The sequence below is a fragment of the Gobio gobio genome (genome assembly GCF_949357685.1).
Source record: "Gobio gobio genome assembly, chromosome: 22".
In the NCBI taxonomy this organism is placed as follows: domain Eukaryota; kingdom Metazoa; phylum Chordata; class Actinopteri; order Cypriniformes; family Gobionidae; genus Gobio; species Gobio gobio.
In genome coordinates this window covers 41,631,893-41,920,250 of record NC_137118.1, presented here as the reverse complement: position 1 = coordinate 41,920,250, position 288,358 = coordinate 41,631,893, and the positions used below count along the sequence as shown (strand labels likewise).

The 288,358-nt window shown below is 38.9% G+C and overlaps 8 protein-coding genes across 45 annotated transcripts in view; 4 read left to right on the top strand and 4 right to left on the bottom strand.

Moving 5' to 3' along the window:
* The window catches only part of LOC307119026 (piggyBac transposable element-derived protein 4-like), a 12,633-nt gene extending 7,607 nt beyond the window's left edge, over positions 1–5,026 (top strand). The window contains exons 2-3 of the mRNA XM_079805011.1: positions 1–1,057; positions 4,334–5,026. The exon at positions 1–1,057 is cut by the window's left edge and continues 486 nt beyond it. Of these exons, the coding sequence (XP_079661137.1) occupies positions 1–1,057; positions 4,334–4,843 (1,567 nt within the window). The 3' untranslated portion in view covers positions 4,844–5,026. The remainder of the gene's footprint in view (positions 1,058–4,333) is intronic.
* Positions 5,027–13,332: 8,306 nt separating this feature from the next.
* On the top strand, positions 13,333–31,754 carry dusp26 (dual specificity phosphatase 26). The gene is made up of 4 exons (XM_079805067.1): positions 13,333–13,628; positions 25,917–26,116; positions 28,545–28,756; positions 30,739–31,754. The coding sequence occupies exons 2-4, from the start codon at positions 25,938–25,940 to the stop codon at positions 30,939–30,941; spliced, it is 594 nt and encodes a 197-aa protein (XP_079661193.1). The 5' UTR covers positions 13,333–13,628; positions 25,917–25,937; the 3' UTR covers positions 30,942–31,754.
* Positions 31,755–45,234: 13,480 nt separating this feature from the next.
* Positions 45,235–55,188, top strand: LOC307119050 (RING finger protein 122). The gene is made up of 6 exons (XM_079805072.1): positions 45,235–45,482; positions 46,697–46,847; positions 50,590–50,635; positions 54,084–54,125; positions 54,218–54,300; positions 54,427–55,188. Exons 2-6 carry the CDS (start codon positions 46,738–46,740, stop codon positions 54,542–54,544), a joined length of 399 nt encoding a protein of 132 aa, XP_079661198.1. The 5' UTR covers positions 45,235–45,482; positions 46,697–46,737; the 3' UTR covers positions 54,545–55,188.
* Positions 55,189–55,794: 606 nt separating this feature from the next.
* ppiab (peptidylprolyl isomerase Ab (cyclophilin A)) lies at positions 55,795–60,505 on the bottom strand. The gene is made up of 5 exons (XM_079805071.1): positions 59,826–60,505; positions 56,626–56,656; positions 56,448–56,536; positions 56,201–56,373; positions 55,795–56,113 (listed from the first exon to the last, which is right to left on the bottom strand). Exons 1-5 carry the CDS (start codon positions 59,892–59,894, stop codon positions 55,981–55,983), a joined length of 495 nt encoding a protein of 164 aa, XP_079661197.1. The 5' UTR covers positions 59,895–60,505; the 3' UTR covers positions 55,795–55,980.
* Positions 60,506–60,528: 23 nt separating this feature from the next.
* Positions 60,529–119,109, bottom strand: zmiz2 (zinc finger, MIZ-type containing 2). 2 transcript variants are annotated; one of them, XM_079805000.1, is made up of 19 exons: positions 118,435–119,109; positions 84,481–84,586; positions 80,280–80,394; positions 76,227–76,420; positions 75,577–75,760; positions 74,780–75,001; positions 73,811–74,005; positions 73,082–73,180; positions 72,688–72,853; positions 71,587–71,728; positions 71,292–71,502; positions 71,072–71,177; positions 70,407–70,564; positions 70,253–70,320; positions 69,673–69,741; positions 68,976–69,220; positions 68,637–68,806; positions 66,571–66,783; positions 60,529–62,736 (listed from the first exon to the last, which is right to left on the bottom strand). In XM_079805000.1, the coding sequence occupies exons 2-19, from the start codon at positions 84,528–84,530 to the stop codon at positions 62,629–62,631; spliced, it is 2,715 nt and encodes a 904-aa protein (XP_079661126.1). In that variant the 5' UTR covers positions 84,531–84,586; positions 118,435–119,109; the 3' UTR covers positions 60,529–62,628. The 2 variants fall into 2 exon arrangements, with proteins under 2 accessions (XP_079661126.1, XP_079661127.1); XM_079805001.1 differs by having other exon boundaries at positions 118,409–118,870.
* A 21,873-nt stretch (positions 119,110–140,982) lies between these two features.
* On the top strand, positions 140,983–150,540 carry pargl (poly (ADP-ribose) glycohydrolase, like). Of its 6 annotated transcripts, none has more exons than XM_079805050.1 (18): positions 140,983–141,833; positions 142,038–142,096; positions 143,495–143,681; positions 143,787–143,929; positions 144,040–144,129; positions 144,245–144,352; positions 144,435–144,506; positions 144,595–144,678; positions 144,973–145,133; positions 146,264–146,364; positions 148,119–148,191; positions 148,269–148,344; positions 148,422–148,569; positions 148,928–149,006; positions 149,102–149,210; positions 149,308–149,398; positions 149,502–149,630; positions 149,966–150,540. In XM_079805050.1, the coding sequence occupies exons 3-18, from the start codon at positions 143,495–143,497 to the stop codon at positions 150,082–150,084; spliced, it is 1,770 nt and encodes a 589-aa protein (XP_079661176.1). In that variant the 5' UTR covers positions 140,983–141,833; positions 142,038–142,096; the 3' UTR covers positions 150,085–150,540. The 6 variants fall into 6 exon arrangements, with proteins under 6 accessions (XP_079661176.1, XP_079661173.1, XP_079661174.1 ...); XM_079805049.1 differs by having other exon boundaries at positions 141,775–141,833; positions 141,967–142,096; XM_079805047.1 differs by having other exon boundaries at positions 141,365–141,833; positions 143,495–143,929.
* On the bottom strand, positions 150,445–179,716 carry ogdhb (oxoglutarate dehydrogenase b). 4 transcript variants are annotated; one of them, XM_079804995.1, is made up of 24 exons: positions 174,205–174,353; positions 172,885–173,281; positions 168,622–168,810; positions 164,170–164,272; positions 162,073–162,117; positions 160,577–160,692; positions 160,257–160,411; positions 159,284–159,430; positions 159,094–159,184; positions 157,408–157,587; positions 156,945–157,073; positions 156,125–156,304; positions 155,869–156,021; positions 154,829–154,931; positions 154,616–154,744; positions 154,192–154,342; positions 153,983–154,110; positions 153,685–153,863; positions 152,734–152,805; positions 152,517–152,642; positions 152,113–152,185; positions 151,863–152,026; positions 151,524–151,678; positions 150,445–151,381 (listed from the first exon to the last, which is right to left on the bottom strand). In XM_079804995.1, exons 2-24 carry the CDS (start codon positions 173,113–173,115, stop codon positions 151,261–151,263), a joined length of 3,120 nt encoding a protein of 1,039 aa, XP_079661121.1. In that variant the 5' UTR covers positions 173,116–173,281; positions 174,205–174,353; the 3' UTR covers positions 150,445–151,260. The 4 variants fall into 4 exon arrangements, with proteins under 4 accessions (XP_079661121.1, XP_079661123.1, XP_079661124.1 ...); XM_079804997.1 differs by lacking the exons at positions 162,073–162,117; positions 174,205–174,353 and adding an exon at positions 179,531–179,716; XM_079804998.1 differs by lacking the exons at positions 162,073–162,117; positions 164,170–164,272 and adding an exon at positions 164,443–164,536.
* Positions 179,717–181,431: 1,715 nt separating this feature from the next.
* camk2b2 (calcium/calmodulin-dependent protein kinase (CaM kinase) II beta 2) lies at positions 181,432–287,440 on the bottom strand. 29 transcript variants are annotated; one of them, XM_079805015.1, is made up of 25 exons: positions 287,164–287,440; positions 276,515–276,609; positions 257,214–257,273; positions 256,919–256,973; positions 255,230–255,295; positions 242,272–242,344; positions 236,435–236,537; positions 236,168–236,251; positions 232,980–233,074; positions 232,779–232,901; positions 232,416–232,499; positions 232,274–232,316; positions 223,583–223,675; positions 217,202–217,239; positions 209,954–209,986; positions 207,783–207,851; positions 202,902–202,946; positions 201,107–201,155; positions 198,431–198,511; positions 194,472–194,591; positions 193,228–193,368; positions 187,639–187,714; positions 186,664–186,758; positions 186,344–186,578; positions 182,133–183,199 (listed from the first exon to the last, which is right to left on the bottom strand). In XM_079805015.1, the coding sequence occupies exons 1-24, from the start codon at positions 287,223–287,225 to the stop codon at positions 186,346–186,348; spliced, it is 2,016 nt and encodes a 671-aa protein (XP_079661141.1). In that variant the 5' UTR covers positions 287,226–287,440; the 3' UTR covers positions 182,133–183,199; positions 186,344–186,345. The 29 variants fall into 29 exon arrangements, with proteins under 29 accessions (XP_079661163.1, XP_079661152.1, XP_079661158.1 ...); XM_079805037.1 differs by lacking the exons at positions 209,954–209,986; positions 242,272–242,344 and adding an exon at positions 251,600–251,672 and having other exon boundaries at positions 181,432–183,199; XM_079805026.1 differs by lacking the exon at positions 209,954–209,986 and having other exon boundaries at positions 181,432–183,199.
* Positions 287,441–288,358: the final 918 nt, after the last annotated feature.

Here is a 288,358-nt window from a genome sequence, read left to right as displayed (position 1 = left end):
CATATTGTGGACTTCAACAACTCCTTCAGAGAGACGAGGGAGAATACCACCTCCATGTGTCCTCAAAATGACCCCTGGACCAACCAGGTTTGCATGTTCCAATGCCGAAGACATAAAATCAACATTTGAATTGTTTTTCCCAGATGACATTAAAAAGATTTTGATTGAAATGTCCAATATAGAGGGGAAACGTGTGTTTCATAAAGCCTGGAAGAACCTGGACTGGACAGACTTACAGGCCTATTTCGGTCTGTTGATTCTGGCGGGCGTGTATCGATCCCACCATGAGGCCTTGAGCAGTTTGTGGAACGGTGTGTCAGGAAGGGCAATTTTTCGTGCTACCATGCCATTGAAAACTTTTCGCAATATGTCAAGGGTCGTTTGCTTTCATAGAAAGGTTACAGGGTCTGGCCGACAGAAACATGACAAGCTGGCACCAGTAAGGGACATCTGGGAAAAATGGGTCCAACGCCTGCCACTTTTGTATAATCCAGGCCCGAACGTCACTGTGGACGAGTGCTTGGTCCCTTTCAGAGGTCGCTGTCCCTTCAAACAATACATGCAGAGTAAGCCGAGCAAGTATGGAATTAAAATCTGGGCGGCGTGCGATTCCAGGTCGAGCTACGCATGGAACATGCAGATCTACACTGGCAAAGCTGCCGACAGCAAGCCAGAAAAGAACCAGGGAATGCGCATGGTCTTGGACATGACATCAGGTCTCCAGGGACACACCATCACATGTGGCAACTTCTTCACCTCGTACGCCCTCGGCGAGGAGCTGCTCCAAAGGAAAATGACCATGATCGGAACAGTCCGATCAAACAATCCTGAGCTCCCACCTGCGCTCCTGTCCCTCAAAGACAGGGCCCGACTCTCGTCCATGTTCGCCTTCACTGAGACGCACACTCTCGTGTCCTACTGTCCCAGAAAAAAAAAAAACGTGCTTTTTATGAGCACATTTCACAGAGATGCTGCAATAAGCATCAAAGATCACAAGAAGCCTGAAATAATCCTAGACTACAACCAGACCAAAGGGGGAGTTGACAACCTTGACAAGGTATTTTACTACTTTTGCATATTTCAACCTACTATAATCAACTCTATTAATTTTTTAAATGCATATTATAGATCTTAATGTGAACAATTCATACGTGCATGTTTTCTTTTTCAAAAACCAGTTACACCTGTTACAATTTTAAGGCCGCGTGTCCACCAAAGCGTTTTTAGCCGGCTGAAAACCCTAGGCACTCTGCTGAAAACACATCGCTGTGTGCGCTTGAGAGCGTTTTGGCAAAGCAGCTTTTTTTCAAGTGAGACTTTTTGCTTGTTTTGATACAGAATATCGGCGGAAGTTAGCCTGACGTCGTCATACTCAATTCTAGTCAGAATTTGAGTCTGATACTGCTCCGTTGGGCTGTGATTATGGGGCGTGTTTCAACCGAACCAGGAAAGACCTCAATTGGATAGACCTACAACCAATCAGAGCAACGGAGCGACGCATAACGTTAGTTGTCAAATGTCAACAGAACTCAACTGCACTGTGTTGCCATGTCCACGGGTTGAAGCGACCCCAATTATGTGATATACAGACCCAGGAATGCGAATTTTAGCAGGCAGCCCTGCCAAAATAACACACATTTTACCCCCAAATGCCTTTTTTTCCCCGGAGAACCCCCCTGGAAAGCTATTGGGCTTGTTTTTGGCTAGTTTTAAGGAACGTTAGTAATTGGGCGGGTTTTGTTGTAAAAACTTGGCAACCCTGTCTGCACGCACGCTGGAATAAGTAGCCTAACGTTAGAAGAAAAAGATGAGTGTAAACGATCTTTGCCGGTGTTGTAAAAAAAAGAATTTAAGGATACACAGAGTACTTACCAACACGATCATCATTTTGGAGAGAAATAGTAAAGGTGAATGCATATACGAAGTTCTCCGTTTAGGATTAGAACAAATTCAACCCAAGTGCCTTTGATGACGTGGATTACGTTACTGTTTATCATCTGTCCATCATCGTCTAAAGCCCGCCCTGACAATTTCATTGGTCCGAACAGTTTCTGTTCGGGCATAATTACTTCTCTACCGATCAAGTCCAGACCGAACTGCCCGAGTAAAAATTTTGTGGGCGGGGCTAAGTTCGGCTGGCATCCAGGCTAGGCGGAAGTGTTACCAGTATCTCATTTCACAGATAGTTTGTTTCTGTATTGATTCTATACAAGAATGCTGTTACAATGTAAAGTATTTGCTCCGGCTCTTGTTTTAAATTATTTTGTTCCGTTATTAACGGAAGTTTTCATCTGTTGACGTTGAACACGCAGAATGTGGCAGTTGGTCGGTGTTGTATTTGTCCCGCCCCTCCTCCACTGTGATTGGACGGCTGGGTGAAAAGTGACAGTGATGAGCGCTGCGTTTACATAAACCCTCACGGTCTTTCTGAGTCCGCACTTTCACGACATAAAGATGATTTGACTGCTGCGAAGAAGTCCGCTGCGTAACCCGCACCAGTGCGGGTTCGGCAGAAGTGCGCATCGAGGACGCATATCGACCTCAAAGGGGGCGCTCGCAAGCACCCTTCTGAGACCTAAAATGACAAATGGGACACCCTGCGGTCTCGCTTACTTAACGGACACGTGCACGCAGCGGCCATTGTAAGTACACAAGACCGAAAGTGCACATGAAGTGTGCCATTTAGGACTGGGCCAGTGTCGGAGTAGCAGTAGCAGTGATGGCAGCAGTGGCGGCTGGTCAATAGAGGGCGCTGGGGCGCCACCCCCATGAAAAAACAAGAAATATACATGTATACAAAAATCATATAAAAGTGAAATAAAAATAAAATAGTTTACTCATACGACATGCCGGCTGTTAGTAAGAGCCTCAGCATTTAATAAAAACTGGCTTTGATCGGTTAACTATTTTATATGTTCTTCAATATGTTTCATGCGCTTTCATGGGCGAGGGACGCCAGACAAATGGATGTCTATCTGAGTCCAAAAATCTACGGGCAGCATGTGACCTGAAGCTGGTCTCTAATTGGTTTCTTAAAGATCCTCCTCCGGACGCAGGTCGCTGCGTCCTTGGCGAATCAGAATCGGATGCGTTTTATTTTATCCAATCTGATTGGTTCTCGTCACCTGTCATTCAACTTTACGCTCTTGGCCACTAAAGCGAAAGTGCGCGGGCGACACCGTCACTCCTTGTTAGGATGATCACTTTCGTAGAGATGGCAGCAGTTAAACCAAATTCTTTCACAAGGCGTTCGCTGGAAGAAAAAAAAGGATAAAGGATCCCGAACCGGACCAACGCGATTTACAAATCCAGCAGCAGGCCAGTGACAGGACGCAGCTGCACTCGGAGCTTCACACGCTTGTTATGAGAAACGTAGGTGGCTGGCTGGATGTGTTGTTAGCAATGCCCTTTATTGCTTTCCCTGTCTTTTATTTCAAAGTGTTGGTTCTGAAGTTTTGTGGACAACAACGGGGGTAAGATACCTCAAATATCTAACTGAACAATGCAAGCGTCATGACACTACTGAGATGACTGACTTTAATCAGAGAGTCATTGAGAAATTTGCTGGCCAGAAAGAAAGGAGAGCAAAATGTATGTTCAAGTAGTCAACATGCTAGTCTGTTGTTGCTGTTTTCTTTTGTTTTTCCTTTCCTCATTCAATTATATGTGGGAAATTAATGTGTAAAAAGAGTGAAGACACCGTTTTCTCTTTAATGCTTGAATTTAGTCAACATGCATATTGATACTGCCAATCACTGATTAACATCTTTGGTTTTAATGCGAAAAATTAATAAATAAATAAACTTTACAACGGTGGATTAGAACCCAGAACCTCTGGCACACTTAACAATAATTCTACCACTAGACCGTCAAGAGCTCACACACACTCACAGCGGATCATGCATAAAGAATCTCTGGACTACAAAATATTGAGTTGTATAGCAGATGTGAGGATGAAACTATCATCCCATTTCTGGACACACACACTCCTATCGCAGATTTTTTTATTGACCTAAGGGAGGGGTTCTGGCAGACCAATCACAGCGCTTGCGGTCCGCGTAGAATTGACGCGTTGTTACATTTTTGGAGAGGTGCACGTCAGGGTACGTCGTAGGCTACGCGTGCAACACACAGCCTACGACGTAGCTACGGCGTGCACTCGACGCAGAAGTATAAATTAGGCTTAATGGTGTTCTAAAAACGCGGCGCTCCCATTGAAAACAATTGAAAAACGCTTTGGTGGACACACGGCCTAAGGGTAAATATGAAGTGAACTGAATTGCCAGCTGATGACTAAAGCTTTCGTGTTTTTTGCTTGTCATTTCACTTGCAGCTTGCTGCCACATACACCTGCCAAAGGAAGACAAATAATTGGGCCATGGTGATTTTATTTTACATGTTGGACGTCTCCGCCTACAATGCATTGGTACTCTGGACTGAAATGAATCCTAAATGGAACAAACAGAAGTTCAATAAAAGGAGACTCTTTCTGGAAGAGCTAGGGGAAGCTCTGGTCACTCCCTTCATGAAAAGACGGCAAGGCGTTCCCCGCACACCAGCCTCTCAGAATATGGTAAAGGAAGCACAAGCATGCTCTTCAGAAAACGAAGCCGCCTTCCAACCTACTCCGTACCATAAAGTGATGGAAGCACGTGCATGCTGTTCTGAAGTCAAAAAACCCGACTCCTCGCCAGTATCAACCCCCTCCAAGAGGAAAAGGTGTCAGGTCTGTGAATCAAAGCAGGCCACAAAAACCAGCATGACGTGCAGTAAGTGTAACTTGTACATTTGCAAGTCACACGCTGTTATAACTACTTACTGCTACGCATGCAAGAAGGTTTAAACAGAATTTGTCGCTGGTTGTGTGCTTCTTTTACTCTTTTTTACTTTTATTACAAATTATTTTCTTTCTATTCTCTTTAGTAACTTCTTTACTAATCTTCTGATTATTCCTCCTGTTTTCTTGAGATTTTTATTAGTTACTAAATGTTGATGTTTTAAATAAATGATATGACAAAACAGTGTTTACATCTTTTCATTCATTGTATCACTATTTGTAACCATAATGTGGCATCACTGCAAAAACTGACACTTCAAAAGAAGTGAATATAAACATGATAAACTTAGAATATTAGTTTCTAAGTATATATCCAAATTCATAACTTGTGTCTAGAAATGAAGTTTGTTACAACATTTGGCCCTAGAGACCAGGCAACATGCATCACTGATATAATTGTTATTGCGTGTCATTTTATTTTTCAGCAGGTGTTTCAAATACATATATACATACATACATACATGATGGCTGCGTCCGAAAACCTGGGCAGCTGATTCATTGCCTCGCTGCCTTATCAGACAATGGCTTGTAAGGCAGCGTTTGTGCATGAAGGCACCTCACAAAACTGATTTCGGACAGACTTCTTAGGCAGTGTAACAGTTTAATGATCTACATCAAAATAGAGAGAGCTTTGGTGAGAAAGTCAAGTCAACTTTATTTACACTCACCTAAAGGATTATTAGGGACACCTGTTCAATTTCTCAATTATTCAATGCAATTATCTAATCAACCAATCACATGGCAGTTGCTTCAATGCATTTAGGGGTGTGGTCCTGGTCAAGACAATCTCCTGAACTCCAAACTGAATGTCAGAATGGGAAAGAAAGGTGATTTAAGCAATTTTGAGCATGGCATGGTTGTTGGTGCCAGACGGGCCGGTCTGAGTATTTAACAATCTGCTCAGTTACTGGGATTTTCACACAACCATTTCTAGTGTTTACAAAGAATGGTGTGAAAAGGGAAAAACATCCAGTATAGAGACAGAGCGTATTTAGGCCACGCCCACACCGGGGGGGGAAACAATCCAACGCTCTCCATTGACTTTGCATTGCGTGAGGCTGCATCCTTGTCATTTCGGACTTATAAAAAAAACAGAACAATGTCTAAAAGCGGATATGTGACAAAGTGTACAGCAAACAAGCTAAAAAACACAGAAATAAGTTTTTATAAGCTGTCGACCCAAAAAAACGAGAGTTTAAGGAGACAAAAGTGGATAAAAGCAGTAAAACGTGACGCTTCAGCAGGAAGAATGGGTAAATTTTGGGATCCTGACACTCAGTATGCCTCGTGTGCGGTAAATATGTTGTCACTGTTAAGTCAAATATCCAAATGTCAGTTTTATATATGATATTTCCTGTCGCTGATTACGTTCCCCTCTAGTGGGTGTACTTCTCAGTGTAATATAACGTGTCTCAATGGCCTGTATCCACTTTTTTGTCCTTAAACGCTCATTTTTTGGGTCAATAGCTTATAAAAACGTCTGGGTTTTTGGTTGTGGGTTTTACTTAGCTTGTTTGCTGTACACTTTGTCACATATCCGCTTTTAGACATTGTTCTGTTTTTTGTTATACGTCCGAAATTACAAGGAATTTCGCTTCACGCAATACAAAGTCAATGGAGGGCGTTCGATTGTTTCCCCCCCGGTGGGCGTGGTCTTCAGATTATGCCGCGTGTCGCTCTGTCTCTATGCAGCAGTCCTGTGGGTGAAAATGCCTTGTTGATGCTAGAGGTCAGAGGAGAATGGGCCGACTGATTTAAGCTGATAGAAGAGCAACTTTGACTGAAATAACCACTCGTTACAACTGAGGTATGCAGCAAAGCATTTGTGAAGCCACAACACGCACAACCTTGAGGCGGATGGGCTCAACAGCAGAAGACCCCACTGGGTACCACTCATCTCCACTACAAATAGGAAAAAGAGGCTACAATTTGCATGAGCTCACCAAAATTGGACATTTGAAGACTGGAAAAATGTTGCCTGGTCTGATGAGTCTCGATTTCTGTTGAGACATTCAGATGGTAGAGTCAGAATTTGGCTTAAACAGAATGAGAACATGGATCCATCATGCCTTGTTACCACTGTGCAGGCTGGTGGTGGTGGTGTAATGGTGTGGCGGATGTTTTCTTGGCACACTTTAGGCCGCTTAGTGCCAATTGGGCATTGTTTAAATGCCATAGCCCACCTGGGCATTGTTTCTGACCATGTCCATCCCTTTATAACCACCATGTACCCATGTACCCTCTGATGGCTCCTTCCAGCAGGATAATGTCCATGTCACAAAGCTCGAATCATTTCAAATTGGTTTCTTGAACATGACACTGTACTAAAATGGCCCCCACAGTCACCAGATCTCAACCCAATAGAGCATCTTTGGGATGTGGTGGAACGGGAGATTTGTGCCCTGCATGTGCATCCCACAAATCTCCATCAACTGCAAGATGCTATCCTATCAATATGGGCCAACATTTCTAAAGAATGCTTTCAGCACCTTGTTGAATCAATGCCACATAGCAGAGTTTCCGCTAGAAAAAAATGGTGCCGGTCAAAGTGACCGGCAGAGGTTTCGTTTTCCGGACATTTTGATGATATGCCGGTCAAATATCGCCTCTTAATTATTCAAGTTGAGGAAAACTGAAAGCAGTTTATGTAACTTAAAAAAATGACATAATCAGGCCGTATATGCAACATGTTTATTAGCCTAACTTTCAAATAGACGGGAAAAAATACATGAACGTCCGATTGGCGTCAATCAACCAATTTTTTTTACTATGGTTTCACATTTCATAGTTTAACAAACCAACCCCCCTTCCCCACATAAAATATCCGAATATAGCATTGTTTTTACTCAAGCAAATTTAATTATAAACTCAGTATGTCTCATTTAGTTGGTAACATTTAAATTGGCCTTGTCAAATGAACTTGAACAAACAAATGACTAGGCCTATAACATTGTCTCGCGTCATTTTTGGCTACTTTTTACGCTTTTTTGCAGTGCTGAATTGTGCAGCTGCCGACTTAAAATCAAAAGTGTCTCTCCACAACTTGCAATGCGTATAATAAGCCGCGTAACCTTGTTCTCCGCAAGGCGATCGCTGCTTCGTCTTGATCCGATTCTGCAGTGAGAACCCCCTCTCTGCAGGAACACTCGAGACAGGGATTACACAGGCTATCTTGGCGAGCTTGGTCCACTCTGGATACATTTCGCTGAAATCACATATGAGGACTTCGCAGGCTGTGGAGAAATGCAATCCTCCATAGCCACGGAGCGCTGTCATGACAGCGAGGGCATCACGTCGCAGGCTTAGAGGAGCGGTGTCCGCAGACTCAAGGCTTGTAAAATGGCAAACAATCCTTCTGATCGCTGGTTCTGGATATTCTTGGAGAGCTATTTGTCAGATTTGGAGAGCTATTTGTCAGATTTGGAGAGCTATTTGTCAGATTTTAATCTGAAATTTTAAAATGACAATTTGACCGAAAAGATTTAATTTTTTCGGACATTTAATTTTTTTCCCGGCCAATGTCCGGTAATTACCGGACAACGGAAACCCTGCCACATAGAATTAAGGCAGTTCTGAAGGCGAAAGGGGGTCAAACACAGTATTAGTATGGTGTTCCTAATAATCCTTTAGGTGAGTGTATATAGCGCTTTTTACAATGCAGATTGTTTCAAAGCAGCTCGCAGTGTTAAACAGGAAAATAATGCAACAGAATTTTATTTGGCCGTACAGCCGCTCCGGAGAAAACGGTGATGTCATCAGCTCATTTCAATTATCATACAGTGACAATGTGGGCAGATCAGTAATTTAATTTATGAAGTTAATTTAGTTTACTAATTAGATTCATTTGGATATTTAATCGAAAATGTAGTGTCCCTAAACAAATATTTATTTACTACATTAGTCATTAGAGATGACATCAGAAGTGGAAAATGTTGGTAAAAAAAACTTACATTTACACACAAACTGACCAGCAAACGCAACTTTCGGACGCCATCTTTTTCTCTCCAGCTCAACTGTCACAGAATGGAAAGCACAGGATTGTGGGATATCAAAGGCAGTGAAGGATCCAAATATGCTGCATCAAAAAACGATCAGATGAAGGTATCTCTGGAGACAGGAAGTGAAGCTTACTTTAGATCCGGACGTGCCTTCCTGCCTTGAAATGTGTCCTCCGAAGGCAGCGTTTTCCAGGTTTCAGACGCAAACAATATTTGTCAGTTTAATGAAGGGTGCATCTCAGTCAGCTTCCTAGTTCAGTAGTCGGGGCACTGATCAGGACATGTCAAGTCAATGGGCTAACTCCTTGATCAGTGCCCCGACTACTGAACTAAGGAGCTGATTGAGACATACCCGAAGTGTATATTGTTAATGCAGTTCAATTAAAAATGAGTTTATTTTATATGAAAATGAATACTATAGAACTTTCAAAAGAAATGAACAAGTTTAATGATATTAAAGTAAAGTTAGTTTTACTACATTTCTTTAAAGCCCATTATAGTCCACACGCTTTGCCTCTTTGTCGCCATCTCTGTCTGAAACCTGCAATTGCAGTTATATTATTGTCTTTACGTGGGTTGTGCATCGGCACGGCTCCTCAGTGTGGATGAATCTAATGTTTTGAGGAGTATGTGTGGCTGTCATTAATTTACCGCACAGGTGTGGACTTCTGAACAAGTAAGTAACATCTGCCATTTTTGTTCTGACCGACCGAGAAAAAAGCATTACAATAAATTGTGCTACCAACGGCGATTAAATCTAATGATCGGTTGGCTCATATTACATCAAACCGTGCAAATTATTACTATTATTATTGTTATAGTTTGTTCTCAAATAGTTAATGTTAACATCAGCATTGTGTGACTGTGTATTTAGTGTGTATTAGGGTGACCACCTGTCCCGCTTTGCGTTGTACCGCACAGCATTTTCACCCCTTGTCCCGCATGTCACATATTGAGAAAATGTCCCGCATTTTCACCAGTCTGTTGATTTTTAATGATCATATTGAGAAAACATGCATGCGTTCTTTTGCCTTTTTAAGAAAGCATTTTATTTATTATTTTTGCGGCATCGTTTTTCACCTATATTTAACAGCGCTTCGTCAGAAGTAACATCCCGCCTTACACAAATACAAAAAACGTTTTTTAAACCATATCCAATGGTTGAAAAGAAAGGAGTAAACACGGTCACTAGTACAGGGCCGGCCCGTGGCATAGGCGGAATAGGCAAATGCTAGGGGCGCCACTCATCCATAGGGGCGCCAAAATGTTTTACTGATACTATTTTATTAATATTAATTTGAAATATTACCAAATAAAGCGCAAAAAAACGTAACTAAATCCCCGCATCTTTCCGGTCCGCCTCATCAATCTCCCCCCGCCGATCTACTTGAAGTGCGTCAGAAATACAACGCGCGATCAGTTTATCGTTAGGGGAATTTGTTGTGTCGCGTCGCCTCTCGCCGCATCCAACGCAGACAGGGTTGCTTTCATTTTTTAGGGTGCTTGGCCGTTCGCGCCAGGTGTTGCCTGATTATTTATGACGGATGGCCGAATTGAAGTGTTTAAAAAAAAAGACAGAAGCCCTCTGATGCAGGGAAGATAAGGGATACACTGCTCTTCTTACGTAGTATTTGTGTCTTGTTTCTAGTCTAAATATCTAAAATTCCTAAATCAAGGTTGAAGGTGCGTTTACTAGATAAGTTAAATGACAGAAGATAGTTTTCTTGTTTTCTTGAAAAATAAAATCAAAATGAAGTGAGTTTTTGCTTAAAACAAGCACAATTATCTGCCAATGGAGTGGAAAAATAATATTGTTTCTGATTGAAATCTTGTTTCTGTCCCAAACAGAAATAAGATTATTTTTCTCACCCCATTGGCAGATAATTTTGCTTGTTTTAAGCAAAAACTCAAGACATTTTTCTTGTTTACTTGAAAATCAAATCAAAATGAAGTATGTCATTTTACTCATCTAAATGCACCTTGATTTAAGAATTTTTAGATATTTGGACTGGAAACAAGAAAAAGATTATAAATAAGAAGAGCATTTTTTGCTGTGTAAAGACAGAAGTAAAGGGATGTAGGCAAATTAGTTGAACAGTTAATGAACAGTTTATTTAATTGCATAGTAGTAAAATACTAATGTTTGCTAATTAATTCCAGTTATTTTTACCTTAAACTTTATGCAAGCAGCTGTTCTGGGTTCTCCAGAGGCCACAGCCAGTGTGATTTTGTAAACAATAAATAATATAAAAAATATTAAACGCATGTAATATCACTTTTTTAATAGCCTAATGTTTTTACTCTGCAGTTGTGCAGTTTTAAGGGGGTGTATAGCAATTTTAAAATGTTTTTGCCGAAATTAGTAATGATATTTATATACAGGTTTATTTAAAATGGCAACATTTTATGTAAAATTCACATTAAATATCAAAATTTCTCAGTTGAATTCCTGGTGAAAGCATGAATGCTCATAGTTTAGTGGAAGATTGCTGCCATACTGGAAAACAAACACTTTTGCTAGTTCTCAATGAATAGTTTGTGCATGAATGTTAGATGCAATTACTCTTGCTATTTGTGTTTAGGCTGTAATGTGGCATAGGTGTAATATTTGTACAGTTTTACTATCATCAGCCTTTAACAAATAAAAAAACAATAATAATATCATGAACATAATGATGGGGTAGAATGGACTGGACATCTTATAAAACAACAACAACAATAAAAATAAAACATCAATGCATTACAAAAATAAAACAGTACGAGTGTTTCCACAACTTAGACTGTGTTAACATGTAGTGCTAAACCTTGATACAAGGGGCACCAAGTAAAATCTTGCCTAGGGCAGCAAATTGGTCAGGGCCGGCCCTGCACTAGTAGGTTGTGACTGTCAATCAAAATGTGGAGCTGTGATTCGTTCCATGTGTTCCCTGTCAGAAAACGAATGGATAGTTGTGTATATATATATATATATATATATATATGTATGTATGTATATATATGTATATATATATGTATATATATATATATATATATATATATATATATATATATATATATATATATATATATGTATGTATATATATGTATATATATATATATATATATATATATATATATATATATATATATATATATATATATATATATATATATGTATGTATATATATGTATATATATATATATATATATATATATATATATATATATATATATATATAATTATATATATATTTATATATATATATATATAAATATATAAATATATAGAACTGTTTCAAAAGTAGTTATCTGCATGATGCCTGCTGCCTTTGGGCTCAGTGATGTTGAATTTAAGATTATACAACAGTTTCAGGTTATGTTTTAGTGTTGGTAACATGTCCCACATTGTCCCACATAAACTTAGTAATCGTCCCACATTTGGTTTGTTTGATGGTGGTCACCCTAGTGTGTATTAACATTACGTGTAGAAGTGTATATTTCAGTTTCCGTACAGTCTAATCTCTTGCTTTTGTCTACGGGTGTTGTCACAGATGATTGTAATTTTTTGGACCTTTCTGGATTACAATCCGCCATTAAAATGATCCGTTTAATTATTCCAGCTGCTGTGAGAAAAGGCTATAAATGATCCACCACCTGCAGCATCCTCACATGCAATACTACTACTAGCCGGACTCCTCCTTTATCTATACAGAGATGGTGATTCCAGTGGGTTAAACCATGGAACTGATATGCAGAAGGTTGCTGGTTCGATCCCAGCGGTCACCACCAGTGTGTCCTTGAGCAAGGCACTTTACTCCGTGTTGCTCCAGGGGGATTGTCCCTGTAAGAAGGGCACTGTAAATCGCTTTGGAAAAAAGTGCATAAATATAAATATAAAATATACAGACGTGATGTAATGATGCAAAGACATGCTCGAATTTCCAGCGGAAATTCACCATTAACACTCAAATTATAACACATTATTTTTACAAGCTTACCGATGTGACTTGGCTAAGGTAAGGAGGTAGATTTGAACACTGGCTAGTTTTCTTTTTAATAAAAAAAAAAAAAAAAAAAGTTGTCATGACTAGGAACAGATTATTTTTTCTTTACTTACTAGCTGGTATTTGTAAAGTAAACATGTATTTAAACCAATGTTTCTGATAGTAACCAGTTGTTTGGTAGTAAACTTAAGGTACATTTGCACTGGTTTGATGGCGCCATCCATTACTGTATCCTGAAACTGCAACCTGTGGCCTTCTTCAACAATAATTAAAACATTGTCAAGTAGTTATGAAATGCATAAGTGTTGTCATTCCTTCCGTACTCAGCTTATAGGTGTGTAATGGAATCCAATATTGACTCTCCAATTTATATTATAAAAGCAGTCCATGATGTTCTATAGAATGCCAGCTAGATTACAGCATTGTCGTCTGAATGTTCACAAATTCCTTCATTGAACATTCGGGAAAGATCGAAAATATTCTTCAGATATGTTGTGTGCAACATCTGCATGATGTGCATGAGCATCACCAGAGGGCGCGTGCACCGGACATGAGGACTGCTCTGCTGCTCCATTAGTCAATAATATGGTCATATCTGTCCATTTCTGCACCCCTGAACTCAAGGAAACCGTATAGATATTGCAGTAATCAGCACATGGACGTTTCCGTCTGAATGCAGCGCTGGTGTTCGGGCTAATCTCATGCATCTGTGTTCCTCGCGCAGATCTGCTTCTGAAATACACGGGAAGACCAGGAAGGATTCCATAAAGGATTTGTGTGCAATCCAAAACATTATCTCGTGTAGATCAGGTAAGATGCCTACAGAGCTTGATTTGAATTCCAGCACCAAAAAAGCCTCTCATGTGATTATTGTTTATTTATAGGCGTTTTCTTTTTATTTGTTTCCAATGTCATGGCGTGTATCATCGTATTCTACACAAAGTGCAAAGATCTCATGTTTATGGACGGACCTTTTCACATTCCAGCTGCTGCCATTTTGTTTATTGTTTTAACCCCCCGGTTTCGTTCGATTATTTTAAGCATAGGCTATTTCATTCTTAACCATTTGAACACATTTTAAATGGTGTATAAAAAAAGCTAAATTGTATTGACAATTTTAATAAATCGGACTACAAAACAGCAATGATTAAATTATCCAAATAAAACCAGGCACAACGCAGAGCACACACACATTAATGATGCTATATTACATGGCATTGTCTTTTTTTTTTTCTTTGTCGAGAAAATTCAGATTTATTCAAGTGTTGTTCACTGCAGAGCCAAATGACGTCCAAGTCCACCTTTCTGGACATCATGGGTGGAGGGATAGAGTTCTGGGTGGGGTTAGGGTGTGGTTCCAGCTCCATCCATTACATTCAAATTACATCCAGATAGGAGGAGCTGGACTTCATGCTCCACCCATGGCTCTGCAGTGAGCAGCCTCTCAATTTAGCACAATGTTGCCAAAACGTGTGTGTATATATATATATATATATATATATATATATATATATATATATATATGAAACGCTTTCAATACTCATTTCCTGCAGAATAGATACACAATACCAGCTGCGCTTTCATGCTCTCTCATCTCTCCATCAGTAAGTTACACAGAAACCCGCCTCCCCTGACTCACTCACTCACTCACTCACTCGTTTCATTTGCTCTGGATGAATATTGTTAGTGTTACAGGGCTTGAATTTCGGCTTGGGATTGCGTGCATTTTCCATAATTCTACCCATTCCCTCCCACACATTTTGTGCTCACACCCAAAGTGTGCGCACATAAAGCTGCCTCTCAGTACTAAATGGAGTTATTTTTCGCTGCTTATTGCGCTTATATGCCAGTCTTGGTGAGTATTCGCATAAACCCAGTCAGTTATGTTTTAAAGGGAGGGTCTAATTCATGCATTCTGACCTATTATTTATTTAGTTATTTGGGAACCTGAACAAGGTTAAGAAAACGTTGGATGCAGTTTGTTTTTCCGAAGCAGCAACATAGATAGTCACTGTGTGATGGTCCATCCCAGATGCCTCCGAGCCCAGAGAAGTCGACGGCGCTTCTGGACACTGTTAACATAGGGCTTCCTTTTGGCACAGTACAGTTTTAACTGGCATTTGTGGATGCAACTACGTATTGTGGTACTTGACAAAGGTTTGCCAAAGTAGTCCTGAGCCCATGTGGTGATATCGCTTACGCCGCATTCACACGGGGCGTTGGCGTCAACGCTTCTCGTTTACTTTGAATGGGTGACGTCATGCGTTGACGAACTGAATTGTGGGTTCCGTTGCGTCGCTTCACTCGCGTTGCAAGCGGCAAAAGTTGAAGATTTCTCAACTTTTAAAGTGCCAACGCAGGCGTCATCCAATCAGATCACCCTATGCAAATATCATAGAGCAGACGCTAGCCAATCGCGTTCATTTAAAACACCGGTGAATGAAGAGTGAATGAAGAGTGAAGAACGATCTAAAATGGAGGAAAAGCTAATAATTCCGGTGGGTAATCACCCGGTCCTTTACTACCAATCATTATTTACATACCGGGACACAAACTGGAGAGACCAGGCCTGGAAGGAGGTGGCAGAGACGGTTGGAGAATCTGGAATGTATCATGCTTGTATTCCGTCTGTGATCTCTGTTTATCATTGAATGACAGGCAGCATATCATATCATGTGTGGTTCAAATAGGCGCTATCCCCCAGCCAAATGAGGAATCAAATATTAAAGTGATCAGTTTTCATACACAAAATAGTCTCACAGACTAGCTGTCAAAAAAGGCGCTTTTTTTTGTGTTGTGTTGTGGTGTGGTCCAAGCGGCAAGTAATGTGATTAGCTGTTGTCACTAGGGATGAAACGATTACCGGTTTCACGATAAACCACGATAAAATTTAGTGACGGTTAGTAATATCGTATAAAATTTTATTATCATTAAAACCGCGTGTGATTATCACGGTTGTGAAAACTCGCGGTAAATCTTGTCCAGTCAGCGTCAGTCTGGCGCACCGCTGTTTTCTGAATGAGGAGAAATGGCAGAAAGCAGTGACAGCACTCGGGGGATTGTTCTGCCTTCTAAAAGGACCAAATCTGAGGCGTGGTCATATTTTGGCTTTTACAAAAGTCCTGAGGGAAACTTAATCTAAGATGGTCACCCTGTCTGCAAACATGCCAGAAGAAAGTCGCTGTAATAGGGGAAACACTTCAAAACTACGAACGCAAGGCAAGTGGACTTTGACCTCAATACCAAACCTACGTCTGGGAAATAATAACGTGAAGCGAACGAACAAATTCAGACAAGACTAGGGTGACATTTAAGGGATAATAATCAGGGTTTGACATTAACAACCGCCATTTGCGAGTGTAACGTTATTTCGGCTGCACACTAGCCACTTACACGTGCTTCTATTGAGTTTATGAATGCAATATCTCATAATCAGAGGCGTTCAGATTAGCGGAGTTTTGTTCAGAGCGCGCGCCGCTCTCACACGCTGAAATCTGCACTCAAAGCAGAGATAAACGTGTGCTGTACGCAGGAGATTCATTCATCATAAAGTGGATGACTTTTTTTGTTCTATTTCAGCAGCGAAAATGGTTTAAAAAAAACACAGCAGAACCACAGCGCATCTGATATGACTGGCATAACGCAGGCGAATTTAGGGACCGTCTGTAAAGTTACATACAACATTGGTAACGTTATACACGTTTCAAACTTCAATAGCATTTGAAGAGAATGACAGTCATAAAAAGACTGTAAAGTGTTCATCTAGGTGTCAGGTATGATGCACACATTTTGATATTTAATAAAATAAACTGTCAAATCATATGGAAATATGGATATGCATTATTTCACTAGGATACTGTTTGGGCTCTAACACAAAATATGCTAGATTTAAATGTGTCTGATAGAACACTGATGAGAATATTGCTTGGGAATATATTTACAGTAATAATATTAGAGACTATATTTACGACAAATTATTATTATTTATGTGTTATGCGTTGCTATTGATGACGGGCATTAAGGAAGGAAATCCCACAGAATCTAGCTTAAAAAAGTGCTTAGAGCTGCTTTAGTTATTTGTTGTTTGTTGAATTTCAAATATAAAACTTGTTGAAATGTTTTAAGTGTGTGCATCTGTTCTTTTTGAACACTTTCATTTCGTTTGAACAAAACCGTGATAATATTGATAACCGTGATCATTTGGGTCACTATAATCGTGATGTTAAATTTCCATACCGTTTCATCCCTAGTTGTCACTATGATGGTCGCGTCAGCACCAAGCTTCAGCCACGCCCTCCGTCAAGCGTTGACGCCGAAGCCCCGTGTGAATGCGGCGTTATAGATGAATGACGATTCTTGATGCAGTGCCGCCTGAGGGATCGGAGATCACGGTTGTTCAGCTTAGGCTTGCGCCCTTGTCCTTTACGCACTGAAATTCCTCCAGATTCCTTGAATCTTTTAATTATATTATGCACTGTTGAATGTGAAATATCCAAATCTCTTCCTATCTTTCTTTGAGGAACATTGTTTTTAAACATTTCAATAATTTTCTCACGTATTTGTTGGCAAACTGGCGATCCTCGGCCCATCTTTGCTCCTAAAGGATTAGACCTTTCTTGGATGCTGCTTTTGTACCAAATCATAATTACAATCACCTGTTGACATCACATCATTATTTAACCATTTTACCTCATTACTAGCCCTAAATTGCTCCTGTCCCAACTTCTTTTGAAATGTGGTGCAGGTCTGAATGACAGGAAAGGATGCATATTTACAAATGACATGAAGTTGACCAGACAAAACATGAAATATTTTGTGTTCATATTGTCTGCAATGAAATACAAGTCAAAGTAAATTTAGAAATCACTTCTTTTTTTTTTTTTTTGCGTTTTCCATACTGTCCCAACTTTTTCTGATTTGGGGTTGTAAACAGCAATAACGTATAGTGAATAGAAAGTTATCCAGGGAGGGATAATGCCACAAATGTATTGTGTGTGCGTGTGTTTGTCATAGTGTGTCTCTTTAGCTCCGCCCACTGCACGCCTGGCTGTTTTTGGAAAGAGTCAGTAAAGATTATCTGCCTTTCATAAATCTAATAAATCTAAAGACTTTTTTGAGATATGAAGGATGCAATGCTACTCTATAGGTACTCAAGATTAACATGAGATGAAACTGTGTGTTACCCCCCTTTAAGTGGACATAAACAGTTGAGAAAGAGCAGCCTGTTGTGAGCGGTGGTCAGCAGTGACTTTTTTTAACCGGGTATGCTGGATGCAGTCAAAAATGCACCTGGTGCATATACGTCAGATGGGTTTATATAATAAGCGAGATGCTCACGTTCGCTCTAGAGTCTAGACAGAAGCTGTGTCCAAAATGTAATACTTCTCTACTATATAGTATGCGAAAAACAGTACGCCAACAGAGTAGTATGTCCTAATTCATAAAAATAGTAGGCGAAAAGTACCTGGATGACCTACTACTTACGCATAAGATGGACACTTTACTATGCCATGAGGCCACGGGAGAGGATTTATGAATGGAGGTGATGGGACACAACTGACACTTGTAGGTCACATGATAATGACAACATGGCGGATGTAGTACGTCCGGATTACATTCATACTACATTTATTCATACTATATATAACATACTTTTTTAAAGATAAGTAATATCTGTCCCATTTAAGAGCTTTTAAATTGAATAGTAAGGACACACTCCCGAAGTGGTTTTAATACATGTAGTATTAGAGGACATTTAACCCTATCAAGTATAACAACTAAAGCCGAGTGCACACTGTACGATTTTGGCCCTCTGAGACAAATTTAGCAAATCCTGAAAGATTCCTCTGATCCTAGGCTAAAATCTGAAGTCTTTGATCGTTAGTTTGACATCTTCACCGGCAGCCGATTAATGACCGCTGCGATCAAATTTTACCTCAGACGAAATTCTGTCAGTGTCAAAAGATTTGGCACACAATCCTGCAGTGTGACTTCTCCTATGACGACCATCAAATTATCTTTGTTTTTCAGGACAAACCATGACCAAAATGAGCGCTAGAGATTTCTTTGTAGCCACCATTTCAGTCCAGCGTGTAATGCAGCTCTCCGTCAACTAGGGCTGTAATCTCCCAGTCGATTAGTCGATTATTAGTTGATACGTTCTGGCTCGACCAAAATTCTGATTGGTCGATTTTTTGCCGCGTTCATTTCATCAGTTTTGCCGCGTTCATTTCATCAGGTGGAAAGCACTAATTGCTAATGGGGGTGTTTTCAGAGCACCCCTGTTTCACAGGTAACAGACTGTCTTCAGAACACCCCCATTGTTTTCACTTCTTTTGGATTAGCCCAACCAACTGGCGAAGAGAAGTCTCTCGCTGGTCCTTTGTGTTTCATTCCCCGCTGGCTCAAACGCACGCCCATAGCGGTAAACTTGAGGAACGCCCATCAACATACACATGAGGGGAAGCGTCACAACACCGCGCTAAGTGGATCTGTACTGTCAGTTTTGCCGCGTTCATTTCATCAGTTTTGCCGCGCCGCGTTCATTTCATCAGGTGGAAAGCACTAATTGCTAATGGGGGTGTTTTCAGAGCACCCCTGTTTCACAGGTAACAGACTGTCTTCAGAACACCCCCATTGTTTTCACTTCTTTTGGATTAGCCCAACCCACTGGAGAAGAGAGACAGATTGAAGAAGGCTATTTTTCTTGTATATTATTTATTTAATTGTGAGAGCGTTTTTTCTGCTCTTGATCTGGCTTGTTTAATAAATATTCCTTTTTTATTAAAGTGGACGTGCCTTTTGTGTTTAAGAGTAAAAGCTTTAAGTTAATAGTCTATTCGTGTCTCAGCCGCGAAGCTGAGCTCAGCTCCATATGTTTTTTTACGGTCTATGGTTTGAACGTCACGCGGCTGATACTGTCTGTCAGTTATTATAATACATATGACAAAAACAATTATCTAAATTATGTTGCATATTCCTCAAAAGTTCTTGAGATGATATATCTAGTTGACAACATATAGTACTATATTTTCGGAAGTCATAGGCTATGATATTGAGCAGGTGCATGCGATGCAACGCTGTCAGAGCCGTCAGACTCGTGTCTGACTCATTTCAGTGCAAAATAATCAGGTCAAAAGCTATTTAATATACTGCAAATAGCCTTCTAGTTTTTTATGTTTATTTATAACTCATTTAGGCAGACAACAAGGCTACCAAGTACTGCACACAGTGCGCAGCTAATTAATTTAACGTTTTTTTTTCCTAACGTCATTTTAGTCGATTTTTAGTCGAAAATGTCAGGACTTCAGTCGACCAAGATTTTCTTTGGTTGATTACAGCCCTACCGTCAACAAACGCGTCATTGATTGATGATATAAAACGCCGGACAAGTTTTCTTGTGTGCGTCCGTTTTTAGCGCGCCTTGACTAACGTACAGTCTGACATTAATGACAACTGAGATCTTACAATGTGACATGTCTTACAGCGGGGATCATGTTGGAACAATCTTGTCACACAGTGTGCACCCGGCTTAAGGTTATAAATGTGGCTTCCTTGGACCTTGCTTGCAGTTCTTTCTGAAGCTGCAGAAGAGACGGTTAAGAGGAAGAGACGGTATGGAGCTCAAAATGACCCCTGGACCAACCAGGTTTGCATGTTCCAATGCCGAAGACATAAAATCAACATTTGAATAATTTTTTCCAGGCAATATTAAAAAGATTGTGATCGAAATGTCCAATTATTTAGAGGGGAAACGTGTGTTTGGTGATACCTGGACTGGAGGGACTTACAGGTCTATTTCGGTCTATTGATTCTGGCGGGCGTGTATCGATCCCACCATGAGGCCTTGAGCTGTTTGTGGAACGGTGTGTCAGTAAGGGCAATTTTTCGTGCTACCACGCCTTTGCAAACTTTTAATAGTATGTCAAGGATCTTCTGCTTTTATAGAAGGGTTACAGTGTATGGCCGACAGAAACATGACAAGCTGGCACCAGTAAGGAACATCTGGGAAAAATTGGTCCAACGTCTGCCGCTTTTGTATAATCCAGGCCCGAACGTCACTGTGGACGAGTGCTTGGTCCCTTTCAGAGGTCGCTGTCCCTTCAAATAATACATGCCGAGTAAGCCGAGCAAGTATGGAATTAAAATCTGGGCGGCGTTCGATTCCAGGTCGAGCTACGCATGGAACATGCAGATCTACACTGGCAAAGCTGCCGACAGCAAGCCAGAAAAGAACCAGGGAATGCGCATGGTCTTGGACATGACATCAGGTCTCCAGGGACACACCATCACATGTGGCAACTTCTTCACCTCGTACGCCCTCGGCGAGGAGCTGCTCCAAAGGCAAATGACCATGAGATTTTTCACATTTTACAGAGATGCCGCAATAAGCAGTAAAGATCACAAGAAGCTGGAAATACAGACTACAATCAGACCAAAGGTGGAGTTGACAACCATGTCTAGGTGTAAGAGCCATTATGCTCTATTTAAATGTCTATTGTAGTTCTACTGTTGGACACCGGGTGGAGTGTGGATTTAATAAGTAGCCAGAGAGGAAGAGGGCAGGTGTAATGAGGGAAGCAAACAATTTTTGACCATGTCAGGAGTGGGTATGAGGATTACTATGTGTTTGAGCATTGGAACTGTGACAAATAAAGGGGATAAATGCAGTACTGGACTGTCAGATAACCCTACAACACCTCTAGCCTAAGTGACAAAATGGTCCTTTGTCGCTTCACTAGGTATTTTACTACTTTAGCATTATTTGTTTGTTTTCATTCAAGGCCAAATGGTACTGGTCAAATTAACTTAGGTTTTATTTAATTTCCTGCTTGTTGCCACATACACCTGCCAAAGACAAATCACTGGCCCATGGTGATTTTCTGTAACCGCCTACAATTCTTTTGTGCTAGGGATGGAGATAAATCCTAGCCTGGCTCCGCCCTCCTACGTACTTCCGCTCAATTTTCATTTTCCTTCTAGCCTGACAAGCCAGACCCACATCAAGATGTTGGGTCTGGAAACTCACCATTGACAGGGCTCAATCCGAGGGGCGGGATAAACGGTTGTCTTTCAAGTTCTCTCTGCACGCATTTGGATAGCGCCATGAGCGCCACAACCAACCAAAGCAAAGAAGAAGGTGAAGCCGAGCTAACGTTAGTTGATAGACTTTCGCCGTATCCGGTCGGCAAAACTTCGAACATATCTTCTTTTCTTAAGAATGACTTGTGACTTGTGCCGTTCTTTGTTCTTTTCTCAAAGATAAGCTTAACTTCAAGTCTTCCAGAGTCGCGGCCAAAGCGATTCAAAAGCCCGCTGTTCGTCAGCTTCTTAACGAGTAGCACGCAGAACCTCCGCAACTCTGCCGTGACGTGCCATCATTTGTTTAGCCCCCCACCGACTCAACACACGCTGTGATTGGCCTGACCAGAGTTTGGTTTTTCCAGCTCTCAGGTCTACAGAGAGTTGCTAGACTACACTCGCGAAAAAAATAATTTTCTGCCGCTAGGGTGCGTCTAGATTTCTAGGCTATTTTCCTTCAGTACTCCGTCTGGAACTGCGTTATAGTCTTAGGTTTTCTCCGAACAAATTTTTACCGGTCCAATCAGCGAACAGAGGGAGTGACTGAGAACGATGACGTTGATGTCGTGCGCTAGTTTGAGTTGTAGTTCAGTAATGGCGGTGGAGAAAAGATGCGAGCGAAGCCCTTCATTCCGTTGTGGACACCGCTGCCGAATATCCAGAAGTTAAAGCCGGAGCAAGAACAATCTTTGCTGAGTTTTTTTGGTGGCCATGATGTTGTGTCCCGGGAAAAGTTTGATTTTCCAGCTCGCGCCGTTAGTGGTGAAGGAGTTGGCTGAAGCCCACGCAAATTGTTTTGCGTGCGGTCGGAAGGTATTGTCATCATTTAAAGGGGCTAGTCAGTGATTTTATTGCTGCCCGTCTCCCACCACCCGCTAAAAATCCCCGGCCGAATTATCTACTGCTTTTGACAAACACCAAGGTCGTGTAGTAATTTAATTGCTGTCCGAATTTGGAGTTTTCAAGAATATATCACTTCAAAATTCACTGTGTATATCCTTTTTGACCACTGCAGAGCACCGTACGGCTGCGCTTCACTGTAATTTGGATGCATTTCTAGACTTGTATTTCTTTAAATGCTGGCAAGTATTTACAAGAGCAATATATTTCAACACTGCTCAAAAAATAATAGGAAGAAAAGCACATAAACATTTGAATTGGGCCGTTATTTACGGCAGCATTTATTCTTATCCTACCAAGCATATGATGATATTTTATTTACAGTATACAATCATGTTATGGACCATGTGAGCAGCGCGTTCCCGATCGCAAAACTCTCCCCTCCACCGTGAATAAATCACAATCCGAATGCACAAGGTTTTATCACTGAGGTGGCTGCACATTTATTTTACTTCCATGTGAGAAATAAAGGCGAACGGCGCATGACATACGTCACGACCAAACGTTAGCGATTGGTTATGGCAGATCCAGAGTGGCTCTTGGCAGATCCAATAGTTTTAAACTTCAACAGAGTACCCGCCTTCAAGGAAGTAAATGCTTGTCAATGGAGAGTGGCCAGACTCTCTGTACAAATGAAATGTACGAGAGTCTGGTAGGACCAGGCTAGATAAATCCCACATGGAAAGAAATTGAGAAATACAGAAGGAGACTCTTTCTGGAAGAGCTAGGGGAAGCTCTGGTCACTCCCTTCATGAAAAGACGGCACAGCGTTCCCCGCACACCAGCCTCTCAGAAAATGGTAAAGGAAGCACAAGCATGCTCTTCAGGAAATGAAGCTGCCCCCTCGCCAGTATCAACCCCCTCCAAGAGGAAAAGGTGTCTGTGAATCAAAGAAGGACACAAAAACCAGCCTGACGTGCAGTAAATGTAACTTGTACATTTGCAAGTCACATGCTGTTATAACTACTTACTGCTACGCATGCAAGAAGGTTTAAACAGGATTTGTCACTGTTTATGTGCTGTTTTTTTTATTTTTATTTTACTTATGATTAGGGATGTACCAAATCCAGGATTCGGCTTTGGATGCGGCCGAATATTGGGCTTTTTGACGGGGTTCGGTTTCGGCAGACTCTTACCCAGTGGATTTGGTATTCGGCCAAACCCCAAAAATCTGTATTCGGTGCATCCCTAATTATGATGATACATTCTGTTCTTGCTATTCTCTTTAGTAACTTGTTTGCTGATCTTCTGATTAATGCTCATGTTTTCCTATTCTCGTAAGTTTATAATATGTCATTGAAAATACATACGGGTAAGGGGTTCGAATGCGGGTCGCCATGTTGCCCCTCCATCTTGAAAGTACATTACCCAAAGAGGGACATACCCGGAAATTCAAGCTTCACCTTTCGCGTTTTAACACTCGATGGCACCGTGTCGAATGTGGACGAGGTCGAACTGGAAGCCATATTAATCTTGGACTAAATCGGCCACCGTAGGAGTTAAAACGAAATCGGTATTGAGAGGAAGAGAAACTAATATTCACTGGATAATCATATACCTTTTAACCGCTAGATGGGGGAAAATATCACACATTGTAGCTTTAAATAAATGATACACAACAAAATAATGCATACTCTTCATCTTTTCATTGTAACACTATTTGTAACCATAATGGACACTTCAAAACAAGGAGATTTAGAAATGTTAATCTTCTACAAATACTAATGTTTCTAAGTAAGTATATATTCAAATTGCCTAAAAACACACACACACATATATATATATATGTACACACACAACACGATATATATATTTTCTGCCGTTACTTATTCCCAATACAGCACTTGCCTCAAGTACCTTATTGCTTATATAAAACGGTTACCACACAATACAAATATTAAAAGCATAAAATATGCATCAATGTAACGTTCATTAAATAAAATCACTGAAAGCCTTCCTTCCTCTGGAAAAAATAGTCCCTGACCGGGAAAGAGTGTCTTCATGAGTGAATCACTCGCAAGCAAAGACTTTATATTGAAAGGACTGAAACTTGTAAACTTGTTGTGAACACGGGAACAAGATGCAACTGAGAAATGCTTTGACTAGCGCTGTCAGTGTCAGAACTGTTGGTTGAAGCGGTCATAGCCATGTTTTATCGTGAATAAAACACAGCTATTGACAAATCAGAATCAAGGACTGGAACTAACCGGAGCTCTATACATATATAAAAAATCATTTCTGTGCCCTCATAATCTTTAATCAGAATTACTTTCCCTCCCTCTTGCAGCGTCATCTCTTCTCTTCTCTGATGATGTGTTTACTGGCGTGAGGGCGGGACAACCTGTCACTCACATGAGATCCACCAATAGCAAACCACAACCATCCAATCAATTCCCCATGGACAAAATCAAGTCCCGCTCTACATTTTTTTCAATGTTTCAGAAGAAAAAATTGGATATACATCACAATAAGGAAGAAAAGATTATCACAACTTCCGTTTCATGCCGACTTTGATAGACCCCCAAAAGTGTGCCATGGGTTTGGTGAAGGTTAAATAAGAATGAATGAGGAATAGTCATGTGATCATGCTATGATTGGCCAATTACTAAATCCCACCTTGTGTGTGTGCCGTATCCACAAGTATTTGCAAAATTGGTCAAAATTAATAAGAAATGGTCTTAATGGGAAGACTACCTAAAAAGCAAGTAAACACCTTGGATATCACCGCTTTGTCATGTTATATTAAAACTTGAAATGAGTTGAAAATGTGATTTGTGAGGGTTTTTTAATACAATGGTGAAATACATCCTTGTGTCTCTGACCATCATGACACCTGAAGTGTTTACCGAGCTTTGCTGAATGATGATCTGAAAATAAGTTGAGTATTAAAAACAGCTAAACATCAGTTATAACAAATATACATGAAATATAATTTTTTTGCACAACATAGTTATTATTTTGGAATAAATGTAAAAATATTTTCTTGATAGTGTAAGTATTATTTATTTAATTAATCTGAAAAATTTGTCAATTTTACAACAACAGTAGGGTGAGTCATTTGTAAACGTTTAAAACTGGTACTTTTATTTTGTATATATTTTGTATGTTATTTTATAGATTGACTGGAGGCCAGTCCAGATGGCTTTCATGTCCAGACTGTCTCGGTCACGGAGTAATTCCAGGTCTCCCAGCAGAAAGAACTCAGAGAAGGGCTCTCCTGTACTAACCGTTTCTGAACTCGAGCGTCTGCTCTACACAGGGAAAACCGCCTGTAATCATGCAGATGAAGTGTGGCCAAGACTCTACATTGGTGACCAGTGAGTAGCCCATCAATATATGTGGTTTTGGTCATGCCGTATACAGGATATTGAACAGGAGATTTGCTTATATAAAAAAGTACCAACTTTTTCCAACTAAAAAAGCTATGTAGGGATCATACAATGCTTTATTCATGCTTTTAATAATGCATTTAAAGTGCCTCTTTAAATGATGCTTTCTTCGAATATTTCCTTTCATGCAGTGTGTAATATAGCTGTTTGTGAATGTAAAAAATCTGCAAAGTTTTAAAGATCAAAGTGCACACAAATAAAGTCTCCTAAAAGAAAGAATCAAGTTCTGAAACAAGCCATCAGCAATTCCAGTCTCATTTCCATAACATACCTACGTAGGTTTGTAACAAATTTGCATAATGCCAGTCTAAGGTCTTCATTGGCTGCTTGCGAACATCTACTTTGCCCCGCCCTCAAACACTGTAGTTGTAGCTGAGACTAGAAGAGTTTGATTTGTGTTGTCGACATGTAGAGAAGACGCTGTTTTCTGTGCTGCAAAAGCAAATCCACTTTGCTGCACTTCCAAAGGCGGACGACTCGTGCTGGAATTGATACGGAAAAACCAGCGTCATTGATCTTATCACTGTGTTTCAACTGCTGAGGAAGATCCGGAGCTGAAGTGTAGTTATGGTAATGAGCGTTCGTTTCCGACGTGTGCTGTAAGCGGTGCACCAAATCACAACAGGCTGGGCCGTCTGACCAATTAGAGTAGAGTAGCCCAATCACAACAGACGGAGCCATCTGACCAATCACTGCAGAGTAGACCAATCACAACAGGCAGAGCCATCTGACAATTCACAGCAGAGTAGACCAATCACAACAAACTGGGCCATCTGACCAATCAGAGCAAAGTAGACCAATCACAACAGACTGGGCCATCTGACCAATTCCAACAGACTGGACCATCTGACCAATCAGAGCAGAATAGACCAATCACAACAGACTGGGTCATTTGACCAATCACAACAGACTGGGCCATCTGACCAATCAGAGCAGAGTAGACCAATCACAACAGACTGGGCCATCTGACCAGTCCCAACAGTCTGGGTCATCTGACCAATCACAACAGACTGGGCCGTCTGATCAGAACAGAGCAGGCTCTCGGAAAGGAGGGGTTTAGAGAGACGGAATCTTTGAACAAACCATTTCTGACTCTTTGAGAAATGAGGTGATGTCCAAGTAAGACCGTCGAAATTCGTTCCAATGAAGGTAACGATAGCGGTTGAAGGTCGCTGCGCGTTCCGTCTTTTCAGATGGTTAGAAGGAATTCAATTCTAATTCATCTTTTATCTGACTCCCATTTATCCTAATCTCGAATTTACATCTTGGCGAGTATCACCGTTTAGTGAATGAGCTGCCTTAACGTTCAAGATTTCCGTGAATATTTTCGGGTCTCACGCGAGAAATTTAATGAGATCCTTCAGGTTCTCATAAATTTTTGGCCCAAAAATTACCAGGCAGGATACTGCATTCCGGGAATCCATCAGCCCGAACGTCTGCCAATTTGCCTCAGGTACAAACCCAAGTTAATAATAATAATATATTAGGCCTAATACACACATACACACACACACACACACACGTGTGTATATAAATGTGTAAATATATAGGCTATACACCCACACTATTCTGTGTACTTGTTTAACCGCGAGGATAAGCTTCTCTCCCATGTTGCCGTGTACGATCATAATGAAATTTCCGTGCGACTGCCACTAGGGGGCAAATTCCGACAGTCGTGTCTGAATGTTGTGTGCAGTGGAAAGGCGGCTTGAGTGATGCTGGGGAGTAAGCGGGAAAACACGGGAGCGGATTCGCGGAATCGGTGGATCTCTAGCGGAGGAAAACAGAACACTTTTAGCGGGGATGGGTAGCGAGAGGGGCACCTCAGCTGATGAGGGCAGAGGGGCTGTGGCTCTAGCCACCGGGCCACCCCCCTGTGCACGGCCCTGTCGTGAACCGATTATCTCTTCCTTCTAGTTCATTGATAAGCATGACATAAATGCTTTTCCAAGTTCAAGTCCACCGACGTTAATCTACTAACTCTCCTGACTACTTTGTCGGACAATACGGCAGATTCGGCGATGTGATTGGTCAGATCGCCTGTCAATCAAACTTGCAGCGAAGGGTGAATTGTCCTCCACCAGACATTTTGCCATTAGGCATGTTTTCCCAGTCTTTCATGCAATGCATGTTATGAGAAAATGAAAGTGTTTTGACATTTGATGTAGGAGTAAATTAGGAACATTTAATATAGCATAATAAGGGCACTTTAATAAAGCATGACAAAATCCAATAACAGATACAGTAGAAGTCAAAGAGTTCACTTTTCTCCTGCACAAATTGGTGAACTAGTAATTGCCAGTAAATGTTCTACAGTGTATAATTTTAACACATGCACTCTTAATGCTCATTTCAGAGAAATTGCCTCAAACCGCAAAGAACTCACCAAGCTCGGGATCACACACATCCTCAACTGTGCTCAGAACAAATGGAGAGGTGGTGCAGAGCATTACGCTGGCATGAACATCACGTACCACGGCATTGAAGCCCACGATTCGCCCTCCTTCGACATGAGTGTGAACTTCTACCCAGCGGCCGAGTTCATTCACAGAGCCCTTAGTACTGGAGGTCAGTTTTTAAACCCATTCCCAGTCTTATCATGAAAAAAGGGTCAAAGTAAAAACAAAAAGGGCTTCGCAGTCTTTAAAAGGAACACTCCACCGTTTTTAGAAATAGGGCTTATTCAACATCTTTCCTACATTTAGATATGTGGGCAAATGCATTTTTGTCTCAGTGCATGCATTGTTTTAGTTTGGCAGGGTCGCCGCTAGCTTAGCTTAGCATACTGAATGGAATCCTATGTTGCCAGCTAGCATGTCCCGAGTAAAAGTGATCCAAAAAAACCCCACCTAATTATTTCTTGTGGCCTGCGTATTCACAACGAGTACAGATATATTATGGGGAAGCACAGGCGAAGCACTGCTACTTGGGCGCAGAGATATCACTGGGATTTCGTGTGTTGCGTGATATCTCAGTGCTTCGCCTGTGCTTCCCCATAATATAGTCCCAAATTAATATCTGCCTAGGAAATCGCCTAGTCTTAATCTGCATCGCTATTTGTACTTGTTGTGAATACGCAGGCCACAAGAAGTAATTAGGTGGGGGGGGGTTTTTGTTGATCACTTTTACTCGGAACATGCTAGCTGGCAACATAGGATTCCATTCATTATGCTAAGCTAAGCTAGTGGCGACCCTGCTAAACTAAAACAATGCATGCACTAAGACAAAAATGCATTTGCCCACATATCTAAATGTAGGAAAGATGTTGAATAAGCCCTATTTCTAAAAACGGTGGAGTGTTCCTTTAAGTTTCACAAAAAACAAAAACAAAAATTTAATTTCCTTACAAAAAAAAGTTTTGTACTTGAGTGTGCATTTTTTTCCTGTTTGTTTATTTTCACGTTATTTTCCTTTTCCATTTGGTGTTATGTATAACATTTGTGCTTGTATGCAATTTTTGAATTTATATTCTGAAATTGTAATAAAAAGATTCAGATATATGTGTGCCATACACATGGGGTCCAAAAATGTGATGACAAGGGAAAATTCTTCGATTTTTTTCATTCTCTTCTAATTTATGTCATCATTTCACATTACATTATCAGTATAACAATTTGAGTGAAAGTTGAATTGAGCATTTTAACTTCATTTATGAATGTTTTAGTATTTGAAATGCAGTTTTAAAGTCCCTGTAAAGGCAATTCTGAGATTTGTTTCTAAACACATTATAAATGTTAGAAATGTATTGCTGAAACACATTACAAAGACTGTGAACTATGAAGTACTGAATTCAGAAGTTAGACCGTTAAACAGTTTTTCACCGTTGCTGTGTTCAGGATTTTCTGGGCGGGGCTAAAACGGTGGCTCGATGACGCACTGGAGCCACCGAGCCTGGCTCCTCCCCTAACACGATCATAACTAGAGCACATTCGCATCAGTTCGATCGCGAGTTACTGTTAGTACTGTTAGTTACTATCGTCAACAACTTACATAACAGCTTACAAAACAAAAACGATGAAGAAGTGGATTAATTTTGTGAACAGCAACCTTGATGGAGAGCTGAGGATCATCACCTACACCTACCTCTGCAGTGACTTTACACCGGATCGTTTTACAAACTTTCACCGGAGACAACTGGGATTCACTGATAATCCGCTGCAGAACCGTCTATCCCCCGCCCAGGCCTTCATCCTCCCGTCCCGCCGACATCTGGTGCGTCGTGATCAGTGAGTGTTGTCTTGTGTGCTACTGCCGCTTTCCCGCGAGTGGGCGTGGTTTCGGCGCCGACAGCGAACACACCCCCAGCGTTTGAGAGCAGAGAATGCTGCTAATTTTTTCAGGTTTTTGATAAGCTATTTTATGAACTTCCCGGATTTTTTTATGATTCAAATCTGGCTGGGTGGTTAATAACACATTTATCTGTAGTGTGAGGAACTCAGAACACATGTTTAGTTTTGACTTTACAGGGACTTTAAAGACGGATATTCAGTGTATTCTCTGAAGTTTTTGTCATCCGTGTGAAAATGATGATGTTGTGTCTAATTTTGTAGGAACGGTTCTTGTGCATTGTGCCGTCGGGGTGAGCCGATCTGCTACGCTGGTTCTGGCCTACCTCATGATTCGGCAGAACATGACTTTAGTGGAGGCCATCAAGACAGTGAAGGACCACCGTGGCGTAACGCCGAACCGCGGTTTCCTACGTCAGCTCAGCGGTCTGGACAGCGTTCTGCGTGCCAGCCGCAATGCAACATAAACTCACTGGTAGCGTTTGAACTTCAACCTTTCTGGCCCAAGCCTAAATAAGAGCAGAATGTCTTTACACACAGTGAGTTTATTCCAGCTGTCCTCCTGCGGTCAGTAGAAATGCCTTATTACATCAGGAACTCTAGAAACGTGCGTAATGCCTTATTCACTGTTAACCGTTCTCATCTGTTCACATGACCACCCACTGAAATGTTGCTTTGTTAGAGAAGTGACCCACGTGTTTTCCTTAAAGCAAGCAGGAATGCTTAAGAGGCCATTCACACACGACATGTTTTTGAGATGCAGGGAAGTGGAATTAAAAAGAAAGAAAAACGCAAGGTGCTGAGAGTTGAACTTTTAATTCTGCGTTCTTAAAGCGGCATGTCATGCGCAAGGCAAGCCGCTGCAAAAGACCTGAGCGCAACGGGCGAACACATCCGTCTAGCGCATGTTTACATAGAAAAACGATGGAAAAGCAGTGCAGCGGAATGCAAAATCTGTGTGAATGGCCCCTTAGGCATCCACAAAATGTTTTGAGAAACACAGGTCAGAGGAACCAAAAATAAAAGTCAGGTCTAGAGACTTGTTGAAATTATTTTAACTTGAGTGCCGAACTCAAACATTTTAGAACACTTTCATGCACGAAACACTGCAAAATATGCCAGTGCAACAGTCAAACATGTCAGTCTAGTGTGTTTAGAAAGAAAAACAATGGAAAAGCCTGGTTAATGCTTTCCACAAATTCACTTTGTGCATGACAAAATCTCAATTAGACAGAATGTTCTAGGATCAATATGATCGATATTCCAAACTAATGTGCAGGAAACAAAAACATAAATAAATAAAAACATCTGCCATCTTGAATGGATCTTAAGCCAGCACCACTATATAAATATTAACCTACTAACATTAACAATACTGCAAAATGTGCAACTTGTTTTAAGTTTGCACGCGTTCTAGTGAGCTACACAGAAATGCCATAGCAACTGCATAGCGGTGCTCTAGCAACCATCCACAACACCTTTGTAAACGCCTAGAGAGTTTTGCAGTTTTGCGTTAAAGGTCCCATGGCATGACATTTTCATTTTATGAGGTTTTTCAACATTAATATGAGTTCCCCTAGCCTGAATATTGTCCCCAAGTGGATAGAAATGTTGATCGGTGTAAACCCGAGTTCTGGCTGTCTTTCTCTGCCTTTGAGAAAATGACAGGCCAGACGAGCCAATCCTGAAGTCTCCTGGTTTGACGTCCAAGCAGGAACGGTTTCCTCCCTTTCCTCCGCCCAGAGAATCAGGCACGCCCATGCAAACGCTCAAGAGATCATTACTTGTGAACGAGTGAACGCTGGCAGTTTCTCAGTGTTTGGATGTACAAATGAAAACAGAAGTCTTTCTTCAGTTCCTTCTGATCTGTGATCAGTGATTTCTGATGTGTAGCGAATTATTTATTATTCGTGCACACACTGCGGCTTCTCTCTCTCCCGACAGAACGGTGTTTTCTATCTTGTGAGTCAGTGTTTTTGTACGTCCTCGTCGCGTCTATCGCTTCTAAAATGTGCATAAAGTCATGAGTTTCTGCTCAACATCGGCAGAGAAAAACATCTTTAGAGATAAACCCCACACACGCCGAAGCTCGGGCTGCACTGGCCGGTGGCCTTCAACATCCCCGACCCCCAGTACTGCATCTGGCCCACAGCGGAGGCACCAAACGCGGCGTGAGATTAAGTAGAAGGGGGGTAAGCGTGAGCATATTCGGGCTAGCCAGCCTAGCCCCACAATAAACTGGATTACATTCGATTACCGCTGTTGTGTCTTTGTTTGCGCTGTGTACTCAACGCGCGTCACTGACGCTTTTATTTTATTTTAAAAATAATGCTATTATCAACACTTACTCATAACTCGTTCATCTCGACGGCTGTAATGGTACTTTGCATGTGTTACAAAGTTGGTAATAATGATGAAGACGGACTCGGTGTGACTGGGACTCGTGTTTATTCAGAACTCTCAAATACAAACACAATAAACTCGCGCTGACTGACAGCGCTCTCATAACTCAGTAGTTACTAGGGGTGGCACGGTTCACAAAACCCACTGTTCGGTTCGTATCACGGTTTTAGGGTCACGGTTTTCGGTTCTGTACGGTTCTTGTTGTTGTTGTTTTTTAATCGTTAACACTCCAGAAATTTACTTCAGCATATGGTATATATGGCTTAATCATCCACAATTTAGGATACAGTTTTAAAAATTGTTATATCAAGTTGTTTCCTAACTGGCTGTCTACCTAGTCTGACACATTGGCGTAACATTTTTCATGTTAATCATTTCAATTTTGATCAGAACCATACACTGTGGCTTTAATTCAGCTGACCTGATGAACACATTTCACCATGAAGTGTCCCATGTGTTTCACAATCACCATATGACATCCAGCGCTGTGAAAAAATAACATAAAATACACGAAAACACAACACTGCCAGAAGTTTCTGCCCAAACTTAAAAGGCATGTTTAAATTATTAGAACTAGAAGCATATCTTAAATGTTACATTTATCATGTGAACTTATATACAACATATGCATGTGTGTATGAGACATCAAAGCACGAGACAGACAGGGGTCGGAGGAGAACACCGGAAAATGTGACAGAATGGACTATATTTGCCTGTATTTGCAATCCACGAGCCGAGGTTCAGCTGCGCGACTCGCGAGAGTGTGTGTATGCGCAACGGGCACGCGCGGCGCGGCTCCTGCTCTCCTCCTGCACTGCTAGTGCATCCTCCAACTCCGGCAGCCTTCCTTATCTCTCCCACTTTCATTTCTACATGTGACGTGACCTGCAGCACTCCACTTTTACTTTACTGTATGTCCACACACACCTCTTATTTCGCGCGAAAAGCACACCCACTGTCTGAGGTAACATAGGGGCACGAGGATACATTGCGCATGCGCGAACCGTGCGACGCACACACTCCGAACCGAGACAAGCGAACCGAACGGTTCGGTTTTTTTCCATGTACCGTGCCACCCCTAGTAGTTACAATAAATAACTTTGTTAGCAATCGCTGAGCTCAGTCTCTGGTACATTAGTGATGTCCGGTTCGCGAACGATCTTTCTTTTGAACCAGTTCTTTTTAGTGAACCGAATCAGTTCACCAAATCGGACTGAATCGTTCTAAACGGTTCGCGTCTCCAGTCAGCGCTGATCCATAATTTACTAAAGTTACTAACTTTCTGACACGAGTGACAGTCCCTCCGACTAGAAATAGACTAATAACCTGAAGTATATGCTGTAACTACAACAGTTCAGACATGCTGAGAACTGATGTGAAGTGAACTCAGGTCCATCCTTCTCTCTGGCAGCAGCTCGTGCCTGCTCGTGCCTCGTAGACCTCATTAAACCACGCCCCCTCCGCTCATTTAAAATGCAAAGATGTCAGCCAATCACAACAGTGGGCGTTTTTACTGAAGTCTCACAGCAGACACGCCTCAGTCTTGAAGTAGGGCATTCAGTCACAGGGCAAACAGCAGTATAAAAAAAATGCCTTTTATTTCTAAATTATGACATTTTATGATGTAAAAGTCATACTAACAATATAAGTACACCTCAGGAAACATTATAAAATAATAGAAAAATGCCATGCCATGGGACCTTTAACAGATCAAACACATCAGTCTATCGCATGTTGATATAGAAAAAGGATGGAAAACAGTGGGATGCAAAAACGTGTTCTGTGTGTACAATGCACTGGCAACTGCCACAGACCCCACATCAATCACAACAATCTAGTACCAGCCAGAACACCCCAAAAACCACCTAGCAACACCCTAGTTACTTAGCGGTACCATAACTCTTTGGAAGCTTGTTTCCGCCACTGAATAAATAAAAAATGTTAACTGCTCATTTTTATCTCACAATTCATACAATTCTCGCAATTGTGCATTTCACGAGTTCGCACTTACATGTAATTTATAGAGGGTAATTCAATGCGTATTTGGCGTGCTGTCTGCTGCGTGTATATATACCTCTATTGTTGATTAGCTGAGTGCTCTCCACCGGTGTCAATTATCTGAACTTGCTTCTCCCGAACCTTGTTTTTAAAACATCATTTATCGCAATTGCTAAGAAAAGAAGTCAGAATTGCAAGATAAAAAGTCAGAATTGCATATAATGTTAGAATTGTCATACATCCCTATCATACAGCCGGTGCAATGTGGCGCCAGGTGCGACGCAAGTGTTTTTTGCTAGTTTACGCATGACGCAGTTATCATTTTCACGTCCAGCGCCACATTGTTTAAATAGCAAATGCACTCGCGCACATCTGTTCGCTCATGGGCGTCTGGTCTGAAAACCAGGTGTGTTCAGGCGCATTGTTTGCGCATTACTATTTTGAGGAACTGAAAACGACTGCGCCATTGCGCAGTATTTTTTGTGTTATTTAAAGGGTGTGTTTGTAATATGCGTCTATAGGCGAGTGCACAACGCACGTACACTCTGCTTATTACCTGTGATGGGAATAACGGCGTTATAGATAAACGGCGTTACTAACTGAATTATTTTTTTCTGTAACAAGTAATCAAGCGAATTACTGTTTCTCCCGTTACAACGCTGTTAGCGTAACTGAGAATAAAATATGGCGTTACTATAATTGAGCTCACTGAACTGGTTTTCATCCGAACAGGCTCTCTGTCAGTCGGACCTGCAACGCTCTGGTTGGTTGGTGTTTGTGTGCGGGCGTGCGTGCGTGCATGCCATGCGTGTTTTGGTACACATAACTGATGATGATTGGTGGGTGGGAGACAAGATTGAGGTTGATAGTTTGAGTTCATACACACACACACACACACACATATGCACAATCACACACACCAACGACCAGGAGGAGTCAGAGCGTAAGTTACTATTTGTAAGAAGTAACTAGTAATTATAACTAATTACTTTTTTAAAGTAACGTGCCCAACACTGCTTATTACACGCACAGGGACACGCAGCAGCACACAAACATTGTTGAATATAAAAAATTAAAGGATTCCTCTCTGGAGAAGCATTCAGTCTTTCCGCTCGCAAATTCCTCCATGTTAATAGCGAATCCGCCATGGTGCGAGCACAACTGGCTTTTAAAGGGAATGGGAGATGAGACTCTGATTGGACGATTATTGCACGTTACACCCAAAACACACCCATGACTCATTAAGAGACTAGGACCTAGGTAAAACCCTTTTAGACCATGTGCCTGGTGCGCTGACCATTTTTTCCGCCGTTAAACTAGCTAAAGTGGATTCGGACACGCCCTCTGTGCACCTGCGCCATGCGCTCAGGTCGTTAAAATAGGGCCCATAAACTCGCAATTCTGACTTTTTTTCTCTCAATTGCAAATTATATTTTTATCTATAATAGACTTTATGTAATGTAAAATTGCAATTGTGAGGGGAAAAAAAAGAGTCAAAAAGGAAACAAGCTTCCATAAGCAACCCCTCAGAACACCCTAGTAACCACTTAGCAACTTCCAAGAGCACCCTAGCCACAACAATATACCACATAATATTGCCATAGTGACCATCCAGAAAGCCAGATTGTCACAGCACGGCTCATATTTTGTCCAGAAAATGTCTTGTTAAAGGTGCAGTGTTATAGTTATAATAGGCTATTTGAAAAGTTTGAAAGTATGATCTATCGATTTTGCATTTAAATGCCGGTGTCTCAAGTGTCTTTTAATGAAGGTAATGTAGCTGATCACATTCATCACAGTGAGTCAGTACATGTGATGTGACAGTGGCGCTCGGTTACTAAACTGAGCTGAGCTCAAGTGTACATGTGACTATATGCAAATCGCAGTCAGTTTTGTTACACATGAACATATCGTTGATGTGTGCTTTGGTTTGTCTGTATAAAATACTACAAAAAAAGATGTAATGTGAAGTATTCTACATCAAGTTATACAAGTTGTCTCTTTTAAATTGTTTTGTATGGTATTGTAAAATATGGTAGCTACACAACAAGTGCAACCTTCTTGTACTTACAAATCCAGCAAATCCTCAAGTGCAGTACAACGTACCAACTGTAGCTGTATGAAATGACAGTGTGCTAGTATTATTGTCATTATACTTGTCAGACAGCCGTTAACTGTATTTGTGTATGTGTTGGTTGTCGTAACATCTTCTAACCACTGCAACAGCCGGAGCTAAATACTGCCAGGACTGCCAATCCCGTCCACAGTACGTGGAGCTGAACCACACACCAGTTTGTGTCTTAAGAACAAGTATCGATCACTCAGAGATTCAACTTGTTTTGGACCAAATTTCTGAGTTGAGCGGGAGCGTGCAGCCAGACAAAACCAGGAGTTTGTAAAAATCGTTATGTTGTTATTTATTTATAATGCATATGAAATCGAATAAACATTGTTTCATTTTTGCAAAGAGTTGCTTTTGTACCTTTGTATTCTTTTTTCCCAAACTTTGCAACCAATATATTTGCCCGCCCAATTTTTCAGCGATTCCAGAAGTATTAAATAACATTACAAACTTTGATTTGAAGCAAAGGATTATTTGAAAATCTGACAAAAATACAAAAGGTACAACTTAATGGCTTTAGTGAGGGAAAGAACTACAATCCCATGAAAAGCCAAATCAAATGAAAAACTATGGAGAAATATAAAACGAATCATTTAAAAATGGTGATTATATATAGAAAAACTATATCTTTTAAGTTTATTGCAAATTGTGCACATGGGTGGTTGACGTGAACTCAAATCCAAAGTGGGAAAAAAAAAATCTAAAATGTATGTCAAATGTCTTATAATTATATTGCTTAATATGTGAATAATTCAAAACTGAATGTGTCCCTTTCTAATTCCTTATTTATTTTGCATTTTATTAACTTTTTTGTGTGGTAGTCCCAAATATTGTCCACCGGTGTGACAATTTTTTATGTTAATATTTAATTCAGAGATTGTGTGAACGATAAGACAAATATGCACAATCCTTATCAATTTGTCCTAATTACATTCCCACATCAGAAGTAGCCAATAAAAATTCACAATCATGTTATTATCCCACTATAAGATGTACACATAGGGACTTTACCCAAATGTCTGGATTATATTAATTATAATTAGTATAAAACCTAATGAAGCTTCATTCCATCCTTATATGTGCATAGTGATGATATCATTATTATACTATTCAACACCTTTTACATAAATTTGTGCATTTAAGTGCCTTTTCCACTTATAATTCACTTTGTCACAGCACAGGACATTTCGTCACATCATTGGACAACAAAAAGTACCAGTATGCCCCTGTTTTGTACAGGTCACATTTATTATTTTTTGTTCAAATAATTATAAAAAATCATTCAAATAAAGTTACAGCTTAAAGCTCAAAGGTTTTTTGTACAATAAAGAAGAAGAAACCAACATTCCTATAAAAAAAACCTGGGAGCTATCATAACATTTAGCAACATAACATGAACATGTAAACAAATAATGGAATAAATAATTAAAAGGAATTGACCTATATAAAACAGCAAAACATCCTGTAGTTCTTACAAATAATAATTCATAGTTAACTGATTATTTTCTTTTGGAACTGTGCTGTACAACAGAGTACACCATGAAATACAAACAAATAAAAAAAACAGTAGTTTTAGAGTTTAAGGACTCATCCTCCTCCTTTCACACCGCATTGAACATCAGCCAGTCATATTTGGTGAGCTGGGCTGCACGCTGGTGGGGCTCTGGCTCAGAGATGACACTGACAAGTTGGTCCTTGCTGTACATAATGCAGTCTCGCCTAGCAGGCCACTTGAATGTGTTTTTCCAGCCAATTTGCATCATGCAATTGACCTCAATGTGCTCAGCATTTAGTTGTGTGATCTGGCCAACAAATGGCTTCTTGTCATAGCGGACGATGACGAATTTCCCTACAGTGTACTTGTCGTCAAACTCTTCCTCTCCACCTCTGGGACTCTCAGGTTGGGTCTTTTGGACTTCACAGGCAAGTGGTTCCTCTGAATCTTTTGACCGATTGTCTGGCCTCATCTTGCTTGGAGAGAAGCAATCGCAAATCTCTGGGTAGCGGCAGAAACAGCTTAGAGACCTATAGAAGATCTCTCCAGCAGAGAAGGAAAGTATTTGGCGCGTGTTTAAGATGCCAGGTACTTTCGGGACAGAAGGTGGCAACATCTCGTTGAACACCTGGATATCTGCCTCATCGATCCATTTGAATTTTATGTTTGGGACCTCTTTTCGGGCTAGGAACTCATAGAGGTCCTTAGGGCTTTGTATGTCTTGCCCCCCATGGACATGGTTGTCTGCCATGCGTTTCACTGATCCCCCAACTCCATCGGGTGCACCTTTCCCATGGGCTCTCTCTGAGTAATTCCAGGTGATTCGCTTCAGCCTCCATGTGTAGGGTACACTACTCAAAAGGTAACAGTTTGCCTTGTTTCTGTATTGGGTGACTGGACCATCACTCAACACATGAAGCGTGTCAATCTTGTGGCCAGAGTTTGCTATAATTTCCTGTACCACTGGTTTGAGGTGGGCCCACACAGCACGTTCGTTGTGGCTGACAGAGTCAGAGATTGTGGCATAGGACTGTGAGCCTGTGGATGTGTAAGCCACTGCAGTATGGATGGATGCCTGCTGCCGGTTTCCTCCAAAATGAAATGCCTGGATTTCCGTGTTAAGTTTGCAGGCATAGTTCTCTGAAAAGTCCACAGGCAGAACCATTTCGTTGTCTTTTAGATTTTCTTTAAGATGCCTGAATTTCTGGGCCTGGTGAAGCCAGTTGAATTGATGGATAGCAATACCGTCCAATTCTTTGTTGAACTCCTCAACCAGTTTTCCGATTGCACCATTTTCAGTTTTCTTCACCCAGTTTTTGTATGTTTTGTCTCCTACAACCACATCTTCCTTTACCCAGTGTTCCCATCTAGCCCGATCATCTAGATTAAATATGGCAATCTGGACTTCATCATTGCAGCACTCAGTGCATGTGCGCTCCATGCATTTCATGTTGTCCATTTTACAGGTTATGCTGGAAAGAAGATATGATAGGCTTTTTGAAGGTAGGACACCACGTTGTGACAAGGCATCAATAAGGAGACGCATGTTCTCATGTTGGTAGCAGGCGCATGTATTACGATCATTTGCCTTGGCTTCTGTTACATAAAATGGCTTATAGCGTAGAAACTGCCTGTAAGACATTCTATGGTTTAGTGCAGCTGTCTGGGAGAATTCCTTGTGCAAGTCCACCAAAGACTTTACAAGTACTCTCCTTTGCATTTTTTCTTTCCTCCCAACAGTGTCCTTTTTCCCCGGAAGAAGCCTGCTGCTCTCGTCTCTCAATAGGAAGGACTCCACTTGTTTCTTCCTTTCTTGAGCAATGTTTCTTCGTTTTGACTGTTTTGCTTGTGTGTGCATTTTTATCCACCTTCCGTCTTTGCACAAGGCGTTTATTCTTTTTTCTAAACCTATCCGATCTTCTTTTTTCAGCTTTAAGTTGCTTCCTTAACTTCTCATTTTGCATTCTTAGCTTCCTTAGTTGTTTGTTGACAGATCTTTTTCGTACTCTTTTGGGTGTCCTTTGGTCTCTGGTGGACATCTCTTTAGGTGATTGTGTTGGTGTGCTACACAAAACAGGCACTGGCACTGGGGCCTCATTGATCTCTTCACGATTGAATGGCTGGTCATGATCCTGATCCTGAGGTGATTGTGGCGTTAGATCAAGGATAGCCTTAGTGGCTTTTTCCCTGGCCCTACATCTCCTCTTTGACTCTCTCCATTTTTCTTGTAGCTTCTTCCTTGTTGCTGGCAACATAGACTTCACACTGAGCTGAACAATTTTCCCACATGCTTTCTTCTCCTGATATCTGTGGGGAAAATTATGAAACCAACCATGACTATTGTGATACGATGAAGCATTAATCATGTCATGAAACGCTTCAATTCTTATGCCTAAATAACTTTTGGTAGCTTGTCAAATTTACTTTCTGCATCTCTCTTTCAGGATGTTCTCTCTCCTCTGAGGATCTTTATTCAGCCTCTCCCTATACTTCCTGGTCCTTTCCTTGCTTGTCATCTCAGCCTCTCACTTTCAATGTGGATTTCAAACTAGCCATAACAAAACAGAGAAGGAAGGTTGTGTCCTTCAATTCTGAGAGTAAGAAAATGAGAAAATGCAAACATCACTACTACAATTAGCTACTATAGGTTGGGAGGGAAGTTACGAAGGGAATAGGATATAACCGTGAGACCGATGGTTATAGTTGAACACCGTCATTAGAACTCTAACCGCCAAACCGTGTTATTAAAATATTTTTTACAAAAAATGTTTATCATAATGTTTAAATAGCCTACTAATTAAAAACAATTGTTAACAGTCTGTGGTTACGATTCGTTCACGAACCGGACATCACTGAACAAAGAATGTTTACGTCCACTGGTGTGACAGCCATTTCCACCAGTGTGACACTGATTTCATGTCACACTATAGGACAGTGCTGTCACACCAGTGGACATTTTCAAGATAAAGGCCAGTTTCATTAAGTTAACACCGCTATAACATCTATTCAAGTATTTTAATGTATTTAGACTTATTTTTCATTTAATTACAGTAGTTTTAAGATAAGCAACGCTACCCCGGACAGTCACACCAGTGGACAAATGTCATGTTTAAAACAAAATATTTACATATTTGAATTATAATACTCATTAATTACAGATGTATTAGTTCTGGAAGATTAAACTGTATATAACAACCGATATTTGAATGAAATATTATACATTTTTATTTATATTTGTCACCATGAACACAAAAATGTAGCGTCACGTCAACCACCCACATACAAAATTTAAGTATTTTGAGAGTGTAGCATAATTTGTAAGTGCTTCCTGGGAGTGGGTGGAGCTAAAGAGCAGAGCATTACACTCACCCCCCTAAACCTCACTCCTATCCGGGTCACGGCACCAAATGTAACCGTTCCTACTCGACCCACTCGAACTGGGGTTTCCGGCGTGGGAGGCAGGTACGCTAACAAGTACACTAATGAGTCGCTAGCGCGCCTCTTGAGGCCAGAGGAATGAAGTTTACAAGCACAGCTCTTACTGACCAACGTCCATTACACTCACCCCCTAAACCTCACTCCCATCCGGGTCACGGCACCAAATGTAACCGGTCCTACTCGACCCGCTCCAAGCGGGATTCAAACTGGAGTCTCCAGCATGGGAGGCATGCACGCTAACAAGTACACTAATGAGTCGCTAGCGAGCCTCTTGAGGCCAGGGGAATGAGGTTTACAAGCACAGCTCTTACTGTCCTACGTCCATTACACTCACCCCCTAAACCTCACTCCCATCCGGGTCACGGCACCTAATGTAAACAATCCTGCTCAACCCGCTCCGAGTGGGATTCGAACTGGGGTTTCCAGCGTGGGAGGCAGGCATGCTAACAAGTACACTAATGAGTCACTAGCGCGCCTCTTGAGGCCAGAGGAATGAGGTTTACAAGCACAGCTCTTACTGACCATCGTCCATTACACTCACCCCCTAAAACTCACTCCCATCCGGGTCACGGCACCAAATGTAACCGGTCCTACTCGACCCGCTCCGAGCGGGATTCGAACTGGAGTCTCCGGCGTGGGAGGCGGGCATGCTAACAAGTAAGGTAAAGACCGCAGCTTCTAGCATGCATCTTGAGGCCAGGGCAGTAAGGTTTACACGTGATCACTGGCCTATGTCCGCTACATTCATACTATATAGAACATACTTCTTTTAGCAGTCTTGAAGTAATTACTTAATTAACATAAGTAGGCTACCTACTCTATTTCGAACACAGCCTATATGACATGAGAAACAAGCATATGTATTGGCACTTTATTTTATGGCACATAAAGACAAAAATGTAGCCCACAAAAAATATGACACTATTTTTGTCATATTGAAAAGAATAAAAAGCTTTGTGTACACTTGTTTATTTATTTGGTTTGTATACTTGATAATGCAGGATTGAATGAACTCACTGAATTAAGATTCTAGTCAACACTGGACCTAAATAAGCATTAGTATTAAAACACTTATTATAGCGCCACCATGTGCCAATTCATACTAAATGCAGTGCATTTAAGACGCCTTGCAAATGTTTTGAATTTCATGATGATGAAATGTTCACAAGGAAAATAATTAATATGAACTTTGTCCTCACTGTCCCCATGAAGTTTGACTGGAGAATTTCGAAGGCATGTCGTGTGAATGTTGCACTGTGGTGTCGGTTCACCTTTGCTAAAGCCTTGTTTGTCAGAGGGCAGGGCTGAAGTTTCACACAGAACCACTGAATGTTTAGGGCTGTTTGTGAATATGGAAGCTGGCAAGGAAGCATGGAGAACTGAAGCATTCAATTATTTCAAAATGTTAAATACAACAATACAATTGCACTAATAAACAGACAGACACTTTAAAAAAAGAATCATGGGTCTTGTAATTTTCACCCCCCAAAAATGTAAGGTGATAGTAAAAATAGTGTGCATATTTTCTTAAGAAAATTGTGGTTCAGTGTCCTATAGAAAGTACTGAGAACATTTCACTAATAAAACCAGTTTCCAATTTTTTTTAAGGAAACTTGAGCAGTTTTGAAGCTTCAATTGAGGAACTATAAATTAAGGAAAAAAGCTACATATTTATTTTAAGATAATTAGTTGAATTATGTGGTTTTATTTAGAGACACCATCGTTAGTTCCCAGCATGCTTATGCTTGTTAATATTGAAATTAGTTTTTGAGTGAAGGGAAACATCTGTTAATGTTTAATGATCAGTTGACTTTTGAAAGAGTTTCTGTTATGTTCTGTTATGTTATGTGAAGTTTGTGCAGGAGAGTATCTGGTTAGGTCGTGGATTACTGAATGTACTAATATAATGATGCATGTTGCTTTGTTCAGTGAGCATTAACTTTGCTAATGCCAGTGCAGTAACAAACTTGTTTCTACTTGTGCTGTGCTAGCAGCAGTCTTTTAATTGTACAGCATAACTCAGTTAAATACAAACAGGACATTTTCATTCACTGTAATTCACACACTTTTGAGAACTTAAAATAAAAAAGTACATTTCGCAAAAAAATATTAAATTAATTGCGTCATAGACTAAATAATTTAGGAGATTTTACATGATTTAGTAAGGTAGATTCCATTAAAGAAATCAAGCCAAAAATAATAATGTGTAATACCATAATTTAAGTAAATAGCACAAACATTTGACTGTGTACTTAAAATTAATGAATGAATCAATTCAATAATATACTAAAACAAAACATTTCTACTATCATCCTGGCACATTTGACACTATTTTCGACATATTTGTTGTGCACGAAGGCACAAGTTCTAATATTTTCCTTATTTAATCTGAGAAAGAATGAGAAAGGGAACAAAACTGAGCACCAACAATGCTTTGAGTTCTCTATTTAAAGAATTAAGAATAACTTCATCATTCTTAAGTCGTATAGTCATTCAATGAGCAGGAGTTCTCTCACAGCATGTCTTAAATATTAAATGAATCTTCAGTGAATTCATTATGGTGTCTAGTGTCAGACTTGTTAGCAGGGTGTGAGCAAATAACCATCTGAATCATTCAGTCATGACCAGTCCAGTCATACAAACACCCCAAAGCCTGCCTTTAACCTGGTCATATTTCTGTCTAAACATGCCTTTTCAAATCTCCTCTGATTTTGGCTTAATACCACAAAGACATTTTCAGACATCTTAGAATTAGCCAAGTTTGTGATTCATAAATTGGGAGACGTTGACGGTGATGATTCCCTCCCACCCCCCAACTAAACACATTTTCACTTAAAAAAAACAAAATACTTGGAAATATACTATATATATATATATATATATATATATATATATATATATATATATATATATATATATATATATATATATATATATATATATATATATATATATATATATATATATATATATATATATATATATATATAATCAGATTTTAAGATCTATTAATGCAGAACTTTTACATACTTGAAGCCACAAACACTTTCTGTTATATACAGGCTAACATAATAGACATACTTATAATTCATTAAAATGATCGGATGAATAAGTAAAAAAAAATTTAAAAATCAAATTTGTACTATTATTTTCTCATCTTTTTGACATACAAAATGACGTAGACAAACAATCAGCCATGCAACAGTAAGCTAAAATCAAAATAACAGCAACAAAATAGCTAAATTAAAAATAAGGGTATTTGAATAATCAGTGAATCGTCTGGTATTTGTGCTCCGCCCCCTGCATTACAGGCGGGGTTTATTGTTTTCTCGTGCATGTGGATATTTATGCCTGTCTGCGGTCCGTTACGTTGTTTGGTCTCGGTGTTCCCGAAGGAATATTATTGTATCAACATTTACAGACTCTCGATACTGTAGATGTAAGTGAACAGTCAGTGAATCTTTTGAGTCATTTGAAGGTTGGCGCGTGAGAAATCCGAGTATGAAGAATAAACAGTGACGCCAAGACACCCATAGGAGCCTGTTTATAATGGTGAGATTTATATATATATATATATATTTAAATCACATTGTAAATGTGTGTTTTCCCCCCTTCATGTTAGGCTATCTGTCAAATCAATCGATTAAAAAAACAACAACAACTAAAAACTACTAACGTGTTTTAAAAATCGTTTGAAAGAAGTGCTACAGCCTTTCCAAGCATTTTGCTAGCTCTTCTAACCCTGAAATGTACTTTATTGCTTTAACCTCCACTGTCCACATACGAGGACATTATATTTTAGTGAATACATGTCACAGTTTTAAGTCTGGATGTCCTGTAAAGAGCACATTCGGGGGTTTTCAGAGATACAGTTTGTTTTGAGGTTTCAACTTCTCCTTTTTCTTTAAAAATTATTTAAAAAAATTGTTATGGGGTTTATTTTCTGTTACAAAACAGGGCATTGATTTCATAAATGTCCACTGTAGTGGACGCCAGGACTTAAAGCATGTTTATCAGGCATTTTAGGAGACACAAGTGAATTGGAAAATAAATTACATATCAATATTCCTATGAAATATTAGATATTATTACGGAGATGTTGCCAACTATTACTCCCATCATCACACTTCTTTTGTCATTACATGTTGCTTTAAGAACACATTAATATGCAAATTAGAGACAGTGTATAGATACATGCATTGAATGGGAAAACCCATGTGTCACCATTTTACCCACATACAATGCCGTAACCATGTCTTGAACAAGGAGGGGGATGGGCATGGGGGGGAGGTACATTTTTATAAAGCCTATAGAAACAGAACAGTGAAGGAAATTCTAGGTCTAATTCTAGTTGGGAAATAATCATTTGGAACTAATTGCAAATAATATTTGCATTAAAATAAGTACTTTTTTTGTATGCCTAAAATGTCAGAACCGGGAAACAATATTTGAAGAATTTCAATGCAATTTGGCCATTTCTAATTATTGGAGGAGACTGGTCCCCCTCAATGTCTATAATGGTTATGGCCCTGCCCACATATTGCTTAAAGTAATATCAATTATCAGTTACTTCCGTTATATATTTTCCATTATATCTTTTTCTTATGCTCTACAATGTAATGACATGAAAAAATACAAAATTCAAAAGACTTTGTTTTCCTGGGTCTTAGGAGGTTAAGCTTGTTCAGGCTCGTATTGTTTGTATCGGACAAAATAATCACTTTGATTTTCCATTAACTGCCATTAACTGTCCTCCCATCTTCCAGGGCTTCTTGATCCTCTGGAAATGATTGATATTTAAAGCATCATGCCTCCAGTGACCTCTCAGGAACTCCCTCTCAACATCTATGTGGTCATCTTTGGCACTGGGATATTTGTGTTTGTCTTAAGTCTGATATTCTGCTGCTTCTTTATAAGGTAAGTGTGACTGTAATCATTAATGCTTTACCAGAACTGCAGATCCGGGATCATGTTTATAAAGCTGTAGTTCGTGGCTGGACTTCGTCAGGGTTCTCTGTAAATAACGTCTGTGACAGACTGACAGAAAGCACTTCCTCTGGCCTCACGCGCTTCCGAACACGAACAATTCAGGACCAGATTGTATCTCCACGCTTTTTGTTCACAACGCTATTTTTGACCAAAGGCTTTTGGCTAATGTTATGTCAAACACAGAGAGATGCAAACCTTCCCAGGACAAATTTGTGTGGTTCAGAAACATACTACACAGCACATACTAGATAGATACATACACACTTATATACAGATCGGCATAACATTATGACCATTATGACAAAACAGCCTGAAGGTGTGCTGTGGTATCTGGCACCAAGATCTTAGCAGCAGATCCTTTAAGTCCTGTAAATTGCGAGGTGGGACCTCCATGGATCGGACTTGTTTGTTCAGCACATCCCACAGATGCTCGATTGGATTGAGATCTGGGGAATTTGGAGGTCAAGTCAACACCTCAAACTCGTTGCTGTGCTCCTCAAACCATTCCTGAACCATTTTTGCTTTGTGGCAGGTGCATTATCTGCTGAAAGAGCCACAGCCACCAGGTAATACCATATACCATAATACCAATATCCATGAAAGGGTGTACATGGTCTGCAACAATGCTTAGGTAGGTGGAACGTGTCAAAGAAACATCCACATGGATGGCAGGACCCAATGATTCCCAGTAGAACATTGCCCAAAGCATCACTGCCTCCGCCGGCTTGCCTTTGTTTGTCTTAAGGATCTTAAGACAAACACACTGTGTATTCTGACACCTTTCTATCAGAACCAGCATTAACTTCTTGAGCAATTTGAGCTACAGTAGCTCGTCTGTTTGATCGGACCACACGGGCCAGCCTTCGCTCCCCACGTGCATCAATGAGCCTTGGCCGCCCATGAGCCTGTCGCCGGTTCACCACCGTTCCTTCCTTGGACCACTTTTGATAGATCCTGACCACTGCAGACCGGAAACACCCCACAAGAGCTGCAGTTTTGGAGATGCTCTGACCCAGTCGACTAGCCGTCACAATTCCGTCTTTGTCAAACTCGCTGAAATCCTTACGCCTCCCCATTTTTCCTGCTTCTAACGCATCAACTTTGAGGACAAAATGTTCACTTGCTGTCTAATATATCCCACCCACTAACAGGTGCCGTGATGAAGAGATAATCAGTGTTATTCACTTCACCTGTCATATACAGTGGGGAAAAAAAGTATTTATGCTGCGTCCCAATTCGCCTATACTTATACTACGACCTAAAAGTATGTACTCTTTTTGGGAAGAAAAAGTACATACTTTTGAGTGTGTAGCAGAAGAGTATGCAAGCTTTGGGACATACTACTTCGTCATCTTTAACAGACTCGGACGCTTAGTTACGTGCGTCCCGTCACCGTTTAAACTGCCCTGTCAATCATAGTCACAGTTCAAATCCTCGACATTCAATTTAATTTCCTACCGTATCGGAGAGAAGTGTAGTAGCACGTTGATCTGCCATTCGTGGGTCTTTAATGCAGAGACTCCTCTCATGTGTTTGCAGTTTAAATATAATGATGCATTAATGGCCAAACCTTTCATTACAAAAGTTCTCAATGCTGCTGCAGGTGAAATATAATGAGGATAATATTGAATAAATATATTTTCGTCAGGTTAAATACTGATAATTGCTCACTCAAACCCCTTTATCTAACCCTCTCTACTTAACCGTCAGACTCGCACACCGTCATATTTGTAGTTTTCTAACACTTTTTATCCATGTTTGTAGTTCTAATCGAATCCTTTTCCATCTCGCAATGGGTTGTGGGCAATATCAGCCGTTAGAGTGCGCATCGATCCGCACTTCGAATTCTGACCGGAAATAGTAGACCATCCGGGAATCTTTGGAATACTATTTTCAACATAGTACGATTTGGGACATACTATTTATTTTTTCGAATACTATTTAGTACGGATAGTATGCGAATTGGGATGCATTAGTCAGACCAATTGTGCAAGTTCTCCCACTTAAAAAGAAGAGAGAGGCCTGTCATTTTCATCATAGGTACACTTCAACTATGAGAGACAGAATGAGAAAAAAAGAGAAAATCACATTGTCTGATTTTTAAAGATTTTATTTTGCAAATGATGGTGGAAAATAAGTATTTGGTCAATAACAAAAGTTAATCTCAATACTTTGTTATATACCCTTTGTTGGCAATGACAGAGGTCAAACGTTTTCTGTAAATCTCCACAAGGTTTTTACACAATGTTGCTGGTAGTTTGGCCCATTCTTCCATGCAGATCTCCTCTAGAGCAGTGATGTTTTGGGGCTGTCGCTGGGCAACACAGATTTTCAACTCCCTCCAAAGATTTTCTATGGGGTTGAGATCTGGAGACTGGCTAGGCCACTCCAGTACCTTGAAATGCTTCTTACGAAGCCACTCCTTCGTTGCCCGGGCGGTGTGTTTGGGATCATTGTCATGCTGAAAGACCCAGCCACGTTTCATCTTCAATGCACTTGCCGATGGAAGGAGGTTTTTACTCAAAATCTCCCGATACATGGCCCCATTCATTATTTCCTTTACACGGATCAGTCGTCCTGGTCCCTTTGCAGAAAAACAGCCCCAAAGCATGATGTTTCCACCCCCATGCTTCACAGTAGGTATGGTGTTCTTTGGATGCAACTCAGCATTCTTTCTCCTCCAAACAAGACAAGTTGAGTTTTTACCAAAAAGTTCTATTTTGGTTTCATCTGACCATATGACATTCTCCCAATCCTCTTCTGGATCATCCAAATGCTCTCCAGCAAACTTCAGACGGGCACGGACATGTACTGGCTTAAGCAGGTGGACACGGTTGGCACTGCAGGATTTGAGTCCCTGGCGGCGTAGTGTGTTACTGATGGTAGCCTTTGTTACTTTGGTCCCAGCTCTCTGCAGGTCATTCACTAGGTCCCCCCGTGTGGTTCTGGGATTTTTGCACACCGTTCTTGTGATCATTTTGACCCCACGCGGTGAGATCTTGCGTGGAGCCCCAGATCGAGGGAGATTATCAGTGGTCTGGTATGTCTTCCATTTTCGAATAATTGCTCCCAAAGTTGATTTCTTCACACCAAGCTGCTTACCTATTGCAGATTCCGTTTTCCCAGCCTGGTGCAGGTCTACAATTTTGTTTCTGGTGTCCTTTGACAGCTCTTTGGTCTTGGCCATAGTGGAGTTTGGAGTCTGACTGTTTGAGGTTGTGGACAGGTGTCTTTTATACTGATAACGAGTGGTGGACAGAGAAGCTTCTTAAAGAAGAAGTTACAGGTCTGTGAGAGCCAGAAATCTTGCTTTTTTGTAGATGACCAAATACTTATTTTCCACCATAATTTGCAAATAAATTCTTTAAAAATCAGACAATGAGATTTTCTGGATTTTTTTTTCTCATTCTGTCTCTCGTAGTTGAAGTGTAACTATGATGAAAATTACAGGCCTCTCTCATCTTTTTAAGTGGGAGAACTTGCACAATTGGTGGCTGACTAAATACTTTTTTGCCCCACTGTATATTTAAATATATAAAATCCAAACAGCAGGTTTTTTTGACTGGGCAGTGAATATTAATTAACCAATTATATACTTTTTTGATATATTTATTTGAGTTATAAATATTTATTTTAACGAATGAATTGTGTGGTCTTTTTCTCTTTGCAGTAAATTGAGACATCAGGCTCGGAATGTGAGAGCAGGATACAAAATGGTGAGTGTGTGATGCGAGGTTACGTCATCAAAAAGTATTTGACACTCAAAAAATGTCTGTACCTGCGTGCCTCGGATGCTGCAGGATTCACTTTTCTTCATGTTTGAAGTCTCAGCGGGTGTTTTGGTGATTTTCAGGGGCTGTGTGTGAAGTCAGTTGTCCTCAGGTTGACACAAGTGTTCTATCAGAGGAAGCACAGCTGGAGAGAATCACATTAATCAGCATTTTTTATTTAAGAACCAGAATTCTCACTCTCACGCAAACGTGCTGAATTGTGGAAAAATGCATTAAAATACCACACGCACACATGTACACATACATGTACTTACACGTACGTTGTGTTTTCATGTTTTATGGGGACTTTATATCGTCATAATGACCCCTAAACCTAACCATCATAGAAAATTCTGCATTTTTACATCTTCAAAATACATTCCCCTTTCCCTGCAAAGTCAAGAGTTGTGTCCCAAATGATGCACTATACACTATGTACTTATGCACTATACTCAACCGTGTTGTGTATGAACTTTACATGGTTATTTTGTCATTCAACATCGGAATCTAGTAGTGCGTCCACTACGTCATTAAAGCTGCAGCGACAGTTTACAGTGCATGAAGTGTCCAACATTCCACACTTCGTTTTTTCCGTTCATTTAGTGCAGTGGTCAATAGGAGAGCCACTTTTACCGCAAAGTTTCAAATGTTACAGCAGGTCATAAATCAGTCTGTCATCCCTGAACATACAATATGCTATGCAATAAATACAAAAGGTAGATAGATAGTGGGTAGGCATCATATATTTTTAATGTAAACTTTCTTTTAGTGCTGTTTTAAACTAGATTATTCACACATTTTTATGTTTAAAACACATTTTTTATATGTTTTATAATGTAATCATTTCCCAGTAAATCACCAAAGACAGTATATTTTAAATATTTGTTCAATGGCATCTTTCTATGAATGAAGGCCAGTATCACTGATACTAATACTGATGTCTCTATGAAATAGACCCTCCCCCATTTTAAACAATAATTATAGCCATTCAACATGAGTGTAATTGAAGGCTTTTTAACATTTATTAGGCTTCAAACTTCATTATTAGTTAGTTGCTGCTGGGACTTTAAGATCTATCGAACATGACGCAGATCTGGCGCGCTGTCACACGCGTCCCATTTCCTCACAACTCTTTTAAGTTCATTTAAGACGTTATTTAAAACTGTTCTTCTGAGGACATTTAGGCATAATTCTGTGTGTTATGATTTGTTCAAGAGCGAAAGAGAACTGGATTCTGGCGCGCTGTCTGTGCTCATGATGCTGGTGCGTAACCCACATCACTCAACCTAGTTGACAATGCGTATCATATGCACGCAAAAAGTCATTTTGGCGTATAAATTGCATGATAAATACAAATTGTGTTATAGATACGCATTTCATGAGAACGTGTTGATCTATAAGAGCACACTCGCCGTTAAAAGCTGGAAAAACAGCCCAAACTGACAACTCCGCAGTGGGTCATGGGCGTTTAAATATCCTTTCTAGTCTGCATTTCCATCTTGTAATGCCGCTGTTTTGGGGTATTTTTTTTGTATAAATTGTTTGTAATAGAGCAGACACTTTGAGTTTTTAATAGGTTATGTTATAGCCCTGCTTGTTTTTATGAAATATATATATTGACTGCATCATTTCACCGTATTATGTACTGCATTTTCTTTTTGGAATTTTCAGTGAACACACTTCTTACACTATTTATACTTAAAAACGTTATAGAATAGTGCATAAGAATGCGAATTGGGACGCACCTAAGGATTTTGGATATTGCCTTCTTTGTGGGGACATTTTGTGTAAACCCACAATGAAGGGTTTACCAGTAAATAGATACACACGCACACACATAATTATTATATTGATGATTATATAGAATCCTCGTGGTCTTGGAAAACCTGTATATATATTATAATTTTAATATATATTATGAATTTTAAACGTTTGATTTCTAGACCTGGATAAGTCATGGAATTGACTACCATCTTAAACCGCCACATAAATCATCATCATCATCATCCACACAATACTTTTTGCCTTCATTTTCAAACTTCTCTTTGTCACATGTATTCTTAGAAAGTGTGCTTGTGCTATTTCAAAGAAATGACGCTTGCTGTATGCTTGTTGATGTAATGACATTCAGACATTTTTATGTCTAAATACTGTCTGGTGCCACTATCATTTAACCCTCTGGTGCTCTTCGGTCATTTCTGACTGGAAAATGTTCTGCTTTTAAATGTTAAAAATCACAGCTTCATCGGAATGATATGAAACTTGGTGACTTTTATTGCATTAGGTATGTAAACACACCAAAAAATTGGGGTCATGATTCGAGCATGCTAATTGGTCGTGAAAAAAAAAGTAGCGTTCATTGTCTTCGGTCATAAATGACTGACCATAGGAAATGAATGGGAAATCGGCAAAAACACAAAAATTCACCGAATATTTGTGTGTACAATCTACAAATCGGCCACAATGCTGAAAAAAAGTACACAGCAGTGAAGGGGTGACACTCTAAAACATCAAGAGTGTGATATTGACACATACACTCACACTTATACACACACACACACACACACACACACACACACACACACACACACCTATGAAAAACTGAACCTATGAACCACATTTGGAATTTTTTTAAATCACAGCTTCATCAGAATGATATGAAACTTGGTGACTTGTCTAGCATTAGGTATGTAAACACACAAAAAAAGGTATGATTTGAGCATGCTAAGTGGTCGTAAAAAAAATACTCCCACTTATGCTCTTCAGTCAAAAATGACACCATAGGAAATGAATGGGAAATCTGCAAAAACACTAATTCACAGAAAAAAAATCTATATTTATAACAAAACAAAAAAATCTAAAACTTTATAATAAATAGTCTTTGAGATTTTTTTTATATATATATATTCAAATCCATCAACAACAAAAAAATCATTAAATGTGTTGAAAACAGAACAAGGGAATTCTCAAGCCTCTCCATAGAGACCTCTAGTTATTACACCCATGGTTGCATGATTTCTTAAATAATTCCAAAAGAGGGCGCTAATCTGCCTTCAAACAAATTATTTTGAAGGCCTAGTCTCTATTTTAACCTGAAATACTGCAATAATAATAACAAACAAAATGTTTTTGTATAATTTTAAATGGCAAATATAGACCATAATTATTGCATAAATATTAAAAAAATACCATCAAATCATCTCAAAATACAAAATTAAAAAGAAAAAATATTATTGAAGAAAAATAAATTGCATTGGTTTTACTGGGGTGGAGGAAGTTTAGTTTTTAGGTGTCCGGTCATTTATGACCGGGAAGACAACCAATGCAACCCCTAAACGAAGAGCACCAGAGGGTTAAATCATGAAAGATAAATGTTCTGTGTTTTACATTACAGGTCGTATTTAAAGATGACACAACACGGTTACATGCACACGGGGTAAAGCTTTTTCAGTCTTTTTTTTTGTTTTTTGACTATTCGTGGAGTTTTGACTATTTGTAAAGTTCCCTCTTGTACGTTGTGTTTCTCAGTTAACATGTGCAGTCTGTTTGGAGGACTTCAGGACAAAAGATGAGCTTGGAGTGTTACCATGCCAACACTCCTTTCACAAGAGGTAAATCCCTCCGGTGCTTTTATCATGTTAATGGCATTGAAGAAGAGGCTCAACACGGCTTGGGCCTCCTGACTGTAACACCCAGGCTGGTTTCAGGATAGCCGTTCTGATGTTTCGTCTTCCCAGGTGTCTGGTGAAGTGGCTGGAAGTGAGATGTTCATGTCCCATGTGCAACGACAACCCCATCAGCGCTGCTCTGGGACAAACGCACAGCCCGGGAAACTTGCTGGATGAGTTGCTTTGAGCCTCCCTTTCTGCCAAACACCTCGTCACTTCCAACGGAACAACATCGGAAGAGAGTTCAAGCGAATGGCCTTTATTTAAAAGCACTGCTGTTGTAAAACATCATTTGTAATGTTTTTGTATATGTGGTTAAAAAAAATGTTTACACACAATAAATGTTGCAAATTTCTTTCTTTGGTGTCCTGTGTTAATATGGGAAATATTTGCTTAAACTTGGAGAGACTTTCAAATGAGATATATTTTAATCATTTGCTTATTGCTGGGCCTATGCCGCTTATGGTAATATTAATAGGTTACACATTAACAGGTAACACTTTACAATAAGGTTTCATTAGTTAATGTAAACAATACTTCTATAGCATTTATTCTTCTTAGTTAAAGGGGGGTCTAATGCTATTCTGACTTATTTACACTGTTAAAGTTTTTTTTTTTTTAATTGTATTTCTGTGCCAAATACTCATTCGGGATTCAGAACGAGATTAACAGAAACTGTTTTATGTAGCCTTTAAATGTTAATTTCAACATTTACTAATACATTATTAAAATCAAATGTTGTATTTGTTATCATTAGTTAATGCACTGTGAACTAACATGAACAGCTGAGTTTTTATTACCATCAAAGATTAAAAGAACTGATACACCGCTCTACAGTCATTTGAAAGTGATTGCAGTACCAGTTTTGGCCACAATCTTACATACATTTCCTTTAATAAATGCTGTAATGAATGCATTGCTCGCCGTTAGTACATCAGCTAATGTTAACAAATGAGACCTTATTGTAGTGTTAGCATTAACATTTCATAGTTCAAGGACATTCATTATTACTTAAAGTAATACTGAAATAGATTTCGTAACTGTTTTGGATATTTTACTTTAATTGTGTACATGTCACTTTTGTTATACAATTTTTATTAATTAATATTGGTTACATTAAACTAAATAAAAATACTAGCTGAAATAAAATGTTTAATTCAGTTAGTGTTTATTACGAGTAAAGAATTTTTTTTTTTTTTTAATGCAGTTTTATTTACCCACTGCACTAGTAAAGTGAGCAGGGCGCCACCTGCTGGTCAACAAAAGGAACCGCGGCAGCAGGCTGCCATTTTGGGAAGCAAAACAGACTTTAATGGGCTCCTTATGAATGACTTGTATATTACAAGAACACAACAGCACAATGAGAAATGAAAGATTTCCTCAGTAACAGATGAACTGAGCTGTCCGTTCCAAGGAAAGAAAGAATACAAAAACCTGTTGAAAGGAATCTTGATCCATCTTTAATCCATGTTTAACAAATTAAGTCCTGGGGACTGTTGGAATACATAAAACAGGACCATGACACATGGAATAAGCATCTCATTCAGGAATGGCAATAAAAAAAAGAAATCTCTATAGTAAGGAATGTGCATGGTTGGGCTGGGAAGGAGGTGTAAGCGACGATTAAAGCTGGCCACAATCAGCGATCACAACCTTGGCAGAGCATTTCCCGCTGCTGCATCCTTTAGCCTCCATGGCGTCCACCACATCCAATCCCTCCACCACTTTCCCGAAAACAACGTGCTTGCCATCGAGCCTGTTCATGGAGAAACCATACTTTTAGCACCAACATCAAATAGAGATACAAAAGCACTTATGTTATAGTCACACAGAAGCGCTTTACCAAGCGGTATCAGCGGTGCAGATGAAGAACTGGGATCCGTTGGTGTTCGATCCGGCGTTGGCCATGGACAGGGTTCCCTTCCCTCCATGCTTCAGGGTGAAGTTCTCATCTGCAAACTTGTTGCCGTAGATGGACTTTCCACCGGTTCCGTTATGGTTGGTGAAGTCGCCACCCTGCGTGACCATGAGAGCACGACATCAGTGTGATGTCAACCACATCCGACCACATCACAGGGTTCAGAGCTTACCTGGCACATGAACTTCGGGATGATGCGGTGGAAGCCAGAGCCCTTGTAGCCAAAACCTTTCTCACCAGTGCACAAAGCACGGAAGTTCTCTGTGTAGATAAAGACATTCACGTATAATGAGAAGATGTCAGCGTACTATTATTTATAAGAAACACATTTAAGGTGGAAAAATGCTCACCAGCAGTCTTGGGTACAACATCAGCTCTCAGCTATTTAAATAAGAAGGGGAAAAACAAGAAATAGAAATTAAGCTGATGTCCAAGCTTACTACTTAAAGGGATAGTTCACCCTAAAATTTAAATTCTGTCATCTACTCCACCTCAACTTGTGCTAAACCTGTATAAGCTTGTTCTGCTGAACGCAAAAGATTATATTTTAAAGAATGTCGGTAATCCCCATTGACTTCCATATAGGTCTGTCGCGATTGGTCGATGCGATCGACGCTGTTAATTTGGGTAAATTGGGTACGATATGAAATTGTATTAGTACCGGTCCTTTAAAAATGACAGCACTCTAATAAGAGCAGTATTTCTTAATTTGCGTCGATGTGTGACAGCAGGAGTGAGGACGTGTGTGTGAGATCTGCTTCCACCGTTCAAGTGCCGGGACGTGCGCAGCCGCGCACACGCCTTTCACTCGGACGGATCGCGACGGCAGTTTTGCGGATTATTGGGTTTAAATGGTAAAAAAAATATGTAAAAAAAAAGCACGTCCTGGCGAGTATTCGGGTAAACGCAGTCGGATATGACTTTAGTGAACGTATACAGAGTTGAATGAGAAATCGGGTGTTACAATGAATTTGGTCCGTGCAGCTCTTAAAGGGTTAGTTCACCCAAAAATGAAAATTCTGTCATTAATTACTCACCCTCATGTCGTTGGACACCCGTAAGACCTCCGTTCATATTCGGAACACAAATGAAGATATTTTTGTTGAAAGCTGATGGCTGAGAAAGGCTTCAGATAGGCCTCCATTGGCATTCAGTACATTTACACTCCCAAGACCCAGAAAAGGCACTTAAAACGTTGTTACAAAGTCCATCTCACCACAGTGACTCTACAATAATTTTACGATGCGACGACAATGATTTTTTTTTTTTTTGCGCACAAACTACTTTATCCAGACTTTATCCAACTTGTTATTGTCTTCCGTGTGTGCCTCCACGACGCATGCGCGAGAATATGACGTAGCGCCGGGGTTCGGGAATCCATGAAATGCACACTTTAGTCCCATTTTGAGAACTACGCCGAGACCTAAAGCACGATCAATGTAGAATCCAACAGCTTAGACACGTGGTCTTCCTCTGCTTGTAAACAAATCGCTTCTGGGTCATGTGTCCGAATGCCGGATCTACGTCATATTCTCGCGCATGCGTCGTGGAGGCACACACGGAAGACAAGAACAAGTCGGATAAAGGTGTTTTGATTTTTTTTTTTTGTGCACAAAAACTATTGTCGTCGCATCATAAAATTATTGTAGAGTCACTGTGGTGAGATGGACTTTGTAACGACGTTTTAAGTGCCTTTTCTGGGTCTTGGGAGTGTAAATGTACTGAATGCCAATGGAGGCCTATCTGAAGCCTTTCTCAGCCATCAGCTTTCAACAAAAATATCTTCATTTGTGTTCCGAATATGAACGGAGGTCTTACGGGTGTCCAACGACATGAGGGTGAGTAATTAATGACAGAATTTTCATTTTTGGGTGAACTAACCCTTTAAAGGGCCGGACCTAATATTCTGTGTGAAGCAGGGCAGGAACATGCCGGCCAAGTGAGTTTTTAGGGGGGGGTTTTTAACCCTAAAACAATGAATAGTAAGTTCTGTCATATTATTCAATTACTTTTACAGTTTTTTTGCCATGGTATCGATTCAGTATCGGTATTGAGGCATTTTAGTCTGGTATCGTATCGAAGTCATAATTTTGGTATTGTGACAACTCTATTCCATGTTAAAAGAATTTGCTGAAATTCATCTTTTTGTTATGTCGTTTTACAAATTTGTACCTTTTTACTCTTAGTTGTACATTTTGTCAAGGGCTTGATTGCATTTATACTTTTTTAGATTACACTACTGAAGGCCAACGTTGCAAGTTAAATTAAATGTTTTTAAGTACAATTTTTGAATGATTGTGGTAAATTAATCGACAAATTAGTCAATAGATATAAAAATAGTTGTTAGTGGCAGCCCTACTTCCATAGTATTTTTTTCCCCCTACCAAGTACGTCAATTGGGAGCATCAACCCCGACACTCTTTAAAATATCATATGTTCAGCAGAAGATGCTTATACAGGTTTGCCACAATTTGAGGGAAAGTAGATGACAATTTTCATTTTAGGGTGAACGTGTACGTGTGTGAATATAAATGGATGCGTATTATCAAATATTTTTTGCAGCTCACTTGATATAATTTGTGAGCTATACATATCAGTATATTTACGTGTAAAACAAACTTCTTTCCAGTATGTTTTGTCTGCATTTCGCATTTAAAATACGTACTTTTCCATTATGCATGACGAAGATGCACCTTTAAACCATAAGCTTTCTTTTATTGCAACATTAATAATTAACGGATAATCAACGGCAACAATTGAAATCATAGCAAATCAAATACTGAGCATCTTGATAAGAAAATATCAAAGGAGGCTTTGCTATTTCTTGTTGCGGTTGAAGTATGAAGGTAGTGACGCGTTTGTTAGACCGTAACTGTAACGGACAAAGACGTTGAAAGAACCGGAGCAGGTTAAAAATAAAACTCCATGACTTCCGCATTTCTCTGGTACTATCGAGAGCGCGCGCGCGTAACAGATACTGCGCTTTGATTACCATTTCTGCAGCATCACTTCCAGAGGTGATCAAAAACATATAGCAATCGCTTATTAATCAAGCCTGGGAATTCAATGCGTCATTATAATTAAATGTAAATATTCGGTCCTGGTGAACTCCAGCATTCACCCCTCCCTTTTCAAAATGGCGTCTTGGGTTTTGAAAAAAGGGTGAAAATGGCGTCTGCGTAAAAAAAAAAAAAAAAAACCCCGCGTGCAGCGCAACACTGCGACTGTAATCAGCGAAAACTGCGCCATGTGCGCTTAGCTGTCAGTCTCCTGTCAATGACAGCAGCACAACTCGTTTTCTACATGTCATTTGTAAGCATCAGAAATCAGATTTCCATGTCAATCACAGCCGGCAACACCGAAGCGCCTGTTTAGCGCAAAATACAAACATTGTTGCAGTCCGGCGCGGGATAAAAACTGCTTCCCCATCCGCCCGTTTCAAGTCAAAGATGATTTGTTTAGATAACACTCACGATTTTTTAAGGAAATTGTTAGCTTTAAAAAGACGACGTGATGCATATAGACTATTCTATCATTATTCGTAACCTACCTCCATTTCAATCCTCCCGGCAGACCTTCCATCGATGGTGATATCAAAAAAAACTTTGGGGTTGGCCATGATGACAAACAAAATCAATTTGTATTAGCAGCTGGTCACCGAGTGAATCCTACAAAATGCCGCAGCTCATCGGGAAGTAGGATGCGTGCGATAACGGGATATATAGAAGCAGCTAGCAGACCTTTTTTTTCAATTGGAACCTATGAAGCCGTGGAACCGCTGAATGACGGGCGCGTTATCCAATCAGAGGCGCTGCGGGTGAATAAATTAGCGCAGCGCTCGAACGCAAAGATCAGAGGGGGAGCGTTTGATTGACATCCTCATTGGCCCGTTAGAGTAGGTAGAAATGACGTTACTGCGTCCCATCCAATGAGCAACGAGGAAATGTCGTGGGCGTGTACCGGCGAACTGTCATGGCGCGAGGGCGGTGGCCAACGGCTGAATTCGCCATTACTGCACATGCTTGTATCACGAACAACGAATGTTTTGAATATTACATTAAATTTTTTTCTACATTTATGCGAACTCAAGTGATGTTTCAACGTGCCACGGTAAGATATAAAGCGAACCGAGTCACAAAAGTTTTCTTTTCCCCTCAGAACGCCCGTCTTACGGACACACCCCCTGAGCGGCGTTCCCGCGTCTTGACACAATGCGGTGCTGCTCTCTCCAAATAAAGCCAATGAAACGCAATGGGGCTTAAGTCTTTACTTATAAAACATAATGGAAATATTTCACATCTTTAGAAAAACAAATCGATTTCAATTGTACATGTTTAATTCAATTGATAGAACTTGATGATCCACCAACACATGACAGTCAAACATTTTTTTTGAACAGTTTGATCAACAAGTGATGCTGGTTTCTCAGTTTTTCATGATTATGGTCACAGATTTTGATGAATTCATTTTTTTTCTTCTCTTTCTAACAAATTCATAAACTCTGCTAGTTAACACAGAAGAGAGATGCATACAGGCCCATCAATTATCTTTATAATTATAATAACAATTATTATATAATCAAAGATAAAATTGTATGATACACAAATGACTTCAAACAAACGAAAAAAGAACAAAAGCACATCCGTTGACTCATGATGCTCCCTGTATTGTTAATATACAAACTGCACTTTGCTAACGGTGCCCAAAGAGCGATGATAAATAATAAAATCAGACAAGACAGGAATCGACAGCAGACTCATCTCCCCTCCACGGTTTCTCTGCCGAGAAAGCGAGCGCTGAATGGAAAACGGGGGGGAATGAAGCGCATGTCTGACATGAGCTCTTGTCATAGTGTTTCAAATGTTCTTTTTTCCATATGGGGTTAAGAGAAAGTTCACATCTGCGACAATAATAATACTATATCTGTACATATTTCACATGAATCCCAATGTTTTCCTCCTCGATTATGAGTGCGGCTATAAACATTAGTCCATTTCCTGTTGTGACGCTCCCACCCACCCAGATTTGTCCAAGCAAAATCTCACTAGGGGAAGGTATTTGTCCAAAAAACGCCCGGTTGTGACTCCTCATGTGCATTTGTGTGTTCTGTGTAACCTGTCTACAAGGTGCTACTGGGCTGCTTGTGCTCTGTCTGGTTTCACACATTTCGTTGACCAAGAAAACTTGTTTTCTACCAAATAACAGCCCAAACTTGCATATTTAAGGGCGAGTGAAATGCGTCTGCAAGTGAGGGTGTGATTTGAGCCAACGATGATCAGGGACACTAGTCCTTTCTTGTAATGGTAGAAATCCACAGACCTCGTGGCCTTAAAATCCACAGAGGAGGAAGACCGTTTTTAAAAAGAACACAGAGGGGTTGGGGGGGGGGGGGGGGGGTTAACGAGACAGACGAAAACAGAGAGCAGGGTGTGGCATAAAATTAGTCTTAGTTTGTGCCAAAACACACAAACAGTGTGGCTTGAGGTGTGCGTGTGTGTATTCGTGTGGGCGTCACAAAAGATGACTGATTCTTTGCCTTCAATTTCCTTCGTGTGTAGGCAAACACGTGGTGTGCAAAATGTAATAGTGCACTTCTTTAATGCTACTGTTTAAGGTCTGACACGTTGTGATTGCCTCTATTAGCACGTTTAAAAGGAAAAAAGGCTACGTGAAGTACGTTTAAGATTAAGTCATTTGTGGTTTAAAACCATGTGGAGCTAGCTTTGTGGTCATCTTTGGGAGGAAAAAAATGAAATAAAACCCGTTTGCCTGCCTGTTTATTAAGAGAATTAGGTTTAGCCGTGTTTGTTTTTCAAGTTACAACAGAAGTGAGACACTTTGGCTTTCCCCGTGTAGTACTTTAGATCAGCACTGAAGTTAGTCCCTCATCTAATTTAGATTTAAAACAGGAGCTGCAATGAAAAACAAACAATGACCTGACCCCTCCCACCCCTCCACACACACACACACACACACACACACACACACACACACACACATACAATGTCATTTACACCACACGAGTCTGACGTGAGATGAGGCGTCTTTCTACAAATGATTCGAGAGAACAGGAACTCTTCTAACTGAAATTCACAATAAAATCTCGACAGAGTTCAGAGAAGCAGACGAACAATAACATTGTCACAGGAGAAAAAAAAAAGGAAATAAAGATCTTCGTTGCACCTTCCCATGAGTCACTGCATTCCAGTCTCAGGAGGAAACAGTGCAAAGACGCAATCAGATATCTGTTACGCTTCCCCAAACCTCCCCTCGACGAGCCGGGAGTGTGCGGGATTAGGGAGGCTGTCTGTTGGACGGCGATGCGCGGCTGATGAATGACAGGGAAAAGGGGCTCAGTTGCTCTCGAACAGAGAGAGCAGGTCATCGTTACTGTTGTTGGGAAGGTCGGGAGGACCCAAGTAGGACAGCAGCTCATCTGGGTTTGTCAGCTCTGGGAGAAGCTGGAAAACAAAAAGGGAAGTCCGGGGTTAAGAAACTCTCCGTTTATGGTCATAATGATACATACAACATGGTTGGCTTTTCAAGACATTAATAAACATTCAGAGATATTTACAGATAAACTAGTCAAAAATAGAGATCTGCATTATCACAGGATTAAATTAGATTCAAATTTTCTGATTTGAATGCAGAAATGGGTTGTTATTTTTCAATAACACATACTTAAAGAGACACTTCAGCGCTGGGAAAGATGAATGTGTATTTAAACTGTAATTTATGTAGTAGAAATGTGAAATTATTTTTAATTCACCGCTCCGTTATGAATGCCCGAGCCGAGCGGCAGCGGCCGTGCGCATTTACATTCTGCGAGATGAGATTCCTCCCCTGTGGGCGGGTTGAAAACATGCAGAACTAGCTCCTGTAGTCTCTAGCCTCTGGTCAAAAATCCTCCGATGGTGCAAAATGACGATATTGGCGCCATCAGAGGATTTTTTCCAGAAATAAAATACATAATTCTCTCGTCTCAGGGGGATATGAGGGGGAAAAGTACCATAATTCGAATATACTACCGGGTTTCTACTGATAAAAAGCTTAATGCTAAATCACTGAAGTAACCCTTTAATGAAACCGTTTGCAGCAATGAATTAATTGAAAATCTGAATCAGTGAAGTAATCAGTAGGCACGGATGGATTTTTTTTTTGCACTGATTTTGGAGGGAAATCTGTGGAATGATATAAAAATGGTCACACTAGACTTTGAGCAGGTTCATTTTCTACGGACACTGATATGACATCCCACTCTTACCCCTTTTCCAGCAAGGCAGTGCTAGTGCTAGTTTGGAGCCAGAGCCTAGTTTCAAATCGGTTCTTTGTGTTTCCACACCCAAAGCACCAGCTCCGATCCAGGAAAAGTGGTTCTTAAGTAGCACCAAAACATTGCTGGGCTAGAAGTAAGAACCGATTACGTCAGGCGCTGGGGGCGGGGTCAACAAGACGAACACAAACTTGAGATCCACCATTGTTGAAATAGCAGCTAATGGAGCTAACAGCTGCTGCTCGTTTGTAATCTCCATCTATACAAATTACGGCGAACTGCATGAATGCATGGATTCACTGTGTTTTCGTTATGTTTTGATGCCGATGTAGGATCGTGAAGCCATGTGCATCAATAGTAACGCAACGTTTGCATTGTTGATGGAAGGCTTGTTCGCTGCGGTGCAGTGCAGACACCGATCGCCGTATGACCAAATGTCGAGTCGGCATACGACTCCTTATGCTTTTGATTCACTCATGCGTTTTTTTTAATATCATACTTGGATCGGTCTGCGCAGCGCCGATGCATCTCGAACAAGCCTGGTGTGTGTGTGTTTCCCGCTGCCTCACTAGCGTTGCTGAGAAAGATGAGACGTATACAGTGACGTAAGACCTGGGTCTGTTGTGGCTCTCAGCATGTGGATAAGCAAACAGTTCTTAGAAGGCTCCTCAGTCGAACCAACTATGAACTGGGACTAGCTCTGGCTCTGAACTAGCATCTGGTTCATTCTGGTGGAAAAGGGGTACCTGTGGCGTCTTTTTTATAAAAATTCAAATATAACAAATAATAGTAACTGCAAATTTACTGCAAAAATGTGTTCGGATTCAGCCATGAGGTCACGCAGTGACTTATCAATCTTTCATTGGTCACACATCTTCATGCGATCTGAATTCGCAGGTCAGAGTTCACTAAACATGAACTTTGGAGTGCCGAAATGCAAAACTTCTTTGCATGAGCTTGCGTGTTGGCTCTCCAGCATTTGTTTTACTAAAGTGTAAAGTTTAGCGTGACCGCCCCTTTAAAGGTGACGTCACATTAGCATAAATTCAGCAAAATTTTGCAGGCAAAATCAGGTCCATTGTCTATTGTCAATAGTGTAGAAGTCACTTCCAAAACTCTGATTCCTAATGCAATGAGTGGATTTCAGTAGTAGTTTGTAGGTGTAGGTTTGGTTTTGGCAGATTCGATCTGTTACACTGCTGCTGAGACTCTGCTAAAGCCAAGAGTGTATTATAATAAAATGCTGCTGCAAGATAAGAGACCCCAGTAGCAGATCTAGACAAGTGGTGCTGGGGTGGAGAGGGGCTATAGGCATAGCGAGCAAACCGAGCTCCGTCTAGTTGGCCCGGCAACTGTAAACTGTAAGAAGTGATTGATTGGGTTCTGAACCACTGACGAGACAGCCAATCAGCGGCATGTGAGAGTTTCATGACTGAACTTGGCATGTCACCCATGGAATTTCACTGAGCAATGGTAATCGTGACCACACCTTAAGAGTAGGAAAGTGTTATTGGCAGTTGAAACCAGTGGTGGATGAAGTACACAAATCTTTTTTCAATCTTACTTGAGTAAAAGTAAACAAGTACTTGACTTTTAATGCAATTCATTTTTTAAATGAAAAAGTACAGACAGAGGTTTATTTTGTATATACCTGTATACTTTCATATTTATTTTATATTACATATTTTAAATATAATCCTACTGCTCAAAATCCCTGAGGGAGGGGGAATTGCTGGGTGTGACATCATTATGAATCGTCAAGTAGCCAGCACTCGTCAGTATGGAAGATTAGTGGATGCAGATACACATGTATTGGTCTGAAAATTAACGTTTTATTTTACTACTAAAACTTGTCATACACAAATCAAGACATTAAATGTATTAAAATATCAATTTAGGTCACTGATAGGCTTCTTCATGTGTGCAAACAAATTTGGGGTGGGGGAATATAGCATAGTACTTCAAAATATGGAAAAACTAAATATATGCTAACAAAGAATATAAAAACAGTTGTCACACAGCGAATGTATCAAATTTGAAGAACACTATGCAAATATACTAGTTTTATATAATTTGATCTGCTATGGCAGCGGGGAAGATGCATGGGCATTCATTTGCGTTATTTTAATATTATGTTTGGGGTTGTTTTTTTTTTAGCTAAAACCAACCCTGTTGAGATGGTGATGTGGAGATGTCCGCGTTCAAACATTACAGTGGGCTGCCTTTAAACAACTCGTCCATTTACAGCAGATTTTGTTGACAAACTGCTGACAGTTGTGACTTAAATAATAGTATCTTATCAATCCTAAAATTCGGCAGGTGTAACTTACTATTCGCACCACTGGTCGCGCTTGCACTCAAGTTCCAAGAATCTCCCGGTTCTTGGCAAATTTTCAGTCAGACTTGTGAATTCAGTTAACTGGAGACTCGCTCTGAATGGGTCATTCGACTCGACTCGAGAACAGCTGCAATTGGATCAGTCCGATTCGCGAATGAATCGTTTGGTGCGATTGGCGAACCGATTTAACAGGCTCAAGAATCAGCGCGTTCACAAATCGGATTTCTTCATGTTGATGGTTTTTTTAGGAATTGTAGTGGAGTAAAAAGTATGATATTATGCTTTAGAATGTAGTGGAGTCAAAAGTAAACGTTTCTTAAAATAAAAATACTGCAGTACAGATACTTGAAAAATGTGCTTAAGTCCTGTAACAAAGTAAAAAATACTTTGTAACTGTCCAAAATGCCATTATCCAAAACAGTTAATAAATAAACATGCATCCCAAAGCAGATGTGGGGATGACCATTATCCAAAAGTTTTAAACATGATGAATTGCAGAAACGGGACCTAAATTAAGCATGAGCGGTTGGCAAGGAAACCATTATAAATTGGTAGTGGGTGTACACGGAGTAAAATGCTGCGGGACTGAGCGCTTGATTGAGACTCTCAGCAGACCTCTAATTCAAACGGCCAAAAATCTGGAATAGATGTTTGATCTGGAATAGATGATTTATTCCGACTTACATCAAGGGGCGGCTCTGGAACGTCGCCAGGTCCCCCGGGGCCCCCCAGCCCAAAGCTGTCTGTGTGCATCCGGGGATTCTGGGAGGAGTTGCGGGAGTGCATGGGTCCACCGGGGCCACCCATGTTGGAGTTACCATGGAGAGCTTGATGCTGCTGTTGCTGCTGCTGTTGAAGGGGATTGTGGGAAGGGTCCATGCGACTAGAGTGGGTCATCTTTATTCAGCAGGGAAAGTGTAAAGAGAAAAAGAGACGGTCAGTGAAGCTGGAACGCACTGCACAGTAATTTGAAGTGTCTTGTGCTTCGTTTGGAGCGTGTGTGACGGGGTGGGAAAAGCAGCAGCTGCGAGTGACAGACAGGAATGCTGTACGAGCTGTTTGAATAGCTCTTATATGCAAGTGACATACGTGGATGACAGAAACCAAGATGCCAGGAAAAGACATTTGGGTATCCATTCAGCACAATACATGCAGCAAACTAGCCATGCTATTTCAAGTTGTATAGTCAAATTAATTTATGGATCTACATGATAATGCTTAAATCTGCAAGCTAATTGGTGACAGACAGATAAACAGATGGATAGATAGGCATATAGATAGAAAGGCGATAGATAGATAGATAGATAGATAGATAGATAGATAGATAGATAGATAGATAGATAGATAGATAGATAGATAGATAGATAGATAGATAGATAGATAGATAGATAAACATATAGATGGGCAGCCAGATGGATAGATGGTAGAGGTCGACCGATAGTGTATTTTACCGATATATAGATAACTAGGTTGGACCGAATTGGCCGATAACCGATTAACCAACCGATATTTTTTTTAATAGATACTGAATGAAAAACAAAATCCGAGTAAACTAGTGCTGAACTACACTACAAAAAATAGCTGAACCATGAAAATGTACTGCACTTATTAAATGACAAATACATAAATGTAAATATTAATGTATTGATTATACCATGATCATTCATGTTAGTTCATAGTGCATTAACTAATGTTAACAGATTATTTATAACAGAAAATGTATTAGTAAATGTTGAAATGAATGATCTAACAATGAACAATACTTCTTCAGCATTTATTAACCTTAATGTTACAAAATGGACTTATTGTAAAGTGTTACCATTTCATATAAATCCAAACAGTCATGCTTAAAGATGGCCATCTTTAAATATAGACAAAAAGGCCATAGCATTGAAAATAGATCCATATGTATATTGTATGTACACGTTATTTGCTTCAGTTTTAGAACACTTGATTATCTAATCAAAATAGCAAAATGTGTTTTACAGTGATGATAAAAAAAGAACGGAAATTGGATGCATTTCTGATTTGTTTCTGTCAGCTGCATGAACATCAATTTGCTTTCTCACGTCACTAGCTAGACTAATGCAAACAGATGGTAACAATCATGACATTAAACATTTGAGCCTGTATTGTTTGAACTGTTTGAGGTACTACTAATGTTAGAGTCCTCTCAGCCTCGACAGCAAACATACTGCTGTTCTTTCTCTATTAATGCAGCATCTAGTCAACAAATTTATAATGAAATGAAATATGTAGTGTAGTGTACTGTATACATACCATTTTGTTGTCTATGCTTTAAATCTGCATCTGAAGTGTCCCGCTCTGTGCAGCGCGCACTCTCGCGTGTCAAAACAAACTCCACGAAGCGTCAGTGATAGTTTATTTCGCCTCTAGAGGCCGCTCTTGTACTGTATAATGACAGCGGACCCTTCTCAGCCGTTCCAGCAACGGACGCAACCCGAAAAAAAACTAACGGTAGGGTTTTTGGCCGATAACTGATTGTTCCAGTAATCAGTTATCGGTGCCGATTAATCGGCAAAAAACAATCAATCGGTCGACCTCTAACAGATGGACAGATGGATAAATAGATAGACAGACAGACAGACAGACTAATAGACAGACAGATAAACAGACAGACAGGAGGATAGACAGACGAATAGACAGACAGATAAACACATAGACAGATAGAAGGATAGACAGACTTAATCAATCCCTCGTGGTAAAATTGTATTAACAGGAAAGCCCACCTGTCCTGACATCGGGTGTCCCACAGGTTTTTCAGGGGTAAGGAGCCCACTCGGCAGGTCAGCCTGGTAGGACAGTGGGGGCGGCCCGGAGGAAAACTCCCCAAGGGTTGGTGTGCCGGGAGCATTGGGAAAGTCCGAAAAGCCTGGTTGGTTAGAGTATCCTGAGCCACCTGAAAGATGTGCAACAATAAATCAAATCAACTGGAGGTCAAAATGCACTTCATCCAAATCTATTACGACTCCAAAGCAGAGTATTCAATAATAAAATGCTAACTGAAAATTTTTTATATACACATAAATGGTCCCTATGAGGCCTTTACAATCAGATGTGACAACTACCTTGGCTGGGATAATCAGGCGTGCTGCTGCTGCCACCTTGTGGCAGAGACTGGTAGGGCGAGGAGGCCGGGCCCAAAGCTGCAATCATCTCCATGACGCTAGGCAAGATCATATGACTAGGGCTCAGGGTGCGACAGCGTTTCAGGGCAGGGCCGTCTGGGTCCTCTTTAATATGCAGGTCTGGTTTCACCGGGACTGGCTTCCAGCTGCACACCGGATCAATGGTGATCTCCTCATAGTCCGAACTAAACACAAGGAGAAAGAAGGTAAAACTAAAAATACAGAACACACTGCAACTTATTTATGCCAAGATTAGTTTAAACTTAGACAGGAAGGGGATGTCTGACCACCTCTGATGGACCACAACTCAAAGAGTGCAAACTGGACAATACTTGTGATCGTCATGCGGCTAATTTTGGAAAATGCGGCAACCGGTTCTTCCTTGGAAATGCTTATTAAAACAGCCTGGGAATTTGTGCACTCTGATTCTGGGAAATTGGGTAGATGCCAGCCAATCACACGGGATAGGCCTATTTCACCCAGCTCTTGCCAATTTTGTGTCATATGGTGAGCGAACAGTCCATGTACGGTCCACGGACTGGCAGATTATAACTGATAGTAGTATAATTTAGGATATCTGTATTGTCCAATGAGAGTTTAGATGCTAAAGAGGTTACATTATTGCAAAGAAACTTACTTTTGGATGTAGATCAGAATGCCCAACATGTACTGGTCCACTTCTAGTCCCTCCAGAAGAGCTGTTTTACTGCAAGGAACAAAAGAGTTTGTTAAACTGTACAAATATGCCAGCTTAAAACCATGTGAACCCATGGGATGCTAAAAATAATATTCATAAAAATAATGTTCTAATATCATTATTAATACAATAATATTAATACATATTTGTTAAAAATTCTATGCTATTTTGTCTACATAAATTAAAAATAAAACAAACTAATAAAATTAATGTTTAGTAAATTTAGGCATCCAAACGTAATATATAGTGTGGATATTCATTCTGAGATTTGTTAAAGATTACATTTAGCACTGTTATTAAATTTAGAGTTTTTCATAACTTTAAGTGAGTGTTGTGTGATGACAAAGGTGATCAAAATGTAAAAAAAAGAAAATAATTATGCACAATGCCTGAAATTCTGTAATAATCGGCAGACAACTGCTACAGTATGGATATATTGTGCATCCCTAATCATTTTCTAAGTTTTAAAATAACAAACATGGAATGAAGATAAACAGCAAGAGGAGAAGAAGGTTCTTACTTGCACACAGGACAACGCCAAGTTCCTCTCTCACAGTTGAGCTGCAGGTAGGATTCCAGGTCAAAGCACTATGGACAAACAAAGACGTTATTTACCACAGAAACTCGCTTTATGGTGTCATGTGATTTAAACTTAAGTTGGCGTCCCTCCTCACCTGTATATGTCTGCAGTCGTGGCCCCTGGCAGGAAGCTGGATGCGCCGGAAGGTGATCGGACACTTGAGCGAGACCTTGATGGCCGTCTGTTCCACGCCGTCCTCGCCGTTAAGCCCGGGAGTTCCTGGGATGGTTCCGCTACTGAAGTTCCTCTTAACTGGGGAAGAAGATGAGAAGGATGAGTTGTCATATACAAAAGTTTGGGATTGGCCAAAATATTGTATCAAAAATACAAAAAAAATTTAATATTGTGAAACAATACAATTGAAAATAACAGTTTTCTATTGTAATACATTTTAAAATGTAATTTATTCCTGTGAGCAAAGCTGAATTCAGCATCATGTTTTCAGTGTCACATGATCCTTCAGAAATCATTCTAATATGCTGATTTGCTGCTCATGAAACATTTCTTATAATTATCATCAATGTTGACAACAGTTGCGCTACTTCATATTTTTGTGGAAAAGTGATACATTTTATTCTTTGATGATGAAGAGACAAATAGAAATCTTTTGTAACAATAATGGGGCTTCATTGTCACTTTGATCAATTCAGTGTGTCCTTGCTGAATTAAAGTATTTTAAAAAATACTTAAAAATATATCTTACTGCCCTCAATCTTACGGATTTTAGAGTGTGTGCAGAAGATCGTGGCGTTCACTCACTCTTAGTGACACAGTGCTCTGCTGGCAGGAGCCTCTTCTTCATCAGACCCTGAAGCACAGAGCGCACAGACGGCCTGTGAACCAGCTGCAGCACGAACAGATGAGACTATGGGGGGAAAAAAGAAACAGGAAATGAACACTGACCCATATAATACACTTGTTAGTCGGGCTGTTTGTAATTAACTAGAAGAAAATGTACGATGTGGATCTTTGTACTTACACAGCAGCAGGCTGTGACCGTTATCTGGATGGTGTTGCGCCCTGGCTGGCACACTTGCTTCAGGTAGAGGGGTTTGTGGGAGGTCTTGTTGTCCCCGCGCTCAATTGTGAGAGGCGTGGCGTTGACGCTCACCTGCACCGACGCCGGCCAGTTGGTGTTCATCTGCCGGTCTTCGTGGTGGTAGCACTTAAATTGCAGCTCCAGGTCAGGCCTGTTAAACACATGATGGGCAAGATTAAACACTGAATAAACACCGCCACATTAAACACTCAAGGGAGAGATGTTGCACGCTGACCTCATCATAAGTGTCTTATACACAGAGTCTCGCAGCTGGAAGACGTGGTTGCTGACGGCCAGGTTGTGCTCCAATCTAAAGGGCTCCAACACCACCCCATCCCGTACAGGGAAGGTCAGACGCAGGTCATCACTGGGGTTTCCTATGGACAGAAGAGCAGAGATTCAGTTACAGAGGTGCCACATGCCTTTTAATCCTATCTCATATGGCAAGAAACAGACACCTTGGGAGAGAGACAGCAAAAAATTCCAGAAACTTCTAGATGTAGCCTAAAGTTAGTAAATGCTATAATTGCTTAAATGTTAAAAATGACAATTTTCTTTTATATTTCTCTGGATGATCAAATGTTTTGCTGACACAGCTCTATCTTGTAAAGTAAACAATGTCATGATACCACATTTCAGTCCATTTTTTATTCCCCAACAGATAGCAACTGGGGGTTACTGAGATGAGGATACTAGTACTAGATGTGATCTCAAGATGGAGGTCATCAAGAAGCAGTGCTGTCATTGTTAACAAATGAAAACTATTCAAAATCTTTAACTGATTTATTTTTAAAGAAATGTAGCCTTGGCAACTAACTTTTAAAGTAATAAAATGAATACGAATACAATAAAAATAAATTAAAGCTAAAAATACAGAGTAAAAATGACAAAAGCACTTAAATTACTATATATATATATATATATATATATATATATATATATATATATATATATATATATATATATATATATATATATATATATATATATATATATATATATATTATAATTGTATATAAATAACACTAACATAACACAATTATGTGGCATAAAACAGAGTTGTCGTCTTATGTGAGGGAGCATTAATTTGAGAAAATGTGCTTTGGTAATGTGACGGTTTTTTCAGTAACAACATACAGCGATAAATAGTTCACAATAAAACCAGTAATGTTGAGCAAATATGTTTAGTTAATTTCTTCAAGTGATAAAGAGGGAAAAAAAACTTTTCCCCATGTGATAAGCATTTAATGTTTCCATTTATATCACAGAGAATTATAAACACGGATTCCAGAGATAAGAGGAGGGGTGTTGGCTTACAAGAAGTGCCGTGTGTTACCTGTAGGGGGCTGCAAAGAGTTGATATTAGGTTTGACGTCATGGAGGAAGGGCGATTTGACGTCTTGACCGGGGGACATATACGGTATCGAACTGCCGGGGGTCATGGGAGGAGTGGGGTTTCCTGGGAGAGGAGAGCTGGGATATCCTGGCATCGCACGTCCGGGCTGGGAAAAAAAACGTCACGTGTGCAGGCATTACAATCTGCGGCCAAATTATCTTTACAGTCAGATTTTCATAACCGATACTCTGCAAAACAGATTCAGCTGTGTGGAGTTTGGACCCTGTGTGCCGAAGTCCGATCGTGGTGCTCACGAAATGGTGAAATATTAACAGGCAGCTCCTAACGACTCACGTTTCACCAAACACACATGCATGAAAGAGAGGACACCAACCCCGTTGACAGTGGCCTGGCTGAAGGTGTTGTACCCAGCTCCCGTCACTCCCGAGGACAGGCTGTTGTGGCTGTTGCCCTGTCCGTTAAACTGGTCCGCCTGTTAAGCAAACACAACTCTTTCAACATCAGACTTAAAACAGAGTGAGTCAACCCAACCCCCGGTTAAGCATAGTTTTAGAGAGCTCAACGCAATGCATTCATTGGAAATTAGCATTGCAAAGCACACTAGGTTTTGGAACAGACCCTAAGCATGCACACTACAGGGATATGACAATGCTGATAATCTAATACTGTAATTCCAAACCCAGCATGGAATTTAAACCACCTAGGTTGGTTCGTCTTTCACTGGTACTACCAAAAAATCTTTTCACGACTAGTTGCCTCTTTAAAGTTCACTGCCGTATTCGTCAGTATCAAATGCCAGTGTGTTTCTCTAAAAATGGCAGCTTGTTTGTCACTAATACGGACAAAAGGAACCTGTTCTTTGGGAAACATGATACCACTTGCAGCCTGAAATGTGTTGCAATTTGCAAGTGAAAGCTTTCTGATAGCTTTCAAACTGAAAAAAATATGACTACAATTTCAGAAAGTACCTAAATTTGGTTACTAGTTTGGTTGCTAACAGGCTATAAGCACCTTGATTTAAAGTGTCTTGCTTATCCGTAGCAGGGCTTTTTTTTCAAATACTAACTGTATGTATGAGCAATAATACTGATGATCTTTGTACCTTGTAGTATTGGCTGGGGTTTCCTGGTCCTGCAGGATACTGGCCCATATTAGGTTGCTGGAGGGGCATTCGGTGGGTTGGGTAAGACGGGGAAGGAGCGGACCGCTGCGGCCCGGGACCATGGTACTGCATGGGTTGGCCTGGGTACGGGCCCCCAGCTCCCATACTGGGACCGTACTGCTGACCCGGAAATCCCTGAAAAGTACAACAGTCATTCCAGGATAGAAGCAAGTTGTCAGCACTATGCTCATATTTTTAGATTTTTAAATTAGGTTTTATATGTTAGATGTCTTTAACATTAGTTTGCAATATTCAGGGATGGAGCTAGGGGTGGCCGTGGCCAACACTGACCGAAGCTTGGCCACATCGTTCACTATTGCCTTTTCGGTCTTTTTTATCTTGAGAAGAATTGAGTTAATTTAGACAGAACAGCTTTACGACCACAACACATGGGAGACTTTTCAGGCGCACACAATCTTCGCCTCAATGCGAGGTGAAAATCAAACAAGGTCGCAAAAACTTCAAAAATTGCAAGTTTTTGTTATATATGCTTCACATTTATAAACGTCGCCCTCAAATGCATATACTGCTATGCGAGCTCACAATATAAGGTATGAATTAAATGTCATTTTTTTTATTCTGTAATCTAATGCACAAATAAATGCAATTCCTGTTCATTTTTACTCGAAGACAGCCACCATTTTGCATTAGTTGGCATAGTACAAATGGAAATGGATAAATTATGCAACTAATTATAAGCACCAAAACAGTCTAGAACTTTATAGTCGAATTCATTCTTTTATGTTTGAATAATGAACATTTCTGTGCCACCCCAGACTGATTGCTTGCCCCTGCCTGGCCACCCCCATGTCTATGGTGTCTTATAAGCCGTCTAGCTCTCTAGGTTTTGGAACAGAGGTACTGTCACATCTGAAAGGTCAAGTCGGTGAACAGCGAGTCTCCACTCACATCGGAGTTGTAGGGGCGTTTCAAGCCTTGCTGGTGGCGTGGAGGACCCTGCTGGCCTCCTGGGTAGACGGGATGCTGGGGCAACCTCTGGCCCTGCTGTGCGTACATGGGTCCCATGGAAGGGGGTCTGGAGCCGACCATTCCGGAGGGGGCCATGCCGGGCGGGCCACGGGGTCCAGAGTGCGACAGGAACTGGGTGTTGTAAGAGGAAGCACCACCCATCTGCAGAGAAAAACAACACAGAGATCCACACCCATCAGAACCAGCGTCGGGTAACAATGGCTGGAGACGTGCCTGCTGCCGTGACTTATGGCCGTCAGGCCCTGGGCATGAAAGGGAAACGGCAACTAGGTCACCACCGTAAACAATCAAAGTCCTGTGTGGCCGTGATGTCTGCCGTCTAAACCCAGGCAGACAGGCGGCATGTGAAATCTGTTGGAAAAATGAGGGGAAAATACTTTGCCTTTTTTTGTTGCAATAATTAAAGCCATGTTTTTGGAATCAGGGCTCGTTTATCTGCATTCGTCCAGCAGGGGGTGATTTGAGCGCAATGAAACTTGAGGTTACTGTGTGTCACACAAGATTGCTGAAGTGGAGTGCAAAGCATTTACCACAAAAAAATTATCGGCAATCAGGTTAACAGCATGAGAAAAACGGAGATATTAAACAAGGGGACACGATTTATTTCCAAAACATTTAAGCATGTCGAGATCCATTTCAATGACCTTCCCTTTAGTGCACTCCTCAACAAAGGTCAACCGCACATAATGTGAACACAAACAAGTTAGGTCGCTTACAGGCCCGTAGTTCAGCTCCTGGTTTTGCTTCTCCTGTATCGCGGCGACTGTTGCCGTGGCGGTGGCTGTCGCCGTGGCAGCGGCTGCGGCCACAGCAGCAGCAGCGGCCGCTTGGGTGAAGTCGGTGGGCGGGCGGACTCCATGGGGTGGCATCCCGAGGGAACCCCCTCCGTTATTGGGGTAACTAAAGAGGATAGACAGAAGACAAACAGGTTATGAAGTGGTTCCCATTCATGTTATAAAATGCTCAATAATGTGACCCGGCATATTTGCAGAAGGTGCCGTAAGTGGAGCTGATAATTCACGTTGTCGTGGCAGCAAGGTGTTCCGTGAATGGTCTGGCGAGCCAAGGGGGATGCTAACTGCTCCGAGTCAGTGATTCAAAAGATTTATTGCGATGCAAATTGATCTTAAGGGACGCAACCGTGTGTGTGTGTGTGTGTGTGTGTGTGTGTGTTTCTGTGAGTCAGCGCAGGGGTGGGACATTACAGCGCACACACATCCCCCACTGTGGTGACGTCCGCCAGCTGCCTGACGTCATGCAACTCCCACGAGGAGCAGAGTCTAAATACAGCCACACAATCACACAGGCACTCATAAACGCAGACCGCATGGACAATATTTGCTTTCTCGCTCAAGCTTTTCCTCACCTGCCGCCATATCCAGGCCCGGATGGGTATCCCCCGCTGGGCCGGCCGTACATGCCCTGCTGCATGTAGCCCTTGTTGGGCTCGGGGTAGCCCTGCTGGCTCATAAACTGAGGGGAGTTCATTCCCGGGCTGTTGCCAGGCATCATGTGACCACCGGCTGAGTTTCCGCCTGGACCCATGGGAGCACCAAAAACCTGGCAAAAACAAGAGGAATTTTTATATATATATATATATATATATATATATATATATATATATATATATATATATATATATATATATATATATATATATATATATATATATATATATATATATATATATATATATATATATATATATATATATATATATATATATATATATATATATATAATTATTATTATATAATATTGTCTCTTTCGGGTGGAAACCCTGTATCTCCATGTTTCCATTCTCCATATTAAATTTTTTTTCCTTAAATCATTGCTATTGATCACCCTTTACATCAGACTGGGTTTTGCAAATATTTAACAAATGAAAATATTAAAAAGAGCTTGGTGACTAAACCTCTTAACTACTAACTTAAAGGAACACACACTGACTTTTTGGGACTTTAGCTTCTTCATCGTATACCCCAGAGTTAGATAAGTCCATACATACCATTCTCATCTCAGTGCGTGCCATAACTCTGTCTGACACACCCACCGCTAGCCTAGCTTAGCACAAAGACTGGAGGTAAATGGCTCCAGCTAGCCTACTGCTCAATAAGAGACAAAATAACGCCAACATTTTCCTATTTACATGTTGTGATGTGTATAGTTACATCGTGTACTAAGGCCGATGGAAAATGAAAAGCGATTTTCTAGGCCGATATGGCTAGGAACTATACTCTCATTCCTGCGTAATAATCAAGGAACTTTGTGCCATATCATGGGTGCAGCGGCACAATGATATTACGCAGCGCCTGAAAATAGTCCCCAGCACGCTCTCTGTGCAAGCAGGTTGTCACGTTGGTTATGCCTATTTTCAGGCGCTGCGTAATATCATAAACACATCACAACATGTAAATAGGAAAATGTTGGCGTTTTGTGACTTATTGAGCAGTAGGCTAGATGGAGCCGTTTACCTCCAGTCTTTGTGCTAAGCTAGGCTAGCGCTGGGTGCGTCAGACAGAGTTATGGCACGCATGGAGATGAGAATGGTATGTATGGACTTATCTAACTCTGGGGGATACGGTGAATAAGCTAAAGTCCCAAAAAGTCGGCATGTTCCTTTAACTCTAATTGGAACCGTCAAACCTCATAACTCCACCCGCCGCCTCTACTGTGAATTTGTACCATCTCTGCTTGTTTGCAATGCAAGGGTAAATAAAGAACAGGATATTTAAATAAAGTACAGTGTTTTCTTTACTCCACAAACACTAATATATATATATATAAAGACTAATGTATTTGAGGAGCGGAGAAGAGTGTCTTAGTCTAGCATTTGTCATTGAATCACACTCAAATAGCCTGTGTATAGAACTTTACCTTTAATAATATGAGATTTTGGAGAAAAATGAGCACCCACATACCTACAGTAAACTTTATAACCTGTAAGTTAATGCAAATCTTAATTATGGACAAAACACTTATGTCTGAAATTTGGTGATCAAACCTTTAACTCCATTTGAGCTTGATTTTGGAAACATGTTAATAATCTGATGTAGGGCTGGGCGATATATCGCATGACATTGTTAAGCGCATCTCGTCAGTAAAGCCGGTTCCTTGATTAGTAGTAAATCGCCATCACCTGCTTTCAGATGGAGCCGCATTAACTATACAGAGCCGTAGTTCACTTACAAGCAGAGTCATATCGCATTAATTATTGCAGGCGATACGTCCGTGATAATTAATGCGATATGGCTCAGCTTGTCAGTGAACTACGGCTCTGTATAGTAAATGCCGCTCCATCTGAAAGCAGGTGATGGCGATTTACTACTAATCAAGGAACCGGCTTTACTGACGAGATGCGCTTAACAATGTCATGCGATATATCGCCCAGCCCTAATCTGATGCCACATGCAAGTGTCTGACCATACAGTACATAAAGCCACAATATCAACTTTGACAACGAACGCAGTTAATTTTTTATTTATTTTTTATATATAAATACAGCGTTTTTTCCATTTCCTGAAAAGTAGTGTTTTTGGAGATATGAGGTCTTGATAGAGATTATATATATATAAAACTTATCTTATAACTTTATTTTAAATATAAACAGTGTGTTCAAAAACATATTAGTTATTGCTGAGGTTTTAAAATTGTGAAATTTCACTGGTATCAGTATTAATTGGACAAGACCAAAAGAGATGATGTTTTGATTCAGGGAGTGAATGAGTTATGTTATTTATATGTATTAATAATATATATTTTTGAATTATTCATTAATTCTTACAAAATATAAACTTAACTATAAAAAGAATTTAACATTTATTAATTACTATAGTTATATAAGCATTAATGAGTATTTCTCAATTAAACAACAACAACTCTGAATGCTGATTAACCTCTTAACAAGCGCCCCATTTTTGTGGAATTTTTTGAAAACGATATACCCAAATGAAAATGTCTGCAGCTCTTAAACCCTATGGTCTATATTCATAAACCTGGTCTTATTTTAAACTAGACACTTGAAATATTGCTACCCAAGAGTCATAATAACTCAAAGTAATATGGGAACAGAGTAATATACATGTAAATATACATGTAAGTGACTCACGTTTTTTGTTTTTTGTTTTCACTTAGGGAAAAAAATATTATAATTTAATGTTAAGAGCCTGAAAATAACTTAAATATAAAACTGAATGTCTAATCATGTCATGATTCAAATATGAGGATGATTCTCTCAGTAATGTAGCTTCTGTGAGCTTTTATGTCAAGAAAAGTCTAGGCGTCATTTCAAAAAGGCCATTTATTTCAGAACATTTGCTATTGTAAAGAGTAGTTTTTCATTCAAATAAATCTGCAATAAACTGCAATATACTACTAATTATAATGGATAAACAGTTACTGAAAAACTAAAGCAACTATTTACAGAGATTACAAAGTGTAAAAAACTAATTTAGCTGATGGGAAGCGTCAGTGACAGACAGCGCGCTCCACTGCAGTTGCGCCATGGAGAACGTGCAGCCAGCGCGCAAACAGTATTCACCAAAGCCTACTTACGCAAACTGCGCAAGATAATGCCTTTTGATTGGTTACTAAGTCCATCAATCAAACCTTTGTTGAAAAGGCATTGGCTGGGCACCGAGTGCCTTTATCCAACGAAAACCATGGGCGCAATGATTGACAGCTCACCAAGCCTGTAAGGCACTTCCTCTATATGATGCATCCCAGAAGAGTCTCTGATTGAAGGAGAGAGACGGGGGAGGGTTTAAAATACGTGGGAGAAGCTATTCTAGCAGGGGGAGTTTGCCAGACACGGAATAGAATCGATATTTCATTGAAAATGGACATGATTGATCACGCTAACTCAAAACTCTCTTGCAAACAACGGAGGATTTTTAGTTTTTTCCCTATTTTTTCGTTGTTTTGGATTAAAAAGTGGGATGCATTTTGAAGAATGGACTCTTACACAGATGTATGCGGGTGTTTATTGGATTCGTCCGATCTGATCTGAACGACAGGAGATGAAAGATGAGTAACGCTGATATTATGCTAATGTTTACATGGACGGTCCTTTAGCGTTTCATTTAACCCTTTCCTCTCTGGTGTATTTATTGCAAAAACAAGTTCAGAACATGAATCTTGAGTGTTTTAGCTTTCAAATGATGCATAGTTTGTGATAGTTGATTGAATATTTTGTATAAAACAAAAGTAAATAAAAGTACACACCCCCCCACTTCCGTCAACCCCCCCCGTCCACGAACCGGTGCGGGTTAAGAAGTTAATGGATAACAACAAGATTCAAATGAAATAATGTTTTGTTTGAGAAGCAGACATGACTTGGACATCCCAGGAACATGCAGTGCTTTCTTTGCTTTGAGGTAAACAAGCTGGTGATGTCATCACGGCAGAGGCTCCTTCTTACCTGGCTGGGTGAAGGATTGGTTACCCCCCACACTGTGGTTACCACAGAGAGGGAGCCGGCAGGCTGATTGGGGCCTTGCTGCCAGGGGACAGGATCATATGGGTAAGAGGCGTCACTGCGGGGCGAGAGAAACACACAGACACCAGAGTTATTAATGCATCTGAGTGCTTCCTCTATAAAATGCTCTTAATTCACTTTTCACTGATCTGCCTTGTATTATCCACAGCCAGATCCACATTATATTACATCTACATCTTTTGTCCTGGTATGATATCAGCATATGGTGTGAAGTGTGTGTGAGAGAAAGAAAGAAAGAAAGAAAGAAAGAAAGAAAGAAAGAGAGAGAGAGAGAGAGAGACGATCTTTCTGCGACTTCAGACGTGCCACAGCCACATGCTCTGGAGGTACTCGGCACAATGTTTCCATGGCGACTCCACAGTCACTTAGAGACAGGAAAGAGTAACGATGCCAAGGGAGAGGGGGTGAGAGTGTAAGTGTGTGTGTATCTACTGTTTTCTGTGTAACTGGATCAAACCAGATCGCTCTCAATAATCGCTCGCTATCTTTCCATAATTAGCCAAACTACATCACACGCTGATTAGAACAGAGAAGCGTACCTTAGTTAGAGTCGACGCCATATTTGCTTTGACTTGAATTACATCGAGGCTGCGAGGGATGAATGTTCAATCAGCTGTACGGTTATGTACATCTTTAAAAACAAACATTCTGAAAAGCTTGTAAAAAACCAGACATGATTTAAGATGTTGAGGCTGTGCAATCTACCCTTCAAAGCCTCTTTTTAATTGATGTCAAATTAAATATGGTGTCTAGTCTACCCATACATTAAAGGGGAAAAATGTGCACACGTATGGCTCTAACAGAACCTGCACCTAAACATGCATTTTAGGGGTGCTTACAAACTAAAAAAAAAAAAGGTCTTGATGGATAGGAATGTGCCCAATAAGTCCAATAAGGACAAAAAGGATAGGAACATTCTATATGAGATAAAGCAAGAGTAGGCTGGAAACTTGTCTTATGACCTGTAACAATGGTCAAGCCATAACATGCAAACGACACTATAACGCTCACTAATGCATGTGGCATACATGAATCATATTAACTAATCATAGCAACTAAACATCAGTGATGCATCTTCAAACAAACAACTTCTTATAATAGTTTTATCATCATTATATATCATCATTATAAGCTCATCCAAGAAGCCAAATGCATCTTTGTCATTGTAAATCAAAACCGAATCAAAACATACACACTACCATTCAAAAGTTTGGGGCCAGTAAATGTAATACTTTTAATCATCAAGGATGGATTAAATTGACTAAAAGTGACAGTAAAGATATTTATAATGTTACAAGTTATTTATCTATGCAATCAAAGAATCCCAGCACAACGGTTTTCAACATTGATACTAAGGCTGTGCGATATGGACCAAAAAAAAAAAATCTATCACGATTTTTTGATCAATATTGATATTAATCATGATTTTGAAACAATATTTCCTTACACACATACTTGTGTGTATAATTTTTTTGGAAGCTAAATTATATTGTGATGTGGGTTATTTCTTTATGCCCTTTTTGAACTCTTTTCGTATCTTGTGCAGTTTGCAAATGGCTGTATTATCGATTTTTGTATACATGGTTTGGAAGAATCCATGCAACATCTCACACACGATACAACATTCTACACGGTGCTCATAGTAAAAGAAGTTCAATAATAAAAAAAAAACAGCACCTCTAGACCAGCGTCTCGTGTTTTTAACCGCAAAAATGCGTTTTGTTTTGTTCTGTTTTGACGCAGTGAAAGTTTGACAGGTCTCGCAAATTACTGCTCTGATACATCATCTCTCCTTTTTTGGTTCTGAAGCAGCACGGCCAGCGTTTTCCACACGTTTTTAGACGCAACATGTGAGCGGCCCTTTAGGGGGCTGGTGGAAAAATCGTGCTTTCTGCGGTTTAGAAATCGCACATGCTCACATCACAACGATTTCGATTAAATCGCACAGCCCTGATAGATACTAATAATAAATGTTTCTTGAAAATCAGCCAATTAGTAAGATTTCTGGAGGATCATGTGACTGAAGACTGGAGTAATGATGCTGAAAATTCAGCTTTGATCACAGGAATAAATTACATTTGAACAGATATTAAAATAGGAAAGAGTTGGTTGAAATAATAGTACTGTATTTTTGATCAAATAAATGCAGACTTGGTGAGCAGAAGAGACTTCTTTCAAAAATCTAACAGACAAACCTTGCATGTAAACCACCGTACATGATGCACTGAACAATGACAATATTAGGCTTTTGCTACAAGTCACACATTTCTAATACACATTTTTATTCTAGTACCGATACTTCATTCATAACATTTCTTGTAGTCTATCAAAAAGGGGAGTCCACTAAATAAGCTCTAAAATGTCTCTCTTGCGCTTTTGTCCATTTCAGCAGCGATTCACGGGCAAAAACCTTGGACACCAAAAGGGAGCATTCCAGGTAAAACTTATCCAAGCGGCAACAACTCAAGAGCATCAATAAAATTAAACCTGCGAGGGTTTATCGAGTGATAACTGGCTCTGAACAGCTTCTCACCCGGACTGACCCGAGACACCTCAACCCCACTGCCACATGAAAGACTTCTCTCTTTAAAGCCCTCGAAGAAAGACGAGATTCCCTTCTTGACACATTTCCACTTCGACCTGCGGCAAAGTATCCCCTGGCCTGCGGCCCAAAGGATATTGAGGTTCCAACAAAGGCTCAAAGCGAGCGTCTCGTGGAGGCTGGTCATTGCGCTGCTGTGGCAAGTAAACAAACTAAAGTATCAGCGGCTTAGAGGCATTCCATAGGAGGCAGAGGTTTCTCTTAAAGTTCCTCTGCAGGAAAACCACCAGATACCCCTTCTCTATGAAACAGGAAACTGTGGTTTCAAAGCCAAACCCTCTAGAAGCCAACCAGCAGCTGAGAGACAAAGCAGCCAATCAAAATGAAAAAAACTCGACACTCAAGCTGATTGAGAGCTCAGCAAATAATAGGAGAAGGTGTGGGCGTGCGGATTCAGTTTGTGGCCCAATGCATGTGCCACTGTGAGCAATTTATCTTCAGTGTGCTGCGGTGAGAGCGAAACGCCAACTTAGACTTTCTACATGTTCAGACTGTACGCTTCATTACAGCCTCTAAAGAACATAATTCCATTTATGTGCTCAAATATCACTAAAACGTATGAAAATATGCCAAGCACACCTACCTGCGGGAGCCTGCAGTGCACCATTTACTAAATATTTAAAGGACCAAATTACTATGAAAGCTTAAAAATCTACTTTCAAATACCCAGAGCGCATTAAGCAATTGGGTTGTATATTTCTCTTTGCTGGTTTGGAGAATGAAACACTCTTGAAAGGGGTTGTTCACCCAAAAATGCAAATTCCGTCATCATCTACTCACCCCCCATGTCATTCGAAATCTGTACGACTTCCTTTCATCAGTGGAACACACACAAGAAATAGATGTTAAGAACATTAAATCGTATATTTACATAAAATATGGATGACATCATCTTTGACATTTTGCCTAACTTCCTTTTGAGTTCCACAGAAGAAAGCAAGTCATATAGGTTTGAAACAACGTGAGGGTGAGTAAATGCCAGATTAGTCAATTTTGGGTGTAATATCCCTTTCAAAATAATGATTCAAAAAAGTTACACAAGAACTTTTAATTCTCAGGTATTTTAGATAACCATCCATGTACTTGTACTTAACTTGAAGAACCTATAGTGTTACATCAAGAACTTGTTTTTACCCTCCAAATAATCTTACAGCAACTTAAGGACCTTTGAACAGCCAAACGGTTGATAGGAAGAGTGAACCTGAGAACCATCAAAGAACCTTTAGTTTTAAAAGTGTGCAAAAACAAGGGAAATAAACACAATTAAACTGCACGCCTAGGCTAATCTCATCCAGATAAGACTGCAAAACAATTAAAACACATTGCTTCCCTGAAGCTTTTACCAAATAGTAGTTAAAAAATGCAAAATCGACAATCAAAACATCAGCGGTAGGGTTGAGACTGTTAGATGCAGCGCTCAGGGAAGCAGGTGTCAGTTTGAGAGTTCACAATGTCGTTAGAGAGGAAACAGTGGGCGCGAGTCACACTTTGACTCGCAGTTGACGTGCAGGAGCTACTGACCTGTGTGGCGTTGGAGGCAGGGCAGGTTTCATGGAGTTGATGGGGTTCATCGGAGGAACCTAGGGGTCTATGGGGCACCCCGAATCTCCTCAACCTAGCAGGCAGTCTGCAAAAGAAAGAAAGAAAGAAAGAGAGACATGTTAGAGTGACAGGACTCAATCAAAACAAAGGCTCTGTTCCGCTTTGACTCACTGAGGCAGACGCTTATGCCGCTGTAGTGGCTTTAACCAATTTCTCAAGGCTCTCAGATGGCTGCGGTTCTGCCCAGAGGCACAAGGGGTTAATCAACAACTGACTGCGCCAGCACATCTTTCTCTGTGCTTTGATAGGGTAGGTTTTGCAATCGCTTCCTCGAGTTGGAACCTTTCCACCAATCACAGTTTAAAAAGCAGCCAGCGCCGCACACAAAGGAGCAAGATTTGACAGCATGTGGCATCTCTCGGGCTGCTGCGCCGCAGTCAGTGTGCGAGAACTCTCGAGACTGCATCGCCCGAGACAAAAGCCGGTGCAGAGCGTGAGCTTTAAAACAGGGCAACGGGTCATAACCCGTGCGTTCGTGAACGACCCCGAAAGCTACGTCTTACTGCAGGATCCTCGTGCTCTGCGTCGACGGGAGAAGCCGGGGAGGGAGGGAAGGAGGGAGAGGGCTATTTATAGCGCTTTTATTTCAAAAAAGAAAAGATGTGGAAGCGCGGAGGTTCTCATGGCCGCCGTCACTTTGTGATCCGAGCCCTTTGCAAAGATAACGCCTTCAACCCCGCTCAATTATTTAAACGAGCAGGGAGCTTGTTCCGACCAAAGAGGGTGCTTCTTTGTGCATGTCCATTTAGATTGAACAACGTTAATAATGACAACAAGACCCCCACCGCCCCACCCCACTGCCTCTCCGTCTGTCTCCGCTCTCGGGAGTGAAGCTTGATTAGCACACATGCTAATTTTCCACCAACATCAATGGCTGTCATCCGCCCCACACCCCTAACACTCTCCCCTCGACATCCCTCTTTAGGGTCAGACACCAACATTACTAGAAAAATCATTAATTATTAGTGGAGTATTATTTTTTTAATAATAATTCAAATCAGTAATTTGCCAGCAACATCAGTGGCCGTCAGACGCCCCACACCTCTAACATCCCTCTCTGCTTCCATTTCCTTCTCCTTCCTTACAGATTTAGGTCAGACACCCCACAGCTGGAAAAGAAAGGTGGATGAGCGCTGTTGAGTCGAGGGGGGGCTGGAAGAAGAGTCACTCTGGAGTGACAGAGTTGATCAGAGAGAGCTTCACCTACAGGGATAATGAGAGGATCGAGCAGAGGATGAGAAAGGGAGGCGGGCGGCAGCGACAAAATGAGATCCTCCATTGTCGTGTTTTGATAACCACTTGACTGAAGCAGGCTTAGCAATATTTACATGCTCGTGTGGCCGTTTTCATTAGCAATTACACCAGCCCCGTCCGTGTAAAGAGCCGTTTATTAAACCTGCGAGTGATTTCAGCCTCTTCGCGATGTTATACTGCAGGGTTTGCCTTTTAAGCAAAATTCACCTTAAAATATACAGAGCATATTATGTAATCTGGTTGCATATTTCTACTGTAGATTTTTTTGGTTGTCATTATTGGCTTGATTAGGCTGATTTAAAACATTAAACAAATTTCCTTATTGATTAATGGAGAATCATGAAGACCGTTCTTCATTTTACAGTAAGAAAATTATTTTTTTTAATGTATTTTATATATATATATATATATATATATATATATATATATATATATATATATATATATATATATATATATATATATATATATATATATATATATATATAAAAATTAATAAACGTATAATATAAATGTTTTAACATTTAATAAATGATTATATTATAATAAACATTATATATACACATACATAAAAGGTAATGTTTTCATTTAGATTAATAAACAATTGATACAAAAATGAAATAAAATAAATAAAAATACATATTTAAAAAAAACTATTTAGAATATTTATATTTAGAAAATAATGATGAAGATTAGCATGCAGATTAGGGTTAGATTATTACATTTTAATCTCAATACCATGCTAAAAAATGGCTTTTTAAAATCCAATTAATGAAAGAAATAATCAACAAATCAATCTCATAACGATTGTCGCATATAAGTATGGCTGCACGATTATGACAAATCAAAATTGTCAATTATTCCCTTGAAATTGTAATTGCGATTATTAATAACGATTATCACAATTTACATTTAGTGATGCGTTGAATAGCTTAATAACATAGTTTGAAGCAACTGCATGCCATATTTTCATATAAAAAAATAAAAATAAAAAAAATTCTTCCTGAAAAACTTTTATTGGTTTTCTATAGCATTAAGCCTCATGACATCTATACATTTGTTTGGCTTCTTCTTTAAATAAATAAAAAAGGGGCTTTCGCACCGGATACTTCTAGGAACTTAGTTACAGTAACTAACCTCCAAGGTGGTTCCTCGAGAACTAAACGTTCTCCCAGGGTCACTTTCCTGATTGCTTTCGCACTGCCAGTACCTCTGAAGTGACGTAAGCCGCGCTTGTTGTTTTGACTTTTATTTTGATGGCGCGAAGGACCTTTATTTTGCGGCGCTGAGAGCGCCAGAGACTGAGCACACATCACTCACATGTAAAAGTATTGGTGTTTGCCAATGTGGTCCGATGTGACTAGCTGAGCAGAAATTATGTTTCGCTTGGTCCCCTAAAAGTTGCGTTGGATTTTCTCCTCAGCATAAAGTTTGAGAGGTCCATCTATCACTGTTTTCCATGTTCGTAGAGTCAAGTCACCGTTATTTATATAGCGCTTTTTACAATGCCGATTGTTTCAAAGCCGCTTCACAGTGTTAAACAGAAAAATAATGCAACAGAATTTGATTCAGCTGTACAGCCGCTCTGGAGAAAATAGCTCAGTTCAGTTCTCATATATAGTGTCAAGGCGGACAGATCAGTATATAGTTGAATATTTACTGTCCCAAACTAAGCAAGCCAAAGGCAAAAGATGCGACGGGAGTTAGTTGGTGGAGTAATATATAGGCTGTGGCTTTTTAAAAATGGCGGGGGCTACCGTGCTGGTGTTTCGCGTGCATTCGACCAGACAACATAACATACTCCAAACACACCTCTTAAGCAAGCAGAATAATGTAAGTGGAATTTTTTGTTTTGTAATCGCGGCTTTGAACGATTACGTAATCGTGGCATCCGTAATCGTAATCGCGATTAGAAATTCGATTAATTGTGCAGCCCTACATATAAGAAATATTTAGTGAGGTTTGCCCTAGCAAAATTCAATGGCACAATGCTAGGGTGTTGCTATGTGGTTGCTAGGTCATTCTGGATTGCTTTCTAACTGGTCCAAGAATAAATAAAAAAAGCCCACTCCAAGTCTCTCGATGTGATAGCAAAGAGCACTAATAAGTATTAGTTCTCTGTATTAAGGCAAAATGTTTTTTTTAATACTTCTGATTTTTGGAGGTTGTATCTATGAAAAGCGTTACCTTATAGCTCTCCAGATTAATGAACTGCAGAGTGATGAGCATTAATGTGCTTAATTAGCCCAGTGCTGCTCAGCCCACCCCTGTAATCATTAATCTCTCATATTGGAACAATCCTTCAATGAAGGCGCATCTATTCAAACAGTGGACAACCTAATCCAACCGCTCTGGAAACACGATACGGTGCATGAGGAACACACACACACACACACACACACGGACCCAATGATAGAACCCTATGATATGGCTCTCTTTCCTGTGTTGACATATTTCCTACTGCAACAAGTTCAACTCACTACTAGCCTTTACAATGTTACATTCTCATTCTAGAGAGCATCTGATTGGACTAAAAATTGCACACGACCCTAAGTGCAAGATGAGTCATCAGACATTTTAGTTCCTTTTCCTAGTAGAGAAACACTTGTGTTTTTGGACACAAAAATCCAATTTCAAACATGAGGACATACCAAAGTAAACATCCTAACACGGCACACGTGACAAGCGCAACCACAAGCCAAGGTTTGTTCAAACCATCAGCAAAGGACACACATACTCTTTTGAAGCACCAAATCTTATTTTGCGCTGTGAAATAACACGGCTCAGCATCTTTGCTTATTGCTTTCCCTTCACTGAGTGACGGATAACAGCACAAACAGTTCTTGCCCTGGAATGAACAGAACACGCTGTTCTTTACTGCTGGGCTCCATCTAACCCCCTCCTCTCTTTTCCTCTAGTTCCACCCCTGGCCTGCAGTGACCTGTTCCTGCTGGGCTTCCCTCCCTTTCTCCAATTCCTCCAACACGTGGACCATCCTTTACTTCTCGTACCGTTTCCCTCGCTTAGAACTTTCTCTACTTCCCTACTTCTCTTGCGGCACCGCAAACACTTTTAGACCTGTCCATGTCTCTTCCTGTACCCATCCGACAGGACCGTTCAGTCTGGGACAGTAGGACGAGACGTCACCGCAGGGGTGTGACCGTTAAGGGCATGAAACGCCTCAGCTTTTTTGCCAAGCAGCACACAAAAGCTTGCAGGCCTTTGATTTCTGATAGGCCGGAGAAATGCCTGTGTGTCAGCGCTCTTGAAATGAAGTGCAGATTCAGCTCTCTACAGGGACTGTGCTTTCAGAGGACAGAACCTGGAACCGCACAGGTTAGGACAGTATTCGGGGAACGACCAAGACTGGAATAAAAAGTATTATTGTACCACACCTGAATTCACTTGATTTTTTGATGCTACAATGTGTATTTTCTGCATCACTAGCAGCACCAAATGGAATTAACAGCTCTGGCTCAAAGGTGATTTTAGTTTGCAGCCGGACTACCTGTTTATCCCAAAACATGAACGTTTTTGGAAGCATTATTTTCACAATGCTTTTAGGTGCTGCTAGAAAATAGTGTTATTAGTCTTAAAAACGGAATGAAAATAAAACTGGAAAAACTAAAACAAAAATTCATGAAATTAACAAAAATGGCCACACATAAAATTTTTGTTTTAAACAAATAAATAATAAAAAGTATTGTTCATGCATTAATGCAAATTGGCAGCCCTAAAATACTAAATTGGACGTAAAAATTTAAGGAAAAAGGGGGGGGGTGAACTATACTAAAACTTACTAAAAGCTAAATGTATACAAACACATCTAAGAGCTATAAATCTACACAAGATAAAAAAGAAATTATTGTTGAAAAACACAGCTTCATCTTCAACAGAACACCCTCTTTCAAATTTTTTCTATTTAATATGACACTTGTTAACATATCTGCAAAACCCGAAAGCCAGTAGGCCTACTTAAAATGAAGGACAATCCCAGAGCATCAGTAAGAACAGTGGTAGCTAAAGACCCGCCTGTCCAAAAATCCACAATTCGTCTGCCTGCCAAATGGGGGAGCGCCTTGGGTCACATGGTTAGGCCTCCCCCTCCCCCACGTAGCTGAAGCCGGAGCGGAGAAGCTGCCAAACAGAGAGAGAGAGAGAGAGAGAGAGAGAGAGGAGAGAGAGAGAGAGAGAGAGAGAGAGAGAGAGAGAGAGAGAGAGAGAGAGAGAGAGAGATGAGAGAGAGAGAGAGAGAGAGAGAGAGAGAGAGAGAGAGAGAGAGAGAGAGAGAGAGAGAGAGAGAGAGAGAGAGAGAGAGAGAGAGAGAGAGAGAGAGAGAGAGAGGGGCTGGGGAAGGGGACAGAGGATTAGGAACCACAGGAAGGCTGGGCTGCTGATAAGGCATTCCTCCACACATGTGCACACAAAACACACACACGCTCGCCGCTCTCTGGCTTAAAGTGTCTCAACACCAGCAACGGAACCGCAGCAAAGAATGCGGTTGAAACTTTAAGCAAGAACAGAGTATAATGAAGATCATTGTGGATATAAAAAAGACAGAGAGAGAAACGCATCAAGGAAAATCAAGGGAAAAACGGGGCGCTGCGATATACGCTACAGACTCTGAGCTGTGAAGAACACTGATCATATCTCTTACCTGAGAGATCAGGAAGACCACAAACAAATTGCCCTATGATTGGCGCAATAAATGCATCAAAACGCATACATATTTGAGAGAGACATTTCTGCATTACTGTAACAAAAACGAGTAAAAACATGCCGCTGCTTATGCCGTTAATTGTTGTGGCTTGTCAGCTGAAGTTAGAGTGCTGGGTCAGTTTTAAGTACAGATAAATTGACATTGCATTCAATGCGTCAACAGCAAACATCCACCACCGATCCACAAATTGAAATGTAAATGAGCATAAGTGATGAAAATGGAAATTTGATTATTTGTAGAGAGACAAAAAAAAAAGTGAATGTTCCCAGCTAAACTCATACCTGCATCATTCCCTAATAAACTCGCTTCACCTTTAGGCCTTGGTGCAGATTGAGTGACGCAAGTTCAGCGCACAGCAAAGACTCAGACATGGAAAAATATGCAAACGTAACCTGAATCCCAGTGTTGGTAGATGGATATAGAGTTGTTGTTTTCAGGAAGCCTAGTATAGCTGCAAGGCAACGCAAACCGTGCTGTTTGTGTGTGTGTAGCGCATGCCACCTTGTAGGTCAGCTTTATTTGTTTGGTGTCCAGGCCCGTGTTTGGTGCTCTTCTTGAACGCATACAGTACTTAAAGAGTGTGTACAAGCCGGTCCGCCACCTCCCTTTGAATAAATTCATTAGTTGCAAACAGAAAGTAAAGAACAACCGGTTTTTGCACACGGCCTCATCCTGGTTTACACCTATGAGAGCAAAGCCAGATGCGAGAGATTCAGAAAGGCTTTTGAACACTCACCAGCATGTCAGCATCCAATTATTCTGAGTCAGTTTCAGTTAAAAGTTCAAGAGTTTGCTTGAAAGTGATTCTCAGGTGATGACAGGTGAGTTTTAGCCCAATAATGCTACAAAGAACAAGCTAAAAAGGAATATTTCACCCAGAGAAACCAACTCTCTATGTATATACCCACTTTATATAACAGAACAATTTTTTAGAAATAAATGTACACGCGCACACACACACACGTTCATATATATGAATACACACACAGACACGGGTCAATGATGTGCATATTTTTGTGTCCAAGTCCATTATTTCCTTTAAAATTGATACATTCATGATATACATAACTTTAATCTATAAAACCTATTTAGTTTGAATTCATTTTTAGCACATTTGAAAAAATACATAGTTTGTTTTGTTATCTTAAACCCCCAAAATGTCATGTGGTGCAACTGTCCGAACAAATTAACAGACTAAGAAAACTTTAAAATTGTGTCTAAATAATAAAACTAAATCCTATGGTATCATTTTAGGTTTGACACCGTGTCTTAACTACACGTGATGCGATAAGATTCCAGCGACAAGCAACATGTCTGTCCACACCAGACGCGACTGCGAGACGCAACAAATCAATCAAAAACCACAGCCAATCAGAACAGCGTGTGGGCGGGCTCTCACGGCAAGTGCATGGATAAGTAGCCTACATAATCAAATTCACAAATATTACACAATTTAAACATTACTAAAATACATACTACCGAGTTACTAAAACAATCTTTGTCATAGAATATACTTGTTTGTTCACAGTTTGAAAGTTCTTGTTTCAATTTGTTTAATTTCAAGATCTGAGGTGAATTATCCATTTTTACTTTTAGTACGACAAAGCTGGCAGCACTAAATGATATTCAAAGTCACATTACACGCTTTTAACATTAAATAAAGGACATAAACATTAACGGAGATAATCATTGCCCGGTTTTGTGTTGTTGTTCCAGCCGCGACGTCGCAGAAATAGAAACCGTTTCTAATCGAATTAACCTGGAAAAGATACCTTTTATCGCAAGGTGTCATACACTGCAAAAAATGCTTTTCTTACTTAGTATTTTTGTCTTGTTTTCAGCAAAAATATCTAAAAAATCTTACATTAAGAAGCATTTACTAGACAAGCTAAAGTTTTTGTCTTGTTTTGGGGGAAAATAACTCAAAATTAAGGTAGTTTTTGCTTAAAATATAAGCAAAATAATCTGCCAATGGGGTAAGCAAAATAATCTTGGTTTTCTGTTTGAATTAAGATTGATTTTGCTTACCCCATTGGCAGATTATTTTGCTTATATTTTAAGCAAAAACTACCTTAATTTTGAGTTATTTTCCCCCAAAACAAGACAAAAACTTTTGCTTGTCTAGTAAATGCTTCTTAATGTAAAAAATGCTAAGTAAGAAAAGCATTTTTTGCAGTGTACAACTATTTGGTTGTACTGCCTGACAATAAAACGGTCAAAAAAATAAATGAAAAACTGTTTGAAATGTTATTTAACAACTGACACTTGTTTAAACACATTGCTCATGACTCAAAAATATGCATTACATAAAAATATATATTTTTTAACGCCTTTTTTGAGGCTTTATTTGTCAAGGACCCATATACAAAACACTGACATTAGGTCAAAATATCATATCTGTGTTCCACAGAAGGAAGTCAGTCATACAGGTTTGGGACTGGAATGACACGAGGTTGAGTAAAGGGCGAGTTAACTCCTTTTAAATGCAACAAACACGAGACTAAATTCCAAACGATACTACAATGACATCACCAGCATGGAATGTAAGGAGCATCCATGTTTCATAACACATCTGTGAGCGGTTTGTACGTTTGTTTGTGTCTGGAGGAGCGGCAAGGCGCCAGACTAGAGCAAGTACGTAGCGGTAGAACAGAACAGGCCCGCGACTATCTTCACCCGGCAGATTTAGTCCGGGTCTCTCCAGGTCAAGAACTGTACCGTTCCTCAGCTATCATCCCCCTTAAAATCTCTTTGGATCCAAAGTTGGGGGGGAGAAATGCCCGTCGCCATTAGGCTTACCTCATCACCATAAAACTATCACACTCGCTTCTGCTTCTCGTCTTCGTCCCTGGGTTCTCCAGCGCTAATCACAATTCTTGTGAAGATATTCTTGGTGGAAAGACTTGCTCTCCAACGTCCCAACAAGACATTCCTAGAGAAAAAAAACGACTAGGAAAAGACAATTGAGCATATTAATAACGTCCTACGTGCACCGCCGATGTATTTTTATGACAGAAAATGTGAGTAACGAAAGAACGCTGCCGAAATGCACCGGTGTTCATAGGTTATTAGCAAAGCAATCAAGTTGCATAGTCATTCTCGGAGACAAGAAGAGGTTGAGTGGAAGTGCACAATGGAGCGCATTCATTTGGCCGATATCAGATTTCTTCACGGGCATCAGTGAACGGTCTATAAGAGCCCAAGCCTCGCCGCTCTAAAACCCATTTCCCCCGTTTGTGCTTGCTCGAATCGAGCAGCACCGAATGCAAATTGCATCACATTGTATTGATTCTCCTTTAATGACTTTGTTACGCCTCTGACTGTCCTTTACAAAAGCAGAGCTGGCTGGTTTGTTCAAGGGCCTCCGCTTGATAAACTTGTCTGACTTCCATGCTCAGCTGCTCCGTGTGTGTGTGTCTCTCTCTCTCTCTCTCTCTCTCTCTCTCTCTCTCGTTCTCCGCTGCAACGTGACTCACTCTGCACACAGCAGTGTCTTTCTCTCCCTCGCTGGTGTAGAGGGAAAAACAGGTTGACTGACTGATGGTTTGGCTGATGAACGGTGACAGAGCCACTCGATGGAGACTTGCATAGAGACAGCTTTCTGCCGGCCCCTCTGCTCCGTTATCAGAGAACGACGCTTGCCGTGCGGATTCCCCGCGCGGGGCAGTAAAAGAGCTTCTGCTGGGATTGCAGCAGAGCTGTTACTCTAATGGTAGTGTTTTGACTGTCTGCGTTTCCAAGGCTTTCACATCCTCACATAATGCGATACTTCCTACAGATGAGTGGGTGGCCTCTCAAATCAATGAGGGACTTGAAAGCGAGCAAGGTTCATCCGCATCTTATTCTAAGGAACGTGACGAGCCCTACTCATGCAAAGCAACAAACACACTTGCATAAAGAAGCTCCCCTGCTGATGACTAGCTGCAATCATGGGACTAATCATGACGAGGCTCTTCACAAAGACAGCTCACACAGTGTACACGCAAAGACATTGTCAAGCTGATTCTGAACACCACAAACCACCATCACACCTGCTTCCAAAAAGAAAAGTTTGATGAAAAAGCATGCCCACACCCCGAAGCATTTGTGAATAATTGAGCAATTTGCCTTTTTTCTCGCATTTATTTTGCCCATTCATGATGAGGTGCGGCTTGAAATGGCGAAAAAAAACACAACACCTGCCCTGTGACCAAAAGGCCTGAAGAAAACCACGGTCCAAAACTTTCATGGTCACACCACCAAGCCCTCATGAAATCCAGGGACTTTTCTAGGAACAGAATTTGCAAAATGGATTTGAATTTTAAAAGCATTATCAAACTAGCCTATATCCAATAAACAAATTATTATTGGTATTATTTTATTTTTTAAATGTATTTTTTAAATGTATGTATGTATGTATGTATATATATATACAAATCATTAAATATTTAAAATTGAAAAATGACATTTATGTTTATTATATAGTATAGTATATTATATTATTTTTAAATATATTTATTATATATTAATAGATATTTTACTTATCTATTATCTAATATATATTAATAAAAAATGTATTACTATATATAAAAAGCAAAAAAGATAAAGAAACTAAATTAAGAAATGTGACATGCATAATACAATAATTCTGTATTAATTAGAATGAATTAATTCTATATTTAAATGAATAATTATGTATTATAGGAGAAGACTCAGCTGTTGTGTTGGCTAAAAGGGGGTTGCAAAAAGAATTTAATAAAAGGGTGCCAATAATTACGGCCAACGTGTTTTGGAGAAAAGCATTTATTTCATAATGTGATTGACCCCCACTTCCAATTCTTTTACTTCAATGAAAGGTTAGAGGTTTGCGCATTTTTAAATAAAATATGAAGCTGGATGGATGGATGGATGGACGGACTCGCACAGACAACATTGGCAGAGACTAGATGGGCCAGGGACTGAAAAGCCTGGCGAAGTTGTAGTGGCCTGCGTCGAAAGACCGATATACATGCTGATTGAAAGACGATTGAATATATATATATATATATATATATACAGTGAGGAAAATAAGTATTTGAACACCCTGCTATTTTGCAAGTTCTCCCACTTAGAAATCATGGAGCGTTCTGAAATTGTCATCGTAGGTGCATGTCCACTGTGAGAGACATAGTCTAAAAAAAAATCCAGAAATCACAATGTATGATTTTTTAACTATTTATTTGTATGATACAGCTGCAAAAAAGTATTTGAACACCTGTCTATCAGCTAGAATTCTGACCCTCAAAGACCTGTTAGTCTGCTTTTAAAATGTCCACCTCCACTCCATTTATTATCCTAAATTAGATGCACCTGTTTGAGGTCGTTAGCTGCATAAAGACACCTGTCCACCCCATACAATCAGTAAGAATCCAACTACTAACATGGCCAAGACCAAAGAGCTGTCCAAAGACACTAGAGACAAAATTGTACACCTCCACAAAGCTGGAAAGGGCTACGGGGAAATTGCCAAGCAGCTTGGTGAAAAAAGGTCCACTGTTGGAGCAATGATTAGAAAATGGAAGAAGTTAAACATGACTGTCAATATCCCTCAGACTGGGGCTCCATGCAAGATCTCACCTCGTGGGGTCTCAATGATCCTAAGAAAGGTGAGAAATCAGCCCAGAACTACACGGGAGGAGCTGGTCAATGACCTGAAAAGAGCTGGGACCACCGTTTCCAAGGTTACTGTTGGTAATACACTAAGACGTCATGGTTTGAAATCATGCATGGCACGGAAGGTTCCCCTGCTTAAACCAGCACATGTCCAGGCCCGTCTTAAGTTTGCCAATGACCATTTGGATGATCCAGAGGAGTCATGGGAGAAAGTCATGTGGTCAGATGAGACCAAAATAGAACTTTTTGGTCATAATTCCACTAAACGTGTTTGGAGGAAGAAGAATGATGAGTACCATCCCAAGAACACCATCCCTACTGTGAAGCATGGGGGTGGAAGCATCATGCTTTGGGGGTGTTTTTCTGCACATGGGACAGGGCGACTGCACTGTATTAAGGAGAGGATGACCGGGGCCATGTATTGCGAGATTTTGGGGAACAACCTCCTTCCCTCAGTTAGAGCATTGAAGCTGGGTCGAGGCTGGGTCTTCCAACATGACAATGACCCGAAGCACACAGCCAGGATAACCAAGGAGTGTCTCTGTAAGAAGCATATCAAGGTTCTGGCGTGGCCTAGCCAGTCTCCAGACCTAAACCCAATAGAGAATCTTTGGAGGGAGCTCAAACTCCGTGTTTCTCAGCGACAGGCCAGAAACCTGACTGATCTAGAGAAGATCTGTGTGGAGGAGTGGGCCAAAATCCCTCCTGCAGTGTGTGCAAACCTGGTGAAAAACTACAGGAAACGTTTGACCTCTGTAATTGCAAACAAAGGCTACTGTACCAAATATTAACATTGATTTTCTCAGGTGTTCAAATACTTATTTGCAGCTGTATCATACAAATAAATAGTTAAAAAATCATACATTGTGATTTCTGGATTTTTTTTAGATTATGTCTCTCACAGTGGACATGCACCTACGATGACAATTTCAGACCCCTCCATGATTTCTAGGTGGGAGAACTTGCAAAATAGCAGGGTGTTCAAATACTTATATATATATATATATATATATATATAAATGCATGTAGGCCCAGCACTTCATCTTCCACCACACAATGATTCTATGGCAAGTAACACTGGCTTTCCAAACACAAACACTTGCAAGCATACAGCCCATCAGTTGATCAGGCAGTATTTGGCAAGGACTGATGGTCTTTTGCAGTGGCAGGTGTATGAACCCTGTGCACAGTCATTACTCCGACCCACTAATCAGCTAAAGGAAATCGCTGCTCAGAAGGCAGGAAGAACTTTCTGCTGCTGTTACAGGAAGCTACAGCGCATGAGCATCCAAGTAGCCTAGCATGAACCAACACAAACATGTGACAAAACGTTAGTCAGAGGGGACCGTTTGACGAAACAGCACTACACCTCTGTTTTCTCAGGTTGTGGGTGTATTGTGGTCAAGACTTTAAGGGCCTGCGAGAGCAGCCGGTTTGTGTACGTGGTTAAACGACGTCAGAGGAACAGGTCAGTTGCAATTCTGCTGGGGCTTTACACAGTGTCAGTGTGTCCCACCCCTGCCCTGACTCACCGTTTCAGTCTGACAAACACACACACACCCCCTTAACCAGGCACACACACACTGTGGCCTCTCTCTTAAAAGATCTACTCGGTGTGCATGCAAGACGAGTGTGGAAGCTGTCTAAATAAGAGATCTGAGGTGGAGGAAAGCCAGGAATACTGCTTCTCCATCACTCACACAGACACAGAGCAGACGCTGAGAGCACCTGTGTGGGTAAAGCTGTCAGGGGCAACAGATACAAACTAACATATCCCAGATCAACTGAGTGATAGGCATGTTACCATCCCTATTCCCCCATCAGCTCAAAAGCTCAGGCACTGAAAACCTCTTTTCCTATAGCTAAACAGGCACCGCATGATTTTGAGGTATCAATAGCCGCGTTTCCATTACAGATTTGGGCAAAACTTTTGCAGTACTTTCTAAATGTCGATAAAAAACGATTGACAAATGACACCGTTTCCATTAACCGATGTTATGCGACTAACAGAGTTTCTTCCTCTTGTGATAAGGCATTTAAAATATCATGGCAACAGATGCTGGTAGGTTTACATTTATCCCAGCCACCGCACTAGCCATTATTTTTAATCGAAGGGAGCGGCCACGTATGAGGTGTTTCTGGGTGTTTCTCCCTCCTATTTGCTTCAAGGTCTTGATAAATTGTGGCATTTCTTTGTTTAGCATCCAGTTTTCCCGTAAAATCTTTTGTCTTTTAATAAAGAAGTCGGTCTCATCTTCTGTCCAAACATACCGCGTCATCTTTAAAGAATGATCATGTGACTTTTACGTACGTCAGGTGACCTGTAAATGCAAATTTCCATTGCAGTTTTGCGAAATATTCCTTTTTCAAATTGGCTAAAAAAACACCTCATGAGAGCGTTAAAAACTGACGTGTTTCCATTGGGCGTATTTTCAATTTGCACAATTTGAAGGGTAATGAAACCGCGGCTGGTGTCTGAACTTTAGAGCGCTTGAGTCTCTAGAGTCTCCTAGTTTTGAAAACTTAACATCCAAAGTGATGTAACTGCTCACTTTAAGCCTTCACAAACTGGTTTGATATGTTTAGATGTGAAGTGGGAAAATAAAGTAACCATCAAACAAAGATGATGAGAAGAAAAATAACACTGCAAAGATATTAACTGCACTAAAAAAATTTTTAGAGGAAAAATCTGGAAAGAATATGATTGTTTCAAAATAATCCTACCATAATCAGCAAAGAAAGCTGAATTAATACAGGTGAACTGAAGCCCTTTGCTCTATGTTAAAGAAATGCATCCTATAAATATGAGATAAATCAGATATATACAGAGCATAAATGTAATATTACAACTTGTGCACAAAATGATGCTAAACCTCAGACAATGAACAATTAATTATTGTTTTTTAGGTTCACACCAAGTTTTAAATGGCGATTAAATGTTTACATTTATTTGACAAGAAAGTGAAAATTAAAAAATTATTTATAAATAATAAATAATGCTTAAATTATTTTAAATAAATAATAAAAAAATACATTTAAATAATATTATACTAGTGCTGGGAAACGATTAAAAAAAATGAACTAATTAATCGTATCATTTTCTGTAATTAATCGCAAGTTTTTCATATTTTTGGAGTTTTTCATATTTTGATATTGTAATAATTTCGGTTACTCTCCAAATTAAAGACAGTATATTTTAAATATGTGTTGTAATGGCATCTTTTTATGAATGAAGGCCAGAATCACTGATACTAATGTCTCTATGAAACATTAATGACGTTACATTACAGTATAACTGAAAGCTCCCAATTTCAACATTTATTAGGCTTTAAAAAAACAACTTTTAATTTAAGTGAACATAAAACAATCTTTACATAAACCCATTATAATAAATGTTATATTTACCTGTGGCCTTCCCTGTTAGACATATACAGAAATGTAATAGTTATCAAACACCTTTCTTAACTGCATAAATGATAAATGAAATATAGATTAATCATCTTTTCTCTGATACATTTGTTCTTTGATGAACATTAATGTCATTAAGATCGAACATGACGCGGATCCGAAGCGCTGTCATGCGCATCTCATTTTCTCACAAGTTCATTCAAGACGTTATTTAACTAATTTAAGCTATTATGAGAAAACTCGACAAAACTGGCATTTTGGCAACATTCTCTGTGTTGTTGTTATTGTTTGTTCGAGAGCGAAAGAGAACTCGATGTGTGCACGAGACTGGCCCAACTAGGGATTGAGACGCAGCCACACAGACAGACAGACAGACAGACACACACACACACACACACACAGGACATTGACATACAGCGTGTTCTCTTCTGTCTTGTCGTGCTTAGATGGTTTAAAAGCATTTACATGAATACGAGCGTGATGATATAATGTAAGGCTAGGCAAAAATGTATATAAAAACGAACGCTGCGTTAAATATTTTGAATGCGTTAAAATGAAAAAATTAATCGTCCGCGTTAACACGTTAATTTGCCCAGCACTATATTATATATATAAAATTATATAAAAAATTATATATTATATTTAAAAAAAAATTGTATTGTCAAATAAAATGTTTTGACTACAATCAAAATAATATTTCAGTTAAAATAAAATATTGTCAAGACTGATTTTAAAAAATGTAATGAAAATAATCAAGATGGATTATTATTTATTTATTTTTTTTACTACAAAGTGAGCAGCTGTCCTGATCCTGGCATCTGACTGTACTGGTTCCTGGTTCAAGACAATCAGGTTTAAGGGGCTGGTACGGAGCAGATTTTATTCGGCCAGGATCTGGTACCGACTCCGGCACCGTCAACAAGCCTGTCAAAAAGTTTAAGGTATAACCGTTTTATACAGTCAGCTTATGATGAAGACGGGGTTAAGGGTCAGCCCAACCCGACACCCTGTTCGTTTAGTCTGTGACGAGCAGACGGAGAGGTGATGCTGGCTAAGCCGTTCTGGTCCAACAGCCTCCGGGAGTCGCTGTCCGGACTCTCACCTTGTCATCCTGCCAGCCGGGGCTAAGGGCAACACGGGGCCTGAACGTCTGTCACCTTTGTTCTCACCCAGAAATTGTGGGTGTTAAAAGCATTAGTGTGACAAATCTATCTCTGGATACTTAGGAAAGCACTCTTAAAATGCAAGTTAAGGCAGGTCCCTTTTCCTGGGTGGTGCTGCTGTTGAGAAACACAACTCGCATCTTGCACTTTCATCCAGGTGAGAAAGTTCAAACAGCGTTTTATAATGACCGTTTCTGCATGGCTTCTTCCAGAGGTGCTTTCTAAGAAAACAATGGCTCTATGAAGAACCCATGACTTGAGCTGCATATCAATTTTGGACAAAGTCTTGGCAAGGGAAACGATAACCTTCGCTAACAAGAAGCAAGAACAAACATGCCATTTCAGCCGATGCCAATCAGTAAATTATTAAGCGAAACCATGAAGACACACAGTCTGTTGCTGTAAACGAGTCGGTTGCACAACAACTTTCTCGTCTCAACAATCAGACTCTTTCACTTCACCGTCCGCTTTGTTCGCTCACAGAAGGCGAGCGGAGAGGCAGGATAGAGATGCAGGGCTAATGAGGCATCTATCAGGGCCCACGGTGTCCCTGTCACTGAGAACAGAGAATCCATTAACCCAAGCGACCTTGCTGGGTTGTGTCCACTCCACAGTAACCAGACAACACCACTGCCGCCACAGCCTGAGGAGGAACCAGAGGAACAGCTCATTACTGCAGAAAGACGGCCTTGGTAGGGATACTAGGGAAGGGTTGTGAGGAGCGATGCGTGCGCTCGCGGCTCGGCCGAAAGGAGTTTTTCGGGTTGTCGCAGACCGATTTGCCTGTAATTCAAATCAGACTCAAAAGCTGTGGCGCACTACTAAGCAAATGATCAACTGAAGCAAAGAAGCCAGGGTATCAAAAAATTACCCCCTGTTAAAAAGTAATAACTAATAATAATAAATAGATATTTAAACAATTAAAGAAATATAATTAATACAATTATATATCCATATATATTGACTTATATGTACAAATCATATTATCATATATATTTATAAATATACAATATATTTTATATTAAATATATCAGTTTTATTCTGAATTTCACCCCACTTGATGTCTGTTTTGCAACAACTCGAGCACAATCCCCCTGAATAATCTTGTCAAATTATGTTGTATGGCCAACAATATCGTGTGCGTTTAGCACGCAAGGGTCCTTACCAACCCCCCCCTTGCCCTCTTTTTGTCTTTATAATGATGAATTGTGCCTTGCCGTCCTCACACGGGGAGGTGCGCCATATGGAGGCTGTGAATGATGACATGGAGCGCTTCTCTCTGGTGGCCAGATTAGATGGAAACAAGCCTGTTTGGGGAGTTGCCTTGTGGCAGGACAGAGCAGTGGAGGACCTGCGTCAGAGCCCGGCGCGACGCTGATGGGAAGATTAGACAGCGGCTGACATTGCAGATGAGACCGCAGGAAATATTCATTTTGACAAACACATCCGGTTTTCCTGACACACAACACCTCGTCTTTCTGATCTGATTCTGGTGTTATCAGTGCTGGGCGACTCGTTTTAAGAACGACGGCTTATGTGCCATGTTAGTTTAATGATCTATAGATTTAACTGTACTATTATTTTCAGTCTTCTTGCTAGTTGTAACCTAGTACACAAAGAGGAAAGTAAAGTAGCTGTTATATCACTGTTATGAGCGCTACAGCTCAATGTGTCTGAGTACATGTGCTAACCGCTAAGCCACAACGCTGATGTTGCCCTACAAATTTAAAGAGACAGCTCACGCAAAAATTAATACTCAGCCTCATGTAGATCCAAACCTGGCATTGTTTCTTCTGCGGAACACAGAAGATATTTTAAAGAAATGTTTTTGTGCATATAATGAAAGTGATTGCTCATAAACAAAATTTGACCCATTGACTTTTATTGTATGAACAAAAAAATCATCTTTTGTTATGCAGAAGAAAGAAGGCCATACTGGTTTGGAGCAATGCATTTTCACTTTTAGTTGAAGAAACTCTTTAAACTACTAAGGTTCTCTCTCTCGTTATTGGTTCACTAGCATGTTCATCATTAAGGCTGAACATAAAAAAATCTGAGAAAACCAGAAGTCAGAGAAAACTCCCTTTACAGAGAGACTTATCAAAAGGAGGATGCTCTCAGCGTCCCTTTGGCAGACACACACAAGATTAGAAACATTCAGAGCTGTCAATACAAATATGTTTCTTTTTGGTGGTCGTCTGTGCCTGAAGGAAGGATGAAAGAAGTTACAGAGAGAGAGACACTTTGCTGCTAGGTGTTTGAACTGCCATAGTGTGTCTAAGCCTTTTCTCAGGTGGCCAAACACCAATACAGTAGTGTATTTGGGAGTGTGTATTACAAGACATTGAACACAGCATCTAATCCTCCTTATCTGTACCAGCTGTCACCACAGTCAACTAAAAATAAGAGGCGGAAATCGACGCCTTACGCCTTCTCCCACTGAGACAAACTAGTGGACTAGAGCAAATAAAAGTGTTCAACGCAAGTTAAACTCAATCCACAGCATTTGTGGAATAATGTTTTCCTTTCCCTCCTCACAAAAGAAAAAGGGTTACAATGAGGCACTAAACAGAGGTGAATATGGGCAATCTGTAAGTGTTAAAATACTCTATTAATAGGTACATTTGATTTTTGTTTTGTTTTATTGTTACTAACAGTTTCTCTGTAAAATTATACACAATTTTACAACTTTTTGCAATGAAAATTAAATGCTATCATATTTGTTATTGTTAACTAAAATTATTAAAGATATGTTTTGTTTGCTGAAATAAAATATGAATATTAGATGAAAAACCTAAACGATAATTAAACGTTGCCTTGACAACTAACTGTAATAAAATAAGTACTAAAGTACAAAAATTTGTAAAACTAAAACTGACAAAAATAATTAAAAGCTGAATTCTAGTACTTGAAAAAAAACGAATAGAAATGACAAAAACATGCAATAAAACTACAACGAAAATTGAAAAGTAAAAATGACGTTTAATCAAAATATTAATAAATATTATAATTGTATATAAATAATACTAAAACAATGAACGCAATAAACCCTAAAATGCTAAAATTATGATTTAAACAGCTGTACATTTTTAATAGTTTAAAGAGAAGAATTAATGTAATGCAAGTGCTTTTAAAAAAATTACATTTTACATTTAAATTTATGTTTTGCCCCATTTACTTCCATTGTAAATGTTTTGACCCAATGATTTGACCCAATTTTTGGGAGGTGGGGGACAATCAATATTACGCACAAAAAAATGCAGTCGATTCAGCTTAACTTGTATTGAAACCAAACTATTCCTTTAACAAATTTCCATAATGATTCACAAAAAATCCCCACAAACGACGGGACGCAACTCTCATGATGCATTAGTACCAGACATCGTCACTTTTCACAGGAGTCTTCGCACAATCTGGCAGCGTGTAGCATATGGACGGATGACCACAGCTAATTGTGTGTCGGAATCATGAGATTGGCCAAAGAAACGCGAGTGAAACCATTAGCTGCTTGTTGTCTAGATGAGCACCCCTTTAACTGACATTCCCAGGATTCCTAGCAGCTGGTGGAAAGGTACTCTGGGGTGACCCCTGCGACCCTTGCACATTGATATCCGAGACAAAGTGTCTTTACCTTTCTCTGCAGTTACAGCCGAATAAACAGTCCTCAGGCCACAGTCCCTACAGGAGCAATTTGCGTGAGTGGTCAAAAAAAACCCTGCAGTCCCGAAGAGATCAAAGCTATTCCGGTGTATCCAAACATACAGGGGGGAGTGAAGAACATCAATTTGCAGAGCAAACGGCAGCTGCACTGAAAGGGAAAGAGCTACCTGCCCCCACCTCAGAGCGCTCGCCGTCCACCCCCCACTCCGCCGGTGCGCTCGTCCATCTCCAACGTCCATTACCACCCCCATACACCTCTGAAAGTGGAATTTACTACTCACACCGAGTCTTTGAAATGTTGGTCCGTGGAATCATCTCTCCTCCTTTAATCCCGTCAGATGTGCTTCCACTACCGACGTGGCCTTTGAAGGAGAAGCTTTGCTCGTGGACGAGGATCCCTCCACCATTCGCCATTAGTGAGGTATGAAGCCTCCGGATCTCAGTGCCAACGTTATCAGATAATAAAGTTAAAGGGTTAGTTCACCCAAAAATGAAAATTCTGTCATTAATTACTCACCCTCACGTCGTTCGAGACCCGTAAGACCTCCGTTCATATTCGGAACACAAATGAAGATATTTTTGTTGAAAGCTGATGGCTGAGAAAGGCTTCAGTTAGGCCTCCATTGGCATTCAGTACACTTATACTCCCAAGACCGATAAAAGGCACTTAAAATGTCATTACAAAGTCCATCTCACCACAGTGACTCTACAATAATCTTACGATGCGACGACAATAGTTTTTGTGCGCAAAAAAAAAATCAAAATAACACCTTTATCCAGCTTGTTATTGCCTTCCGCGTGTACCTCCACGACGCATGCGCGAGAATATGACGTAGCGCCGGGGCTCGGGATTCCATGAAATGCACACTCTAACCCCATTTTGAGCACTACGCCGAGACCTAAAGCACGATCAATGTAGAATCCAACAGCTGAGATACGCGCGTCTTCCTCTGATTGTAAACAAATCACTTCTGGGTCATCTGTCCGAACGCTGGATCTGCGTCATATTCTCGCGCATGCGTCGTGGAGGCACACACGGAAGGCAGTAACAAGTTGGAAAAAGGTGTTATTTTGATTTTTTTTGCGCACAAAAACTATTGTCGTCGCCTCGTAAGATTATTGTAGAGTCACTGTGGTGAGATGGACTTTGTAACGACGTTTTGAGTGCCTTTTATCCGTCTTGGGAGTATAAGTGTACTGAATGCCAATGGAGGCCTATCTCAGCCATCAGCTTTCAACAAAAATATCTTCATTTGTGTTCCGAATATGAACGGAGGTCTTACGGGTCTCGAACGACGTGAGGGTGAGTAATTAATGACAGAATTTTCATTTTTGGGTGAACTAACCCTTTAAAGTTGAAGCACTAAAACTGAAGTAAAAAAGATGCACCGATACTAAATTCCTCCGCTGATATCGATAGCTGATTAAGCAGAACGATATCGGCCAATACCAATAGTTTGATTTTCTTAAGGAAGAAAAATCTCTCCCAAATAATGCTGCAAACTATAGGCTATACAGGGAACCTTCTCATTTGGTACATTACTATGATATTAGAGGTTAAAATGAACAACAGAGCCAAACTATTACACTGATTGAGGCATGATACAGATAAGTCGTACTGTATCTTTTAAAACACTTTCAGATGCTCATTCATGTTTATTTCGCGATGAGCTACACCAGAACGATCTCACACCACAGCGCCAAAACGGTTTTTCGATTTCGTAATAAAATGGACGTAATGTGAAATCTGAGATTTTGTTTTATATCATTAGTAACAAAGCACAAAGATTACTGCGATTTAATGGATGGGAGGCGCGCTACAATGTTCCGTTCATTCATCAATTGAAAACAGAATGACTATTCTTTTAATTTAAGAATAGATATCGGTTCGTAAAAAAGAGAATCGATTAAAATCGAGATATCTATATATTTTTTTTACCCAGCCCTTTTTTACCCAGTGACACTGAAGCGTGTCAACAATGCTCAATGACTAAACAAAAATTATTCCACTATAACTATAACAACTTAAAATCCTCTTATCCATTTTGAACGTCTTGCACTTCTGCTCGCGTAGCTAAAATTGGCATTGATATTCTGAGCACAGCCCTATTACACTCAAATAAAAACGTAAACTCAGTAGCACATAAGGTAGTTGTTTTCATAAACACTTGTCTTCATGATGAATTTATTCAAGCATACATACATAATGGAAAACTTTCCTAAGGTAAATGCAACGTTAAAGGGTTAGTTCACCCAAAAATGAAAATTCTGTCATTAATTACTTACCCTCATGTCGTTCGACACCCGTCAGACCTCCGTTCATCTTCGGAACAGAAATGAAGATATTTTAGTGTAAATCTGATGGCTCTGAAAGGCCTCCATTGGCACAATGGCACTTTACACTCTCAAGACCCTTAAAAGGTACTAAAGACGTCGTTACAAAGTCCATCTCACTACAGTGGTTCTAAAATAACTTTATGAATCGGCGAAAATAGTTTTTGTGCGCAAAAAACCCCTAAATAACGACTTATATTGTGATGACGATTTCAAAACAAGGCATCATGAAGCTTCGAAGCGTTATGAATCAGTGAGTCAAATCATGATTCGGATCGCGTGTCAAACTGCCAAACTGCTGAAATTTGGCGATTCAAACTGCTGATTCGACTCACTGATTCATAACGCTTCGAAGCTTCATGATGCCTTGTTTTGAAATCGTCATCACTATGCAAGTCGTTATTTAGGGTTTTTTTGCGCACAAAAACTATTCTCGCCGATTCATAAAGTTATTTTAGAACCACTGTAGTGAGATGGACTTTGTAACGACGTCTTTAGTACCTTTTAAGGGTCTTGAGAGTGTAAAGTGCATTGTGCCAATGGAGGCCTTTCAGAGCCATCAGATTTACACTAAAATATCTTCATTTGTGTTCCGAAGATGAACGGAGGTCTGACGGGTGTCGAACGACATGAGGGTAAGTAATTAATGACAGAATTTTCATTTTTGGGTGAACTAACCCTTTAAGTGACCTATTGTTCACAGGCTGTTTTATTGATGTCTATCCGTGGTTAAAACACTGATTAAGCGATTGCATGAGACCTGATTCATTTCAGTGAGTTGTAATGTATCTTTCAACGTTCCTTCTGAGGCCCTGTCCACACGAACACAGGTATTTTCAAAACCGCAGCTTTTTCTACGCAGTTTGGCTGTTCGTCCACACGCAAACGCAGTATCTGGTTACTGGACTTTTTTGAAAACTCCGGCCAGGGTGAAGATTTTTAGAAACTCCGGTTACAGCGTTGTCGTGTAGATGGTGAAACCGGAGATTTCGGCTTGTTAAGTCGAAGTGTGCGCCGTTCTCTCCCTTGTTTGACGTCAGATTGTGCGCTGTTAACGCTTTTGTTTACATGAGTGTAGTCTATGCAATGGCACACGTAGCTTTTAATAACTCTGCTAACAGCGCTTACCACATGTATACAGATACATGCGCAGTTATCTCATTGTATTGCAGAACAGAGGCGCCAGAATGCAATAATACAACATAGTAAGGCAAGTGTGTGAAGCTTCAGTCCACTTGAGCCCTGCCCCTGTGTACAGTTACTGTCACTGAGCCCATGGCATCCCTCAGTGCATCGGTGCCGAGGATGGGACCCATGTGGAAATCAGGCAGCCAATCATAGCATGGTTTTGCGTTTTCATGTTCGACAGAGATTTTTTTTAAACCGTGCTTGTGTGGACGCGATTGTTTTCTAAAACGGAGGAGGAAAAACTCTGGTTATAAAAATACCCGTGTACGTGTGGACTAGGCCTAATATTCATGCATATTTTTCAAGATATACTTGTATTAAAGTGGAAGAAAAGACTTGCGCTCCCTGCCGCTTGAACTGAGGCACTACAGCGATTTGTCATGCCACATTAAATCGTGACAAAATGGCATTTATTGTTTGAATTTCATGATAAAATAGACAGAATTTGAAAGTTGAGACTTTGTTTCTTATAACAAGTAACAACGCACAAATCTTTGTGCGATTGTTGGATGGGGGGGCGCGCTACAAATAATGTTTGGTGTAAGGAAAAACTGCAGACCAGAGGCCTGTTGCATGAGTTTCAGAGTTTTAGAGTTGACAAATCCAGATAAATCCAACCTGGTTTAGATCAAGTTCAACGGTCTATCAAAGCTTGGTATAAACATTCTCTGTCAACTCAGGTTTAATCCAGAGTTTGCAATTAACTCTGAAGTGCATGCACCTGAAAGCGTGACACGGGCGGCAAACAGCCAATCACAGTGTCCGTTTGATTCACTTCTCGCAAGAGAGACAGCGCAATTCACTTCTCTTCTGAAGATTGCGAGATTGTTTTGAAAATTATCATGAGATTAAATGCGTTTACAAAGCAGGAATAAACACTGCTGCTGCTGCGAAAGTTTGAGAAGGCGGCTGAAAGAATGTCTGACTATATCAATGCATGATGCGAATCAAAGATCATATGCCTAATAATTATAGGTTTACAAAAAGAATTATGAATGCATGTATTATATTTATATTCATATTTGGCTACTTGTCAATTCATATAATAATTATATGAATATATTATATGAATTAAAAGTAAATATAATTAATATAATTAATAATTAGCACCAAAAGATGAGCAAATTTGTCTCTTAAAGTTTTTCCACAATAAACTGCTTTAATTTGAAACGAGAGATACAGGGGGTGTGGCTTTATAGTTTCTTTACTTGCAGCTGATTGGTCCAGTTTGGGTTTGTGATCTCTAACCCTGCTCCAGAGCAGGTTAGCCGTGTAGTGTAAGTTACTATGGTGATGAACACGGCTAAAAACCAATCCACCTTCTTGAGCCCGAAAAAACAGAGTTTGCTCAAACTAATCTCGAACTTACCTGGGTAGCAACTGAAACCAGCTTTGTGCAACAGGCCACTGGCAATCCTGGCTTGAACTACGGGTGATTCATAGGGTCAAACAGAGCCTGCTTTAACGTCAATATTTTTAAACTGCTAATGCGTTATTGTCACGTTAACCTGCCCTAAAATTCAACACAAGAGAGATTTGTCACACGGTATAAGTTGCAGTCAGACACATTTTTCAACACCATTTTGATTGACAGGATATTATCGGCCAATACCGATTACTGGCGGATATATTGATGCATCTAAAAAAACAAAAACGCACTTGACTGCCATAAACTCTAAAATGTAAAATCGAACGTTTAAACAGCTGTACAGCTCAAAAATAATACAGAATAATAAATGTAAGTGTTTTATTAAAATGATGAGAGTCACACTTTTTCCGACTCAGCCTTTGAAGGAGAGGCTTTTCTTTCGCCACTATTGAGGTATGAAGCCCTCGGTGATGCGGTCTGGATCTCAGTGCCGACAATATCAGACGGCCGTTTGGGAATGCTAATCATCCGAGGACGACCATGAGAGAGTCTCAACACTTTGGCAAGCCCCGTCCGGCAGCCTGCAATCTGACTTCAGCAATTTCCAGAGCGTTCCTCAAAGAGACGAAACATCTAATTTGTCAGTCTTGAGAATGTGAGCGCGGGAGAGAGGGGGAAGCAAAAAAAAAAAAAACAACGAGGCAGATTTATCCAGGTTTATGACCTCAGCCCTCTGGTTTTGATCTGGCAGAGGTGTGTGGTTAATAAAGCAGCGAGTCGTTACGGCGTGCTTGCATGCACACAGCTAGTCAATAAGAGGTTACGCATCTCTCTGCGCCTGTCTACTAATGCACTGTCTGCAGGAGCAAAACCGCAGGCGGATTACTGCCAGGCCTATCCGATGATCTTCAGGCTGTTCTGTAATGCCGCCACCAGCCTGTTAACATGCCGCTCGAGCAATGCCTGAGTGGTGTTAATGCGAGATCTCCTCCCTGATGCACGACTCCGCTGCATTCCACGTGTTAGCTATATAAAACTCATTTTAGATTCATTTAGTGCACATGTGTTTTCCTCCATGATATAGCCAGATCAACAACAAAGAGCCCATATTAATCTGCGTCTTGTAGCGGTTAGCCGTTGACATAACCAGGGAGGGGAAACGGACAAGGAGCTGCTTGAACATCGATTGCATTGATCTGTACCTCAACATCTTAATGTTTAATCACAAAGCAGCCCCCTTTACTCCGCCGTCATGTGATCCCATTAAACCCTTTAACCACATCTCTCCCCAGGCGGACCGCGGGGGTCCGCGCTTCATACGGTCTCTCGGACCGCTCAGACATTTAATCCGCCGCAATTGATGACCGCAAAACACAGAACTCAAGAGAGGAAACTGATGTAAAGGAAGGGTTTTTTTTAAAGCTGTGTTTCAGCACACCAAATATAGCCTGCCGAGATCCATACGTGCGGGAGGGACATTGATTTCAACACTGCGTGCGTTGCTCACTCCGCGGATATAAAAAGAAACTCCCCCAGAGTACTGAAACAGTGAGGCAGACAGAAAAGAGAGGGCATGGCTGTGAATCTGTCTGTGTGCGCTTTTATTGCTGCTATCTGGAGCATTACTCTCTCTTTGCAAGCACCAAACAACGTTCAACCTTACCAACCACCTGCAGGACAAACATTAACACGCTTAAAGATTTCTCCCAATTTCTAAAGATATAATATACACATACTTGCACACTGCGCAAAGCGTATGGTTTATATATGTTTTAAATGTAGTATGCAACTGTAAAGATTTCAAATTGTTGTATGCTACATTGTAGGGCTGCACGATTTGGGGAAAATATCTAATTGCGATTATTCTGGTTAAAATTGCGATTATTTTTTTATTTTTACACATGAAAAGTGTGTATATAACATTTTGTGTTTATATATTAATATGACTAATAACTATTATTATGATTATTATTATTGCTAAACACAAATAAGAAATATTACTATTACAATAACAATAGAGCATTTAAGAATAAATATAACAATATAAAAATATTTATATTTTACAGAAATTTTTTTACCAAAAAGATGGGTTACCTGTTAATATGCAGACAGCCTATGACTAAAAACCATTAGAAAGGTCTAAGGATTTATTGTAAAAAATATTATAAAAATCTGTGCTTTTTATCTGTGATATCAATTTCTTAAAATCTGTCTTTAATATGAAATATGAGCCTCTTATGCATCCACTGTGGGGATTAAAACTCCTGTATATTTAAGAAAAACATATGGATTGTCATATACATTTATTTAGAAGTAGTATTTTTCTTATTTTCTACCCAAAAGTTTAATTCATACTGAAAGCCAGAGGGCGCCCTCAAGAAGAAACTCCACATTTTCCTCAGAGAAGTAATAGTTTTCAGGAAATCCCTAATGTGAAGCTCGCGCTGTAGACTGAATAAAACAAGATAGAAACGCTTTGACTGATTAAACATGAAGATAATACTTTTGCGACAAGATATGGTGTATTGAGTTCTTCAAGTCTTCTCGGGTATTTTCATAATAATAAAGTATTCAGTGCTGATTGACATTCTGTCATAAGAAGCCACATCAGCTCGAACCTGTTATTAAACATATTTTGTTGGACAACAGGTTTATGAACGCTTCGCATTACTAGTTTGTGAAGATGTTTGACGCGTGTTGTTTTTTCAAACGCACGTTATAATCGACTCAAACTCAGTGCTTTCAGACGGAGCAGCGTTTCCTACTGATCACAGAGCTGCTCTTCACTTACACACTGGGCATTTATTTATTTAATTAAAATCACAGCCTTTGCGCTTTCATAATCGCACATAAGCCAAATCGCGATCGCAATTCGATTTTCGATTAATTGTGCAGCCCTACTACATTGTCATCACTCATCATCACTTAATCTCACTACAGGAAAATAGAATCAATATTGAAATTAACCTAATTTTGAGTAAAAACTGAGTTTGAGAAGTAAAAATTGTGACTGAAATTGTATCTGATTAGGGCATCAGAGTTTCATTACATTTTTGCGTATAACATTGCCACTTGGTTTTGTTTTTCAAAAATTCTTTTTGTACATTTTTATTATTTTTATTTCGTAATTATGGTTTATTATTACTAAACAAAATAAGAAATATTACTACTGCAGTATTTCACTGTAAACTAAACCAAGTATCAAGTATAATATTTACCGCTTATTTTCTTTATTTTCAAATGTTAATTCATCGGTCTTTTATTGTGGCTCTCAAAGATTCTCTTTTGTTTTGTTATGAGCGCTTCTTATTACAATTTTGGTAAATGGTTGGCACATGTTGCGCTGCTCAGAGCAAATGCAGAGATGGATTTCACACAGAGCAGCGTTTACTGCAAACCAAGGAAATCTAAGACGATGAAAACTTTGGATCATGAGATCAAGAACAGTGTCCCACTTCATTCTGAAACACGAGGTGCATTATTTTTGGTATATTTTAATTAATTTGTAGCCTTTGCAATTTGATAAATACACTAAGCCATATCATGATTTCAGTGTTTTTTTTTTTTTTTTTAAATAATCATGCATCCCTTTGGTTGAGTTCATTGCGTTGTGGGATAGTCTCTCATGCAGTGTGCTCTGGGGGTATACGTCCCATTTTAGCACATGCAATAAGCCATTCGTGTAATAAAGCACATATAGAAATTGTACAGTATGCATACTGCAAAAACAGTATGTGATTAAGCCATTATGATTATAGCTCAAATTAAGGACTCAAAATAAATAGGCTAAATTAACAGGAACAGATTTGTGTGTGAAGGAATCGCTCTTTCTGGACGGCCTTTTATTCGTCATTGTGTGAGGTCCTGGATTAAATTACCTGCTCATCCTTTTGTTCGTACAGAAGGGCCTCTGTTGACACATCCCCTACAAAACTGCTGTCTTCACACTCCCACTCTGAGCCAAGGTCAAGCACAGTGTTTGCACAAACCAAGGTTAAAAAATAAAGCGATAGGTTTCCGGGTGCAATGACTCTATTTTAAAACACGGCTCCTGTCCTCAAAGACATGGCATGCTAATGGATGTGGCTTACTGTTATAGCTGAGACACGTGCGTGGAAGCTACTAATCATTAACAAGTCAATTAAAGTCAGATGAAAGGACTTGAGTCACGACTGTCGAGTCAAATGGAGTTCAAAAATATGACAGGACCGTGTGGGAGTCTAAGGTGCCTTCACACTGGCAGTTTAATTCGAAACGGGGCACGGTTCGCATTAAAAAATTGGTTATGGGAAAGCCGTCATGCAGACCCAGGAGCGCCGGGGACCGAACCTGCAGGACATGGTCTGAGTTCGGTTGCACTGGGACTGTGGCGTGATTTGCGTGAATGCGAAAGCAACTCGGATGCGAAGTAACCTGGCCACGCATTTTAGTCAATGACGAATTCATTAGTTCAACAAAACACACGTAATGGATTACAGTGGTGATGATTTACCTCAGATAGCGAGCATGCAGTCTAACCACGCGGGTGCAAACAGAGCGGCAAATGAATGGCCCCTCAAAAGAGTCCGTTTGCAAGTAGAAGAAATCCGCATACAGTAAACCCAAGTGACGTTCACGGTGCTGTGCATAATAGCACCAAATATTAAAAAACACAATATATTGACCCGCATTTTATATGAACGCAAATGCACCAGGGTTTGTGAGAATTAGCGCAGAGCGATAAACCCGTAACAATAATGATCACAATATAATTTTCCTCAATAAAATAACAAAACTTTGATAAATGTTCGATATAATAAAACAGCACTACTCATGTGAACCGCACCACACGGACCAATAGCAGCGCAGCGCGAAATTACTATAACCGATGCGTTTACTCTCTGATTTGTCTCAGTCATGTGACCACTAAACATCGCTGTGAGATCCAGTGAAAAGTGCTTGACTTCATCGAAGAACACGAATGACTCTGATCTAAACCGGACGAAACAGCGATGACATTCTCAACAGCAGAGAAGCATTGTGCCATGAACGATCCAGTTAGGCTTTTCAATCAACAAATCACCTGAATTTACTATGTATTTACTGTAGCAACACTAACTGCACTCAGAATATTTAATTTTTACCCTGTGAGAGGGTTAAATTTTTTCTAGATATTACATTTTTTGTTAATGGACATACATCCTCAAAACTCAATCTACTGCTACTGTCAAATGTGCATTTCTAAGAGACAAAACATGTAATATTATTAATATTGCAGCCTGCACTGCAAACTATGATGAAGGTACTTGCCATCAAAGTCAGGTAACACAAGCCCTCTTTCATGATTTGAAACAATACATCACCCGTTAGAACATGTAGAAATACATTTTTCTATTAAGATGTTTATTTTGCTATGGGAAAAAAGACTGAAAAAAAGTGTAAAGAAACCAAAAATGTTTTGGCTGTTCTACCTCAGATTTGTGAAATGTTCACCTGTTTTGGCAGGTGTTTGTCATGTTCTGACAACAAAGAATAGTTTAAAACTAAACTTAATGGTCTGGGTTTACAACTGGTGCAAAAAATCATAAATAAAGATTTGACATTTATCGTGACAAATTTCATCGTGATCATTATTTGGGCCATATCACCCAGCTCTAGATATTATCAAGTTGAAACAATCCCGTTCTGACTCGGCCCGGAGCAAACATGTGAAATCCCCCTCAACTCTGTTCAGATGGCAGCTATGTTAAGAATGTAATACTTTACTATTAATGTGTATAAACACAGTTACTACGTTCAGACCCAGACGCGCGGTCAAGCATGCAGTGAAGAAGAGACTGATGGTGCGTTCACACCGGACGCGAATGACGCGACATGCACGCCGCTTAATCCGCGCCGCAGAATGTCTATTTGCGTCTTTGCATTGACTTAAATCACTCGCGCAAAACGCTTCATTCGCGTCTGGTGTCAGAGCAGAAAGCAGCGCTCAAGACAAGCACTTTTAGTTGAAGACCCCTGAGTTAAACCATGGCTTAATACGTTTCTCATTTCGGCGTCTCACGCTTGCCATCCACGTCTAATCTTTTAATGGCCCAAACGAGTGCGGGCAGCCGCAGCGTGCCTGATGTTTTGTTTCCGGTCTAGCTACATCCGGAGTGGTGTTGTAGTTTTTCTAACGTTACTAGTTGTTGCAACAGCATGTGAAAAAACTACAAAGTTTGTTAGACCAAAAAGAACGTTAATCTCGCGATAAAAAAATTGACGCCGTTAAAATAGGTTTGCGTTAACGTCGTTAATAACGCGTTTAACTGACAGCACTAATATATATATATATTTATTAGTGGTTTAACAATTCAAGTTATATACGTACGTTTTTTTATCACAGTTTTAGGGTCACGGTTTCAGTACGGCTCGGTGTGTTATGTTCAGGGAACTAAGGACTGAACTGTGAACGGTCACATAAAAATAAAGAAAATAAGAACAAATAATCAAACTAAGGACACACAGAGATGCATTTAGCTGTTTTAGTAAATCATATCGGCGTTTCGTCCAGACGGATCCAGAGTTTTCAGTGTCCCAGAGTGGATCAATCTGAAAGGACACCCTTGCGTTTTCGAGTGTTCTGCCCAATCCGTATATTTTGTGAAACGATGATGCCATCACCCCACAAGTCTTCTTCTCTGTTTTTAGTGCATCTTTGGGCAGAATTACAGCGCCACATACTGGTCTGGCATGCATACTACATAGTTTTGAGTCGGTTTCAGTGGTTTCGTGTGTACGCAGATATTTCATGAGACAAGGGGAAAAAAAGATCGGATAGGAAAAGCTCTGGCTTCGTGTGGATGTGGCCTAAGTAACAGCACAAATACATACAATACAGCAAAGATGCATCTAAAATAAACCGTGCTTTTTAGGTTTGTTTTAGGTGTTATTTTCAACAAACCATATTATAGCTGCGTCGTCAGATTTGAGATGAACCGCTGCGAACCGTGGGTGGAGAACGTATTTTTTTATTATATAAAATATACATTTACATTACATCACAATATACATATTTATATATGTACACAAAAGTCTTAACTGGTAAATGATGCCATATATATATATATACACACACACACATCCAAATAATATAAGAAATATCTCAAGGGTCAGAGAGGTCAAATATATCTGCTATAAATATCAAATTAAAAGGTCCAACCAAGTGTGGTGGGAACACAGTGCATTCATATTTGCACAGTATACATACTATTTATACACCAGATAGATACAACACAGTACGCTATTTCAAACACAGGCCAATTTATAAAAACAAAGGAGGAAGATGAAATGATCCAGGTGCTAACATTCAAATTCAAATTGATTAATGACTTTTAGTATAATATTTTACTATTAAAAAAAAATACATAATTTATTCATTTTACAGTGAAGTACAGTAAAATTCTTCATTCTCAAACATTAAACCATTCAGCTTTTATGCAGCAAACTCTGTACGCAAATATTACCTGGTAATACCACAGAAGCGCAAACAAACTCAGAGCACATTTAATAATATTAGACTTAGGCCTGTATCCCCAGAGAGAGCCGGCACAAAGCCATGACACTCATCTTCAGGACCGAAGCTTTACTTGACACTGCCGAGGCCGGCCCGCCATCAATTATTGACTAACCCATCACGACGAGAAGTGCTTTTAGTAAACATTTCCTCAACACATAGGGCACATATAAAGACAATGCAACGTTCAGGGTTAAATATTCATGACGATAAGTAATGTCGTCATTATTTATTTTAAAAACCCAAAGAACGTCAGAGTCCGTATGCTGTTTGTCCAGAATAGCAGATGGCTTGGGTCCTTATCATAATTAAGTAATCTATCACCGATGGTGTTTTAGAGTTAGACAACGCATGCAAATTAGGGGCTAGAAAAATAGAAAAATCAGCAGAGGGATGTCTGTGGCCATCATTTGACCCCTGGGGATGGGCAGCTCAGCATTTGTCGCCTACCTGGTCTGTGACCCGCAAACACAGAGTTTGTGGCAGCGCTGAGGTTCTGTGCACCACCTTCACCATCTGTCCATCTCACCTGCTGTGTAGTTACCGGCCTAAAACGCTCCCTCTACACCAACCTGCCTGTAGGTGTGCTGCCAGTATGTAAAGCATCTGGGTGGAGCGCTCTATCATGATGCTAATGCAAAAGGTATTGTGATGCGACAGGCAAAACCCCCCTCCCATGCTGTCCTGTGTATGTGGAGCAACTCGGATCCCAAAAAAGACGGCTCAAACAAGGGAAAAAAGCATTGGATCGTGCATGCTTCACACACACACCCCGATACTAACATGTAAAAACATCTCCTGGAGCAGATCCTGTGGTCTGTAATGACTAAATTCAGAGGTTGGTATTCATAACAAACAACTTAAACCAGTGCAACCAAAGAGCCACAATGAAGTGATCACTGTGACAGGCAACACTAGTGTCTCAAATGCATTTAGCTGTGAAATTCACTTAACTGTATCCTGATTGATCTAATAAAAGCTGTGGCATACAATGCCACACGTTTCACTCATCAGATCCGAGCTGGCCACATTCAAAACCACGGTGTCCATGTTTGCATTGAGAAAAGCTGAGAATGCACCAGCTCAAAGTGAGATTCACTGTCTAGCTCCTTATTTCACACATATTTCAGACAATAACCACACTGCATGAGAGTAGAATCATACAGCAGATGATACTACAGCCCTGCCTGAGTGCATGCACCGCGTTTTATAGTGTAATTTCTTCCTTTTAACACACATTTAATGCCCTTTAAAAATATTTAAAACATCTAACCCTGACTGAACACACTAGTGTCTAGCAGGAGGCATTTCTACTGTAAGCTCATGTGCATGGATCCATTCTTACTCTATTCAATCATTTGAGGGGGAAACACATATGACACATGATTGTTGAATTGACAGCTGGAATAAAGAAGTAAAGAAAAGCAGGAAACGACTGAACAGGGCCATTCAAATCGCCAAGCATGATTGAGAGCTAACACATTTGAGCCTTGGATCACACTAAATATCACTACATACATCTGCACATACGAAAATAATCAAAAAACACATCGCAAAATATAATAATAATAAGAAAGAGATCATACTGAAAGCTCTAATGATCCGTCCTCACCTTCCACTCCGGCTGCCCGAGGTTGATCTGTTGGCTGGATTTGATTCCGTGTTCGGCTTTCCTTGTGAGAAAATCCTCTCGAAATGTTCACAAAAAAAAGAGGTGAGGATCTAGTTCGATCCTCGCTGGGTTAAAATGGATAAAAACCGTTTATCCAAACGTTAAAACGCCGTTTCTGTCTTTTCTTGGATATCTAAGGTTACCTCAGAAATCGGAAGCCGTGCGAGTACGTTAAAACCGTTAAAACTGGATCATATCATCGGCGAATGTTTCAGTTCTTTACGGATTTCTCTTTCTATGATCCATAGGTTGTGAAATAAAACACCCTAAAGCTTTCAGTCTCCCAGCATGTGTGTGTTTTAATGAAATGTTTTTGTGTAAATCCAAAGAGTCGCGGCGGCTCTCGTGTTGCTTCTGCTGCTGCTCCTGCGCGCGCGTGCGTGTGTATGTGTGCGCGCGAGTCTGCTCGACTGCATTCCTCCCTCTGTTGCACAATGAGTCGCTATAATTTATTCATGAGATCATGGGGATGGAGGTGCTCTGTCGGAAGAAAGAGAGGCAGTTTTTCTCTTTCTTGCTTGCTTTCTTTCGTTCGTTCGTTCTTTCTTTCTTTCTCTCTTTTTTTGTCACTCACCCCCTCATCGCCCTCCCCAGCTGACTGACTTCCCCTCGATTGCGAGACTCGATTAATGGAGCGTCGAGGAATCGAACGGACGAGGCCGGGGTGGGGAGGGTGACGATTGTGCTGCGCTCGATGGTGAATATAAAATGCCCTTCATTGTAGAATCGCCTGAATTAATCTACGTTAAAAAATATATATATCATCATTAAAGAGGCTATATGAAACATTTAAAGTTAATATAATATATCATTTTTAAGTATGTATTTTCTTTAAAATCATTAGGTGTTATTTTATTTGAATATTATTATAGTATTTATTCATATTTTAAATGACCTTTTAATTTGATATTTTTTATTGAATTAATATTGATATATTAATTAAATATTAGATATTTAATTTTGGTAAAGTTCAAGTAATTTTGTTATGTGCATTTGTTTTTAAGTTTATGTTTTTCATCTAATATTATGTTTTTTATTTCAGATTTATTTCAATTAATGTTTGTCTTTTTTTTTTTTTTACTATAAAGTCCCCTTAAGTTCTAAATTGACGAATCACACATTTATATAATTTTTAATGTCAAGAAGATCTTTCACAGTGTATTACAGAAACAAAAAGCATACTATTAAAAACTTATTTGACATTATTAAAAAACATTTGTAGGGTAGAGAGCAGACCAGATTCCAGTTATGATAGATGAACCCTGCGAATATGACATGAGAATGGCCCTAGTTGATCATATTGTTATGTTAATAAAAGGAATTTTTAGGGAGGGTGGAAGATGCTTGAGCCAAAATGGCGCACCATTGCTGTGTTATATAAATGTTCAGCCAGGGAACATTTGGCAGGCGGCCTATGTTAATGGTATAATTTTACTGACAAGAACTGCAGTTTCACACCTGGTGATTTTTTTGTCCTCATGTTTTTTCTGCGTTTTTAGTTTTTTTGGGGGGGGGTGATTAAAGGGGGAGGTCTAATACTATTTCATGCAATCTGACTTATTTACACTGTTAAAGAGTTGGATTCTCATACTAAACATGGCCAAAATAAAATAAAAAAACGGAGTATTTCTGTTCCAAATACACTCCTTCAGTATTCGAAAAAAGTTTCGGAAAGTTTTTTTCCGAGTATGATGCCATAAAGGTTAGGGGTGTAATGGTACACGTATTCGTACCGAACCGTTTCGGTACAGGGCTCTCGGTTCGGTGCGCGTGTGTACCCGAATGCAATCTTTAACAGTTAACAGTCGGCTTGTTTTAAGCGCGGAACAGACTTCAATCCTAGTTCCCACTTGAACATAATGAGTATTCAGTCCATTTTATCACGAAATTCAAACGATAAATGCCATTTTGACGCTCTTTAATGTGAGGACTGATCATTGTAGACGTGTCAATTCGAGCGGCTGCGGCGCGCGTGCACGAACGCGATCATCTCTTCCAGAAGAATAAACATGAATTAATATCTTATGGTATGTTGAGGATAACACTTACTGAAACGTATATGTCGTGTAATCGTCCAATCAGTGTTTTAATCGCGGAAAGACGTCAAACAGCTTGTAAACAATGTCACGCAGCATCATTTACCTCAGAGTCAGAAGTCATTCAGTGTCCACAGTTGTTAATTCACTTGAGAAATCAACTCTTTCACTAAATATATATGCACTATATTAGCCTATATATATATATATATATATATATATATATATATATATATATATATATATATATATATATATATATATATATATATATATATATATATATATATATATATATATATATATATATATATATATATATATATATATATATATATATATATATATATATATATATATATATATATATATATATATATATATATATATATATATATATTAATTCTACTTAACCTGTTAGTAGAATAGTAGAGTCTTGATTATTTAAGGCTATGTTTAGATAAATCTGTCATGAAAATGACAGTCACTAAGATTATATTTCAACAACGAATTGGAGAAAAAACATAATTTTATAATTAGATTTAGGAGTTAATGTAAAAACTGCCTTATGTGAAGTTTACATGTTTGCACACAGTGTTATTTGAGTGTTGATTATCCTATAACTAAACATGAATATCAGCTGAATATATAGGCTCATAGTTTGGGCTCTGGTGTTAACCTTTAATATTATAGTAATAATGTGCAAGTAAGGGCTCCCTATATAGTTTACAGCATTATCTTTAAGAAACTTTTAGTTATAATTTAATTAATTTAAGGACAGACACAATTTTTTCAGTATATCACTGTTTAATAAAAAATAAATAAAAAGCCATTTCTTAAAACTGCTGTACCGAACCCGTACCGAACCGTGACTTCAAAACCAAGGTACGTACCGAACCGTCAGTTTTGTGTACCGTTACACCCCTAATAAAGGGTGGAATTCCTTATATGGGCACTTTTTCCAGATGAGCGCATGCGCACGTCAACCCGAGCTAAAGCAAGAGCGCGCCCATCAACGAGCTTCATTTAGGTTACAGAAGCCGTCGGCAGCGCTGGCATTTTGTTTTTAGACCACAAAATCAACAATGTCACTAAAAAAGTGTGTTTCTGGTTGTGAGGGAAAGATAACCCTGTTCAGCTTCCCAAATAACCCAGTGTTAAGGAAACCGTGGATGCAGTCTGTTTTCCCGGAGCAGCAACAGAGTTCTGCAAGTGTGTTTGTTTGTTCCCGGTTACGAGCCGAAACCTCAGGCGGTGAGTGAAACTGCATCAAATGTCTATGTTTTGTTGGCAATCGACCTGAAAGTAATGTCAACAACACGAATGTAAAGTGAATCGAATGTTATCCAGAGATAATGCCATGATGTGTGTGTGTGTGTGTGTGTGTGTGTGTGTGTGTGTGTGTGTGTGTGTGTGTGTGTGTGTGTGTGTGACTCTTTAGCTCCGCCCACTGCACACCTCCACTAGCTCAGCTGTTTTTGGAAAGAATCGGTACAGCATATCTGTTTTATAAATATGATAAAACTAAAGACTCTTCGGAGATATGAAGGATGCAATACTACTCTATATGTACTCAATAATAACGTGATTGGCAGAAACTGTGTGTGTTATGTAGCCTTTAAGAAGTTTTTAGATAATTCTGTAATATTCACTACTGTTTAAAAGTTTGGGGTCAGTGCGTTTTTTAATGTAAAGGAAATTAATACTTTTATTAAGCAAGGATGCATAACATCAAAAGTGACAATTTTTAATGTTACAAAAGATTTCAGTTTCAAATAAATGCTTTTCTTTTGCACTTTTCCATTCATCAAAGAATTCTGAAAAATATGAAGCAGCACAACCGTTTTCAACATTGATAATAATGCTTCTTGAGCAGCAATTCAGCATATTAGAATGATTTCTGAAGGATCATGTGACACTGAAGACTGGAGTAATGATTGTGATCCATCACAGGAATAACTTGCATTTTAAAATATGAAGAGTTCAGATGCAAAAGCCTCCAAGTCCGTCTGATGTTTTTCTTTAAAATAAGCATTTTTATCAGGCTTCTATGTATAGGTTTCTACCTATGTACCGGTACTTCTGAATGGGCTGAGGCTGGGATTTAGTGGGTACTTTGAACTGAAAGTATTTTATGAACGTATACTATATGTGGAGAGCATTCACTCAGTATCGTTATCTCATTTTTGGCTTTTGCATCTGAACTCTTTATATTCAAAAAGAAAACGTACAATTTTAAATTATAATAATATTTCACAATATTCCTGTATTTACTTCTTGAAAAAAACATAAAAAAATCTTGTACATGGAAATGTATACATCAAAATGCAATTAATTATGTTACCACAACATTATTACCTAATTACAGATTGATTAGTAGAATCGGAGTTGGCCTAATTCATGAAACACAAACAGAACAAATGTCTGTGCAAATTATTTAAAAAAAACCAAATGTGCATTTTAAATTGTCAAATTGTTGAATTGGATCTATAAACAATTTCCACAGAAATCCCTTCCCCTTGCGTTTCATGAATGAGGCCCGATGTGTTCAGGGACATGTTTTTCACATGGGCAGGTAGCCAAAGTGTCTTCGAATCATGAATTAGAAGAGCAGTGGTGTCCGCTGTCCTCTAAAAAGCAGCGGGCAGTGAAAGGATTGGTTCAGACTGCTGCGCAACTCACAATAGAGAGGTCAGAGAAGGGCAAACTCAAATTCCCAACCCCTCGGATATGCTTAGATGTGAACTGCACTCTCCCTTGTGAGAGATGTAACACATATCCGATGCTTTATTTCATTGATGATCTCATTACGTTATTTTCACTGGAATAACATGCGTGATGAATCATTCACACTGAGAGCAGGAATGTGAATTGAAAAAGTCAATTCTGTGACAGAGCGCAGAAGTCCAGCAGAAAGGAACAGCAGTGGTTTAACTGTGAAACAGATGTATTGCAATCTGGCAGCAGTCAGCAGCGCTGTGTTTGGCAGAGATGGTGTCATGTTAAGGTTTGAATTCAGCTTCTGGGCATGAGGTGACAGTGACAGACGGTGTTCATCAACCTGATTTTTCATCTGCTTTCCTGGCTTTCCCTCGCCACTACATTTGTACGTTTATCATTTGTTCTGATGCTCTCTGTGATGTTATCACTGAAAGAGGCGACGCTCACGTCGTCCATTTTGTTAGTTTATCAACCGCTCGCTTTCATGCAGTGACATAATTGTTATTCCTCTCTCATTCCTGTCCTGTTAAGATCTCGCAGGGTACTGCGAGAAAAACGGGAAGAGAACTGCCCTTAAGACATTGAGTCAATAAAACAGGCACTTTACTACGCCGTGAGGGGATGGGGACGTACTATGTTTGTGCAACAGAGGGGTGGGAGTTGCATTGTGCGCCCTACAGATGTCAAACTTTCTTAATATTTTTGCCATGCTACACTGACATCTCTGCGAATAGGAGCCCTGCGTGATTTTAAAATGCAACAGTTTGTATAAATCAGTGTGGAGTTGTAAAGAGCTCCTGTTTGGTTTGTACTCACCCCTCGCTGAGAATGGTACGCCCCACGCCAATGGCAAGAACATATCATGGGAATTATCCAGCAGAGAGAATGGAGGGAAGGCGGGGGAGAGTGAGAGTGCTGGGGCTAGACTGGAGCTGCTGAGGAAAGAACAATAGATCTGCAGTCTTGATGAGCATGACTGAACGTTAGTCTGGAGGTTTGGGGCCAGACGAAGAGCTGTAGGGAAACAGTACAGAATATTCTTTGTCAGAGGTAGAAAGGACAAAGGCAGTCAGATGAGCAGGTAATGAGGACACGGACCCCAACACCGTGAAAAACACATTATTTGTGTGTTCAGTGTATAGATTGCACCTTTATTAAAGTGCCCCAATTATGCTTTAATATAATAGCTGTTTGTGAATGCAAAAGGTTTAACGATCAAAGCGCATGACAAATAAAGTTATTGTCTCCTAAAAGAGAGAATCGATTCTGAACTGTCGAAACGAGTCGTCAGTAATTCCAGTCTCACTTTCGGTTAAATACCTACGTAACAATGTAACACATTTGCATAATACCAGTCTATTCTGTTCATTGGCTGTCTGCGAACTAGGTCTACTTTGACCCGCCCTCAAACACTGTAGTTGTAGCCTGGAAGAGTTTGGTTTGTGTTGTCGACATGTCAAGACGACGCTGTTTCCTTTGCTGCAAAAGCAAATCCACTTTGCTGCACTTCCAAAGGCTGACGACTCACGCCGAAATTGGTATGGTAAAACCAAGCGGTAACCTCCCCCAGTTTCTCTTGAAGCCGATACGGAAGTGACTTAAACTGCAATTCCTCGACTGGCCACTAGGGACAGGCTCCAGAAGGGAGCAGAATCTCATTGAGCCTCATGTTAAAATGCCCAACTTTACAGCAGAAGAACACATGTTTACAGCCTGGTACAAATTGTGATTTTGGTCTATATATCTAATTTTGCCCGTCATGACAACTGTGAGGGGGTGCATTTTTTTATAACTCATTCGTTTACATTATAAAAGGCCTTAAAGTTGTGCGTGATTAAGGGCGTGGCCACTTTGAGTGACAGGTGGATTGCCGTTTGTCTGCTGTCTGTTAGTGATCGCGTCACTTCAGCTTCGCCCACGTCCCGCCTCTTTGCCCATTATCATTTATCCGGGAGTGACGCGCTGCCAAGATGACAACGGCCGACTTTACGCTTCAAAACTGCTCTTCACAATCCTATGGGTGACGTCACGGACACTACGTCCATATTTTTTTTTTTACAGTCTATGGGTAAAACCAACTGTTCGATTCACTGTGTATCAAGTGCGGAGTAAGATCCAGAGCTGAAATTCAGATATAGTAATGGGCACTTCGTTTCCGACACGCACTGCAAGCTGTAGACCAATCACAACAGAATTGGCCATTGGACCAATCAGAGCAGAGTAGGCTCTCAGTAAGGCGGGGCCTAGAGAGAGTCTTCTAACTAACCATTTTCAGACTCTTTGAGAAATGAGGTTGTGTGCAATGTGTATTATGAGAAAATTAAAGTGTTTTTTAACCTTTGATGCATGTAAATCTATCGTACAAGACACCAAAACAAAATTAGGAACCTTTGAAATAGCATAATAGGGGAACGTTAAATTCGCCACGACATCAAAATTGACCAGTCATATTTTTTATGTAATTGTAGTGTTTATTTTAATAATTTATTTGTGCACTTCATTTTTTTTTTTAATTCATGTGCCCTCATAATCTTTAATCAAAAACGTTAACCTTCCCTCCCTCTCGAAATGACTTCTCTTCTTGTCATGTGCTATTGGCTGAACTTCTGATGCATGTGGCACACTTTTCTGGAAACACTTCAGGAGTTTCAAAGTCGTCACCTGATTGGTTGAATTCTACAGGATGTCCGCGAGACGTGTGTGTTGCGTTCTTTAACAGTCCGCCTGGAAACAAATTCTGCAACTCCAAACTCCCTCTGGAAGAAGAACGCCACTGTGCCAATGAGCGCTTACCGTGATCGACTAAACGCTGGTTTTCAAAAGTATGTGAAGTTCGTGGCTCCATTGTTGCAATAAACTTGCACAACGTTCTTGAATGAATAATTTATAGATGCTGTTATTGCAGGGACATCGACTTGACATCGACTTGACAAAACAAACTGTGATTGGTTGCGTTACATGTCAGTCAAGTCCTCTTGGGGCGGTCCTTGACCAGTGAAAGCTGCGTTAGAGTCCAGACCTACTGCCGTCAGTCTGAAGGTCTGGTTATGCGAGACTAATTGCTGCCTGTCTTGTTTCTGCCTTCATTTTGTTAGCAACGCCCAACTTCCAATGATTCAATCAATTCCTGAATGACGAAATCAAGCCCCGCCCTACATTTTTCTCATTTCAGAAGCTGTTTCATCAGATATATGTCACAATAGGGGAAAAAAACAATCACAGCTTCCGTTTCATGCTGACTTTTAAAGTTTGAAAGCAGTAGTTCACCCAAAAATATGACAATTCCGTCATTATTTGGCATCTTCAAGCAACTGTTTTCCAAATCTTCATTGTGATCATGCTCAAAAAGCACTGCAGAAAGAGTCCATACGACTTTGGTGTGATGAACAGAGCACTTTTTGCTAGCGAATTGTAGTCGCAACACTACTCACATGGTCCTTTTTGCCCTTGATATTTCAGTAATGTGACCACACCTTTAGTTTTTTTGGCAACACTTTACAATAAGGTTCATTAGTTAACATGAACTAATAATGTACTGCACTTATTTATATTTGTTAATGGTAATTTCAATATTTACTAATGCATTGTTAAAATCTTGCTAACATTAGTTAATGCACTGTGAACTAACACAAACAAACCATGAACAGCTGGATTTTTATTAACAAAGATGAACTAATGCTGAACAGAGGTGTTGTTCATGATTAGTTCATGTTAACTAATGCATTAACTAATGTTAACTAATACAACCTTATAGTAAAGTGTTACCGTTTTTAAAAAAATAATTTTTATATTTTATCTAAAGAACCTTTTTCTTCTATACAATCTATTGTTCCATGAAGAATTAACCTTTAACACCAATGGAACCTTTGCATTGAACAAAAGGTTCTAGTGGAAAAACGTCTTGGTTACAAATGTAACGTCGAACGTGACCGACTGGAAGGGAGCATTCTTTAGTTTATTCAAATGTTCTTCACACTAAGAAAAAAAGGTTCCTTTATGAACTTTTCACTTAAAGGAACACGCCAACTTTTTGGGACTTTAGCTTATTCACCGTATCCCCCAGAGTTAGATAAGTCCATACATACCATTCTCATCTCCGTGCGTGCCATAACCCTGTCTGACGCACCCACCGCTAGCCTAGCTTAGCACAAAGACTGGAGGTAAACGGCTCCAGCTAGCCTACTGCTCAATAAGTGACAAAATAACGCCAACATTTTCCTATTTACATGAACTATTCTCTCATTCCTGCGTAATAATCAAGGAACTTTGCTGCTGTACCATTAGTGCAGCGGCGCAATGATATTACGCAGCGCCTGAAAATAGGCTAACTTCCGTCAACATAATTAACGTGACAACCTGCTTGCACAGAGAGCGTGCTGGGGACTATTTTTTTGTTATATCAGTGCGCCTGTGCACTTATAGTACAGCAGCAAAGTTCCTTGATTATTACGCAGGAATGAGAGTATAGTCCCTAGCCATATCGGACTAGAAAATTCCGTCGGTCTTAGTACACAATGTAACTATACACATCACAACATGTAAATAGGAAAATGTTGGCGTTATTTTGTCACTTATTGAGCATGTAGGCTAGCTGGAGCCGTTTACCTCCAGTCTTTGTGCTAAGCTAGGCTAGCGGTGGGTGCGTCAGACAGTTATGGCACGCACTGAGAGGAGAATAGTATGTATGGACTTACCTAACTCTGGGGGATACGATGAATAAGTCCCAAAAAGTCGGCGTGTTCCTTTGAAGATTGTTTGGAGGAACACAAAGTAGTTCTTCTATGTGAAAAACTCCTTTGGAACCTTAATTTTTGAGAGTGTAAAGAACCTTTAATGCAACGGAAAAGCTCAATTCTTCATGGAACCAGACGCCAATAAAGAACCTTGATTTATAAGAGTGAAATCAAAAGTTGTATTGAATCCGTACATCATCATCAATATCGAGAATTGTGCGCATGATTTATCTATTGTAAAAGAGTCAAACTACTTCATAAGACTGACAGACTGACAATTGTTGTGTGGAAGAAAGTTGTCAGCTTAATGTTACATGAAAATATGCTTTGAAATGACAACAGGCAGTGTAAATAACAGGCGGATTTTAATTTATGGCTGAACTACTCCTTCAATTACAGAGGTTTCATAGCTAAAAGCTCAAAAACCAAGTGAAAAGAATCAGAGTCTGTATTAGTTTGTGTGTGTTAGTCAGTTTGAAGTGGCTGCATCACTGCATGCGGCCAGTGCAGGGGGGGGGGGTTAGACTTATGCTCAGCAGCTCCCTGTTGCCCTGGAAACAGGTGCTGAGATTCTTTTGCCTTTTTTCATCTTTCTCCTCGCTATCGATGTCAATGCCACCTCCCACAGGCTCCCCTCCCCCACGACCTGCTGCATCCCCCTCTCTCTCCTCCCTCCCTCTCCCCATCTACTGCAGTCATTTAACAATGTCACAGGCTAGAACAACCAACCCCCCTCGTTCCGCACACGCTCGCGAACCACATCGCCCACTGTATGAGGGTCAAACAGCACTCGGCTATTGATCCTTATGAGCGCTGTCAAATCGCGCGTTTTGGCCGCGCCGCATCAATCTGACCCCGGCTAATCTCACTGCTCGGCCGCCCAAGCGGATTGCGAGCTAGAATGCCACTCTGCCAGCTCTGCCCGTCTTTGTGCTCCTATTGGATGAGCAAAAAGGACAGACAAAGAGTAATCTGCCTGCTGAAAAAGACGCCCCCTCCCTCCCTCCCTCCCTCTCACACGCGGCGTGGTTGACAAATCCACAACCTGGTACCATCTTACGCAATGTTCTAATGTGCGTTTGGGATGCAGCTGTGTTTAAAACGAGATAATTAAACACTTATTTGTCTAGGTTCTATTTTCGCTCCAAAGAAAGCATCAAATTAAGCGTGACGCGCGCGCATCCAGATCGATTCCATTTTCTGGCCTTTTTAAGTCAACATTGTTGTTTAGCGGGGCGCGCGCTGCATTCCATTGCAGTGACTTCTCCCTGGCCTGAAGAGGAACATTCCTGGGAAGTGGCTGACCGACAATAACAGTCGGCAGCGAAAAGGGGGCAGGAGCGGGTTTGAAAAAAAAAAAAAAAAAGCTGTTCTTTCCACCCTTGTTCTCTGAAACACCAGAAACTCGTCTGCATCATCTGGAACAGCGCGTCTCAATGGCTCACAAACTCAAAAACAATGCGAAACGCAAGCAATACAATGCAACTAATAGTGTAAAATACATTTTAGGGCGTATCAACTTTTTGTTAGTTGTGTGTCCAATCAAACTATTTTATTTGTGCCACTTGGAAATATGGCTAATAGTAAAATAACATTTATTTAGGCTACATGTTTGTTCCAGTCAGTATACCCAGCCTCTCCTGTTAATTTTGAATATTATTGCGCCTAATATAGTTGGTTACACTTTATTTTAAGGTGTCGTTGTTACAGTGTAATTATATATTTATGTACTGAGTAATATTAATGAACTACATGTACTTACTGTAGGGTTAGGCCGGGATTAGGGTTTGGTTGAGGTTTGCATGTAATTATACACCATTTACTGTTATTACTATGGTAAGGACATGTAACATGTATGTAACAAGGACAGTAGGACACAGTAAAATAAAGTGTTACCAAATAAATATATTCATGCTGTCAAATTGATTAATCACGATTAATCGTATCTGACATAAGTTTGTGTGTGTATATATGTATATGTGTGTGTGTGTGTGTGTGTGTGTGTGTGTGCATGCAGTACATATAATATTATATACACATATATTATATAAACACAAACTTTAATCATTTATGTTAGATGCGATTAATCAATTTGACTGCACTAATATACAGACTACCATTCAAAAGTTTGAAGTCAATTAAGATTTGATGAAGTTTTGATGATGAATAGTGTTCAAAAGAACAGCGTTTATTGGAAATATAATCTTTTGTAACATTATACATGTCTTTACTGTCACTTTTGATCAATTTAATGCATCCTTGCTTAATAAAAGATCTTACTGACCCCAAACTTTTGAACCATCGTGTATATGTTTAATCCTAGTTACGATTTTGTAACGAAAAATACAGAATAAATCAAGAAAACAGACATTCTTTGAAAGACTAACAACACCTGTTGTTGAACCTCCTCTCACACTCTTTGTTGTTACAAGGCCAACAATCAAACTACAGTTGTCATATTAGAAATGTAAAGTCACCTAAGGGGCGGTGTTGTATAAAGCTGCTGGATCATATGCAGTCCCATAACTCAGACAGACATTAACAGCCGCATCAGCAGCAGAGGCAGCGATTGAAGAGGACATTCTGTCTGTCTCAATCATGCCACAGCCCTCCTAATTAGAGGAAAACTGAAGAAAGTGTGTCATCCAAGATATACGAGCTCTCAAAAAGAGATATCTGGGATTTATGCTTGTAAATTGATTATATTTTAGGTTTGCCAATGTTTACGATACATAATGTCTGCATTATAAAATAGATTTAGCTGTTGTCAGACTCGGCTTAGTGAGTCGATGTATTTATCTGTTGTTGAGCTTGAGGTTCTAGGGCCAGTGATGGTGGAAGTAGCAGGGATAATGAGATTGCAGCTCAGGACAGCAGGCCAATCATGTGATGGGTCAGACAGCAGAGGGTGCAGGAGAAAAAAACCCTCAGGAAAGGACCGACCATCTGACTCAAACAGGGAGAGCTTTTCACATTTAAAGGGAGCTGTTGTTCCTCTTGCCTGAGGTGAATCTCTGTCCATGGCGTCCTGCTGAGGGATTCAGGCACCAGTGAGCACAGGTTTGTCCAACAGACATTATGCAGACTTAACTGAGACACAATGAGCAGTGGTTAGAAGCTGCAGTTTTGTGCAAATCACCTTAAGAACAACCCTAGAGCAAACAAGATACAGCAGGTTTTTCATATTTTAAATTCACATTTAGTGAAAATCAAACACGACATTCTTATTAAGTGAGCTGAATGTCAATGTGAATAACCAAATGTAACAGCTAAGCTAAGTTTTTTAAGGGTTGAGGTTACAATAATTGGAGTGTGGTGCCATCTTGTGGTTAAAGTGAGGAATGCTAACTATATTCTCTCATGTAGGTGTGACAAATAGTCTCAGACTGATCACAAGAAATAAGCTATAAACACAACAACAATGGGCAAGCGCAAGGATTTGAGCGAGTTTGACAAGGGCCAAATTGTGATGGCTAGACGACTGGGTCAGAGCATCTCCAAAATCTGCAGCTCTTGTGAGGTGTTCCCAGTCTGCAGTGGTCAGTATCAAAAGTACTCCAAGGAAGGAACAGTGGTGAACCGGCGACAGGGTCATGAGCGGCCAAGGCTCATTGATGCACGTGGGGAACAAAGGCTGGCCTGTGTGGTCCGATCAAACAGACGAGCTACTGTAGCTCAAATTGCTCAAGAAGTTAATGCTGATTCTGATAGAAAGGTGTCAGAATACACAGTGCATCTCAGTTTGTTGCGTATGGGGCTGCATAGCCGCAGACCAGTCAGGGTGTCCATGCTGACCCCCATCTACTGCCGAAAACACCGGCAGTTACAGTCCTGATAAATGCGCCCTGCCACAAAGCAAAAATGGTTCAGGAATGGTTTGAGGAGCACAACGAGTTTGAGGTGTTGACTTGGCCTCCAAATTGCCCAGATCACAATCCAATCGAGCATCAGTGGGATGTGCTGAACAAACAAATCTGATCCATGGAGGCCCCACCTCGTAACTTACAGGACTTTAAGGATCTGCTGCTAACATCTTGGTGCCAGATACCACAGTAAACCTTCAGGGGTCTAGTGGAGTCCATGCCTCGATGGGTCAGGACTGGTTTGGCAGCATGTCACGGTGTGTTTGGGCTTTGTTTCATGTTCATGTTTTCTGTTTGAGTTTATCAGTCATGTTTCCTGGTTTTGTCATGTGTTCCTGTTTGTCATGTTTGCCCTTATGTGATCATGTCATGTGCTTCCCTAGTCTCTTGTGTCATTGGTTGATTTAGTCATGTGGGTTCTCAGTTCAGTTTTGTCATTGGTTTATTGTCTTGTTTTCAGGTGTGTCTTGTTTAGTCATTAGTCTTTATGTATTTAATGCCGCGCTCCAGGCAACCCGTAACCCATGTTTTTCCAACCTTCTACCAACGAAAGTGCACCCTGACTTCCCATCCGTGAACTCGTACTAGATCGATGTACTCCCAGTTACGAGCTCTGACGTCACATAACCCGCGAAACAACAATGGCAGCCCCTATAGATGCGGTGTTTATGAAAAATATACAAATAACATAAAATAAAAGGTATAACAGCTTCTCTTGCCTTATGCGCCGGATTTCTCCTCCGTTTCCCTCAAATAAGCAAGGAGTAAGCACCTTTGGCAATAGAAATGATTGTAAGGGAGCATAAGCCCCGTACGGTCCACCATGCTTAGCTACCACAATTCCTTGTGCTCAGGCAGTTTGGCGTGACTTTGCCTGGAACGCTACAAAGTCACGAGTCGTGGTTTGAAGTCGTGACTTACGGGCTCAAAAACCTGCCTGGAACGCAGCATAAGCCCTCATGTTTGCCATGTGTCCTGGGCGAGTATTGTTCCCTGTAACCCGCTGTTGGTGAGGGTCTGCCATGGTTTAAGTCAAGTCTGATCATGCTTCAAGTCATCGTTTGTGTTGTATCTGTTCACGTTCATAAATAAACTGGACTTGGGATCATCAAGGTTGCCTGCAGTAGCCTAACGTTACACAGCAAAATGGGGAACTACACAGTCATAATGTTATGCCTGATCGGTGTATGCTTCTGTATAAATCACAAGGCAGTGTTGTTTTTTAATAAAAACCCTTAATTTAATAACCGAAGTCCCAGGAAAGAAGTACGCTACCCATCCTATCGATCCACCAGTCCAGTTTGGTTGATGACTTTTTACTTAAGAATTGTATAAATCTTGAAAGAAAAAATTGAATTTCTTCTGGAACTAAAGCTAATAAAATGGTCCGTTCAGTGTCGCTTTACAAGCGCACATTAATATTTTTAAAGTATTTTCTATTTGATTTATTAACAGTCTAGATTAACTAAAACTATAGTGGTAAACATAAATATGAAGCAATATCTGATAATTTCTTTTTTCAACAGATAAACTGTACAAGTTGCTAAAGGACTACTGTGGACACTACGCTCGTGAATATCGTTCACCAAAAGACCTGTACAGATTCATCAGAGAGAAGATTGGGGTTAAAGACAGCTCACTGTAAATCTGTCTGACTACTGACTAGAAGTAGTTAGAAAGAGTTCAGCAGTATTAAATATGTAACGCTGAGTTCTGAAGGATCAGAATAATGAAGAATTTACCTTGGTAATTATTTATCTGGCAAGAGATGCAAGGAGGAGGGGATTGAATATAATAATAGGCAGACAAAATAAACCAGTTTGACAGTATGGGGATTCTTACAGTTGCTGTTAAGTTCACTTAACCCTTAATCGTCCCTTGGGGTCCAGCTGACCCCACTGGACTTTTCCTCCATTTTTTAAAAGTGTTCCCTTAATCTCAGGGCCATGAGACTCGGTGACTTTTCCTAAATAATCTAAACATGCACAAAAAATCTGGGCTTGATTTGGTTGTTCTAAAGGTGTGTAAAAAAAAAAGTACCGTTTAAGTCCCTCGGGGTCAGATTGACCCCACATTGAAAATGAATGGGAAAGTGTAAAAAATACATTTTTTTCACTTTTTTTGTCAATTTTTTTTTACTAAATCCAGTATAAATCTGAAAATTTCCACATTTATATCAAGGTCTGGTCCTAGAGCATAAACACAAAGTAGAACGAACTTTCTGTCTCATTCACACACGCACACACACACACACACACACACACACACACACACACACACACACACACACACACACACACACACACACACACACACACACACACACACACACACACACACACACACACACACACACACACACACACACACACACACACACACACACACACACACACACACACACACACACACACACACACACACACACACACACACACACACACACACACACACACACACACACACACACACACACACACACAAACACACACATGTGTGTGACTGCAACAGAGAGCATTTTTATAGAAACTGGCAAATAAAATCAACAAAACTGCCATAAATCTGAAAGATTTTCATACATAAATGAAGTGCTAATACTAGAGCACAAATGCAATATGGAACAAGCATGTTCACTCACACGCACACAAACACAAACACAGGTGTCTGGAGCATTTTTTTGGATTTTGGCAATGAATGGGAAAATGTAAAAAATGCTTTTTTTTTCACTTTGTTTGTAAAAAAAAATCAACTAAATCCAGTATAAATCTGAAAATGTCTACATTTATATCAAGATCTGGTCCTAGAGCATAAACACAAAGTGGAACGAACTTTCTGTCTCACACACACACACACACACACACACACACACACACACACACACACACACACACACACACACACACACACACACACACACACACACACACACACACACACACACACACACACACACACACACACACACACACACACACACACACACACACACACACACACACGTGTGTGACTGCAACAGAGAGCATTTTTATAGAAACTGCCAAATAAAATCAACAAAACTGGCATAAATTTGAAAAAATTCCATACATAAATGAAGGACAAATACTAGAGCACAAATGCAACATGGAACAATCATGAGAAAGAGAGGGAAAAGGGCAAATAAAATAAAGATGAAAGGCAGCTTAACTTTTGCATGACTTCCCTTTGGACCTCTATTGAATAATGTGGTCATTGCACTCTCTATCTTTAACTATAATTCCTAAAGTTTTTCCACAAACCTACAGATGGCGGTATTCTATCCCTAACACATATGTCCAAAAACTATTTATATTTATTTAAGATCATCATTCAAGTGATTTTTTCATTAAAAAATAATTTTTAATGAGCCATTTTAATTTATGACATAGTTAAGTATTTGTGCAGTAAATAGGTAAAAAACTACAAAATACCCACAAAAACACAGCATAAATGTATAGTTGAGAAGTAAATAAAAAAAATTATATATAGTTTTCCATGTAAAAAAATTATATTTCCTTATGCAATCGCTCTGTAAAAGTTTGGGGTCTATCTGACCCCAAGGGACTCAAACGTAAACCCTACTTGAGGGGCGATTAAGGGTTAAAGAAATCTTACAAGTATACTTGCAGTATAAAACTACTAAATGAAATGATAGTCCACTGCAGGCAAGTTGATAGAACCCAAGTGCAGCTTTATTTACATCCAAACATAGGCAAACATCAACCAAACAAAGACTTGGCTTGGTTAACTTCAATTCAATTCAATTCAAATTTATTTGTATAGCGCTTTTCACGATACATATCGTTTCAAAGCAGCTTCACAGAAAATGCATCTACATTACAATTTAAATAGATTTGTACATGTTATGCATTTCAGAAATGCACATATACAAAGCACACAGATTAGCTAACTGTCTATTATTAATCATTATAGTAACTAATTAACTTGGCTTGGTTAACTTGGAATTACCAACAATGGTTACAAGGACAGGGAACAAACACACAATATTAGACAAAGACTCATGGCAAATATGAAGGCTTAAATACACAGAGACTGATGACTAACAAGGAACACCTGTGAACCTGTGACAAAACTGAACTGAGAACCCACATGACTAAATCAACCAATGACACAAGAGACTAGAGAAGCACATGACACGATCACATGACAACAGGAAACATGACATTGAACATAACAATATAAGCACATGAAACAAAACCAAAACAGTAGACATTACACATTCCCCCCTCTAAGGGCGGCTCCTGACACCCAACAAAACACCACACAACAAACAAAAGTCTAGAAGGGCGGTCTTGGGGAGGGATGGCAGGCTAGGCCCGTGCAGGGGGACAGGACATGGACCCTGGCAATGTAGAGACAGGCCGTGGAGCATGGGCAGACCTGGGCCGAGGAGCATGGGTGGACCTGGGCCGTGGAGCATGGGCAGACCTGGGCCGAGGAGCATGGGCAGACCTGGGCCGAGGAGCATGGGCAGACCTGGGCCGTGGAGCATGGGCAGACCTGGGCCGTGGAGCATGGGTGGACCTGGGCCGTGGAGCATGGGCAGACCTGGGCCGAGGAGCATGGGTGGACCTGGTAGTTCAGGAAGCCATGGTGGTGCAGGCAGTTCAGGAAGCCATGGTGGTGCAGGAAGTTCAGGAAGCCATGGTGGTGCAGGAAGTTCAAGGGACCAGAGAGGCATGGCCTCTGTGGCCTTAGCCAGTGTAGCAATAATGCTCTGATTCAATCAGTCATCTGGCAGGATGGCCAAAGTCTGAACTCCTCACAGCCCTTGTGACTTTTCTAATCAAATCATACTTAAAGGGGTCATAGAATGACATTTTTGTACAAGTTAATATGATTCTTTAGTGTCTAAATGAAAAGTTTGTAATACTTTAATTAAAAATTCTCATTAGTATTGTAAGAAAACACTCATTTTACCTGGTCAAAACCAGCTCAGTTTTCAGCAAGTCATTTCAGTGTATGTGACTTTAAAGGTCCCATTCCGCATGATCCCATTGTTCAAACTTTAGTTAGTGTGTAATGTTGCTGTTAGAGCATAAATAATACCTGTAAAATTATAAAGCTCAAAGTTCAATGCCAAGCGAGATATTTTATTTAACAGAAGTTCCCTTTCAAAGCCTACAGCGAACGGCTGGCTTGGACTACATCCTGGTACTTCCTTCTTTAATTACGTCAGTAGAGCAGTAGAACAGACTTACCTCCGCCCACAAAGAAACGCGAAAAAGGGGGCGCGGTCTTGTTGCTGTCCCACGTGGAGAAACGGACGTGTCGCGTGGAGAAAAGGAACTGTTGCGTTGAGTGTGTTTATCGCCATGTCGTCGAGACGCTGTTATTTTCATCCAGGAGTCAAATCACCTTTGTTTGGCTTTCCCAGGGACGCTGTAGAGATTATTGAACGCATACATCTCTCCGTTAAGAGGCGTGACCTTTCCAACATGCGCTAAGCTGCTGTCGAATCACAACACAGGAACTGCTGGCACGTGCGCTAAGCTGCGGTCGAATTACAACACGGTAAGCGCTGGCACAATCAGAACTCGTTACGTATTTCTGAAGGAGGGACTTCATAGAAAGAGGAAATCACCAGCCGTTTTTAGGACAGTGAAAACAGCGGTACACAGATAAGTACATTGTGTGAAAAATACTGTGTTTTTTTACACGCGAAACATGAACACATGTTATATTGCACACTGTAAACACAATCAAAGCTTCAAAAAAACACGAAGAACGGGACCTTTAAATGATAATGAGCTTTGCTCACCCCGCCCCCTCTGCTCTGTGGGGCGTTCGGGACACAACACCACAACACACGTGGAGTGTTGCCTTGACAACATTTGAGGGTATATTTTCGAGAAATAATGGCAACGGGAGTCTCTGAAGACACATCTGAGCAACCTTATCATTTTGAACCGGAGTCGGACCAGGAACAGATGACGAACCCATCGAAGTTCGAACAGGACATTTCTGAATGGTTGGTTAACGTCATGTCACTTTGATCTATCTTTGTACTGGCAGAGTAGCGTAGTTGCTATGTGTTTACTGATGTGTTAGTTCATTGACAGATTGATGTTGTTATAAGATTTTTTTTTTTTACATTACTTCTTAATCAGTAACAGACACCGTTATAAACCATGTACAAAAGTAAGCTTAGTGTAGTGTTACCACGTTAACTTTATCACCCGAGTACACAGTTTGTAATAACAAACATAACGCGTTGTTCATTATAAACGTGGGATTATGAATTATATTGAGAACGTCATACACAGAAAGCATGCCGTAATGTAACTTACCCTGTAAACTTTAGCCTCATTCATCGTGAAGCATGCAAGCGATTTGCAAAGATTAATATAAACGTTGATAAAACGTTACACTCACATCTTCCTGAGGTGCAGCAGGAACACAATCCTTTTTTCAAGAGCAGCTTATTAGCAAAACCTGCTTTATACTGACGCTCGTTTATAAAGCAGTCTGCTGAGAAATGATTCGCGCAAACATTGACGTTGATCGGGGGGAATATTCCCTTCTAAAACAAAACTCAGCAGCCACTGGGTCTTCAGCGGTTCGGATTTAGGAACATCAAAATGACTGCTGTGTTCGTTATTACACCCAACAACACAACACCACAATCGCTTAGACGCCATTCTGCTCCAGAGTATCAACAATGGCGGACTGATGACAGCTCGCTCAGGGCGGGTCTGTGTTGAAACACTGCTGTCAATCAACAATCGTAGGAGGGGCGTACACCGTGTAACGTCACACAGTCAGACGGCTCGATTTGAGACAGGGGAAAATATATAAGGAGATTAAAAAAAAACTCTGGATGTATTTTTATCATTATAGGATGGTTGTGTACAGGCACTGCCAACACACATTTCCGTATAATCAACTTGTAAAAGTGCATGTACCATTCTATGACCCCTTTAAACAAAGGGCCTGTGTGTTGATGTAATTATCTACGCTGATAAGATCCGAGGCGTCATCGTGTCACCGCAAGAGATTGGAGCGTTGAACTCTTTGGGCATCGGCCATCCCTTCTATAAGAACAGGAACGACCATCAACTCTTTGCATTTCGCCACCACAAGAGGAGAAACCCTTGGCATTTCGCCATGGAGGGGAAGACCACCCCTGGTCTTCGCAACCCTGAGAGAAGGCATCCCCCGCCACGGAGAGAAAGACCGACAGCTTCCCCTAACGACTTTTCCTAAGCTTCAGAGAAATTCTCCCGGAACCCGAAGATCCGTACCAAACTTCCCGACGATTCGAACTCAGACACTTACACACTAGAAGCCGTAATGCAAGTATTTTATTTCACAATCAAGCTGCGTGTAAAAGGTTCTCTGAATTATTCCTGTTCACGGGACGGTTAATTAACGGTCTCTGAAAGGGCTGTGAAGTTCTCTCTCTCTCTCCCTCGTTAATTCTCTTTCCATCATTCTTTTTCCCTTTATATTATTCGTTAAGTTTCATTTTGCCTTGTTTGTACCATATTGTTTGTTTTCTCCTACATATATATGCATATTTCCCCCGTGTGAATCGTAGCTTTGTAAACTGTAGTTGTTTTTTAAAACCCAATAATTGCATTGAAGTGAATCCGTATTGTTTTGCTCACAAATATCGAAGTCAATGAGACGTAATATTTTAGCTACCCATTTAAGCTTGATTTTCTTGTTTTACTACTTCAGTAATACAAATTGTACAAACATAAGAAATATTATTTGTCCTGATAAAGCAGATTAGTGTTTCTTAAAGTTTTTAAGATTGATAATTGATGAAGAAAGGTTACTTTTACATGATTAAAGGTTCCGTTATAAGTTAATATTGTCTGTACCACAAGCAAATCATATTCATAGACTCATGAATATTTACACCATTTGAATGAATTATTCCCCGAAACTCATTGTTGTTACACCAGGTACCTACTGGCCCCCCTCCCCCAAAAAATGTCTTGGGCAGACCTGAGCCATGGAGCATGGATGGACCTGGTAGTTCAGGAAGCCATGGATGGACCTGGTAGTTCAGGAAGCCATGGTGGTGCAGGAAGTTCAGGAAGCCATGGTGGTGCAGGCAGTTCAGGAAGCCATGGAGGCGCAGGAAGTTCAAGGCACCATGACGGTGCAGGAAATTCAGGAAGCCATGGTGGTGCAGGATGTTCAGGGGACCATGGCGGTGCAGGAAGTTCAAAGGACCAGAGAGGCATGGCCTCCGTGGCCTAAGCCAGATACCTACTGGCTCCCCTCCCACAAAAATGTATTGGGCGTAGCTATGGAGTCAAGGCCTGGAGCCATCTCTGGACTCTGGTCAGGGCCCGGAGCCATCTCTGGACTCTGGTCAGGGCCCGGAGCCCTCTCTGGACTCTGGTCAGGGCCCGGAGCCCTCTCTGGACTCTGGTCAGGGGCCGGAGCCATCTCTGGACTCTGGTCAGGGCCCGGAGCCCTCTCTGGACTCTGGTCAGGGCCCGGAGCCCTCTCTGGACTCTGGTCAGGGCCCGGAGCCCTCTCTGGACTCTGGTCAGGGCCCGGGGCCATCTCTGGACTCTGGTCAGGGCCCGGAGCCCTCTCTGGACTCTGTGAACACACACAGTGCTGAGACACTAAACATTCCCACACCCACACAAGGGACTGTGACCATCACTCGCTCTGGCAGAGTGAGCAAAGCCCCAGATAAACTGGACTTGTGATTATGGACTTTGGGTTTTTGTGTGTGTGTGTGTGTGTGTGTGTGTGTGTGTGTGGGGGGGGGGGGGGGGGGGGGGGGTGGAGTATATTCCATCAAGGGAATGGTTTGTGTGGACTTGAAAAAAAAAAAAGTAAAGGAGGATGACGGTTGATTAAGTGCTGATTTGTTGTTCAGGAAAAAATGCACTGAGTTGTTGTAGAACTAAGTTGAGTAGGAAGGGTTGTTTTTTCATTAGCCACCATGGAGGTAGGAAGTTAACAAGACAGTTGTGTTTTACAATACGAAATGTTAAGATAGAGACATGTTTATTGCTTATAGTAATAGTTAATGTTAATTAAGAAGGGCAACATCCTTGAGGGGGGAAATGTAATGACAGGTAGTAACCTAGAGGGGTCGTTGTTCTAGTCTAGGGCGGGGAAGCCAGAGAAGAAGAGATAGACCGGATGTTTTGGTTATGTTGTGCATGCGGTGAAGCTAATAAACCGAACACAGAAAGAACTCACGAGTCGGTGTCTTTAAAGTATTAACAGATGCCTGTAAAGGATATATACAGACATTACACCGAGAGCTCTCAGGCCCCTCCATAGACTGCAATTTAATTAACACTTTAATGGTCCAGAAAGGTAGTAAAGACATTGTTAAAATAGTCCATGGGACTCCAGTGGTTCAACCTTAATTTAATGAAGCGAAGAGAATAATTTTTGTGTGCAAAAACAAACAAAAAGAATGACTTTATTCAACAATTTCGTTCTGGCCTGTGCCAGTCTCTTACTGTTTACGTTGCAGCTCCTGTGCATGCGCCGTGGTGCTCACGTGAACAGCATCGGCTGCCGTAGATCTTGAGACAGCACTGCACTGTTTACAACGGAAACAGCGTCTGACACAGGCTAGACCAGGGGTGTCCAATCCTGATCCTGGAGGGCCACTGTCCTAGTTTAGCTCCAACCCCAATTAAACACACCTGAACCAGTTAATCAAGGTCTTAGGATGCTAGAAACGTATAGGCAGGTGTGTTGAGGCAAGTTGGAGCTAAACTCTGCAGGGCAGTGGCCCTCCAAGACCGAGTTCGGACACCCCTGGGCTAGACCGAAATTGTTGAATAAAGTCGTTATTTTTGGAACGACATGAGGGCGAACGACATTTTTGGGTGAACTATCCCTTTAAGTGTGAGCACGAGTGCCTTAGCAAGCGCCGCCCACCAGTGCGTGTCATCCATAGACAGTTGTCATCTGATGGTTAATGAGGACGAACGACAACAGTCATGTGAAGAAAGGTGAGCCATTACTAAAACGGCTCTTTTATGAAGCAGTTTAGACTAGGAAACACTATAAAAAATGAGCAAATATTAGTATAATGAATAAATGGTTGTGGTGTTTCTGCATCTCGACACCGCTCGCGTCCTGCAGTTCTCAGGAAGTGCCGCTGAACACCACCAGCTCAACGGTTCATCCCATTCACTTTCGTTCTGTTGCCACAGGTAATCTCAAGCATCACATACACTGAACGTCAACAACACGGACTATTACCGCCGAACAAGTGAGTGGATGTAATTTACCATTTTCTGCACGTTCTGTGTCACTGTATAATTTGTAAAACTTCTCGAAAGTTACGTTTTCTGGTCCCTATAACAACAGCGCAATTGACTGTAACTACACGCAGTTGACAAAAATCGAAAGTGAAAGAGCTCACACATTAAATCACTATATACTGTGTATGACTAAATATTGATTAAAGGAAAGAAACGAAATGTCAACTAGGACATTTCAGCATATTCCCTATCGGAGTTAAGTGAGTTTGATTTACACTAATACTAGTTACTAGTACTACTACGTCCTTATTTTATACGTTATTCCTGTCTCGTACGTCCTCTGAATATATATATATATAATATATATATAATATATATAAGTTATTCTAACGTTTTTTTTTTTTTTTTTTAAACCATACGTAATATAATGTATTTTTAACCTCCTAAGACCCCGGGAAAATGTTTTTTATTTGATTTAATTTAGTATATGTATGTCATTGCATTGTTTGGAGCATAAGAAACAAATGAAACATTTTTTTTATATAAAAAAAATATATATATATTCTTTTCATATGTTATACTATGTCCTCTTTAGTGGACACCAGGACTCAGTTGTTTAAAAAATATGACATGTATAGGCAAAAACAATGGGATTTTTATTCATTCAATCAATTTTTAGGTTTCAGGATTTTTTTTTGAACCAAACTTTGTTTAAAGATGATTCTCAACTATGTTATGATAAAACGAAATGAATTGATATACCATTTAGCTTTATGCAATATGTGGGTAAAATGGCCATACATGGATTTTCCCATTCAATGCATGTATCTATACACTGTCTCTAATTTGCACATGAATGTGTTCTTGGAGCAACATGTAATGAAAAAGTGTAATAATGGGAGTAATATTTGGCAACATTTTCATAATAATATATAATATTTTATAGGAATATTATTGATATGTAATGTCTTCTAAAATGCCTGATAAACAAATCCTGGTGTCCTCTATAGTGGACATTTATGAAATCAATGACCTGTTTTATAACAGAAAGTCATATTTTGATTCGAAACCCCATAACATTTTCCAGAGATGTTGATTTTTAACAAACAATTTGAAAATTAGTCAGATTTAAATGATAATTACAAAATATTATCATATTTCCATAAGAGTGCTAAAGTTGATAATTAAGTCAAACCAAGGAGTTGTTGTTGTTCTGGTGAAACCTCAAACAAATGGTATCTCTGAAAAGACCCGAATGTGCTCTTTACAGGATATCCAGACTTAAAACTGTGACATGTATTCACTCAAATATAATGTCCTCGTACGTGGACAGTGGCACCCAGGAGGTTAAAGCTTTAAAAAATAAAAAAGTGTCTTCTAATGTTTTTGGTTTCTTTTGTTCTTAGATGTCAGGCAACAACAGCGATCAAGTGAGGGGATGCTTATGTCATTCAAATCCATCAGGAGGAGAATCCAAAAACCAGCGCTCACGGACTGATCCTACAGGCAAAGAGACCACAGGCCAGACCACATCTAGGGAGAATGGAGGTGAAGGGGGAAGTGAGAAAGTGACCAAATCTGTTGAGAATGATGGTGAGCATAGAGACAAAAATGTCCAAGACCCACCGTCATATAGTGCATATGAAAACAGCAGGGCCACAAACCAGCCCTCTCAAAGTGATCCTATGGACTCTTCAGATGCTTTTAGCTCAGGAACAAGACCAAAGCCTGCGATAGACCTGGAACCATCATATCCCATCGAGAACCTCAAGACAATGGAAAACTTCAGCACAGAGCTCAACCAGCCAATTCACAAGAACAGACATACAATACTGATAGACGTAAGAATCATTCAACTTCACGCTCAGCTCTTATATTCTAATATTTCCCTATAAAGTGTGCTATGAATATTAATTCAGTCATAATTCATGTTACTGGCTTGTTTGAGCAGATGCCATCTTTCCAAAGTGGTGTAATTGTCCCTTATGAAGGAGGGAAACACGTTTGGGATGCCAACCATGTGAAGTTACCACATGTGTATGTAAGTATGACCAATGCTTTTTAATCTATCTAAAGATCATCATTTCTATATCAAGAGCTTGTAGGGTATTCATTATTAATTCATATTAATATTCAGTAATGATTATTCCCCATAGCAACAGCCTGCATCCCACCAGAAGTCCCGTGCATCCCCCTCTCGCTGGGACGTCACTCGTCAAGCGTTGAACAGACTCAAAGGCAGTTTCTCTATTGGGGATATTGAGGTACTGCAACATTAAACAATGACTTTTACACTAGCTGAGGTGTGTTTATCATAACTGTTCTCTGTCTTTTGTGTATTTATAGACCGCAATAATGTCTTACAATTCCAGCAACAAGGACAAATGGACATTTGATGCACTTTATCATTACGGACGGGTTAGTGAATCGTACTCCATATCAGAGGAAAGGTCAATTTTAGTGTGAAAATACAAATTGATGACAGATTTGTGCAATTGCTCTACAGAACGTACACGAAATAGACAGTAAACTCAATGTGATCCCAAAGATGGTCAAACTGGCTCTTGATTTACCTGATCTCATTAAACGGGTATGTTACTGCTTCCTTCTTTCCACAGACACGTGTGTTAATTAAGAATCCTGAAGTACTAGTATAACTTTAAATGTTGAAAGTAACGTTACTAAAACCTGGTACACGCTGGATGATTTCGTCGTTTAAGACAAAGTCGGTCAATTTATTTTATAATGGGGAAAAATCAGAAGTTCTGTAAAAAAAAAATATTGATATGATATCATTGAAACAAATATATTATGTATTAATTTTAACTTTTGTATTGCTTAACAAGATTTTTTTTTAAATGCATGTGTCTCTCTCTGTTTCTAGCCCATTCCTCTACTGCGACAGCAACAGAGCCAGGCCATAACAATGTCTCAGCAGCAGATTTCCTGTCTGTTGGCAAACGCCTTCTTCTGCACCTTCCCTCACAGGAACGACACTAGTCCTGGCTCAGAATATGCCAACTTCCCGACTATTAACTTCAGCAGGTGATACACTGATCACATTCGACTGACACCACTGTATTATTGTAACGGACTGCTCCAAGGCTTGAACGGTTGAGGATCCAAATGCAGCTTTATTGAATGGTAATCCACAATCGTAGTCCAAACAGGCAAACAAGGCAGGAGAGACAGGCAAAAGGGTAATCCACAGAACAGGCAAGTAATCCAAGGGACAAGGGACAGAAATGCAGTATACACTTAACAAGACTTTGCAACAAATGACTGAGATAACCAGGCGTATATAGGGTGAGGTAAACAGGGTAGAGACACAGGTGGATGTAATCAGGGATGATGAGTCCGGGCAGAGAGTTACACCGCACACGGTGGCAGCGCAGGAACAGTGTTGCCTGTAGTGCTTTCACACTGGCAGTGTTTGTCTTGCGCAGTTGAACCGCGGCTTGTGTATTGCAAATACAGACGAATATCGTCCATTGTGTCACCTTTCCCGTTGTTCTCGTGCTTTGATTTATGATGGGCAGCATGTATCTGCTGCGAATGCGACCGTGTTCCCCTCTGTCGAAAACACATATGCATATAACTCTATCTATCTATGTACATAGGTAGTTTACATGATAAAAGTAACCTTAAAGTTAAGATAAGCTTCTAGTTTTAATCATTTAAACGGGCATTTGAAGTTTGGGCAAAAACTTCTGGCAGTGTTGTGTTTTTCGTGTATTTTATTTATTTTTTTCACAGCGCTGGATGTCATATGGTGATTGTGAAACACGCGGAACACTTCACTACATGATTTCATTGTGAAATTTGTTATTTTTTTTATGTTAATCAGGTAAATTTTGATCAGAACTATGCACTGTGGCTTTAATTCAGCGTGAGCAGCACAGCAGAAATAGACTTGGCGCCGAAACGATTAAGGCACCTCTGCGTGGTGTGAATGCTCCAATCTGTTGACATGGGCGCCTAAGAAAATGCACGCTGCTTACGCCCTGTTAACGCCTGCCGTGTGAAACCGGCCTTATGGGAAATGTAGTCCTTGAAGGAGTGACAGTCCGGGGTGGAGTGCCCTCTGGTGGTCATCACGGGCACTCACACTGGTGAATCGTGACAATAATACTGGTATTGTATCAATTATTATTATTTTTATTTTTTTGCTGTAGCCTATTTGGTAGCCGGAATGATCCAACAAAAACAGCCCTAATGGCAGAAAAACTGAAAGCCATTTTCCATTACTTCAACACAGTGACAAGTGAAAGTTCAGGTACTGAGAACACACTCAACACACGACTACTGTTCAAAAGATTGGGGTCAGTCCAGTTTTTGAAAGAAGTCTCTTCTGCTCACCAAGGCTGAATTTATTCAATCAAAATAACTTTTGACCAGTTTAATTTGTCCTTGCTGAATAGAGGGTATGCATTGACGTCACTTTCCCGCCAGAACACGCTCCCTCTTACTGTCTTACTGAGTGGCAAAAGAGTTACTGGATGTAATAGGGGAAACTGCGAAAACGCAAGTAAAACAAACAATTATCAGTTTAAACTAAAGGTTGGACTCGATATAAGTGTTCCTTACAACTTACCAAAGATCCAGTGATCCATGGATATTGACATGCAGCCAGGAATCGTGTTTCCTGACATTGTGCTGATTTCGACACCGCGAAATACATACATTTTTATATAAATACATTATACACAACCAGTCATAAGTTTGAAAACGGTGCTATTTTGATTGTTTTTGAAAGAAATCTCTTCTGCTCACCAAGGCTGCATTTATGTTATTAAAAATACAAAAAAAGCTGTATTATTGTGAAATATTATCAAAATGTAACTTCTATTTGAATATATTTTAAAATGTAATTTATTCTTGTGATCAAAGCTGAATTAAGACTCCAGTCTTCAGTGTCGAATGATCCTTCAGAAATCATTCTAATATGCAGATTTGATGCTCAAGAAACATTTATGATTATTATCAATGTTGAAAGCATTTGTGTAAAACAATTTTTGAAGGGTTCTTTGATGAATAGAAAGAACAGTAAAAAAGAACAGTATTTATCTGGAATAGAAAGCTAGGGGGGGGGGGGGTATAAATGATGTTGCAAAAGCTTTATATTTCAGATAAATGCTGTTCTTTTGAACTTTCTATTCATTAAATAATCCTGAAAAATCATGTGACTCTAAAGACTGGAGTAATGATGCTGAAAATTCAGCTTTGATCACAGGAATAAATTACATTTGAAAATATATTCAAATAGAAAAAAAGTTACAATATTTCATAATAACACTGTTTTTGGATCAAATAAATGCAGCCTTGGTGAGCAGAAGAGACTTCTTTCAAAAACAATCAAAAAATTAGTTTCCAAACATTTGACTGGTAGTGTAAGTAATGTCTAAATCCACATGAGGACTTTATCAATGTTCTATATATTGTCATATCGTCCAGCCCTAAAACATGTATAGATTTTTTGTCAGTGTTTATTTAAAAACATCCAATTATGCAGAATATAAGATGGTAAATATTTAATTGAGGAGTTGCCAATAAAATATTTAACAATACAATATATACAGTATGATTTTACCCCAAAACTCAACATATTGACTCAAAATGATAACTGCAAATCCACAATTCACTGCCTGGAGTCCAGTTGTTTCTGTGAATTGCAGTGATCCATTTGCTTCTCTTTTCTGTAGCTTTTGGCCTTCTTTAAAAATATACCTCAGATTTTTTGTCAAATCTCTTTGTAGTCAATCTCAAAGCTCTTTCCTGTTTTAGATGTGTTTTTCGCAGCATTCATGCTGAATACCAATGCTGCCACTTAGTGTTTTTGCTACTCAGTGGGCGTAACAGCAGTCACACAGACCGGCGCTGACGTCACACGCATACCCTCTTATAAATGTTTATTTAAAAAAACAAAAAAAAACATACTGAACCCAAAGGTTTGAACTCATGCACATATTTATAATGCAAGCAAGGAATTAATTTTGGATTTGTCTCACAAATGTCCTTTAACTCCTTCAGCATCAAAATCAGATGGACTGGTTACTTTTGAAAGGATTTGCATTCCGTCATCAGAAATCCCCAACTGGAATAAGTAAGTTGCACTAGTTTACACGGTTAATAGTCGAAAGGGAGTTGATACACATCTCTTACTGATTGTGTTGGACTCAGTGTGAAGGAAACCCTGAAGAACCTTCACATCTCCTCAGAAGGATCCATTGAGGAAGAGGGCAAAGGGATGCTACAGGTCAGTTTCATTTAAACATCACAGTTTTGTACCTGTTCTTCAGATAAGTTTCACCTCCATCATGTTGTCTGGAACAGGTGGACTTTGCCAGCAAATATATCGGTGGTGGAGTGCTGAAGTCAGGACTGGTTCAGGAGGAGATCCTCTTCCTCATGAGTCCAGAGCTTATCGTGGCCAGACTCTTCACAGAGAAACTGGCTGATAACGAGTGTCTAAAGATCACAGGTACAGCTGGGGGAATGAACAAAGACAGTGTTATCTTAAAAACAAACAGCTTTCTGTCAGGTATAGGGGATAGTTAGTTTAAAAATGTATACCTTGAATGTGAAGCAAGTCTCCTTGGATAAAAGCATCTGCCAAATGTTCCACAGTCACAGAAATATCAGTACATTTCATGCCTGCATTCACTATAGAACGTACATACAAACTTATTTACTTAAATACAGTAACGTCTTTGCTGACACTGCTGAAAATAGCATCTTAAATTTGATGAACATATTAAGAAACATTGAGAGTGAGATGAGTAAAACATTCATCATGTCACATTTTCTTCCTCATAATCTCATCTCTAATGTCTCATCAGGGCCTCAGATGTACAACACCACTTCTGGCTATAGCAAAACCTTCTCTTGGAAGGGTCCATACAGTGATGACACAAAGCGGTAGGTACCTGTGACAAATGCACAAAGTGTTGAATTTTTCAAAAACATTGGTTTTACAGCTATGATTAAATAAATTGTGGCACATTTATTCACAGGGACAACTGGAAAAGACGTTATCGGCAGATTGTTGCCATTGATGCTCTGGACTTCAAGAGCCCGAAGGAGCAGTACACTAAAGAGAATATAACACGAGAACTCAACAAGGTACTAGCTTTGACATGCTAAAATATTGGCGTTTGCTATGATAAGAATATGTTATCATAAAAAGGTTATTCAGGCTTATACTGTGTGACTCTCAAAGGCATATGTGGGATTCCACGGACACCCGAGAACAGCCATCGCAACGGGCAACTGGGGCTGTGGAGCCTTCAAAGGGGATCCTAAACTCAAAGGTAAATAAAGACAAAACACACACTCCACTAATCTGGAGAAACTGCGAACACTATAGATTGATTATGATAAATGCAAAGAACAGAATGTGTTTGTCTTTAAAAGCTCTCATCCAGTTGATGGCTGCTGCGAAGGCTCAACGAGACATGGCTTACTTCACCTTTGGCAATACACATCTTGCAAACGAAGTACAAAGAATGCATGAAATACTGGTCAAACACAGAGTGACCGTGGGTATGTACAATCACTACATTTGAAACAAACAGGAGGAGGTAGATTAATATGCTTGTATTAATAGAGTAGGATTACACAAATAAAAATCCAGTTCTTTTTCTTTTTTAAAGAAATAGATCTTATTAGACATACTATGAGCTATGAGGTTGATGATATACATAACCATTCAAAATGAATTGATACTTTTAATAAGCAAAGACTCAAGAGTCCAAGGACACTTAATAAATAATCATTTTTAAATATATCAAAAACATTTATTTGATATGCTGCCTTGGTGAGCATGAGACCTTTTAAAAAAAAATCTTACTGACCGTTACTTATTCTTCTTTCAACAGATAAACTGTACAAGTTGCTAAAGGACTACTGTGGACACTACACTCGTGAATATCGTTCACCGAAAGACCTGTACAGATTCATCAGAGAGAAGATCGGGGTTAAGGACAGCTCACTGTAAATCTGTCTGACTACTATGAGATTCATACCAGCTCACTTCAGAGAAAAGTAGTCAAAACAGTTCAGCAGTATTAAATATGTTAAGCTGCAATTATTGTATCAGATTTCTGAAGGATCAAAATAATGAAGAAACAATACTAAGAAAAAAAAAACTGCTGTATGTAATGTATTTCTTTTTGATACACAGGTGTCATTAGTCAAATGGTTTACCTTAATTAAAATGCTTTATAGTCCTTCAGGATGTATATTAATTTTAGTATAATCTGATAAAGTGCACATTTCAGGTCTTCATTAATGCAAAATAAACACATCAAATGTATAGTATTCTTGCAACTGTTATTAGTACAAACAAGCAGACAAATGGAAACTGAGATGCTTTTATTGAATGAAGTCTCAATGATAATCTGGAATAAACATAAACCTAAGAAAATAAATAAATCCTTTTATTTTAAGTCCCGTAGAGTCTTTCTGCTTGCTGCATAACATCATCTTATTGTTTTTTAAATTACAAGGACAAATGATTGTTTCACCTTTGTCCTTGAAGTTGTGACCCATTGAAGTTCATGATAATTTGGCACATTTAGAGGGCGAATGGGAGGGATGAAGATGAGGAAGAGGATGAAGTATATATGTTGTCTTTACATTTCCTTCTATATTTTAAAACTGCTAAACGCAGACAAGCTCACTATTTCCTTTCGCAATAATTTAAAACGGCATAGGGTTCCATGCATGTCCTTTAATGTCCTCATGCTATCATGACTTTTCAATATGTCCCATTTCTGAGAGACATCTATGCCAACTCTGTGCAAGCATTTCTTGCACTTCTCTCTGTGACTTTTGTGTGTGTTCAAAAGTAAATATTATTCATATTATGAGGGGGAAAAGCTTGAGCGGTTCAAGCTGTGTCATTTTAAGGCTCTATTAAAACCATCAACATGCCTCAGAGATACATGCATGCAAATTGTTACCATATAGTTGCTAAAAGCTTGCATCCTTCAAAGAAAATCTGCATAGATAGATCTGTCATACCTACAGTGTAAAGCAAACCTGTGCTTTGGTGAGGAGATACCTAGCTGCCAGTTTGCCCTTTTAACGCTATCAGCGGGACGTGAGCTTCCTGAAAATCAAGGGACGGAGGGATGGAAATTAAGTGAATGGATGGGGTGAGGTGAGGTGGTTAAGACTGGCCCTGGAAGGCATCCAGGTTGAAGGCCGTGTCCAAGAACCGCTCCAGCTCCACGAGATGTGCCTTCTTGTTCCCTGTGGCAGGGGCAGCTGCAGGTTCTCGGCCAGCATACCTGAGAAGAAAGCAACACAAGTGGGTACAACTACAGGTAACTTCAGGATAGCACAAAAAAATATTCCCGTCACTTTGATTCTGGATTAAAATATGAACATGTTCTTGATAGATTTTCAAATGAATCAAAGTACACTAGTTACCAAACGGGACGGGTGTTGTTGAAGGTTCTGCTGATACGTGGCTTGACATAGTCGTAGTAGCCTTGATTCTTGTGCTCTTCCTGGCACCACAGCAGCTGAGCCTGCGGATACTTCTCTGCCTCTGCTTTCACCAGGTCAAACGGGAACGGAGAGAGCTGGACAAAAACATTCAAAGTCAATCCAACACATAGTTGAACTACTTTAATGTGCAGGAATTAAGTGAAAATTATAATGTGGTGTATAAATGGCCAGGAAAGAAAGCCTGACTAGAATTACAAGTGTCCTTATACAGAATATGGCCCATTTAATAAACATAATAATGATAATGTGTACAGGTACCTGCTCAATGCGGCTGATGGCTACTAAGTCCTCCAGGCCTCTGGTCTTTCGTTCTTTGGTGAGGTCATAATAAACTTTTCCTGTGCAGAAGATAAGATGCTTCACTCCCGCTGAATTCTGCGATGCACTTCCCTCTTCTGGAATCAGACGTCTGAAGTGTGTGCCTGATCAAACCCAAACACACCAGATTACACACCAATACTACAACGTCCAGCTAGAGCATTTATTTGACAAAAGATCAAGCACACACCTGGTAACATGTCATCAAAACTTGACTTGGCCTCTGGGTGCCGTAGCAGAGATTTAGGCGTGAAGATAATGAGCTAAAGCAAACAGAAATAAAAATTAAAACATAAAAAACCCCAAGATAGATACAGACAGGGTCATTCAGATGGATTCGCTAATAAATAATAATTTTTTTTGTCATTTTGACTGAATCACTAAAAAAAAATCAATTTAAAAGAATGATTTGCTCAGAAAGTGGCATTATTTGCATGCTTTACAATAGCTAATAATATCCAATTAAATATTTTAGAGCAAAAATACAAAAATTTCTATAGCAAATATGATTTTCCATGAATAATCCCATGACTCCTTCCAGCCCTGGTAAGCAATTTTAAAATTGCCTGATATTTCCAATGAAATGTCTCTTACAGGCTTTCTGAAGGGTAGAAGGATCTGCCTCCGAAGAACATGGAAGTAGTTTCCAGGAGTGGAGCAGTTCACCACGATCCAGTTACAGTCATAAAGCTGCCGGACGGCAAAGTCATCTGTGATTTTCTGTGGGGAAAAAAATTTGTATTAAGCATTTTGTTAAACTGATTAAAAAAACATAACAACAGTGCTTGGTTGAAATTTCCATGTTTTCTACCGGGAAAACGTCAGGGTCATCATTGCACATCTGCAGGAATCTCTCTGGGCGGGCGGAGGAGTGCTCTGGTCCCTGGAAACAATAGCAAGAAAGCAATGAACAAGGGAAATTATGGAAAAATTTAGGCCTGTCACGATTCGTCGATACAATCGTCTGCGTCGATGCTGTTAATTAGTCGACCTCAATATTTTTAGTCGACTGGGCAAGTTGGGTACGACATGAAATTGTATTAGTACCGGTGCTTTAAAAATGACAACTCTCTAATTATATAGAGTATAATAAGAGCAGTATTTCTTAATTTGCGTCGATGTGTGACAGCAGGAGTGTGTGTGAGCTCTGCTTCCATCGTTCACTAAACAATGGAAGCAGAACAGTCAAATATATATGCACGTCCTGGCGAGTATTCTGGTAAACACAGTCGAATATGTCTTTAGTGAACGTATACAGAGTTGAATGAGAAATCGGGTGTTGCAATGAATTTGGTCCGTCCAGCTCTTAAAGGGCTGGACCTAATATTCTGTGTGAAGCAGGGCAGGAACATGCCGGCCAAGTGAGTTTTTAGGGTTTATTAACCCTAAAAACAATGATAAAACAATGAATAGTAAGTTATGTCATATTATTCAATTACTTTTGCTGTTTTTTGCCATGGTATTGATTTGGTATCGGTATTGAGGTATTTTAGTCTGGTATTGGTATCGTGACAACACTATTCTATATAAAAAGATATATTCTGACATTCTCTTTTTTTATGTTGGTTTACAAATTTGTACCTTTTTATATTTTTACTCTTTTAGTTTTACATTTTGTCAAGGGCTTGTTTACATGTATACTGTTTTATAGTACACTACTGAAGGCCAACGTTGCAAGTTAAATGTAATGTTTTAAGTAAAATTGTTGAAAATGATAGAAAAATTTAAGCCCAGAGGTGGATTTAGAATGAAAAGACCTCACCATGCCCTCCATGCCGTGAGGCAGCAACAGCACAATGCCGTTCTGTCGGACCCACTTGGCCTGGCCAGGGGAGATGAACTGGTCGATGATGCACTGGGCTGTGTTATGAAAGTCTCCAAACTGAGCCTCCCAGAGCACTAGAGCGTTTGGGCTCGCCATGGCAAAGCCAAGCTCAAAGCCTGTACACAATGAGACACAAACTTGGCGTTCAGTGGGCATAAAATGATACACACTGCAGCTTATTCGGAGGTTGTTTGACCGACAGCAACCAACCACAGTTCATTTGATTTATACCCACCAAGAACCCCGTATTCTGACAGGGAGCTGTTGCACACGGTATAAGGAGCCTGGTTCGGGTCGATGTAGTCCATGGGAATGCAGGTCCGTTTGTCAACGTTCTGATCATGTAGCACATGGTGCCGATGACTGTATGTTGATAAAAAGGGAGATTGTGAAGTTGCTTTCAAATCAAGTTAATTTAGGAGCAGGAGATGCTGCTATTCTCACCTGAAGGTCCCTCTTTCCACATCCTGACCACTGAGACGCACATGAATGCCTTCCTTGAGCAGAGAGCCGAAGGCCATGTATTCTCCCAGAGCCCAGTCCACTGAGCGTTTCTGCACCATCGTAGCCCTGCCCTTCAGGATACGGGTGAGACCTTATAGGAAGATAGAGACAAAAATTAGCTCAGGGTAATAATGCTGAAGTACAGATGTTGGCTCAACTTAAAAAATATTTCTAAAGCCTCATTTGAGCTAAAAAGCTACTTATTTCACACATTTTTGAAAAAAGATTTTAGTCTTTCCCCATTAAAGTAAATAGGAGCTGTAGTATTGCCAGAAATAGTCAGTTCCCAACATGCTTTAAAAAGGCAATCTACCTTTTCGTAACTGTGTGCATGTGTATGCGGAAAGGGGGAGTGGAAAGGTACCTCCGTGGATAGTGAAATCCTCCATAGGCACAGAAGAAGCCACTTGACCAATGTGACCGAGCACTTCCTCATTGAGACCAGTGGACGGACAGCTCATGCTCTTAGGTTGACCATCCAAAGTGAAAAAACCTTTAGAGTTAAGTATAAATGTCAAGTCAAGCTGATTTTAGAGCAAACAAGTATACACACACATACATGAACACAAACACGTACCTGGCCATGGTGAGTCAAGCCAGTGCTTGATGTGCAGGATCTTCTCATCTTTAGAGCGATTATACGCCTCTTCACAGATTTTGTCATACTTTGCAATTTCCTCCTACAAGGACAGACAGGCAACATTAAATTAATGTAAATATTCATCTGACAAATATAGTCAATATTTCCTATTAAGTCAAAGTGGGTAAGATTTTTTTAAATGTTTTTGAAAGAAGTCTCTTATAATAACAAGGCCTGCATTTACTTGATCAAAAATACAGTAACAACCGTAATATTGTGAAATATTATTACAACTCAAAATAACTGTTCTATATTTTAACATATTTTAAAATATAATTTATTCCTGTGATCCAAAGCTGAATTTATCACTCCAGTCTTCAGTCTCACATGATCCTTCAGAAATATCTAATATGCACTTTTTCTTCTAAAGAAACATTTATTATTTTCAGTGTTGAAAACAGTTGCTGATTAATATTTCTGTATAAATCATGATATATTTTGTTTGAGGATTCTTTAATTAATAAGGTTCTAAAGAACAGCATTTATTTGAAATACAAATCTTTTATACAAATCAAAATATATATACATATCACCAGACCAAGCTCAATTTAAGATTGAACATTGGTCTGGGGAGTCTGCTCTGTATTTCTACTGCACAGGAGGCGCGATCAACGGGCATAGTTCAAATGACTCTGTATGCAATCGGATTCGGATAGTCCTTCAACCAATCAGACCAACGATTCATCGCTTCTCTATCGACATTGTGTTAAACCCGCCAATAGCGCGCCAGGTGGATAAGCCGATTTGTGATTGGTCCCCGAAAATTAGTAACAGAAGCAGGATAGAAATATGTACAGGTTTCCAGCCTGAGATGCAGGGCGAAATAAAAAAGCCGGTAGATCGGGCTGGGTTTACCCAGCCTATTATAAACGCATATTTTTGATCAATTTAATGCGCCTTTGCTGAATAAAAGTATTAATTTCTTTCAAATAGCAGTGAATATATTCATATTAGCAGTGATATTTGGTTAATCTGACCTCATATTCCTGTCTGCTCACAGCTCCTTCTGCAATGATCTTTTCAGCATATTTTTGCAGAACAGGTTTCTGTTTCTTTATCTGTTTGTACATCAGCGGTTGAGTAAACATCGGCTCGTCCATCTCGTTGTGGCCGTTTCGTCTGTAGCTCACCTATAGAGCAAAAATTAATGATAGCATCAACACCTAAAGCACATTTTACACATAGTTGGAAACAATCCTAGTTGAAAAAAAAGATAAAAGAATGCTTCCCTACCAGATCAACCACCACATCTTTATGAAAGGTGGCTCTCCATTCTGCAGCCACGTTACACACATACATCACGGCCTCAGGGTCGTCTGCGTTCACATGGAAGATGGGAGCGTTGACCACTCGGGCCACGTCGGTGGGGTACGGTGAGGAGCGCGCCATTCGGGGGTCAGTGGTGAAGCCAATCTAAAGAGAGGGGAACAAAAGCTATTTGAAATTCCTATTCCTGAACAACATTTGTTGCACCTATAAATTCGAATTTTGTATAGGTTATAGTAAATATACACTATCATTTAAAAGTTTGAGCCCAGTAATATTTATTATTTAGAAATTAATACTTTTATTCAGCAAGGATACATGAAATTGATCAAAAGTGACAGTAAAGACATTTATAATGTCACAAAAGATGTCTATTTCAAATAAATGTTGTTCTTTTGAAGAATCCTAAAAAAAAAAATTAAGCGGAACAAATTGTTTTTAACATTGATAATGATAATAAATATATTGAGCAGCAATTCAGCATATTAGAATGATTTCTGAAGGATCATGTGACACTGAAGCCTGGAGTAATGATGCTGAAAATTTACTTTGGATCATAGGAATAAATTGCATATAAAAATATATTACAATAGAAAACTGTGATATAAATCACAATATTGTCAATTTTACAGAATTTTTAAACAAATAAATGCAGTCTTGTTGATCATAAAAGACTTCTATCACAAACAAAACATCTTACTGACCCCTAACTTTTAAACAGTAGTATATAACCAATTTCTGCTTGAAAGGGTAATTATCTGCTGGAGAGTGTGTGTGAGAAACAGACCTGGTTGTTTACGACCACGTGAATAGTACCGTGGGTGGTGTAGGACGGCAGGTCACTAAGGTGAAATGTCTCGTAAACGATCCCCTGACCTGCAAAGGCTGCGTCTCCATGCAACAAGATGGACATCACCTTCAGAGACAAGGACACATGCTTCTTACTGACGACATGTCAATCAGGTCTTGTTTTCTAATCACAAAAGACGATTTAAAACAGTTTTAAAAACTGCTGACACAATACAACCAATCACATCGCAATGTGTTTGCCTTTGAGGGAACTGTTTAATCTTTGGATACAGGCCTCTTTATCTGTCTTTTCATCTAGTCCATGTCTGGAACTTTGAGGTCATCTATATACTAACATACTCTTTGACAAATTCAACTTTTAAATAATGTCTGCATTTAAAATGTACAGTAATAGATTTGCTTTCACATTTGTATCCAAAAACATGAGGACAGATTCACACCCTATTGCCGTCAGAGTCACCGCAGTAGAACTGCTCTGCCTTGGTCTTGCCCTGCACTACAGGGTCCACTGCCTCCAGGTGTGAAGGGTTGGCCATCAGGGATAGTGTGATGTGGCGTTCAGTGACCCGGTTGATCCGTCTGTGGTACATACCCAAATGATACTTCACATCACCTGAGCCCTGTAGGAAAGCCACAGACAGAAACTGAAACATGAACAGGGCTGCAATGTCAACATTCTTGCATTTTTTTTTAGAAATGTGGGAGAGGACGTTTTCGCAGAAAGATCATATGCAGAGCTAATTATGTAAAGTACAATTACGGTAATGAATTTATTTATGATTTAATGCCATATCAGCAACAATGGCTATATTCATGGCAATCAACAGTATCACTTCAATACATTGTTTACAATAATTTAACAATTTTGTCCTAAAAACAATCACTATACAAAATCAGTTATATATACCAATAACAACAACAGCAATAATAACACCAATTACAAAGAAACATTCAATTTAATATTTGACAGAAATTCTAAAATTACTCCAGGAGAAACCTTTTTAAAAATGTCCATTAATGTGTTTTCTGAATAAAACCGTTCTCTAATATTATTTAAAAAAGGACATTCTATTAAAATATGTTTTACACTCGTGAAATTCTTACACAGATCACAAACCGGTTTCTCTTCCCCGTTCAATAAATAGGAATGAGTGAGCCTTGAATGTCCAATTCGGCATCTCGTATATACAACCTGGTCATATCTATTTTCAAAATAATAACTAGATTTGATTTAAAACTGGATTCACCTCATATAATTTGTTATTTACACATTCGTTCCATTCCATTTGCCATTTCTTGTAAATGTACAGGTTCAATATGATTACTGTAATGAATGTTTAGTATATTACTAAACTGGTTGTTCCAGATTTGCCTCCTTTGTCAAATATGTTTTAGAATGTTAAAATGTTTTAGAATGTTACAATGTAACAATGTTTTAGAATGTTTTAGAATTTTTTTTTTTTTTTACTTTTTTGTCCTCATAATCCTTAATCAACCTGTCATAAATCAATCATTTGGTGAAACGTTAGACTTTTCTCAATTATTCAATCATTTAATCTGCTCAAACCCACCCCTTTCTTACAATTGACTACAAACTCGTATTTATCCGCTCTTCAACAACTGATAATCGCCCAGCGTGTTTTTCTTTTTCGACAATCTGTTTCACTTAGACGCACGTCACAATAAGAAAGAAAAAAATCTGTCGCTACTTCTCTTTTATCACGCCTTTGAAAAAGAAGTGAAACATTCAAGTACAAGGATTCATAGCATAATCATAAATAGAAAGCCATCGATTCACCTCCACTGGACTAGACATGGTAAAAAGAAGGGGTGTAATGGTACACGTATGCATCCCGAATCTATTTTCGGTACGGGTCTTACAATTCGGTATGCATGTGTACTGAACAGTACAGTATTTTGAACCATGACTTCAAAACCAAGGTAAGTAACATTTAACACATTACGCAAGTAACACATTTTTGTGGTAAAATTGCTGAGATGGGCGTAGATCAGTCTTTTTAATTGTGTGTGAACTGACATATTTATGTTGTAAGCCATTTAGGGAGTTGAACAGTGAAAGTGGAACTTCTGATGAAGGAAATGATGGTGGCTTGAGAGATGATTACCTCATCCGCAGCTTCCAGCTTTGAATCAAACTGGCAGAAGATCTGCTCCAGCTCCTTACGAATCACATTAGCAAGCACATTCAGACGACCTCTGATGGAGAGCAGACAATTCAGACGTGTTTCACTGGCCTTACATATGTTGAAGTACTTCCCTAATTAAAATACATCACTCAGTATTTTGGTCCTCTACCTGTGTGGCATGCCCATAATAACGTTCTCCACTCCATTCTCACTGGATTTGTCGATGATGGTTTTGAGTGCAGGAATGAGAGCATCGGATCCCTCCAGGCCAAAGCGTTTCTCTGACGACCACTTCCTCTGCAGGAACTCCTCAAATCTGAGGAAACCATTACAAACATTCACAAACATCCTTTAACATACTAAAAACCATGTTATTGCATAAGATAACACAATATCAAGGCAAGTGTCATCTGCGAAACAAATTGTAGGAGCCTAAATGCAGTTGATAAATCATTTTAATTTATGCGTTAAATAGTAATTTACATGATACATTTATGTGGAGGAAATTGAAGGGAATATTTACAGTATCTACAGGTTGATGCAGTTAATATTTACAGCAATGCAAGGAGTTAATTGTGTAATTTTCTCAAATGTGTGTGGATAATTTTGAGTGCATTTATATTACATTGGTGATATTTTGGAATAGAGGACTGTTATTGCATTTTTACCTTTAACCTCATGCACCTTTAATTGCTGGGAATACTCTCATGAGTATTGTGAGGGGAAGTTGTGAAGTTATCGGAGTCAGGCAAGCAGAGAGTGGAGCCTCAGTTTTTTTTACCTTTTCTCTCCCTCTCCCCTTTTTTATTTTTATTTTCTGTAATATTCTTGTGATTATATTTTTTGTTGCTAACCAAGTAAACGGATTCATTTTTGCACGAGTGGTTCTGTGGATTTATTGATGTGTCAAGTTAGGGCTTCATTCAGTGGAAAATTACACAAATGACGCAAGAGTTTTCTCAGAACGAACTTCCCTTTTCTTGCATTTCTTCAATGACCTTTAACCAACTGGTGTCAAGGTTAGTGGATGTATGAAGTCAGTTGCTCTTTTGTGAAAGCTTTATCTTAAAGTGTGCCCGTGCTTAAATTTGAATGGCAAATCATTCATTCAGGTCTCCAGAAAACTATGGCATGGGGCAGACCTGGTTGAGCGGACCATACGAGCCAGTAGCGTCCTCTTCTCTTCCAGAGTAAACTGCATCACTCCAGGCTTCTCAAATTTCTGCCTGATCCACTGGCACTGTTCCAGGTCGTTGATGAACATGAACTCCACCCCGATGTGTTGACAGTAGGCCATCTGCATAGTACAGCGAGAAGTCATGTTTTTGTATGTTATACTTTGTTATATAATGTTGAATAATTTGTACTGTATGTACTGCAATGATGCTCTATAATATATCATTCATATCCAAATATCATTGCATTATATGCGTCTCAAGTGGGGAAATATTTGGGTACACACCTCTAAACGCCGGATGATTTCCCTGAGTGGAAGAGCACTTTCACTGCCCCCAATAAAGGTAGTGGTTGGAAGCCGGAAAACTTTATCCAGATCCGCTTCTTCCAGTCCGTAGAAGCCTGACAGCAGACATGCAAACACATGGATGTGGAAGGGGGAGGATAGGCAAGCGAAACAAAACACAGCGGATCCGACCGACACGTAAACACAGAAGACAAAATGGAAATGCGTTAGAGGAAGCAGGGATGTGGAACAATTTTCATGATTTAAAAGTATTAATAAAAACATACAGTGTAAATAATTAACAGCACATTCATGCACATACGACACAGAACATGCAGAAAAAGCTAAGCCTACAGTGTTAGCGGATGGAAAAGGAAAGATGGTGGAAAACAGATCTATTTAAGCCCATTCCACCAGTACCGGGGGTAATGCATGCATGAGATGCTACAGATGAACAAGCACATTTTACCTAGAAATGTGTCAGTGTACAATTTAATATCTTTTCTTTTTGACTAACAAGCGATGCAAGAGTGTTTTTATCTGCAAAACATGAAGGCTAAAAGGTTGATGCGCAGAAATGCAAACTAGAGCCATTACAATGAGTCTCACATAGCAGACTGCTCTGACCTTTGATCTCAAGGTGTGTCAAAACACTTCATTCACAACGTGTCCCATGAGCTGTTCCTGTTTATTTATCCACACAAAATATATTAAAAAATGTACCTTGAGGCTGCAGGCATGTAAACGTGTTCTTGCAACACCAGTAAAACAAGTTTACGTAAAACGAAACGTGATGACAAGAACAAACAAAGACAAAACCGAGAATGCAAATAAAATAGTGTGTCAAGTCAAAAGTGATATTCTTGGCTCTAGATGTTTGTCGGTTTTATTTTCTGTATACTACAATTCAGATCACATTCGAACGTCGTTCATCTCTGTAGAACACACGATGTAGAACTAATACCTTGATAATAGCGATGTTTATATCAACACAGACATTACCAACTGGAATCAACCAAAGATGACTTTGGGAGAGTCTAACAGCATGTCACAGCCTCAAACTCAATCGCTGAGGCTACAACTAACATTCCATGAAGATGAGGACATTATGTAAGAAACAGACCCTAGGCAAGGTTAATGAGGGAAATCGCCACACATGCCAGCTGGGGCTCTTGAGAGGACCAGAACGGTGCAGTGCCACGTGAAGTTACATAATGCATTTCTGCTAAGAGTTGACGACAGTTTAAAGTTACATACCGAATAAAGGTACAAAAAGCTGTCCATGGAAACCAAAAAAGCATGCTCAAGTGTTCAGGTACTGACAGCTTTATTGGATTAGGCTTAAGGACAATGTTCGGATGTGCAAAATCAGGGGCATGGGTTCCACTAAATGCTAAAAAAGAAAGCAACTCTAAATGTATTTAATCACTGGTTTTTGATCAGGGAACTGCTTCTAAAAATGCTATTAACTCAAATGCACTAGCTAGTCCTCATACCTCCAGCTGTAAGGGGAGACAGACAAGCTTTAAAAACAGCTGCATCTGAGGAGTCAAAAAGCATTACATAAAAAAATAAAAAAAAATAAAATAAAAATAAAAAGATATATATATATATTTTGACCCCGGTGTGGACGTGACCAATGTTACAAAGTGATTTTTTTTCTGTTGTACCACGCAATGAAATGAACTGAACCTGTGAGGTGTTCTGAGAAAAAGCACTGAGCGCAGCATTTCCACTGAATGAAATGCAGAACAATGCAGTGCTGGAAAACCGACACTGTCAGAGAGAGAAAACTCACTCACCTCACATAGCGCAACCCTACTGTCAATAAAGTACAGACGGACGTCTCACTAGTTTTGGATGCTCATTGACAATCAGCCTGCCATTGATAAAATTACTCTAAAATATCATGATTGACCATTGGAAGTTACAGATTGGACACAGCAAAGCTTGTTTGGGATGGTGAAAATTGGAATCTGAATGATTCTCTGACTGCTTTTGATTCCAAGTCTGCTAAAGCAGAACACTGCGCTGCCAAAACACATTTTCATTACACATCAGTATTTTTGTCTTGTTTTGAAGTAAAAATTATCTAAACAACATCAAACATTAAGTTAATTTTTCTCATCTTACTGGCAGACTGGTTTGTCTTGTAAGCATATGATACAATTTATTGAGGTTTATGCTTAAAGCAAGAACATTTTCCAGTAAGGAAAGAAATCAATTTAATTCAAGATTTAATTTTCTAAAAACAAGTCCTCATTTACCATCTGAGTAATATTTCTTCTCAAATAAATGCATTTTATATAAAGGGTGTTAAGATATTTGTACTATGAAAACAAGACAAAAATACTGATTAAAATGTTTTATTTGCAGGCTGTGTAAGTGATAATAATGAGATAACCCACACCAATTTTTAAAAACTTTTTTTTTTAACATATGTTCATGACAGAAGGAACCTGAAGATTAGGAGTCATGACATTTGATGAGATATATAAGCTTGTGTGAGGCATTCCGATGGTTCACATTTCTCAGATTGTTGTGTTGACTGTTTTGATGGTAAACTAACCACAATCTTGCTGAGCACGGTTTCCAATCAACTGAATTGAATGTGTGCATGCAAATAAACCTCTACAAAAAGTTTGTGCACAATACAATGAGAAAAAGCAACTGCTATTCACAGCATCCAGAGAAGTGAGCAAAGGCCTAGGCGTTACCAGTACAATAAAGAGCAACTGGGAGGATATGAAAAAGGCAAAGAGAGAAAGAGGAACTACAACATGACACTAGTGTAGTGCTACACCGACAAACACACATCTGAGGTCAACAGTGAGACTTGAGCAAACATCATTTACAATGGGCAAAGCCAGAGGGCAGGATATGCGGTGATAAGGTACAACCGGATAGGCTCTGATCCAAAACTTAATTTGGACAGCATTTTTAGGCATCATATATTTATATATACACACTACCATTAAAAAGTTTTGGATCAGTAAGATTTTTTATATACAGTGTTTATTATACTGTATATTTATATTCAGCAAGGATGCATTAAATTGGAAAATTCAAGAATAAATTACATTTTAAAATGTATTCAAATAGAAAAAAGTTATTTTAATCTGTAATAATACATTACTATTACTGTTTTACTGCATCTTTGCTCAAATAAATGCAGCCTTAGTGAGCAAAATATAAAAAAATCTTTAGAGCAGTAGTGTGTATATGTAAGGTCCATTTAATAAATGCATAATTTGACCTAATATATGTGTTCTATATGCATATATGGACTTATTACAGTATTGCTCCATTGTAATCAACTGAGCATTGGTAGCTAGGTTTTGGAACAAGGCCATCGTGTCCGATATCACATTTCCCAGGTAATGTTTATATATTGTTGAACCTACATACAAACAACACTCACTGCTGCGTGTTTAAATTTGACCCATTGCAAATATCCAAACAGGTCTGGACCACATGCATGCTTCAGGTAAGGGTGGAGGACACACACAGCACAGGAGTGTTGAACAGCACAAAAACAAGCCATGCCACATAAAAAGATTCAATCACTCTCCAACACCGAAGCAAAACCTCACCAAGTTTATCAGAGGATGTGATTATATCTGCAGGGACACACGAATCGAGATCTGCATCCATAATTCCGAGAGGATCCAGCTGTGCAACGTGGTGCCCCCGAATCTGCAGGGAGTTCCAGGAATAAGACGTACAGATAGATGAGGAAAAAGAGGGGAAGGAAGGACCCAAAGAAGAGAGATGACAGACGAACAGGGACAGAGGGACAAAGAGCAATGTTAACACACTGAATGAGTACACTTGCAATTACACTGAACACCACAAGCAGGTCTCACCAGATTGATGGAACCCGACAGATAGCGGGGCATTGTCAAAATTTACACAACTGACACCCAAAGGGTCAAGTTTGGCTATATGATGACCTCTGACCTGTGAACAAGGCAACAGCACTTACAAGCTAACAGAGGAGTGCAAACAAACACAGATTCATTGTCCTTATTAAAGGGTTGGTTCACCCATAAATGAAAATTCTGTCATGAATTACTCGCCCTGAGACTCTTACGCTGTGTAAACAGTGCAGTGCTTCCTAGTTCTACGGCAGAACGACTTGTGCGCATGCGTCGTGGTGCTCACGTGAACAGCGTCGGCCAATGGTAAGCCGGAGTTCTGGAAGCGCTGCACTGTTTACACTGCGTCAACAGTGTAAGAATCTCACAAAGGCTAGAAGAAATAGTTGAAAAGTCGTTATTTTTGTTTGTTTTTTGCGCACAAAAAGTATTCTCATCGCTTCATTAATTTAAGGTTGAACCACTGTAGCCACATGGACAATTTTAACAATGTTTTTACTAGGGCTGTAATCTCCCAGTCGATTAGTCGATTATTAGTCGATACGTTCTGGCTCGACCAAAATTCTGATTGGTCGATTTTTTGCCGCGTTCATTTCATTAGTTTTGCTGCGTTCATTTCATCAGTTTTGCCGCGCCGCGTTCATTTCATCAGGTGGAAAGCACTAATTGATAATGGGGGTGTTTTCAGAGCACCCCTGTTTCACAGGTAACAGTCTGCCTTCAGAACACCCCCATTGTTTTCACTTCTTTTGGATTAGCCCAACCCACAGGCGAAGAGAAGTCTCTCGCTGGTCCTTTGTTTTTTATTCCCCACTGGCTTAAACGCACGCCCATAGCGGTAAACTTGAGGAACGCCCATCAACATACACATGAGGGGAAGCGTCACAACACCGCGCTAAGTGGATCTGTACTGTCAGTTTTGCCGCGTTCATTTCATCAGGTGGAAAGCACTAATTGCTAATGGGGGTGGTTTCAGAGCAGCCCTGTTTCACTGGTAACAGACTTCAGAACACCCCCATTGTTTCCACTTCTTTTGGATTAGCCCAACCCACTGGAGAAGAGAGACAGATTGAAGAATGCTAGTTTTCTGTTTATTATTTATTTAATTAATTGTGAGAGCGTTTTTTCTGCTCTTGATCTGGCTTGTTTAATAAATATTACTTTTTTATTAAAGTGGACGTGCCTTTTGTGTTTAAGAGTAAAAGCTTTAAGTTAATAGTCTATTCGTGTCTCAGCCGCGAAGCTGAACTCAGCTGAGCTCTATATGTTCGAGCTGCACAGAGCGGCTGAAATGATACTGTCTGTCAGTTATTATAATACATATGACAAAAACAATTGTCTAAATTATGTTAAATATTCCTCAAAAGTTCTTGTGATGATGTCACTAGTTGATAACAGTACTATATTTTTGGAAATCATAGGCTGTGATATTGCGCAGGTGCACGTTCAGTGCAAAATAATCAGCTCAAAAACTATTTAATATTCTGCAAATAGCCTACTAGTTTTTAAAGTTTCTTTATAATTCATTTAGGCAGACAACAAGGCTACCAAGTACTGCGCACAGTGCGCAGCTAATTAATTTAAGCTTTTTTTTCCTAACGTCATTTTTTGTCGATTTTTAGTCGAAAATTTCAGGACTTCAGTCGACCAAGATTTTCTTTGGTTGATTACAGCCCTAGTTTTTACTTCATTTCTGGGCCTTGAAAGAGCTAATTCAATTGCTGTCTATAGAGTGGTCAGAGAGCTCTCGGATTTCATCAAAAATATCTTCTTTTTGTGTTCCGAAGATGAACGAAGGTCTTACGGGTTTGGAGCAACGTGAGAAATTAATGACAGAATTTTAATTTTTGGGTGAACTAACCCTTCAAGGCACTTAATATTAATAATATTAATATTATTAATACACTTAATAGCATTAATATTAAAAGGGACCTAGCTTTTTAATGAATACATTTTAAAAAATATGTGAGGGGCGAATATGTGAATATTCAGTTCAATTCTGTGGAGCTTTACGGAAAAAAGATTGCGTTTGAGGATCACAAAGGCCTCATCTACTTTATCCAATGTTTTAGACCAGAAATATATGATTGAAACATGGACAGTTTGGAAGGAAGGGCATTATATTTAGGGAGTGTTGACATTCATTACCAGCCAAAAGGGAACACTTACTTGTTCTTTAACCTTTTACAATGTTTAATATAACAGTTAAGTCATCAAAACAATGAAATAACACAAATGTAGACTATCGTTCAAGAGTTTGGGCTTGGTAAGAATTTTTCATATTTTTGAAAGAAGCCTTTTATGCTCACCAAGACTGCATTTATTTGATCAAAAACTGTAATATTCTGAAATAGTATTACAATTAATTATTTTTATATATTTGATCAATTTATTCCTGTTATGGCAAAGTCTTCAGTGTCACATGACCCTTCATAAATCATCCTAATATGCTGATTTGGTGGTCAATAAACATTTTTACATCAATGTTTTATTATCATTATTATCAACAATTGTGCTGCTTAATATTTTTGTGGAAACTGTGATCCATCTTTGAACAGTAGAACGTTTAAAAGAACATTTATTTGCCTTTATTTGAAATAGAAATCTTTTGTAATGTCTTTACTGTCACTTGTGATCAATTTAATGCGTCTGCTTCAAGACCCCGTTAAAAGTTTTTAATGTTGTTTATATGTCTGTGGTGTTTTTAATATGCTTGAAAACAAACCATATTTTCTCATTAAAAGTCCATTGAACCAAAGACAATCTCAAAAACGTGGCTTGAAATCGATAGTTTCTTACGTCATAAACTGCCTTGTAACCAATCACATCAACGTGCCAGCAGGCTTTAGCATATCATCATTACTATACTGCGAAGGTGATCCCATATGATGTATATTATGATGAACTACAGTATATGCCTTTCTCCAGTGATGTTTTATGATGTTCAAAGCGTTTCTAAGGATACTGATTTTTAAAAGGCAGACTGAGATGGTAACAAGAACATGTTTGTGTAACATTAGCAACAGATTATTAGCTGTTTGATAACGTAGCCAAGCAAAAGGCTAATCATATTAATTACCGTTATGTGTCCGACGTTGTAAAGAGCATTACCATTGTGCAGCGTTTACTACAGTAACTTAAGTAAAGTTGAGAGAGTGGATCTCTGAGCTCATGTGAGTAAGTGGAGGCGGGGATAAGTTGCATATTCATGGTTCCACGTATGCAAGGGTGTAGAGATACATTCAAGCTATTTTAAGGCATGAATACATTTTTTTTCACAGGAAATAAGTGTAATTTTGATGATCAAAGATGAGTTTTAAAGCTGCACAATGTAACTTTTCCGTCCACTAGGGGTCGCCTGTTCAAAACAAAGGCGTAGTTTGATGACTCCACGTTTGAGCGCAGAATCTTGGGTCATGTGGTCTTCACCTCACAGCCGGTGGAAAAGAGTCAGGATAGGACTCGGGCAGAAATCATGTTCATGGATGCGATTATTAACATTACTGTAGTATGAAGCAGAGCAGGACCGAGTGTTGTGGAGCTGAGCAAGGCCGCAGGAGCGATTGAAGAGCGGGACTGTTATTATGGCATAGTCGCCGGCAGGACTTTTATTATGACACGGTCGCCGGCGCCACTTCCGCTTTTCCAGTCATGAGTATGAGGTAACGCAACTCTGTTTATTATATTAGATATATCTGATTGTGTTTAAAAGGAAGTTATGACGTTCTCGCGGCGGCTGCTATGACACTTGTTCACACTGCAGTGAGAGTACAGCGTTTCTGCTAAATAAAACCGGAAACCGAGGGTGACGCAGATATGACGCAATCGACAGGCGACTCCCTCAAACGCATAGCTCACGCGTCCCGGTTCCTAGGTTAAAATAGCAATTTCTCACGATTTACAAATAGTTGGAAACATTTGGGATATTCTAAGTACTCAACTGAACAAAATATATAACACTGGCCTAGTGGTTTTTGGATATTTTACTGCAAAAATCTTACATAGTTCACCTTTAAGGGATAGAATTATTGAGTACAGGGCGACTTTAACTGAACTTACTGAACCCAAACCTTTGAACGGTAGTGTAAATACAGAAATTATAAGTATAACAGTATGCTGAGGGGAAACATGTAGCAGTTAAAGGGTCCTTTCCTCCAAACGTCATACCTGGTAGGCACGGATGAGGGATTGCACAGCAAGGTGGTCTTCCACAAGTTTTTCCACATTGGGCTGAGCTCCAACCAGCGCCTGGGCCTGAGAGAGTCCTGAGAGACTCACCCCAAATGGAGGTGGACTTTGGTAGGCAGCGCCAGGGGGAGCGCCTGCATTGGCGTTACGGAAGAAGATGTCCCATGACTGTTGAGAAAGGAGCACAGTGTACAAAGTAAGAGATTAAGTAAGAGAACAATAACAATATTTCAAGAGCTGTGCAAAATTCGTTTTACCTAATTCGGTTGTGCCTAATCCTGAAATACAGTGATTACTAGGTTAGGAAAATTGACATCTTCACCCTTTATTCAAATATATTATTGTAAATTATATAAATTATTATTATTAATTTTGTAAGCATATTGTATTTGTGCTTGGAGTCAATTGCTTTATGTGTGATAACACAATGAAACGATGCAAAATTGTCCAGACATAATTGTTAGTCAAAGAAATTATAAACAAGAGGGAATGGGAACTGCGGTCACATTAGATTAAACTGTGGGAAAGGGACAAATTTCAGTAAACTGCTTTGCCGAGAAGCAAAACTTCACTGGATAAGCTGGATGATTAATTGCATAACCGAAGACTTTAGATGCAATCATCTAAAATCATTTAGGTTCATGTAGGGACAAAAAACTTCAGGAAGGAGTCAAGAGGCACACACGACACCATCCACATCAATGGAATGGCTGTTGAACGTGTCTCCAGTTTCAAATTCCTGGGGATCCACATCTCGGCGGACATGTCGTGGACGACCAACACCTCCAGCCTGGTCAAGAAGGCTCACCAGCGCCTCTTCTTCCTGAGGACACTGAGGAAGAATCAGCTCTCCTCGGCTATCCTGGTGAACTTCTATCGCTGCGCAATAGAAAGCATCCTGACCAACTGTGTGGCAGTGTGGTATGGGAGCTGCTCTGTTGCGGAGCGCAAGGCACTGCAGCGGGTGGTGAAAACTGCCCAGCGCATCACAGGGACTCCACTGCCTGCCATCGAGCACATCCAGAGGAAACGCTGTCTGCATCGAGCTCGCAGCATCCTCAAGGACTCCACTCACCCAGCCCACAGACTGTTTTCTCTCCTGCCCTCCGGCAGGCGTTTCAGGATCCACCGGACCAGGACCAGCAGACTAAAGAACAGTTTTTTCCCCAGAGCTGTCTCTTTACTGAACTCAAACCCCCGTTGATCCACTTCCCTCATATACTGATAACTCTCCTACCTCATCCGCCTTCACTTTGTTATTTGCACTACCGACTGTTTATTACAGTAACAACTGTTTACTTATGCATTTTGCACTACCACACCGTAACTGGATTATGCTCATTTGCACTGCCGACTGTTATTTACAGTACCAACTGTTTACATCTGCATTTTGCACCGTACTTCTAACTGTAATATGCAATCACTTTCCACTGCACTTTTACACTTTTTTTCGGATAGCTTCTGTCCATAATTTATTGCACTACCTTAATCCACTACCATATTCCTCATTTTAGCCTAACATATCATTGTATACCTCTATCTGTAAAATTCTGTTTATAGTAATAGCCATCTGTATATTATTCACTGTACATATTCACCTGTAAATTCTGTTTATAGTAATAGCCATCTGTATATTATATTATATTCATAGTACATATCCACCTGTAAATTCTGTTTATAGTAATAACCATCTGTATATTATTCACTGTACATATTCACGTGTAAATTCTGTTTATAGTAATAACCATCTTTCTATTTATAGATATATTTATATATATTCAGTACATATCCATGTCCTGCACTTATGCAAACGTTGTATATCCTGCACTTGCTGCTATTGCACTTCTGGTTAGACCTAAACTGCATTTCGATGCCTTGTACTTGTACTTGTGTAATGACAATAAAGTTGAATCTAATCTAATCTAAAAAGAGCAGCACATCTGACCTGGTTCTACACATGAGGGCCTACTTACCTGCACATCAGGTCATTGTGATTCAATGACATCACAAATGACCTCATACTAACCTGATAATTGTCTAATAGGCTTTCCTGCTTTGAGGAGCTAAAGAGCTCAGAGTTAAATTGAGAGAGCCGATGGAGTATCGTCCCGCAGTAGGGCACATGAGAGAAGTCTGTACTGTAGTGTAACACTACTATGCACTTTCTTCATAATTTTAAACAGATTTTATGTACTTCTATCTACAATAAACAACTTTCGCAGGCGTCTGCATTTTGCTATCTTCATCTCTGCCTTCCTATTTAAAGCTGCTGTCCTTTTTACAAAAATTATATAATGAGAATGTACAACATGAATCTATTTTCCAAACCGTGTTTTTGTCTTACCCTGAATCATTATGGTACACTTATAATTAGTGTTTATATTGGGACTATTTCAGACCAGACTGGTAGGAACCGCTGCGGAGGAGCACAGTCCCTGCGTGACTCGCCATAGACATAAACAGAGAGAAGTAGCTCCGGCTGCAATGTTCTTCCGCAAGACACATGCAGTTCTGTTTATTAAACCGTTACGGTTACTATTAAAAAGTTACGGACTGCAGCTTTAAAATCACTTTAGAATCACTTGTGTGTCCTTTATTTTTACTGTCACTCAGTCTTCAAAAAAGGTCAAAATAGTTCAAGCTAATTTTTATAAATGTCATGAACAATCACAACTGTCTGTCTAAAGGTATGCTAAAGGTATGCTGAAGTGTGTCGTTCAAAGACTGAAAAGATAAAGAACTAAATGAAAGGGTAATAACACAGCAGGTTTGACCACTGCACTTAGAATGTTTCAGTATGATACATTCAACACATATATAATATAACATTGATTTCCACATCCAGGAAACTAGACAAGGGCATGTCATGGAAAAGAAAAGCCTTACGTAACAGCCCTGCAAAGCTAAGCTTACTGTCTGAGAGGGGAACTAAAGTCACATTATGAAACGCGGACGTCCTCAAGTATAACCTTGAAGATCAAAGAAGTTCCTCTTGTGAACTGAATCAACTCATTCATTTCTAAAAATCTGACTGAAAAATTCATGTTTCATTTTCCATGAACCTGTCATGATTTTTCAAGATTAAAACTTGTGCAAAAGTCATATGGGCTCCTTTTATTATGTCTTCTATTTTTGTACACCACAAAAGAAAGAAATGGGTTTATATAACAATAACATGAGAACTGCTCCTACACTGATTTCAGCAACCGAAATTGGCCAATTGCACGGTGCAAAGTTTCGGAAGTGAAATAGTAACGCATTAAAGCAATGTATAGGCAGACTAACAGATTCATAGAAATATTTAGAATTTAAAAAAATATTATGTTAAATGTCTCCCTGTACTGTGCTGGGGTGCTGTGGTGGAGCCGTAGCTTAGCCTACATCTGCACTTTAGTAGAGCACCCTGAGTGATTTCAGAAGCACAGTGATGTGATTATGATACCTGTAGGCATAATAGGCCAAAGATAAGATTAGATGGCATAAAATGGCCAAATAAAAAAAACATATATATATATTTTTTTGTCTGCTGGAATGCTAAAAAAAATTTCAGTGCTAAATACATTTTTAAATTGTAATTTTGTAATTTATTTTTCTTAAAATAAAAAAGCACGACAAAATAGTAAAAAGCTAATTTTTACTATTTAATTTATACAAATTCGGTATTTCCGCATTCGGTATTCGGCTTCGGCCAAGTGTTTTATTATTATTCGGCTTCGGCCAAGAAATGTAATTTCGGTGCATTCTTACACCACCTTTAAATGGAATTAAAGACCAAAAAGGAAAGTCATTTGAGAGGCGGAGTATATTATTACATTGTGGTGAAAAATTATGAAGACAAAAAAAATTTCTGTAGTACAACATGCACTCATTAATCGTTCACAATATTTTTTTTAATTAATGTGCCGTCGTAACCTTTATTCAAAATAACCTCCCCTCCATTTTGCAGCGCCATCACTTCTCTGATGACGTGTTTGTTTACTGGTGCGAGGGCGGTACAACCTGTCACTCACATGACATCGACCAATAGGAAACAACAACGACCCAATCAATTCCATTAGCCCTGCCGTTTCACTTGGATATGCGTCACAATAAGGGAAGAAAGAACTATTGCAACTTCAGTTTCATGTCGAATTTACGCATCTTACCTGTGATATTGTGCTTTGATCCATCTACAAATTCCTGGACCAAATTAGCCAGAATTTCTTATCAAAATCCTAGTCTACGCTAAATCCGGTGTCTTACCTTGTGCACACTCTTGGGGTTCTCCAGCCATGCATAGTACATCTCCTCCACATAGTTGGAGCTTGTCCCATTAAGAAAAGGCTCAGCGGCCACAGGGGCCGTGTAGCACCTAAAGGGCTGAAACGTCCTTAGGGCCCCGGGTGCCACTGTCCTCTGTTGTGAGAAACTTTGAGCACTTTGAGAGGCTGTGAACGGCCGCAGCCGTGCAGCGCAAGTCCTTAAGCGATGCATCGCAGTCTATAAAACAGCTCCACCGCCTCTCCAAACCAACCAGGAGAATGAAAGCTCCCCGCAGCACTGAATCCAACAGATCCTGGACGTGTTCCTTTAATGAAAGTTGTTTGTCCTCCTACTTGTCCACTCAAGGCCTGTTCGAAATCCTGCCAGTCCCAGGAAGCTGAAGAAACCACCAAATGAAGCATGTCAGTGAAAAATCAATAAGATGACATTTTGGCAACAGTAAATGTTGAGAAATGAATAGCATGCTTTTGTGCCTTTTTGCTCAGTAGTCATGCAAAGGATTCATTCCATAGGTGAGCTGTCCTTAATTTTATGAAATATGTATATTATGTATACTATGATTATATGCATGCAGAACAGCATTTTTAAACCCTGAAACACTCGAAATGACACCCATGTCTCAAAACAACTGGCATTTCTGCAATAAGGAAGTTCAAACCCTGCATAAACAAGACACTTGAACTCATGTTGCATGAGGCTGTAACCTTACAAGTGTACAGTAAATCTCTTTTCTCCTTAATGGAAATAGAAACGGTAATTTACAAACAAGTAAATAGTACCGCTTTAAGTTTAAGGTATTAGCTTGAGAATAAATAATTACAAAAACGTTTCTTATAATAATGAATTGCTGATGTTAACTTTCAATGACTGTGGCATAGAGGCTCTTATTACCCTATAAGCTAAACAAATATGGCTTGAAATGAAGATACAGAGCGAAAGAGTCACTATTAAGTTATTAATAAGAGTTTAATCTCTTGTCAGCAGATAATGTTTCAGAGTAACGGAGCACACCGGCTAGCTTCAGCTAACGTTAACTCGAGCTAAAAGCAAAACTCTCCATAAACCTTCAAACGTCCGTTAAAACCGATTAATGCGACGAGTGGGCGAGATTAAAATAGCGCATTATACAGCTCTAATAACAAATGTACCATTAAATGTGTCTCATTAAAGAGTTTTCTCCTCAGTACCGGTGAGGTTGCTGACTGATGCAGAAGTGACTCGCTAACGCCTCACTGACAGGAACATTAAAACGCCAAAAAGAGAGGCGAAAAAATAGATACAAGCGATTCAAATACTTACCCTCAAAGCAGGAGATTCATAAAGTGTAGTTTGATATCATAAACTATATAATTTGAAAGAGAACGTGCGAGATATCCGGAGCAGGATGCGTCTCGTGGCGGCTCGTATTCAGATAAATGAGTCGCTCGTTTCTAGGCAGCGCGAGCACTGCTTTGCGTCACGAGCGCGCATGACGTCAACGGCACGACGCAAGGAGTTGCGGTAACTTTATTCCCCCTATACATTTTGGAATGTAACAATAATACAGCATGCATTTATTTATTTTATTATGAAAATAATTGATCAAAAAAAGAAAAGAAAAGTACAGTGGTTATAACCAGCATGGACCAGCTAATGACTAGCTTAAACCGGCTTGGACCTATTCTTAGAAGTACTCTGGAATACTCTACCAAGAATATTCTACCGATACCATGATATCCAAGTGATAATTCGTTAAGTTAGGTTCATAGTAGCCTACAGTCAAGCATTAATTATGAAATATTACCATTACTACTACTATATATGTTACCACAGTACTTGTTGTAAGGGTTTTGTGGATGTTCTTCAGCAAATTTGTTCCTAAAGTATCAGAAACATACACACAAATAAGAGCAAATTACAATATGTAATTTTCTGGAAGATTTCAGGAAAACCTTCATGGATCCAGACAGATTTGGACCTTTAAACTTTTTAAAAGATCTATATTGTCATTTGTTTTGAAACTTGTTTTAACTGATGCTTGAAAAGAATATAAACTTGAATAAACTTTAGTATACTTTACCATATATAAGTTTGCTGTCAAATCGATTAATCGCGATCACATCTAACATATAAGTTGATAAAAGTCTATAATAATATGTTTAAATAGCCCATATATATATATATATATATATATATATATATATATATATATATATATATATATATATATATATATATATATATATATATATATATATATATATATATACATATACATACATACATACACACATATAGTATATGAACAAAAACTTATGTTAGATGTGATTCATCGATCTGATAGCAATAAATATGAAATAGTGAAAACCTTAAGAATAGATGAGTAGTTTAATTCCACTGTAAAAAAAACAACAACAACAACAACAACTTAAAAATAGGGCACAACCTACTGTATAAATATGAAGACATTTTTCATATTGGTTTTTTACAGGTGTTTTACATGTATTTTGAATTAAGCATTGTATTTGGTTGTGTTTTAAATGTTGACAGAAGTTTCCGTAAAATTGTTGGATAATGTCCTGTCAGAAAATAACCAGTAACTACATTTTCCGTTTCAATTTTTTACAGTGTATAATGGATTTCGATGTACAAGACAGCATGCTACACTCTAAAAAAAAAAAAAGTTCTATATTGCACCAAAAATGGTTCTTGGCTCGTAATCATAGGGGAACCTTTTTTAGTGCTATATAGCACCAATTTTGGTGCTTCAGTGGTTCTTCAGCGGTTCTTCAGAGGTTCTTCACCGGTTCTTTGACTAAGGTGCTATATAGCACCTCTGAAGAACCGCTGAAGAACCACTGAAGCACCAAAATTGGTGCTATATAGCACTAAAAAAGGTTCCCCTATGATTACGAGCCTTTTTTTTAGAGTGTATAATACTGATAACCATGATAACTTTTCCTTAATCTGAAATGATTAGCATGTAAACATAGCCATTGTTGATTCACTCGGGCAGAGTACTGGACAACCTGTACAAACAACAGTTTGTACTGTTCATTTACACCACAGTTGTTTAACTGAAAACAACCTGATCATTTTTAGTGACTCTGCACCCTAAAATATGCATGACTTTGGCACCATTGTGTAATAAATTCACATGCTGTTTTCTCATCTTATCAGCCGTCAGCTTGACCTCCCTGCACATTCAGATAACAGCACGTTTGTTAGCAAGCCCACTTGGCTTTCTATATTGTAGTTGTAAAAACCACTACATGGGTTTTGACAGTCTTTTTATTGATAATACTGATAACATCTTAATACATTTCCTATAGCACACAAAGAGAGAAAAAGAGGGAGAGCACATTGGAAGAACAGATATGAATATTAACGAGAAGAATCAGGAAAAACAAAGATTTTATAATCATCTAACTTTTTTTGTAACAGAATAAAATGGCAGGATTTGAGATTACATACAAAAAACATTGGAAGGCTCATCTTTAGATAAATGTGAAGCCGTCAGATTAAGCAAAGATTAAAAAAGACATTGGGAGAAAAATGTGAATACTACAAATTGATTGCTATTGGCTTGATGTTGTAAGAGCAGCAATGCGTCACCACTAGAGAAACACAACATTGATTCACTCTTTCACATATGTGTAACACACTCAAACACTCAGACGCACACACAAGCTTCTCATTAGTGGCCTGATTAGATTACATCACTAAACCGTTTCATCCTACAGGCCATTGATTGGAGAAGTATCCAGTGGATAACAGAGATTCAACTCTTTTGGTGGTTATACACTGCAAAAAAACATGTTCTTCCTCAGTATTTTGTCTTGTTTTCCCGTACAAATATCTAAAGATTCTTAAATCAAGATACATTTACTTCAGAAGCAAAGTGACAAGATATTACATCGTGTTTTCAAAAAAATGTTTTTGCCTAACACCTTAACTTTCTCCCTGATTTTTGGGAATAGACGTGAATATAGACCTAAGTTTGGTCTTGTTTTAAACACGACACTCAGCACTTCAAAAAAAGTTATGGAAGTAAATTTACTGTAAATCAAATGTACTGTAGGCTACTAAATATTTTGTATTATATATATCTATTTTTTTATTTTTAAAATAATTTTTACTCTGAAATTACTATAACATCAAAGACATATGTTGAAATCACAAAAAAGTTCCCATGAGATTTTGTTTACGCGCCGTACCAAAAATATCCACCAGGTGTCAGCTACGCGTTCTTCTGTAACAAATGGATTCATTTCTGTCCAAATATCAATTCTATCACAAAACGGTCACCAAATATGGAACCTTGAGATTCAAACCTTTCCGACAATATGTATTTTGTCAAGATAAGAAAAGGTTTCGACTATTTAGTAGTTCAAATAAATGTTGTAATATGAAACCAGACACGCCCACTAGGGGGAGGAGCACACTAAAATTTCCATGATAATGCAACGTCCAATTTCAAAACGGGTTTCACGGGATGAATTTTGAGTTTGTAAGCCTTTGAATGATACCTAATTTATGATGACTACTAAGATTTGTGAAATAAAAGTTAAGGCGTTAAAATAAGAACAAATATCTGCCAATGAGGTCAGAAAAATAATCTTGTCTTACATTTGAATTAAAAGGAACACTCTCATTCCATGGATGCAGCGGCGCAATGATATTACGCAGTGCCTGAAAATAGTCCCAGCACACTCTCTGTGCAAGCAGGTTGTCACGTTGGTTATGTTGACGGAAGTTAGCCTATTTTCAGGCGCTGTGTAATATCATTGCGCCGCTGCACCCATAGTTCAGCAGCAAAGTTCCTTGATTATTACGCAGGAATGAGAGAATAGTTCCTAGCCATATCGGTCCAGAAAATTGCAACTTTTCATTTTCCGTCGGTCTTAGTACATGATGTAACTATACACATCACAACATGTAAATAGGAAAATGTTGGCGTTATTTTGTCACTTATTGAGCAGTAGGCTAGCTGGAGCCATTTACCTCCAGTCTTTGTGCTAAGCTAGGCTAGCGCTGGGTGCGTCAGACAGGGTTATGGCACGCACGGGGATGAGAATGGTATGTATGGACTTATCGAACTCTGGGGGATACGGTGAATAAGCTAAAGTCCCAAAAAGTCTGCGTGTTCCTTTAAGTTTCTGACCCCATTTGGCATATATTATTTTCTTGTTTTAGGTGTAAAACTTAAAATATGAAGTAATTTCGCTTCTCAAGTAAATGTATATTGATTTGTACTGGAAAACAAGACAACAATACTGAGGAATATTTTTTTTTGTTGTTGTTGCAATAATTTAGGTTTTAGATGTAATACACATTTTTTCAGTGCATGAAGATTGTGTTTCTGTTCAAGAATAAAAGTGAGTGAATATTTTCTAACTAAAACAGTGTGGTAATGAGCGCCCTCTAAAGGTTTAGGCAGCATTTGAGCAAAGCACAATGAGGGCTGAGATTAAATGCAAATCAGATGCTTACACTGAACACAGACATAATTCAAGGTCCCTTTTGTAGACTGGCAGCCAAAGCACGATCCATTCTGTAATAAAAACACATGCAGCGCTGCGATTGACCCACACTAATAAACACATTGTTCATTATCATTTCACATTTGGGCTCAGCCAACACTGCTCAAACAACAACAAATGCCTTTACAAATGCATGCCGAACAATCAGAATAATTATGTTTTACCATGATAGTTATTATCAGCAAGTCATCATCATCATAATTTTTAGACAAAATAGTTATATGCACTTACAAAGCTCAGAAAATAGATAAAATCACCAGCATTCAGTATAAAATAAACCATGAAAAAGGAAGAAAAAAAAAATTCACCAAAATGTATTATTTTGAAGTTGAAGATCATGCAAATAGCTTCCATCTATAATATAAGTTAACACTATGCAGCGGTAGTTTTATAAGATATTATTGAGCTGTTGTATTATTCAATTATCTTCAATAAACACGTATAAGAAAGAAACAACCCCGGTTTGTCGACATGCAGATTGCTGTTTGTGGTGGATGTTGCACTTTTCATCATTTCACCATTCACAACTCTGGGTTCATTATTCAGAGTCACATTTCAGATTAAAATCAAACGCAACAGAAAACACAAACTAGCCTCGACTAGGTCATGTGACTTCAGAAATCTTTTGACGGGTTGTCAAAAACAGTACCAGTTATCAGGAAGCCCCCTAATCAAACCACGTTCGCAAATATGAGACCGTTTTCCAATTCTGCTAGACAGAAAGACGACACCAACAAAAACATCCCTTCAAATCTGCCGAAAAGAGCCGACTGTGCGTTATGGCTTTCAACACTTTTAATATAGTGACTATGCTTTCACATTCAAGATATCAGTGCCATTGCATTGTAAAACCACACACGTACACACACGTACACACACACACACACACACACACACACACACACACACACACACACACACACACACACACACACACACACACACACACACACACACACACACACACACACACACACACACACACACACACTCACACTCTTAAAAAGGTTACAAAAAAAACAACGATACTGCCTTAACACCACATAAATTAGATATAAAAAGTTCCTGTGTGTACAGAACGAAAAGAAAAACGAAAGAACTACCTGTGGGTGCCTGAGTCGAGGTGAATCGCAACGCTCCTGTGACGAAGGTAGAAACGTGTCAAAATTCGTCTCATAGGTTGCCGATCACCGTGGTAACCAGAATGGCTATTTAAATCTCGAACACGCGTGGCCGGCCAACGGCAGAACGTTTCCTACTGCTTTACAATAAAGGCCCTTAAACACAACATGCTGTACGCTCTCAAAACGAGTCTCGCCGGTTCTACAACATCCCTAGAGAAAAAGACGACAAACTTATTTCCCTGCTCAGAGAGAAAACTATAACCCGTACCGACACTTGCTCTGTCTTTACTCGATAGTTTTGTCTTATTTTCCAGTTCAAATATCTAAACATTCCTCAATGAATAGATTTTCTTGTTTGCAGCAAAAACCCACTTAGTTTTGACTTAAAGGGGCCATGACATGAGAAATCAAATTCGTTTGACATATAAGAGGTCTTTGTACCATTAAAACATCCTGCAAGTTTCATTGCTTAAAATGTTCCCCTCATTAGAAACAAAGCATGTGTTTAATCAAGCTCAAAAAACGGCTCGTTTTGATATTGCAGGATCTGTGACGTCACACTGGCGAATACATTTGCATACGACTGCCTCCAGAGCAAGACATCGACCAATAGTTATACATCATTGCATCATAGGCCCCGCCCACTGCCATCAGTCGCCTACACTGGATGTGAGCGTTGTGTCAAAAGCAAATAGAAGCCATTATAATGACTGACACTGTCCATTGACTTTGTATTGCGTGAAGCAGCCTCCTTGTCATTTCTGACTAACAAAAAATAGAACAAAAAAACACAGAACTAAGTTTTTATAAGCTGTCGACCCCAAAAAATGAGCGTTTAAGGAGACAAAAGTGGAGACAGGCAATAAGACGTGAAGCTTCAGCAGGAAGAATGGGTCAATTTTGGGATCCTGACACTCAGTATGCCTATGTGTGCAGTAAACATTTTGTTACTGTTAAGTCAAATATCCAAATGTCAGTTTTATATATTATATTTCCAGTCGCTGATTACGTTCCCCTCTAGTGGGTGTAGTTCACAGTGTAATAACACTCTGTCTCAATTGCCTGTATCCACTTTTGTGTCCTTAAACGCTCGTTTTTTGCGTCAACAGCTTATAAAAACGTAGTTCTGTGTTTTTTAGCTTGTTTGCTGTACACCCTGTCACGTATCTGCTTTTAGACATTTTTCTGTTTTTTGTTCAGAAATGACAAGGAGGCCGCTTCACGCAATGCAAAGTCAATGGAGACGGTTTGATTGTTTCCCCCCGGTGGGCGTGGTTTTCAGATTATGGCGCGTGTCGCTCTGTATCTATTTACTGACAAGCCTCAAAAGGAGCCGCGCCTTAAAAACGGATCATTTTAGACAGAGGGTCAAAATGAAGCTTGATTTTCTGCAAAAAAATCTTTATTAAAGGGATAGTTTGCCCAAAAATGAAAATTCTGTCATCATTTATTCGCCCTCAAGTTGTTCCAAACCTGTATGAATTCATTTCTTCTGCTGAAGAAAATATTTTGAAGAATGCCGATAACCAAACAGTTAATGGTCCCTATTGACTTCCATAGTAGTTTTTTTCCCCCTATATTATGGAAGTCAATGGGGACCATCAACTGTTTGGTTATCGACTAGGGCTGCGCAATATATCGAAATATCGCAAATGTACATACCGCAATATGCATATCGCAAGGGCACGCAACATCTGAATGATTTTAATAGGCTACTTCAACATTGTGAAAAGTGTACGTTTTAGGTTGACGCATTATGTGACTTGCTTGATGTTAAAAAGAGTTATTAAACGCAATAACTTGCGAAAAACAACTTCTTGCAGTCTCGTGCTGTCTGCTGTCTGACACACCAAAACGTGCACACAAGCCATTCTTTTTTTCGTGTCGTGTTACACACTCAAACTGTCAAATACACACACATTTATGTCAAAATGGCTGTTTGATGAGTGTTCATGTAAACACAGTCGGTAATGCTTTAAGTGAACGATATCAGTTGGGTAAAGAAATAGATTTTACAAACTTAAAGCAATATCGTATCGCATATCGAATATCACATTTTTCTTCAATATCGCACAGCCCTATTCGACATTCTTCAAAATTGTGTTCAGCAGAAGAAAGAAATTCATACAGGTTTGGAACAACTTGAGGGTGAGTAAATGATTCTGGGTGAACTATCCCTTTAACATTATAAGCAAAAAGCAAGGATATTAATAAAAAAAATAATAATTCATGTCATGACCCCTTTAATATCTTAGGACACTTTTCTTTTGTATCTGTATCTTGATTTAAGGATGATTAGGTATTTGTACAGGAAAACAAGAAAAATTCACATTCTTACAATCTCACAGACAACTTTAACCGAACTTAGTAAATAGCATCTCAGATAAGACCAGATCAGCACTGATTGTCAGGACACATCAGTCGCTAGCCAATAAAAGAGATTATGCTCCAATTTCGAGACAAACAGCTCCGTTTGAAGGAAATTCAACTTGGCAACCTGCAGATATATGAGGCAAATCTCAATGATGTGATGATGTCAGCTGCCTCTACGAGATCTGATTGGAAAGTCAACGGTGAGCACGAAGCACCCTGATTATACAGACACTGATCACGGTTACGGGAAATCTGTGGCTAAGAGACATCGACTATGGCCCGGTTTCACAGATAGGGCTTAGATTAAGCCAGGATTAGGCCTTAGTTCGATTAGGACATTTAAGTATCTTTTATAAACGTGCCTTAGAAAAAAAAAACATTACCGGTGTGCATCTTGAGACAAAACAATGGCACTGACATATTTTAAGATATGTACGTGCAAGTTGCTTTCAGTTAAAACGGCTCAAACATGCGTTTTAGTCTGAGACTAGCTGAAGCCTTGTCTGTGAAACCGGGGGTACGAGTTTTGAATCGTAAAACCACGCGTGTGCTGCCGCCGTTTTATTTGAATTTAAACAGCGAGCCGCGAACTTGAACATGTACAGCGCTGCCGAAGTACACTTCAGATTACTTGAACACCAAAAAACCCCAAAAACAATCGATAATACTTAAAATCCATGCTTAAAAAAAGAGAGAGAACTCAAAGGTGTTTTAAAACAAAACAGTAATTTGACCATCAAATATACAATCTCAAGAACAACAGCAATACTTAGAATCCTGACGGAAGTAATAATCATTATAATAGTAGTAACAATAACAAGAATACAATAATAATAATAATATTTTATTAAAACATGATCTACTGTATTTGGGAGTACCTGGGCTCAGGGGGCATAAGGCCAGTGAAGACGAAAGTGGAGCGCAAAGGACTGTGGATAAGAAGGCAATCGTGCGGGTTTTTAGAACTCTAGACGGGAACCTGGAGTCTATGATCGCTCTCGATGATTAATATATGCAGCGCTGCTCTTGCGTCGGCGGTGAGTCTTGGCATAAAGACGTGCTGGGTGGAGTCAGGGGTGAGGGGGACGCTGTGTTTCGAGAGCAGCCCAGCAGGTAGAGAGATAACTGTTGGTTTGCATGCAGGGGGAGGATGGCTGTGTCCAGCGTTGGAAGGCTGGAGGTTTCGGAGCGCTCCGACGCTGGACCTCTGCTGCCGTCCCATCAGTCCTCCCTGTTCTTCACCTCCGCATCTAATGTGTCCGCTGCAGGGCCAGTCTGAAACACACAGAGAGAACGAGAGTTCAAATCAACACAGTGTTCTTTAAAGAATGCTCTAAATACAAAATGCACATCAATTAAAAAAACTATATATAAAATAAAAAAAACTGTCATTCATTTGTTTTTGTTTTTAACTTATTACATTAATAAATAATTAATCAACAAATTAAATTACATTTATTTACACTAAGGTTCAAAAGTATGAGGTTTTTATTGTTGTTTATGGATTATTGACTCTTTTGCTCACCGAGGCAGCATTAACTCAATCAAAAATACAATAAAACAGTATTATTGTGAACAGGGCCGTAGCTGGCAATTTGGCCATTTCTAATTATTAAATTATATTATATTATATTATTATGTCTATGGTGGTTATGGCCCTGTACGGTAGGTCTAGAAGATATGTGCATGGAGGCTCACATCTGGTGTCATGCACTTAATAAGGATTTCTAACAAAACAGACAAATAAATAAATGCAAATAAAGGTTATTGCTTTTACTTATTTTATATGCAAAGTTGTATATAAATATTATATCAAAACAATGGCATTAAGCGACTAATAACCTATTATTGTGCAAGACAAACAAATAAAATAACAACAAAAGATAAGAAATTAGTAATATGATGATAAAATAAACTACCAGGAATTTAATAGGCCTATAAAATGCATTTCCAGTCAGTCTGATGTCTAACAGCTGAGATAAATATTCAGAAATTAAAATGAATGCAGTCAAATGTAAAATAAAACCATTTAAGTCTTCATTTTTGATAAAGACTAGTTGCTATTTTATTAAATAAAGCTGATAAATGTATTCATGAATTCCCATTTTATTGACAGTATTGTTAACAATATCACATCAGCAGCCGGCAAGTCTGTAATCCTTTTGACACTCACATCTATTTTTCTGCATGTTATATACAAACCAACAAACTACATAATAGCGCAAATACACAATGACTTTGAGCGTGCAATTGTTCGGGCGGTGCACGCCACGCCATATACAGAGATGTGACCATAGCGGAGTGCGCGGGCGGTTGCTCTTATTAAGTGTCCATTCGGGGCACGGCACCCCATCACATTGACTCCCTGGCTATACAGTGCACTAACCAGTGCAAGTGCAATGTTCCTGGCCTCACTCTCCTTTTCATGGCGTTACTGGTACCATAACTGTTTTCGGTTTTAATATATTTGTTTGTTTGAATAGAAAGTTCAAAAGAACAGCATTTTTTTTAAAAAATGTTCTGTAACATTATAAATGTCTTTACTGTCACTTTTGATCAATTTAATGCATCCTTGTTGAATAAAAATCGTAATTTCTTTAAATAAATCTGAATGAATATAGTGTACATTTTTGGTAACACTTTATTTTAAGGTGACATAGTTACACGTTACTACATGTACTTACTATAGTAAAAACAGTAAATGATGCATAATTACAGGTAACTAACCCCAAACCAAACCATAACTCTATAATAAGGACATGTTGTGTAACTACGTCACCTTAAAAGAAATTGTAATTACATTTATTTTTACTTTATTTTCAACTTTAATATACGTTGATTTAGATCTAATTATGACATACACTATATTGCCAAAAGTTTTGGGACGCCTGCCTTTACATGCACATGAACTTTAATGACATCCCATTCTTAATCCATAGGGTTTAATATGGAGTTGGCCCACCCTTTGCAGCTTATAACAGTGAAGGGGGCAGATTCTGAAATCCACTACCACTTCAATATACCTATAAAAACGTATATATAGATATATATATTGAATATAAGGCAAGTATATTGAAGCGGTAGTGGATTTCAGAATCAACCCCCTGTCAACTAACATATATATACACTAATTACATTTATAATCAATATTTATCCTCCTGTATTATTATAATAATGATTCTTTCCAGTTATGATATTACTTAATCAATAGAACCACTGTTTATTGTTTCTTCATATCTGTTTTCTAAAGTTTGTATTTGGTCTCTGAGGAGTGACTGAGGGTCTGGTCTAGGGATGTGTGATGTGTCGCTAAACACTTGATTTCAGAACATGTTGTCGTGTGTTTGGATTTTGGAGGTATCACACACCCCTAACATGCCAGGAGAGCAGTAACAGTGCTTACTCACTTAGCCCAGTTTCCAGAGATGAAATATGGATTTGTCTTTCATTTTATATTATAATTTATTCATTTTATATTTTCTTTTACTGAAACACTAAAGAACTATGGTGAATACTGTCTGTACCTCTCACTGAGAGAAAGCACGTTATCAGTATGATTGAACTGGAGCTAAATTAACTCCAGCCTTGGAGAGACTGTGTATCTGTGTATGTGTGCAATATTCTGTGTTACAGATCAGTATTGGAGGTGGATTACGGGCATCCTAAGAGATGGGTGGACTTGTTTTCTGGGCAAGCTGACGCCTGCTCCAGATCTGGAAGGTCACTATGTGCCTAATTCCGGGGTGAAGACGTCAACAAGTGATCTATGGACACGTGCATCTGATTAACTGACAATGTGTGGAAATTTACTATGACTGTCTATTTTCTCTTAGCCAATCAGAATCATTCAACTTGCAGTAATGACGTGGCTAGACCTTGAAAACAGTATAACTGTTGAGAAATTGTCTGTACGAAATCTGGTAGAGAGGGAGCACGGCCTACAAACTCCTTGTGAGACTTCAAGCTGGCTTCAGCTGATGAAACTGCAAACTATTCTTCAGTACATTTTTCTTTAATTAATTGCGCTCCTGACTCTTGGTCTTCATTTTTCATAACTGGTCTTGGGTCCTAAACTGTTATCCCCTAACAACAGCTTCAACTCTTCTGGGAAGGCTTTCCACAAAGTGTAGGAGTGTTGATGGAAATTTTTGACCATTCTGAGCTTCTGAGAGCGACCCATTCTTTCACAAATGTTTGTAGAAGCGTCTGCATGCCTAGGTGCTTGATTTTATGCACCTGTGGCCATGGAAGTGATTGAAACACCTGGATTTAATGATTTGGAGGGGTGTACCAATACTTTTGGCAATATAGTGTATACAGAAATCCATTTTCACACCAACCAAAAGACTCAAACATTATTGTGAACTAGATTTGGGTCTGTACCACATGTGCAGGAAATGCACAAATGCAAAGCGTCACCTTCACTGGAGAGGAGCAGCTGGCGCGCCGGAGCAGTGGAAATGAACGTTCTGCCATTTGGAGTCCCGGCGGTGCCACACGCGAGTCTCCTCCGATTGGCTGCTGCGCGGCCGGCCCTGGCCATCCACAAACTGGGTGAGGCGGATGTAGGCGATGCAGGCGGCGTCTTCTCCGATCAGGTGCACATGAGGGTTTAGGATGGTGGTGTGGATGGGCTTACTGTTCTTGGAAAGCACTGTACGAATGGAGAAAGATCATGTGTATGGTGCAACACATAAATTATTTCATGCATGTTAGTCCTTCTGCTTTAACACACTTACAGTTCTCAAAGTAGAATCTATGGAAGTCCATCCCCTCAACCAGGTTCCCCAAAGCCTCGGGTTCAAAGGATGTCAGTCCAGGGTCACAGATTTTCCTATTACAATGATCCCATTGTGTATTATTATTCATGTAGCGGCTATAAACATGTGGACAGTTTAACCAACTTGCTCAGTAAGGTTCTCTAATTAAACCTTTGCTCCACTATGAGAGTATAACTGACTGTTGAAGAAGACAGTTTACACTAACGCCTGCTATAGTGTCCCTTGTGGCAAAACTGAGAATGCAACATAACATTTAAAAAAGGGAGTGTCTATTTACACAAAGTACAAATAACCCGGCTTGTTGGCAGATGCAATTTACACTAACTCCGCCCACTGACGTCTGGTTGGGCCAGACAAAATTATGGAAGACACCGGCTTGTCACCAGTAGCAATAGTGTAGGAGTAACGCATGTGGCAGAAAGTTTTGACACAAATCGACCCTGAAGCCCTTTTCCCATCACATATCATAACGGATAAGGCATTTATTTTCAATAAAAATGAAGAAAATATTCGATAAAATGGAAATAAAGTGTCTAACGTGTGTTTAATAATAAAGTGTTTATCGGTTAAGGGTAGGTGTAGCGAGGGCTTTATTGTTCCAATAAGGTGGCATTCATTTAATAATTGTAATAAATATAATAATTGACACTGTACATGTTATTATTGCACACCATTTAATGTACAACAACACTGAGTGTTGAAAGTATCTGCCACTATTTATAAGTATAAATAGCAACTACTATTTACTATTTACACTTACTTAAACTGCTATTTTAGAATCTATCGCTATTTTCACTTAAAATAGCGGCTGCCTTTAAAAAAATGCATGACATCTGGCTTGAGTAGCTAAAAGTATTTGCATTCTTGTATTTGTACAGAGTGTGTTTTGGGCCAAAGTGGGTTGTGTTTGCGAGAAAGCATGAGGCAACGTACGCATAGGCCTCAAAGTCCCCATTATTGATGGCTTCTATCAGCTGCTCCGTGATCTTGATGATTTCCTGCTTGCGTGCTGTAAGAGAAAACACAGACACACACAATCACAAACACATGCAGAGTTCAAGCTAATTGATCCCATATTGGTCTCACCATTTTCCCCCCACTAAAAATGATGATTTATGAAAAAAAAGGGGAAACCTTTTACTTCAGGTATAGGAATATTTTACTACGTAAATTTAAACCCCTATACATTTTGACTTTTCCATCTTTTAGTCCATGTCTATTAGCTTTGAGATCTATATGTCAGTGTACCCGCTTAAATATAATTTTAGCAGATATATGCTTAAAACTGAGAAGCTCTTTCTGGAAAATATAATAGTTTGGTGTCAGTAGGTTTTTGAAACCTCAAAAATGCTCACCAAGGCTGCAATAATTTGATCAAAAATAAAGTAAAAACTGTTATATTGTGAAATATTATTAATCAGGTCGATAATTATTAATATTATTATTGTAATATATTTCAGTGATCAAAGCTGAATTTACTGCAGCATCATTACTCCAGTCTTCAGTGACACATGATCCTTCAGAAATCATTCTAATATGATGATTTGCTGCCCGAGAAACATTTCTGATTATTATCAATGTTGAAAACTGTTGTGCTGCTTAATATTCTTGGGGAAAATATTAATATATTTCCTTTTAAGATTATTTGATGAATAAACCGCCTTTATTTGAAATGGGAATGTTTTGTAACATTATAAAACAGTGTCACTATTGATCAATTTCATGTGTCCTTGCTGAATAAAAACATTAATTTCTTACTGACCACAAACTTTCGAACGGTACTGTATGTCCTGCCCAACTTCCTGTTTCCATAGGAAATACAACAGCACCGGAAAGGAAATGGATTCTTTTAAACTACAGACTGACAGAGCCAAATACAATTGTTCCTTTCTGTTGTGCATGACAGGAACAGACAAATGTCAAGCTTAAGTAAGAGTTAGAGGTCAGAGAGGTCAGATCCTTCTGAACCCAGACCGGAGCGGCTGAGAAAGGTGTAGTACTCCAGCTCTGTTGTGGACTTACCTAGTTTCTCAGTCATGGTCTTCAGTCTTTACCTTCATCCATTCCTCCTCAACTCTCTGACCAAACTCCCCCCCCCCGATAAAATGTGTACCTTGACCGCTGACTCACAAAAACACTTCATCTAAGTGACATTTCAAGCACTTTCCTCCACCTGGTCTTCTCTTGTCTTTTCCTTGTTACCCGCATGAAGCTAGTCGAGCTATTCCTGGATCCTTAGATAAGGCTTACTCCATGTTTCCTCTCCCTCTCCCTCCCTCACGGCTTCCTGCTCCACTTTAGGGGAGCTTAGTTGCCTCGACACGTCCTTCAGTTTCTCCTTGTCAATCTGACACTGCAAGCCTGATCTAAAGTCTCAGACTGTGGTTTCAGCTTTGATAAACGTTCCACTTCCTTCAAGCGAAAACTGTACGTATGGAAGTACGTGGAAGTCACAATACCACAAACTAGACTCCGGAAAATGTCACTTCAGATGTTTAAATGCTGCGCTTTTATCAGGGAAAACTGCCTCGGTCTACTTCCGAATGTCATCTGTTGGTCACAGGGTTGATGGGAATTCTGAGATGGTGCTGTCAGCTGCAGACTGTTAAAGCCCCGATATACTCATGGCAATGCCCTTTTTTAATCTTCGCTTAGGGGTAAAAAGAAGCTTGAAATACCATGCTTTGTGCTTTCCTCTCAATATCAAAATAAAAACACAACAAAACATCCGCCACACAGGCCTGTCAATTTTCCCTCTCAAAAGAAGAAAACAAAAATATGTGAACAAAATGCAAGTTTTGGCCACTTGTGTTCCACACACAGCACACTAAAAACAGTGTGAATGTGAATAATACATAAAATGACTAAATGTACCAAAAGGGTGATATTAAAAGTTCAAATTCAGTATACACCTTATTGATGATGCACACTATATACAGGCAGGCAAATGAGGCTGGAGTATGAATGCAGCGCTCTAAATGGTTAAGCGCTTTCTTTATAATGGTTTTCTATGGAAAAACGCTTCATGCTCAACTGCAAGTTGCATTTATTTAAAGAGTTTATCAGCTTGCCTGAACATAGTATGCATGATCAATAAGGTGTACACTGAAATTGTTATGCAAAATTCTCTTTTACATGGTGTTTGAACGGGTGTGTGTGGGCAGTGTGTGTGCACAACCACCCTATAAATGGTAAAAATCCACCCACTGTCCATTTCCACGCAAAATGTCATTTATTACTCACCCTCATGCCGTTCCACACCCGTAAGATATTTTTGTTGAAAGCCGATGGCTCAGTGAGGGCTGTATAGATAGCCAGCAATGACTTTTCCTCTCTCAAGATCCATTAATGTACTAAAAACATATTTAAATCAGTTCATGTGAGTACAGTGGTTCAATATTAATATTATAAAGCGACAAGAATATTTTTGGTGCGCCAAAAAAACTAAATAACGACTTATATAGTGACGGCCGATTTCGGAAGCTTCGGAGCGTTTTGAATCAGCGGTTTGGAGCGCCAAAGTCACGTGATTTCAGCAGTTTGACACGCGATCCGAATCATAATTCGACACGCTGATTAATAACGCTCTGAATCTTCATGAAGCATTGTTTTGAAATCGGTTATCACTATATAAGTCGTTATTTAGTTTTTTGGTGCACCAAAAATATTCTCGTTGGTTTATAATATTAATATACACTCACCTAAAGGATTATTGGGAACACCTGTTCAATTTCTCATTAATGTAATTATCTAATCAATCAATCACATGGCAGTTGCTTCAATGCATTTAGGGGTGTGGTCCTGGTCAAGACAATCTCCTGAACTCCAAACTGAATGTCAGAATGGGAAAGAAAGGTGATTTAAGCAATTTTGAGCGTGGCATGGTTGTTGGTGCCAGACGGGCCGGTCTGAGTATTTCACAATCTGCTCAGTAACTGGGATTTTCACGCACAACCATTTCTAGGGTTTACAAAGAATGGTGTAAAAAGGGAAAAACATCCAGTATGCGGCAGTCATGTGGGCGAAAATGCCTTGTTGATGCTAGTGGTCAGAGGAGAATGGGCCGACTGATTCAAGCTGATAGAAGAGCAACTTTGACTGAAATAACCACTCGTTACAACCGAGGTATGCAGCAAAGCATTTGTGAAGCCACAACACGCACAACCTTGAGGCGGATGGGCTCAACAGCAGAAGACCCCACCGGGTACCACTCATCTCCACTACAAATAGGAAAAAGAGGCTACAATTTGCACAAGCTCACCAAAATTGGACAGTTGAAGACTGGAAAAATGTTGCCTGGTCTGATGAGTCTCGATTTCTGTTGAGACATTCAGATGGTAGAGTCAGAATTTGGCGTAAACAGAATGAGAACATGGATCCATCATGCCTTGTTACCACTGTGCAGGCTGGTGGTGGTGGTGTAATGGTGTGGGGGATGTTTTCTTGGCACACTTTAGGCCCCTTACTGCCAATTGGGCATCGTTTAAATTCCATAGCCTACCTGAGCATTGTTTCAGACCATGTCCATCCCTCTATGATCACCATGTACCCATCCTCTGATGGCTACTTCCAGCAGGATAATGCACCATGTCACAAAGCTCGAATCATTTCAAATTGGTTTCTTGAACATGACAATGAGTTCACTGTACTAAAATGGCCCCCACAGTCACCAGATCTCAACCCAATAGAGCATGTTTGGGATGTGGTGGAACGGGAGCTTCGTGCCCTGGATGTGCATCCCACAAATCTCCATCAACTGCAAGATGCTATCCTATCAATGTGGGCCAACATTTCTAAAGAATGCTTTCAGCACCTTGTTGAATCAATGCCTCGTAGAATTAAGGCAGTTCTGAAGGCGAAAGGGGTCAAACACAGTATTAGTAAGGTGTTCCTAATAATCTTTTAGGTCAGTGTATATGAACCACTGTACACACATGAACTGATTAAAATATGTTTTTTGTACATTAATGGATCTTGAGAGAGGAAATGTCATTGCTGGCTATGCAGGCCTCACTGAGCCATCGGATTTCAACAAAAATATCTTAATTTGTGTTCTGAAGATGAACGGAGGTCTTACGGGTGTGGAACGGCATTAGGGTGAGTAATACATGACATTATTTTAATTTTTGGGTGAACTAACCCTTTAATGCTAACTGCATGTTGCGTTTATATAAAGGGTTCATCAGCTTGCCTGTATATGCATCATCAATAAGGTGTACACTGAAATTGGTCTTTTAAAGGGGACCTATTATGGAAACATCTCTTTTACATGGTGTTTGAACGTGTGTGTGTGTGTCAGCAGTGTGTGTACACAATAGAGGCTGACATTTTGTCACAGGAATCCTGCGAGAAGGGAAACAAAACCACTAATAAATCACGTGATTGGGACGGGAGAGGTAAACATTTCAGTGGGAGTGGGCTGGACCGGGAATCATAATAACACTATGATGCCAACTATATACACAAATATACCATTTATATAAATTAACTATGTGTTTTAATTTTGAACTCAATTCTAGTTGCCCTGTCTGTCTTTTTATGCTCTCCTCTTTGCTTTGGTGTGCTGGTTAAGTGAATGACGTGCTCCACACACGTAACAGTTGGTGGCGGTAATACCACCAATAATGAGTGTGTGTGTGTTTGCTTGCCTGTATTTGTGTGTGTTTGCATAGATGATTTACATGGAATTTAATGTGTGAGCATCGTTTAAGCTGGCTTTCAGTTCAATACAATAACAAAAACTTGGATTTATATTCAACTAAGTAGGCATTGCAGTGATCTGTCATTCCTCTGGGATTAGGACGGGATTTCCCCCCAGTTTTTTTCGTGGGATTGGGATGGGACAGGATTTTTTTTGTAGGAGTGGGATGGGAGAGGTTTGAAAATCCCAACCACCCTATAATGGTAAAAATCCACCCATTCTGTTTTTTTTTTTATCCCAATAAATTATAAGCAGTAGGGGTGGGAATCTTAGGTACCTCATGATCCAATTCCGATTCTGGGAGTCGCGATCCGATTCCAAAACGATTCTTGATCTACTTTTTTCTTATTATTAATTCATTAGTTTACTGACTTGAAAATCTTAAACTCTTTTATTTAATGACATATGTAATTATAAGTACTTTTAAAAATAATTACAAATTAAAAAGATTTTATTAAAACAACTGTATAGCTTCAAAACATAAAATCAAGTAATAAATAATTAAAAGGAACCAAATAGAGAATATTAAAAGCAATAAACAGAGTGCTTTCAGTATTTAAGAGTATTTGAACATTTTCCCTTCAAGAGGTGTGAGTGGCTTTTATGTTTCTCAGATTTGTTTAATATGACTGATGACATCCTAGACAGCGGGGTTTCGAACTCCCGAAACAAACTCCAACGGCCTGGTTTAGTTTTGAAATGACATCAAACCAGTTTGTCCTTCGATTTCACTTAAAATATATCAGGGTCTTTAAAATCAAGTGCAATGTGGACTAGACTTTATGCTGAAAACACACACACTCACGCAACTATATACTCACTCTGCACAGACACAGAGGGGGGCGGGGGCGGGGGGGAGGAGGACTGGGGAGGGGGGGCAGAGGTTCGGGAGGAAGTCGACTCCGCCGGAGGTTGCGGGACAGGTGCACGGCCCACACTGCTCACCAGATCTGTGAACCGGGCTGAGTGGGTCGGGACAGGGAGGAAAGCATTAACCCATCGTGAAAGACAGAAAGATGAAGAACATGTCAACAGATGAAAAGGAAATGAATGACAGCAGCACCAGATCAAATAACAAGATGCACGGGGCAGTTGTGTCTGACTGAAGGGGATATGCGTCAATAACAAGGGTAAACGGTCAATGCATGGGCCGACTGACAGTATGAACAGGGTCCAACATTAAAAGTTCATGTTTTTATTTCCTAAGGGAAAAAAATAATGCACATTGCACATTCACATTACAATAAGTTAGATCAGTGACCTAGAAAAAGGTTATGGAGCCTGACATACAGTATGACTAGGTGAATACTACTCACTTTCTCAAACACTGTTACTGGAAACTTAAAAGTGCATGATAAGAACCGTTGATGACAGCGAAATAATCACTTTATTATTAAATTACTTTATTTAATACTTTAATTTCATATAAAATTATTACATTAAAAATGAAGTCAATTAAAACCGATTGCTAATATTGTTATTATTTTTTAGTAAATTACTTAATTTACCTAATTAATTAAATTAAATTAACAATTAAATACATAGATTATCAATATTATTATTAAATCATTAATATAAATAATTCATTATTACAAACTAATTACTTCAGAGACAAAAAAAGATTTGAACACATTATTAAATAATTAATTAGGTTACTTTATTTAATATAAAATTATTAAATGAAGTCAATAAAACCAATAACTATTATTATTTTTAAATTAAGTTAATGATCAATATTAATAAATAAAAAAATCATTTATTACAAACAAATAAATTATTAAATTAAGTTACTGTATTTAATAATAGTAATTTAATAATTAAACAATAAATTATTACATTCATAATTATTTTAAATGTGTAAATTGTGTTAATAATAATAATAATAATAATAATTAAAATGAATAACAAATTAATATTAACCATTATGATTACAATATTAAGAATTATTAAATGATTACTTAATTGACAAAAATATATTGCGACGAAATAATGCAACAGCCAAAAAATATATTCTGGACCCTGTGCATGAGCGTCATTGCTCGGGTCTGCGGGGCGCTGTACTCACTCTGCATGATGGGAGTCTGTGGAGGGGATTGGGTGGACAGGGCAGCTGCTTCAGTATCAGGCACAGCCGAGGGTCCTGAGCCCCTGCGGGCGCAGCCCAGGATGTCGGTCAGCTTGGTGGCTGTTTACACATCGGGGGTGATAATGATGACCGATGGCAGGTGGTAACAAGAGGATACTGAAGACAGACTCATCCAAACTCATGCATCTTAAAGGCACAGTATGTAAGATTTTTGGATTCAAATATCCAAAAAACACTCGAATATATTTAGTTGACTTGTGTACTTGCATTATCCCGAATGTTTCCAACAATGTTTAAATCCAGAGAAATCAGCTATTTTAATAAGTTTAACGGCCCGTGTCATTGCGTCGCTGGTCTATGGCGTCATATCCGCGGTACCCTCGATTACCAGTTTTACTTCCATAGAATCCGTAAAAACCCAACAGACGCTTTAACAGATTATGTGTTTTATTAGACAGGCAACTGTTCAGCTCAACACAGTTAGTCTTATTGTTTAAATCTCTTGTTTCAAATCTCACCCAAAAAGTAAATCAGACTATTTTGTCAAGTGGCTAACATATAATCAGAAAGAGCTTATTTGTAGTAACAGCATTTTCTACACCATACAATGTTTTAAAATTAATTTTAGCAACACAAGTCATCCAGTTTACATTAAAGGAACACTCCACTTTTTTTGAAAATAGGCTCATTTTACAAGTGCTCTAGAGTTAAATAGTTGAGTTTTACCGTTTTTGAATCCATTCAGCCGATCTTTGTATCTGGCGGTAGCACTTTTAGCATAGCTTAGCATACATCATTGATTCTGGTCAGTCCATTAGCATCTCATTCAAAAAATGACCAAAGACACTTTCAATATTTTTCCTATTTAAAACTTGACTCTTCTACAGTAACATCGTGTGCTCAGACCAACTGAAAATGAAAAGTTGCGATTTTCTACACCTAAATGGCTAGGAACTACTTCCTCATTCCTGCGTAATAGTCGCGGATCTTCGCGGCCGTACCATGGCTGCAGCAGTGCAATGATATTACGCAGCGCCTGAAAGTAGCCCCCAGCTAGGTAACTTTCAATGTGACCGGCACTAAGTTCGTGTAGTTGCAGAGAAAGTTTCAGGCTTGCAGCAGACAAATTGTGTTGTGGATTTACCTGTGTGATTAACCATGGTTCTGTGTGTTGTAAAGGGCTGTGAAAGTAAGTCGAAGGTGTATACTACCACCATGTTTCACAGAATACCAACGAATCATTGCGCCACTGCAGCCATGGTACGGCCGCGAAGATCCGCGACTATTACACAGGAATGAGAAAGTAGTTCCTAGCCATTTAGGTGTAGAAAATCGCAACTTTTCATTTTCAGTAAGTCTTAGCACACGATGTAACTGTAGAAGAGTCAAGTTTTAAATAGGAAAAATATTGAAAGTGTCTTTGGTCATTTTTTGAATGAGATGCTAATGGCCTGATCAGAATCAATGATGTATGCTAAGCTATGCTAAAAGTGCTACCGCCAGATACAAAGATCGGCTGAATGGATTCAAAAACGGTAAAACTCAACTATTTAACTCTAGGGGACTTGTAAAATGAGCCTATTTTCAAAAAAAGTGGAGTGTTCCTTTAATATGATATTCTAATATCGGTCTAGCTTACTACAATGTGCAACAAGTGTCACAGCCAACAAGCGAACGCATCGTTGTAACATAACATCACTCAAACATATATTAAGTATGATTTTTTGACCAATTTTAATTAGTCAAATAAAGTGACCTGTATGAGTAGTAATTCAGCAGTTGTGGCTTTTTCATTAGAATGAAATAAACTAATGCGAATCTAAGTGATCAAACCTTATTGTAACAATGTTCAAGTTCGGGAAAGCAGGATGCAAACATTGGGCCTCATTCATTAAACACTTCTTACCCAGCCGTCCAATCAGTGGAGGATGGGTGGGACAAATACTACACCGACCAATCACTTGTAAAACGATTGAACAACAATGGAGTTAAAATGGCTGGTTACTGCATTTTTATAGTCAGTAATATTCTTCAAAATGAGATGCACATTACTGCCATGCCACCAAGCTGGCCGTTTTCAGAAGAGCACCAGACATTTTTTAGCTGGCTAAAAATGCTTTGGTGGGCACACGATAATTTAATATTTATTGCTAGGCATATGGCCAATCAGTCTCTTTAGCATTTATGCGATATACTGCAGTCAAACCTGAGAAGGGAGTCCAGAAGATTCCACAGCATTCCTGGACATTTGTGTAGTTGTAACTCATGGGCGTGGATTATGCAAATTAGCCCAGACGCCCTATTTATGAATGTTTGGAATTCATTTTTATACTCCCATGATTCCACGCTCATTCACGCCGTCGTCAAGAATAATTACATACTGTGCCTTTATGGGTGTGCATGCAGGTAAGGTGCCTAAGTGCGTGCCAATCCATCTGCTGCCTTAGGGGGTCAGCGTACAGGCAACAATAGCGAGTTGGTCAGCAAGAGAAAGTGGGTTGCTTTCATTAAAGGGGATTTTACATTTTTAACAGTCTTTGCTCTTTGGATGCCACAGTGATCAAAACCCCTTCCTGTTAGGCTTCAGGAAAACCATGCTTGCACTGCACTCAAATGGACTAAAGTAAAGGTCAAAGTCTTACATCTACACTTATTAGGGGTTAAAGGGATAGTTCACAAAAAAACTGTCTGTCATCATTTACTCAGCATCATGTCATGTCCAAACCGATGAAACTTTGGTTAATCTGAGCTTCTCACCCAGCGCAATGCGACCCAGACGCCAGGCACAACGCAAGTGTTTTTTGCTAGTTTCAGCCCGATGCAGTTCTCATTTTCACATCCAGCGCACATTTTCACATCCACTTTAAATAGTAACAATGAGGCCATCTGTTCGCCCATGGGTGTTCAGGCGCATTGTTGGCGTGTTGCCATTTTGAGGCAACTGAAAACGACTGCGCCATTGACCAACAAAAACCTGCTCTAAAGTCAATAGCACAGTATTTTTTGTGTTATCTAAAGGGTGTGTTAGTAATATGCGCCTAAAGGCGGGTACACAACGTGTGTACACTGTTTATTACACACACAGGGACACGCAGCAAACAAACATTTTTAAATATTAAAAATAAAAGGAATCCTCTCTGGAGAAGCGTTTCCGCTCGCAAATAATATAGTGAATCTGAAACTGGCTTTTAAAGGGAATGGGAGATAAGACTCTGATTGGTTTATTGCACGTTACGCACAAAACACACCCATGACTCATTAAGAGACTAGGTACAACCCTTTTGGACCATGCGCCTGGCGTGGCGACCGTTTTTTTCCGTTGTTAAACTGGCAAAAGTGGATTCGGACACGCCCTAAGTGCACCTGCGCCATGCGCTCAGATCGTTAAAATAGGGCCCCATGTCTGTGTTTATATGCAAATAAAACCTAAATTAAATGAGTTCATCGTATAAAGAGAGTGCATCTCTTCACAGGATTTGAATTAAACTGCTCGATTCATTTTATGACGCCTTTAATGACCTTTTCGGATCTTTTAAATTTGGTTACCTGGACTTTCAATGGAGAGATAGAAACCTCTCGGGCTTCATTAAAAAAAAAAAACCTTAATTTGCGTTTCAAAGGGGAACGAAAGTCTTATGGGTTTGGAATGACATGAGGGTGAGCACATTTTTTCATGTCTTCTACGCTACGCATCCCTAACGATTAATGAAGCAGAAAGACTACAGATAGCATTGTGCAAATTACACGACCTTTAACTATCATTACCCAAATTGATCTCATCAACCCATATTTTCATATCTATAAGCCACCTCAAGAGGAGCGAACAGAGAAGCGGTTTATTTTTCAGGGATTTGCTGAAGTTAGTGAGTGCTGATAGATGGCGTGCAAACCAGCCAGGCCAAACCAAACGAGTGCAGACCAGTCATTCTGAGACTTACAGAAGATGGCGGGGGCGGAGCCTGGCGGGGATTGGTTGACTTCAGAGGGGGCTTTAATTGAACTGCTATCTAGGCTTTTCCCTATTGAGCGGGAAGGAAAAGGTGGGAAGAGATTGGAAAGATGAGACTGAGAAAGGAGGGCAAACAAAGGCGGAACATGGCAGACTATTTCACAACATGACTGCAACCTATTATTGAGGCCGAGCCATTTACTGAGGCAATCTACTATTGAGGGTGACAAATAGTAATTCACATAATAAAAAAATTTGCAAGGTGAACCAACATTGACTCGTGTGAATAAAGCACACACACATATCCCACATCTCTCACATTTCTAGTGTTCCTAGAGATAAAAATACATCGAAGGTGCCCTGGAATGTGTCGCCCAGAAGAGCAGGATGGCCGAGAGAAGAATTAAGCCAGACGAAAGTCAGAGGAAGTCATAAGGCCTATCAGCTGAACCTCAGGGTTATGATGTCACAACAATAGTTGAGACGAATTACATTACAGTACAGTTTTTTTTTTTTGTATATGGATTGTTCAGGCATTGACCAGATCAAAGTTCAAAGACGAGGCAACGTGTGCATACCTGTGACCACAGCAAAAGTAACTTAAATAGCCTATTTTAAATAAAGAAAAATACATAATAAGAACCTTTTATTATATATGCAATACAGTGATTTTACCATGATTAAGGAGGTTTTAGGCATTTTCATAGTCATGAAGCAGCGTTCACAACTTTCATAACGTGATATCAATACACTACTGTTCAAAAGTTTGGGTTCGGTACGAGTTTTAATGTTTTTGAAAGAAGTCTGTTTTGCTCATCAATGCTGCATTTATTTGATGAAAAATACTATAAAAACAGTAATATTTGTGAAATATTATTATAATTTAAAATAACTGTTTTCTATTTTAATATATTGTAAAATGTAATTTATTCCTGTGATCAAAGCTGAATTTTCAGCATCATTACTCCAGTCTTCAGTGTCACATAATGCTTCAGAAATCATTCTAATTATGATGATTTGCTGCTCAAGAAATATTTCTGATTATTATCATTTTGTGGAAACTGTGATACGTTTTTCAGTGTTCTTTAATGAATATACAGTTCAAAAGAACAGCATTTAAGATATTTTCTAACATTATGGCCCAGTTTCACAGATAGGGTTTAGATTAAGCCAGGATTAGGCCTTAGTTCAATTAGGACTGAAGGGTGCGGATTCTGAAATCCACTGCCGCTTCGATATACCTATATATAAATATCCTATTTAAATTTATAATCAAAGCATTAATCAATATTTATCCACCTATATTATTATAATGATGCACATGATATTACTTAATCAATAGAACCACTGTTTATTGTTTCTTCATATCTGTTTTCTAAAGTTTGTATTTGGTCTCTGAGGAGTGACTGAGGGTCTGGTCTAGGGATGTGTGATGTGTCGCTAAACACTTGATTTCAGAACATGTTGTCGTGTGTTTGGATTTTGGAGGTAACACACACCCCTAACATGCCAGGAGAGCAGTAACAGTGCTTACTCACTTAGCCCAGTTTCCAGAGATGAAATATGGATTCGTCTTTCATTTTATATTATAATTTATTCATTTTATATTTTCTTTTACTGAAACACTAAAGAACTATGGTGAATACTGTCTGTATCTCTCACTGAGAGAAAGCACATGTTATCAGTATGTTTTGTGAAACTTTCTGGTCAGAACTGGAGCTCAATCAACTCCAGCCTTGGAGAGACTGTGTATCTGTGTATGTACGTAATATTCTGAGTTACAGATCAGTATTGGAGGTGGATTACGGGCATCCTAAGAGATGGGTGGACTTGTTTTCTGGGCAAGCTGACGCCTGCTCCAGATCTGGAAGGTCACTATGTGCCTAATTCCGGGGGGAAAACGTCAACAAGTGATCTATGAACACGTGCATCTGATTAACTGACAATGTGTGGAAATTTACTATGACTGTCTATTTTCTCTTAGCCAATCAGAATCATTCAACTTGCAATAATGACGCGGCTAGACCTTGAAAACAGTATAACTACCAGATTTCGTACAGACAATTTCTGAACAGAGAGGGAGCGCGGCCTACAAACTCCTTGTGAGACTTGAAGCTGGCTTCTGCTGATGAAACTGCAAACTACTCTTCAGTACATTTTTCTTTAATTAATTGCGCTCCTGACTTTTGGTCTTCATTCTTCACTACTGGTCTTGGGTCCTAAACTGTTGTTCCCCTAACAGGACATTTAAGTATCTTTTATAAATGTGCATTAGAAAAACACATTACTGGTGTGCATCTTGAGGAAAAAAACAATGGCACTGACATATTTTAAGATAAGATATTCAGTTAAAACAGCGCAAACATGCATTTTAGTCTGGGACTAGCTTAAACCTTGTCTGTGAAACCAGGAGTATAAATGTTTTTTGTTTTTTTTAGATCAGTTTAATGCATTACAGCTGTACTTGAGTGAAGCTGGGGTTAAAGTAGACAAAAAAATGCACGTGGCTTGTTTTTATCCATCAGAAATGTACTAGATTATTAAAATTGTCTTTATAGGGCTTGTTGATGTTATCAGAAGCAGTCCCCAGTAAAATCACTGTGAATGCATGGATTCTTGTGGCGCATTGCTTTAATAAAATGCAACAAAAACAAACACCACTCACCTTTGACATCTTCATCCTCAATGGTGGTGTTGCTGCTGTCTGAAGATTCCTGTACGGCAGACAAAAGCAATCAGTGTCCGATCTCACACCTTCAACAACACACACATATACCAACAACAAAAAGCAACCAACTCCGATAAAGCACGACCAATACCACCACTGAAACAAATGGGATAATCATCACCACAAATGGAGTTGTACATATTACGCTTCAGGTGAATGACATCGGCAACAGTCGCGGACTGATCTGAGCTCTATATCTGAAGTAGGTTTCATCTCAGGCTCAGCCACCTGGTGAGGCTGTAACACAGCCATTCAATGAAACTCAGATCCTCTACGCTCTGTTGTGCATCTCCACATCTCTTTCCCAGATGGCAGCATTGAGAACGCAGCTGCACCCTCCCTCTGCATATGCATGTAACCACCCACCCACCCACCCAACACACACACGCACAAATGCATTTAATAGCTCGCATTTAGCTTATGATGTATAATAAATGCAAATGATTGAGCTCAGTCTACTTGTATTTCTCTCTACGGGTTCCTGTGGGTGCGTTATAGGCCCACCGCAGGCACCGTGAGGGTTTGAGCCACAGACAAACAGACGGGCGTCCAGCATTATGGAGGCAGGATAGGAAACGTTTTATAAGAAGTCTGACTGGATAAATAAAGTTAGTGGTTTTTAATAAGTATAAAATGTTTGTTAAAAACAGTCTGGGCTATGGCTTGGCACTTGGTGATTAGCTCATATGTCCTAGACATGTTTAGCTGTGGCGCTCATATGGGAGACACAGGTTCAGATCCTATTCCCCTTCAAAAATAACTTTTATTAGCACAAAAATAGCAAAATATTAATTTTAAATAAATGAAGACTCTTAAAGCACACCCTTAAAGTCAACATGAAATTAAATCAAACCTGTTTAAGGAAATAAAATAGAAAACAAATACTTTATAGTATATAAAATGTTTTAAATACTATATTATATAACAATTAGAGTTTGAAAGAGTAACCAAGGAGGGTGGACACTACCAAACAAAAGTTTGGGGTCAGTAAGATTCTGTTTTTGAAAGAAATTAATACTCTTATTCATCAAGGATGCAAGATTAATCAAAATGACCGACTTTCAAATAAATGCTGATTTTCTACTTTCTACTCAAAGTATCCAGAAAAAATGTTAATGGTTTCCATAAATATATAAAGCAGCACAACTGTTTTCAACATTGATAATAATAAAAAATCATCATATTAGAATGATTTCTGAAGGATCATGTGACACTAAAGACTGGAGTAATGATGAAATCCAGTTTTGATCTCAGGAATAAATTACATTTTAAATCATAATCAAATAAAACATAGCTCCTCTAAATTCTAATAATATTTCATAATATTACCGTTTTACTGTATTTTTGATGCAATAAATGCAGCCTTGTTGAGCAGAAGAGACTTCTTTCAAAAAACCTTACCGGACCGAAACTTTTGAACAGTAGTGTATTTTTTTAATGAACTATGATAACTAATTTATGTGCATATTGACTAGCATGGGTCAAATGATTGGACTGAACCATTGGTTTCATTGTTTTAACTGAAACAATCAACACCGAACACCGTACTAAACACCACACTCTTTCTCAAACACTTTCCCATCTTCATGCTCACTCACTAACCCAAAACAACATCCTTGCTCGCACCACAGAATAAAGAGACTTGCAATGGACGACAGAAGCAGAGAGAGGAAGAGAGAGAGGTGGAGGATGAAAGAGAAGAGGATGGGGAGGGAGCTGGGGAAGGATGTACCTTGATCCCATCCACTGGGTTATGGATAACAGTGGTCTGAGGCTCCTAAAGAGAGAGAGAGAGAGAGAGAGAGAGAAGAGAGAGAGAGAGAGAGAGAGAGAGAGAGAGAGAGAGAGAGAGAGAGAGAGAGAGAGAGAGAGAAAAGAGGAAGAGGAGGAGACAGCGAGAGAGAGAAAAAGAGAACGAGAGGGGAAAAGACGAGCAAAATGAGATGGAGGTGAGTGATGGCAAGAATAAAACAAGTGTTAGCAAAAAAAGACCAGAAATGGAGAGAGGAAGAGGAAGTCGATAGAGGTTATTAGTCAGAGGTGGCGCTCTGGTTAAAGGCAGAGGACAGCCGGAGGTCAAAGCCCAACATCTGAAGCCAGTCCAGAGATGTGACCGCATATAATCCCAGTGCAAACGCTGTAGAGCTAATGAGGAGTTCAGCAAATCTACCACTTTTTCAATAACATTTTAAAGTGGCCCATTATGCTTTTTCGGATATGACCATTTATGTAATGTGTGATATAACTGTTTGTGAATGTAAAAGGTCTGCAAAATTTCAAAGTGCATGATAAATGGAGTTATTGTCTCCCAAAAGACAGAACCGATTCTGAAGTGCCTGGAACGAGTCGTCATCGTAACAAATTTGCACAATACCAGCCTATGCTCTTCATTAGCTGCTCGCAAACAACAGCCACATTTCCACCGTAGGAACTTTCCCCAGGAACTAGGGACTTTGGGGTTGTACTCGGTGTGTTTGGGTCTAAATGATGGGACCATGGTCTAAATGAAGTTCCGGGTAAAAATTTCCCCCTCAAAAAATCCCTGCTCGCGAGGTAGTACTTTTTCAAAGTTCAGGAAGTTTTGGGGGTGGGACTTGGGCGCTTAACATCATTGGTTGACTCCACGCAGCATTTTCTTTCAACCACAATTTTTTAAAGTCTGTTGTGGTGCGTGCAGTAAGATCAGTCCCTCCAGAAAAACGTGATTATGCGATCGCATGATTTAATGCATAATCAGCCAAAGTTCGCATATTTATGCCGGGGCCGCATTTTTTCAAATACGCTGCACTTTCGCCGCGTAAATTGCCTATTCCTGCATGCAAAATATGCGGGGCTTGCATGATTTCATAATCCCTGCATTTTCGTTGCAAAAAAGTCATATATATTAGCAGAAAGTTGAAAAATGTTCGTTTACTTCACACAAGAGCCGCCATTTCCCCCTATTGCCATGGGAACGTTTTGAAGTGACGTAATTACCCAACGTGAACGTCATCGAAAAGCTGCAAACCCCGTGGTGAAACCATTGATATCGGTGAAACCATGATGAAGCACGCATTTGCCAACAAAAATAACAGCAAAAGACTGCGCAAAGCAGTTTTCCGGTGTGTTGACCGATTTCAAAAAACAGCATCATGAAGCTTCGAAGCGTTATGAATCGGTGAGTCGATTCAGCGGTTTGGATCGCCAAAGTCATGAATCGACTCGCTGATTCATAACGCTTCGAAGCTTCATGATGCTGTTTTTTGAAATCGGTCATCACTATAGAAGTCGTTATTTAGGTTTTAGCACAAAAACTATTCTCGTCGTCGTAAAGTCTTTAGTACCTTTTATGGGTCTTGAGAGTGTACAGTGCATTGTGCCAATGGAGACCTTTCTGAGCCATCGGATTTCAACTAAAATATCTTCATTTGTGTTCCGAAGATGAACGGAAGTCTGACGGGTGTCCAACGACATGATGGGAACTCATTAATGACAGAATTTTCATTTTTGGGTGAACTAACCCTTTAAGAGATTACACTTTGTGCATTGGAAGCACTCAAATGTCTGTTTTGTATAGCTACCTCCGTAAAACAGGAAGTTATTTATTCATTTTTTCAGAAGTTGTAGCATATTCCTTTTGTAAAGCTACAGAACTTGTTTGACTCAATGTTTATTAAGGTCTTCAATAAAACAAGATGAGAACTTAAATATTCCCAGCACTTCCTGTGATGTAGTGCTTTTTTTCTCTTTTTCATCAAATCGCAGTTTTTGCAAGTTCCCGCAATTTTATCGCATAAAATTGCATAAATATCCCGCATTTTCCATTGCATTTTTTAAGAAAACGTGCCGCATAATCAAGGATTTTTGCCCGCAACAATCACAAAAAAGCCGCATTTTTCTGGAAGGACTGTAAGATTTGTTTGCTATTCGAATCATTAATGGAGTTTAAAAAATACGGCCGATGGACCGACGGCGAGGTTCAGGCTTTATTAAAGGATTAGTTGACTTTAAAATGAAAATTACCCCATGATTTACTCACCCTCAAGACATCCTAGGTACATATTTCTAGACTTTCTTCTTTCTGATGAACACAATCAGAGTTAAATTAATAAATGTCCGGGCTCTTCCAAGCTTTATAATGGCAATGAATGGGGCCCACGAGTTTGAAGCTCAAAAAAGTGCGTCCATTCATAATAAACGTACTCCACACGGCTCCAGGGGGTTAATAAAGGCCTTCTGAAGCGTTTGTGTAAGAAAAAGATCCATATTTAACACGTTATAAAGACAAATATCTAGCTTCCGGCAGACCGCCTTCCATATTCAACTTATGGAAAAAGCATAACTGATGCGACATATGATGTAGAGAAGAGTTACACTTTCTATGCAAGTTTAATACGGAAGGCGATCCGCCGGAAGCTAGATATTTTACTTTGTATAACGTGTTAAATATGGATATTTTTCTAACACAAATGCATGGCTTCGCTTCAAAACGCCTTTATTAACCCCCTGGAGCCGTGTGGAGTACTTTTATTATGGATGTGCTTTAGAGCTTCAAAATCGTGGGCCCTGTTCACTGTCATTATAAAGCTTGGAAACATCAGGATATTTATTAATATAACTCAGATTGTGTGCATCTGAAAGAAGAAAGTCATACACACCTAGGATGGCTTGAGGGTGAGTAAATCTTGGGGTAATTTTCATTTTAAAGTGAACGAATCCTTTAAGTTTATATGCAGAGGACGAAATCCAGCGAGAACTGGAAAGTCACGTGCAGTCTTGCGTCACCGGACTAATTTACCTTATCTTCACGGTACTTTAGACAACGATGGAAACGCAAACAGCAACAGGTCTTGGGGGAAAAAGTTCCTGGGACAAATTGTTCCAGGTAATTTTGGTGGAAACACGGCTGATGTCCACTTTGACCCTCAAACACTGTAGTTGTAGCTGAGACTGGAAGAGTTTGGTTCATGTTGTCGACATGTCGAGACGCTGTTTTCTGTGCTGCGAAAGCAAATCTGCTTTACACGCACCTCCAAAGGATGAGGACTCGGGCTGGAATTGATACGGTAAAACCGACACCATCGTTTCGTTTCACTGTGTATCAAGTATTCAGGGAGAATCGGAGCTGAAATTCAGATGCGCTAATGGGCATTTTGTTTCCAATACGTGCTGTAAGCGGTAGACCAATCACAACAGACTGGGCTATCTGACCAATCAGAGCAGAGTAGGCTCTCAGAAAGGAGGGGTTTAGAGAGACCAAATCCTTTCCAAGACCAAACCTGTGCGAAAAGAGCTGATGCTGCAATGTTTATTATGTGAAAATTAAAGTGTTTTTTGACCTTGGATGTATGTAAACCTATTTTAGGAGACTACAAAATTAGGAACATTTAAAATAGCATAATTAGGGCACTTCATTTTAAAACAAAATATATATAAAATCCCCAAAATATAGATACAGTTGAACAGGCTATAGATTGATACTGCTAGTGTGCTAACAGCCTTTTAACAGAGTTTAGCTCTTTAAAATGTTGAAAACCTGCACCTAAAGTAATCTAAAATGGTCTATAATTGCAACGGACACTTAAGTCACACTTCAGGCTGAATATTATTGCATTAGATCAGGGTATGAGAGTTGATGAATAGCTAATAATTAATTAAATCATAAAAATGTCAGATTAAAATCAATAAATGTATAAATCAAAATAAAACACTTACTAAAAGAGGAAATATGTTATTTGTTTAACTGCATGGACATCAGACATCAGAAAGCCGTGAACTTGTTTTGTTAAATTATTGAAATATTAACTTTAAATATCAGGGGAACTTCAAGTAAATATCTTGGATTAGCTGACAAAAAAGTTTTGGAAATCCCTGCATTAGATAAATAAAAAATAAAAAATAAAAAATAATAATAGTTTATGAAAATGTATGAATTCTGAAATTATATGTTATCAGATTTTCCTTTTTATGTTTTGTTATTGAATGCAATAACATTTAGACATTTTTAAATGTGACTCAAGTGGCTAATACATGTTTGGGGGTCACCGCATCTCTTAAAAATCAATGCAGTTGTGAAGCTCTGAATAGATATTGCTAACAATTATTAAACAAACAACATGAAATCAGAACAATATTGTACTGGTTTATATCACACATGATGCAGACCAATAATATAAATAATTTCTATACATCAGACTTTACAGCATTAGGTCATATAAAAAAGAACATTCACACACAAACACTTATATTTAACGCAACATCATAATGGTCATAATGAGTGTCAAAAATAGTGTAAACACAAAAAGCCAACATCAAAGTTAGGTTGGCCTGCCATCCAAACAATGAAAAACACACGTTCATGCACACATCTCTGTGAAAACATGAAGCTAACTGACGCTCTAAGCATCAGAATTCATCAAATTTGGATTATAAAATCGTTGATCATAACATTAACATGGTTTCGATGACAAAGATGCACTGACAGACACACAGTGTCTACGACAGGTGGCCTGAGATGGGCCAGACGCTGACACAGACAGACATGTGTGAGACAGGAGAAGGAAGCCAAAGCGACAGACGAGTCGGACGAGAAGATGGAGCGAGAGAGAACAGAGAGGAATAAGGAGGTAAATACCAGAGCAGGAGAAGAGACGTTTCCTTTGGGACTGGTGACTATGCTGTTTTTCGCACTGTTTGACTGTGGCTGTGCAGAACACAAAAGAGTGTTAAAGGGTGTCAGTGGGTGTTTAAGGGCGAGAGGACAGAAAGAGAGAAATACAGAGAGAGAGGCAGGGGTGATGATAATCTGTTCAGTGGTGAGGGAGTGGATTGTGTTTATCTTAACTCATAATTCATAAATTGAACCAGTGGTCTTGGAGAAACACGGAGTGCCCTTTGTTCATCATTTGTAAATGTAGAGGAATCTTATAAAACCAGTCAAGTACACTTCCATGTCCACATCACATTTCACCCCAAAATTAAAAAGAGAAAACATTTTTACAAGAAAATTATGCTTATTATCGGGACTATTCCCTAGTGGAAAAACCTATACCAAAAACTTCTTTAAAATGCATTTATTTCATACTAAGTATACTACAAATCCATTAACATATGTACGGAGATATATATATATATAGTTAAATTAAAATTAACTACTTTATTGCACAATGCACATTTCTTAATATTAAGTCTAAATGCGTTTTAATATCACTATTAGTGAGGATAGTTTGATCCATGAATAATATTGTTAAATGAAAGATATTTAAAGTATACCTAAAGTATACTTGTAATAGTTCCATTTTAGCACAATCAAATATACTTATGTATATCTTTAGTTGGACCTCAGCACTACTTCCGGGTAATTTTGTACATTAATTACAAAATCATTTGCTTCAATTTCGCAGACTATAAGTATATCAATTTAGTATACCGGAAGTACAATTGCATGGTATTTATATCAAATACATAAATATAAGTAGAACACTTAGCAAAAAAAAAAATGTTTCAAATACCTTTTGGTACATTTATTTGTCATTAGGGTTTTTTTTTTTTTTACATTATTTTATTTCACATAATTAAGCACATCCCCCAAATTTTTCTCATTACCATATAATGTATCTGGGCATTTCCATTTTAATATTTTTTTTATTCGTTTTTTAAATAATTTATTTATTCATTGAAAATTAACATCAACACCAAGTAACTAATTCATTAATGATTCATTTTAATAAATGCAATTTCATTTATGTTTACTTTAATTTATGTAATTCATGTTTTTTGTGTGTAATTCCCATTATTTTTAAATGGTGATTATCATTAAAAAAATATACTACTACCATCGTGTATAAATACTTCAGAACTAAAATTGTATTGCATTAAAGAATTTGTTTTGGGAAAATGTGCATAATTATCATGAAAAAAAATCCACAATGCAATATCTTAGTGATCTTTTATATTGTCATAATTTCTTTAAGCAAATGTAATTTTCCTTTTTTTATGTGAAATGTGGCCTGGACAAGTTCTTCACAAATGTTTGGAAAATGATTACAATCGATCACACTGTACTGCTGGAACATCAAATTAAAACCAGTTTCTGATAGCTGGTTTTATATGTTTTTATGTGGTCTAAGCTGATCTAGTCCAGATGGTTAACCAACCAACCAGTGAGGATAAAGTTGACCTGGTAGACCATCTTGATAAAGCTGGTAAGAGCTAGACCACTGTGAACCAGCAAAAACAGATTAAGATGCTATGACCTGTTTCCAGCAAGCTGAATAAAAGCATAAAAAAAAAAAAAAAGCAAACAAAAGTAAGCAAACAGTCCCGAAAATCTGTGCTTGGTCCATTGTTTTCTTAGAGAAAGATGCAGTAGGAAAGCACAACTGGAGGAGAGTCCTTAAGACGCTACAGGAAGTACAAATCACAAACAACATCAGATAGACACACAGACGCAATAACAAAAGCCAAACACAAAAGACATTCTGCGCCACAATCTAAAACACACACAACAACGGTCAACATTGACTCGCTACAACCCTACGCAAGAACACTAGGGCAGGTCTGAGGACCCTCACCTGCGTTTGAGAAGCCATTTAATGCCATCTGACCCTTTAAATCAATCGCTTGACATTTGAGCAAGAGAAGAATCAATATAGATCATTACAGAGGAAGAGCAGATTTATTCAACATTGTGCGTTAAATGACATAAAAGCCCAAAAGGATGAGCAAATGAATGAATGGATAAACAAGAGTGAGATGAGAAAGGGATGGAGGGATAAAGAGATTAGGATTAAATATCATTCTCACCATGTACTGAACGGTGGAGCTGGATTTCCGTTTCTGGGTGGAAAGGAGGTGATGGAGGGATGGAATGAGAGAGTTAAAATACATGTTATGACGAACGCTGAGATGAACATTAATCACACAGAATCGGACACACATATGAAAGGGAGGAAGGTTGAGATAAGGTGAAGGTGTGGGTTTTGGCGAGAAAGTGCATTTGTCTGGTGGATAAAAGAGGTTTTGATGTGGTTTAATGTACAGAACAGCCCTTAAGGCCTTTTCTTCTCAGATATCCTTAAACATCCTTAATAACCGGCTGATGGGACTCAGTGACAGGACCGTTCCTGTATCTCTACAGTCATGAGGTTATTCAACGTTCACGGTTTGATAGATAGACATAGAAAGAATGATAGATCGAAAGAACAATAGAGTGATAGATAGAAAGAACGATAGATAGAAAGAACAAGAGAACGATATATAGAAAGAACAATAGAGCAATAGAAAGAGCAATATAGTGATAGATAGAAAGTGCGGCAGATAGAAAGAGTGATAGATAGAAAGAGCGGTAGATAGATAGATAGATAGATAGATAGAAAGAGCAGTAGATAGATATAAAGAGTGGTAGATAGAAAGAGCAGTAGATGGAAAGAGCGGTAGGTAGATAGAAAGAGTGATAGATAGAAAGAGCGATAGATATATAGATAAAGAGTGGTAGATAGAAAGAACGATAGATGGATAGAAAGAGCGATAGATAGAAAGAGCGGTAGGTAGATAGAAAGAGCGGTAGATAGATAGAAAGAGTGATAGATAGGAAGAGCGATAGATAGGAAGAGCGATAGATAGAAAGATCGATAGATAGAAAGAGCGGTAGATAGATAGAAAGAGCGATAGATAGATAGAAAGCGATAGATAGAAAGAGCGGTAGATAGATAGAAAGAGCGGTAGATAGATAGAAAGAGCGATAGATAGAAAGAGCGGTAGATAGATAGAAAGAGCGATAGATAGAAAGAGCGGTAGATAGAAAGAGCGATAGATTGAAAGAGTGGTAGATAGATAGAAAGAGCGATAGATAGAAAGAGCGGTAGATAGATAGAAAGAGCGATAGATAGAAAGAGCGGTAGATAGAAAGAGCGGTAGGTAGATAGAAAGAGCGATAGATAGATAGATTGAGCGGTAGATAGAAAGAGCGGTAGATAGAAAGAGCGGTAGGTAGATAGAAAGAGCGATAGATAGATAGAACGAGCGGTAAATAGATAGAAAGAGAGATAGATAGAAAGAGCAATTGATAGAAAGAGTGATGGATAGAAAAAGCGGTAGGTAGATAGAAAGAGCGGTAGGTAGATAGAAAGAGCGATAGATAGATAGATAGATAGATAGATAGATAGATAGATAGATAGATAGATAGATAGATAGATAGATAGATAGATAGATAGATAGATAGATAGATAGATAGAGCGAGATAGATAGAGCGAGATAGATAGATAGAAAGAGCGAGCGATAGATAGATAGAAAGAGCGGTAGATAGATAGAAAGAGTGGTAGATAGATAGATAGATAGATAGATAGATAGATAGATAGATAGATAGATAGATAGATAGATAGATAGATAGATAGATAGATAGAAAGAACAGACGGATGGATGAATGAATGGATAGAATGAACAAACAATGAATGGATGGATGGATGGATGGGTACACTATATTGCCAAAAGTTTTGGGACACCTGCCTTTACATGCACATGAACTTTAATGACGTCCCATTCTTAATCCGTAGGGTTTAATATGGAGTTGGCCCACCCTTTCCAGCTATAACAGCTTCAACTCTTCTGGGAAGGCTTTCTGCAGGTTCATGAGTGTGTTTATGGGGATTTTTTGACCATTCTTTGTGAGGTCAGGCACTGATGTTGGACGAGAAGGCCTCATCCCAAAGGTGTTCTATCGGGTTGCAGGACAGTCAAGTTCCTCCACACCAAACTCACTCATCCATGTCTTTATGGACCTTGCTTTGTGCACTGGTGGGCAGTCATGTTGGAACAGGAAGGGGCCGTCCTCAAAATGTTTCCACATGAAGTTTGGAGGTCTGTAGCTATTGACTGTGCAGAAAGTTGCCGACTTCTGTGCACTGTGCGCCTCAGCATGCACTGACCCCTATACCTGGGGCCATGGGAGTGATTGGAACACCTGAATTCAATGATTTGGAAGGGTGTCCCAATACAATTGGCAATATAGTGTAGATAGAATGACCACATGAAAAAAACGATGGATGGATGGATAGAATGAATGATAGAACAGAAGTGAATGAACGATAGATACATCTAAAACCCTGAAAGGAATACATCCGTCTATTATGTATTGTCATCTTTTACGTCCTGTCCATTTCATGACTCTGTTATTTCTTTCGAACTGAACTTGTGTTTGTGAGGGTCTCTTAGAGTTAAACCATGGTCATCCATGCTTCCCCTCACAATTCATCTCGGAGTGATGCTCTTCAGCGCACAGCAGAACAAACGGCAAGACAGCAAGAAAACGAGAGCACAGAAAAAAGGAGGGAAATGTCAGAATGGAGGAGTGTGGCGAGCCAGTTGCTAAGCAATGAGTGAGGTGCAGTGGAAGTGTCTATTTCTGTCTCCCTGGGTTCAAACCGTCAGCTATTCCTGGAGCAAGAGCTACATTCCCATCGAGATGGCCCACCCTTCGCTGCTTCCTCGCACTCTTACTCTGGATTGGGATGGATATTGTGGATCCAAAGTGAGGCGTGGGAGGAGGAATCATGGAATGATTGGCGGAGAGAGACAGAAAGTGGTTCATTAGCACAGTTGACAATTACAGGGGTGATGAAAGATCGCACCTGCCCGAGCCGCTAATGAGAGCGCTGAAAAAAAAGAAAAGAATGATTCCTGCCGCAGGTGCAGTTTTGACTGAACTTGTGCATGAGATTCACTCCGCAGCTAACAGGAAGTTAACTGAGCTGAGGATTTGAACACAGTCTGACGGAAACGGTGTTGGTGGGCGGCGAGCCGCGCTGATTCAGACTCGACCGCAGTCAGATGAGGAGGAGTGAAAAGATATTGGTCACTACACTACCATTAAAACGTTTGGGGTCAGCAAAAAATTATTTTTCTTTTGTTCTTTGAACTGTCTATTCACCAAAAAAAACGCTGAAAAAAAGTATCACTCTTTCCACAAAAACTGTTTTTAACATTGATAATAGTAAATGTTTCTTGAGCAGCAAATCAGCATATTAGAATGATTTCTGAAGGATCATGTGACACTGAAAACTGGAGTAATGATGCTGAAAATTTGATCACAGGAATAAATTACATTTTAAAATATATTACAATAGAAAACAGTTATTTTTAATGAGGGGCCAAGCACCGAATCATTGCCGTTCTTATTATTATTATTTTACTTCTTCTTCTTCCACTCTTGAGTCTATGGCAGCCCATAGAACCGCTTGCGGGAAAGTTATGAAAATTGGAACACAGATAGAACACAGTCTGAAATGTCACCATCGCAAATTTGGAGTCTCTCAATCCCTCTAGCGCCACCAACTGTCCAAAGTTGCACTTACGTTTGTGCTCATAACTTTTGAACCGTAAGGGCTAGAAACAAAATTTGTGTTGTGGCAATTTTCCCGCAAAAAAAACCTCCACCTAGATGGTTTATCCGATTTGCACGACAATTGAACCAGATCATCTTCAGACAATGCCAACAAAAAGTTATCGAATTCAAGTCGATTCATCAAAGTGTTTTTGAATAACGTGCTAACGAATTTCACGCAGCGCTTGCGAAAATAGACACAAGGCTGCATCTCAGCAACACTATCATATTCTGGCCAAACTTGGTACAGATCATCACAAGCATGACCTGAAGCTACATGCTGCGTTTCGGTGCAGCGTCACCTACTGGTCTAGCCTGACAAGCCAGACCCGCATCAAGATGTTGGGTCTGGGAACTCACCATTGGCAGGGCTCAATCCGAGGGGCGGGATAAACAATTGTCTTTCAAATTCCCTCTGCACGCAATAGGATAGCGCTACAACCAACCAGAGCAACGAAGAAGGTAAAGCGGAGCTAGTTGATAGATTAAACTTTCGCCGTATCCGGTCATCAAAACTCCAAACACATCTTACTTTTTTAAGAATGACTTCAGTGCCGTTCTTTGTTCTTTTCTCAAAGAAAAGCTTAACTCCAAGTCTTCCAGAGTCACGACCAAAGCCGATTCGAAAGACCGCTGTTCGCCAGCTTCTTTGTTTTCAAGTGGCATGTGGCACTGTCGCAACTCTGCCATCATTATGTTGAGCCCGCCCACCGACTCTATACACGATGTGATTGGCCTGAGAAGAGTTCGGTTTTTCTAGCTCGCAAGCCAACAGAGAGTTGCGTCTAGATTTCTAAGCTACTACTGGTCTGGAGATACGAAAAATTGCTATTTTTGCTAATAACTTCTGAACGGTTTGTCCAAAAATCATAAAACTGGTCTCGTTAGATATGGAACATGTGGCAATTATATTTTCCACATCAGCCATTTTGGGTGTCAGCCATTTTTAATTTAGTAGTAAAATGCTGTTTTTTATGAATTAAGAATGTTTTTTATCATTAAGAAACTCGGTATGGGTCATCGGCACGATGCCCTAATGGTAAAATCAAATATTTACATGTTTATAATTAGATTCCTGGCCGAGTCCAACGATACCAAACACACTAGGTATCGCCTTATGGATTGTTCAACATTGTGATTTAACATTTAAATAACTATCGCTAATATCGACAAAACCACCGTAGGAAAATCGGAATCATGGCTGGTTGACTAAATGCTAATGGCCAAATGTAAAAATGTTGATAGTAAGTGGCAAAAAATGCAATCAAAGTCAGGTGTGTGTTATTTTTTTATATGCTAATAAATAAAAATGTCTATAACTCCTAAACTAAATTTTTATATTTTCAGCAAATTTGACACGCTTATGTATGGAGGCACTCTAAGGACACACAAAAAAAGTGGTGGAACTGTGCCACTTGGTGGCGCTATAATTAAACAAAACATGAAATTTGCTCAATACAACTCAATGTATTTATGAGAGTTTTCAATCTTTTTGCTAAAAATTGTTCTCTAAATGTCTTTACTCATTTTTGCAGTTGTTCTGCTGCTAGCTTCCTTGTGTGCTTGGTCCCAATGATGGCTGCTTGCAGCTATATTTATAATAATATTTTGCAATATAACCTTTTTTGTTGTATTTTTGATCAAATAAAGGCAGCCTTTGTGAACATAAGACTTCTTCAAAAACATGTAAAAAAAAATTACTGACCCCAAACTTTTTTGTGTAGGTCAAAAGTGTAAGAAAATAATATCAGGATTTTTTTTTTATGTCAGTACAAAACTAGTAAAACTTCTACAGTTCACCTGGAAATTAAAATTGACAGCCCTTGAAGCTAAGGTTTAAGCAAGATCACTGATCTGTGACCTGTAACGCACTATCCAAAATGAAAGCATAATGACTGAGACGGTTCAGCCCAAATATCCTCATTTATTCAGGACTAAATGTTACAGAAATGCGGAATCAGCACAGGAGAGAGTCGCAGGATTTTCCTTGGGGAGCTTTTTAGCATCAGGCCTCATAAAAACTTGCACGCTAAAAGATTACGTAACGCATGATTAATGCTGCGAGTGGAGGGGATTATTCTCTAGATTAGACTCCACATCCAATCCCTAATAGAGAGCAGTCACAGTTTCATTTCTAATTCTGCGGTGCAATAGAGGTGAAAGCCGACCTTTTTACTCTGTCTGAGAGGATTATATGTTATCAGAACAAATGAACCTGCAAGTGCACTCTCTCTAACAGCTCATTACGGGTCGGAGGTCAACATCTGTGCGCGTTCACCTGATGCAGTGTGACGCACACCGAGCCGTACAAAGTTCTGCAATGCTTTGAATGGAACTGATGGCGATCGAGGAAAAATTTGAACAATGACTGAGGCTCAATGGGTGAATTATATATAACGAGATAAGATGCAGAAGTCACTGAAAAACCAAGCTTTTACTTGGTTTGGGCGGTATGACCGTGTTTACTGTGCAACGACAAAAACAGGTCAACTGGTAAAGTTGCTACAATGTTTCTACTGCAGTATGTCCATGATGCAATTAAAAAAAATCAGACATGTATAAGTGTAGGATATATATATATATATATATATATATATATATATATATATATATATATATATATATATATATATATATATATATATATATATATATATATATATATATATATATATATATATATATATATATATATATATATATATATATATATAATTAATATAATTAATATAATATAATATAATATAATATAATATAATATAATAATATATATATATATATATATATATATATATATATATATATATATATATATATATATATAAACACTTGAACTTAATTTTTTTTAAATATCTTAGCTATTAACTGAATTAATACAAATAAATGTAATTTTTATTAGTAATAATTAATACATTTAATAATAAAAATAAATTGAAATGAAAATTAGAAATGTTACCTTAGCAATTTACTGAAACAAAGTTTAAATCGTAATAAAATTAAAACTAAAACCCGAAATAAATTAACACTAAATAGAAATATTTAAAAAACAAATAATGGCAAAAGCACAAAATAAAGTCACTAAAACAAACTAAAATAAACAATGAAAATATAAAAATAAGAGCTAATTCAAAATATTAATAAACTAAAATAACACTTGTTGCACCTTGCTAACAAGTTGTTTCTATAAAGGCTATTTTGCCAGATGTATCATTAATTTGTTATGTAAAATCTTTCGCTTCCCATCCATCGCATTAGATTACAGAATTAGATTTTCTGTAAACCATTGTATTCACTGAATTATCCAAAATAGGCATTAGTATGTGGTTATGTAATTAAAAGCTATATTGTGATATGTACTTTGACACTAATTTATTATTTATATTATGAAATAAGATTATTATACCACCCACCACTACCTCAGTGTCCAGCTGACTTGAAGAACACTTGAATCTAATCTTGCAGAAGACACACACAGAACATGACGACAGACACTGCGAACGCAAACACACAGATCTGCTTCACACACGCAGTGGACGCCACATCAAAACTTCCACCACTTAACAGACATGAAACGTTCAGGATCCCTCCTCTACGGGAAACTTGGCCAAAGTGAGCAGAAAGAAAAAAAGGGTATGAAAAAGGAAAGAGGAGAAGGGGAATAAATGGGGTCTTACCTTGACATCGGCCTTCTTGTTGAGCAGGCTCTTGGCTGCTGTAGATGGGGAGAGAGGAAACGCAAACATCAGCACGCTGGGATGGGAGCAACAGTCAACATTACCGGAGCGCTAATGGTGCTCGGCCAAACATGTCACATAACCGTCCAAGCCAGCTGGGGAAATCCCCCCCGTCCCACATCCAGAGGATTAAAGGCGTCTGAAACACTACATGAGGAGCACACGTACACACGCGCATCACAGGCAGAAGTGTGCTGTGTGTTAGTGAATGCACGGTGCGGCCCAGAGCGAAACCAGGTAGAATTAAATCACGTGATGTGATCGAAACATCCCGTCGAGGAGTGAGGGGTTGGTGACTGCCATGCACACGCAAGGGGATGCGCTGGTGCACATGCAGAAGAGTGCAAACACACACACACACACACACCGCTAAATGTATAGTATAGACTTCTGCTTATATACTACTTTATATAATGCAAATTAATAGCTAATAATCATCCATTAAACATAATTTTCTTTTCTTTAAGCATAAATGACCTGAGGTTTAGGTTTAAAACAAGATAAAAGTATAAATCAAAATAAACATGATACATGCAACATGACAATAGGTATTCAGTTAAGAATGTTTTTACATTAAATCAAGATAAAAATATTGATTAAATTTTTTTGCAGTGTAAAACTAACCTAAACTCTCTAAAATAAACTTTTTTTTCTTAATTTTTTTCTCCTATGCTCACCAAGTCTGCATTTATTGGATCAAAGTTCAAAAGGACAGTATTTCTTTAAAATATAAATAATTAGCAATTTTACTGCCATTTTTTTTAAATCAATTTAATGCATCCATGCTCCATAAAAGTACAACAAACTACTTACAGATCCAAAATATTTGAATGGTAAATTATATTAAATCACAATAACCTCCCAAAGGTAGGTTTTGTCAAATTAAGTTCACTCCGGGGACAATTTTATCCCCAAACTACAGCTAAATAAACCCACAAACACACACACACAGTGCAGTTAAAGCATGATACATTCAAATATTTGGTTCATGAGGTGGTGAACACCTGTTACCATAAAATGCTATGTTTTCCTGCCACAAGTGAGAATGTTGAACTTTGTCAAAGTGAATAAAAATTGCCATTGACAACTTCACATCACTAAAATGAAATAAAATGAAATGGAGCCGGCAAATCCTACATGAACTTTAAATCTTTGCTGCCTTGACAAGATAGAAAGAAATGTTCTTAGCGTTTCTATAGAGCTAAAGTCGCCTGATTTTATTAATCCGTGCAGGTAAGAGGAAGGTGTTGTACAGAGGGGACGGTTGAGAGAGAGAGAGAAAAAGAGAGAGAATCTTACCTTGACACAAATGTTAGAGGCAGAGAGGAATGGAGAGAGGGAGAGATTAAGAAAGAATAGATTAAGAGAGAGAGATCAGTACGGGAGTGTGTTTGTCTGGACGAGGGCAGGGGGTTCAAATGTGTTTCTTAACTGCCATTTAACAAAGGTTTATTTTCCATCTTTGGTTTTATTTTCAAATCCTTATCTTTGCCAGGTTGTGCCATTATTAAGCCTTTTCCTCAATGACACAATTGCAGTGACACCTAGAGGTGGCATCAAACCCGATTCACCTAAAACCTCTGAGACATACACACACAAAAACAGTAAAGATGTGGAGTAGAGATGCAGAGATGGGCATCTGTGGGGGGGAGACTACAAAACAGATAAAATGATCAAAATTAATCATTCTGACTGCTAGGAATTATTTTAAAATTGTGAAGCAATGCACTATGGGTAAACAGTTGTGTTACAGATGCTGTCCAAGTATAAATGGACCACAAAGTATTATTATGTTTGAAAGTGCACCACATATTCCAGGTTAATTTCAATATCATGTCTACGGATTGGATCTGCAGCTGTTTAAATTCCCTCAGTGTGAATAAATTAATGTAAAAAACGATTACAGAAATATACATTCAGACAAAAAAAATCTATAAAAAAAACACTTTAAATTTAAATATTTTTAAAAAATGTATGAAGCTCATAAAGGGACATGGTGATGAATTTTTTTTTAATGCTTATGAGGTCCCCCAAGAAACTGTGTTCCCTCGCAAAACTTTTGCGTTCCACCGAGAAACTGCTACGTTCCACCGAGAAACTGCTACGTTCCACCGAGAAACTGCTACGTTCCACCGAGAAACTGCTACGTTCCACCGAGAAACTTCTACGTTCCACAGAGAAACTTCTACGTTCCACCGAGAAACTGCTACGTTCCACCCAGAAACTTCTACGTTCCACCGAGAAACTTCTACGTTCCACCGAGAAACTGCTACGTTCCACCGAGAAACTGCTACGTTCCACCGAGAAACTTCTACGTTCCACAGAGAAACTTCTACGTTCCACCGAGAAACTGCTACGTTCCCCCCAGAAACTTCTACGTTCCACCGAGAAACTTCTACGTTCCACCGAGAAACTGCTACGTTCCACCGAGAAACTGCTACGTTCCACCGAGAAACTGCTACGTTCCATCGAGAAACTTCTACGTTCCACAGAGAAACTTCTACGTTCCACCGAGAAACTGCTACGTTCCCCCCAGAAACTTCTACGTTCCACCGAGAAACTTCTACGTTCCACCGAGAAACTGCTACGTTCCATCGAGAAACTTCTACGTTCCACAGAGAAACTTCTACGTTCCACCGAGAAACTGCTACGTTCCCCCCAGAAACTTCTACGTTCCACCGAGAAACTTCTACGTTCCACCGAGAAACTTCTGCATTCCACAGAGAAACTTCTTCATTCTACAGAGAAACTTCTTCGTTCCACAGAGAAACTTCTTCGTTCCCTCGAGAAACTTTGCGTTTCCTTGTAAAATGTTTGCGTTCTCTAGCAAAACTTTTGCGTTCCACTGAGAAGCATTGCATTCCTTCGTAAGACTTAGCGTTCCCTAGAGAAACGTTGCGTTCCCTCGCAAAACTTTTGCGTTCCACCAAGAAACTTTGCGTTCCACCGAGAAACTGCTAAGTTCCAAAGAGAAACTGCTAAGTTCCACAGAGAAACTGCCAAGTTCCACAGAGAAACTTCTACGTTCCACTGAGAAACTTCTACGTTCCACCAAGAAACTTCTAAGTTCTACCGAGAAACTTCTACGTTCTTCCGAGAAACTTCTACATTCCACAGAGAAACTTCTACATTCCACAGAGAAACTTCTACGTTCCACAGAGAAACTTTTGTTCCACCGAGAAACTTCTACGTTCCACCGAGAAACATCATGTTCCACCAAGAAACGTCACGTTCCACCAAGAAACTTCTGCGTTCCACAGAGAAACTTCTTTGTTCTACAGAGAAACTTCTTCATTCCGTTCCACAGAGAAACTTCTTCGTTCCCTCGAGAAAGTTTGAGTTACACTGAGAAACTTTGCATTTCCTTGCAAAACTTTTGCGTTCCACCGAGAAACATTGCATTCCTTCGTAAGACTTATCGTTCCCTAGAGAAACGTTGCATTCCCTCGCAAAACGTCTAAGTTCCACCGAGAAACTTCTACGTTCCCTCGCAAAACTTTTGTGTTCCCCCGATAAACGTTGCGTTCCCTAGAGAAATGTTGCGTTCCCTCGCAAAGCGTTTGCGTTCCACCAAGAAACTTCTACGTTCCACCGAGAAACTTCTACGTTCCACCTAGAAACTTCTACGTTCCACTGAGAAACTTCTACGTTCCACCTAGAAACTTCTACGTTCCACTGAGAAACTTCTACGTTCCACCTAGAAACTTCTACGTTCCACTGAGAAACTTCTATGTTCCCTTGCAAAACGTTTGTGTTCCCTTGAAAAACTTAGCGTTCCACCAAGAAACTTTGTGCTCCCCCGAGAAACTTTGTGTTCCACTGAAAAACTTTGCGATACTTTGCAAAACTTTTGCGTTCCCAGAGAAACTTTTGCTTTCCCCTGAGAAACTTTGCATTCCCTCGCAAAACTTTTGCAACTTTAAACTTTTTCCTCCCATCTCATATTTTTTTCCATCACCATATCCCACCATGTTCCTCAAATCCGGTCCTGCTCAAACCCTGACCAAACTCACCTACCTGTAACTCTGTAGCCCTTGATTAGCTTGTTCAGGTTTTGTTTGATTAGGGTTGGAGGAGCTAAACTCAGCAGGGCAGCGGCCCTTCAAGACCGGATTTGAAGGACCCTGCTTTAGGGTCTCTGTGAAAATGTACATTTAAAAATAAAAGCAAAAAACTATCTGTGGTAAATCAACAGCAGTCCACAGACATTAAGCTCAAAATAAGCTAAAAATATCACTGAACACTTGCTGCATATATGCTGGAATCAGCCAAGAGTAAAAGTGTTGCAAACAATCCTAGAATTTAATGCTGAAAGGACATTGAACCCCCTTTCCCGAACACACAGGTCTGAGACACATGCACTCGGATCGGATCACATCAGGCTTCTCCTGCATCACAAGACATGCGTGTGCTCGCGTGCAACGTTCAGTCATCAGCAGGCAGGCAAGAGAAAGAGGGAGAAACCTATAATCAAGAGATCTGACACACAAAAGAAACCCAAGGGAAGAAGAGAAGAGGCATGACACAACTGAAGGATGACAGATCTGAGAATGGATGGATGGAGCAAGTGGAGAGAGCAAGAGAGAGTGTAAAAAGAAATAAGAAGAGCTAGACCCGGTTGGAAAATCCAGTTTAAACCAGTTGCTGAAACCGGCACTTTAAATCTATTTATTTTAAGGCATCACCGATTTCAGATTTACCTGCACATAAACATCACATTAAAACAAATTGAACTATGGTCGGTTACTTTCAATGTCAGTCAGATGGTCTTTTTCTATCTGAATCTGCAGTCAAACTAGACTTTGTATTCCATTCACTTCTGTTCATATGCATGTGAACCTGTGAGGACTGAATCAATGAAAGTTCAGCTTAAACAAGACGACGATGCAAGTAATCAAAAGCCTGGCTATGTGGAAATATGTTGGTACAAGCTTAACATATGCTGGTCTAGACGGTTCGTTGTGGTTTTGATCTGGTAGATCATCTTGGCCAAACTGTTTAGACCTGGTAAACCATTTTAGATCAGCAAAAACAACAACTTGACTGCCTAAAACTAATGTGACCTGGCTTTTCCAGCAGGGAAGAGAAAAAGAGAGATGATTTTGTGGGCTGTTCACACCGATAGTGATTTAATAATGAGAACAAAATGAGAAATTGTTTACTTTTATCAATAGCAGCTGGTTTGAGCAGAAACTACTGGAGATGCAATCTGGGCATGTTAAGCGAAGCAACAAAATATATATCTTTTTAACTTTAAAAAATAGAGCAGCAAGCACTAATAAAAGTGAGTGATTTCACGTTTCTATATGATCCAAATGCATTTGGCAGATGCCAAACTGATCAAAAACAACTTCAGGTACACTAATGTTCAAAAGTTTGAGGTCGGTAAGATGTTTTAGTGTTTTTCAAAGAAGTCTCTTATGCTCACCAAGGGTGTATTGGGTCAAAAATACAGTAAAAATAATAATATTATTAAATATTTTTTACAGCTTAAAATAACTGTTTTCTATGCGAATATATATTTAACATGTAATTTATTCCTGTGATTCTGAAGGATCATTACTCGCATGATCCTTCAGAAATCATTCTAATATGCGGATTTGCTGCTCAAGAAACATTTATTATTATCAATGTTAAAAACAGTTGTGGAAACCGTGAGTTTTTCAGGCTTCTTCATTGAATAGAAGGTTTAAAGTAACAGCATTTGATAAACAAATCTTTTGCAACACTATACATGTTATAAATAGATGCATTGCCATTGCAAGCATCTTTCTCTACCAGTTGATCTAATATAAACTGTGTCAGAAACTGTGTGCATTCTAAACGATTCTGTTTCATGCATTTATAATCCTGCATCTTGTTCATGATATGATGCATTATTCACTGCTGCAATTAAAAAAACATTCCTCTCCTGAACTCAAAATTTCAGCTGCTCCATTTGTGATGAGATTTTTACAAACAATGGCTTTTTACGCAGCCGAGGGCAGTACGAACGCCCACTACGATCAACAATACAGCTACACGAGGTGACTTGCAGCGATGCGATCGCAGTCAGTGTGAACGGGGCTTTATGAAGCCTGCAAAAGAGAGAGAGATGGAGAGGACAAAGAGAGAGAAATGAAGGAATAAAGAAAGAGAGATCTTATGGCCACAGCGGCGTCCGCAGTGCTGAACACGAGACCGCTGTAACCGTGACATGCTCCAAGCTCCATGCTGAATATGAATCATGAGAAGGAGAACATGAAGCAGAGAGGATAGATAGATAGATGGATGGATGGATGGGATGGTGAGCTCCATGTGACGTGAGGGGGCGAGGGCTACCTTGTTCCACCAGACCGGCGGTGGTACCTGCCGCAGCGGCGGCTGCAGCGGCGGCCACAGAGACGGATGAGGGTGCCGTGGTCTGCCTGCCCACTGCCAGACACACACAAACACACACATATGCCCATCGTGCCATAGACCACTGCTTCTCAACTGGTTGTGCCAACAAAGAATCAATAATGCGTAGTGCTCAAAAGTAACAAAAAAAAAAGCCAATTTCAGAAGGCCAGATTTAGTGGCTACCCAAGTTTTCTATTCGTTTTTTCCTTTTAAAAAACCTGCATCGTTTTTATTTATTTTTTTTGTACGTTTTTTAAACTTAGGCTACACATAGTAAGTAAAACGATTCACTTCTTTTCTCGACGCATCGATTACAAATCCTCCGGACACATATGAATCGATCATGAAACATGCATTTTTGAATTATGAATGGCTTGTTTCAGTCAATAATTGATTTAAAATGCTACAGTTTGCTGCAGTATCGAAATTGGTATCAAGAATTGGCATCTAAAGTAACGAACTTACCATAACAACTTTATTTCTAGCAAAAATAACTATATCATAATTTTATTTCCCGATAGCAATATATATTATGTTTTTGGCCATACTGCCCACCCCCACTATGAATGCACATAAAAAGCATCATGAATTTCATTGTGAAATGAATCTTTCCGAATTTGCAAAAATTGTTCCTGAATCGACCTATGAATCGTGAATTGAAACTATTCTACTTACACCCCTATGGGTAAGAGATTCTGAGCAAAGTGGCATACATCTCATGCAATATAGCAAATATATTTTGACAATTAATATTCAACTTTTATTTTAAATTAGTATAAACGCATACATATAAATACAAGCTCTAGGATATATAAAGCTGCTAAATATTAGGGCTGGGTATTGACACAAATTTCACAATTCGATTCGATTCTAAACTAATTATGTGGGAGTCAGTTATATTATACTATAATATTGAAGGTAAAAAATAACTGATTTGTATACAAACACTTATTATTATTTTTTATAATAATAAAGTTATATGAAACATAAACATTTAAATGGTGGCTGTAATAAAAACTTGCCAGATTTATTCAAACATGCATTAATATTGAAGAACATTAAAAATTATAATGAATATGTAATATGGTGCACATATTTAGCAAAATGCTAAAACTGTTCTTCAGGGTTCCCACTCCTTTTCAGCAACGATTTTCCAGTACTTTTCCAGGACATTTTCAATTTTACTACGGCGGGAATAAAAGACAAGGATCATGCCAAATATTGCTTAAAAGCCGCCCAGTTTATGGCCATTACTTAACAATCCAGCATTTTTCAATATGAGCTCTTAATCATACATTATGACTATGGAAGCTTGTTTACACCACAGAATAGAAAGAAAAGGTAATTGTGACTTTTTATCTCGCTATTCTGACTTTTTACATATTTGTGATATAAACGCGAAAATTTTCGCAATTCTTTTATTTCCTCAGAATTGGACTTTATAACCTGCAATTGCAGTTTAGATCTCACAATTCTGAGAAAAGAGGTCACAATTGAAAGATATAAACTCGCAACTGTGCAAAAAAAAGTCAATTGTGAAAAAAAGACTTGCGAGTTTATATCACGCAATTCTGACTATGGGCCCTATTTTAACGATCTGAAACGCAAGTGTCAAAGCGCGAACCGCAAGTAACTTTGTGGGCGGGTCTCGGCGCTGTTGCTATTTTCCCGGCGGGATAAATGGCTCTTGCGCCCGGCGCAAATCTAAAATGGGTTGGTCTGAAGTAGCTTCATTATTCATAGGTGTGGTTTGGGCGTAACGTGAATAAACCAATCCGAGCGTCATCCAACATTCCCTTTAAAAGCAGGTGCGCAAGTTCCATTATGGATTGCTATTATTATGGCGTATTTACCAGGCGCACGCCAGGAGCGGTTCACAGCCGAGGAGACTGATGTTCTTGTAAGAGCAGTGAAAGACAGAGAAGTGAAGTTGTAAGTTGGAACAGCAAATAGCACCAGGGATTGTTTGCGCCGGAACACGCCTCCTTTTTTGCGCTGAACCGCCCAGGGAGCGCAAGTTCATTCACTAGTTTAGCGACGTGCTTCTGTGGAGGGAAAAGCGCGCTTTGCGCGGGTGCAAAATAGGAATGACACATGCGTCGGTGTACAAAGTCAATTGCGCTGGGTGCAAGATAGGGCCCTATATCTTGCAATTCTGACTTTATAACACACAAATGTGACTTTATATCAAAATTATGTGATTAGGTAGCAGCTTACGAGTTAACATTCACTTAGCAGTTATAGCATTAGCTAACTGCTGCAAGTGGCAACACAAGACTAAACATCATTATTCAAATACTACTCATACGCATCAAACTCAGCATTCCTGAACATGTGCTTTCTGCAACTAGCGCTAATTGTTTGGGCCAGCGATAAACTCTAAGTATACTCGTACTTAGTATTACTCGGCTAAAGAAATAACTTTTTTTTAAAATAATTTTCCCAGACAACAACAAGATTTTCCAGGACATTTTACATTTTCTCTAATTTTCCATGTGTTTTCCAGGACTGGAAAATTTGTCATCAATTTTCCAGGTTTTCAAGGTTTTCCAGGACGAGTGGGAACCCTGGTTCTTGCTGACTAACGAGTTTATGGACACTGGATATGGTTTTTCTGAGGTAAATGTGACGTTACATGACATTTGTTTAAAAGCTGTTTTCCACGGCTGAAACACTGATTGAGTGATTCCATGTGACATGACATGATACGAATTTCGGTAAGTTGTACTCATGTTTATGAGTATAATTCATGTTTATTTCGCACTGTAATTGGTATTAAAGCGGATGAGTTCAAGTGAGCTTCGTGCTGCCGCTTCTCTTGAGCTGACCCGGAGCGATCTCACACCACAGTGGTATTTATGTTTTTGAATTTCATAATAAAATGGACTTAATTTGAAATCTGAGACTTTGTTTCATATGAATAGCAACAAAGCACAAAGATTCTTGCAATTTATTGGATGGGAGGCGCGCTACAATGTTCCATTCATTCATCAACTGAAAACAGGATGATTAATCGATTCTTGGGATTTAAGAATCGATATCGTTTCGTAAAAATGAGAATCGATTAAAATCGAGAAATCAATATTTTTTTACCCAGCAAAACTGCTAAACTTAAATGTGTTTTCTTTTAAGCTCTTTGTGAACCTATATAAATTATGAATTAAATAAATATCATTGATTCACTTGCATTTAATACAGCCAGATATTTTCTTTCAGCTGCCTTCTCAAGCTTTCATGGCAGCTGCAGTGGCTTTTTAAATGAATTTAAATTCATGATATTTTTCATAACTATCTCAATCTTCAGCAGAAAGTGAATTGTGCCTCAAACTGATGCTTTCCATGTTTCGTGTGATTGCTGATTGGCTGTTTGCTGCAGATGTCAAATTTTCAGACACAGGCACTGCAGAGATAATTATGCGATCAAAGTTGACGGAAAACGTTTATAGTGAATGCGCTGAACCTGATTCTACTGCCAAGCGTCAGATAATTTTACACCAAAATACCGCAGACATACGGCCTTTGACGTTAGTTGTTAGATACATTTCTAGGTCACGGCCCACCAGTTGAGAACCATTGCCATAGACATTAAGAGAGAAATTAAAGGATAGAGTCTGTTAGCATGGAGAGAGTTAGCTGGAAACACACGCTGCTGTCTGCAACCAGAGAGGGATTGTGAGAGTCCATTACAGTAGTAATCATATAATAAGGTTTCCCCTGTCATTCTGGAATAAAGAAAGGCTCATTTTCTTGTCAAGCTCTCCTCAGGGAGCCACTCTCTCCTATCAGCGGGGAATGCGCCACTTACGCCAGTGCTGATCTACGCCATGGCAAAGCATTTATTTGGGGGTTGGAGTTTCGTATTGTGGAAAAGGAGTAGAAATACAGAGGGAAATAAGTGACAGAGGAGTTAAACAAGAGATGAAGAGGAAAAAAAAAAACTCTCACCGGACATTAAGAGGGCTATTACACGAAAAACATGATTTTACTTTTTCTTCTGAAATCAATCAATCTGCAATCTAATCTTTTCAAACATGCGTACAGTACAAACAATACAGTCCGATTCATGAACAAATGACTTCTTATGAGCTGTTTTTTTTTTTACTGATTCAGTCAAGAAGACTCACTGAGGTTTTGTTTTGAATCAAATCTAATGAGATGTGTGCATCAGAGCACTTACTAAATGGCTGTATGACGTGTAGTTAAAGATATGTCAAAAAAATTCAGTGCTAAAAACAGTATTTTAATTAAAATAAAAACATGAAAGGAAGTACCAAAAAATAGTTACCAAGTAACATTTGTTTTCTCTAATTGCCTTAAAGGGTTAGTTCTAACTAGGGCTGCATGATATTGGAAAAAACTTTTCTGCGATATATATTCTGATATAAAAACAATTTCACCAGATGATTTGAAAAGAATAACCGTCACACATCCTTTGCAAGGATACTTGCAGAGATGGGCATTCTGACTTCATTTTGCTAGCACATGTCAGTTAAGCTTAAAAGAAAATGCTTTAAGCTCAAAATGCCTGCGCGCTGTTTTCTGTGTGCACAATGTATTCGGCGTTCACGTGCAGTCTGCGCGGCTCTGTGTGTGCGTACAGAAAACAGCGTGTGACTACGGTCCTCTTGTGCTTGATGCCGACTTAAAAACACAAGCAAATATTAAACTTTCACGTGCACATTGCGATATCGACGCTAAAACAATATATCATGCAGCCCTAGTTCTAACCCTTTAACTGGACTTGGCAATTTCATAGTAGAAAGCAAAAAATCTATACATAATATAATTAATAATATAATAATTCAGTCAGTTCAGAAAAAATTCAGTGACAGAAAATATAGTCAGTTAACGCGACCTGCAACTCATATATGCATGGGCGTTAGAACCATTGTATGTGGGTGGGACAAACCAATGATATTGGACCCACTCAATTTTACCGTCTCTAATTCAGCTGTCTCTGTTCACCTACCATTAACCGATAAACACTTCATTATTAAACATGTTAGATGCTTTATTTACAGTTTTCAAATCTTTTCTTTATTTTTATTGAAAATAAATGCCTTTCTGTTTTGATATGTGATGGGAAAAGGAAGTAGAGCGAGATCGGCAAAAGGCGAATTCGAATCTCGGGGCGATTTGCGTCAAAACTTCCTTGTCGTACCCCTACACTTTTGCCACTTTAGACCATTTGGAGTCTTCCGTAATTTTGTCTGGCCCAACCAGACGTTTAGTAAACAAGGTGGGCTATTTGCACATTTGTTTTGCTTCCGACGCCAATGCATATATATATATATATATATATATATATATATATATATATATATATATATATATATATATATATATATATATATATATATATATATATATATATATATATATATATATATATATATATATATATATATATATATATATATATATATATATATATATATATATATATATATATATATATATACACACACACACATATTGATCTGATATTATATATAATAAAATATAAAAATAAAACAAATATAAAAGAAAGTAAATAAATATCTAAATATAATACATAAATTTATATAAATGAGTGCTGTCAAATGATTAATCATGATTAATTGCGTCCAAAATAAAAGTTTGTGTTTGCATAATATATGTGTCTGCACTGTGTGTAATTATTATGTATAAATAAACACACACACGCATGTATAACAAAAAAATGTATATTTATATTTTGTGATTGGTGTTCCAATCACTTCCATGGCCACAGGTGTATAGAATCAAGCACCTAGGCATGCCGACGCTTCTACAAATATTTGTGAAAGAATGGGCCGCTCTCAGGAGCTCAGTGAATTCAAGCGTGGTACCGTGATAGGTCACCACCTGTGTAATAAGTCCAGTCCAATAAATATTCCACAGTCAACTGTTAGTGGTATTATAACAAAGTGGAAGCAATTGGGATCAACAGCAACACAGTCACGTAAAATCACAGAGCGGGGTCAGCGCATGCTGAGGTGCAAAGTGCGCAAAAGTCACCAACTTTCTGCAGAGTCAATAGCTACAGACCTCCAAACTTTGTGTGGCCTTCAGATTAGCTCAAGAACAGTGTGTAGAGAGCTTCATGAAATGAGTTTCAAAGGCCTAACAGCTGCATCCAAGCCTTACATCACCAAGTGCAATGCAAAGCATTGAATGCAATGGTGTAAAGCACACCGCCACTGGACTACTAGAGCAGGGGTGATGTGTTCTCTGGAGTGACCAATCACGCTTCTCTGTCTGGCAATCCGAGGGACGAGTCTGGGTCTGGGTTGCTAGGAGAACGGATCTTGCCTGACTGCATGGTGCAAAGTGTAAAGTTTGGTGGAGGGGGATTATGGTGTGGGGTTGTTTTTCATGGGGTTGTCCCTTAGTTCCAGTGAAAGGAACTCTTAATGCTTCAGCATACCAAGACATTTTGGACAATTTCATGCTCCCAACTTTGTGGGAACAGTTTGGGGATGGCCCCTTCCTGTTCCAACATGACAGCACACCAGTGACCAAAGCAAGGTTCATAAAGACATGGATGAGTGAGTTTGGTGTGGAGGAACTTGACTGTCCTGCAACCCGATAGAACACCTTTGGGATCAGTGCCTGACCTCACAAAGAATGGTCAAAAATTCCCATAAACACACTCCTAAACCTTGTGGAAAGCCTTCCCAGAAGAGTTGAAGCTGTTATAAGCTGCAAAGGGTGGGCCAACTCCATATTAAACCTTACGGATTAAGAATGGGATGTCATTAAAGTTCATGTGCACGTAAAGGCAGGCGTCCCAAAACTTTTGGCAATATAATGTACATGCAAATATTTCTTAAATATACACATGTATGTGTGTGTATTTAAATATACATAATAATTATATACAGTACAGACACATATATTATGCAAACACACACTTTTATTTTGGATGTGATAAATAGTTTGACAGCCCTAATAAAAATGTGCAATCCGCATTTTTCTTCTTTAATCATGGCCAATTTCTCTACTATTTTTTTCTACTATGAAATAGCCAAAACAGATTTATTTATCATATTTTTTTGATGATTCAAATGTTTCTATTTCTCTCAAACAATAATAATACCATAATAAAAAAGGATGGAAAAGAGTAATAAAAAACGAAATTATTGTTTAAGGTGCAAGAAACCATTACTAAATTATAACTGCACTTTAAAAGGAAAAAATAAAAAGTCCCATTTTAAAAAAAGAGAGTGAACAGAGGCTGAATAAAGGATAAGGGAATGACATATGAGGGCAAGTGCGTGGAGTGACGCTCGGACACTCCCACGCCTCCTCTACCACTGAGTCACCCCGCGGGATGAGGTAATTACAGTAATGAGAGCAGAGAGAGGACGGGTGATGGAGAGAGCAAGAAAGAGAGAGAGGCCATCTAAAACGCTCCTCAAACAGGAACACTGTTGCTTCCGCCCACCAGCCTGCTGTTGAAGTGCGAGTGAGTGAAAGTGTGTGTGTGTGTGTGTTGGGATGTGAGAGAGCAGATGCTTCATTACAGCAGATATAAATCACATGTTATTATAAACGCCAGCATTTGGCATAGCCACAAACATCCAAAATACGTGGCCCGCTGCTCACAAACGGCACGCACTTCCTACAGAACCACACGTCTCTGAATCAATCTGTCAGGACACGGCCCGGCTCTTAACGTCCAGCTGCTCTCGAAATCGAACAGTCGGATAAGAAACTGCGTATCAATCCCTAAGCTGCGAGATTTCCTTTTGCACTGAAGTGTCTGATTTTTGAATAGCATAAATATTTAAATAGATCGTTTAAAGGGATAGTACACCCAAAAATGACAACTCTGTCATCATTTGCTCACCCTCATGTTGTTCCAAACTGACTGATTTCCTTTCCTCCATCGCGCACAAAAGATGTCAGACAGAATTTTGATGCTGCTCTTTTTTACACAATAAAAGTGAATGGTGATGACCATGCAAAACGCATAATAAAAGCTACATTTTATTCCAGTATATTCTATATACACATGGAAAAAAGCCTTTACTCTTACAAAAAGCTATCACTTGGCTTCAGAAGACGTGAAATATAGCACTCATATGGCATGGATTAATTTTCTTTTTTGTAATCGTTGGAGCTGCTAGTCATTCACTTGCATCATATGAAAAATGTCATATGACTTTGGTGTGATCACAACTTTCATTTTGGGGTGAACTATTCCTTTAAGAGTCAGTGTTGTTATTTTTATCTAAAACTATTGCATTTTTTTAGGGGGAAAAAAGCTAAAAATAAAATATAAATATTAGATGCAAAATGTAAACTTAAAATGCTTACACAAAAATAAAAAATAAACATAAATTAAAGCTAAATAAAATAATGTAAAGCACATAATAAATTACTCAAACTTAAAAGTGATAATATTAAAGGAAATGCTAGTTAGAATTCATATATAAATATTCTAAAATAAGATTTTGTGTTGAGGCTTTTAGAATAGAAGCCCGATTCATTTAATGATGTCATTTTTTATTCCTTTACTCAAGAAGTCAAATAGTTCATCTAGCGACGTGGGTTTTGTCTTGGCACAATGTCTATGCAACAGTTTGTATAGTGATTTAATACTTAATGGCTTGATTGTGAACTTACCAGAGAAATTGCGCGACACCAGCATGGTGGTCAATATCGCACCCTAGACGCGAGAAAGAGACCGTAAGGTAAACAGAGGAATGTTTTCATATACAGAAATGCATCCAGTTGCAGGTATAATGACTTTGAGACATCAGCAGACCTTGAGTTTCCTTCTTGCGTTGAACTTCTTCAGGCACTCGACTGTTTCCTGTCTGTGCATCATGGACGCCACGGTGGAGCGTTGCTGTGGGTAAAAGAGGAATCATTTATAAGAATTCAAATATAAGATGCGTTTTGCACATATTTTTGGGTCTTAAAGTTAATATGTAACTAAAACTGATCTTATTTACATAGTCCACATTCTGAGTCTTATTATGAATGGATAATATAAAGGGAAAAGCCACAACATGTAGTTTCATCTTGAAACATTCCACAAGTAATATGGGCGTCATGTTGACTTTAAGCATATGTATTCTGGTGTGTGTTGGTATTTTGTGCTTGTTCGGTGGCCGGTTATACTCACGCAGACCCACGGGTGTTTAAGGGCCTCTTGCGCCGTGATTCTCTTGGCTGGATTGATGGTCAACATCTGATTGATGAGGTTTTTAGCTTCAGGGGTAACTGTGTCCCATTCTGGGGAGGGAAACTACAGGAAACATAGGAACACGGTTATATTTCGACTCCACAAGCTGTACTGTATAATAGAAACCAAAAGGGGACTCACATCATAAGCCCCGGCTTTGATCTGTTGGTAAAGCTTGTGCTGGTCTTCATCCCAAAATGGAGGATACCCCACCAGCAGAATATACAGGATGACTCCTGTCAAACATCATAGACATTTCACTTCTACCAGATTCTTTTTTTACTCTCTATCAGATTCAATGCAATTCTTTAAATTATATTAAAAAAAAAAAAAAAAAAAAAAAAATACACACAATTTTCTTTCAAATATATTCCAACTATATATATATATATATATATATATATATATATATATATATATATATATATATATATATATATATATATATATATATATATATATATATATATATATATATATATATATATATATATATATATATATATATATATATATATATATATATATATATATATATATATATATATATATATATATATATATATATATATATATATATATATATATATACATGCATACATACACATATAAAATAAAACATTTCACCTAAATAACAAAAGATTTAATATAGATTATACAACCCCAAATCAGAAAAAGTTGGGACAGTATGGAAAACGCAAATACAAAAAAAAAAAGAAGTGATTTCTAAATTTACTTTGACTTGTATTTCATTGCAGAAAATATGAGCAAAAAATATTTAATGTTTTGTCTGGTCAACTTCATGTCATTTGTAAATATGCATCCTTTCCTGTCATTCAGACCTGCAACACATTTAAAAAAAAAGTTGGGACAGTAAAGCATTTACCACTTTGTAATGTTGCCATTCCTTTTCACAACACTTAAAAGACGTTTAGGGACTGAAGACACCAAGTGATGAAGTGTTTCAGGTGTAGTTTTGTCCCATTCTTCCTGCAAACAAGTCTTAAGGTGGGCAACAGTACGGGGTCTTCGTTGTCGCATTTTGCGCTTCAAAATTCTCTATTGGAGACAGGTCGGGACTGCAGGCAGGCCAGTCAAGTACCCGTATCCTCTTCCTCCGCAGCCAGGACTTTGTAATGTGTGCAGAATGTGGTTTTGCATTGTCTTGTTGAAATATGCATGGACGTCCCTGGAAAAGATGTCTTCTTGAAGGCAGCATATAATGCTCCAAAATCTCTATGTACTTTTCAGCATTAATGGTGCCTTCACAGAAGTGCAAGTTACCTTTGCCAAGGGCACTGACACAACCCCATACCATGACAGACCCTGGCTTTTGGACTTGTTGCTGGTAACAGTCTGGATGATCCTTTTCTTCTTTGGTCCGGAGCACACGGCATCCATTCCTCCCAAAAAATACCTGAAATACTGATTCATCTGACCACAGTACACGTTTCCACTGTGTGATGGTCCATCCCAGATGCCTCCGAGCCCAGAGAAGTCGACGGCGCTTCTGGACACTGTTAACATAGGGCTTCCTTTTGGCACAGTACAGTTTTAACTGGCATTTGTGGATGTAACTACGTATTGTGGTACTTGACAAAGGTTTGCCAAAGTAGTCCTGAGCCCATGTGGTGATATCGCTTATAGATGAATGATGATTCTTGATGCAGTGCCGCCTGAGGGATCGGAGATCACGGTTGTTCAGCTTAGGCTTGCGCCCTTGTCCTTTACGCACTGAAATTCCTCCAGATTCCTTGAATCTTTTAATTATGTTATGCACTGTTGAATGTGAAATATCCAAATCTCTTCCTATCTTTCTTTGAGGAACATTGTTTTTAAACATTTCAATAATTTTCTCACGTATTTGTTGGCAAACTGGCGATCCTGGCCCATCTTTGCTCCTAAAGGATTAGACCTTTCTTGGATGCTGCTTTTGTACCAAATCATAATTACAATCACCTGTTGACATCACCTGTTTCAAATCACATCATTATTTAACCATTTTACCTCATTACTAGCCCTAAATTGCTCCTGACCCAACTTTTTTTTAAATGTGTTGCAGGTCTGAATGACAGGAAAGGATGCACATTTACAAATGACATGAAGTTGACCAGACAAAACATGAAATATTTTGTGTTCATATTGTCTGCAATGAAATACAAGTCAAAGTAAATTTAGAAATCACGTTTTTTTTTTTTGCGTTTTCCATACTGTCCCAACTTTTTCTGATTTGGGGTTGTACAAAAAACACAATATAAATTTTAATTCAAATGGCAAATGTTATCAAAACAATAGCGCTTTTCATGATGTCTAGTTTTTTTTATTTAACTTGTGTGTGTGTGTGTGTGTGAATTTTTGTGATTTATGAGGAAACCAATTTGTATAATGACATGGGTATTACACAGGTATTACGACGTAAACATGAAATATGAGGACATTTTATATGTCCTCATATTTAAAATAGCTTTAAAATGTGTCTAAAATTTTCCTTTTTGTGTGTGTTAAAAAAAAAAAAATACACACACAGGCGCACATATATAATATTACACAAATTAAAAAAAAAAAAAAAAAATTCTGTACTAGACTAACAGAGACTTGTTACAGCACTTGCATATTGCTGATATTGTTGCCCTTCGACTGCTCTAGCTGCTTCTATTGCCCTCATTTGTAAGTCGCTTTGGATAAAAGCGTCTGCTAAATGACTAAATGTAAATGTAAATATAAAATGGCAAATGTTATCAGACCAGTTGCATTTTTAGTGATGTCTAATTTTATTTATTTAATATAATTGTATTTTATTTCATATAATTTACATAATTTCAAATTCTAAATAATAATAATACATACAATATAAAAATATTAATGTATTTAACATGTAAATTATATGTATTTATAAAGAGGCATATAATATAAATGTAAACTAAAATTCAGTTCAAGATTGATAAACTAAACCATTATTAATTAAACACTTTCGAGTGATTTTGAGAATGACTGTGAATTGCTTCATTGATATATGAACTGTCCTAATAAACCACTTGAAATGAATCCGAATATTCCGACCACAGACATAAAAACACCATCCCACCTACTGAACGGCAAAGTAATTAAACCGCTCAACCAGAGATACTCTAGAGAAAGTGGACGTGAAACATGACGGTGGTGAAAGCAGCGCTTGGCAACAGCCTCTTGACAACACCTGCCGGAAAGAGCTCTCCACATCTGAGAGCTGATGCGTCTGAATATGTGCGGGGTGTCGAGAGAGCCAGCGAGAGAGAAAGAAGATGGAAATAGATGCAAAGAACTCTACCGGGAGGAAGCGTGTGACTCACCACATGCCCAAATGTCCACAGGTTTCCCATAAGCCTCTTTTCGTAGCACTTCTGGGGAAAGGTAACCTGGCGTTCCAGCGAACCCTGCATGCGAAAGTAAAAAATGCACGTGTAAAAATGCAACATTCAGACTCTTTCCATACCAACACTATCTGGATGCTTGAGAAAACTGGGTATCAGAGTGTGCTTGGAAATAGCCAAATATTACACAAATAATGCACAACAGTTGAGGATTTTTGCTTGGGAGAGTTTAAAGTGACCACATACCAAACCAGGCCTGCTGGTCCCCTTGTACTTCAATAGCCAGGCCAAAGTCGGCCAACTTGACGGCGGCATTCTTGCATTTACTGGCCAAGAGCAGGTTTTCCGGCTGAGGGGGAGATCAGGGGCGCACTCATATTACTGCTGAACCAAAATCTGATACACGTCACCCTTTAACACTTAACACATAACATACAACCACAGCTGTGCGCGAGGTACAGCATACAAACTGAATCAGCTCCCAAAATATGAGCTGGGCAGCGCCATGTTCTGTCACCTGTAGAGTTCGCTACAAGCACGTTTTCATATTGATTTCTACTTAGTTTTTTGTTGTTTTATAAATCAAATCAAACTCTTCCTACTTGATATCTACGACTTTAGACCTTAATTTACAAAAGTTCCAATGGTTGACACTCATAATATAAAAAGAAACAAAATGACAACGTTAGCAGTGCAACTGTTCAACTGTCAACAAAGACGTCTCCTAACAAAAAAAAATGCAGATAAATGATCCTGAGCCATTGGTTCACAACCAGGAAGCTGGGACTGGGCAAGTCCTGGAAATGTATAAAATCTTAAGAAATCATGGAAATGTCTATAGTAAATGTTAATATTTATTCATATAATAATTTTTTGTTATGTCAAGCAAGTATTTTAGCACATAGAAGATACTCATTTTTAGTAAAATATTATTTTTTTTATATTTAATTACTAATTGTGTGTGTGTGATTATGTCTTCATCATAGTACCTGATAGTGGGTGGGATATATTAGGTAGCAAGTTAACATTTTGTCCTCAAAGTTGATGTGTAAGGATGAGAGTGAATTTGCCAAATTGTGACGGCTAGTCGACTGGGTCAGAGCATCTCAAAATCTGCAGCTCTTGTGGGCTGTTCCCAGTCTGCAGTGGTCAGTCTCTATCAAAAGTGGTCCAAGGAAGGAACAGTGGTGAACCGGTGACAGGGTCATGAGCGGCCAAGGCTCATTGATGCACGTGGGGAACAAAGGCTGGCCCGTGTGGTCCGATCAAAACAGACGAGCTACTGTAGCTCAAATTGCTCAAGAAGTTAATGCTGGTTCTGAAAGAAAGGTGTCAGAATACACAGAGCATCACAGTTTGTTGTGTATGGGGCGGCATAGCCGCAGACCAGTCAGAGTGCCCATGCTGACCCCTGTCCACCGCCGAAAGTGCCAACAGTGGCACGTGAGCATCAGAACTGGACCACAGAGCATTGAAAGAAAGTGGCCTGGTCTGATGAATCACGTTTTCTTTTACATCACGTGGATGGCCGGGTGCGTCGCTTAGCTGGGGAACACATGGCACCAGGATGCACTGTGGGAAAAAGGCAAGCTGGCGGAGGCAGTGATGCTTTGGGCAATGTTCTGCTGGGAAACCTTGGTTCCTGCCATCCATGTGGATGTTCCTTTGACACGTACCACCTACCTTAGCATTGTTGCAGACCATGTACACCATTTCATGGAAAAGGTATTCCCTGGAGGCTGTGGCTCTCTCAGCAGATAATGCGCCTGCCACAAAGCAAAAATGTTTCAAGGAGCACAAAAAGTTTGAGGTGTTGACTTGGCCTCCAAATTCCCCAGATCTCAATCCAATCGAGCATCTGTGGGATGTGCTGAGCAAACAAGTCCGATCCATGGAGGCCCCACCTCGCAACTTACAGGACTTAAAGGATCTGCTGCTAACATCTTGGTTCCAGGTACCACAGCACACCTTTAGGGTCTAGTGGAGTCCATGCTTGACGGGTCAGGCCTGTTTTGGCAGCAAAAGTAGGACCAACACAATATTAGGAGGTGATTTAAGAGACTTTGAACGTGGCACGCTTGTGGGTGCCAGACGGGCTGGTCTGAGTATTTAAGAAACTGCCGATCTACTGGGATTTTCACGTACCATCTGTAGGGTTTACAGAGAATGGTCCGAAAAACAAAAAAATATCCAGTGAACGGCAGTTCTGTGTGCGAAAATGCCTTGCTGATGCCAGAGGTCAGACTGGTTCAGCTGATAGAAAGGAAACAGTAACTCAAATAATGTCTCGTTACACCACTCGTTCTGAACGCACAACACGTCCAGCCTTGAAGCAGACGGACTACAGCAGCAGAAGACACACCGGTGACACTCCTGTCAGCTGAGAACAGCAACCGAGGCTACAATTCACACGGGCTCATCAAAACTGGACAATAGAAGATTGGAGAAACGGTGCGAGTCTGGATTTCTGCTGGGACGTTCAGATGGTAGGGGCAGAATTTGGCGTAGCCAACATGAAAGCATGAATCCATCCTGCCTTGTATCAACGGTTCAGGCTGCTGGTGGTGCAATGCTGTGAGAAATATTTTCTTGGAACACTTTGGGCTCCTTAGTACCAATTGAGATCGTTTAAACACAACAGCCGACCTGAGTACTGTTGCTGATCATGTCCATCCCTTTATGATCAGTGTACCATCTTCTGATGGCTACTTCCAGCAGGATAACGCTCCATGTCACAAAGCTCAAATCATCTCAACTGGTTTCTTGAAAATGACAATGAGTTCACTAAACTCAAAGGGCTTAAGATCTCAATCCAATAGAGCAGCTTTGAGATGTCCTGGAGATTCTCATCATGGATGTGACAAATCTGCAGCAACTGTGTGATGCTATCATGTCAATATGGAGCAAAATCTCTGAGGGATGTTTCTAGCACCTTGTTGAATCCACAAAGTAGTAGGGAAGCTCTGTAGGAAAAAGGGGGTCCAAGCCGGTGTGTGTATACATGTAAAAACAATTGGGGGGGGGGGGGGGGGGGGGGGTAAGCTGTCATTCCAGCAGAGGTACCAGGAATATCTTCATCCTACAGTATATGCAGGACCTTTGAATATTGTCTTGAAGTATGAGGGGCCTTTGAGTCAAAATGGTGGAAAACCTGTGTTAAGCAACGCTAGCATTTGTTCTGCAGGTGATTTTACACACCCGTGTGTGCAAAATTTTGTTATATTATCACTAGTAATGTAGAAACGTTGCCTCCCTGATGATTTTATTTAATTAACGTTGTATAGTTATATTTTCACATTCATTTTCTTGCAAAACTTTTGAAACATGGCTATGAACGACTATATCTTGACAGTATAAAGGGCTCTTTGAGATTGGAAAGATGAGAAAACTGGATCCAAGTTCCGGTTCTTCCAGAACGGCATCTTTAAGGCTGCTCTTTACGGTCATTCTATCCCAGTGTTCCTCACAGCAGATTCCTCTGAGACCTGACTGGATTATCTTTAGCTTAACACAGTCGATTTGACTGACAGGACGGGCTCTCTGTGATCCCACTGGTGTTACATAAAGATTTCAGGGAAATTAGCTTAGTTTCGCACAACACAATTTACTTCCATACATATTTAAAGGTGCAGTGTGTAGTATTTATGAGGATCTTTTGACAGAAATGGAATATAATATACATAACTGTGTTTTCAGTGGTGTATAAAGACCTTATATAATGAACCGTTATGTTTTTATTACCTTAGAATGAGCCATTTCTTGAGCACCATCATGTTTCTACAGTAGCTCTAAACGGACAAACCTCTCTACAGAGCGCTAGTCACTCTCTGCTCTTGCCAACGACGACATCTTTGTCCTGTGTCGGCCACCGTAGCTTCTCTATGTGCTTCAAAAGGGAGGGGTGAGCGGTGGGTGATTGCAATTCACAACCTCACCACTAAATGGCGCTAAAATTCACTCACTGCACCTTTAAATTTTACACAGAACATTGAGAACTTTTAAAGGAACGCTTTTTGAAAATAGGCTCATTTTCCAACTCCCCTAGAGTTAAACAGTTGAGTTTTACCATTTTCGAATCCATTCAGCGGTAGCACTTTTAGCATAGCTTAGCATAGATCATTGAATCCGATTAGACCGTTAGCATCTCGCTCAAAAATTACCAAAGAGTTTTGATATTTTTCCTATTTAAAACCTGACTCTTCTGTAGTTCCATCGTGTACTAAGACCGACGGAAAATGAAAAGTTGCGATTTTCTAGGCCGATATGGCTAGGAACTATATTCTCATTCTGCCTAAAAAAATCGCAACTTTTCATTTTCCGTTGGTCTTCGTACACGAAGTAAATATCGAAACTCTTTGGTAATTTTAGAGCGAGATGCTAACGGTCTAATCAGATTCAATGATCTATGCTAAGCTATGCTAAAAGTGCTACCGCCAGACTCAGAGATCGGCTGAATGGATTCGAAAACGGTAAAACTCTACTGTTTAACTCTAGGGGAGTTGGAAAATGAGCCTATTTTCAAAAAAAGTGTTCCTTTAACCTACTAGGGTTGATTTGATTTCATGTTGAACTTAAAAACTGTACATATAATATAACTATCCACATACTACCATTCAAAATTTTGGAGTCAGTATGATTTAAAAAATAAATTAATTAATACTTTTATTCAGCAGGGATGCATTAAATTGATCAAAACTAAAGATATTTTATAATGTTACAAATAAATGTATATTTTAAAACGAATGCTGTTCTTTGGGACTTTTTATTAAAAGAAAGAAATGATCAGTTTCCACAAAAAAATGAAGCAGCACAACTGTTTTCAACATGAATAATAATCAGAAATGCATTTTAGAATAATTTCTGAAAGATCATGTGACACTGAAGACTGGAGTAATGATGCTGAAAATTCAGCTTTGCATCACAGAAATAAATTTCATTTTAAAATATATTACAATAGAAAACAGTTCTTTTAAATTGTAATAATGTTTGACATTATTACTGTTTTTACTGCATTTTAGATCAAAAGAGCAAAAGAATTCTACCAAAAACATTAAAACATTTAACTGACCCCAAACTTTTGAACAGCAAATGTACCTCCATAAATATTTACACAGAACATTTAACAAACGGTATCAAGATATCCAATAGGGTCCATTTTAATTTCATGTCGAACTTAAAACGCACATACAGGTTGTCACGTAACCATCTGTCACTCATCAGATAATAATACATCATCCCACTTATCACACACATTCACACCCCCACACAATGTTCAGTGTGAGAGTGTGTGTGCTGTTATTAAGTAGGTTACGTTCTCTCTGCTCTGGTGGAAGTTGAGCCAGGTGGGAAATTGGGTCCAGAGGAGCAAAGCATCATGGGAAACTTATTCAGTCTCAATCGTTGCTCTCTTTCTTTCTCCCGCTACAGATGCTGTATTTGAAAAAGAGACGGACGGACTCTGTGTTCTGACACTCAACCGCCGTTGCCATCTGCTGGAGCTATTCGGGGAGCTCAGATGGCATCTCGACGTTTCGGGCTCATGATTTAAAATGCGTTCTGGTTGAGGATCCGTAGGATGGTGTGATGTACTCAATGACCTTGAGCAGCATCCGGGGAAACAACACTGGAAACGCATCCAGACTGAGATTCGCATAACCTGATTCTTCGAAATATAAAAAAGCAACTTCTAAACTAAAGCAGAATTAGGAAGAGAAGCAACATGAAATCAAAACTGACCCTGTTTACTTCTTTAATAGACATTCTTGATCACATTGTAAAAGATTTACTGCCAGTTAATGATATCCCGTTGTAGTTCAGAGGTCTTCAAACAAATTGCATTTCAATTGACAAGAAAACAACAAATGAATGTATTTAACATACTAGCACAATCTGAAGTTAATCCATGCACGCGACAGCACAGACACCCATGCTTAATCGGCCCCGGAGTATTAAGCCACACCTCCTACTGATTATAAACCATCATCTCACCATCCGAATCTCATAATCGTACAGCATACGTGGCACATTTGGACATTAAAGCATGCAAAATACACACACAGACAAACAAATCACCTGTCACTCACCTTGAGATCTCGGTGCACCACACCCATTTGATGGCAATGAAGCACCGCCTCCAGGATCTGCTGGATGCAGTGACTGCATGCAAACACCAGGGGGCGCATGTTAGTTTGAGCAATGCCATTCTCTCGTGCACAGGCACAGGCAGGAAATGCAGGCCGATTACAAGGAGCTACTAATAAATGTAACAATACATCTTCGACCAAACATAATAAAATACTTTAAGTGACTCCCTCTTCCAAAAAACTCTCTTGTAAAAGACTTTAATCTACAGGATGAATCTCCCTACAACATGTCCAGGTCACATTTTCCACACAAATCAAAATTGTATTTATTTATTTATACATTTTATTGTCATTTAACTTTATTTTTATTGTTATTATTATTCATTTGATTTTTCATTATATTTTAAATAAATAAAAAACAAAAACTAATAAAATTTAAAATAAAATTCTTAAAACGGTTACTTGTTTATTTATCTATCATAAATACATTTTGATGATGTTTATTTAATGTATTTTTACTATATTTATTATAAATAAATAATAGGCTATTTTATAAATAATCTATTTCACAAATTATTTTTTAATATTTTTTATTTTCAAAATATGTTAAATAAATAAAACAAACAAACACGTTTATTTTATAATTAGAATATGTTATAAAGTTTATTATTATTTATTTAATTTGTTTATATTTTAAATAAAATTCCTAAAATTGTTTTATTTGTTTATTTATGTATTATACATATTTTATTATTGTTTTTAATTTTACAATTTTGTATATCATTTTCAAAATATTTTAAATAAACAAACAAACAAACAAATAATAGTTTATTTTATAATTAGAATTTTATAATGTTTATTATTTATTTATTTTATTTGTATTATATTTTAAATAAATAGAAAATTAAATAAAATTCCTAAAATTGTTTTTATTTGTTTATTTATATTATAAATATTTTATTGTTGTTTTTTAATTTGACAATTTCTTTTTAATATTATTTATTTTCAAAATTTGTAATAAAACAAAAAACAAATATTAGCTTATTTTATAATTAGAATATGTTATAAATAATGTTTATTATAATTTATTTTATTTTTATTACATATAAATAAATACAAAATTACATAAAATTCCTAAAAATATATACAAATTATTTTAATATTCTTTATTTTCAAAATATTTTAAATAAAACAAACAAATAAATAATAGCTTATTTCATAATTAGAATGTTATAAATTATGTTTATTATAATTTTTTTTTATTATATTTTAAGTAAATAAATTACATAAAATTCCTAAAAATGCATTTGTTTATTTATATATTATAAATATGTAATTTTTTGTTTATTTAATTCATTTATATTATATTTATTATAAATATATAGTAGTATTTTACTATTTATTTATTTATTATTATTATTATTTATTTTCTCTATATTTTAAATAAATAAAACAAAGAAATAAAATAACATTTAAAATAAAATTCTTAAAATTGTTGAGACATTTTCATGCCAGTTAAGCACTTTTTATCCCAAATAAGTATTGTCGTAATCAAAGGGCTCAAGTTATCAAAGTTTGGCTAATTAATTCTTTATTTTGATTCAGAGTAAAATTTTCAGGAGATTCACCCTTGGATTTATCTTATCTGCAAAGAAAACTGAAGGGTTAGTGTTCAAACACATAAAAAAAAAAATAGCACATAACTAAAAGCAACTCGGGACTTGAGGAAGACAACCACCGTCTCCCAAAACAGAGACCCTTGACATAAGAGTTTTCTGACACGTCTGGATGAACTAAAGGCTCTTTCTCCACTATAGACTCTGTTCAGTCTGCAGACATGATGCTTTTCCTGCGTACAGAAACCCTGTTTTACTGACACAGGAAGCTCTAGCTAACACCACACACTTAAAACTGCTCCTCATGGGTGAGACGGTCTCACCACCCACGACGAGAGCGAGCATCAGGAGAGATGGAGAGAAGGTGAAAGAGAAAGACTGAGACGGGAAAGAATTGCAAAAAGAGAGGTAAGTCTGGCAGGCGGCCCTGGAAAGGCTCTGGCGCTGCAGTGGACTGGAGTGTTTTTTGGCAGTTGTGTGGTGAGATAGAGCTTGAGGAAATGTACCGGTGTGTGAGGAGAGGGAGGTGGACGGCGTGAGTCAGCCTGTGTAGGCGTGTGCTGCTGATTTACTGAGTGTGTGTGTGTGTGTGTGTGTGTATGTTGTAAAACTGGAACATGTAAAACCGTTCTTCTGGTTCTTTTACACTAGGACTCCTCAACTGCCTTCTTTTGGGGGACAAATTATCCAGATGAAACTTAAACTGAGGGTGGTAATTATTAGCACTTCAACTGTAAATAACGTCCGGACATGAAAAACTAAAATAAATAAATGAATAAATATATCCATCCTTACATCCATTGTTCCATCTATCTATCGTTCCATCCATCCATCCATCCATCCATCCATCCATCCATCATCCATCCATCATCCATCCATCCATCCATCTATATCGTTCCATCCATCCATCCATCATCCATCCATCATCCATCCATCCATCCATCTATATCGTTCCATCCATCCATCCATCCATCCATCCATCCATCCATCCATCCATCCATCCATCATTCCACTTATCCATCCATCTATATATCGTTCCATCTATTTATTGCTCCATCTATCCATTTATATCTATCCATCCATCTATTGTTCCATCCATCTATTGTTCCATCCATCCATCAATCTATCGTTCCATCCACCCATCGTTCCACTTTTCCATCCATCCATCTATCCATCCATCCATCCATCTATATATCATTCCATCTATCTATTGCTTGATCCATTTATATCTATCTATCATCCATACATCCAGCCTTCCATCTATACATCGTTCCATCTATCTATTGCTCCATCCATCCATTTATATCCATCTATTGCTCCATCCATCCATTTATATCCATCTATCATACATCCATCTATTGTTCCATCCATCCATCCATCCATCCATCCATCCATCCATCCATCCATCCATCCATCCATCCATCCATCTAGGATCTAGCAGATCATTTAATTTCATTATAACTTGCTCTGATGATGAAATGAGCCACATCTGTTCAACTAACTTCTCTGTCACTTTTCCTTTGAGGGTTTGTTTTTCACCATCAGTGTCTCTTTAGTGAATGAGACATTTATCATATTAGACACAATCAAAAATGATGCACATGACTGAACTATAGACTTAACCTCTAACTCTGCTCCAAATGAGCACTGAGTGCTGAACTCATCTCTGGTCGCACAGCAATTTCATCAATATCAATTGGAAGACAATAAAACATGATTGATGGCACGATTCGGCTCCCAGGCCGGCAGCTGCAGAGCCCCAAGGCTAACACCGCTTGGTTCACTAATTTAACGTCAAAAAGATTCCGCAAGAAAGAAATATCACAAATGGGATCTCTTTAAAGCAGTTATAGCTTAAGCAACCCAATTTCTTTGAACTTTTGAGATAGAAGAGTTCAACTATGAAAACAGTGTAACTTCGAGAGCTCAAAACTTCTCCAGGCCCAAAAAAACACATTTATTGAAGCACAGCTGCAGAAACAACTTGTTCTGAATGAGTCCCTAACAAATCCTAAATTGAACAATAACACATGATCACCCATTTTACATGTTTTTAGAGCCTATGAGTATGTTACAATACATTATTATTGTTTTTAAAGCATATGACCCCAAAAATTGATATTCGCCAATCTCAATATGAACTCAAATATCAAATTCACACATGATCAAATTATCTGATCTATGCAATCCATAATCATTTTATGGCTCTATACTCTTACAGGAATTTTAGGAGAAAAACCTGAGACAAAGTCAATGGGTAAATGAAATAAATGAGAACTCAATTAAGTCTCCTGAGCAATAAAAGTGCCACGTTCCTGACTATTTTTCCTCTGTCAGCAAGTTAAGAGGTCAGACCTATCAAATGCATCAACATCAGGTCATATGGCACGGCTAACCTCCTGTTTTCCCCTCTCAAAGTGGGTGAAGGTCTGGTTGACATGAGCAGATACAGTCAGCAGCTTTATTTAAGCTTCTGAATCAAGACCACAACAAACTGCGAGACTCTGTAAGAGCCCTTCACTCAAGTGACTATTAAACAAAACAGTGGCACTCTGTCATCCTGAATGCCAGGCTTGAATGAAACAATACATTACACGCGCCCGAGAATTACCCAATTGCAAAGATAAATGACACTGTTTTGAAACAACAGAGAGGAAGAAAGACAGCGATACAAGAAACAAAGAGAGAGCAGAAGACAGAACGGGAGAGGAGATACTCTCAGTGCATCAAGAGCAGTTCGGCTGTTTTCACACTAGAGCGTCTGCTGCAAACCCGAGTTCATTTGACGTCACAATTTGGTTGGTTTAATCAATGGGGCAGAACCAAGCGGCAACCTCTTGAAGCCAATACGGAAGTGACATATACTGCAATTCATCGACTGGCCACTAGGGACAGGCTCCAGAAAGGAGCAGAATCTCATTGAGCCTCATGTTAAAATGCCCAACTTTAAGCAGAAGAACACATGTTTACAGCCTGGTACAAATTGTGGTTTTGGTCTATACGGCTAATTTTGCCCGTCATGACAACTGTGAGGGGGTGAATTTTTTTATAACTCATTCGTTTACATTATATAAAGCATTAAAGTTCTGCATAATTATGGGCGTGGCCACTTCAAGTGACAGGTGGATAGCCATTTATCTGCTGTCTGTTAGACATCGCGTCACCTCAGCTCCGCTCACGTCCTGCCTTTTTGCCCATTTTCTGTTATCCGGGAGTGACGCGCTGCCAAGATGGCAACGGCCATCTCGTCCCTACTTTACGCTTCAAAACTGCTCTTCAGAATCCTATGGGTGACGTCTCGGACACTACTTAATTACTTACGTATTACTATTAAAGATTAACAACAGAGCCCAAACTATTAGCCTAAATTCAGTTGCTATTTATTTTTAGATATAATAATCAACACTCATAAGCTTAACATAAGGCAGTTTTTGCATTAACTAATTTTTTTTTTCTCCAATTTGTTGTTGAAATATAATCATTTAGTGGCTGTAATTTTCATGACAGGTTTATTTAAACATACATTAAATAAACAAGACATCACTAACAGGCTAAGTAGTATATAATGAATATATATAGGCTAATATAATGAATAGGCTAATATAGTGCATGTATTCAGTGAAATTAATAGAGTTAATCTCTCAAGTGAACTCACAGCTGTGGACACTGAATGACTTCTGAGGTAAATGTGATTCTACACGACATTGTTTACAAGCTGTTTTATTGTCTTTCCGCGGTTGAAACACTGATGGAGCGATTACACAACATATGATACATTTCAGTAAGTTCTTCAACATACCTTAAGATATTAATTTATGTTTATTCTTTAGGAAGAGATGATCGCGTTCACTCGCGCGCCGCGCGCTGCCGTTTGAAGTTGAACTGATACGCGTCTATCAGTCACGTCAAATTAAAGAGCGTTAAAACGGCATTTATCGTTTGAATGTCGTGATAAAATGGAATGAATACTCAATATGTTCGTGTGGGAACTAGGATTGAAGTGTGTTCCGCGCTTTAAACAAGCCGACTGTTAACTGTTAAAGATTGCATTCATAACCGTTCGGTACACACGCACACGCACACCGAACCGAGAGCCCTGTACCGAAACAGTTCAATACGAATACGTGTACCGTTACACCCCTAGTTATTATTCACCCTCATGTCTCTTCTGTGGAACACAAAATAGTCAGGTTTCGGAAGTAAAAACTCCATTAATTTTATCCATAGGAAAATTGGGAAATAAAGACAGACCTACTGTGATCTACAAGGTTGTTAATCGATGGCCAAAAGATTTAATTAGCTCCGCCCACCCCCATGAAGCACTGCTAATGATGTAATAGAGACTGTCCTGTCCCTATGCTCTTAAAATACTTAAATATTTGAATGTATATGCATATTTTGCATGCGAAAGTGAATTAAACTGCAATTCATCGACTGACCACAAGGGACAGGCTGCAAAAGGGAGCAGAATCTCATTGAATACTCTTTTTTGGTTTTTACCGCTTTATTTAACATCACAACCAACATAAATTAAATACTCAAGAGTCAGATATGCAAATTATTATGTTTGGCTTGTCGGGTTATTGGTTCACATATAAACCCGGAAAACTGGTTATTTCAATAAGCTGATTTTTGTGAGTTATCATGTACAAAATACATGCTGGATCACGAGAAAAGATCACAATCTTTTAATGATTAATCATGCAGCTCTACGACAGCCAGTCTTACAGGTTTGAAGCAATGAAGTCTTCATTGCTTCAAACCTGTAAGACTGGCTGTCGTAGAGCTGCACGTTTAATCATTAGAAGATTGTGATCTTTTCTCATTCTTTTAAACTATCCCTTTAAGGTTGCAAATTAGAACCTTAGGGAGAAAGCAATAAAGCATAATTTGAGGCATCATAACTTGTTTCTTTTTAATGCTTGTTCAAAACTGACTTCACTTGCATCTGCAACACACGTGTTTACGATGGTACGGCACAAATTGCACTGTGAATCACAGCCAAATAATACAACATGAAAACCAGTGGTGGAAAGAGTACTGAAAAAGCATACTCAAGTAAAAGTACTGTTACTTGTCAAAAAATGTAGTGCAAGTAGAGTAAAAGTACCTGTACTAAATACTACTCAAAGTAGGAGTAAAAAGTAGCCCTTTTAAAAGTACTCAAGAGTAGTGAGTATTATGCTATGAATGTTATTCCACCTTATACCCTGCAAATTAAAAATGTAGCTTACTCTTTTATGGATGATTTTCAGTAAGAACAAAAAAACATGAGATCAACAGTATTTCAATATTTCTCCAAGTTTTATTTTTGACTGCTAGCACTAAAAATACAGCCATGTAATATTTGAGAAAGCAACCAATAATCTGGTAACATTTATGACAACCAGTCTGTAGAGGTTTTCTTGTGGTTAATTAAAAAGGTTGCAAAGCGTTGTACATTGACAATTTTATGTTTAAAAGGAGTTATTTCTTTTCAAGACGCATTCATTGTACTGCTTTAATTTCAATGGATGTTTTCTCTGTTAAAAGAATACACTTCAGAAATCAGAATCGAGTAACTCCCAATTTTCACCACTGATTATTTTTGCTTGTAATTTAAAACATAAACCTGATTTAAATATAAATCTGATGTTTTATGAAAGTTATTTGCTATATACATGGACTACAATTTTAAATCGCCATGAGAACACATTACATTAAAATATGCACTTGTAATGAGTGTAAAATCAACATTATAATTTTCACTCAAAATCTTTTCTTTATTATTTAAAACTCATATAATTCAACTCAAATAATTCTATTATTTTGAAAATATATTTTTTGATTTTCATTGGATTGTCTTTTGATTTAATAATGCTGGTATGTATATTTTTGGAGTTTTATATATGATTTGTAATGAAGTGTACCGCTAGCCTGACGTCGTCATTCTCAATTCTAGTCAGAATTTGAGTCTGATCTGCTCCGTTGGGCTGTGATTATGGGGCGTGTTTCAACCGAACCAGGAAAGACCTCAATTGGATGGACCTACAACCAATCAGAGCAACGGAGCGACGCATAACGTTAGTTGTCAAATGTCAACAGAACTCAACTGCACTGTGTTGCCAAGTCCACGGGTTGAAGCGACCCCAATTATGTGATATACAGATCCAGGAATGCAAATTTTAGCAGGCAGCCCTGCCAAAATAAAACATATTTTACCCCTCAAATGCCATTTTTTCCCCCGGAGAACCCTCCCGGAAAGCTATTGGGCTTGTTTTTGGCTAGTTTTGGAGTAACGTTAGCAATTGGGCGGGTTTTGTTGTAAAAACTTGGCAACCCTGTCGCACGCGCGCTGGAATAAGTAGCCTAACGTTAGAAGAAAAAGATGAGTAAACGATCTTTGCCGGTGTTGTAAAAAAAGAATTTAAGGTTACACAGAGTACTTACCAACACGATCATCATTTCTGAGAGAAATAGTAAAGGTGAATGCAAATATATACGAACAAGTTCTCCATTTAGGATTAGAACAAATTCAACCCAAGCGCCTTTGATGATGAGGATGATTACGTTACTGTTTATCATCTGTCCATCATCGTCTAAAGCCCGCCCTGACAATTTCATTGGTCCGAACAGCTTCTGTTCGGGCATAATTACTTCTCTACGGAGAAAGTCCAGACCGAACTGCCCGAGTAAAAATGTTGTGGGCGGGGCTAAGTTCGGCTGGCATCCAGGCTAGTGTACCGCCCCTTTAAGAAACACTTCTTTGGACGCGTTCTCTCCTCGCTCAGTTGATAAACTACGCTGAGATGAGGATGTATGTTGGCTCACGGAGCAATTTCACGATCTAAGTCATCATACAGTAACCAGCAACAACCCCCTTTCATAAAGCGCACGCGCCTCTCACTCTAGGCTGGTCGCGACTCCCTGCGCGTGACGCATGGAGACAGGACTGATTATTCGCCTTGGCCAATCACGTTGACAGGACAAAAATAAACATAATGTAGCGACTGCAGGTTTAGGGAAAATAGCGCAGTAAAAGTACCGATACAGCACTTAAAATGTACTCAAGTAAAAGTACACTGTTTTTAAACTACTTAATAAAGTACAATTCCTGAGAAAAACTACTCAATTACAGAAACGAGAGTATATGTAATTCGTTACTTTACACCACGGATGAAAACTGACACCTGTAGAGGAATTCAGACCAAACTACTCGCACACTGAAACAAAACATTTGGCGTAGGATTTCATTTGAAACAAATTTCACAAAGAATTACAAAGAAACGGCAAGTGACACACTGAAATAAACGTGACATTTTGAGGAAAGTCTGAAATAGTATTTTCTTGTGAAACAAACTCCAATAATCTTTGTTTTATTTACTCTCCATGCAATTCCCTGTGCATTTTAAGCGTTGGTAGTAAAACTAGGGCAACTAAAAATAGTAAACAACGTTTACAATTTTGGGCTTTCTACTACCCTGTTTCCTAGCAAAAAATGTAAAAACAAAATTGCTGCTAGGGCTCACAACGTTAAACGAGATGAGAGCGACGAATCGAACTCCGGTTCAGACCAAACGATCAAACCAAGTGTGAAAACAGCCATCGAGTGCAGAAACACACCCAAGTCCCAGACGTACGGTTCAAGACAGTCAGACACACAAATGGGCGGCACGAAACAGGCAAGAATCACATGACACATGCAAGGGGGCCAGTGCACTTCCCATACTGACCTTCAGGTCCCTGTGCACTATGTCATGATGGTGAATGTGACTGACACTCTCTAGAATCTGATGGATACAATGACTGTAAAGACAAGCGAGAGAGGAGAGGACAGACAGGAAACAAGAAGAAAAAGAATCGATGAGGGAAGAGAGCCGTGGCGGAGGTGGTGAATTAGTCACGGGGAGACGAGCGCGGGACAGGAACAACACAGATAAGTGAGACTGTCTGATAAGAGGGTGATGAAATGAGACGAGAGATAACGGCAAAAGCCCTGATGTTACACGACGCAGAACAATAGAAGCAGTCGGGCGGGGACGCATCATTTCCTGTGAGGGCGCTGTGCAGCTGACGCTCACACGTGGGAAGGAGAAGTGGAGGGAAGGGTGGATGAATTAAACGGTGGAGTTGCTGGAAATATGGAAATGATCTGTGTGTGTCTGGGTGTTTATGAGAGTGTTTTCTGATATGCGAACGGTGTTTTCCTCACACACATCTAACACAGGCCTCATTAATAAGGATGGACTGCAGTGTGAGAGCGTTTCGGGCCAGTTGGAAGAAAAGTCACCAGTGCTGCACTGACACTCAAAATCTTACGTTCGTTGATCCTGAACAAACTTTTCTTTTAACAAACTTAAACATTTCATTTTTGAATCTATGTGATGTACAGTCAAACCAAAAATGATTCAGACACCAGATATAATCTTTTACTAGTGGGTGCAGGACACTATAGTTCATTTATGTCAGTGAGGATAGCAACATAAAGTAAACATATTACACCCAAAAATACTTGATCTACCAGTAAAATTGATGATAATTTGGGACCAAAATCATTCAGACTCTTTGACCTGACCGTGTTTTGCTTCAGTGTTTTTTTCTTTAATTGCTAATGCGACCTTTTACACCACAGACTGAACAAAATGAACCTAAAACCAAAATTGGTTGACCTAAATTGGTATTCTCTAATTGTGTACAGCTGATTGGTTGATTGTATTCCATTACATACCTTTCAATCAAATTTATCTGACATTATCGAGATGAATTTGTTCTGAACACAGTTTAACTCTGGGTTCATATTTTATTACCATTTTCTAAACTATAGCGAATAAACTGTTACAATGTGAGAAAATGTTGAAGGTGTCTGAATAAATTTTGGTTTGACTATTTATGTGGCAAATTCAGCTGCTATATCACTCAAATGTAGCGGAATAAAAGATTTTGAAGGTTTTATCAACACGGCAAACAACAAACTAATCAGCAATGTTCTAAGGCTTTCTTTTTGTAAAATATGTGTTTTTGAAAAGAAAATGGTTTTAAAATACTTAATGAATATAAATAAATAAATTTTAAATAAATAAATAGCCAATATAAAACATACAATACTGTTCAAAAGTTTGGGGTCTGAGATTTTTTTTATTATTAATACTTTTATTCAGCAAAAATGCATTAAATTGATCAAAAGTGACACCTTAACACCTAATGTTACAAAAGATTCTATAGCCAATAAATGTTGTTCTTTCTAGTCATCAAAGAATCCTGAAAAAAAAAAGTATCATGGTTTTCAAATATGAAGCAGCACAACTGTTTTCAACATTGATAATAATCAGAAAAATGTTTCTTGAGCCGCAAATCAGCATATTAGAATGATTTCTGAAGGATCATGTGACTCTAAAGACTGGAGTAATGATGCTGAAAATTCAGCTTTGATCACAGGAATATTTACATTTTAAAATATGATCATATGGAAAACAATTATTTTAAATTGTAATAGTATTTCACAATTATACTGTTTTTACTGTATTTTTCATCAAATAAATGCAGTGAGCATAAGAGAATTCTTTCAGTCCTACTCAGCCCAAACTTTTAAATGGTAGTGTATGTAGTTATTTAAATAAATACATTTCTAGCCAATATTAAAACATACAGTTATAAATAAACAATCATTTTTGGACAAAAAAATAGGGGGAAAAAACCTCACTGTTGAGCCATAAATCATGTCTCCTTAAAGGGATAGTGTCAAAAATGACAATTACCCCATGATTTACTCAACCACAAGTCATTCTAGGTGTATATGACATTCTTCTTTCAGACGAATACAATCAGAGTTATATTAATAATGTCCTGGCTAATCCAAGCTTTATAATGGCATTGATTTTGAAGTCCATAAAAGTGCATCTATCCATCATATAACTGCTCCACACAGCTCCGGGGGTTAATAAAGGCCCTCTGAAGCGAAGTGGCGTGTTTATGTAAGGAAAATATCCATATTTAAAACTTTATAGACTAAAATAACTAGCTTCCGGCGGTCAGCGGTACGCAAGTCGACTTATGGTGAAAGAGTAACCCTTGACCCTTGATGCATGCGTATTGACGAACGCAGAAGCGCAGAGGATAGAGCAAAACAAAATGTAGCGTCAGGGGTTACTCTTTTAGCGCAAGTCGACTCACGCACCGCTGACCGCCAGAAGTTAGCTATTTTAGTCTATAAAGTTTTAAATATGGATATTTCTCTTACACAAACGCACCACTTCGCTTCAGAAAGCCTTTATTAACCCCCCCGGAGGCGTGTGGAGCAGTTATATGATGGATAGATGCACTTTTATGGTCAATGCCATTATAATCCTTGGATTAGTCAGGACTTTATTAATATAACTCTGATTGTATTCGTCTGAAAGACGAATGTCATATACACCTAGGATGACTTGAGGGTGAGTAAATCATGGGCTAATTTTCATTTTAGGGTGAACTATCCCTTTAAGATTTTAGTTTAAGCAATCAGCCTAGTAAACGAACCCAAGCTGTATCTAGAAACCAAGAATAAATCACAGAGACTTTTCACCTGGGCAATCACCTAGCAACCGCCCAGAACACCTAAATTACATATTCTAAATTACTTCAAGTTTCTGTCAGGGATTTCTAGTGCTATGGAAACAGCTGAAGCGAGTGTGCGGGTTTATGCGTGGCGTTGTGCTGGAGAGGGCTGAATATGAGCTGACGCCATCATTATGTGTTAATTAGAGGCCTACTTTCAGCCATTGCTCTAGTGGAGGGGCTACGGCCCTCAGGGACGGATACATTTCACCGTCTTGACGGTGGACGGGCGGCATCGTGACACGTTTCTACCCACGAATATGGCTGATGAGCTCATGGAGCCCAGTAGTCTCATCACACGCCAGCTCTTGTGTTTCCTCCCTCGGTAAGTATCTCTCATTCTCTTTCTGTTTTCTCGCCGTATCTCTCACTCCCACATGCTTTCCCACACAGTCAAATTGATTAAAGCTTTTCTCCTGAGGGTGACTGCAGTGTGTGTGTGTGTGTGGTGTTGTGTGCATCTGCGAGAAGATCTGAAATCGAGAATAGATGGAATGGAACAAACATGAAGCCGATGGGAAAACTGGAGGAAAGGGATGTGCAGAAGTTGTTGCACGGAGAGAGGCTGCCGCCATTTAAAAAGCAAATGTATCACTCACATGATGTGGACAAAACTATTACCAGCATATTATACTTGAATGTGTTTTAAGCACACGTGTTTATCTAGTTAAACCGAGAATGAAAGAGAAAAACAGAAATGTGGACGGAGAGGAAATGGTCGTGGGGAGGGTCTGGACTGGACAATAGAGAAGATGGAGACGCTGCTTTACCTGGCGTCAGCTTCACTGTAATATTCTCTGGCAACAATGTCTTCAAACAGCTCTCCACCCGTCACACTGCAGGACAGAGAGAAGATATCAGTACCACAGTCACCACATTCAAATGCAAATTTATTCTGTAATTCTTCAACTTCAGTTTGGTGTGCTTTACACTGGCATAGCAAAAACTGCATTCATATTTCAAAAGCATTTGCAGCCTTGCTGGGTGAAATGAGTACAATGAAATGGTCACATAAAATAAGAATGAAAACAAAATGAAACAAAAACAAAAAATAAACAAAATAAAAAAAATTGTATTAAAATAACTAATTAAAAATAATTGATTTAATATTAAATTAAATATTAATAGAAATAATTATAAAATATTAAATTAAATAACAAAATATTAATAATTGTAAAATGCTAAATAAAATATTTTTAATTGAATAAAATAATAATAATAAAACAATAAACAAATTATAATAAGCACATACATGAAATAGATACAAAAATAATTACAACTAAATAATAAAATAAAATATTAATAAAATAAATGTAAAAATCTACAACTAATAAAAAACTAAAACAAATTAAAATAAAATGAATTATTATTAATAATACAAATGTTTGAAATATTTTTTGATAAAATATTATTAAATAAAATTTAAATATTGATACAATAAATGTTAAATCAAATATTTTAAATTTAATAAAATACTACTACTACTACTACTAATAATAATAATAATAATAATAACAATACATTTACATTTATAGAAATTGTAAACACATAAATATATATATTTTTTAAATATTAAAATAAAATATTAATAACATAAATGTAAAAATACCCTACTAATAAAAGACTACTTATAAAAAAACTAATGCAATTTCAAATTAAAATAAATTATTAATAATACAAATGTTTTAAATATTTTTGAAAATAAAATAAAAATACAAAGTATTATATATATATATATATATATATATATATATATATATATATATATATATATATATATATATATATATATATATATATATATATATATATATATATATATATATATATTTATTTTTTTTTATTTTTTATTTTTTTTTTTTTTTTTTACTACTACTACTAGTATAAGAAAAATACTTTCTCCTATGCTCGGTTAGGTTGATTCCCCTGAAGTGTAAATACCCTGACAGAGAAACACTGGCTCAACCAATGGCATGATTTTTAACTTTGCAGAATTTACATACTTCACCTTTGTAACAGTAAATTATGTATATATAAAAAAATAAAATAAAAAAATAAAAATAAAGATTCAATTAAGACAGCATGTAATAAACAAACACAATCTACAGACATGCATGTGTGTGCATGGTTGGTATGACAGGAAAAGAAAGCGAGAGAGCGCGAGAGAGTGAGCGAGAGCAGTATGGATGGGGGAATCCTCTAGAAGAGAGATCACTGGGGCTTCGGGGGGGAAACCCCTGCTGCAGGATTTCTCTTCGACTGGGCAGCCCGGCTCTGTTGCTATGGAAACTGGCTCTCAAGTGAGCGGGAGGGAGAGAGAGAGAGAGAGAGAGAGAGAGAGATAAAGAGAGAGAGATGCTATGGGGTAGGTAGAGTGGGTGGGTGTCTGTTGAAGCGCACTGAACAAAAACAAAGCAGAGAGGGAGATATTATGCACCACATTATATTGAAACACTTACAGGTCAAATAAGAGGTAATGGAAGCCTTCCTCTGATATACTGTCGTGGAGCCGCACTGCATTAAAGATAAAGAGAGCAATAATATCATCACATACTTTCATTTGCCATTCTCTCACAGCAGATTCATGTGCTGAAATGAAATAAACAGGAACGCTTTCTATATCAGTGTCCCTTGAGCTCATTCAAATCTGAGCGTGTCGCACCTGCGTCCTGGATGATGGATTTCACACTGATTTTGTCATGAATGGAGATGTTTCTGTGGAGCTAACTTTAATGGCTGAAGTTTCAGACTCACCGATATTGGGATGCTTGAGCAGACGGCAGATACGGGCTTCCCGTTCCAGCTTCTGGTGATCTGGGAAAACAATTGGATCCGTCATGTAATGGAGAAACTGCAGATGGAGTAATTCAATGTGCAGTGCATTACTTTTTTGGAATGTTAACAAAGCTTCATTAAAACATTGAATAGATTCCACAAATCTTTTGTGGAATTGAATTGACTTTGTGGAAGTTTAGCCACTATAAAATTATGCTAATATCATATGAATTTGAATCACGAGAAGGAACCTCATTGGTTCTTGCTGAAGCTCAAACGTGCTGCGTAACGCGAGAATGAACCTCATTGGTTCTTGCAGAAGCTCAAACGTGCTGCGTAACGCGAGAATGAACCTCATTGGTTCTTGCTGAAGCTCAAACGAACTGCGTAACACGAGAATGAACCTCATTGGTTCTTGAGGAAGCTCAAACATGCTGCGTAACGCGAGAATGAACCTCATTGGTTCTTGAGGAAACTCAAACGAACTGCGTAACACGAGAATGAACCTCATTGGTTCTTGAGGAAGCTCAAACATGCTGTGTAACGCGAGAATGAACCTCATTGGTTCTTGAGGAAGCTCAAACGAACTGTGTAACGCGAGAATGAACCTCATTGGTTCTTGAGGAAGCTCAAACGAACTGTGTAACGCGAGAATGAACCTCATTGGTTCTTGAGGAAGCTCAAACATGCTGCGTAACGCGAGAATGAACCTCATTGGTTCTTGAGGAAACTCAAACGAACTGAGTAACGCGAGAATGAACCTCATTGGTTCTTGAGGAAGCTCAAACGAACTGAGTAACGCGAGAATGAACCTCATTGGTTTTCACACATCAAGCAAACATGCTTGAGCTTCCATTTACTAAAACTGATGTGCGAGTTGATGAATGTTTATATGAGAATAAAAGCCTAAATTAAATCAGTTATGAACTTTTTGAAGCGTTTCGTAGCTGTCAATGGAGGGACAGAAAGCTCTCAGATTTCATCCAAAATATCTTAATTTGTGTTCTGAAGACGAACGAAAGTCTTACTGGTTTGGAACGACATGAGGGTGAGAAAATGACAGAAATTTTTATTTTTATCTTTTTAACCTCAATATCAAGCTGTTAACAAACATATGCCAGATTACTGGGTATGGCTTGACCAATTCCTACTTAACTACCTTCTTAACTGATCCCAGACCAGACAATGTTACAATCATCCCATTAAAGCAGATCAGGGTGATTAACAAAAACTAAAACAATAAAAAAATGAGTTACTTACTAAAACAAAACATAAAAAGCCACTGCAGATTATGCAGACTGTGAGAAAAATCACACTGATGCAAATATATACACATTAGAAAAGTCTAATGTCTAACATGCTGAGTTGGCAGTATTTTATCTACGGGGTTTGATCCGATCATGACAAGTGGTTCTCATCATTATTCCCCCTCACCCACACATGCTTTTTACATCAGCGGAAAAGTCATTTCAGAAAGTGCATATTGCATTATGATATGATAGGTTATCAAGATGAAAAGAGGGGGGGGTCCCTAGTGCATAGGCTGTCTAAGCTACTTTCATTAGGCTGCTATAAGAAACATATTAGTTTCGCAAAGTGACATTTTGATTAGCACATTTGACACGAAGAATGCCGATCTACTGACTAGGCTAAAGGTATACATTTTCTTTTCATGTTTAGAGGGCTAGATAATTAGTCGTAGTTAGTTGATAATTTCACTGTATTGTTATTGTTTTTCACCGATTTCAGTTCAGGCTGTTCTAACTTACCATAAAATGATACATCTGTTAAACGGGTCATGATGAGTGGGTGTTAAGTGTTAGTGAAGCGCTCGCAATGAGCGTGTGTTTTATAGTAAAGCAGACGCAATTACTTTTGGTGGTGGTAGTATCATGATAACTTGTCTGTATTCATGGTAAGCCCACTTATATTGTGCATCTACGACGTATATCTGGTGGTCTAAAATGTGCTTATTTCACGGTGAGTTGAAATTTCGAATATGTTGGCCTAGGCGATTTTCCTTTTTGCTTTATGAAGTAATATTAATTAATGCTCTGCCACCTGTTTTTGCTCAATTGCTTTTAGTTGAATAGTTGTAGTAGTGAAAGGTGATGCGTGAATAGATCATTTAGTTTTCTAGTTTGGGGTACTTTGTATTACGTCATCGCCCCCTTTCGTTACTTCAGCGCTCTGCTGGTGCCGACTCTGTACATATCATATTGTTACTAAACTGGGTGAATTTTGCATATTGTGAAAATTGCCATGAAAAGTGTTGTTTCAGAAAGCAGACACTAGACTATCGAGATCTCGTGCCATGAGACTGTGACGAGTTTTCTCGTCGAGGTAAAAACTGTCTCGTGTCATATTGTCGTGACCTGGTCATGGCGGAGTGTGAGGGTGAAGTTAGGAAAGAATATGCCAACGCTACGTTTACATTACGCCTACACTCTAGTTTTGCTTTTTATAGAAATAAAAACTATTTAATTCAGGTGGATAACAGTCGCTTCAATTCCATCAAGTCATCCAACACTAGAAAATTACTAGATTTTATGTTTTTATTCGTAAAACTTTTTTCTCCTGCATCCTATTCTACCATTATCCAGAATGGCAGCACCGCAGAGCTGCGCCCTCTACTGTTAATGCGTGAATTTGCATTTTTACCACAGCCTGGGGCTTATTATTTCAATTTTGGTATGAAGAGGTCTTTACCGTTGCACAAAAATATAACTTTTTTGTTATAAACAAAAACAAGCCCAGCCCAGGTGAGACGTAACATTATTTTTCTTAAAAAGTAACTAAGTAACTCAATTAGTTACTTTTTAAGGGAGTAACGCAATATTGTAATGCATTACTTTTCAAAGTAACTTTCCCCTACACTGCATATGACAGCTTAAAATGTTATCTGATCTATGTGACCATGACAAACTAAAATATTTTGTCAATAAAATACAATTATTAACTTTTTAAAATAAAGGCATTTTTTAATCATTAAAAATATACAAATTTTTTAGTTGAGTTTGACAACAAACACATCGCTAAATACAGCTATATAGCACAGTTAAAAACATAATAATAATGAATAATTTCTGAACATTGACTCTCAGTAATTATTCAACCTTTTCTCATGGTTTCTCAAAAGAATTCATAACAGTATAAAATATAATAGCCTAGTTCTAATAGGGGCTCATTGTAACGCAGTGTGACAACATGCCCCATCTGCACAACTGGGATTTAAACCCCGGCTTGTGTCTTCTGCTGGTTAGATCAGCATTAAAGAACTCTCAACTGTTAAATAACAGATATGAGATTAAAATAATATCAGATTTGTCTTATTTTAAATAAACACAAAAAACAGAGATGAAAAATATTTTGGCGCAATCTTTTCTCATAGTGTTGATATGGCAACTAGTAAATACACTAAGTTTCATCATGCTGGCATGTGTGAAAAGTTTTAAACCATGCGTGTTACAACTAACCCCACGTTAGGTTGTGCCCCGCGCTCCCCTTCTTTGATTATGGCATTATGGTTATTGTTTGCACTTAATATCCTATGATCAATTTGTGGAAAGGAGTTCAGTTAGGAGGTCAAAAGAAGCTCATGTGCAGTTCTAAGGTCTGAAGAGACAATCATAAAGAAGCCAGTCATTTGAGTCAGTTGAGGCAAAACCTTTACAGTGCTCGTTGTCTTTTACTGCATATGATAATTCCTACTCAGAAAGTAGAAATTACATTCATTACAACATGATCATGAGTTAAAACATTTCAAATGCACCTGCAAACTATTTTTCTAGTCATGTTTTCTAGGATGTTAGGACATCATTGAGGATTTCTTAAAATTACTATGTCAAAATCTTGTCTCGTCTCGTTCTGGTGAACCCAATCTTGTGTCTCGTCTCATGAGATAAGCGTCTCGTCACACCCCTATTAGACTACTTATTCAGTCATATAATGCAAGATATACAGTATCACACAAAGGTTTGGAGTCAGTAAGATTTTTAATGATTTTGAAATATGTCTCTTTTGCTCACCAAGGGCAGGCCACATTTATTTGATCCAAAATACAGTAGAAACAGTAATATTGTGAAATTTTAGTAAAATTTTTAACAGTTTCTTATCAATTTCAAAAGGAGTTGAACTGCTTAAAATTTTGGTGTAACCCAAGATAATTTTTTTTCAGGATTCTTTGACAAAATAGAATGTTCAATAATGTTCAATGTCTTTATTAAATGTCACTTTTGATCCATTTAATGTGTCCTTGCTTAAAGTATTCAATTCTTTAAAAGAAAAAAACCTTACTGACCCCAAACTTTTTTCTGCATTTCGTAGATGGAACGATCAAACACAAAATGGCCCCAAAATCTTGAAAAGAACTCATTTAAGTTGTCATGGCAGGATGTTGGTGTTTAAAAATAGAAAAATCACATTCATAATTAATTTCATATCTTTTGAACTAAGCCATTTTTATAGTTCTGAAGGGCTGTGATGGTTGTTTTCCTGCTCCATTCATATTGGTTAAACCCTTTTAAAGTGCACACGGTCTGTACATCACTTCAAACACGGCAGCAAAGGTCACGCTCAGCATCATGCAGACCACAGGATCTACTGTAAACCACACGCCAACTGCCAAACAGCGGCTGAAGTTCGTGCAGCCTCTTCTAGTTTGACTGTGGAGGACATGCTCGACTCGAACGGATCTGCGAGATACGGAGAGACAGACGTGCACAGCCGAGAGGCCTGGACCGCTCCGGCACAGTCCTGCTGTCTGCCATGCATGAGTAATATGGGAAGGAGGACAGCTGGGAAACAGGGCGCAGATCATCTCCAGCGCTTCACGATTCAGTCCTGATAAACAGACACGGCTGGCTGTCTATCATCCCAGCATCATTACGGCTGAATCCGAAATCGCACATGTCCCTACTATACACTCACCTAAAGGATTATTAGGAACACCATACTAATCAGTGCTTTAAGTGGAAAAAATAAAGTGCCGGTACTCACCAGAGGGGGGGCTTTGTTGGGGGCGTTGTTATGGGGGGATTGTTTAGTCAATAATTCAAGAAGGTCCGTATTTTAAAGCTCTTTCTAACTTGTTCTCAGCCTTAGAAATAACATATAGTTCTTGTAATTGTTTAACTATATAATTTGTTACAATAAGGGTTTATTTACAAAGCAAGACCATTGACGGCACCTCATTAGGCTACCATGCAGGCCAATGTTCACTTTTGTCTTTCTTTTTTCTAATCAAATAGCAACACAGTTAGAAACTATAGCTGGGTCATTCTTGGTATGCGGTAACATTTTGGCTTCATAAATGTTGGGAAAAAAAGTACATGATTTTCAGTTTTTAGCATTCTACCAAAATGGTGACATGTTTAACTAGTCGGAATACATATTGGTCAAGCTCAGGGACTAAAAAAATTATAATTCTGGGTAGATTCATTGTTCAGACACGGGCCGTGAAGGTGTTCCACCCTGTTAGGGACATAGTTATCACAAAATGTTAATAATGTAAATGTTAAACAATAACAAGTTTTTCTTGGATAGTATATGTCCCTTATGCCATAGTATTTTTTTTTATTCTTGAAACAATAACAAAACTATTATTGATGAATAGAATGTCTTGATTATTAAGAACAGGTACTTTTTGTACCCATTTTTGCCAACAGGATGGTAAATAATAAAAAAAAATGTGTTCAAAACATATATTGTATATGCTGTTAATGATCCTCACCTCCCAAAATAAAACATAAGTATGCAAAACATTTAACGTTGCTGTCAAATTATTATTTAAAAATGACTCGCCTAACAGGGTGGAAGACCATAACAGTGGAGGAGTTTTCCCTCATCGTCCTGCATGATTTGCCATCAGTAATAAAAAAACATGGTTTTATATATAATATTTATATATGCATATATGTGTTTATAGTATTTGCAATATACACTAAATTACGATTTATTCTATTAGAATTTCTATCCTGTTAGGTTTATAGATCTAACAGGGCGGAATCAACAGGGTGGAAAATTTTAAGATAAGTTAGCCGTAGCTCTTTGAGGGATCAACATTTAGCTAGCTAACCTTCTACAGATAAACAGAACTTTTATAACCATGTCAGATATGTTTGAAAAAAGTTTTGACTGGACAAACATTCTTCGTAACAGAGCCTAACAGGGTGGAACTTTAAGAGTGGGACAAGCAGGATAACATTTAAAAAACAAAACAAAAAAAGGTAGAGGTGAGAGTTGAAGCTTACTTAATTTTGTACGGTTGAATTCCAGCAGGAAAACTAATTATGTAATTTCCTGAAAATTGTCTTAATGAAGTTGTGGTCTTTTTTGGAAGTCGAGAAATACATACTAACTTTAGGGACACAGTAAATGAAGACAATTGTAAAAAAAAAAAAAAAAAAAACTATAGTTTCACATGATTTATATGTATAACTAGAGGTAGTTTAGCCTATTCTATAACATAATCTAAAAATATTTTGAGATTTTTATCATTTCATGGTTTATAGTTCTTGTGGAAGTTGATTACTTTGCACTGAGGACATGGTAAAATTGAATGCATATATCAATAAAAAGGTGTGTAAAATACAAAATAGTATTTTTAATACCTATTATATCTGTTTAAGTGATAAAGAAGAACTACATTTATAATTTAAGCCATTTCTTATGTGACTCATTTTATAGAAAATATGAGTAAGTAAATCATAAAGACAGAAAAGTCACTGTATAACAGGAACGACCCAGCTACAACATGCGGCTGTTGTCATCGGTAAAAGTGGTGCCACTCTCGTCCTCGTCACCGGTCGCGGTCACAAGTGCTTTGTATTTTAACCATAGATTGTAAACGAGCAGCTATGGTTGCGCGTTCCACACACCCTCTCCGGCAACATTATGAACTACTCCTCTCCGGACCACTTTGAGTTGTTGACACTGACAGCGGCAAAAGCGACGCATGCGCTTTTCACTTGTAAAACTCAAGGGTGTATGGGTAATGTAGTCTCTGCTCGCAAATGAGCGTACCGGTACGTTCTGGGCGCACGGAGAGGTGGCGGTACGCTCAAGAGCTATATTTGGAAGTGGCGGTACTGAGTACCGGCGCGTACCGGCCCACTTAAAGCACTGATACTAATACTGTGTTTGACCCCCTTTCGCCTTCAGAACTGCCTTAATTCTACGTGGCATTGATTTAACAAGGTGCTGAAAGCATTCTTTAGAAATGTTGGCCCATATTGATAGGATAGCATCTTGCAGTTGATGGAGATTTGTGGGATGCACATCCAGGGCACGAAGCTCCCGTTCCACCACATCCCAAAGATGCTCTATTGGGTTGAGATCTGGTGACTGTGGGGGCCATTTTAGTACAGTGAACTCATTGTCATGTTCAAGAAACCAATTTGAAATGATTCGAGCTTTGTGACATGGTGCATTATCCTGCTGGAAGTAGCCATCAGAGGATGGGTACATGGTGCTCATAAAGGGATGGACATGGTCAGAAACAATGCTCAGCTAGGCCGTGGCATTTAAACGATGCCCAATTGGCACTAAGGGGCCTAAAGTGTGCCAAGAAAACATCCCCCACACCATTACACCACCACCACCAGCCTGCACAGTGGTAACAAGGCATGATGGATCCATGTTCTCATTCTGTTTACGCCAAATTCTGACTCTACCATCTGAATGTCTCAACAGAAATCGAGACTCATCAGACCAGGCAACATTTTCCCAGTCTTCAACTGTCCAATTTTGGTGAGCTTGTGCAAATTGTAGCCTCTTTTTCCTATTTGTAGTGGAGATGAGTGGTACCCGGTGGGGTCTTCTGCTGTTGTAGCCCATCCGTCTCAAGGTTGTGCGTGTTGTGGCTTCACAAATGCTTTGCTGCATACCTCGGTTGTAACGAGTGGTTATTTCAGTCAAAGTTGCTCTTCTATCAGCTTGAATCAGTCGGCCCATTCTCCTCTGATCTCTAGCATCAACAAGGCATTTTCGCCCACAGGACTGCCACATACTGGATGTTTTACCCTTTTTACACCATTTTTTGTAAACCCTAGAAATGGTTGTGCGTGAAAATCCCAGTTACTGAGCAGATTGTGAAATACTCAGACCGGCCCGTCTGGCACCAACAACCATGCCACGCTCAAAATTGCTTAAATCACCTTTCTTTCCCATTCTGACATTCAGTTTGGAGTTCAGGAGATTGTCTTGACCAGGACCACACCCCTAAATGCATTGAAGCAACTGCCATGTGATTGGTTGATTAGATAATTGCATTAATGAGAAATTGAACAGGTGTTCCTAATAATCTTTTAGGTGAGTGTATAGTATGCCGTATGCGTAAAACATTAAATTTGCATAAAACGAATTTGTCAATTTTCGTCAACAACTTTTTCACTGACGAAAACGAGACAATAGCAAAATAAAAAACAGTTTTCAATGACAAAAACGATGACAAAAATCTATTGACATTTTCGTCAACGGATAAAAACGAGATGAGAACGTTAGGGAGGAACGATTTGGGAAGAGATCCAGTCATGATGTCCTGAGTGGTAGATGTGCACATTTGAATTTGAAAGAGCTGATCAACCTGGCGGGACATAAGTTGGCATAAACTTGCTGCATGTCTCATAAAACGTTCAAAAATGTAGATAAATCATATAGATAAATCTGAAAATGTGTGACGACGCAAAAGAGCTCAATTCAGTCGAGTTTGCCGTGCGCGCACAGAAAGCCGCCTCTCATAGTTGAGCCAAAGTGATGCGTTTGGGTCAGAAAAATATCCACATTTAAAACTTTACAAACTGTAATATCTAACTTCCGGTACGCAAGTCGACTTATGGTGAGTAACCCTTGACCCTTGGCGCATGCGTATTGACAAATGCAGAAGCGCAGAGGATATAGCAAAACAAAACACCGGTCATAAAATAGATGTCTAAAATGAGACTTTTTAAAGAGAAATGGCGGAGAATAAAGAGGGGCTTAAGCCCAGCCCTATCCACGAGAGGCGTCAAAGCTTGCGATGCTCCTGTACATCACGTCAGGGGTTACTCTTTTACAAAGTTTTTAGTTTTTTTAGTCTATTAAGTTTTAAATATGGACATTTTTCTTACACAAACGCACTACTTCGCTTCAGAAGGCCTTTATTAACCTCCTGGAGCCGTGTGGAGCAGTTATATGATGGATATATGCACTTTTATGGACTTCAAAATCAATGCCATTATAAAGCTTTGAAGACCCAGGGCTTTTTTAATATAACTCAGATTGTATTCGTCTGAAAGAAGAATGTCATATACACCTAGGATGACTTGAGGGTGAGTAAATCATGGGCTAATTTTCATTTTTGGGTGAACTATCCCTTTAACATAGCCATTAATGCACAAATTAGATTAGCGTTACATCAATGCCTGATATGTAGTTTATGTAGCTTGGCTCTAAGAAATAGAGACAAACTCACAGAATCACGTAGCCTAATTCGTCAAGTCCTGACCCAATAAAGACGTAACTTTACATGAATTAGGCCTAAATAAAACAGCCATGAATGAGTGCATGTTGAAAATAAAAGCGCTGAATTGAATTCTCTCTCCATTGTCTTTGCTCATCATTAGTCAGGTAAAAATCGCATTCAAATTGCTATTCAACCACCAGGTTGATGTACAGGAAAGCCCAAGCATGACTTTGATCTTTTAACAAGATTTACTTGTTTAAAACACCCTAAATTATATTTACTATATAACCATTATTTCACTAATAAACATCTAAATAAATGCAGCTCTGTGGAAATGAATTATTTAATATCTCCGCGAGCGATCGCAGTTATAGTTCTGTGTAAATGCATAGATAAACAGCGCTTTGTCAGCAAGCATTACATAATCGAGACTGACAAAAACATTATTAATAATTCTGATATAACATACCAGATGAGAAATACAATGATATATGGGCTGTTTTGTTTTGTTACTTTCCTGGCAATGTATTGTTCCAGCGAATATTATAATTTTTCACTCCTTAGCCTATTAAACAGCATATAAACCTTCTAAAACTGTAATTTAAAATGAATGATTACATTTCTGCAAAGTTGATATCACTGCCATGTCATTTATTTATGTTCTCCATTTGAAAACATTAGACTTTCTACATTTATTTTGCCTATTGTTAATATTAGTTTTGCTGCTGATGCTTTTTATAAATAATGTTTTTATTGTTGTAATATGAAGATAAACTGTAACATGAAAGACTGCTCACTTTCAAGACTTTTTTTTAGTTTTTAAGATGACTGAAAGGAGGAAAAACCAAAGTGAAGTTTGGACGTCACACTCAGTCATTGCCAGGGGTGGCAGTTTGGAAAGTATGCCAAATGAATGCCAAATGAAAACAACAAAATGATTTGTATGTGCTTTATTTATATTTCAAAGCTTTTATTTTTAAACAAAAGACACTTTAGTAACAGTGCACTTTAAAAAAAATTGTTTGCAGTCTTTCAGACCCCTCTATTTATTGGTGTATAAATATTAGTTATTTTGTTTTGTATGCAAGGAGGGAGTGATTGTCATAAATAAAATGGTTTGTTCAGTGTTGTAATCATCGTGTCAAAAACAGAAGTATATCGGATAAATATCGGTTCTGCATATCGGTTATCGGGCACATAAACATGCAAATAATTGGTATTGGTAATAAAAAATACATATTGTTCTGTGCGATGAATACATTTACCACAGCATCAAGCATGCGATACGGTTTTGCATGTGAGACAGAGCCTCTTATTTGTGTGAAGTGACAAGTTTTTTTTTGTGTGCTTATTTGAAATCGTAAAGGCTACGATTTTTCATTAAAAAGACCCTGTAAAGTCAAAATTAAACATGTGTTCTGAGTTTGTCACACCACAGACAAATGTATGATTAACCACCCAGCCAAATTTGAATCATAAAAAAAATCTGCCAAGTAAATAAAATAGTCGATCAAAATAAGCAGCTCTCAAACGTTGGGGGCGTGTCCGCTGTCTGCGCCGAAACCACGACCAACTCGTGGGAAAACTGCCATAAGTACTGCTCACGTACAGCTCACGACGGCACCAGATGTCGGCGGGACAGGAGGATGAAGGCCCGGTCGGGAGATAATTGATTCAGCCCCATTCTGCAGCGGATTATCAGTGAATCCCAGTTGTCAAGTCAAGTCAACTTTATTTATATAGTTGGTGTTGGTGATCGTCAGCTCTCCGTCAAGGAAGCTGTTCACAAAATTAATCCACCTCTTCATGATATCATCATGCTTGTTTTGAAAGCTATTTTGTAAGTTGTAGGCTGTAGTAACTAATGGTACTGACAGTAACTTGTGATCGAGCGGGTGAACTGATGCGAATGTGCTCTAGTTATGATAGTGTTAGGGTAGGGGCCAGATTCAATGGCTCCAGTGCGTCATCGAACCACCGTTTTAGCCCCGCCCAAAAAATCCTGAACCTGTTAACGGTCTAACTTCACAATTCAGTACTACACAGTTCACAGTCTTTGTAACGCATTTCAGCAATACATTTCTAACATTTATAATGTGTTTAGAAACAGATCTCAGAATTGCCTTTACAGGGACTTTAATACAGTACACTCACCTAAAGGATTATTAGGAACACCTGTTCAATTTCTCATTAATGCAATTATCTAATCAACCAATCACATGGCAGTTGCTTCAATGCATTTAGGGGTGTGGTCCTGGTCAAGACAATCTCCTGAACTCCAAACTGAATGTCAGAATGGGAAAGAAAGGTGATTTAAGCTATTTTGAACGTGGCATGGTTGTTGGTGCCAGACGGGCCGGTCTGAGTATTTCACAATCTGCTCAGTTACTGGGATTTTCACGCACAACAATTTCTAGGGTTTACAAAGAATGGTGTGAAAAGGGAAAAACATCCAGTATGCGGCAGTCCTGTGGGCGAAAATGCCTTGTTGATGCTAGAGATCAGAGGAGAATGGGCCGACTGATTCAAGCTGATAGAAGAGCAACTTTGACTGAAATAACCACTCGTTACAACCGAGGTATGCAGCAAAGCATTTGTGAAGCCACAACACGCACAACCTTGAGGCAGATGGGCTACAACAGCAGAAGACCCCACCGGGTACCACTCATCTCCACTACAAATAGGAAAAAGAGGCTACAATTTGCCCAAGCTCACCAAAATTGGACAGTTGAAGACTGGAAAAATGTTGCCTGGTCAGATGAGTCTGGATTTCTGTTGAGACATTCAGATGGTAGAGTCAGAATTTGGCGTAAACAGAATGAGAACATGGATCCATCATCCCTTGTTACCACTGTGCAGGCTGGTGGTGGTGGTGTAATGGTGTGGGGGATGTTTTCTTGGCACACTTTAGGCCCCTTAGTGCCAATTGGGCATCGTTTAAATGCCACGGCCTACCTGAGCATTGTTTCTGACCATGTCCATCCCTTTATGAGCACCATGTACCCATCCTCTGATGGCTACTTCCAGCAGGATAATGCACCATGTCACAAAGCTCGAATCATTTCAAATTGGTTTCTTGAACATGACAATGAGTTCACTGTACTAAATTGGCCCCCACAGTCGTCACCAGATCTCAACCCAATAGAGCATGTTTGGGATGTGGTGGAACGGGAGCTTCCTGCCCTGGATGTGCATCCCACAAATCTCCATCAACTGCAAGATGCTATCCTATCAATATGGGCCAACATTTCTAAAGAATGCTTTCAGCACCTTGTTAAATCAATGCCACGTAGGATTAAGGCAGTTCTGAAGGCGAAAGGGGGTCAAACACAGTATTAGTAAGGTGTTCCTAATAATCCTTTAGGTGAGTGTATGTGCAGTTTCATGGTGAAGCGCAGCACTGTGATCAGAGCGGATCAATCGGTTCGCATTCAATTCTGCTCCAACTCTGCAAGCGCTGAGAGTTTGAGGGTTTGCCCACACTTGAAGTTCAGCTCACTTGGTTAGTTTGGTCCGCTTAGCGTTCAGATTAGCATTTTTAACACCGAACCTAACAGCAAAGCGGTACGTTTGCAACCTGATTGGTTGGCTTTTATGACGTATTGCCTATTTTGAGATGGAACTTACCGAACATCCAAAACAATGCTGTGTGCGGGGATAAATGCGCTCGCTGTGTGTGCGTAGCTACATATGTTGGTATTTCGACTAGCTGAGAACTCGTGATAATGTGAAAATTTGTAAAGGAGTCAAAACAGCAGCAGGAATCCCTCCGTCACACAGACACACACACACACACACACACACACACACAAGTGAAGATCTGCTGCGAGGAGACGTGGTTCTGATGCCTGTTCGGAACTGTGATGGGCAATATTGTGTCCTTTTTAGGGTGGCATCTTGTGCCGTTTTTGGTTCTTTTACATGTTGTGTTCATATTCCAGTCGAACCGCACCAGAGTTTGTTTGGAAAGTGGACCGAGACCCATCTTTTCAGCAGTCTCAGTCTGCTTGTTTGGTGCGGACCAGGGTTCAGATGGCAGCGTTCACACTTATTCAAATGAACTGCACCAAAAGAGCAATCGCACAAGAGTTCGTTTTAATCGAACCAAACATGACACACCCTTAGCTACTTGCAACACACACCAAGCATCTTTCCAAACTGGTAATGAGAAGCATTTAAAAACCTGTTGTCCAACAAGAGAACATGTAATAACATTTATTTACTCCAGTACCATTCCATCTATTTAACATTGTGTAACATTGTCAAATATAACTTTTCAATTTTTATTGTGTTTTGAAATTGAATTTACTCCTGTGATGGAAAGCTGAATTTCCAGTCAGTCACTTCAGTGACTTCATGATCCTTCAGAAATCATTCTAATATGCTCATTTGCTGCTCAAGAAATATTTCTTATCATTATCGTACTTTTGAACAGTAGTGTAGATGATAAGTAGACCTCAGAGAGCAAACCTCCCAAACACCAAAAAAAATCCACACACACACACAAGCTCGAGAAGTTGTCACATTGAGCGGAGTGACTGGTGTGAAGCTGTGAGAATGCTGACACCCAAACACCACAAACCGCCTCTGCAGCAAAGAACACCAGACCCTATCGAGAGAGAAAGACCAGACTACAGTAATGAACCAAACTCCAGTTACAGTAAACTGACCTGTTCACATCACTCACATTAGTTATGGGGATTAAAGATGCATCTTTTACAATATGAAGTATTTTATTAAATTCTCTCAAGTTCACTTATGTTAGTCAAAAACACTCACAAACGTCTGTCTAACATTTAGAATTAAAGAGGTTGTTTTTGTTACTGTACCTCGAAGACTAATGTAATTTACCCCCTAAATCCAGTCAACATGTAAATTAACTCATGAAATGCCATTCCACCATAATGTGACATATTTCTAAGCGAAACGGGATAGGGGTGCACAATTAGGGAGGGGGAAAAACATCTAAATGGGTTTTATTCTGATAAAAGTTGCAGATGCAATGTAAAGGGAAAATTAGCCCATGTTTTACTCACCTTCAAGTCATCCTAGGTGTATATGACATTCTTCTTTCAGACGAATAAAATCAGAGTTATATTAAAAATGTCCAGGCTCTTCCAAGCTTTATAAATGGCAGTGAATGTCCATATAAGTCAAAAAAGTGCATCTATCCATCATATAACTGCTCCACACGGCTCCGGGGTTTAAAAAGGCCTTCTGAAGCAAAGTGGTGCGTTCGTGTAAGAAAAATATCCATATTTAAAACTTTATACAGTAAATTATCTCAGCTTCCACCTCGCATATTCAACTTACGGAAAAAGTGTAGAGCCTCTCGCAGTGCAAAATACTTATACTACGTCTGACGACATTGCACACCAGTTATGTTTTTTCCGATCTGGCGGACTAATTTTCTTTTTTTTTTGCAATACTAATATTTATGGCAGTCTTGATTTCTTAATTTTTAAACGTTAAATTATCAAGCTTTTATTTTGCCAGGAAACCGCAGGTAGCCTATAAAGCTTCAAAAGGATAATCATGCAAGTTCAGCTCTGATATCTTTAAACGGTGAAACATCAAATTCTCCAAAGTTGTTCACCAAGCTTATGACTAAATTTCATATTCGAAGTCACCAATGATATCTGACAACTGCCTCATAAATTGTTTCTAAATGCTCAAATCATGACAAAAAAAACCTAACAATTTTTTCAGGCTGGATCAGCCAATGCTTCTCTTTTGTTGACATCGGGCCAGTTTATAAGTGCTTCTCCTTACAAGTTCAGGAAGACAGTTAGTGTAACAGTTGTAGTGGAGCAGCATTTACTTCAATTAATCGTTCTGCCCTAAAACAGGAAATTCAACAAGAAAAAATATACAGGCCAGGACTTGATTCTATCCATAGGGACTTACAAATGAGAAACATCACAATCATATACCCTACGTAAAGAAAATATATATACAAAATGCAAGGTTCAACTAAATACAAGCAACTTTTATGCAAACAAATTCGCCAAGAGGTAAATAAAAGATAATCTGCATTGTACATAGACCAACTGTATGAGACCAATCAAAAGCAACTGTGCTCCACAGAAGCATGGCAGGATAATAGGCCTGTCAGAAACAATTACAGCTCAAACAATCGTTTTTTCAGTATTTATCCCAGCGGTAGGTTGTTATAATCGGAAACAATCACTGAGCCAATTGCCCCGAACAACCTAGCGGGTTCAGTCCTGCTAAACGCTCCAGAGCCGTGTGTGTTTGTGTGTGTGACACTCCGGGTAAATCCAGGTCATCTCCATGCTGCATTGCAGGTGCTGCGATCATGCACAAAGTATTCACAGCAAATAAAAACTTCCCAAAGCAGCTCTTATGGATCCTTTTCACATTGGCAGGTCCTTCAAAGTGGGAGTCGTCATAGTTGAGTGAACTTCTACGGAAACTGCAACAAAAATCTTTTTGGCTTCCCATTTGATCCAAAAGCAAAAAAATTCCATCCAAAAGAGGTAAAAAAAAAAAAAAGATTTATTTCGGTGGTCCGAAGAGAGAGAAAGATGTCAAGTTTGCAGTCGCTCCCTCCAAGTCAAATCACCTTTATTTATATAGCGCTTTATACAATACAGATTCTTTCAATACAGCTTTACAGAATCAGTGATGAAAACTTCATCAAATATGATGCAAAATTCAATCTGCTCTTACAAAATATTGTCATTATTCAGCTCAATTCAGTAGTGTTGATTCAGTTCAGTTTAATAACTGTGTAAAGTTCATCAATTATGAAATGTGTTTCATTGAGCTATGAAGCAGCTCTTCAGAAGACAATAGTGTCATTATTCGGGATCAATTCAGTTCAATAACAGTTGATGTAGCAAAATTAAACTATAGAAGAGCCTATAGAAGAGAAACTCAGGTAAGTACAAGTTGTTTAATCCAACCGTGTCAGTGCAACGATAATAAAACAATGTATAGTATTATAAATGTATATTAAAGTCACTATGAAACTATGAAAATGTGTGTATTTTATGGAATATTGCAGTATTTATTATAAATGATTTATCCGTGCACATAATTTTTTTAAATTCATGTGCCCTCATTATCTTTAATCAAAATATCTTCCCCTCCCTCTTGCGGAGACATCGCTACTCTAATGGCGTGTTTACTGGCGCGAGGGCAGCACAACATGTCACTTACATGATATCGACCAATAAAAAAAACGCAACCATCCAATCAATTCCCAATGGACCCAAATGCTCTACATTTTTCAAGAAGCTGCTTCACTTGGATAAACGTCACAATAGGGAAGAAAAGAGCATTGCAACTTCTGTGTCACGCCGACTTAAATTTTTTACAAGAGAAAATATTAGGGCTGGACCAGAATATTCGAATATTCGTTCGATGGGTTGGTATTCGATTTTCAATTTTTGGATTTGAATATTCGTTGGTTTTTTTTTGGGGGGGGGGGGGTTCACGATGGTTGGGGTGCACACCTGGCATCCCCATCAAAGCGGTTCTCGTTCACGCTCGCATATGTTTACACTATAAATTCTGGCAAAATACAATACTCTTTTTTTACAATTATCTTATAGCCTAGCCGTTTTTAATGGGATAGACAGTTGAATAGGAACCCAACCTCTTTATACCGCGCCCGCGAATGAGCCGGCAAGGCTTTAAAACGCATGCAAATAATGAACTTTCGTGATTGTAAATAACTATAGTGTTCCGTGAGTATAACTCCACCACTAACATGTGATTTTTTGAATGTATGTCACGTTGTTCAGTATTGGGATGGAGGAGGCAAATTATAGAATTAGTAGAAAAATAATTAATTAAATGCAAAACCGAGAAAACCGCAATTCACAAGCGCGTATTGAACCGTGAATGCCGTACCGAACGGTTCAATATTATATTGAGAATTGTGGCAACCCTAATGCCTAATATTACCCGTTATTATCAATCTAAATGAATCTACTGCGAAATGTAGGAGCTTGTTACTGGGATGTAACAGACCTGTGTGTTTTGTATCACTAGTGCAGTGTCCGTTCTCGGAGCATAAGGCCTGCGCTCCGCTGCTCCAGATTCCTGCCTTCATTAGAGAGAAGAATATGTTCAGCCCTCCGAAGTTTTGAATATTCGGTGTTGATTTCTACCGAAGCTTCACAGCTCAAAAAAATAGTATTCGGACCAGCCCTAGAAAATGTAAAACAACTTTGCTCAATTTTCAACGTTAATAACTGTGGAAACGGGTCTTCACAGTCTGTGAAAAGGGTCAGTTGAAAAAAAAAAACATTACATATGGACCCATTACTGTAAACAAATGAATAATTTGCTGTTGTTTGAAATTTGTTTATATGTTCTAATTTTATTACTGTCTTTTTACTTGTTTTGTTGGTGAAAAAAGTTTGCATTGCAGAAAAGTAGATATTGGAATCAACAAAAATCGGTATCGGCGGGTCACACTTACAAAAAAAAAAAATCTGAATCGGCCAAGAAAATTGCAAATGGTGCATCTCTACTTCTTGAGGAAGGGAGCTGCATAGTCATTGGCTGCTCTCTGTGTCAATCACCCCACACTGGCCCCGCCCCCTCGCATTTGTTCCAATTTCCACATGCCACATTTTGCATTAACTCTTTCAGCACAAGCAGTGCCTTCACATGACGTATAAACCCTGTTTCCATTGCAAACCGCAATAATATGAATACACTGAAAACGAATCATTGCATGGGCGTCAGTGAAGTGTCAGATGTGGTCACAAGCTGAGTCAAAACAACAGCAGCGATGACAAGGCAGCAATCTGAAATCTTTCCACTTGAAGTGTGGCATGGCTTTGTTCGAGGATGGCAACAGAAGTGCAGCTCTCAAACCGTCAAACAAAAGCCCCTTGTGTTTGAGTACTTGAGAAGCGAAGCCCCTCCACACCAGCGTGGGCGTGTGTTCGAGCATGTACACGCGTATGTCTGCGCTCTGTGGGGAGACGAATCCCGTGCTCTTGGCATGTTGGCTGTCTGCGCCGTGCCAAACGGTCAGGCTGCCTGGGATGACCTGCAGACCGTATGATTGCCCTCATGCACCAACGCTTCCCAAAACACACACACACACAGGCCTGTTCACCCAAAATATCACACAGCACCACAACAAACACATCAACTACAAGCGCTGACATCTTTATATTCGCCCAGTCATTTGAACTCATCCATGCAAACATAATTCATTTAGCATTGTAAAACTGTGGTAACCAATGTCACTGAAAATTGCCAGAAAGATTATGGATGTATTAATGACTATGTATTAGACTATGTATACACAGTAAACATGGTATTTCAGCAGAAGCTATGTTTCCCATGCTATTTTTGACTTATTCAGAATATATTAGAATGATTTCTGAAGGATCGTGTGACACTGAAGACTGGAGTTGACATCACAGGAATAAATTACATTTTAAAATATATTCAAAAAGAAAAGAGTTCTTTTAAATTGTAATAGTATTTCACAATATTACTGTTTTTACTGATCAAATAAGTGCAGCCGTGGTGAGCAGAGGAGACTTCTTTAAAAACTTTTGAACAGAAGTGTGCTCTGAGCATATGAATATTTCATATTGTGATGATTTTAATGAAAAAGAAATATTACATTTCTTACATGAAAATAATTTCAAGCTGTTTGCTTGAAAAAACCCAGAATTTTAAGCCATGCCAGAGCACAATACATAAATATTAATGTACATATCAATTATATTTAAAAGACTGAAAACTATCCACAGGTTTTTTTAGCCATATCACCCAGCTCTAAGTGCAAACCAACCCCCTTTTCCCTGCCAAAAAACATTTTCCAGCAGTCATGATTTACCTCTTGCCGAGAGCTTTTTGGTGTTGATGATTTTGGCAGCATGCTCTTGGCCCGTGCACAGCTTGACACAGCGTCGCACGACTGAGAAGGCCCCCCTGAAGAAACAGACGAGAGAAAAAACACAATGGCTCAGAAGATCTGCAGAGACACCGCTGAACTTGAAGAAGCCCCAAACCAGTTCAAAACCCTTCAAATTCTGCTTAATTCTGTGTCCACAAGAGCATTTGGGGGGGGGTTGTCTATTATGCATTTTTACATATTTATTTTTCTTGAGTGTGTAATGTTGCTCTCTGAGCATGAAAAAGTTCCAAAACACAAAGTTCCCCAAAAGGCAGTTATTCTCTATATCAGTGTTTCTGAACTCCCTAAAACGCTTTGATTGTAACCTTGGGAGTTTTCATCTGGGAACGAACACATCACAATAGGGGTGGGCGATATACCGGCAGACACTATTAACCGGTAGACATTTTGGACCAGTAGAGAGTTTAGACTATCGTTTCTATAGCGGTCACACCAAGAGGCAACCTCCCCAGTTTCTCTTGAAGCCAATTAGAGTGCGGATCAGGCCGCATTTTTCTGTCTGAGCCCGGCCCGCGTCCGACAGAGCAGTAACCGAGCCCGACAGGCATTAAGATATTTATGTCACAGTTAAAATCTATTTTTTTTCTCATACTAATGAACCATGTACGTTTGTTTGTGTGGAAAGCCCGCTTTTATTAAGCAACTGTAGGAAGGCATTCTGAGTAGTGTTAGACCGATATATCGGCTGGCCGATATATCGGGCCGATATTTGCTATTTTTACATGTATCGGCATCGGCCGATACAAGGCTGCTGCGTTCGCCGATATTTTTTTCCCCTGCATTATTTACAGACAGGCGTCCACAGGCAGCTCTCACCGTCTTCAAACTCTCTTGCTCTCCCTCCCTCGCGCATATTAATCAAAATCAATTGAGAATTGACACGATGATAAAAGGTCGAAAGACTGAAGTTTCACGTGGAGCATTGGGAGATTTTTTTCTGAATTACCGCTGGTGTTGCTCTACAAGAGATTAAGTTAAGTGCACCTACACTCTAAAAAATGCTGGGTTAAAAATAACCCAAGTTGGGTTGAAAATGGACTAACCCAGCAATTGGGTTGTTTTAAGCAAACATTTAACCCAACCGCTGGGTCAAAACAACCCAATTGCTGGGTTAGTCCATATTCAACCCTACTTGGGTTATTTTTAACCCAGCATTTTTTAGAGTGTTACCATTAAATGACTAGGTTGTAAATAGTTTTAAAATTAAGTATAGTACAGTCAGTGTGCACTTGATTATGCTGCTTGCTTGTTGATACTGTGCAATAGTGTAATTATTTTATTTATGCTTAAATATTTTTTTTCAGAATTTATTTTCACCACTGAACTCTTTTTTTTTTCTTGTTCTACCTCACTTGTTTTTACTATTTGTTAAATAATGTTTTTTTTAGTTCAATAAATGTTCCTTTTTTTTAAATTGTAAATTTTAAATTGTTATCATCCTGATCATTGTGTCATTTTTATGTTGTAAATTGAGGGAACAAAAGCAGTATCGGCTTCAAATATTGGCTCAAGAAAATCGGCAGCCCGTATCGGTCATCGGCTAAGGCTGATGAAAAAATAATCGGTATCGGCACTAAAAAATCCATATCGGTCGACCCCTTATTCTAAGCGCATCAACGCGCACACGGGGCAACAAATGCACACGTTAAAACAGGGCCCAATCAAATAGTCAATTGAAATTAAATGAACAAAAAGTCTACCAAAAATGGCCCAAGAACAAAACATTAACACAAATGCAGCTTATTGAAATGAACATCACTCTTAACACTTTTCTCGAAAAAAACTGTATGGCTACTAAACTGCAACATGGGATATTTACATAATCCATCCATCAAAGTTTAGGCTAATCCAGGTTTTTATGCAGAAAAAGGATTGCATAACTGTGGATGGCTTCAAGGCTGTCCTCCTCTGCTCGATGGTCCTGCCAGCAGCGATGAAGTTGCGCTGCCAGCCACATGTAGCCTAATATGCAATATCCACGCATGTGTTGCGCGTTGTCACAGCTACATAAACAAATTTCCGCACACAGGAAGACGGATGTTAGGATATTTTATAAAAGTTATAAATCACAAAAACATACCTTTGCATCAAGTCAAACAAGCCCATTGGCTACCTACATAATAAGCCGTTTTAAATGTAAAATGTTCAATGCCTTATTGCGCTGACGTGACCAAGCCCGACCCGAACTCGAACATTATTTCTAAATATCCATCCGAATCCGGCCCGGCCCGTCAGTTACCGATGGGTCCCATCGGGCTCGGGTTGGGTATCCATCACCTAAAGCCAATACGGAAGCTATTCATCGACTGCAGATTATAAATTAAAACACAACAAGCAGGTGTTTGATGCACGAATATTCATGATATTCACACGGGAACAAAATGTAGAGCGCACGCTGTCTATCAACAGCCTTCTTGGGTCTATTTTCAGAAAGACCTGCGTTATAAAAATCACTTGAGACAGTCATGATAATGGTCTGATGTCATTCCTTGGCAGCTAATTTTAGCACACCTTGTTATAGTTACACAACACACTTAGAATGTCTCAAGCAGAAGCTCTGAACAGACGAAGTGGGATCCGTGACTTCCCGCCCCTCACCGACAGGCTCAAATGCCCTTGGAAACATCCATGTGACGATAACATGTGATAAAAACAGACCATATGCCCCTCTGTGACCTCAGGCAAATCACCTGCGCACGATTCGCTCGGCTAGAGGACTAGAAGAAACCAAGACTGGATGATTTTGGGCATCATTAGACACCGATCGCCATTCAAAACATCTAAATGCCAATCAAAAAGATTTGACCATGACTTTTTAGATATATACTTCAATACTTTCAAGATGGTAAAACCACGGAGTACCATGTAAATTAATGATGAATATTAAAATTCTGGGTGATACCAATAAGCCTAAAATCATTAAATGTTTTGACTGATAACTGATTAAAAATTTGAATAAAATTCTATAATATTTTGTGTAAATAAGTGAAAAATAAAACACTAAAAAAGTTAAATCAATCATTTTAAATGCTAAAAGTTAATGTATTTATTTTAATATTTGCTAAAGATTACATTTAACAGTTATTTGAGTTTTAAAATAGTAACTTTATATGAGTGCAATTAAATAATCAAATATTGGCCAATATACAGTACAATATCAGGCCCCGTCCACACGGAGACGTGTGTGGAAATACAATGGTATTTGCATATGGTGATTACGTACAATGGAATTACCATCTGATGTCATTACTGTACCATGGGTGCTTTTGCAGTAAGGTCAATGTATTAAAGGATTAGTTCACAAAAAAAAATGAAAATTATCCCATAATTTTCTCACCCTCAAGCCATCCTAGGTGTATATGACTTTCTTCTTTCAGACGAATACAATCAAAGTTATATTAAAAAATATCCTGGCTCTTTATTAGCTTTATAATGGGAGTGAATGGTACCCAAAAAAGTGCATCCATCCATCATAAACGTACTCCACACGGCTCTGGGGGTTAATAAAGGCCTTCTGAAGTGAAGCAATGTGTTTTTGTATGAAAAATATCCATATTTGTAACTTTATTATAACTTTCAAAGTTCATTCTTCCGCCAGAACTCGACTTGCATATGGCCGTTACCGGAAGCCACTGATTATAGTTTATAAAGTTATAAATATGGATATTATTATGCACTGATTTGCTTCAGAAGACTTTTATTAACCCCCGGAGCCATATGGATTACTTTTATGATGGATGGATGCACTTTTTTTGGATTCAAATCTAAGGTACCATTCACTCCCATTATAAAACTCGGAAGAGCCAGGATTTTTTTTTTTATATACCTGAAAGAATAAAGTCATATACACCTAGGATGGCTTGAGGGGGGAGTAAATTATGGGATAATTTTCATTTTTGGGTGAACTATCCCTTTAACATGAGCACATTAACATATATAATGTAATGTAGTGGGTTTTATGATACATCAAATCGAACTATTTAATTTAAATAGAGTAAATAACACAAGCATATCAATTGCTAAAATTATATTAATTTTGCATAATATTTACTACAATAATTATGTTAGTTTTTACTTACATAAAGGATCTCAGGTCTGTTAAAATAGAGGTTCTGCTTATGACACTTATTGACCAAAAGGAAAAACGTATCAGCTAATGCGATAATTAGAAAAACCCAAATGTTCTCGTCAACCACTAATATCATGTATTATAATGAATTACATAAAATATTGTTTGTCAGCGTGAGGTAAACAACACATGATGTTCTTCACTCCAAGAAGAAGAATTGAAACGTCATCTCAACTAATAAAGCAGAAGGTCAAAACGTGTGAGAAGCATGAGCCGTCCACCTTTGACCGGGTGGAGGCCTGGAGCCAGTGAGGCCGGAGCGGCGGAGCCCCGTCCGTCTGCAGCTCTGTTAGCAAACATGTGGTTTCATTAGTCTCAGCGGAGACGTTGAGCTGATTTAGTGCTGTCGGCCTGTCAGGAAGACCAAACCGCCAAGCTGTGGGCTGCTGAGGTGTTCAGGTTAAACTGGCAAACATCTTCACAAACAACAACAACAACCAAAAACACACAGTCACACCGCTAAATATAACTAAATTCAATCCTATAAATATATAACAAATTCAAAAAAGTGATTTAATTCATAATATAATAATTATATTACGAATTAAAATCACTTTTTTGAATTATTAGCAGAACAATAACAATTATATTACATTAGATTGATCGAAAGTACAGTAATATGGTGAAATATTTTTAAATTAACTATTTTCTATTTAAGTACATTTTTAAATATGTATTACTATGGGGGGGTTTGGGTTTTTATGGGTTTTTCTGAAGCCGATGTTTAGAGGTCAGGGGCAGCCGATTTTTATGGCTGTTTTCTACTTCATTTGCATGCTAAAATGTCACACTAATAATAAGTACACTCTAAAAAAAAGGTTCTATATGGCACCAAAAATGGTTCTTGGCTCGTAATCATAGGGGAACCTTTTTTAGTGCTATATAGCACCAATTTTGGTGCTTCAGTGGTTCTTCAGCGGTTCTTCAGAGGTGCTATATAGCACCTTAGTCATAGAACCGGTGAAGAACCTCTGAAGAACCGCTGAAGCACCAAAATTGGTGCTATATAGCACTAAAAAAGGTCCCCCTATATGATTACGAGCCAAGAACCATTTGTGCCATGTAGAACCTTTTTTTTTAGAGTGTAGATGCACTTCTAAACTTAACTTAATTTATTGAACACTGACTTGAACCATCTCTCGAATCTTAATTTTGTGCACTGCATGGTATAAAATGAAAAGAAAAAAAATAGGCTATTTATCCAAAGTTAACCCAACACGATCAATAAACTGACCAAGTAATAAGGATAAACATGGCCATAAATGCCATTCCCATTCTATGAAATGCATCTATACACTATATCTAATTTGAATAGTAATGTGTTTTGGGACAATATGTAATGTAAAACGCTGTATAAAAAGGAATATTTTCATAAGAATCTCATATTCAATAAGAATATCCAGACTTAAAACTGTGTATGTTGTCAGAGAAATTCACTAAAATAGAATGTCCTCTAAAGGGGCAAAACCTCTATTCTGGGTCTCAGGAGGATATTCCTGTCTCGTGCAGAGTGAATCAGCGAAAGTCTATCAACTAACGTTAGCTCGGCTTCACCTTCTTCTTTGTTCTGGTTGGTTGTGGCGCTCATGGCGCTATCCAATTGCGTGCAGAGGGAATTTGAAAGACAACCGTATATCCCGCCTCTCGGATTGAGCCCTGCTAATGGTGAGTTTCCAGACCCAACATCTTGATGTGGCTAGCGTTCATGTGCGTTCAACTCGTTAATACAATCTTTACGACATGATTTGAACGCACCATATAAACCATCAGGAAACAGCGGAGAGAAGAAGTAGAAGAATGTACACAGGTGACGATATTTATTTTAGTACACTTCACCAAAAACCACACTACAAAAGAATCGTGTAAAACTCAGTAAACCTTGATATTATTACTTCTGACATGAGAGCAAAATGCATGCACACATGTATACAACTAAATTAACGATCTCTTAAATATTTCCTAATTTCACTAAACATTTTCATTTTGTTTTTTTATTTATTAAAAAAAGGCTTTTGTAGGCTCATTTTGTAAATATGAGCAACGAATTTGAACGTGCAAACTGGGTGCCGGTCTGCGGAGACGTCATGCTCGGCTAGATTCGCCTAGAACTCTTGCATCTTCGGATGCGGAGCCGCGCGAAAAGTTACAAAAAAGGCGCTGCACACCGCCACGCGAAATCTCGCGCACTACGTGATGACGCCATTTTTGCCGCACCCTTGCGCTCGTGCGGACAAGTTGTAAATAGATGGCGCTCTCACATTTAGCGCTCTCTTTATATAGATCTATCTATCTATCTATCTATCTATCTATCTATCTATCTATCTATCTATCTATCTATGTGCTTTAAAATCGATTAATCCAAAATAAAAGTTTGTGTTTACATAATATATTTGTATGTACTCTGTATAATTATTATGTATATTTGAATACACACACATGCATGTATACATTTCTTATTTTTTTTTAAATATTTATATGTAAAATATCTATATATGATATAAATGATATAAATATTTACATGTAAATATTTCTTAAATATGTACATGTATGTGTGTGTATTCAAATATACATAATATTATTGAGTACACACACATATGTAAAGAAACTTTTATTTTGGATGCGATTAATCATTTCGACAGCACTAATTTTATATATATATATAGAATTACTATTATATATATTATATTTTATAAAAAATAAAAAAAAACTACAGCTACAGGCAAAAAATGCATAGAAAAACAAAAACTTTTAATAATATTTTAATAAAGGGAGACGATATCAATTCTCCTTGACTGAACAACACTTGGTCACTACTCTACATATAGTAAATATGATATATACAAATATTAGTAGTGTAATGGGACACGTATTCATACCGCACCGTTTCGGTACAGGGCTTTTGGTTCGGTGCACGCGTGTACCGAACGGATTCCGAATGCAATCTTTAACAGTCGGCTTGTTCTAAGCGCGGAACACACCTCAATCCTCGTTCCCACACGAACATAGTAAGTATTCAGTGGATTTTATCATGAAATTCAAACGATAAATGCCGTTTTTACACTCTTTAATGTGGTGTGACTGATCACAGTTCAAGCGGCCGCGCGCGCGTGAACGCGATCATCTGTGAACGCGATCGATCATCTCTTCCTAAAGAATAAACATGAATGAACATCTGAAGGTGTGTTGAGGATACATTACAACTTACTGTCACATATCATACATGGTTTAATCGCTCAATCAGTGTTTCAACGGTGGAAAGACGTCAATATAACTGCTTGTAAACTAAACAATGTCACGCAGCATCACATTTACCTCAGGCAGTCATTCAGTGTCCACAGAATTTTGTTCACTAGAGAAATCAACTATTTCACTAAATATATGCTCTATATTAGCCGTTATATTCATTATATTCTACTTAACCTGTTAAGGATTATTTAATGTATGTTTTAATAAACCTGTCATAAAAATGACAGACACCGTGTATAAATGATTATATTTAAACAAAGAATTGGAGAAAAAACTATTTTATAATTAAATTTAGAAGTTATTGCAAAAACTGCCTAATGTGAAGTTTACATGTTTGCATACAATGTGTTATTTGAGTGTTGATTATTATACCTAAAAATAATAAAATGAATTTAGGCTAATAGTTTGGGCTCTGTTGTTAACCTTTAATATTAATGTGCAAGTAGGGGCTCCCTATATAGTTAACAGAAATATCTTCAATAAACTTTTATTTATAATTTAATTCATTTAAGGACAGACACGTTTTTTTCAGTAAACCAATAAAAATAAATAAAGCCATTTTGTAAAACTGCTGTACCGAACCCGTACCGAACCGTGACTTCAAAACCGAGGTGCGTACCGAACCGCCAGTTCTGTGTACCGTTACACCCCTAACAAATATCTAAAAAAGAAAGTTCATTAAAAGGCTACAACGTAGGTCTCCGCCACAAACTGAGGAGGATGTGGTAAAATATTCAGCCAAGTATGGTGAAGACCTGTTGAAATATCACACACATAAAACATTTCAAAAGTCGTAAATGCCTGTTTCTCCTCAGTGAGAGAATATACATTAAAACGAACTGAAAATGAAACCTACAACACATTTACAAAAAAAGAGAAGTTTAAAAAGTTTCTCCGAGAAATCTGTCTACTATTATGTGTTGTGATAATAATTGTGGGTGATACACACAGGCCTGTTTAATAATTCAGAAAACGGTGCAAAAGAAACGCAATACTGACTGGCTGGAGGAGGAAGGGGGGCTGAGAGAGTAAAATAATTTCCTAACGTCAGGCCGCAGGCATGTCACACACACACACACACACAGATTATAGACAGCAAACAGCCGTCCGGGCAGCTCTCACAGCTCCAAATGTCACCGAACAGAGAACGTTACAATGTAGCGACCCTTCACTGCTGCTCACAGTTTATGATACATTGTAACAGACAAATCTTAATGCACCCTTAAAGGGTTAGTTCACCCAAAAATGAAAATTCTGTCAGTAATTACGCACCCTCATGTTGTTCCAACCATGTAAGACCTTCGTTCATCTTCGGAACATAATTTAGTATATTTTTGATGAAATCTGAGAGCTGTCTCACTCCTCCATAGGCTTTCAGAGGGAATGAAACTTGATGGCCCAGAATAGTAAGTAAAAACGTCATTTAAGGAGTCCAAATGACTACAGTGGCTCTGTATTAAGTCTATCATGCGACGAAAATACTTTTTGAGCGGAAAAAACAACAAAAATAACGACTTTATACCACTATTATTGTTGTTCAATTTGAGCCTCTGACGAGAGTTCGCGGGAGTGCCACGATTATATGCCACGAGTAGGCATATTTACAAAATGAGCCTACAAAAGCCTTTTTTTAATAAATAAAAAAACTAAATGAAAATGTTTAGTGAAATTAGGAAATATTTAAGAAATCGTTAATTTAGTTGTATACATATGTGCATGCACTCAGTTCTCGCGCATGCGTCGTGGCACTCCCGCGAACTCTCGTCAGAGGCTCAAATTGAACAATAATAGTGGTATAAAGTCGTTATTTTTGTTGTTTTTTCCGCTCAAAAAGTATTTTCGTCGCATGATAGACTTAATACAGAGCCACTGTAGTCATTTGGACTCCTTAAATGACGTTTTTACTTACTATTCTCGGCCATCAAGTTTCATTCCCTCTGAAAGCCTATGGAGGAGTGAGACAGCTCTCAGATTTCATCAAAAATATACTAAATTATGTTCCGAAGATGAACGAAGGTCTTACATGGTTGGAACAACATGAGGGTGAGTAATTACTGACAGAATTGTCATTTTTGGGTGAACTAACCCTTTAATATGGAGATACAATATAGTGACCTATTGACCTGATTAAACTCCGACATAAATCACTCTGAACATAAAAGAAATTAAAAAAAAACTCAACAGCTGATAATCATGATCAGATATACATGATAGACTCACTGTAATATTTCCTGACAGCTCCTCATGAAATGGGGCCACAAAATCCTCGTCTTTTTGATCTGTATAGTTAAATACTCCCATGCATATTAATGCAACTTCATCTAACGTGTCTTAAAAGCTCCCCCATGCATTCTACATACAAAACTGCACCAAAGGGGCAGCCAACATGCAATATCCTCAAAATTTTGCTCTGACTGTTTATATTTATGATTTGATTCAATACACTCGCTATAGCAGCTCAATAGTAAATGCATTTCAATGCTTCTCTTTGCGTTCTACATATTAAATGCAGCAAAAAACATCCCCAGAATCAACACCAGGTTGCTCATTTTCATGATCAGGGACTGTATGAATATAAATATTCACTGTAACATGCATGCACAGTGGTGGGTGTATTTAAATGCAGCCCCCCTCTAATGGTTCCTGACAGCTCCTGCATGAACATTCTGCATGAAATGCACCAGAGGGGCCACAAAACATGCAATATTCTCAAAATGAACCTCTTGACGGCTTATATTTGCGCGCAGACAGTTTTAAATACACACAGTAGTGGGAGTATCTGAATGCAACTCCCTGTAATGTTTCCTGACAGCTCTTTTGTGCATTCTGCACAACATGCATCGAGTTCAAATGTGCCAAAACCATGCAAAACGACGCTCTGACCGCCGTGCGTAGTAAATATGCAAGCCTTCACTTTAACATGCACAATAACAGTATTTAAATGCTTCCCGACATATACTCATTGCATTTCAAAAGCCGAAAAACATCTAATATCCCCATAATGATGCTCTTGTTTATCATAATTGACTCTGAATAGTTCAAGAGTAGTGATAGTATTTAAATGCAAGTCTCTCTAATGTTTCCTGACAACTCCTCTGGGCTTTAGCATATGAGTTTACATGTAATAAATGTGTGGCATCAATATAAGACACTCGGTTTATGCACAAACACTAGCAGAGAAAGCAAATCTTACTTTCCAAGTTCTTCGTACAGCTGGTACTCGTCGGTGAAGCGCGTGCAAGTTGTCGTTGCCATTTCTCAGCCCTCAGCGTTCGCGGCGATATCCGAGCTGTCTTCCAGCACTACGATTACGCTTCTCTGCCTTCGACTTGCGGGATTTTGAGGGCAAAACTTAAACGTGGATATGGACTCGAGGGAGGGAGAGGTTCGCCGACGAGCAGGCTCGACTGCTTTATCGACCTCTCACCGAATGCGCCGTTTAACTGCAGTGCACTTGTTTTCCGCTGTGTGAGAGACGCGCGCTGTCACCGCCGGAGGGCGCAGCGGAGCTTCTGTTTGTGGCGATACACCTGCAACGACTTTTTAGTAGGTGTGTGTGTAGAAAGGTGACATCATTATGAAACCGTAAACACATTTAGAAATTAATTTAGCTTAATTTAACTGAGCAAATGTATCTGACGATTTGTGGGACACATTTAAAATGCATGATGGACATTATATATAATTCAATGTCTTTTATTTTGTCCCAATACACGGCTGAAAATATAAAACTTTTTTGTTTATATTTTATATTATAAGTGTGGTACATTGTCCATACCTCACCTAATGAGTAAAAAGTTAGGAAAGATTGCTATTTTTAATGTTTTTTGAAAAAAAACGAAGTCTCTTCTGCTCATCAAACCTGCATTTATTCGATCAAAAATACAGCAAAAAGTAATAGTTAAATATTATTACAATTTAAAATAATGTTTTTCTATTTTTAATATACTTTAAAATATAACTATTTCTGTGATGCAAAGCTGAATTTTCATCAGCCATTACTCCAGTCTTCAGTGTCACATGATCCTTCAGAAATCATTCTAATATGATGATTTATTATCATTATCATATCATTTATTATAACTTTATGTTGGAAACTGCTATGCTGCTTAATATTTTTTTGGGAACCTGTGATACTTTTTTCAGGGTCCATTGATGAATAAAAAGCTAAAAAGAACAGCATTTATTCAAAATAGAAATATTTTCCAACAACGTAATAGCAATTTAACACACCCTCTGGGAATAAAAGTATTAATTTCTTTCAAAAAATGAAAGAAAAAAAAATATTGACCCCAAACTTTTGAACGGTAGTGTGTATTGTTACAAAATATTTATATTTAAAATATGTTAATAAGATACATTAATAAAAATGGTTTATTCATCAAAGA

Bases quoted from the DNA above. Each gene is read 5' to 3' on its own strand.
- dusp26 (XM_079805067.1), top strand. From the start codon at position 25,938: ATGGCTTTCATGTCCAGACTGTCTCGGTCACGGAGTAATTCCAGGTCT. The intron at 26,117-28,544 runs GTGAGTAGCCCA...TGCTCATTTCAG, and splicing joins AGACTCTACATTGGTGACCA to AGAAATTGCCTCAAACCGCA. The intron at 28,757-30,738 runs GTCAGTTTTTAA...CTAATTTTGTAG, and splicing joins CAGAGCCCTTAGTACTGGAG to GAACGGTTCTTGTGCATTGT.
- LOC307119050 (XM_079805072.1), top strand. From the start codon at position 46,738: ATGCCTCCAGTGACCTCTCAGGAACTCCCTCTCAACATCTATGTGGTC. The intron at 50,636-54,083 runs GTGAGTGTGTGA...TTTACATTACAG, and splicing joins TGAGAGCAGGATACAAAATG to GTCGTATTTAAAGATGACAC. The intron at 54,126-54,217 runs GTAAAGCTTTTT...TGTGTTTCTCAG, and splicing joins CACGGTTACATGCACACGGG to TTAACATGTGCAGTCTGTTT.
- ppiab (XM_079805071.1), bottom strand. From the start codon at position 59,894: ATGGCCAACCCCAAAGTTTTTTTTGATATCACCATCGATGGAAGGTCT. The intron at 56,537-56,625 runs GTGAGCATTTTT...TTATCTACACAG, and splicing joins TGTTGTACCCAAGACTGCTG to AGAACTTCCGTGCTTTGTGC. The intron at 56,374-56,447 runs GTAAGCTCTGAA...ATGGTCACGCAG, and splicing joins TCCCGAAGTTCATGTGCCAG to GGTGGCGACTTCACCAACCA.
- zmiz2 (XM_079805000.1), bottom strand. From the start codon at position 84,530: ATGAACCCCATCAACTCCATGAAACCTGCCCTGCCTCCAACGCCACAC. The intron at 74,006-74,779 runs GTGAGTGGAGAC...TGTACTTTTCAG, and splicing joins AACGCCCCTACAACTCCGAT to GGATTTCCGGGTCAGCAGTA. The intron at 71,178-71,291 runs GTAAGTACAAAG...TTCCCCCCATAG, and splicing joins CGGTCACAGCCTGCTGCTGT to TCTCATCTGTTCGTGCTGCA.
- pargl (XM_079805047.1), top strand. From the start codon at position 143,495: ATGTCAGGCAACAACAGCGATCAAGTGAGGGGATGCTTATGTCATTCA. The intron at 144,353-144,434 runs GTACTGCAACAT...GTGTATTTATAG, and splicing joins TCTCTATTGGGGATATTGAG to ACCGCAATAATGTCTTACAA. The intron at 148,570-148,927 runs GTACAGCTGGGG...ATGTCTCATCAG, and splicing joins CGAGTGTCTAAAGATCACAG to GGCCTCAGATGTACAACACC.
- ogdhb (XM_079804995.1), bottom strand. From the start codon at position 173,115: ATGCATCGCTTAAGGACTTGCGCTGCACGGCTGCGGCCGTTCACAGCC. The intron at 162,118-164,169 runs GTGAGGTTTTGC...TTGACTCCTCAG, and splicing joins CACATCCTCTGATAAACTTG to ATGCAGCTGTTTTTAAAGCT. The intron at 152,027-152,112 runs GTGTGTGCTTGA...GGGTTTGATCAG, and splicing joins TTTTGATGACATGTTACCAG to GCACACACTTCAGACGTCTG.
- camk2b2 (XM_079805015.1), bottom strand. From the start codon at position 287,225: ATGGCAACGACAACTTGCACGCGCTTCACCGACGAGTACCAGCTGTAC. The intron at 202,947-207,782 runs GTATTTACCTCC...CTCTCTCTTTAG, and splicing joins ACGTCTCTTCTCCTGCTCTG to GAGCCTCAGACCACTGTTAT. The intron at 194,592-198,430 runs GTAAGTCTCAGA...ATGTGTAAACAG, and splicing joins CTCCGCCCCCGCCATCTTCT to CCACCAAGCTGACCGACATC.